Raw genomic sequence first — 288,358 nt, 5'->3', positions numbered from 1 at the left:
TTACCTCTGAACAATAAATAAAAACCCACCCCATTTGCTTGAGGAATGCTAGTGAATTATTAATGCTCTGATTGTATGCAGACACTGTAAACTACAATTTGTTTGGTTTCCTATGACATATTTGTTTTTTTTTTTAGGGCTCCCAGGTTTTCTAGCTGGTTTCCCGTTGTCTTCCGCGGTCTGTTATCTTCTGGCAGCAGGGACTGAGTGGTGAAAATGAGGTGTGACAGTCTGAGCCACGGCGTGACTAAAACAGGGGCATGGACGCTGGTGACGAATGAGTCACATTATCTTTGGGAAATAATTTGAGTGACCTGGGTGCAATGAGGGAGATTAGATGAGCTTCTACACTGAAGATACAATCAATAAGCCTTTTACACCCACCCAACCCCACCTCCGTCCCCTGCACCCTCTCTCTGTCTCTCTCTCTCCCTCGCAGTCACTCTCAATTTCTCACGCATCTTCTCACTCTGTTATTCTTTCTCTCCCTCTCCTCTTCACCCCGTCTATTGCACTCTCCCTCTCTCTTACTCCCTCCCTTCCTCTCCATCCTGCCTGCTTTCCTCCCTCTGTCTTTATTTGCATCTATCTTTCCTGCTGTTTCTCTGCCTCTCTTTCTTGCCCTTTCCTTCTGCCTTTGCTTCATCCTCCTCCTGTCTCTCTCCCTCTCTCCCTATCACTCATCCTCCTTCTCTCCCCTCTTACAAATTTTCACTCGAATCCAAATATGTTTTATTTCTTTGACAAGAGATTGCTCTTTCTGTGTCACTGTCTGTGTCTGTGTCCCTTCTTCCCCCCCTCTCACTCTTACTCCGTCTCTCTGTCTGTGTCCTAGAGCAGAGTCATTATCCCTCCATTCGTCATACTGGTTTTGACGTCGGTGTACAATAGAATTATTCAAACTTGCTCTCCCATCATACTGTCCTATACTCTTTTTAAATTAATGTCCAGTTTTAAATTAATGTCCAATTAATTCACTCATGGCCTCATTGTTCCTGTTTTTGGATAATACTTCTGTCAGGAGGGCTTTGCGGAGATTATCTGGAGTTCGGCTAATTCAAGAACGCCAACAATTTTGTTGTTGAAAAAATAATACATGAAAATAGCATTAAAGGAACCCACCTAGCAGTGCAGAGTATTGCTGCTGGCATTCACGTGCAAAATAGCAGTTCCATAAATTCCTCACTTATAAATAAATAAGTAATAAACAATATCTTAATTAACTGAAAACATGCAAATTAAAGGTGGAAGTTTACTGCATAAACAGATTTTTCATGTTCTCAGTAAGAGATGAAAAAAACCTTGAAAGGTGAAAAAACTGAGCATCATAGCAATGTCATTCAAGTATAGTATGCATTGAACGGCGACTCGAAAAATCAGTAGAAATTTCCCCAGGGAAGCAAGAGGTGGCACAAGAGCCCAGTCAAAGCAAACCCCGCGGCTGTTTCACAAGCGCACTCGCTCATTCTTCGGCACCTTGAGAAAACTGTGCGAGGCAAAGGAGGAGCTGCTTTCTGAAACAACAGTGGTGAGGGGGATAAGCCAATTTAATACAGGGCTTATCAAACACAGTGCGCAAGTGAGTCAAAGGTCAATAAGAGGTCGCCGGAGCGGGAAGATGAAGACGCTGCGGCTGTGCAAGAGCTCGGATTAACCTGCTCCAATATCAAAGGATTTCCTCTCCATCACGCCTCTTTCTCGGCTTCGTGCGAAAATCCCGGGCTCAACCGCCGAGGCTGGGAGACGATCGGGCCCTCCACCCTCTCTGGTAGGCTCACTGTGAGCACGCATGAGGAGAAAGCCTCCAAAGGGCTTTTTTTACTGCTGAGAACATCACACAGCGGTTGATCTCCAAGGAGTCCCTGAGGTTTCTCAAAAATGCCAGTTCAACAGGAATGAATTGGGAGGGCAAATCAGCATTTCATGAAGGAATGTTTTTTTATTTTTTTCCCAAAAACGGAGTGCGCAAATACTTGAGCTGGTTTCAATGCAGCTTCATTGTACTCTGTACTCTCCCACGATAAATTATATTAAAATAATAACGGAGCAATTCTGTAATGGCTGTGGTATCTTGATGAAGACCTTTGTTAGGGTGAAAGCACTGTTCCTCTAGTTGGACTGCCCCAGTGCAGTTTTTACTCTCTTATTGTGGAATGCATGAACTTAAGTGCAATGGTGTTACTTCTTCAGGTACAAATAGCATTAAAAAAAACAAGAAAAACAAATATTCACTTCTTTATGAATCGATGGCGTGTTCTCCCAATGTATTCCTGCAGAGAGAATTTGAGGTCACCTCATCATTGCAGTATTCTCCTATGGCCCCTGTGGCGAATTGGCCACTGATGTTGACTGCATGGAAAACACTGATAAGGGCAGGTTTTAGCTGTGCCATATTCTAATCTTTCACTATTTGAAAACACACAGCTGCACTAATGGGCATGGAAAAACCAATGAGAAAACAATGACACTGAGAACAGCAGTAGTGGCCATTAGAAACCTGGATGTGTTGTTGTAACTCAGACCTACATTTCTTAATTGGAGCCATTGCTTGAATGGGAACATGAAAAGCCTGTTCTTCCTGACCAGGAGTAGAGTCCACCAGTAAACTGGGATAGATTGAACCAGAAGAACCAAAGCACTCAGAAAAGGTTACTGTATCACTCCTTGACTGAACAGCTTGTAGCCATGGGCCTTCAAATTACTAACATTTTCAGCTGTGCACTCCCTTTTCAGTGAGTACCTTCAAACAAATAAATGTGAACCTATTTCAGACCACAATTTCAGAAAGGAACATGGAGTACACTTCTCAACAACGTACTGCATTTGCTCCCTGAGAAATGCAGGTTATACTTTCATAATGCAGCAAAACCAGACAAAACTAGGTTTTCATTTCACTGCTGAAAAATGGTTTTGCTAGACTGATCCATGTAGAAATTCAAAGGGAAGATGCCTTGATTATAAGCAAAAGATTGTTTCAAAAGAACTTTTGCAAATTATTAAAATACCCTTTTAAAGTAGATTATTGCAAAAATTGCATTATGGTACAAAACAATTGCAGGCAATCACAAAGCTTTCAAGCCAAATTGCTGGTGGCTTTCAGCTTTGGTCAAGAGCACATGCAGAGACGATGCTGGGCAATTCTGAAAATATTACTTGAATATGTGAATGTTGAAAAAAGGTAATGGAATAATTGTGTTTAGAAAATTGCTTATGGATCTCTAAAGCCAATACTAGAATTTATTAACACACTTAAATGTATTATTTGCATTGTGCAGGATACTTTGAGGGACCCATGCCTGAGCAAATGTCCGGTGGTGCTTTGAATAAGTGTGCTAAATCTGCGAGCAGGTGGTTGAGGCCATGGCTGAAAAACGTGTCAAATATAAGACTATTAAGTGAACACTGACAGGTATTGTTTGACAGCCATGTTTACCAAAGGCCATGCCATGTGGCCAGGGTCTCAGAGCTGAACAAAAAGAGTTTCCACACAGGCCCTTGAATCTGTGCCAAAAGTGAAAGGAATAAGCAAAATCAATGAGAAGTTATGCAAATGTTTACAAGATGCTCACATTCACCAGCCACATTGAATGGTGCTTATACCCAAGGGCGACAAGTCTTTCCCATACGCAGAGACATGAGGAGCAATTTGTGTACCAAATTAGGGCAGTGCTGTGAAGAGGTATATGTAAGTCATCTTGTTGTGACCATATGCATGGCTGGTCGTGGCCATAGATCAACACACAAGCATGTTGCATGCATCTTCAGTTCTGATGAATATGCCAAATGAGAGATGAATGAGGGACTCATAGGAAGCTACAGGCACATGAGAAAAATGAATTTGGTGGGCATATTGGATATTGCCTTGGACCCAGGGCAATGTGAATGGAAAGGAGGCACATATGCATTGGGCCACCATGTGCTTAAAGAGGTGCTGAGAAAAGAGGAGAAAAAGAAGAGGGGGAAAGAGACAGACAGAGAAAACAGAACCAACACAACAGACTCCAAGCAATCCTGGTCTGAAAGCATAATGACAGCTGAAATGTCAAGAGACCTCACTGTGCCAGGGCACTGGGACACTGGGCAACAATGGCTGAAATGACCAATTTTTTTTTGTTCAAATATTCATGCTGCGGTGGTGCACATGAACTGTGTCCAAGACAACAGCGGTTGGTTTTGCAGTGGCCCGGGCCAATGAGCCTTAACTTCACCCACCTTCAGCTCTCAGGCTATACCCAGCAGTGTGCTCACCACAATCATTAAGAAAACATGTGACATAAAGACCAGGGGCGCTATCGGTCTTTTGTAAAGCAAACTGCGGGCAAATTGGCCACTTTGCAGCAAATGTGTTATGTGGCCCATTTGCTCCTTATTGAAAATCACGGCAAGCTGCTCACAGCCTTCAATCCAAGTGCTCACAGCAGCCAGCGGGACCAGAAAGACAGAGCCCCCTTCTCTTTTATGGGTGAGGGTGGGGGTGGGATCTAATCCTCTTACTTGTTACAAACATAGGAGCTGAATGGTTAAAGCCATGCTAAACAAAACACAGCCTTTTGGATTCCTGTTGTAATTAACCATTCGTGGCACTTCCACAGAAACAGGTGGCTGATGGAGTCCTAATTTATGAAATAGTGGATCAGCAGGGCTGTTGAGGAGGTGGTGCCGGCATCTCTGGCATTTGAGTCAACTCCACAGTGTAGAGAGACATAGGTTCATGGGGGTAACTCCTTTCTCTACAGAACCCTACAATGCATTTTAATCCACTGCTGAAGTACCTCTTATAAACTACAGGAGGAGACTGTTGAGAGCCATACAGCATAGAAACTCTAGGGTATAATACAAGCCAAAGAATGTGGAGGAGAGGTCTGAAAACATATTTGTCCATGTTGATTGCACACCATGTTAATGCAGGCATTGATTGCATGTTATCAAGGGTGATTCAGTGGAGAACAATCAGTAGTTCAACATTCAACAAGTATCCAAATCCAGTTGGAAAATGAATAATCTGAAGATGAACCTCAGGCAGTAATATTAAAGTGTTTAGATGTATATCCAATCAAATTCTTTCCCCAAGTTTGCTTTGCCTAGAGAACCACTTTGAGTTCACTACAGTTAAAGCTAAGCTTGGTAAAAAAAAAAATATTGAAATATCAATGGCAATGCCACTCAGCCATAATGTTTGTTTTACACAGGTTCCACATAAAGCAAAATCAAAGGGACTTCCATAAATTTCAGTAGAAAGCAGAAGTATTGAGAGTGGTCAAGGGAACACTAACACCTGCATTCAGATCTAAAGTTTATTGTGTGAAGTCTAATAAAGAAAATTAATAGCCCTGCTCCAAATCTATTGATTAGTTAAATTACATTGTTGGAACTGGCATAAAAAGTTTTGTTCTAATCTGTTCTAATTTCAGATCCATAACAATTAACTAAAAATCAGAGACTGGAAAACTACTGCCCAGTGCACATCCTACACTCGCTTGATTGAGCTTGATTTAGGAAAAATGTCTGTGAATGTGATTGATCATGATTGGGGAAAAAATCATTTCCCAGTTTTTCAACAGTGCTGCCTTCAGAAAATTGAGGAAGTATGACAACTTTCAAAAGGATGCAAATAGATATCACAAATCTGTCGGCCCCAGTCATCTAATAGATGCCACTGTGGATATCTCTTTTCTTTAGATGACACAGTAAATCATTACAATGCTACATTAGGTTCAGTCCACAACATCCTAGCTCCTTTGAAAAGTAGAGTCAGTTTAAGGCACGCTGTACTGTGTTATAATGATTTCTTATGATCCATGACAACAGCAGGTTGGCAATTAGGGTGTCTGTGAAGAAGAACTTGCTTAGCTGTATACATGCATAGGTGCTGATTGACCATCAAAGTGTATATAAGACTGTACTGAATTCAGTAAAGAACCCCTACTACAGCAGTATTACTGAGAATGAAAGTGAAAGTGAACCCAGGGTCCCTTCTCATTGGTTAATGGACTATTCCAACCAACTGTTAGCTTTACCTCCACTTTAGAGATCCCTGCAATGTGAGCACTTTTTTCCTTTTTTCAGGATAACATCAAGACCATGTTCAAATTATACTTCCTGCACAGCTTCTTACGCTATGACCCTCCCCATCACCTCCAGTTTACACCTTTGTTCACTTCTCTCATAGCACCTTCACAGCCACCTCTTCAACCTCATCCTCACTTCTATGATTAGATCCTGCCTACTTGTTACTAGCCCCAGTTTTAGCAAACATCACAATTGTAATTGAATGTTGGTACTGTACACACTGTTTTTGTTTTCCTGCCTTGTCTGTTTTAGGACCAAAAGTTTGGTTAGGGTCCCAACAATCTCAACAGTCACAGACCGATTTCTACTTGAGCTCTCTGAGAGTGTTGTGTCATCCTAACACCGGAATGATCAATTTCTTAATGATATGAAGGCCTCTTTCTCAGTAGCCACTGGGCTACCTTCCCTAAGGTCTGAAATGCCTGAAATCTCTGTCTGAAATCTCTTTTAAGAGCTGTCATCTCAAAAAGGGTTTTAAGATTGCATGAACTCCTTTCGCTCATTACAGAATGTTGCTCTTGAGCCTCACAATATGCCATGTCTTATTTGTGACTGACCTCTTGAAAATGTGCACGTAGCAGGGTGGAACAAATGGCCAGTGTGCCAGGCAGTGACTGGATGTACACAACATCCAGGAGGTCACCTTGGCCAATGCCCATTTTTTTTTTCCCACCCCAGGAACAGGCCTGTCAATAATCGGACCAAAGAAAATGTGAAACATTAGAGCCCCAGAAAACATGGAGGGTTGCTGCTGTTGTCGTGGTACACCACAGAGTGCCATCTGAGAGTGGAAGGCATCCCCTCTAAAGGCAGCTCTGACTGGGCCTTTACAGCGGGCCTGACAAAGGCAACACGCTGCACCCCGGCTGATTAGCGATCAGCCCCAGCTGAGCTGCTGTCTGTCTGTTGGGCCACCACTGTCCCAGGTCATAATGCCTTCCAGTGGGTGGGAGACAGCAGAAATGATGGAAAAAATGTGGGTCATGCCCTTTGTAATCGTCCTCCCTCCCGGCATCTCAGTACAACAGGGTATGACAAAATTATTGCCCAAAAAGTTATGTTGATTTTATTGTAATTATTTGAAATTTCCAGTGATTGCACACAGTTCAGGATAACTACATTATTGATTATGTGAAATTTCTTTTTCCATAGGCTTTTGTGCAATACATACTTGCTATTTGGTATATTCTTTTTTCTTAACCTTTGTATTTATGAATCATGTCCTTATATTTTATCTTGTACTGTACAGTGGCTTCACTGTGATGTAAACTGTTTAGTAAATAAATTGGGTTCAATGTTATTACTAAATAAGGAAACATTTTAGTATTTTGATATTTGCATGCATCTTTCACCCCTTAATCATGATTTTTTTTTTATGAATAACTGAACATGGGAAACAGATTCTTATTCTGTGGATTTGTAGGCCTACTGTATTTTAATTAATGCATATATGCCACCAGGTTCCAGTTGTCCCTAAAGTGGTCATTAAATTCTTTGACCAGATACTGTACTGAGGTATTTTTCTTTGCTCTAAGATGACCTGGGGGTTTGTTGGTATATGTGTAAATTTGGTCACTGAAAGAGAGCTGGTAATGTAATTTATTATTTTCCTTGTTTTTTTTTGTTCATACCACATTATACTCCACAAAAGGATCCTCAAGATACCTTATTGTTTTTTCTTTCATTCCATAAGGCTTTATTAAGTTTACTTGTGAGAACAACAAAAACAAGCCAAAATTGTACTCGTGAAGATTGTGTGGCTATCATGTTACGGGGGTTGAAGTAATATTTCAGCATGTGGATCTCATAAATGAGCCCCTACACTCAGATTAAAATCTATTTTTTATGAGCTTTGTAGAAGCAATCAAAAGCTTGTTCTTGTAAATGGACCATCTCGGGCACCCGAATAAACACCGGATCACAGAGGGACAATGATAGAATCTTATGTGGGATTTTGTGAAAAATGAAAGTATTGCTCTTGTTCAATATGAGAGAAATGTGATGTACTATTTATTTCTGTTTTCATCTCTCTGAATAAATCATGACCAAATGAAAAAGGAATGCTGTAAACACTGACTAGTCTAGAAAACATCTGTGACATTTCTTCAGCTCCAAAGTACAAATATGAATTAAGAAGAGTTCCGTATGGTATCTTGCCACATGAAAGCATTCTCTCATAACCCTACTTTGAATTCTGAGGACGTGTTCACATATTAAAATCTGAAGCTCCTTCAGGTTCTGAAGTTAAAAAGTGTGAATTCTCACTAGGAGCATGTGTTCAACACAGCATTTGATTCCAGCAGAAATAATCCCTGAAGACAATACATGCTAAAACTAGAATCTAAAGTTTCTGGAGAAATATGGTTTTTATGTAAAGGCACTTTTCATACAGAATGGGAACATTTGCTTGAACAAATATTCGTTTTTGGATGATATGGTATTATATGTTACTGTACCTTAATGTATGTATATATGTTGAAACACACAGTGCACATACATTCAGACACACACACACATATGGACCTGGAGGAGTATACGTCATCCATCGTCAGCTACATCAGCAAGTGTGTGGATGATGTTACCGCCACCAGAACAATCACCATCCACCCCAACCAGAAACCCTGGCTGAATACAGAGGTCTGCTCTCTGCTGAAAACCTGTGACTCCGCGCTCAGGTCTGGTGACGCATCTGCACTCTGAGCAGCAAGGAAAAACCTCACTGCCAGTATAAAGAGGGCCAAAGCTACCTGTGCTCTCAAAATCCAGGGTCACTTCTCCACCAACGATCCCCGGAGCATGTGGAGGGGCATCAAGAGCATCACAGACTACACCAGAAGAGACGCAGAATGCCCCTGGACCTGGACTTCAGTTCCGCCTTTAACACCATCATCCCACACACCCTGATATATAAACTGGCACTACTTGGACTCAGCCCATCCTTGTGCAACTGGGTACTGGACTTTTTAACAAATATGCCCCAATCCGTTAGAATCCGCAACATCTCATCATCCCCCATCATCCTCAACACCAGTTGCCCTCAGGGATGCGCCCCCTACTGTACACACTGCTGACCTATGACTGCTCAGCCAACCATCCAAGGAGTCATATTGTGAAGTTTGCAGAGGACACGGCAGTGGTGGGACTCATCACTCATAACGATGAGTTCGAGTACAGGCAGGAAGTGGAAAAACTGGAGGCCTGGTGCAAAGTAAACAACCTCTCCATCAATGTAAAGAAAACAAAGGAGATGATTTTGGACTTTAGGAAGACCGGCACCACTTCCCCTGGGGGAATGCACATACCTGGGGATGCACATCTCTGATAATCTCACCTGAAGCACCAACATAACCAACACCTCTACTGAGGCTGAAGCGCACTGGCCTTGGCACCTCAGTCTTCATCCCTTCTACAGGTGTGTGGTGGAGAGCATCCTCACTTCCTGCATCACTGTGTGGTATGGCATCTGCTCTGCTGCAGACAGACAGGCACTGCAGCGGGTGGTAAAGACTGCACAGAGGATCATTGGCAGCAGCCTACCCACCATCAGTGGCATTTACAGCAGCAAGTGCAGGAAAAAGGCCTCCTGCATAATGAGAGACTCCACCCACCCTGCTAACGGACTGTTTGCCCCCCTCCCTTCAGACAGGAGGCTACGCAGCATCAAGGCCAGAACCACCAGGCTGAGGAATAGCTTCTTCCCAGACGCCGTGAGACTGACAAATCCTGTATCTCCCTGAACAATTGCTGCTATTATTATTATCACCATCACTCAACATCAGGGCATTATTACCCCATACCAGGGCATTAATGCAATTTGAGACTGATAAACTTTGCACTCTGCACTTTAAGACTGAAATTTCACAGAACAATTGCTGCTTCTCATTGAACATTTTTTCTGCTATGACTACTACTGTCTGTTTATCTTTTAGACTTTTTAAAGTCTTATTCCTTTCCTCACACTCTGCTCACTTTGTACTCATATTTATATATTTATCTATTTTATCTTTAATGGTGTGTTATTGTGTACTTCTTCTTTGATTTTATTATTGCATCTTCCTGATTTTATTATTATTATTGCTATTATCGAACCAGGACCTGAGTACCTCATTTTGTTCCCTGTCATGTACAACATGTCCTGGAATGACAATAAAACATCCTTATCCTTATCCTTATCCTTATAAATACTTTGAATTGCAACATCCTCTGAATACTGTAATATACTGTGCTTTTGCACCGGTAGCATGAACACTGTAGGACCAGATAGTGTTATTGTTCTCTTTCTTCATGCAATGTTGAGAATGAATTAATAAAATACAGATCCTAATGAAGTTAATAACATGACAGCTATTACTACTGTACTACTGTTTTATACAGCAGTTTTATACTACTGTTTTATACAGCAATTAGCAATTTGCAGGCTTGTAAAGTGTTACCATTCCATTTCCTACCAAGGCCTTTTAGCTGACAGTGTGGCATTTCTTCTCAGCCATGGATTAGGAGTGAGGAAGCCAGAACTGGTTAGGAGAGATATATGCATATCAAAATTCTGCATGTAGGTCCAAAATGAGGGAGCAGTGTGATCTAAGGTTAACCTGTGCTGCTGTGACCTCAAATGTCTCTGTCCATACTTCCACTCTTACCATGCTCCTCTCCGGTCCAAAACACTGTCATGTAATTTTTGCTGTTATGGCCAACTTAATTTTGGGCAAAGGACACAGGGGGTCATTGAGCCAGTCCACTAAAAGCAACTGCTGTCTGGACTGTGGTCGAAACTGTCCGTGGTGGCACCCGCGGGCAGCAAACCTGACGTATCAATAATGGCTGTGTGGGCGGCGGAGAGCGGATGCAAACGCTCAAGAGGCCGAGCAGAAAGCAAGGCAGAGAAAGGAACATTGTGCACTAATGAGAGACAGCAGAGAAGGGCCGTGTCTTTTTTAAGAGAACAGTGTGGCCATGCTGCGGGCTGATTCACAGAGGAGGAACCCAGTGAAGACCCTATCAAATGGAAAACGGAAAAGACCGGGGCTCAAACAGCAAGAGGCAATTTAGAAAAGTAAATCCACTGCACGCCATTTAACATTTGCGTGTTTAACAAATGTTAGCGATAATTCCAAATGCTTAGTTATGTATAACCGTCAGGTTTGCCTTTTTAAGGGGGCATCTGTCATGGAATGAATATACACTTTTTTGATCCAGAGTGGGAGATGTCATTTTTCAAATGTGTGGTTTTCTATGAATCTCTCATTACAGTATTTGAATCAAATAGATATAGATTTGATTATAATTTCTAACAGGTATCTTCTTGTTAAATGTACTTACAACTTTTTCATCATTCTTTGAAAAGTGAACACCAGGCTAAACAGTTTGAAAGAGTGAACCACATCAAAAATGTTAATGTGGACAGTAGTGCATGTGATCTCAGCTCTGAAACTGCTTGACAGTTCCTTCCTGGGCCTTTTTTCAGATCCTGCAGAGATCTTTCAGTTCAGAACCGAGGTGTCATATTTCACCACTGTATGGAACATCCCGTAAAATAATCTCCCGCTAGGCTTATTTTTCACCAGCCCCGCTCCTTGTCACATAAGTTGCACAGAGAGAGACAAAGAAAGAAACCTGCTGGATTTGTAGATGAAGTATATCAGCGGAGTGCGCTGACATTTCGGTGGAGAAAGACTGAAGCACGCTCTCATTCTCCCGAAGGCCAATCCAAGGGAAACGTCTGACGGAAAGGCGCGCCGTTCCGTGCTGACATGATTTTTTAAGGAGCTGAAGGGTGACAAACAATTCCCAGAGATCTGCTCCAGGGGATCCACGCCTTGGGAGGGTGACATTTTCTCTCCCGCTAATTGATAAACATTGGGTCAGGGCACACGCTCGGTCCCCCCGCAGTCTTAATCAAAGCCGACAGCTCTTTGTTTACAGGAGGCGGTGGGGGAGTATAAGAAGCAAAAATTCAGCATTCCAACATTATTGAACCTTGTGGCCTGTGAAACCCCCACCCTCCCCCTAGACACACACACACACACACACACACACACACACACACACGCACACACACACACACACACACACACACATACACACACACATACACACATGCACACACACACAGACATGCACACACACACACACACACACGCACACACACACACACACACACATACACATACACACATGCACACACACAGACATGCACACACACACACACACACACACACACACACACACACACACACAAGTTTAATCAGGTTCATTTAACACAATTCAAGTTTATTCAGGTGCCAACTACATGAAAATGCATAAAGCTAGCCTGTTTCCACTCTGAGAAGACATCAGAGATGATTTTGAAACAGGAATTTTAAAATCATGAAAAAAGAAAGATGAGTAAAGGGGGATCAATAACCATCTGGACTTTGAGGGAGCTATCAATACTTTTGTGAATCCACAAATTGAAAATTGTATTATCATCATAAATTTGCTTGCTTGCCCAGGGCTGTGACAAGGAAGTCATTCGGATTTGCCAGCTTGGGTTTTGATTTTCTCTGCATTTTGCTTTCATCCTGCTTGCAATGTCTTGGGTTTGTTGCAGGGTCTCCTTAATTGTCAATGTTTTCAAGCTCCATGATTGAGTGTGGAGGTAATTGGAATAACTAGCATGCAACTATAGCTAGCATTAAGTGCAGATGGATTGGGATCAGTAAGTCAAGGGTTGTAACCATGAGGTTGGCGTCTGTAAATTGTGAATGCTGGCAGTGAATATTTTGCCCACGTTTAAAAAATAAATCCAGGACTCAGTATTTTAAATCACCAGCGTGACAAGGGAATGGGCTGCTCTTTGGCAAAGGAAGCTTACGATTTTATACATTATTCATAAACAGTACACAGCTGTATATTTACTGGTAGAATGAATACAGTGCTCAGAAAAAAACCTAAAAAATAAACAAGTCCAGTTCCTTAAGTGCTATACCACGCTTCTGCCTGTGATTACATTAACCTTAATTTACCAGCTGTTCCACAGTTTTGGCCAAGCTGGCAAGTGACAGCACAGATTTCCTAGGTACAACTCAGTAATTCCTTGAGAGATTCCAAGTGGACAGACCTTTCAGAGAACTGAAACAGTTTTAGGCTTCAGGAGGATCTGAGAACATTTTCTGGGGGTATGAAAATAAAAAGGCCTCACAGTCAATTCACCTGTAAGGTAAAGATGGGGAAGCAAGACATCATGAACCCCACAGGTTCATGGGGGGTGCTACGGTCGGCTGTCAATCTCTGATCCCTCATAGCACAATCAAATAACTTTGCTCTCCATCACAAAGCACTGTGACTGGTTGATATCACCAGGTCATTAACACTAGGTGGTAGCTCCACCCATTTTTCCAGTTTTCATACCCCGTCCATCACTACGGTCCACCCTTTCTGTTTGTGCATCACTCGCTGGTCGCTTTGGATGCAGAGTTATGCAACAAATTGCATCTGTCCATCATCCAACAGAAAGGAATTTGAATAAAAAAGGATAAAAGTGAGCATGTTTGAAAAGGGAGATTTATTCCACTCCTCTCTTTCATAAAAATGTCCCCCCCGGCAGAGAGCACTGCTCCACACTCCTGCTTCACTGAGGCATGTGATGCGGCATCCCCAGGTAAGGGATCTGTGGGAGGCGACAGCCGAGAAGCTCTGCTGCGTTTCTTCTGATTCATCCCGTCTGGCCCATTTTCTTTTATGGGAATTAAATTTATCTCAGAGTTTCTCGGCAGAGCCTGGCTTTCGAGCTGGAACTGTTTTGGTCAGCTGAGACTCATCAGGTCCCTGCTGAATTATCCTCAGCACTAATGCTGCACAAGCATTTTAAAACACGGTGGCGATGTCTGTGTTCACAGTCCTTTAAATGTATATTGATGAAGTGTGCAGGGGTGGATGGGGATCTGGATTAGGAAACACAAGATTACAGGTTTGAATCCTGGTGGAGATGTATTACCTTTGAGCAAGGTACTTAACCTGCCTGGTTACAAGGTCTATCCAGCTGTTCAGACTCATAAAAAGTGAAATGCCAGCTGCGTCAGGGAGTCTTCTTACCAGATAAAATATGTAATATCCACCACAAAGCAACAAATGCAAGTCAGCAGCAAAAAAAATGAAAGAAAACACAGAAAGTAGCATTTGATTCAGAATTTATGACACTGGTGTAAGCTAGAGGACATCAAAGTCATAGCCATTTCCATAGTTATGCTACATGCTTCTTTTCTGTCATACTTAACTAAATTTCTTAAATTGGGTTTGCTTATTTTCAACCGATTCAGCCCATTTTGCTACATGTATGTATGTATGTATGTGTGTGTGTATATATGTATATATGTATGTATATATAATATATATAGACGTGTGTGTATATGTGTGTCTCTTTCCTATTATACCTATGCTAGTGAGGAACATGCAATTAAAGGTTCCTGTCAATGCTGGTATGAGTTTCACAATAATCTTTTCACACAGCATTGTTACATACATAGATGCTGAGGTGTAAATGTTATTCAGGATATCAATTATTCATGTCTTATCTTTTTAGCTATAGGGGTTCTGCTTTACATTGTGTATCAGGTCTGCCATATCTACATCACCTTATTTGTCTCATGTATATGTATGAGGCAAAGATTCCGCCGCTCTGTGCCGTTCCAATGGAATCCTGCAATGAATGGAGCAGCGTCGGCTCTCGGTCAAAGACCCCTTTCGTGAAGGACATTGTGAAAAAAAAGACAGGTTATGATATGTGACCAGCAAGCGGATTGAGATCAGGATTTGCATGGCTTTGAATGCACTACATCACTATAAACGTCAGGTCTACAGCATGCCAAGCACCACTGTACATATTTGGGCAACCTAACCTTGACAGCATTATAAATCTTTCTCTATGGCATTGCTCTCTCTGTCTCTTTGTCATGGGTAAGGTTCTGGAGGGTGTGTATGCCTCTGCTTCACACATGGCTGTACTCCTATCTGTTGAACATATGAAAGCTGTCAGGGAGGACAAGAAGTTTTTTTTACACATGAGTGGACCTACAGGTTGAGAAAAAAAAAAAAAAAACGACTGGCAGTATGGTTCCTCAACAGTATCCACAGACACAACAAAACGGGATGACCCACAAGGTCCCATCATTTCAACCGTGCCAGATGGGAGCACAGTCCACAAATTATATGGCCCAAAACTAGACCTTTGCAACACCAGTATAATGGGAGACACCTGTCCAGACTGCATACCAACAGCAGCACGATGTCTGTCCTTCATAGTGAATAAACAGTGAGGTGCTGGGAAACGATCTGAAAATGATCCATCAGGAATCTCCAATGCAGGCCCAAGGGTCACAGGTGACCTGGGTGGAGATTTGCCTGACATCATTCCCTCAGAGGACACCCTCATGAATGAAACATGGACTTTTTTACCACAACACTGTCTGTCCAGACGCAGCTAAACTAAGGCTTCAAAAAGCCTGGCATTCTGACCTTGCAACAGTTTCTTACTTCAAATCCACCCCAAGCTTTCCAGCGGACCTCCACATTTGTATTGAGCTTTGCGCGGGCTGATGCATTGCATCAGGGCATTCCTAAAACACCACATTTACATTTGTGCTTCATCTTTATAGGCAAGTAGGCAGCCTTAGAAGTCCTCTAAATCCTCATCTTGTTTCCCAGCAACACAGCATCCCTTAAACTGATTATGCCATCCACTGTTGTATCATTAACGTTGATAAATTCTCCTACAGTACCTCTATAGTGATAAAGTTTTGGGGCTGTTCGCCCTGTAATCGTTCTCACTGCAATCCACCAGCTGATTATTGGATTGGATTTACTCCCATATTCCTACCTCAGCTTTCATAGATGTATGATCTCATATGACACTGTTATTCTGGTCTTGGTCACAGAGGTTATGAGGGATTCTGACATAAAACACAGAGTTAACCTCATCAGTAAATCAGTAAAATGAGTATTCTCTGCAATTAGCCCTTAGCCTTCTCCACTTGTCAATAATTTTCATTGTTGGTTGGTAATCTTTCTAAAACCAGGTGTGCTTTTTCAATGTATCTTTGCAGATCAGGGTAAGTTGTTTAGCTGTTTTCCTGTTGTTTAGTTGTTCAGTAGAAATACCTTGGTTCAGACTTTCAGTAACTTCCTACAGAGGCAAAGTACTTTCAGTTCCACCAGTTATTTATTCCTTCCTCCTTTTAATGTTCCATCCTTTAAATGTATGATATGTACTGATATATATATATCATACTCTATACACATTACAAGACCCATACATGTGTAATTCTCATTCATAAGCTCTGGCACAAAGATGAGACTCGGACCTAAACCCAATTAATTGTGCAAATAGATACTGATTTGGAGCAGGCCAGAAATCTCCCATGCAAATGCATGTAATCTCACAGTACACAGTTCCGTCAGGAACACAGATTAAAACAAGCTAAAGGTTAAAGCAACTCTGTCATCATTGTTGCACATTGGCAGTGCTTTTTCAAAGGCTTTGGCTCTCAGGCACACATTCTGCTCAATTCTCTGTGCAGTGTGGCGCTGCATACATATTAAACCAGCTGCAGTTCTGCTGCTTGCACATGCCAGTTACAATGGTTTCACACGTTTCTTAACCGCGTGCAAGACGAGTTAGAAATAAATCCTAATGCAAATGCTTTTGAAGCTCTACATTACAACCCTCTACAACAGTAGTTGTCATATTCCAGAGTCCAAGCCAATGCATCATCTTGAGAAACGGCTTGTATCTGTTTTGTTTTTTTTTTTTGTTTGTTTTTTTGCCTTTAGAACAGATACCCTAAACCGGTTTATTCCTGTACAAGTTAGATAGCATACTCATGAAAGTGAGAGTAACAGTCATTTCATTTACAATAAGGAGTTTAGCAACAGCAATCCCCCCCCCCCCCCCCCCAAAAAAAAAAATAAATAAATAAGCAGTATTACATTTCATTGTGTATTGTAACTAAGGCTATTATTTAATCATGGAGATAATGTATTCCATGAAATGATGTCTGCCAAGTTGCAAAATTTCAGACTTCTAGCACACTGTGATCAAGAAAAATAAAACAAATGTCTTTCTTTTACAGAGAAATGTGATTCTGTACCCTATTGGCTCCCTCTTGACAGGTGAACTATTATGATTCCTTTTAGCTCTGGGGGAGTTTGCAGTTGGGATATGTATTGGGTTGGTGGCACAGAGTAGCAATATAGCTACAAAAGGCACACTTCATGAAAAAAAGACAAATTAACTTTTTATACTGTTTGCAATTTCCTCAGTAGATTACAAGCAAAAGCGTGCTGCAAAATTGTCCTGTAAATCAGTCAGTAATATCATTGAAAATCTGTTTCCAGAATGAGGGAAAAATCCTCACCTACATGAGTGTCTGCACAAGCTTCATCAATCTGCTGTCAGTTTCTTCTTTTGAGAATATGATCATTTTTTTAAATCCTAACCAGGCCCAAGATATTGATTTTGCATGACTAAATATACTTGATTTCATTCCTGTGTCTGGGTAGAATCTGGCAGTGAACATTCTTAAGCATCATAAATTGTATAAAAATTCGTGTTCATTTTTTCATCCTTTTATCCTCTTATGATAGTTTTATGTTGCCAAGTTACCAGACTTAACAGTATAATATTTCAGAAAAGAAGAAGTTTGTACTGTTGGAAAAGCAAAATTATATTAAACAAATAATGATCAGAGATCAGAGTCACATTATAATAATTTATAATGATAGGCAAGTTAAAAGCTTTTGTACTGCTGTTATAAGAATTGCATTGAGTGGATATTTTCTTGTGCTATACTGACCAGCAAATCACTTCCTTAAATTGTTTCCCTACTTTGGCATAAATCCAAAATTACATACTGCGGTGAATTCTGTGGATTTTAGAAATAATTTCAGTGTTTCAAATTAGTAAAAAAGTATATGTGTACATAGGAACCTCAAAAAGGTTTAGATATAAACTGGGAAGAAAAGGGGAGAAGCCATAACTTTCGGCAAGGTTGAAATTGTATTTTGTATTATACCACTGTATTGTGTTCTTGGACGAAGACGATCTGCAATTGTTGTAAAACCATGCAGAGACCCATTTTACCTTCTGTTACCTATGCCGGTGTATTGTTTGGGCTTGTTGTTATTGAACTATGATAAGTCAATAAAACAAATTCACCTCTGTTGAAAGAAACCACTGCTCCCTAATCAGTAAAGTTCAATCTTGTAGGCAGAAAACACCAAATTAATCCATGACCCAACAGAAAGTCTGAGCTGCTTCACCCTGACACTTTCAGCTAATGGCTTGTACACTGTAGCAGGTCTGGTACTAAATCAGACCGACAAGCATTCTGTTATCTGTATTTGCCAACAAAAAAAAAAGCAGACAGGATTTTTACAGTGCGGAGTCTCATGCAAGGTCAGAGCAGCCATGTACTATCAATTGCTGACACATTTAAACCAATCAGAGGAAATCACTCCAATTGGCTCAATTCAGCAGGTCATCGCAGTCAAAAGGTAGCTGCACCCATACTGAGGCTCCTCAAGCCTTACCCTCTACCAAAGGTACCCCTGGTCCACAGAGGTGTATGCTTGTTAGATTTTAGATGCAACCAAAGCCCCACCTGAAACCTGTAAAGCTGTTTAAAAAAGTGCCATTGCAATTAACAAGTTTTCAGTTGTTGGAACACAGTGAATGTTAATTCACGAATCTGCTAAATCAGGGGGACAATTTTACCACACCAGTATCACCCTTTATTCTCTCACTTTATAGAATTCAAAGATGTGTCAGAGTGCCATGGGAACCTTTAGAAAAAGCATTTGTAAAACCATTAAACATGTGCCTTCAACCTTGGGTCTATGTTGATCCAAATTAAATATCACCAGAGAAATAAAATGAAGCATAATGAAAAAAAAAAGAATACAATGTGTTGAGAGGTGCATATTCAATACCCAAATTTACTTTCTATACTTGTCCATTCTTTCCATAGAGTGAAGGTTGTTTTCTGTCAGCCTGTTATTTCTACATTAAGCTTAAGAAATACACACTTTTTGTCTTGCTTTGTTCTGTTTTAATGTGTTTAAGCAGCATGTTTGCTCTAAATCATCTGTCTGTGAGCAGGAGATTCAAAAACAAATCAATCACACAATCAACACGGCATCACTCTGAAGTTTTCTGAGAGGATTTATTGATGATATGACAAGCTGAGAAGCCCAAAGTCTCCCATTGAAACACTAATTCAATATTCATAATGTTGCCTTACAGCAAACACTGTGTTATGAGAAAAAGCCTCCTGCTTCTTTTTGTCGGAACTGAAATAAAGTTGGAGCCTTATTTATTTAAAAACAGAGCAACAAATAATATTGGGTATGCTATGAGATAATTTATCAAGACAGAATTTATGGGAATATTTTTTCATTTACACCATTGAAAAAAAATGAACCCTCAGATGGTGATGATACCATATGTTTACAACCTAAAATCTAAAGCCATGAGTTCTGTTTTGTCCTAATGTGTTCATAAACAAAGTCCAATGGCTTTTTGAAAGGAAAGCCTTTTCTGACACATAGCAGCAAGGCACCAAGTATGACACTTATCATGTCAATAATCAATATCATTCTGTATGCATTATGTATGCTCCCCACAAACATCCCACTGTCCTTTAAAAGATACATACATACATAAGTACATACATACATACATATATAGTTATTTTTGTATTATGTATTATGTAATATGTATTACTTTTCCTTTTTTGTTCTTTCACATTAACTGTGTGAAGTTGTTCATACAACTTATTGTAAATGCTGTTACCAAATCTATCACATTATCTAATCACATAAACTGGCCTCAATGGGTAGCTTCTTGCCCTATAATAATATCTTTGTCCTGACAGTTTGAAACCACTAAGCACTGCTAGCTAATCAAAAGGATATAGTATCTAGCTACCATTTATATGTAGCTGGTGGGTATAGTGAATAAAGCTCAGCTTGGCCACCAGAGGATGCTGTGGAGAGGTAAATTGTCTTTAGCTCAGCTGCTAATGATGTTGGTGATTAGAGTTGGTCGCACAATGCAAACAGGTGTTCAGAACTTACTCTCAAAGGTGTAGACATGTTTCAAATACAGAAATTTTTATGTGACTTGGACCAACAGATATACCTATTTTTGTGTCTAATATTCCTAATATGCCTACTTTGCAAAATGGTGGAAAACCTAATGTAGCAGAACCAGCAAACATAAAATGTTTTTTGCCATGGACTGGGGAAAACATGCACCCATTTGAGAGCTTTACACTTTATTACACTCAATGTGCCAGAATTATTTTTTTCATGACAACGTTTGGCTGCCATACTGGACTTAGAATGTGAATCACATGAGTGATTGGAGATCATCAAGAGTTTTCAACAAAGGATTTTACGGCCATTTTTCTGAAGTGGGCAAAAAATTCTGTGAAAAAGAATTTCTTAGGAACTCCACTCCCCCAGAAAACCTTAGAGGCTTGGTAAGATAAGGCACTGTGCCCAACTGAGATCATTTTGTTTCAGTGTTTACAAAGGCTGACAATATTCAATCACAGGGACAGCAGGAATGCCAATGGTCATATTTCTACAGTATGCAATTTTACCACAATCTCTAAGCATTTTGTCCATCTTAAAGTAATCTGATGTTGCCTCCCCCTAACAGTATTGAGGATCATAACAGCCTGCTCATATTTTTTTTCCACCAAAGGAGTGCTTTATATATGCGTGGTTATTTAGCAGTTATCCATGAAGATGACAACCTCAGAACCTCGTTAACACGTAGTGACATGTTCTTTAATTTTTCTCCAAATGTACGTATATATATAAAAAACCTGTCAATGTATATATAAAGGACTCATGTCAAACCTGCACAGTTTCATATTTTGACAGGAAATTACTGGCAACTGCTTAACAGCTGATGGGATTTCATATGCAAATTGCCCTGTCCCAATTTCACAGCACCATTGAACATGATCGTGAGAGGCAAGACTGTACATGAGACAATGCCACAATCAGCCGAGCAGCATTACTCTCAAATAAACCTAAAAAAGAACACAACTTTGTGGGGGAAAATATGTAAACTGTAATTTTGCCTAATTGACAATAAATTACCATATGAAGACATTTATTAACAGACAGTTTTTGCTTTTTGTGAGTAAACCAGTGACACGGGCCAAATTGTATATGTAACATATCAAGTGCTAAATGACAAACAAGGAATACTGGACATATAATTTCATAAAAAATAATTTATTATTTCATTCCTCAGAAGCATCTCAGGAACTAAATGGAAGTCTGTTCTTTTTTGTCATAATGTTATCCAAAACCCTCCTCCAATTTCTGGCTGTTTTTTTCAAGTGTTCTTAATGGTTGTCCCTAAGGTCCACTTGACTGTGAACCTTAGGGCAGTGCATTCAAATGCCAGATTTGAATGCTGCTGTTCTACCTTTTAGTAAGGTAATTCACCTCAGCTGAACCGTTATAAATCCAGCTGAAAATGTATTAGAAGCCCTACATAATGACAGCTGTGAGGCAAACAGGTAACGTGATGCTGTTTCACATAGTTTCATTAAACACGCAGAAGAAACCTCCATCCTACCAACTCCTGAAAACTTACTCTGCCTGCTCTCGGGTGTTGTGAAAACATGCCGCGCGCAGTGAAACATGGCTCAGATTTACTGCTGTCAGGCAGCGAGGCACCAGTCCAACTCTGAGCTGGTAAGAGAGGGCCAGCCGAGAAGTGACTCTGGCATAATATAAATGTATGGACGGGGAGTCCTGTCCTGTTCAGCTAACGGGGGCCAATTAGGAGGAGTCGTTTAAGTCTTTCTCATTTGCCGTCATTCATTTCCAACCAATTACCTTTTAAATTGCTCCATTTTCATTTCCCCCTTTTTGACTTTAGATCTAAATTTCATTTGGCAGAAATGACTGCACTGTTTACTGGACATCATTTTGACCCTTTCAGAGGGTGCCGAAATGCATTTTTTAAAATAATTATTCCCATTTTGCATGGCTGCAGAAATCGTTAAGCCATCCAAGTCTCTTAAATGAACATCCCCGCGGAACTCTGCGATTCTGACCCTTAGGGTACAAATGCATTGTCCTCTAGGTAATAGACTCACATTGTGAGAGTATGCAAATGAAAAGGCAAAGTGAGAGTGACAGGTTGATAGAGGATTTGCAAACAAGGTAAAGATATACATTTTCTTTTTTTTTTTTTTACACCTCCAGTCACACAACCCAGTATAATGTAAATGACTTTTTAATCGCTGTTTGCTTTGTCTATTTGTGTGTCTTTGTTACCGGGAGACAGGGTGTTCGCGCAACCATGCGAGCCGAGGCTGGGTACTGGCAGCACATAATGAGGGGCTTTTGATGTTCCCGGAGGACAGGAGCACAGTGGAAATCAGGGAATGAATCTGCATTATAAGAACAGGGTCCCTCAGGCTCTGGGAGTGGTGAGTCCTATCCTATCAGCCTGTAGGGTGTATTGTCTACATAGAAACATACTGTTTAACCAGCACATGATAAGCCTTCATAACCTCTCCTTTGCCAGCTCATTCCAGGGAGTTAGCTTCGGTTCTTTGTAGGACCCCTTTAAAAGTACATGGATGTAAAGTATCTGTCAGCATCATTTATCTGCAATTCTACACCTTACTTATACTCTAAGATTTAAGGGTTCTCTTTTATACAACCACAAATAATTTTAGAGATTACATATTTCATGATGAATATATACTGTATATTCATCATGAAATTTTCAATTTTCATTTAATGTTCAATTAATCTTATGGTTATGGGATATGATAATGGTTATGGGATGCATAATGCCTCAGCTATGTAGCTTAATGTCATTTATACAGAGGTTATCAAATATAAAAACAACAAACGATTACTGTAAACAAATGGGCTCTTCTGGAAGCCAGCCAATGATCTTAAATCATACAGCCCAGGGGTGGGTGACGGGGGGATCAAAGTCCAAATTAACATCTGATACGCGGTGTAACCCTAGACCAAGCTCCCTGTCAATCACTGTCCCACAGAATAAATATCTGTCACAACAACAGCCACACGCTCTGGTAGAGATGACAAACCGGGTTAGTTTGAATTTAGAGAGGAGCAAATGAAGATTTATCTACTTTCAGGTACTAGGACTGTGTTAATGAAAACACAGTCACATTATATTATGTAATTTTTTTTTTCTTTGCTGTATACATTCCCTGTATTAATTCAAGATGAAGCTAGCATGTAATATTTAAGCACAAGATCTCTGCATTCAAGTACTCACAATCTCGTACTGAAATACCTTGAAAGAGAAGAATAAGCCTGTTAGAGAGAGGAATGACAAGGGCGAGATTAACAAAAACTAAAATCGGAATTTCGTCACAATACCGCCTTCGCCTCTGATTTAATCAATGTAATAATAAAAGAAGCAATGATTTTCCTAGAACATTGCACACTGTAAATCTGTAAACACAACAGCCTTGCTTTAATACTGTATTGAAGATCACGTGTGATGCAAGGATGAGGGGCAAGCACGGCATATCCCCTGCAATGTTTGGAGGGCATCAAATTGTCTCCCTCCTCCTCCTCCACCAATATTCGCCCAACCACCCATGTAAAGTCAAATCAGACCCCAAACATGAGAGGTATAAGGAATCTGTCAGGTTTTCTATAGCCCATTTTACCATACAAATTTTGTTTTGTAACAGTTTATGTGTTACTTCAAATATGTTCATATGTTTTTGGGCAGGCTCTGCAGTGGTATGAATGTGGATGAGAATGGCTTCTTGAGAAAACAATTTTTACCTGAATCTGTTTGTCAACATGTTCCATTGCCATAATGTTGTGCTTGTGGCACTTGGTTGTAATTCTGTTGTTGTAATGCAATAATTGTTTTAATTTTGAGGTTTTATTGGGGGAACTTTCTCATAGCACTATATACAATTCACTTGTATTAGTCTATTATTATTAGTCTATTAAGTGGTAGGAACAGGAGTAATGTTACAGCATGTCTTTGGTATTATTTACTTATGTTTTGGCATTACTAAAAGATTTCTTGGGGTGTAATGTCTGGTAGAAAGCCTAACTGTCAAAGAGCAAAGTAACAAACAGAGGCCTGGTCTCAGAATGAAGCTAGTTTGGATGAAGGAGAGTGAGGTGTAGATAGATTCTGACACCAACACTAATCCTGGATCAGTTTCAGCTTTTCACACATGAAGTTAGGGTTAGGCTTGATTTGGCTGAGCCCTCTCATAAATACATGCAACCAAACGTATTCTCTTTCCTGTTTTACTTTCTGATGGAGTCACCGCAATTTAAATTGTGCAGTATTAACCAATCCTCTCTCCTCTCCCACTGCTCAGTCACCCAGGTCCACAAGATAATAACATACTGAATGAAGAACTCTGCTATATCAACACAGGACACAATGCTGCCCAGGAACCACTGAACTTTGGGCTTGTCACTCCCAACCAGTATTACGGTTTTGGTTGGAAGGCGAGGCTGGTTGAAAAATGGACAGGATTCCTATCCCTTCTGTCATCAAAGGAGTGTCAGTTTCCCTGTGGGTCAGATGGCGATAAGGATCTGAGAGTTGGCGCTGCGATAAAGATCACGGATCGACCGGGGAGCCCTCCCACGGGAGTTAATTGAAGTCAAACTAAGTCACCACAGCTTAGATCTGAAAGATGACCTGAGCGACCCTCAATTTTCCTCTCTGTCTCCCTCTCTCCTTTGATCAGTAAAAATATTCTTTCTTGTTCTTATAAACAGTGTCCTCACACTCACAAGCGATCCTGACCTTGCAATCAAATGATGTCGGGCTGCCTCCAGTGGTGCTTTCCCCTGACTCCTAGGGGACTCTCATCTCTCGCCAGGTGTCAATAGGGGAGAGAATGCTCAACCAGAGCAACACAGGAAGAGATCATTCAAGGTACGGTGTACAAGACAGATGTTTATTATTTCATCTTATTTCAACCTGTCACATTTCTCTTTTTTCATGTTTCCTACTTTCAAGGATATTACCTCAGCTAATTATTGTATCAAGAGTGGATGCAGTGGAGTTACGCATGGGAACTTCGAAGTAATATATCTAACATATCTAGTGTTTAATGACTGTCCAATATGCACCTGTAATTTGATTGAGATTGAGTAGGTGAAAATAAATTTGCTGTTTTGCTGGTTGCAAATTAAACGTGAGGAGTATTTTGAATTGACTCAGGAAAGCAACTGTATCTGAGAGTATTCTCACTGTGCAATTAAGCTTTTGAAAAGGAAATGGCAGAAAATAAACACATGGTGTGAACGCTACCTCTGAGACCCAGGACCACCATCTTGAAGCACAGCCTTCATCATCACCCACCTATCAGATGAGCCATTTTATAATCATTTATTCAGCTACTTCAGTGTATCTTCAATTACTTTCATAAAACCACTCACAAGGATTGCTCTATGTTGTGGGTAAACTATTATGCATGACCCATATGACATGTAACTCAGAAGTGTGAAATAAAATAATCACATTTATTAATCAGAGATAGAACTTAAGTTCTTAATAACTTAATTGAGAACTTAAGCTGGCAGATAGGGCTATAACCAAATTACTCTGCTTAATGATCATATGACAAATAATTTAATAGCAAATTGTGACACTTTTGCCTTTTTTGTTCCCAGTGAGTCAATGGTGATAACCCTAAAGAACAGTCCTGAGCTGTTCTCAGGAGGGAAGCAATTTTAGACACAAATAGGCATGCTGGCCAAAGCTATCATGCATTTATACATATGCAGTTTTCACTTTGTATGGTACATTCCAACAGGTCTGTCATTCCAATTGTTTGTACTTGCTGGACTCCACCCCTTTTCCAAAACCGGACAGGCTGTCCTGCAGCACGAGACGGTCAGGGTGGGATGGCCCTGCCAGTGACTGATGGATTTCTGGGATCAGGGACGGCTTCGCTGAGTGTCTTAACGCATCGATAATGATGGATGATGGAAGGCCCTGCTGGCACGTCACACGTCACGCCGGAAAATGAAGACGGATCACGTCCCGTACTGGAACCTTTTTTTTTTTTTTCTTAAGGGAAGTCAGAATGATTTGCGTGTAGTAATGGCTGCGTGCGATTACCCCAAGCCCTGAGAGCAGGCAGAGATTGGAGCTACTCACTCAGCGCTTCATAATATTATTATGTTCTAAATGGAAGAACATTTCCTCAGTTGTACACTTTACTGTGAGTGTGCCAGAAAGCCCTGATAGCACAGGAGACTGTTTTCTTTCCCTCTTGTCACTCAAAAAGCCAAGTTTTCCTGCACTAGTTATTCAAGAATCAGCTTTCAAAGGAAAGAACTGTTGTAACACAAGGTCTCTTATTGTGGCACTACATCATGTACATTTTCAGCCTTGACAGTGTTGCTTCCAGCCTCTCATATCTTTGCATTTACATGGACTGTTAAAGAGCGCTTTACTACATACATTACCTAATATATACAGTGCATACGGAATGTTTTCAGACCCTTTCAAGTTTTCCACATTTTGTTGTGTTTCTGTCAGGGCTCCGCCCCCTTAGCTGTGGTGTTTTTGTTTTTCCCTGTCCATGTGCTTTTTGTTTTCCTTGTGTTCCAGCCCCGCCCCACTCCCCGCCTGGTCTCCACCCACCTGATTGCCCCATTACCTTCACCTGCCTGCCTGCCCACCTGCATCCCATCTCCTCATCAGCCCAGTCCTATTTCTACCCTGCTTGTTCCTGTCTTGTTTGCCAGTTCGTCTCAGCGTTTCTGTACCTTTTTTTGTCCCCGCCGTTTTTCTCGCCTGCCCTCTCTCTCTTAGTCTGCGACTGAGTCCTTACCGTTACAGTACGAACTGGCCACTATGGACTCAGCAGACCTACCCCAGCTGAGGGCTGCGCTGGAGCTGCAAGGCGCATTGCTGGGGGGCCATCAAAGCCAGATGGAAGCAATCGGCTGGTCCTTGGAGAGTTTTGCCACCAACCTTGCCGGCATCACGTCTCAGCTGCAGCAGTTGCAGCAGCTGCACCGGGAGAGAGGAGCGAGTGGACCGCGGAGCCCCTCCCGTGAGCCCCTACCCACGCCAGCGACGCATAGCCCTGCTATACCGCCACCTATTTCCCCGGAGCCGATGCAAGTCAACCGCACTCGCCTGACTCGCCTGTCCCCGGCTGAGCGTCCGAGGAGGATCAGCGCTGGGGTGTGCCTGTACTGTGGTCAGCCTGGGCATTTCGTGGCAACCTGCCCAGCAAAAGCCAGCACTCACCCGTAGCAAGGGGATTACAGGTGAGCGTCACCCCCTTATGCCAGTCCCGTGAAGTCCATACTCTGTTTTCTGTCACCTTGCTCGTCGGGGATCAGCCTCACGCGGTCTCTGTCCTGATTGACTCGGGGGCCGATGGGAGCTTCATCAACGCCGACCTGGCGGCCCGCCTGCATCTTCCCCGCGTCCCACTGCACTTGCCTCTGGAGGCCCATGCCATCACCAGGGCCCCGCTGGTCCATATAACCCACGCCACTCCCCCCGTGGGCTTCCTCATCTCCGGCAACCATCGCGAGGAGATGGTGTTGCATGTCCTTGACACCCTGCAAGCCTCCGTAGTCCTGGGTCATCCCTGGCTGGCACGGCATAACCCCCACATCGACTGGCAGGGCAACAAGATCCTGGGCTGGAGTCTGTTCTGGCACTCCCACTGTCTGCATTAGGCCCTAGCTCCTGTATCACCTGTGACTCACGCACCAGAGGAGTTTCCGGACCTTTCGGCAGTGCCACCAGAGTACCTGGACCTGAAGCCCGTGTTCAGTAAATCCCAAGCCGCCTCGCTTCCTCCGCATCGTCCTTATGACTGTGCGATCAACCTCCTACCCGGTTCCTCGCCACCTAGGGGGCGTCTGTACTCCCTATCCCCACCGGAGACTGAGGCCATGAATCGCTACATTCGGGAGTCCCTAGCAGCTGGGATTATTCACCCGTCCCCCTCGCCTGCTGGGGCCGGCTTCTTCTTCGTTGGGAAGAAGGATGGCTCTCTTCATCCTTGTATCGATTACCGGGGTCTCAATGCCATTACTGTGAAGAACCGCTACCCCCTCCCGCTCCTGTCTTCTGCTTTTGAGTCACTGCAGGGAGCCACCATCTTCACCAAACTTGACCTCCACAACGCCTACCCCCTGGTCCATATCCGAGAGGGAGATGAGTGGAAGACAGCCTTCAACACCTCCACCGGTCACTACGAATATCTGGTTATGCCATTCGGGTTAACTAATGCCCATGCCGTGTTTCAGTCGCTGGTGAACGTTGTCCTACGGGATATGCTGAACCAGTTTGTTTTCGTCTACCTGGACGACATACTAATTTTTTCTCGCTCCCTGTCTGAACACGTCTAGCATGTCCGTCGCGTTCTCCAGCCCCACTCCGCTCCCCGCCTGGTCTCCGCCCACCTGACTGCCCCATTACCTTCACCTGCCTGCCTGCCCACCTGCATCCCATCTCCTCATCATCCCAGCCCTATTTCTACCCTGCTTGTTCCTGTCTTGTTTGCCAGTTTGTCTCAGCATTTCTGTACCTTTTTCGTCCCCGCCGTTTTTCTCGCTTTCCGATTTCACCGTGTTTGACTCTGCCTGCCCTTCGTCTTCGTTTTCTGCCTGCCGTCTTGTCCCGTTGCCTGATCACTTGCCTGCCCAGTTCCTGACCCTGCCTGCTCCTGTTCCCGACCCTGTTTTTGTCCACGGACTGCCTTCCGTTTTTCGACCCTGCCTGCTTTTGTTTTGCATCTTGCCTGACGTTATTAATAAACCCACCTGGAACCTGAAGCTCTCTTGGTCTGCGACTGAGTCCTTACCTGAGCCGTTAGTTTCACCTGTTTGTATAAGGTCTCACAGTTGATGGTGTGTGTTAGAGAGAAAACCAAGCCATGAGGTGGAGAGAATTAGACCTGCGAGACAGGATTGTGTCAAGACAGATCTGGGGAAGGATACAAGAAAATTTCTATAGCCAGGTTTCTCCATATTATTAGACCAGAGCTGTATTATGTGCACACCTCTGCAATGAATCTTTTGCCATAAATCTTGATTCACTCAAGAAAGCAATTGACCTTGGATTTGTTCTATTTACCTGGAATTTACTTCCAGCAGCAACCACCCAGCAAAGTGCTTTGAAGTTAAGCTTAAAATGAAACAGTTTGATATACAAAATAGTGACACCACTTACATTTATCTTTGCATCATAAAAAGTGAATTTCTCTCAGTTCCCCTTCACCTCTACCAGAATTCCTCTTAGAAAAAGATTCATTTCAGTTATAAGGAATTCACATCAGAACAGGCAAAAAAAAAAAACTTTTTTTTTTATTACTGTTAACAGCTGTACTCCCAAAGCAACAGTTCAGACTACATGCAGCTTTAACCAAATGATCAACAGAAGAATAAGTAGTCTTGGTTTCTGATTCTCCATTTTAAACATTCAGTCTTTTGGTGCAAATTATGATCAGTGGTCCAAGTACAATCTTGAATGTATAACATATATTGGTTACTTGGCTAATGGATAATGCTAAAAAGAAAAACATTATGTCCTTCATCCCCTAAGAGATGAAAATGAGTCATCCCCTGCCTTCACAAAATGTAAGAGTTTTAAAAATATGCCATTTCACACAGAGGACAGAGTGGACTGTATAAGTAGCTTCACACACATGAATTTAATCGTTATGCTTGATCCGTGCTGTTGATGGAGACTTCCTAGAGCCCAGATGATTCATCCTTAAATAAACTCCTAAGCTTCTCTGTACACATTAGGTCTTCAGGCACTGTCTCAATAAGTAAAGACTGGGAGTGGAATCCAGGCTGTTGGCATCTTGTTACTTGGCCCTGGGACAGTATAGCGAATAAAGCAAAGAAAGTGTGAGGTGAAGTCTCAGCAGCCCAAATCTGACCCCAGAACAGTGCTGGGGCCCTTCTTTTCTTTTCTTTTTTTTGATAGTTTTTGTTTTGTTTTTTTTATTAATGCGCATCGAACAAGCTCCTCCTGTCAGCTGGATGATTTTAATTTTTCAAACCTGTTTACCAGCAGCCCCTGAGGCTATTAGTGCCCTGGCATTGAAGCTGATAGGGAGTATTAAAAGCGTACAGATGCCAGATTATGAAAAAAAAAACAAAAAAAAAAACAGAGAGACAGTTCAGGCTGGGGTTGGGTGTGAAAGGGGCAGGTGCAGTTTATTATTCCATCTTTTCTTGAAAATCCATTACACTCAGATGCAAACAGGAAAGTATTACTAATTTGTCCATTAGGTATGAATAATTCAAATACTTATTGTGAGGGGGAAAACTGGTGGGGACCTTGTCAGCAAATGGAACAATGTGTAACTTCCATCTCTGCTGAATCAATACTTTCTCTCCACTCTGTTTCTCGCTCCATCAGTCTGTTCTTCACATATTCTCTTTCCCCCCCCTCTATTCTTTTTTATTTCCTTTCTTCTCCCTCTATACACTCTCTCACTCTCTTTTAGGATACATTTGGCTGGAGGCTCCAATTAGAATCCCAGCCTCAAAAGCTACTCAGGGTCCATCTGGGCTAAGAACAGAGAGGGAAATAATGGTGTTTTTGTATGTTTGTTTGTTTTTTAAACCTCATACAGCTCACCCGGATTGGCAACAGCTTGACCAATCAGAAGTCAGCACTGGCTATGGGAGGCCTTTCAGGTCCTTCTGTCTCATAGGCTTTCAAGCTGTTTGGAGGATAGCTACCACTTCTGGCAATTAGAATTGTTTCAAGTCAGACACCATATCCTTCCTCAACCAAGAGCTGAAAGCAGGCTTAAAATAAAAGCAGCAACCAATTCTGCTCATTAAAAGCATCAAAAGTCCTTGTCAACAGTGTTCTTCACAAAAAGGAGCTCTGCCATCAAGATAACACGAAGAAACACGCCCACAAACATCACGGCAAAAGGAATACCTGCTGCGATAATGCAGACAGGTAATCTCTTTCTAGCAGCTGCGCTACACTGAACATCAGTTTTGATATGGCCCCCGCTTTGACACACCTCTCAAGGTGTTTGAGATGACATTGACAAATTCAGTACTGGGTTGTGGGCTCAAAGCCACACACCAGACAGAAAAAGCTCTCGCAGATGCATACAAGACAAGCAAAGCGCTTACCAAGGCAGGAGCATCTATTGCTAAGCCAATTTATAATCTGTATCACTATGCTCTGAAATAGCATTTCAAATTTCCATTTGTTTCTCTTGCTCCAGGGTTAAATGTTTATGAATATGAAGTTGTTTACAGACTCACAGCAAGGATGACTTAATTTAACAAAGTTTGACGCTGGAGATGGTTGAGAGGGTTGGAGTGACATAAATGGGGGGGGGGGGTATGTTTGCTGCTAGCCATATAAATGTGGCATTCAACACTGACAGTACCAGGGCACCAGGGGTCTCGATGCAAAGTCTGCCCCACAGAGTGACACCCTGACAGATGTATGGAATGTATTGTCCTCATCCAGATCACTATAAACTTTGCACCATGAAGTGATACACTATTTGTCCATACCCTGACACACTTCAAAACAAAGAAAGATTTATTGCTGCATCTTGGAAGAGCAGCAGGCCTACAGTGTATGTCTTTTCTTATGCTTGGTTGTTTAAAAAACAAATGGAGGCCTGTTACTCAAAATACAACAATTGGGGGACATGAAGTATGTTCTTGCTTGAAACAGAAGGCAAGATTAACATGAAAAAGCCATTATTGAGAGTAAGGGAATTCACAGAACTGGCACCACAGAGCACTGTAAAACTGTGGGCACCCATTAAGTAGCCAGCTGGACACATGAAGTTCATTTTTTTTCCCATATTTACGCTGGAAATTATGTGTGATTAAGATTAGAACTGCTCACCAATGTTGCACCTCACACTACTTTTGCTCCATTACTCCATTTTTCACCTTTGCCCTTCTTTTCTCCCGGCACCAGAAGTGGCTGTACCACTACAAACAGGGCATAAACCAACCAACCAAACTTTGTATTATTTGTAACAGACATAATTGTACAGCTACCAAACTTTCTCAGGTTTCTAACTTTCTTCAAGATAATCCCTATTGGAAATAAATCTATGCCTCGGAAATGAGTGACCAATATTTCCACAGAGCCCTTTCCCACACATAAATTCACAGTCAGTGCTACTTTTTTATCTCAGTGCAATGAAAGAAGGAGAAAGCCTGAAGTTTTTTACAAGACAGTAGTTTCTTAGTCCCTTCTAATGTCTTAAATATATATTAAATATATAATATATATAATATACCACACACAAACAAATTTGTCTGGTTCAATGTATCTTTTTTGTGATATGAAACTCTTCATGTTTATGCAGTACTGTAGGGTGAAAGAAGAGAGCATGTTAAATAAAAGATGCTGTAGGAAAAGCTTTGTCTCAGACGGTTCCTGGAAGTGGTGATAAAGGCATCACTGAGCAGCCCGCTGACAGGATGCAGTATACTTTAGCCATGGGACAAATGTGGCCAGTGGTCTATTCATTTTTAAAGAATAGTTTCAGGTAAAGGTGGCAATATAAACGTTTGTCATGGTAACAAATGGCCCCTAAGTGTTGGAGGGAAAATCTGGAGCTATAATGCCAGGTGAAAATCATATGCATGATGGATAAAATTCCCACTATACAATAAATAAAATCCCTGACATCACTTTTCTCCACGCAAGCTGAGAAAGAAGGCCCCTGGCTTGTTTGTGTTTCCTTTATATAAACATTTGGTCCAGAGGTACAGAATGTTCCGTTCTTTTACTCTGTGGAGAAGTGCTCCAGCACTTCAGTCTTAGGTTATAATCATGCAGTACATTTAAATACCTGAAAGCAAGACATTTTACAAATCAAAATGTGACAGAATGTTGTGTTCCAATGGCACCAACAAGAGTAATGACACAGGATTTTTAACAAACAACTGAAGTATTTATTTATGCTGAATCCTAATTTACTGTATGTATCTGGTGATATTAAAATATCATCAAGCTGGTAATATGAATAACCATAGTTATGCAACTTTCAGTTTCTATTTTGTAATAACATCAATATATGAAGATAATTATCTCCAGATCTTGAAATAGCTAATCCTTAAATGTTCTTTTACAATGGCATCAATGAGCCATCGTAGCAAATTTTGGTATAGTTTATGGCAAAACAAAATGTGACCTGACACTATTGCCTGAACTAAAGGTAAGCACACATACTGTTATACTAGTATATCAATGTACATGACTTCTTTTTATGTTATTAGAACTCTGCATTATAGGTGTTCCTGTCCATACAAAGGTGAACATCTGTGTGGGAAATTAGAATGAAGTCCCATTGTGTTATTGCTCTGTGCATGAGCATCGTGGGTCTGTATTTCAATAATTGCTCTTGCACAACTCGATCTTTGTGCTTTACTTGGCAGTGCATGTACCATGTGGCCAGCTGTAAACCTCTCCTGGGTTTATTTTGCTGAAAACATACTGAGTTTTTGCAGAGGGCTATAATGAATTTTGAGCATCAACATATGTTCGGATAGCATGCTTGGCTTGCCTCTCCAGAAACTACCCAAGATGCACTTAAACAGCTGTGAAAAACATTATTTTGCTGTGGTCCCATTACGCCTTTATGGGAATGGAAATACACCAAGGCTAATCTTGTTCTGCATGTCGGATTTAGATTTCCCAGGATTTTCTAATTACTCTAGGTTTGATGTTTAGCGTAGACCAGGTGTTCAGCTTAACACTGCTACATCTAAACAACCCCAATGACATGGACTGAGAGGAAGCAATTCCTTAACACACATCATTTTGCTTCATTCTTTTCTTCTAAGACCTAGGGTGTATTTATTGCACAATAAAAAAAAAATTCTTGGGTTGACACCAGAATCATCTCATATTTCCATTAGAACATATGCTCCATCGTGGAAGTTGCCAGAAGTGTTCCTTCTACGTTTTATGAGCCTATACTGAGATTTTACAAAAAAAAAAAAAAATGAATCTCCAATGAAGATTTTGATGCAACATAAATTAGGAAGTGGACTTTTGTTTTTTTCATTGATACTGTAGATTTTTATAATTAGAAACAGAGTGTTTCATTAAAAGTAATATGCATTCCTAACTTTATTTGGTCTCCTACATAATTATGAATAGAACTTCCACAATATGTCAACAAATTATTTGAAACTACAACATAGCTTTATATGTATATAATTTTTTAATATATTTTAACCATGATGCAGTTTAGAAAGCATCAGCAGGTTTTTTTTCTGTATTGTTTTTAATTCATTTGTAAAAAAATAAATAAATAAATAAATAAAATAAATCCAAACACTTCATCTATAATCTGTCAACAAACTAAGAGTACCATGCATAGAAATTCTGTTCTAAATGTTCATTGACTTGAACAAATGTAGTCTGAGATGCAAACAATATTTAAGCCAAATAAATGTTAGTCCACCAGTTGCTTCAATGAATCATCAAAAAGACAGTCAGGCATAATCATAAATTGGCAGCAACTTAATAATAATTATTATTATAATTATAATAGTAATAATAATAATATTTATAAAGAACCTTTCATTTCAAAAATTGCAAAGTGCTGCACAGTGATGGCATAAAAACAAGGCACAAACAACAGACGAATGTTACTCGTTTAGCTACCTGTCATGGCTAACAAACAAACTTACAAAACATTTTGGAGCAACAAAGAGAAAATTACTCCTATTTTTCCTAAATTGCAAAACACACACACACCATAAGATAATGTTAAAAAAAGGCCATCTTCCAATTCATTCTCCCAAAAAAGTTAATTAGCTGCAAAATTCAAGCCTGTCCTTTGCCAAGGTCAAAACCATTATCTTGAATACAATGTGGATGGATGGATTGTGGATTGTGGTCACTTTTCAGTCATAATAGTCTGAAAAGTCATAAGCCAAAAGTCATAGCCTAACAGTCATAATTTGAAAAACCAGTTTACAAGCACCGCAAAACATGTCCGCTGCTAATATTCTTGTACACGTGGTGCTCAACGTTTCCCAATTAAGACATAATCCCATTCCACATTGAAAGTGATCAAAAAGGCCAGCACCTTTTGTTCCTTCAGGCTATACAGACCCTGATCCAGTTTCCACTGGTCATCTACTGACCGCTGTGGCTAAGGAGCCCTAAATATCGTCATTCTCTGTTTACAGTGTAACTGCCCACTTGAGGACCGAAAATGTCTCCAGTTTGAATTGTTTTCCCTGCCTATTTTTTCCTATCTGCAACATTACAGATACATTGTTATTGATTTAAGGAGCTCATTTTGCCTGTGCTTGAGGCAAATTCTGCTGCCAGAGCCACTTTGCTGGATTGCCAGCTCACTTGCAGTCAAAGCAGGTAACAGCAGTGGCTCTATAATAACACACCGAGTTCAACTGAAGGTCAAACCAACAACATTTATGGTCAACACTTCATTCAATTAGCATTCTGGATGGCTATTATTGGTATTGTTGCTGTCATCTCATAAATTTCACATTGGTGCTAAACTTTAAAACTGTCCAAAGTACCTTTAAATGTAGCTGTGCAAAAGGGTGCTTTGATCATTTGTGAATATGCAACTCTCAGCAATCTTTCCCTCTCCCAAAACTTTTTTTCAAAGACCTGTTTTTGGCAAGCCTCATATTCTTAATCTGCATGTTCATTTTTCTTCAAAACAGGCCACAGCAACAGATTAGATGCATTTGGGAAAGAAACACAAGTGTAGTTGTGTCGAAACATCTCAACCAAGAAACTTTCCTAGTATTGAGTTACTCGGGGTCAACCGGCGTGCTGGGGTTAATGAGATGGCAGAAATAAGAGCCAGAGGCTTCAGTGCAAGAAGAAAAAAGTTCCTTCAAACAGGAAAGCCAGTAATCAGACCACGTAGTGAGACAGATAATCTCTGGGGCATAACATGAAAGAAGAGGCTAACTCCACCATGGCATTGAGAGAGCTGTGGATGAGAGCGAGCGCTCCCCCCTCCGCCTTTTTTTTTTTTTTTTTTTTTTTGGTGAAGCCGGGATAATTTTCATGTCTTGATGCCCAGGCAGGAGTTTAGGAGAGCTGTGATTTGGGCTGACAGTCACACTGTTTGTCATCAAGACCTGGTACTCCCGACAGGAGGCTGCTGTGGCAGCTGACAGGGAGTGCAAGCTTGAGAGAATGGGGGAAAAAAGCCCCTCTTATCTTCATGTCAAGATGTCAGGCTCCTAGATCTGACGAGGAATACAACACGCTGTGAAAATCCTCCACAGGGCTGCAGGAAAATGAGTCACCGGTATTTCTATTATAAATAACATGAAATATTGATGATATCACTGTTGAGTGAAAGAATGGAGGTTTTGGCAGGTAGCATTCTACTTGAGATTATAGCAGCACTTTATCATGCCCCAGCACCTCAAAATAAAACACAAAAGCACCTGACAAAGAGAAGGACCACACTGGTAGGAAGTACAATTATGCACGTGCATGATCCATAAAGCACTCCAACCAAGCAATAACACATTGACGTCGTGGCAATAACTTGCTTAAATTTAGAAGGGGATAAACACTGGAATGCTGTTCAGAGTGGTGTGTAGAATTGTAGGACTCAATGGGCTTCTGTTTTTTCTGCTTCCCAATTTGCGTCTGCCATTCTTCTTTGTCTTTCTCTCTTTCTCTTTGTCTTTGCCTAATGCACTCCAGGACCACTGTAGATAGATCCATGCCTTGCCCTTTTACCGCACACTAAACAGGCAGTTATGATGAGATCATTTAGCTACCTTGTGTGACAATGGAATTGCAAGTAAAGGAAAAATACGCACTTTATGTTGCTTAGCCGATTTGTATCAACTAGTTTTGATATTATTGAATGATGAGGCAGGAGTCTCTGTATGGCCCAGCTGCTGCTTTACACTGAACCTACTCCATTGGGTACTAATATGAACAGTTCACAAGAATGGCACACAGCTCACCCACTACTGATGGTCATGAGTAGAATCATCGCCAGGCCTGTGTGACAAAGTGAGCTGACTCTTCTCACAGGTACAGCATTGCTGCTAAACTGCTCTCCCTGCGATTGGTAAACAGTCACAAGCACCAGAGAGGTTTTTTTTGCCTGGTTGACATTTTGGTCAGGATTAAAGTACATTATCACAGCCTGGGCCAAACAGAGAAGAATAAGCACCACTAAATACCTGTGCTCTTCGGCTTCTTGGGTAAACACATGTTCAGGTAGAGGATGAACTGAAATATTGATTTAGAATTACTCTGGTTGCATCACCTGGAGCAGCCCAAGCAACGTGGAAACACCCTTGCCCTCACGCATTCACTCATTGACCATGTGTTTCATAAGTAATTGAAGTAACAACAGCAACTTAGATTTACCACTAACTGCAGAAAATACAGATAGGGCCACAGGCCCCTGAATAGTGACTGTTATTGCACTTGTTTTTTTTTATTTGTTTACCCTCAGCAGAAAAGATGCCATTCAATGTCTATGTAAATCTAACTCATTATAAGTAGACAGTTGTTCAAACAGACAACTCTAATGCTCTCTACGCACATTGAAATAAAAAGGGAGAAATGAATAAAACATATGTTTAGTCTGTTCCTGATAACAAATGCCACAATGACTGACAGGACAGCAGGTGCATTTGCAAAATGGGGTGATTGCTCAAATTAGTTGACACATTAAAAATTTAAGCAACAGAGTGCTTAATTGTCAGCTTACATGAAATTACCATTCTTTAAATAAACTGTATGAATTATAGCCCTGCCTCCCTGACTACTCCACTGATTCACTCATCACCAAAAATTTACTTTTCACCAGGTACACATGAAAAATGCCTGTATCCACACAGCCTAGTCTCTGAATTCTCTTAAACATCACACCTGTAAAAAAAACAACCACATAATTCACAGAGATTTGTCTTTTTTTGTTTGTTTAACAAGTATATTAAATAGTGTTGTTTAACAGACTTGTTAAGAATAGCATGAAAACTAACGAACTACAGTATGCATTTATAGCACACTAAACAAATATTTTGCAATCTACCTCTCTTCACTTGCAGAGTAATACGAGTCAGAGTAATCCCTCATCATCTGTGTGGCTGTGAGGTGGATGTGGTTGGGAATGTGGTCACAGTGACCCCACCCTCACTGGCAGTCTGCTTCCTGTGAGGTGCACTTTGTACTCAGGGCACCTGTTTCCAGCATGTCCACTCCTCTGCACTGAATCTGGTACAGACTGCACTTTTGTTGTTCTTTTGCATATATTTTAATTTAAACCCTGTTGTAATAGGATCAAATTTGATGTGTTCATATCTGTTAAAGGTACTTTAACAGAAGGTTATGTAACCATTAACCTTCTATACCCAAACAGAAATAAATTACAAATCAGAGTAAAACACCTAAATCATGACACTATTTGCAATTATAATAATTTTTAACAACATGCTTAATAGTCACCTTGCAGTTCCTGCATCACATCCTAATATTTTGCAAGGAGTCTAAGCAAGTTGTTTAAGGGCCTGATGCCACCTCACACATTCAGTGAGATTCTTTATGGTTAGAAGTGCGGCACCAGTTAAAATAAAGATGGAAACTGATGACATCTAATGCGTTCCTCCATTGATGCAAGTAATTCCATGAAATCTTCTGAAAAGCACAATACTTACAATTCATTTTTGTTGAACAATTTATTCATTTGACATTTTTGACATTGCATATTAAATAAAAATCACAGAGTGTGTCTCAGAATGTGTTTACTTCATTTTGATTTGATTCAAGTTGATTTTGATAAACAGAACTCTGTTTCACTGAACGTGTACCTTCGAAAAAAAGTGGGAAAGAAATTGCCAAAGTACAAGTTTATCCCTTTAGTTAAATGTAGGTCAGTGAGATGTGATTTGGAATGTTATTATTCTTTGACCTTACGTGAACACTTCAACATATGTTAACTCACTACTGCAAGCCCATGTTCCCTCCCGACCACTACACCCTGCTATCGAACAGTGTCTGATGGTCCCATCGCATCGCAGCGCAAAAAGACTTCCTGGAACTTTCTCTGTCATTGTCCTCCATGGAGTGGTCATGCAGTGCTTCTAATATTGTTGACTCCTTATGGTTTTTTGCTTGTGTTGTACTCTACCTCACTTGTAAGCCACTTTGGATAAAAGCGTCTGCCAAATGAATAAATGTAAATGTAAATATAAAAGTCCATTAAACAATGTACCCTTATTAGGTTTATTATTATTGGTTCTAAGGGCGGGTCTTACACTTATGTGGCTGAAGGATGTAACCCACATGAGCCAAGTAACAGAAGGTATGGAGAGCTTCCGAGTCCTGTACACACAGGACAAATCGGAACACCAATCCTTGGTTGAGATCTTGATGTGCCTTTTCATTCTTGTCTCTGAGCTTAAATGGCATACAGACCCCAGAAATCTTCAGCTGTGTCCTCTTGACAAGTTCACTGCTCCTGGATGACTGGTGCCTGCATGTTTCTACTTGACAAGGAGACAAGAGGAGAATTTTGGAACACCGCTGCCTCTGTAAAGCATTTTAAAATCAGAATTGACCAGTTGAAGTAAAAACAGAAACAGAACATCAGAGATATTGCATATTTACCCAAAATGCTCTAGAATCCTTACTCCTCATTGGTGGGCTGTCTCATTGTCACATTATCAATATCTCTTTAAATCAGTGAGTCAGTTATAACATGTTTTGCCAGGAAATCAGCTTCCACTTTGCATGCAAGGCACAAATTCATCATGTTTGAATAGGAGTCCTTCATTGTTCAGTCTAACGGTAGCTGTGGAAAGTTTGTACGCATAACAAGGAAACATTTGCAGCACACACTCTTTTAATTGCAAGCGAACTGGGGAGTTTACAGAAATCTCCTGGAATTGAAAATGAATCTTCCTGCCATCCTCCATGAAGCTGAGGAGCCCAGGGATTTAAAAAATGAGACTTGGGAATTTCAGAGGGCCCAATTAATGCGCTCACAGATTAATTATCTGAACAAAACTTAAGCAACATTTTAATTATGTGAACATTGGAAATACATGGGAGGATAACTCCTCATTCACCTCTTTACTAAACCCTCGCCTCCACCCCCCCCCCAGATAGATTTTTGTATGTTGTGGACAGAGTTGGTGTTATATCACACCCCTCCTAACTACACAATCTGAACTTGAAAACATGTGGTCATGCCATGTACATTATTCAAGGGAATTTTAATTGATAGAGGTTCCTTATCAAAAGCTTCCCCACACAGACGTAGATGTTTTTCAAGGCAGACGGCACTGAAGCATTGCTGAAGACTGTCTGTAATGGGCGTGGGAGGGAGTGGCTCCATGGAGAGCGATACCTTCCTGTGGTCTCAGAGGACAGGTCTTTTGGTGACAGTGAGCTGTTGTGAGCTGAGATTAGAGCCTACTCTGGCCCGCAGGCTCCATCGAATCAAAGTGGTTTCCTCCTGGATCACGCATTGCTGGTGATGGGAGAGTGATGCTTCGCAAACGCCTTGATGGGTGGAGCTACAGCTTGCTGTCAATCACCAACTCGTTTATACAAAATCAAACGATGTTGTTCTTCACAGAAAAGCGCATTTATTGATTCAAATCAGTGGCTCACCATTACATATGCTGTGGTTTCCCACTATCCTCTAAGGGACAGAGGCAGGAAACCCTGTTTTAAAAAACAAATCATTCTGAAACTTCTTTCAAACTGTAGACCCTATAAAAAATCTGATTACATTTGCCGGGCAAATAAATACAATTCATTAAGCATAAGAACAAAATAAAATAAAATAAAATAAAATAAAATAAAAGTCACTGTCAAAGACAAGATGCAATGCTGCTGTACCTGAGCACCCTAATTAAGTCACCTGCTATGAAAGATGTCTGATTCTTTTTGCAGTATGTAAGATCAGTGCCCACCTCACAGAGGCATAGATCAGAGCTGCGGTGCTGAACCAGGCAGGACATGGTGGAGGGAATGCTATGGCAGCCAGCCGTACTCCCTCCCCACCCCACAACCAGTCCCACTTTACGCCCTCCCAGTGCCACTTCAACCACATCAGCCGCAGAGATCTGAGAGGATTATCACTCCCGATTTTCAAAACCAACCCCTCCTTCTCCCCATGTGTCATACTTGCAGCTGCTGTCAGAAAATCTGACTCCGCTCCGGTGATGGCTGTTCGAATGAGGGGCCGAGTCGGGATCAAAGCTTACAGGAGACGGAATTCCATTATGGCTTTGAGTCATATCTCACCTGTGGCATCATAGGGAAGATCAGCTGAAATAGAAAGAGACTGAGCCCTCCCACGCATGGGCCTTCCAAGCTTACTGAGGACTTGTACTGTATCTTCTGAGCTACTCCGGCCTTGGTTTACAATGTTAACAGGCCAGTCTGCAACACGAACAGGCATTGGCTCAGATAGGACGTCGCCTTGACAACTGTGTCTCTCACCCTGCCAAATCCTGCATCGTGCCCCTGCTTCCCAGTCCGCTGAAGATAAGCAGGATTTTATTTTGGCAGCACATTTGCTGTAAATACACGGCAGTTACCAAAGGAGAAAACGTGAGCACAGCAATCCATGTAATCATACAGTTAATTGTCAAAAGGTTGAAAAGTTAAAAAAAGAATTTGATGAATTGCAGAATTCATATATGAAAGATCGATTCATTCTACTCCTGAATGATAAAGCCAGAAAATATAAAATGCATCAGCTTTACATTGACTGCAACCTTGAAGCCAAAGAAATATATATTGTTTACTTATTTATTTAGTTTGATACGGTTTAATAAATGCTTGATGTGTGTTATTCATGCATGGTAATGATTTTCTTAGTTGTAGACAAGTGTAATTATGCGAAGACACGGATGAATTGAGCATTTAACCTTAAGATTTATTTTAAATTAGTTCCAAAACCTCTCTTCATTCTTCTTTAAATTTGGATAATACACAGAAACAAGGCCATTCAAGTAAAATGTTCACTGCTGACTTTTTACAAAAACACTGCATTCATTTTTTTTTAATTTCCAACAAATTTTACATCTAAAGACTGAATAATAACACTCCTTCTTGATTGACAAATGGCCAACAAAGTGGCAAAGCTATGCTTTTAAAAAGAGCAAAAAAACAATCAAAGTAATGCACATTAACATGTCACTTGGTGCAAAACTCAAATTACAAAAAATGGAAGAAAAACAATCAGAGGGTTTGAGGCAAATTAATTTGCCTTTTTGAACACAAACCCTTTGGTCTAAATAAATATGTCTGAAAACAAAAGACATTGAACTATAAGGCAAATTATGCATTGTTGCTGTGCAGCTGGGTACCAGGGGTAGAAAGGATTCTATTAACCTTCATTTGTCCCATTATTTCTTACTACAAAGCACCATTGTCAACCAAAATCATTGAATCTCCCTGAAAGCGACGTCATATCTCTCCTCTCTCTGCTTTCTCTCTTTCTCTCTCACATACACACGACACACACAACACGTGCCATCCTAATTTACTAAAAAAAGAGGTAGTCTTTATTTTGTTTCATTCAACAACTCTATTTCCATTACAATGGCCATTTGACAACAATGCAACTTTGAAGGATGATTTCTTTTTAAGATCTGATATTCTTTTGTACTTGTAAAGGACAAATGAATGCTGTCTGACAGGAGGTGGTAGTAATTAGCTTTAAATATGCAAAGCAACAACAAAAAAAAATCTCTTGGTAAACTCTGGGCTAAATGTGTTCACGGGAGGTGCATGCACAATGAAAAGCATTGGTGAGGCCTAACGCCATGTCCATGCCTTAGTTCTGGTGTTCTCCAGTCCCCCATCCATTCTCACACCTCGAACGCCATTTGTCAGTTCCATTAAACACCGGCTTGTCTCTGCTCATTACCGTAATGTGCATTGCCTCCTGAGATATACACATCCATTTGCAAACACAAATGCCCTCTGGCATCACTTGGAAGGGCTCCTGTGTTTGTTTGTTTGTCTGCCGTTACTGACGTGGATGTGTCACGTCAGTTGAGCTCAGAATTTGCACATCTCCGAATGGTTTGGTACTGGCAGCACATTGACTGTCTGCTGTTGTATTGTTATCACTTAGTTAGAACTGGGCTGTGGGGTGAACACAGGGAGAATAAGCTAGGGGCATGGATTTCCCAATGTAAAGTACATACAAGTTTCCAGTTATGTTACCCATATATTAGCCGTTTTGTCTCTCAACTCTTACTTTTGTATGAAGGTGTGTCAGGCTTCTTGCTTCTTTTTTTTTGGTTAACAACTTACAGCACTTGCATTTTAATCACAGCATGTTCCCAGCTTACCTGACATGGTAGAATCTCAAAATCTATTGAAAATCGTTAAGCCTTAAGAATACACACCTTCTGAAAATGCTATTCTGAGAGGAATATCATCTATGTTATAGACATTCACCGCACTTGAAAGGAGCTTGTGTCCTATCTGTCAGCATGTCACCTCATGTACATGGCTCATGTGTGTATGCCATAATCTCGTGGCAGAAACAGACATGCATGCTGTTCCAGATACTGTCTCCCCCTGAAGGGAACTGAACAGGCAGCATGCATTTCAGGTGAGACACAGGGACTGAATAAATACAAAGAGTACGCTTGAGTGCACTTAGTGAAGTTCATTCCAGAATATCTGACCTTATAATTTGAGAGCAGCATCAACCAATCATTTAACAGTCTACGTGTTAATGGAGGCGCAATACTTTAGAAATGAACAAAAGTTCAAAATTGTTTCAACTGACTAATTTCTTTCTCTGCTATAATGAAATACTCATTATGTGTGATGAAATTACTGCAAAGAAGGGGAGAATTAGGGTGTAGTTACTGTACAGGAAAGAAAAGAATGGGCCAAGTGAATAATTTCATTTGTTTCATTTTAGTGATGCCATGTTTCCCTTTTCTTAAGTGAATATTATTGCAATGCTGTGTGCCATTGTGTCTTATATCTGATTGTTGGGACCTGTTGTGTATAATGGACTCCAGCTCAACTCTCAATTAATTATGTTTGTTTGAGCTCTTCATTGAATACTAATCTTAATTACACATTTCAAAATTTAAGCTGCTGTGAACTGTGAAAGATATACTGTTGGAGGTGTGTTTGCACTAATGATAAAGTAAATGATCATGTAATCTGTGAAATCAATGTATGGTTCCTAATGATTATGTAAAGATACCACTGATGTCACTGTCTTAACTCTTAGTTCTGAATCTTAATTCGTTTTTCAGTTACTTGTTGTGGGGACAATTGATGAATCACATTTATTGTGCTTAATAAAGTTGCATACCTGTCTGCATTACTGATTGGAGGGGTAATACTTTTTAAATACTGAAATCTTTTCACTTTTCAAATGAAATGAAAACTAAAAAACACTTTTTTTACTGTGGATGTTTCTGTTAGAGCAGATACTTACAGTTTGCAACAACCAATACCTGTCGAGGAGAATCAAGTACCAATTCAATGCCAAAATCAGGTTGATTTAAGTTTAGCATCAGTGACATCAGATGTGTGTCTGGGGACAGCCACATGTATTGCAAGAACAAGACAATACAATTGACATTTTGTAACATTGTTTTTGTTTGTGTGTTTTGCACCGTATTGAAATGTATTCCTCATTTTTTGGAAGTGATGATCTGCCAATTATAGTTGCAAATTACTGTTTGTAGGGGCTGATGGCACAGAGAATGGTGTTGATGGCAGCAGAAAGAATGTTTTCTGTTTGGTCTCTGTACTTTGCATGAATGTGGTCCCAATGTAAAGTGTGATAAGCAGATATTGGAGGCAGTGAACATGTATCTGATAGTTAACCTATACATGTTTTACTTATTATTACTATTGCTGTACACAATTAACGGGGATGCATTTTTGCAAGCATTCACACCCATTAGTAGCTGATTGCCTCTTACTTGATAGCATTTAATGTGACCAAAAGAGGTCATGTTCAAACCAATCTCAGATCTTGTTGCTAGAATTAAACTTTTTTGAAGTGAAACCTCATTTTTTTGCTGTAATTAAAATTATTTTATGTGAAGGGCACAGAGGTCCTGTAATGCCCAACCATTAGATACAATTAACTAAAAAGGAATCAGCTCTTAACGGCTTGTCTTACACCAGGCTTGTAAATTGAGAAGGGTTTTAGGGTTCAGGACAATTAGCAGTTTCATAGAAAGTTGTCAGCCTGCCCCATTTCATGCTTACTGGTCATCGTTTTGAGCATGGTTTGTGGGACCTAATGGCTGTCAGGCCTGTCTGTCGGATGGCAGCACAGAGAGTGCTCGGTTGTGAAATGCAGGGGCCAGAAAACATTCAGCTGCTGATCCACCTCTCCTGGATCTATAATCACCCTGTCAATCACGCAGCTAACAAAAAATCGCTTCACCAACCTGTCGGTCATTGGCTTTGCTAGCAATCTTCCCAGTGACTTGGCCTTAATGAGACCATAGGGTGGGATTGTTTAATCTGTTATTGGGGTGGGTGGGTGGGGGGGGGATAGATTAAATTCAGGCCAATATCCATCTCTCTCTCTCAAAAATAAAAGGGGGCAGATGGTAAAATACACACAGCAGAAAACATGCAGACAAAAATTTACTTCAAATTCTCACTCTACCCTGATTTGCTTTATATTTCTTCAAGTCTCTCTTTGCCTCTTTCCCCACTCTTCTCAGCATTTTCCTCTCTGCCTTAGCCCACTCTCTCTGTCTCTTTTTTATCACTATTTCACCATCACATTCTCCTCAATCTATCCCCTCTCTCTCTCTCTCTCTCTCTTTCTCTCTCTCACACACACACACACACACACACACACACACACACCCATGCTCATGCACTCTCTAAATCCCTTGCATAAAGCTGATTAATTCCATACTGATTTGCTGAAATCAACTATGCAGCCCTGAGTTCTGGACAGCTCTAACTTGGGTGAATGAATTTGTTGCGACAAACTGATTGCTTTAAAGTCATCTGGCCCCTAATTACAGCGGTCATTGATCAAGGCAGGCTTCTGCCTACTGCGTATTTTGTTGTTGTTTTTTTAACTTCTACCTCTTTTTATATATAGCGCTTTTGACAGCAGGTTTGTTACAGATTCTGAGATCGAGTGCACCCAGCAATTTTCAGACTTAGCAGCGATTGCAGTCCTAACTTAGTTCATGACAGGCTGACATTAAATTCACAAGTGGCAATTTTCTGTGGCAAGAAATGAAATGGTTCGCAACACACACACACACACATTGATGTGTACACCCAGCAAGAGCCACCCATAAACGACGTGCATCTCCAGTTTCTCTGCATATAAGTTATTACATTTCTCTGTTGCTTTTACAGTTCTCTGTTGTTGGAAGTTAAATACTTGTTTATGCAGGAAAGAGGGACGTTTTTACATGCTGTTCTAGAGTATGGATGTGACATCACAGTATCATGGCCTATGTTTGCAGGCCAGTGTCAAAGAAAAAAAATCCTGAGGATGAAAGCAGAGGTTTTATGTCTGATTTAAAGAATGGAAAATGTCATGGTTTTAGAAAGACCATTCAACACTGTCTGCGCTGGAACCGTGGAGCTTTTGTAATAATTTTTACCAATTTATTTAGCCGCATGTGAAAGGCCACCTTAAGCATTTTCACTGAAAAAAATGTTCCTGGTCAAAAAACATCTTGTGTTTTCTTCATTACAGACATCCGTGACAAAGTGTCATCAGTGTCAAGACATCAGTGTAAAACATGAATTTGTATATCAGTTGTCTATTGCACTTCAACGGCAAGTGGAGCTCTGCTGCCAAACGCACTGACAGACACAGTGATTGTGTTTTGCACTGGCAGATGCTGAGGCATATGAAGATGGAGGCTCTCGCTGAGGCATTGGTAGAAGTGATCCAACCAGTTTCCTTGGGGAATAGGATCAATACAAAGACTGCTGCTGAGGCAGTCAAAAATTCTGTTGGTGTAGGATGCAATTTTCACTGCGCTCAGTAAGTTATTACAGCTTAGTATTTTCTGCTATTGATAACATTAAAATATTGATGTCATTAATGTGTCATTGTTTCCCAGCAGTAGACGGTCCTGATTCAAGTTCACATTTGGATAGATGCATATGAATTTAACAAAATCGCATCAAGCTTTATGCGACGATACACACAACACTCAGAGGACAAAAGGTTATGTTACTTCTGCTATGAGATGTCCTTATTGTTGCAGAGAATATTTCCTTGAGCTAAATCAACAATCAAAGTCATCAACAATTTTTGTATATCATTTTTGCAAAGTTATGCATTCAGCACAAATGATGCATCGCTAAATTTTAATGCTGGTTCAGCATTTATCCTGTATTGTCAGCATTTATCCATTTTCTCATTGTTACTTTCTCATGTGTATGGTCTACATACAGTAAGCTATGTAACATTTGGATCTGCCGTGTTGTTTTCACTAATATACTACTTCCGTAACTTTGCCATGTCATAGATCTTGTAAGAATAGGAGGACCTTTTGTGGAACTGTCTTTATTCTCTATTGTGAATAAGTTTCGTGGAGTATAACAGAGGTGACAAGAGATTCCCTGGCCCCACACAAAGGCATTGTTGATTTGCAAATTGTGTGATGGCTTTGCATTGTGATTTACATTATGTAACATTCATTTAACAGATGCTCTTATCCAGAGCGACTCTTAGCACAAAAGAACAGAAGTGTATCTGTTAAAGCTGAATGAGCAACAGTGTCAGACCAGGCAAACAACACTCCCGGGGTCCTACCACAAGTTAACTTGTGCAACCTGACGAGACAGCCTAGAAACTGAGGAAACCAACTACACGCACTACCATACATCACAGTCACTAAGTCAATGAATCCAAAACGCATTGCAATACTACACATAAAATAAAGTAATACAAGTAGCAGGTGTTAGGGGGTGGGGATTGAGGTAGAATGTCTGAAGAGGTAAGTTTTCAGAGATGTCTGAAGAGGTAGGTCTTCAGTGTCTGTCGGAGGATGGCCAGTGATTCTGCTGTCCTGACCCCTGTACATAGTGAGGGAGGGGTGGATCCTTCAGATGTTGTACAAAAAGAATCAACACGCCTTACATAGTGCAGAAGGAAGAAGGAGAGAAGCCAGTCAATAGTTCTGGATGGGTACAGAATCCTTTTCTTCAGCAGGGGTGTGGCTCGCACCTCCTTGAAGGCTACAGGCACACAGCCTGTAGAGAGTGAAAAATTCATTAGAGCAGGGTTGAATGATAGGAGGCTGGGAACAATGGTCTGCAGGAAAGGCAAGGAAATGGCATCCAGGGCATAGGTGGTAGGTCAGTGTGATGTGTAATGTGTTGAGCGACATCAACAACTGAAAATGGACAGAATTTAGATAAAGGATAGAAGGAGCGTGGGAGGGAGGAAAAAGAGGAAGAGGAGAGACATCAGGGCTATGGTGACTGGAGGGAGTTTTGAATGTCAGTAATCATCTGGCCGGAAAAAGTGAAACAAACAAGGAAGGAAGGAAGTGAAGGAAACAGCATCTGTGACAAACCTGAAGGGATGAAAGGCATGCATTAACACTGGAGAGCTAGTAAAATGTGTTACATATGTTCTTGAAGGAACTCTGCTCAGTGCTCACAGCTCCTTCCCGGTGCCTTGTTTTCCCACCACCCAGCTTCAAAGCCTAGTGTCTGCCCCTGCCGCTTTACTAAACTGACAAATTTGGCAGACGGTCCTTGTGCTCCCTCTTTGTTTTGCTCTCCACTCTTCCGTGCCGCAGTGCTCGAGGCTGAGCCTACCCAGCAAGCTCGCTTTGGTCGCCAGCCTCTTGGTTTCTGTGCGATGCCAGCTTTCCGGCGCTTTCATTTACATCCGGCATAATTAATCAGATTCGGCCTCACGACGCCGACGGCTATAGCTGAAACAGCCCCTCCAGAGAGTTTACACCAAAGCTGCTGGACTGCTCCAGCTTTGTCTTTAAAGATAGTGAAGAAAATTAAGCTCACAACGTACAAACAGTGAAAATTTTTTTCTTTCTTTTTTTTTGCAGATGCTTTGAGCTATGTTGTTGCTGCCGGATGACACACAGCGGTAATCTGGCTCTGAACATCTTTATCCCTGAGAAAGATTACAGACATTGATTGTTTTATTTGCTTTTTTCAGGGTAAATTCTAATAAAAAAGACGTCTAGACATTTCTGTTCAGCGCCTTTTCAAAGATGCTCAAGAGTAAATAAATTTAGAATATGGTAATTTGCTTTGCAGACATCCACACCCATAACAGCATTCACATAACATGTTAGCATATCATTATGTCTCCACTGCAAACAAACTTGACAAACTATGACTGTTTATAGCAGTAATTGTAATGCCCATCATTATAGATATTAACATTATCATTATCTCTGTCCTCATCAGCAGCGTTAATTTGATCTTGAGATGAAGTGTTTATTTAGAATACTTTATTTTCTGCACACAAAATGTTTTGAAACTGAAATGCATTACACACAAAGAATAAGTTTAATGCTCCTCAGCAGATGCAAAGTTACAGTGAAAGTACGCTAACGCAAATAGTTTTTTCAATCAGAACCCAAATACCTGTCAGAGAAGTCACAGGTTGTAGAGGACTGATTCATAAATCTTTCAGACATGGGAACTACAGAAGTAATTTGCAGTTGGTAAGTATTACACAGAGTTGAACAAATTCAGAACTGGAAACCCAAACTCCTGTTCAGTTTGGAAACACTCTCAGTGTCAGTTAACTATTCTTTTAAGGGTAACAGTTTTTTACACTTTCTAATGAATGAATTACTCGGGTTAGGTATTGTGGTAAGTGACTCCATTTAAAAGACATGATGCAGAATAACTCAGACCCGCATGTGTCTGGCCCTTAACTTTGGCATTCCAAGCCAATGGCAGACTAAATAACGATTTTCTGTTCCAAAATATGACACTTAAGGTCTAAACCAGCTCTACATTCTGAAGGCATTCAGCTTCCTTCATTGCAAAGGGGAACTTAGATATGCTGATTTTGACATGTCTGAAGCATCACATCAACATTCTGAGAATGGTGTGCATCATCAAGGTGGCCTCATTGTTTTGGATCACGCTATATGCTGCACTCCCAAGATGAGATGTAACTGATTACAGAATGAAACTAAGCTAGCTGTCAGTACAACCAATCTGGCCCGAAAACAGCATACTCGTTTCCAGTAACCTTGAATTAAATGTAAATGTCAGGTTGGTTTATGGATGCATAATAACATGGCTCCTGTATTTTTATTTTCCATTTATCTGAAGAAACACAGACAACATGTGGCTAGCAGCACAATCTGAGGCACAGAACTGGTCATGGACACAGCTCAGGGAGAGAGATAGGCACAGAAACCTTGTTTAAAGTTAAATCACTAAGCAACAATTTCATAATCATGCATATCCATACTCACACCACTGTCAGAAGTAAAGCAGATCTATCGCAGTCTTCATGTATCTTATACAGATTAATGTGTGTCACAAGGAGGCAAGAAAAAAATCACTCTCTATATTTTCCAGCAAGGCTCAGAGAGGAGTATTTCAAAACCAAGCCAGCTCAGGTTTTCTGCTTTGTTTAGGTATTTTTCCCAGCACAGACACAGGACTACATACATATATCAAAAGTGACATAATATTGTTATATTGTTCCCTTATGATGAATGGGAAACAACTCTCTGTAAAAACTACTCCTCGCATAGCTTCTTAGTGCCCCAGAGTTAGCCAGCCATCAGCGGGAGAGGGGATTTCCAGCAGGCCCACATAAAGCATGTCGAGGCCCGATTTGTTCCAGTGTCCTAAACTAATTTCAGAGAAGGATGTGTGGCACAATATGATTATCACACTGCCAGCTTTCTCCAGTCCTGCCGGACACCGGAAAATCCATTACAGTTCTTTTAATATTTATGCCCTGCACTGAAATATTGATACAGGTTTTGCAATACAAGAGGAATTAAAGGATGACTGTTGACAACATGACATGAACAGTTCTATAACCATATCAGGAGGAGGAAGTGAATCAGCGGGGCTTTGTTTGAACAGTCAACCGACAACACTGCTTTACATGGGCATTGATGCTCACCCATCTTGGAAAGGTATCAATTTCTTCCCTCACAGAAAGCTGCACATTTAAATAGGTTTTGTCATGTAGGAAAACCTGTCAGCCATGTTTGATCTTATGCGCTTAGTAACTGTAAATGCTCGATATGGCACATCATACACAGCACCGTGTATGACTGAGCAGTGAATGACAGCATAATACATTATGCTTGGGCTGACTGCATGAGAAATTAGAATTTGTCCGCCCTAGTGTATATTTCATGCGCCCATATCTTGCCATGTGTGCAAAGAAACCATCAAATAACAAGTAGATAAGTACATTTGAGAAATACTGTGTAATGAACACTTGTCTGATAATGTACAGGTCTTTAAATAGGATTTCATCACCATCTTTCCCTGATGTTGACAATACATCTTGATACAACTACACAGATTTTACACCAGTTCTTCTGGAAACACCATACATTAGCACATTATTTCAAATCCATTAAAATGCCATTTCAGTGAAGGTGAAGCATCTCTCCAATTACCAGCTCACCCCCTTCTCTTCCCACATTCTCTTTTTAAAGCAGCGTTGATATATATTTTTTGGTTATTTCATGGTCTTCTCTGTAGGAACCAAACCCTCTTTTCTTTGCATGCCTGCCTGGGGTGGCTGACATCAAAACATGAAGATACATGAATTCCATGTGCTGTGTCAAATTATTAAAAATTCTTTAAAAAGAGCTTTGGCAGCACCATAATAATCTGTTTTACCAAAAAATACAGGAATGGAAATGGATCAGTAACATGTAGAAATGTCAGAAGTATTTTCTTTCGCTAAACAGGCCTAAGACAGAATGAATTGCTGATCCTGATCCTGCCGATAAAGCAATTAGAGTGAATCAGTTGGTATGTGTGTGTGTGTGTGTGTGTGCGTGCGTGTGTTGGGTAATTGAACAGGCATTCATTAATTATGTCATATTAATGAAGCTCTGATATACCTACATTTCGTACGCATATAGGGCTCTCCCTCAGATTGCCGCACAAGAGTCAAATTGTTTCACACTGTTTAGACAATTAGTCATGTAAGAGCGTGCGCGTCACTCCCAAACGAGGTCTCATCTCCGCAGGTAAAGCACGCAGGCTGGCAGACGTTAAATTAACGAATGCACGCTCTCTTTGGTCACGTTAATCTGTGTGACAGAGCTGCGCGTTCCCTCACAGCGGGAGTAGACTTGTGCAGAGTCAGAGAAATGCGCACAGAGGTGTGGTGCAAGCACGGCGACAGCCCTTGATTCTATTACTGATAAAAAAACAGCTCTGTGAAAACCATCTGTCGCCAAAGGAAAACAACACAGTGTCATTTTTTCATGAAAAATGAGCTCACGCGCTATTGGTCCTCACTCAAACCCTGTCTTCCTACAATAGCTCTTAAGTTCATCAGCCCCAATGCTTGATTTTTTTTTCTCAAGTTAATGTGTTTTTCAGCTCATAGCACAGAAAAAGCTCAATGATCATGATACAGAACGCTGCCAGACCCAGTACCAAACCAAGTATCAGTCATGACCCAGTCCCCCTTTAAGGGGTCAGCACTGACAGCCTGCAAGTGCCACTTGTGCTCCCCTTTCCCAGGTCACAGACAGGAGAGCATTCTGTCCTGAATTCCAGACACAGACATCCACAGCAGTACAGAGACTGAATTAAAATTGTACATAATGGTTTTAGCCTTCACATTCTACCATCTTGAAAGATGTGTCAAAAAAGCAGTAATGATACAAAACATTTTAAATTATGTAAAAGCACAAGGAATGTATTTTTAATTTATGGCAAAGCGTACTATACTCTGTGTGTGTGCTGGATATATATATATCCCACTATATATATATAAATACCACTACATTCACAAAAACCCATACAACATTGAATAAGTGACCCTCATTCTCCACCCAGCTCAAATCCTTACATACACACACACACACAGACACACACACACACTTCTTCTGATCACATGATTGTCTAAGTGCGTAACAACTGACAGCCAGTTGTCAAGACTTTTATCAGCATGACAGGGAGGTGCTACCCCTCCAGCAGGCTGCCGATATCGGCATGCACCATCAGGAGCACCACTGTGAGCGGTGGGGTGGTCCCGCCTCTGTCTTCTCTGCTCATTTTGTACATGGTCACATATTGATTTGCTGACTTAATATAGACCAGAGAGGACAGGCTCTGGGGAAGGCCGCTACTCTGTGAACTGGCAGTCTCACCACTGAGGTTGTATGAGGAAGGGAAAGGGAAAGTGTCCAGTTAGACCAGCTAAGAGCTTGTAACTCAGTCTAGTAAAGGCCAATGACTCAGCGCTTGGTCCATCTGACCTAACTGTCTTCCTAGTGGGGGTTAGATTTTAGTGGGAGTCACCAGAAATGTTATTTCCTTTTTCCAGAGGGGAATGAAAATATTTTCAGATATAATTAGAATTTTTAAATGACAGCTGCAAGGTAAACTATCCAATTATGTTTTAGAAACCACTGTCCTTTAACAGAGGATGATTTCCTGCTTTCAATTTTGGGCACATATCCTATGCAGCACATTCTCCAGATCAGTAGTTGGATATCAGCAGCTGCCATACCATTGTATTAGCTAGCAGGTATCTAATGCAGCACCTAACGGCTAATGGAAAACTACAGCTACCAAAGCAGTCACACTCAGCTGCTCTGACTGAAATTTAAATATTTATTTTCATGATGCTATTATTTTACAGCCCTCAGTATATTGAATAATGGATTCGACTTTTTGCTACGTGTGATATTAACCTCAACATTAAGACAGGGACAAAAATGGATATTAGATGGCAGGCTTGAAAAATACCTCTGTAGACTGTAAACTCTATGGAATTTACCTCAGTGTGGTAACATGTGCTTGTTCCCCCCCCCATATCTTTCCTTTTATCTGCAAACTCATACACTTTCCAATTTCTGTAAGACAAAAGGGAAGTGTGACTTGGGAATTCCAGCCAGGCATTTATCTCAATGCCTCACTGACCACATAAAGAGTTAATGGAAATTGTAAAAAGCTTTGTTCTGTTATTAATTTTGCTCAAACAGTTATGGACAATTGAACAAATTGCACGGCCCGGCACCTCATTCTCTTCATATCTACCATATTACGCTCTTTGCCTCAGCAGATACTAATGTGATTGCCATGACGCTTCTGTGAATTAGCCCTCTACTTTGTACTGATTTATTGCTTTTCATATCAACTGTGCCAATGGTCCTTTTAATTTCCCCAGTGTTGATTTAATTTCCATATTCTAAATTGTATTTCCTTGAGGATCAGGCAATATAATCTCAAACAAGAGAACAGGACCAGGAGAAACAGATACTGGGCAAACTAGGGTGAACTGGAGAGCCTTTCTGTGTGGAGTCAATTTGTAAACGGAAATATTGCAATTATTGTCACATTAGATACACACAATATTTGTATTCATTAGCTAGACTGCTGAAACTACTGCACATTCTCTTTTAGCCTCTTTCATATTGTGCATATATACAGTATATATTGCTGTAGCGGTCAAGTGATTGGAAATTGCACAGCTGCACAGTTTTCACTCCATGTTTGAGTTGTGCTGTTTATCTTGAGCTGAATTTGAGTTTTATTAACCATGTGAATTTCAAAAGAAAGTTTCGACAGGAAGAGATAATGGATGCTGCAGAGGTGTCTGCCCTACATGGTACCCATGATGCCGCAGTTCTAAGCCATAATTTAGAGTGATGTTATAACAAAATACTAATAATGTAATGAAATACTAAACAGATCATATATTGACCATATATTGCTGCACCATTGATCCATGGCCTGACAATCTGTCATCCACTATTTTCAAGAAAAATGTGATTTCACAAGTTTATTTCTACATATAATTAACTTTTCTAAAAATGTAAAAAGTTTTTGATATTGTTTACAATTTCCCGCATGCAATTTTGTTCTTGCATTGTAGTATACAATATGTGGTTTTATAGCATATATTGTGTATTTTAAAATGTCTTTCACTGTAGGTGTAAATATGGATTATCCACATCTGTAAAATATAAATCCATTTTTGTGCTTCCATTGCATATCTGAGGCCTTGATGATATGCATCATCATTTAAAAAATCAAACACCTTTAGTGTTGCTTGAGTGTGCAACATAAACAATTTAAAATAGACATATCTACATACTCCACAGCATTTCTGGGCTCTGAAGCTTTCCTTGTAAGCAGGTTTGTGTAGTACAGTATGTGTATATTGAGCAGTAATTAGTATCGATGCAAAACAATGACCTGGTATACAGGTTTACATTATTGTTTTCATAGTAATAGTGTATTAAGACAAAAGCTGTGGGTTCATATGTGATTACATTTAGGTGTTGTCAGTTTAAAGGTTTTACTTGAGGGAGTGAGTTGAGCTTGTGGTTTACAGTCAGGCTACCCTGATAGTCTGTTTAATTAAGGAAAATGTTCCGCTTGAAATAGTATGTAACAAGACATGTGCTTAAACTGATGACTTGTCAGTTACATAGTAGTTATAATGTAATTATAAAGGTTACAAGGAACCGCAGTGGACATACTTGCTGCAGCAAAAAAATTAAACCATGAGATTTTATCATAACTGTGATCGTGTATCGTAACTGTGTATCGTAACTGAGATTTTAAATTTCATTAATCAATCTAATTGAAGATTTTTTGATATGATTCATAGTTTAATATTTTATTATTCCTTCAAGAAAAATTTGAGTATGTAATTTTTTGTTCATCATTATTAGGCAAAATGTTTCTGCTCTTTATGGCATGGCACAAAAGAGGAATTTTTTGTTTGGCACATGAGGTGAATTTAAAACACCAAAGCTCACAAAAAGTTTTGCAGCTTCCTTTACTTCGGAATAGCCACAAGCATGTCCATGGCAATGCAAATGAAACATATTATTGTTAATGTGCTGTTTCCTGGTCAGGTTCATATTCTCTGGAGTATGGAAATCTCATTTTCTTGAGCAGAAACAGTTAGTCTAGAAGTAGAAACAGAGTCTGTATGAGGAATTCATTCAATGGTTACACCGGCCTCTGCCAAATTTCCAGCCGTGTCCTCTTAGATTGGCGGTCTGTTGCCTTCATATAGTTTTTTGGAACGCTTAGAGGAGCTCCACGGGGTCTTCTTTGATCCGGCCTGAAGATGGGCTGCCTTGCACAGTCATGTCCAGAGAGGCTTATGGTGATTAATATCTTTACTTCCATGTTTCTCAGCCCTGGTCCTAGAGGACACATTGCATGTGCTGGTTTTTTGTTCCAGAAGAGTTCTCAGCAAACGCGGTTTGACTGACCCGTTAATTGAACACTGACTTTAACTGACATCTCCACAGTTAATCTGCTATAAATTATCTGCATAGAAAATGTGTTGCTGGAGGCATTTGTGCTAATAAAAATAAAGTTGTTTATTTGACATATTTTCCTAGTATTTGCCTCTTGAATAATTTTAGATCGGCTGTCTCAAGGTTAGCCATCAATTAATTAATTCCAGGCTATTCTGAACCACAGATTTTTTCTTAATTAATACAATTGAAATTGAATACCTGTATATATCACTAACTTGTTAATGGGCACAACAGATATAATCAAAAGATATATCTTCATATGTATGCTTCTGTTGACAGTAATTCATGTGCTGACATGATGGGTGAATTTGAGTTGTTCCTTTGTTGTGGTTTAGACAAATCCCTCCTAATCATGTACTTATTTTACAACACAGATGATACATGTCTGTTGCTTAACTAAATAAGGAATGTTTGCAATGAGTTGACCTTAATTTTTCCCTCATATGACTACAGTTAAGGTCAGAAAAGGTAAAGGTATAGTACATATCCACTTGAAAAGGAAGAAAAGGATGAATAATTAATTCAAAGCATAATCAGAAGGTAACATGGACATGTATTGATATAGACGTGATTGGTAGTTATTTCTAGCTGCTTTCATTATCCAATGCTTGGATGCTTTGCTTAAGATTTTGATTGAAAAACATTAAGCTGTTGTATGTAATAATAGGTTATTCAATGTTTGAGAATAACAATTAGCTTTATATTATGTTCTATTACATTCTTAACACTAGCCACACATACACTTTATTGAAACATGCACTTGGAATGTGTCTAAATCAATACTGAGCTTTATGGATTACTGTCACAATTTCAAACAGCCAGGCTACTAGGGTTGAGATGCTGTTAAATGCTGGGTATTGTAGTTGAACCCCCCCCCCCCCCGTCAGCACAGGAATCTTTCCTAAACCATGTAAGCAAAATGGATAAACAATATCTTTTTCACCGAGGTAATCCTTAAAGTTTTTTAGACTCCTCTATAGAGCAGAAAATGAAAGACCATTACAATTGGTTTTAAGAGATAATACACAACTGCAAATTAATTCAGGTTTTGCAGAGGATTTCATGTGACATTACATTATTGTCATTTGCCAGACATTCTTATCCAGAGCAGCTTAAAAAGTGCTTATAATTAAAAAGAATGAAAAGTGCAAGTCAAATGCTCACTGAATCCACAGCTTCCATAGAGACTAAACTGTCAATGATCTCGCACTAAACCTCAAGAAACAAAATGCCATTGTAGGTGCAGGCCTCCAGGAGCAGGGATTATAATCGCAGAATTTATAATTATTATTTATTATTATTTACTAGCTTTCATTTTGTATAATATACATTCACATCACCACATGTATTTACTGGAGCAATACATGCTAAATACCTTTCCCAACAGTACACCAGAAGTGCCATATCTAGGACAAGAACCTGAAACTATTCCTGAGCAGGAAGAGTCTTATTCTATGGTCACACAAACAGTGTATCAGAGGTAATGTACAGCCTGTTGCGAATAGACGTGCTGCATGCAGGAGCTGCAACATTAAAAATCCAACAGGTGCCGTAGAGCTCAGTGGCCACGTAATTTCTCATTTGGAGGATGCTCACATTTTTCCCCCCATGCATAATTCAGGATGCGCACCTGTTTGTTGTTTGTGTCCAGCTTGTATTTGGCGTGCTGTGATTATTCATTACAGAAGCCCTCCATCTAGAATGACAGAGTTTATTATGATGGAGTGTGCACCTGATATGCCCCCCCACCCCACACCCCCCACCCCCCGTGTTCTGCCCTCCCCGTCAAGTGGCTTGAATACCAAAGCGTCTCAGCCCCGCAGACATGATGTGGGTATGGCTTAGCGAGCACTGTCATTCTCACAGTGACACGCATCCAAGGGGTGAACATTAATATCTGACAGGACAGTACAAGAGAACCCGTGGCCTACCAGGGAGACCCACTGTCTCTGGAGTTTAGGGGCCTCACAGAATAGATCTCTGGTTTGTTCTCTTGATCATAAAATGAGTTGTTCCTTCACTAAAATCCTACATTATATTATAATATATATTATAATTGTATATTATAATTATATATATATATATATACTACAATATATATATAACTATAATATATATATATTGTAGTATCTAGTTAACAGTAGACATAAAAGGCCTTCCATCTTTACCCAGGGATAGCATAATGTACAACAAAAGACTTACAATTCTATTCCACAGTACCTATACTCATGATATTAAAGAGTTGTAAAATACTGGAATATAGAGCACTCCTGCTCTAATCAAGATGTAAAGTTCAAAATATTAATCAGTTAGAGAATCAATAAGCTTACCAGTAAAAGGGTTTTGTATAAACATCTTCATATTTTGTGCCCTCAAACGTGCGTTACATTCCACAGAAACTCTATATGCCATGAGAACCAGGCCGGTAAACATTAAACAGAAACAAATCACCCCTTTTACCTCCCTGTCAGCTTTTAAGTCTCTCACATCACAGCAGGCCAAAAGGGGGGATATTAATCACCTGACTTAATTGAGCTTAACTGAGGGATTTTAGAGAGATCTACACATTCGCCAATCTGCAGCAGGTGTTTGTTGATATTCATATGTTAATGAACATAATTGTGTTAGCTGTCATTTAAATTGCATCAAGTGACATTTGCCTGCTCCATCCTGACAGAAACATGGGGCAAATCCATCCAACTGGTCCACTTGTCTTCCAGCCCATAGTGGCAGGATAGACGGGATAGATATTATCACTGCACTAATAGCTTTTAATGTTATTGACACTACAGTGGAAAGTCATGGATAAAGCTTTTTGGGAATTCTTTTATAACCATCATCCAACTTGTGGAGGTCAATGAATTTTTATGGTGAGCTCTCTGACCTTAATCACTATAAATCCTGTTGATTAATCTCTTCAATGCGTTATCTCTTTTTACACCACAGAAAAACAGGAAGACTTTAGTATACATATAAAGCCTTTATACTGTGGTTCTCAAAGCTTCCACTGACCCTCCAATAAGCAGAATGCTACTGTAGAGTGTTATTGTCAGATTTTGCTTTAAAGATTACTTAAAGGTGTCAACATATTGTGACCCTCATGTTTTTGGGATTGAAAGTCATTATTTGTGGAAAATTTTGAATTTGTAAATTATTACGATTAAGAAATTTTAAGGCATTTTTTAAAATATTGACTATATGCATTTTTTCTTTACTAACATGTTTTTCGTTTTTATTTTGTCAGTGATCGGAATAAACATGAATGCAACTACTCCTTCTCGGAACTGAGGAGAAACCAGGGCTGTGCTAAATTGCATTGGTGTGACTTTAACAGTGAAAGGCATTCTTATTTCTTCTTCTGCTGAAATGATTTGTTGAAACCCTTTTCGATAGTCATTTTTTCTTTTATGCTTGAACCTTAGAAATAGAATTTGTGTTTTAGATTATTTAGATCTAGATTATCCTCAAACAGAGCAGACCAACAGGTCAAAGGAAATCTAAATACTTTGCTTTCAAATGCAGCACAATAGTAGCCTTAGACACCCCAAAATGGTGACAACATGCTTAACAATCTTCATTTAAGACTACTATGCAGTAACATAATCTACAATGGCAAAATACATTAAGCACTGTACTGTGCTGAACGATTTGTACTACTACACTATAACACTAGTTATCTGAAGTTGTACATATTGCACAATGATCATTCAGGGCTTAAATTGAAGTAGACACTTGGGCCCAGACATTCATTCACCTTCAGGCTTTTATTTCCTTCATTTAGGTTCCATTTGAGAACATCATATACAGACAAAAGATCATAAAAACAAAAACACCTTTTATTTATTTAGTTTTACAATGTGTGCATGGATGCTGGGGATCAAAAATCAGTCATGCTCTATATTTCCTGATTCACCAAGGTCTGTCATTGTGCATGGGTATGTGAGTGTGTGTAAGGAATCTGAGAGAAGAAAATAATCCAGCCATTGGTTAAAGAGTGACACCGGTCTAATAAGCTGTTCTGAAATGCAGGTGTGTGGCTGTTTAGGAGGGGAGCTGAATACAGTACTGGTAAGTACGATGTGGCTCTCGCAATACTTGTTCTCCTGACTTGTGTTTGAGGTTCTTTGGGAAACATTTCTTAAGGTGTTTCTTCCTCTGTGGTTATGTGTGGTGAACCAGTCAGCAGCACCACAGTGCATAGCATTAAAATCAAGAAGAGGGTATACAGATCTGTAACAGCTTTGTTTGTTCATCGAAGCTGGTGATTATCCACATAAAACACATTCATTAATTCTTCACTCACTTACATTGTAGATACAAATAAATGTATGGGATTGGTTACTTTTAGCATGTTTAAAGTCAGCGTTTTCAACTTCAATGAGGTAAAGGCCCATCCTTCACAGGTATCCTTAGCCTCCGTGTTCTGAAGCACCATTAATCTGTCAGTTACTGTTATTGTAAACAAAAAACCCAGAGCTGTGCCACATTTAAGCAGCTTGTTTTATGGTAAAGCTAACCGGATACCAACTGTCCAGACAGCTCATTCTGAAAGCCTCTGTTTGCCCAGCATCTATCCATTTGTTTAACAGACTTCCTAATCTGAGACACTTTTTCAGGCTGAGCAGCTTGCTTAAGAATACAACGCCAGTGACCCACCTGGGTGTCAAATCTACAAACTATGGACCCAGCTCCTTCACCAATATGCCACAACGCCACCTGACAGTGCCCTGCAGGGTGAATCACTCTCACAGTGACAGAACTCAGTAGAGTCGTCCTCAGCAGAGTCTCAGAGCAGAATGCCGGCAGACTGATTCACATTCCCCACTGCAAGCTTGCACTCGGTATTGGGGTCAGGTGGATCAGAAGTGGGATTCTGAAAACCGGATGCTGTAAACCAGAGGTCCCTGTGTCACAGCAGAAAATAATCATGAGCCCGCTCTGTGTGAGAGAGAGAGAGAGAGAGCCTGCATGGTTTCATCTCTGACTCTCAGCACTGATCTCACTTTAGGATCATTGGCTGCGTGGACAGAACTTGGCAATTCTCCCTGCAAACAGTCACTGCACCGTGGGCTTACTTTAGGGCAGGAAGCAAGGGACCGTACTTCAGCAAAATGTGGCCTGTCAGAATTGCATGTGAAGCTAGCAATTAACTGTTGCAAAACAGCAATAAGTGAGAGTTGATTCACGCTACTGGAGATGCGTTTCATCTAACAGCATGCAATGTCATACCAAAATGAGGTAATGGATGGGCGTGCCCTAAGAAATGGGTTGCGTTCATCAGTATGTCTGAGGGAGGTAAGTCTGCCTCACTGTGTGATATATGGCACTGCCAAACACCGATCTCTTGCTTGTCTTGCTTCTCCCCACCCATTCACCCACCCACCACAGTCGAACAAATAAACTTAAGCCTGGAAAAGCCAGATGAGAAAGAGAGAACAATGTCAAATATTCAAGGAGTTATCCTGTGATTGAGGGAAAAGCAGTGAGTGTAAAACAGTAAGAGAGAAGAGAAAGAAAGGAGAGAGAGACTGCACCTGAGTCAATTAAACGTTTCATTTCGTAACGTGAACCAGCAGGCGCCATACATTGCAACTTGTACATTTGGTACTCAGCAAACAAGCAGCCACTCCTGGAACCAAACCAATAAAAGGGGGATTTAAAAGTACTTCTTTGTAGATGCCAGGGTGTGATGTAGTGACATGGCATTTTGTATAGCAGGAGTACCCAATCAAGGTTCTCAAAAGTTACTCCACTGCAGCTTTTACAGATCTTCTAAAAATACACCTGATGTTATTTTCTTAGAACATCCAACACAAGTAAAATGCCAAAGCATTCAGAATTCCACACTACGGACGGCCCTTGGTGTGGCATGTGCTTCATATACAGTATCCAACTAAGCACTTTCCATGGTATTCGTTACAGAAAAATTAAAATGTAGTAAAAATTAAAGTTCAGATTAATTCATTTTTAAACCACTGAAGAATCTTACGAGAATGGCTTTGTGCCCTTCAAATTACAAAGCCTCTTCGAACTGGGAGGAGCAGTGTAATTAGCTTGAATGAGGCAGTAATTAGTTGAATTAAGCAGGTACTGTACATGCACAGGTTTAAAAGAGACCTCCTGAATTAAACCCTCCCCTCCCACCACTCCCCAGAGGAGTTGGATTTGGCAACCCTGCCATTAGGCCACAAGCTACCTGGCACACAGACAGGGTGTGAAAAATTGGGACCGATTCAACTCCAGTGGGGATTTTAAATTCATGAGCTCATATTGATTGCTGCCCTGCAAGCAATAGTTATGATAAATACATGAAATTGAATTAAATTAAATGGAATAAATAACATCCATTCTAGTGGGTGGAAGACCGCCAAGTCCAATGGGGAAATGCCTGCCTGCTGCTGTGCACTCTGCACCAAAGCTGGTCTTCACATTTACTGTCAGCAAGGACCTGCTAGTGACAAATAACCCTTGAAACAAAAAAGCACACACAAACTCCCCCACACAGATAGTGTTAGCTATCTCAAGTGTGGTCATTTAGCCTGGGATGAATACATCAACCTCTTTAATGGTCTGTTGCTGCAGAGAATTTGCTCCCTTTCCCCCTCACAACTATATGCAGACACGTACAGTGTGTGTTTTGTCAGCGTGTGTGTGTGTGTGTGTGTGTGTGTGTGTGTGTGTCAGAGAGAGTGTGTGTTGTCATCATTGTAATTATTATTTTACTTATTAATATAAGTATGTGACTAATTAATCGTAATGTGTAATAACTATAATAAATAATCATCATTATATTATTTTGTAGGAAAATAGCTACTCTGCCATTACGTTTAAGTGGCATGATCAAGATCACCACTACCACCACCACCCCCCAACCCAAGCCCCCCAACATTTCTCGACCCCTTGCCCCTCATCTTCTTACAAAGACGGAAGATAGCAGGTTTCGATTTTCTGCCATGTCCCCACATTAGGTATTCAATGCAATACTCCAAGCACAATAGTTTTTTTTTCCCTCTAATATCACTCAGTAATACTTCCCTTTCACACCGGGATATTAAAATATAATCTTCTTAGGTGCCGTGAATGTATAATCAATATTAACATATTTTTACTTCTCTGTTTCTATTGAATAATTGATGTCCCATGCACTCTTGCTAAGAATGAAATAAGATGTAGAAGCATTCAAATAACGTCTGTGAGATAAAAGAAAATTGATTAAAAAAGGATCGCTGAAATTAAAGAGGAGACGACGGGCCCTGCGGGACATACTTAGCATATAAATGAACAGGGAAAAGAGAAACTTCAGCACAACTTATTGGCCCAATTATTTAGCTCTGTACTTGGGGTTGAGTAAGAAGTATTTATTGAAATAATTAGACCTTTAATCACTGGCATTACACTATAGTCTGTGTGACACATTTTAAGCAACCCGGAGTCATTAAACCTTTGTAACTTATTTATGATTGTTCTTTAATGAAATAATGATCATGGCCATCCCAGAAATCACATTGTGGGAGGGTGGTTTGAATTAGGTTTGAATTTCCCACCCCAGCTATTTGGCTGTACAGTTTGCAAGGAAGCCTCTTTCAGTGTTACACAGGATAATACCGGATCTCCCCATGGCCACTCAAGTACAGATTAATTATATTCTTGTCTGCACTTGCTTAAATCTTGGTGGCTAGCATTAATGACTGACAATGACTGACACACCTAGGTAGCAGGTGTATTCAATGAAAGAGGGAACCTTTGAAAATGCCCTTCCCTTTTCAATATAATGTGTAACATCAACCCCACTGACATTTTAAGGGAGATTCAAGGGAGGCGTTGATGGGTGAACTCCATACTTTGATTATTGAGGACCAAACCTCGGTCCCACAGATACAAGAATGTGCAGCGGGTGACTGATTTCATTGGAGCTTCCTCCTTCTTCATCTCCTTCTCGTTAAGTGTTCAATTTGTTAGTATGAAGAAAGGCAGGCGTTGCCCTTTTCACCCATGTCAATTTATATCATTTTGGGCCCTTTAGATAATACCACAGTGTCAGTGCCACAGAGGAAAAAAGATATTCTATTGTAACATCGCAGCCTCACACCCCAGCTCACATCCCTCACTCTAATGCCCAAACCATCACTCTTTACCGCTGATCATGTCTGAAAGTCATTCCCAAGATACCAGACAAAATGTGTCAGTCTTCTGGGCACTGGATTGACAGAGACTATAAACAGTTTGATAGCACTGGAATTGTGGGTAGCTTGTGTCCACATATATCGAAAGAAATTGGGGAATGCTGTGAGTGATTTGGAGAAGCCTGCAATCAGAAAAGTTGAGTTCAGGACGAAAGCCAAACAGTGAATCATAGTTAAAGTGGGTCTAGTCAACTCAGATCCTGGAGGAGGGCAGTTCAGCAGGGTTTCCATCTCTGTACGAAAAGCTCTCAGAACTTGGTAGGGAGGCCAGAGCAGTTTATCTCAGTGCAGTGATTAGTTGAATAAGGTGGTTAAATGTCTGGCTGGAAAGAAGGTCTGGAGATGCTGCAGACCCCCCCCCAACCTCCAGCTGTGGGCTGAGCTGTGCTGATTTGCTGGGTCGATGCCTTGTCAGCAGTATCCAGCCTCTGACCTTCAGAAAAGCACCCTGGTCTTAATATATTTTATCAACCCAGCAAGGAGGAAAACTTTGCTTTAAATCAGGCCATGAATATATGCATGGTACTTCAAGGAGGCCAAGAAGAATTTTTTAAATATGAAACTTGTTTTTCTGTTAAAGATGCAATGTCTTTTTTCCACTGATTGCATACATTCCTTACATCAGCTCTGCTACACATTGTCACTTGAAATAAAGTGTACCCCATCTCAAATGTGTGTTCCCTCCTCCCACAACCCCTAAAATAGTTGTTCCCAGAATTTATATGTCTTCCCACCTCACGCTAGAGGACAAAGATGTCTGACATCCACTATTTGGTGTGACAGTTGGCTACATCACACCGTGATGTAGCCAAAAAAAAAAAAAAGACGCAAACCGTTAAAATATGTGAACTGGGATGGCAGTAAGAAGGACTTATAGAGACTGCCTCAGGAAGATGATATTTCTTTAGGGTCTTCCATAAACTGAAGTGCCTCATCAATATATATTAAAATATGACATTATAGTACTGTGCTGCCTGTTTGGGGTAGTGGTGGTTACTGTATGTACTGCTTGGGCTGTAATGCATTTGCATACTTTTAATTCTGATGCTAAATAGGGGTGTCTGCCAAATGTATAATACTTTTACCAATTTAGCAACTAAAGCTTTAGTTGACAGCCTTTTTTGGGAGGGGGTGCAAAATTGGTTGAGTTTATAACACAAGTTTAATAATGTAACGTTGTTGGCATACACGGCTGGTATAGCTATGGGCACTCTAGCAAAGTCCCTTGTGTCTGTCCGCTTTCCCCCTCCCCACATTGTTGTTGTGACCTATATGTTTATCGGTGCGGTTTTGGGGGTGGGGTGTATGATTATTGACCCGAGTCTTGGGCAGGGTTGTCAAAGCAAGACAAAGGCTGTTTCCCAAATCAGACACACAATTTTAGGTATTATGCTATCATGCTCTACATCATTTGATGTACTTTTGTATGAGTTAACTTAGCAGTTGGAGTATTTATTATGAGAGCAAAATATCAACATATGTCGCTAGATATCTGACCTGGCTAATGTGGCTAAGGTCAAAGCTCATTAAAGCAGAATTATGATGCAAAAGTGTGCTCACCATTGATAATACCAGATACCTGCAGACTAATGATTTAGTAGGGAGTGCAAACTATGCTGCATACTTGCCAAGGTCGTTTTTTCCATTTGGTTTCCAGCTGGAGTATTTTACTGAAAAATGCCTTTTGTTAGATTGCCTGCAAAAGGAAATCTGTGCTTGAGGCCAAATGTTTCTCCACGGATACTCAAAACATTCAAATGTAAGTGGTGTGGTTGTCATTAAACCTGCCTCTGCATGTGGTTTAATCTCAGGGACATGGTAGCATTAATGATCAAGACATCTTCAGGGCAGGTATAATAAGTGGGGTTTCTTTGAAAATAGTCATCTTGTTTCTTTTTTACTGCAAAATGCATGTAATGCAAATGACAGACAGACCAGATGAGGGGCTGCTGTGTTCACTCTTTACTTTGTGCCCTACTATTTTTCTTAGAAGTTTCTAGAAGCATCTGTTTCCCATGGTTACTCATTGTGTAGTCAGTCTTTTCACAGAAAAAATAAAGCATGGGTCACTGGCTAAATTGCTCCTCTGAGCATGTATTTGTGCTGTGCCGAACAGCTAAATAGCCAGCTTCAAAGTCCTAGCCAACCTGTTTGACTGCTTCTTTTATGTCGCCCCCCCAACTCGCATCTCACCAACACCTTCAGAGTTCAGTAGCAGGCAAAGGGAAAGCAGGGGCGACTCCGTCGTCTGGTTGTTTTGTGAGGTGGACTTGAAGCCTGCCAGGGTGAATCTTGGGTGAGACGCTGTGGCTGAATTGTTTCGTTAAATATTCAGAGGAACATGTGTGGAAGACATGTCAAATTTGAGTGTTATAATGCAGGGACTCTCTACAGTACTGAGCAAATACTGTAATATTAGTAACACCCAATTATTGCGTGCATCCCCCTCAGGAGGGCTTGCTGGGGAGACATGACGGGGGGCTCCTGAGGAACGGAAAAGTAAGTATGGGCACTGGCAGGGGAAGAGAATCACTCCATCGATTCAGACAGGTACTTTGCTGGCACTGCTGCTGGGGGAGGGATGGACTCTGTCTGGCTGAGGGGTGGATTACTGGAGAGAGGAGATATCACTGCCCATTCCCTAAGTCTTCCCCCTTAGCTCATCTTTCTGGGTATCGATGGCTGTGTCAGGGAAACGCCCTGCCATTGGATTTCCCCACAAATGATTTATGGGAGACAAACTACACTACAAGCAGACATGCAATGCTGGCAGTTGAAACCATTTTAGTCATTACAGACTGAGTGACTCTACGTGGTGCTTATTCCAGCTGTGGGTATAAAGCAATGGTGGTTATTGTCTTTCCCTTTCCCTTATTTCAAGTTTGACATTAAAGAGATTGAGAGAGCAGTTTCTTTTTTTCCCTATATCATAAACATCAGTGTATCAGTAATGGTTTGGAAATGATCTCTCTCCACCACATTCCTGACAAAACTAAATGCCAAAAGGTTTATGTTCCTGCTTTTCAATAAGCATCTTTTTTCTGTGATGAGTGATGTTCATCTCGCGAAAACACTGAGACAAAATTGCTCTTCTCCTGAATTTAATTTCGCTACCATATTTCTCTAGGTAATGAATCATTGTTCACAACATATTAGAGGCCAATTAAATGTGAGAATCACAATTACAAAGCTATTAATCCTGCAAAGGTCTTATTTTCCAAGCTCTGTAATGTATTTCGTGGGCACACAGTGCATAAATATGAAAATGAGATTGTTATATTGGAATTACCAGCATCCAAATGACGCCCATACTGCTGTTTAATCACTTTGTGTAATGTTTGCATTTTTAAATATGTGTGTGCATTTAAATATGATGACATGACATGTTTAAAAAACACCCACACAAGGCCTAAAGCGACATATATCCACTTTGATGGCTTTATATTCCAAACTTCCATTTGCTTCTCCAGAGCAATTTGCATCTTTCACACTCTTTACCCTATGATCCATTTAGGTAGATGGATATTTAACTAAAGTTATCCTAGTCAGGTGTCTTGGGCAATGGTGCAACAGCAGTGCCTTGTGTTGGACCAATGACCTGGTTACAAGCTAAATCCCTGTCTTTGATACAGCATACAATGCTTCACAGAGGACAACAGAAACACAACGTGATATGTTGGTATGTAAAGGATTGGACTCCCACCTCACCCTTTTCATTTAAGCACAGATAGGGCTGCTAGTTTACATAACCAGAGCCGCAGGCTTTTTGCACCCACAGATGGGCAAAGTCCAGGGTTCCGGAAAAATATGGGGAGATATTTAAGGAGGTGTCATCCTTCTCTTCCTACGGTATGTGGTTCTGTATGAACCTCTGGCCATTTTTCACATTTCACCAAACATTCCCAGGCTACCATTAATCAACTCTCCCGTCGGCCCCTGCTAGTCAACAGGGCATGCTTGTTCTGAGATTAATAAGGACCAGAATGTCATCAGGGGTGATGGAATTAATGATTCCTTCTTTTTTAAAAAATTCCCCTCCCACTTGCATCTGATCAGGAAGGGCACCACAGGGCGTGCGCCACACACCTCTCTCCATTTACAACACTTCCCTCGGTTTCGAGGACAATGAAATTTCTCGGCACGCTTTCAACTAAAAGGGGAAATGGGTCACTCATGTCTTTGATGACTGGGAAAGGGATGCCAAAGTAATCCCTCTGCTACATTTTATCAGCATTTCATTGTTCTTATTTTTCCTCAACCTTTAAAGCACATGAATTTCAAAAAGAAATTGGCCACTTTCATGGATTCCAAAGGAAGCAGTGATTTTTAGCTGAAGGGTCTTCCAATGCAGAGAGAGATTCATAAAGAGCAGTCAGAGGAGGTGATAATCTTCAGAAGGAAGTAGGTAGCAAAATCTGCCAAATTTTCCAAGTAAGGTCACAGTGGCCAGTGCACAGACATAAGAGGGGAAACTCTTCACAGCACAAAATGTGACAGCAGCAGGCTGCTCTCAGCTGCATTCTGGGACTGAGGCAAGGGAAGAAGCAATGGTTTGATGAGTATCATGTCACTACAGCAACCTCGTGTTCATTGATGTGTTAATGGGAGAGGACAGCCACCGTGGGTCATTGTCACCTACTGAACCTCTTCTGAAACTGATCTCAGCAGAGCAGCTGGATTATAATGAAATGTAAATGGAATGAAAAAAACAAACCTGGTTATCAAAGCAGTTCATTCTAAGCCACTGAGCTCTAAGGTCAGGCAATGCAACAGTCTTGGAACCTGAACCCAATGGCTGAAAATGTATTACAGTACAAATGATTAAGGCACAATTTTATTAACACGTGCAGTTGCAACAATGTAGTTAATACAAAACCACCAAAGTAAGTCAGTGAGGTAAGTAGCTCAGCATATTGACCAAGATAACCGCATCTGATAAAGGCACTCTCCAAAGCCCTCTCCTCCCTGCTCTCTGACAGATCTCTGTCCAACTCCCCTCCGGAACCTTCCATCACAAGAAATAAATTGCCTTCACACTGAACTGGTCAAAACAACAGAAAAATGTCATTATTGTTCCAGCAATTGATCATACCTTTTGAAGCAAAAGTCAATAGTTTCTATAATTGCACATCTCCAGCCCAGCAGAAATGGCTGTAAATGCTTTTATTTTTTTCTCAGAATTTTCATATTTACAACAAAAGATACTGCTGATGATCCCTTTATCTGACCTGTCTAAGGTTAAGGAGAGTAGTTCGCTTTAGAGCAATTCAGCCCAGGTCATAGCAGTACCAGCCTCTGAAGCCTGTTTTTCTCTAGTGGGAGGATTAGCGTCAATCCACAGAGGCAAGAAAACTTCACCAAGGCCCAGATCTGCAGGGATGTTCCTTAGAACAGGGGTCCGAGAAGGGATTGGAAAGGCTGGACCTAGAGAGGAGGGGGGTATTATGGGAGAAGTGTGGGTTACTTCCAGGTGACCAGTAGAGAATGAGAATTAACTGTGAGATAGAAATAGCAGTGCGAGGCTGGGGCCTGAATTCAGTCAAACCAGGTTCAAATAATGCATTATCTTTCACTACAAAAACAAAAAGAATGATAAGTCGTATGATCACAGAAGAAAACATTGAAATGTAAAAGCATGTGCAGAAAGTTGAATGGATCCCAAACCACTATCTAGACTGAATGTTAGTTGAAAGCTGAAATGTCATTTGTGAAATTCATGCGCTTTATTCCATCAGCTTTACTTTCGACTACAAGCAAGACAGTTTGTTAACAATGATAGGCTTGAGAGCCCATGAGATCCGAGAAGCGTTGGTTTATTTTTAGGATGAAAGAGTGGAGCCATGAGATGTTATCAGCAAACAAATGTATTGGAGCACCAAACAAACTACTGTCTACAGACTGCAGAAACAGGTGTAGAACAATGGGTATAGCCAGCTAGTTAAGCTGTGTTTCTTTTATGCCATCACTGTACTCTGCACACGGCATAATTGACCTCGGTCTAAAAACATGCTTTCTCACCAAATTAGCACACAGTATTTTTGTCTACATTGGGTCAGGGAAGTGCTTGAAAACCTCAGGCAGTGTATTTACACACACGTATGCAAATGAAATAGCTGCTTTCTTTTTAAATTACAGTCTATTTTTTATCATTACGCAGACTACAGACTACAAACCTATCAGCAAGACTGCTGTTCTTTTGTTGTACTCAGATCAATGTTAATTTGGCAGCAGAAATTGCCTTTTGCAGGTGACTGCAATATTATTATGATAGTGATGTCTAACAAGAAGACATAACAGATTTCTTGTGACCAGTGGCCCTGGTCGTCTTAAATGTAAACAGCCTGCCTTGCTTACTACGTGGCCACTTTACTGAAGCAAATAAGATACAGTAAACAGCACACGGGATCCTCTGGAATGTTGTGCTCATAGATAAAATGTGAAAAAAGTAAACATGCTGGCGAGAATGCAACATTGCCAATAAAGCCCCATGATATGAAGACATATGAAAATACAGGATATGAATGAAATTTTTTTTATGGTACCTATTGCATTATCTAAAAGCTGAAATAGCATCAACCCTATAAATGGTTGCTTTTACTTATCACCTATTGTTGTCTTCCATTTGATTAGTAAAGGGTACCTATGTATGTATTGTGGAAGGCAATAGATCTAAACAATCAAATAGCTGAAATTCTGTATTCTCCGAAAACTACATAAACCAGATATGACATGGCATTCCTCAATGAATTCCATTATTTCCTCCCTAAACTTTCAGATTTTTGAGAGCTTATAATACATTTTAAAGATGATTGTAAAAATGGAGGTACACAGATTCTTGAGACAACAGCTGTCAGTTGCCCTTTAAAAATGTTCCCGCCTCTTGCTTGGGCACTCCCGAAGTCAGGCTACACATTTTCTGTGCTTCACAAGCCCTTATGCGCGTTTATGCAGCTGACATGGTTATGTTTTTATCGACTGATCAAACGGCAGTATTCCTGTGCATGAGTTGGCAGTTTAGATTGAGACCGGGCTTGTGTTTGCAAGCTGGGCTGTTTACGGTGCGCTCTGTTGGCCGTGACTGCCGCACAGTCTCCACAGCTTGTTTCATGCAGTAAACAAAACAAAAAAGGACGAGAAAATAACTGTGATTCGTGAATGCCAGGCAACCGGCTCTGTCACATTTCAACTGCACATCACTCAGTAAGATTCAGCGGTAATTTGTCAAAGCCGTGATAAAAAATATGCATAAATATGAAATCACATATTGGCTGCATAATTAATCAGTAGAGTTTCTTTATTTGTCTTACAGTACATTGGTTGAAGGTAGTTTTTGGGTGCTAGATGAATGTTAAACGGGAAGAGGGCTGCATCACACGCACCATGTGCACGCAGACGCGGCATACCGCTCATTCCCAGAGACAGCCAGATGTCATCATTAGATATTTTTATCAGTTTCTTCCCTTTGCCAACTAATCTGGCCATGTACTTTTATCCTTCCCTGTCTCAGTAGCTTGTCTCTTATCTGTCACCACCTCCCACACACACACATACACACACACACACACACACACACACACATACACACACACACACACACACACACAGACCAGTTCAACCACCTGTCAACATTATTAGCTCCCTAATGTAACCATCTGTTCCCTCACTAATTTCTCTTATGCATAAAATGCTAAACAATGTGATGCTTGGCAAACAGCCTTTGCCCGCTGCTACATGCGCATAAGGGCTAATTAATGGGGTTACCTGGGTGCAGAAGAATGATTCGATCCTTAATGTGAGCCTGATGGGAAATTAAAAATGGTTAAAGGCAGTCGATGGAGGCGGCTGATGGGCACCTTTCTGTCCTCTCAGGTCTTTCCGGACTTTGTCTGGGGACTGTCACATACCCACTATTCATCTTTTCATGCTTCCTGGAGTCCAGGGTGGAGTCAGGAGACAGAGAGAGAGACACTTGGAAACATTTATCTTGCGTACATTATTTATTTGCTTATCAGACACCGTTATTGAGAACAACTTTCCCCACATAAACATCCATGTGTACAGCTGGATATTTACCAAAGCAATTCGGGTTAAGCACCTTGCTCAAGGGTACAATGGCAGTGCCCTAACTTGGAATTGAACCAGCAGCCTCTGGGTTACAAACCCCTTGTTCATGAACCCCACACTGCTGCTATCTGAAAAACAGTACAGCTTCAATGAATTTCAAAAACCATGAATGTGAAAATCTTCTGTATCTCCCTGACCCCCTGTGTACTCCTCTTTGACATTAAACAATCCTGACTGCTCTGCTTCCTTGATTAGTTTTTAGTATTTTCTCTTTGCAGTTGCCCATTTTGATGACTATGATGATTAATATCATAATGTCGGTGAGAAGCCCCTTCTACCTGTTTCAGGGACAAGGCAGAGTAGCCCTGTCCAGAAGTGCTGGAAATTTTGCATAAATGAATAGCGTGTCTTTAATGTGTTTGTTATTTTTTATGCCTTATGGTGGAATAGGGGTGTGTCACACCTCACCTTCAGCCTAAATTCATTAATTATGAATCACGATTCCAAAGGCGTTTTCATGCCCAACGCGCAACGCATGTCTCCCCCCATGTTTTACAAGTGTCCAGAGAGATTGCATGGACAGGGCAGTTGATGTAAATGGAACGGAAGAACATGTAGGAACATTGTGACACCCCCTACCCCCCCACCCACACTCCAACACGTCCTACCCAGCACAGCTTATGTCCCTGCTCAGCCTGGAGGGTACAGAATTGTCCCTCCATTCTGTCACAGCAACAGTGTCGCTGCCCTATCGCCCGAAGGCTGTCCTCTTACCCAGTCCTACACTGGCACTTAAACTGTTTGAACCAGATTATGTCTGAGCGCAGTGTCAAAGAGGCTCTTTAGGATGCGTCTGACTGCTGTGTGCCCATGAGAGATAGCCAGCAGTCCCCGACCTATCATACAATAACAAATAAGACACATTTATGTCTGCGGGAGATAGCCAGCAGTTGCTGAACCAACAGACAACAACAAAGAAGACTGAAGAAATGTAATGCTGGATAATCTAACCCAATTTTTTTTTTCAGAAGATTATTTTTGGATTCTTCTTTATACAATGGAAGAATCAAGTATACAATTACGCTTTAAGCAATGTGTGTACAAGTGAAAGAGGTTTACTTTTTGGGAGTGTTTGGATATGTTCAACTCCATGAGTATTTTCACAATAGTGTTACAGCAGTGTAGAAACTTCTGAATAAAATGTTGGGGGCTTTCTTAAATAATATGCAAAGAAACAGAAAACAACAAGAATGCAAACTGTTTCAGATGCTGATCAACCATGAGATACTGTTTGTACAAAATGCAGTATCAGATTTCCAATTCCCATTTTGTCTGTAGGTTGAAAATTATTTTCCCCATTTTTATCACAGAAATTGTTTCATTTACACATTCCTGAAGTGTCTGCGCAATGTTTTAATAAGAGGTTTTTTTTTTTGTTTTTTTGTTTTTTTGCAGTAATGAAAATAACCAGAAATAGGGTCTGTTGGTGGCTTGCTGTCTTTGATAAAATCTGTGGGTATGTATATTGCAGGAGAATTTTTTATTATTATTTTTACATATTCTAAAACTTTTCCCTAAAACTTCAAGTTTTGTGTACTTCTGGTTTCATTACTTTACTAAAATATGCTCATTTGTATGCTTCACTTGCTATGAGGTGGCCTGTATATTCTTGATTTGGAGCATATATGAGAGTTACTTTTTCCCTTTGAAAGGAAAATATATCTCCCTTTGTCTTGTTCTCATATTCCACACTGATTTCAATATTCCTATTAACCAGAATGGCTACTCTCCATCTCTTGGAAGAATTTCCTAATCTATTTATAGATTCTAGCCCTTCTTGAGTTGGTTGATTTAACTCTGAGGTGAGTGTTCATTTATTTAAGCACTTATTTCTTCTGAATAACTTCATGAAATTCAGATTAATAACCATTTATTTACAATACCTGTCATTTTTCTTAAACCTTTTTCTAACTCTTGATCTAGTATCCATATTCACAAGCACACATGCACATGTAAGAGCAGTACAATGATGTAAAACTAGATAATTTACAGAAACACCCAGTCAGATATTTGCAGAGACATATCTATAAAGGGCCTTAGTTATACTCCTCTACTTGTTTATTATTATCTTAATTGTTATATATTAAACTATTACAAACCTGAGTTTGCAGAACATGCAGACACGTTGCAGGTCGTTGATTTCTGCAGCATTGTCTCTTACCTTGAGTATCTGTGAGGCACTGCTGTGTAGCTTGGACAGTGGGGAGATTAGTGCTATACACTCAATTGCAGGGCATTCATCATTACACATTTTATTATAGTTAACTCTTGGAGATCTCACTATGCCTAAGCTAATATTTCTTAACCATGATTTTGGGGACATACACCATGCTGGTTTTCATTCCGTCATATCTCCGAATGAATTAGTTTGATGGAGCTGAGAATTGATGTGGATCTCACATCACTTAAGTGCCTGCTGTTAGTTCTGTTTTTTACAGATATGGGTTGTTGAAGGAGTTTTTCTTCAAAAGCTACAAGCAAGGGTGTGAGATATTTTTTTATTAATTTAAGCCCCATAAACACATTGGTAATAAAGTTAGGTGTTCACATTCATTCTGTAAGAGTAACTGGTCAACAGGGCTTAGAAAAATAACTCAACAACCTAATTAAGCTTAATTCAAACATCTGCCTCAGATTTGTTCAAGATGCAAATTTTGAAGAAAAATATGCTGAATATTCCAGTTATCCTTCTAGCACAAACATTTGCTGCAGCACATTTTGTTTCACAATGAAATTATAATAGAAGAAATGTAGAGATGTCAAATAAAGATCGACATTCAAATAATAGTTCAATCAAACCAAAACAAAGAGCCCAGCTGGAAGATATACCAACATAACATGGCCTATGGCTGTGAGTACATTTTGGGAGCAAGTAGACAAATGGTTGAGTCACCCTGGCATGCTGTATTGGAAATGTTAAAGGGCAATATCAAAACTTAGCTCCTGCTAACCACTGAATCACAGGCACATGGCTAGGACTGAAACGCAGCCAGCCATGTGCCGATTTATTCCAGGTCCCTGTAGATCACACACGTTAATAAGGGATACCTGTATTCTCATTCACATCTGCATGACATTTTGTAACATAAGCCTATGGCTCCGTTTGGCTCAGAGGAACACTCTTCGTATAAGCTTGTTTGTGGACCATCAACATACAGTTTCTGATATAATGCTGTCATCCTGTTTTATGAAGCAAAATGCTTCTGTTTCCTTTGCCCTTTGCCTTTTTAAACATTTATTTGACTTTTGCTAAAGGGATGCTCACTGTTTCAATTTCCTCTGCTCACAGCTGCCTTTTCATTGAATTATTCATAAACATAAATGTGCTAACGCCTTAATCGCTGGGTAGGCTGTTGAGTATATAAGTTTAGGAGAACCCAAAGATTAAAACACGTCTTTTTTTTTTTTTTTTTTTTTTTTTCAAAAAGCTGAAAATGAAGAGGAAAGAGAAAGCAGCCAGCAGAGTGCAAAAGGTGGCCATTTATTCAGATCCCTCATGACAGATTCCTGTTTGTTCTGCAATACTCAGAAATCATATACTGAAAGACTGACGCAAGGAATAGCTTTTGTCTATGCTCTATATGAGCACATAACATCAGCCATTGATGTCTTCCACAGACCTTCACTCAAACTCCACTGGGATTTAGTTCATCGAGTACAAAAGCAAAATAAATAAATAAATAAATAAAGGAAGACAACTGACTTGACGTGATATTATCAAGAATACCTGTATTGTTTGATCACAGATTACATGGCCAAGTATAATTAAGTAATGCATTTGTGATTTCAGACCGGAATAACTGATTTGTCATTGCAGCCCTTTATTCCGAAATTTTCATTATTGTTGTTGTTGTTGTTGTTATCAACAATGGTGGCAACTTACAATATATTTTAGATGTTATGTGCTTATTCATCCTAGGGTAAATACTTTTCTCAAGGCATCCAGTGTGGAATTCAAACATGCACCCTTCCTGTACCAAGTCAAGTTTCCTAACAACATTGTGGTCCCAGCACTCTGTTAATGCTGACAAACCTTGTGGTTTTTGATTTCTTATTATATATATATATATATATATATATATATATATATATATATATATATAAGTATAATATATATATATATATATATATATATATTATACTTATTGTACCTCACTGTGTAGCCAACTGTTTCATGTCGCTACACAATATTGCTCTTGTCAGCCTTTCTTTGCGTTTCACATTAAGAGAGTGACTGAACCATGCAACCCCCTGAGCTCCAAACAGCTCCCAATCCAGACTTAAAATCATTCTATTTAATCGGCCCAGGTGCAGTTACATTGAGCTGTCAGCCCTTTTATTGTCTTTGGCCTTTTTTGCTGACATACAAGGATTTAGCACGTTACTAAACTGGCCCATTGGTATGCAGAGTGCTTTTGGGTGCCTTTACTCCTGTCAATAAGCACATTGATGTCTGTCTTTTTAATCATCTGGCTGAGAAACCGCATCACTGTGCAGTCGATACTATATGTTTTTTTTGGTATCTACCATTCCTGCATTTACAGTGGGCATACACCATCTGGATCTATATAGTGTTGTATTTTCAGTGGCCAGATTTTAGACGTGATTAACCAAATTTTGCATCTGTTAATGCTGAATAATTAATTTGAATATATAGTTCAAAGAAAGAAAGAAGGGGTAGAGTTTCTACAATACCTCATTTTTAAAGATAAAATAACATTCCAGAACACTTAGCTCAGCAAAGCAGAGCATGTTTTATTTTTGTTATTGTTCTTTAAAAGCCATGATGGTTTCCAAGTCCATTAACCTGTGAGACAACAGCTTGACGTGAAGGTTTCATTACAGGCGGTAGGGTGAGACACAGCAAGTTCTCCCTCATGTCCCTCAAGCGTATGAGGCACGGTCCACAGCTGGGCCGCCCCTGAGGCTTCTGCTTGCGTTACTGATAAACCGGAAGTCATCCACACTGGAGAAATACCACAAAGATGGCAATACAAATATGCAAATACTAACACCATAACAACCAGAACATGCAGATGCCTTCAGGGCATTTTTGGATAGCCTACTCAGTTTAAAGCACACTAATTATTTTGTATTTAAAAGACGTTGTCACCCGGTGTGATACTGAACCTTTTCAGGTATTTTTGCCCAAGGGCAGAAAAGCACTATACGCTACTGGGTGGGGGGGGGGGGGGGGTTGCTCAGGTGGGAATGGATCCATCAGCTTTAATGTTGCAATCCTAAGTCCCCAGCCACTACTCTGTACTGCAGTAAACATTCTCTTGCTGAAAGAGGAAATGTAATGACCATCCATTTGGCTGCTGTTACAAGTTGATGAGAGTGCTCACCTACCAGCCATTAATACTAAAGTCTACTCTGCGCGCTCACACACACAAACAGGTAACGAAATTTAGCAACCAATCTGTAAAGCAAGGACACAGACTGCATTCTGGGAAGGGTACAGTGGGCTCAGGGTAGTCATGATTCAATAGATAATTAATTTGAACATCTGTTTGAGAAGGATTCTAGTGCCTCCATAGATTACAGACTTACAATAATTTCGTGGTTCTACGTAGATGTTTACTAGTTGTTATTTCTCTGGTGATAAATCCCAGCGTATACCACATACTATAGCTGTGGACAGCATGGGTCATGATGATGGATCAAGCACCCCATTCAAGCATTCCTTTACACAAAGACCACTTAAATCCCTCTTACCTGACTCTCTGGTCACTCCTTTTTATCTGCAGTCATTTGGTAAAGGCATCATATCTTTTTGTAATATGTCTTCATGTACATCTGTTACAGCTATACAGGACATATGCACACACACACAGGAACAATATCTATTCATTAGATTCATTATCCAGTATTTACATACAGTAAGAAAGAATGCATTCATTATTTACAAATGTATATTATATATATATATATATATATATATATATATATATATATATATATATATATGTATATGACAGTATATTGAACAGATGGTGTGATGAAATTTGTTGTTTGTGCAGATTTATTTCTTGTTTATCATACAGATGGCACCAATGAAAGTGCATTGTACTACTTCTCCACTTCTGTTTCGCAAACTAATATTAACCTACAGAAACATTCATAACACATCATAATAGTGTTGACTGGCTGAGCACAGAGAAGGGAGAATTATACATGTATGCCTTGATCAAATAAATTCAGGCCTTATCTTTCCTTTAAAGTTGAGAGAAGCAATATTCTCATTAAACAGCCTTCTGAATTTGCCCCATGTGATATGTTACAGTAAGTTCTATGAAATTTGGATGGTTGCTATCTTTGCAAAAGGTATCAAAAGTTTGTGCTGATGTCCGATCCTACCTATATCACTTATGTAACAAGATGCTCTCCTCATTGTCTGAGTGGGTGAAGACACCCACACATTTCAAATAAATGTGTGCAATCTCTGTGATATGGCAACTTCATTAAATATATGTAACACATTTACGAGTACATTATTACCAAGTTATATAGTGGTTATAGTGGTCAAAGGTCGTACATTGTGATAGCAATATGGAAAAATAATATCCTATGATATGACTTGTAATTTTTACAAAACATTTTATTTCCATCATTAAAAAATACATTCCCTATCTCACTGTGTACTTTTGCTGTAGCTGGCAGGCTTTGACTAACAAATAAAAATCTTCCTCCCAGGCTTTTAGCCTGTTAGATCACTGTACAGGCCCTCTGTAACAAGTGCTTGTATGTATCCAAGATGTTATAATGTATATTCCTGTCAGGTGTCATTAAAAGTGTGAAAATGTCATGTTGTTACTTTCTCTGCAGCTTTGGCAAGTAAATTCATCTTGTCATAGTGTTGCCTTGACAAGCTCGACAGATGGTGAGTCTGAATGCAAGCTTCATTTTTCTGTTTGTGAGATACACCACCACTGTCATGCGAGTCCTGCCCTCCCACCAGTTCCGTGAAGCATGGTAGTCATTGCTTTGAGTCTTCTCTCGCCCCCCTTTCTCCCTGTCCAATAATAACATAAGGAAATCAAAGCAACAAGAGCAAAGGCATTCACTGACGACTATTGGGGTGAACCTGTTATTCATGCTTCAAGCATGGTCACTGCATGCTGTCCATGAGGCACATGAACACATTGTGAAGTCCCTCAGTTCAAGACTGGCACATCTCAAAGATATACAAAACAGTTTGTAAGATATATTTGTCATCAGAGTGAACATTAGACTTGTTAATCTCTCAAACATGTCTCACATGTGGCTGAAAGGGTTGTGGTTTAAAGATTACCTGGCATTTCTATATTAAATGTTATCAACTTTTGACCATACCATGGAATATATTTAACTTGGGCTTCAAATTCATTGTAAATTGTAAGGGAAAGACATGTTGATGTTTCACTATATCACCCAGGAAAAATGTTTGGTTTTTTGTTATTGAAATACTGTACAGTATATGGCTGTTAAGTAGCTAATTTACAAATGCTGGATATGTCCAATGAGACACTTGTCTTGTGTTTAATATTTCAGTGAACAACTCTGTTCTTTCATGTTCTTTCTTTCAATGGTGTTCATATTTATTTTAAGGGGAAGATCACCACCCTGATTCACATCAGGTTTAAACATCCTCCTCTGCATACAGGAAGTAGTGATTGAAAGTGCCTTTCATTGAGGCACAGCAGAGTATATTACCTTATGATTAATCCTTTGTAATTGTGCATACTGTCTTTATCTCAAGACCATTTCTGTATCTATTCATTACTGTGCTTTTGAATTACTTCTTACAAATCGCAAATCACTTTCTGCTTCACTGCAGGTGGTATTCATCCCTTTTTTAAAAATCAAAATTAAAAAGGCTGTCGCCAGCAAATTGCGCACCAAGCAATTTTCCGACCATCAAAATTCAGAATTAATCATAACTGTAACTTAATGACTTCTTAGTAAACAGGGCTGCAGGCTGGCTCTCTCCCCCATGGAAGCCTCGGCTTGTTCCCTCACGAGTGTGTCATTTTAATTGATCCATGTGAACATTCTTTATTCCTCCTCTGCCTCTGAAAATTAACCTCGTTATTAAAGGTGTCCTGCGGTAAAGAGGACCCCTTCAGTTAAAGTGGGAAATTGCCATTGAAAAAAAAGGGAGAAAAAAATGCACATAAATTGCTTATGACAGCTTGTGTGTTTAAAGAGCGCCTGTCACAGCACATCTCCATTCTCATGGTGACTGAGGGCAGTTGCATAACATATTCTGTAACTGAACAATTCTTTTTTTTTTTGCATGAAGCAACACGCAAGCACTGATGTAATTATGTCTGTATGTGACTTGAACAGTTTTACAAAGACAGCCCTCTTTGAAAAGCATTGACATTCTTCTACAATGCAATTCCCTCCTTGCTCTTTGTGGGTTAATTGTGCATTAAACAATAATTCAATGCAGTCGTATTGATGTGCTCTGGTTGCAATGGCTGGCGTCCTTATCCCCTCGCAATACATTACCAACCTGTTTTCATGCAATTGAAATTGATTGAAGGGAGGTTTTAATCACAAATTCCCTCATAAAGAGTTTGGCTTTCCAACCTGCCTTTACATTGTTGAGATATCTGGAGACACCTCTCCCTCTATTCAATCTAACAATGATGCTCATTGCCCTTCACTTAACAGTGACACATTACAGTGAGGAGAGCCATTTTTCATTTCCTATTAGGGACAGAAATATTTAAAAATGAGAATTTTCTGGTTTCTTTCTCATCTCCTTCTTGTTGGTCGTTGCTTGATGCATATGTTCATTTTTATTCAGTGTTCCGCTGTCACTTTGTTCTCAGTCTTCTCTCATTACGGTGACATCTCTTGAATATTAGAGGCTAATTGGCGCTAGCTTCTGCTCAGGACCAAGACGGGTGTGACGAAAGCCTTGATGAGACCACGAGTGCCATGTTCCTTCACACTAGTAATTGGGTCTACTCGCTCTGGCTAAATGGGAGATATTCGCATACAAGATCTGTTTAAGGCACTTAACCAGTTCTTTGGTGGAAATCTACATGTGTAAATTAATTCCTTAACATGCTATGTTGATTCATTGTGAGGGATGAATCTTTTAAGATGTTTAAAGTCATTTCTGACCCATTTTCCTTTGGTATCTCTAGAGTTGAGATAAAGAGACTATGGCATATACATTACATGACATTTCGTAATTTAGCAGATATAGCCAGTCATATGCATTCATAGGTAGTTCACTTGTCTCTTTTAAAGAGGGTTATTCTTTCTGTTTGTTCTGCTGGTAAGGTGAGCTGTCTGGGTTTAGGATCTTAGTAAGGCGGCCTTGGATGTGGTACCTATTCACTGGTTATTTTCCTGTTCATTTATTGTTTGTAGAATTACTTTTCAAGCAGTATTGCCCCTATCTTTTTGAGCAAGGTGAACGTGGTACTGGCATTTTGATTGATTTTAACCTGCCTTTGTCCAACATTTATCTTTTTCTCTACAATGGATGAATCGTAGAGATTACACCGTAATGTCTTTCTTGTATCTTTTTTCACACCTGTCACATTCTTCTTAAAACCTCCCTTGGTCATAAGTCCACATGGCTACATGATAACCACTAGGTCAGCCAGGGTACATGGCAGTAGGATGGCAATACATTTTTCCCAATCAGCATAATGAAAACATAATACATGTTTAATGACCAAGTAGTGACATGAGAATGATTACCCATAATTATTCAGTAAATGTGACTGCAGTGGCCTTCATGGGTGCTAAGGTTGGTGAGATAACAATCTATCCACACATACACACTATATACAGATATAAGAGTGTGTGTGTGTGTGTGTGTGTGTGTGTGCATATCCATGTTTGTTTGGATACATTGTCTAAACATTATCTAAACCGCTCTTATACATACATGTGAAAACCTCTTTCTAGTTGAACTGAGTCTTGGCTGTATGACATAAGACATTTACACAAGTTCTGTCTGTTTGTCATATGTGGCCCAACACCCAACCCATGCACACAAATGTGCATATACATACATCCACACTGCCGTAAGCACCCACACACTAGGTGGGCACAGCTTTATTCTACTAAAAAAGCCATAAGGAAAGGGTATGCTCAGACAGAATGATTCAGTGCAGGGCAGGGAGAGTTATCAGGTGGCCAGGCCACCAGTGTGACAGACATTGGCAGGCCCATCAAGCACTGCTGAGACACTGCTATAAGGGCTAATCTGTCATCTGTGTCACATGTGGTTTCAGAGCCTATTAACGATGACCCTGCTTGATCTACAGTATATCATGTGTTTGTCTTACATACGCTCTCATTTTGTGTTGTGTGGAGCATTCAATGAATTTTTCTGTCGTGTCCACTCTCTCTCTCTCTCTCTCTCTCTCTCTCTCTCTCTCTCTCTCTGTCTCTCTCTCTCTCTCACACACACACACATACACACATACACACACAGAAACCCACAATTCCCTATGTTCTGTATTTATGTAGTTAAAATATAATAATTAAGATCCCTAATGTGATGCCTGCATGTACATGTAACATGGTGTCCAACACATTAATACATGCACAAAAAACACCTCATAAGCAAGATCCACATCAGGGGTATTGCTGAAATCATTGTAGATTTTAGAGGGAAAGAAATACACACGCATTTTGATAAGGATATATGCAAGGGGACGGCTATTCCCGGCAATCATGTGAAGTCGGGGATATGGTATGCACTCTCAGTCCCTGAAGATTACAGCTGACACACGAAAAGTGACGAGAGAACAACTAATCTGCCTCTATCCGGGCCGGCTGGGTCTGCGTTCAGTTCAGCCCTTGGCCTCGAGGCCGCGAATATGAATTTTGCGCCTGGTTTATTTTCCGTAATCTTTTAATGGCATGCGCAAGCTCCACTTTCGGGATTTCTTAAAAGCCAAAAAACACTGAGAGGATTCTGTCTGGAGATTAGCCAAATAAGGAAAACATCTCTTGGAGTGTGAGTTTTAATGCATACGATGTGAGCTGTTGTCATTTGGCAAAATGCTCAGAGGAAACACTTAATAGACAAGGCCTTACCTATCTTGATGTTTTGGGGTTTTTTCTTAGCCTTTTCTTTCATGTGGCTGTATTTATCTTGCTTCCATCTTGTCTACTTGGAGATTAAATACTAGCTGTTGCAATGTGAGATGAGGCTCACCTGGTTGCAAACCTTGTACAAATAGTAGTTTATTACAGGCCGAAACAGCTGTGATGTCCTCCCCACCCCAAAACAGGGATTTGAAAGTGGGTCAAAAAATGTAGCCATATTGTAAGTGTTAATTGTAAGAATGAGTTGACAATGGCATTGGAGGCCATTATCTTCAGTTCTGTTTGCACCCATTTTAGGAGATACTACATTTTTTGGATGAATGTCTTGAAAATAAATCAAAAACAAACCTAACAAGCAAAAACAGCTTTTTTTTTTACCAAAACCTAACCAAGAACAATGTTTGCTGGCTGGAAAAGTAATGTTTGCAAAAGAGTGAAAAGTTTTAGTGTTATTTTTATTCAGCCTACTTATATTGCTTCAGCAAACAGAATTCACTCTAATGACTAATGAGTCCTTCTCAAAATGACATGAACTAAGTATTAATCCTTATTGGCTTGGTTTTTGGAATGGTTCATTCTTTTTAAGGTCATTATCATACAACCTTGTGTTTCAAAGACTGTTAACCACAATGGCATTTTATGAATACATAACAGCACATGTAGGCAGCAATAATTACTTACCACATTTCTAATTTAAGTGTAGCTTGAAATGTAATGAAGTGCACATTATGAAAAGATAATAGTACTGTGAATTTAACATTGAATACAAAGTATTCAACGTTACTAATACAAATTGCTTTGACTTTGACCCTATTATCATCATCATCATCATCATTATCGTGTGACTGAAATAAGTTTTGACGAAAATAATAAAAAGCCACAAATTTTGCAGATTGAGGTATCTGAATCATTAATCATGTACTTGATGAGTATTTCTTAATTTTTACTGAAAAGCACACTGCATTAGGACAGGATAGTGGTTTTCATAAGGCAACAGCTGGGTTTTTGAGCTTCAAGCTTTTGGTACTATCACATAAACCCCACAGTAGCATATTCACTGAAACTAGGCTTTTTATACCCCAAAGCAATGTACTAAACATGAACTGTCTCAGTAAATATGCAGCTGTGTAAATGGATAACGTGTAAAATGCAGGCTATGGTTGCAGTTTCCAAATGGCACAAAGAGCAGGTCTGAGCACTATTCCATTCCAGCTCTTCAGCTGTCTCCACAATAGCCTAATTGTAAATTAGCACTAGAAAATAGCATGACATTAACAAATGATATTAAACTAATGGAATTTCCCTTGCTGTATAAAAGTCACATTGTAGCTGTGTTTTTTTTCCTTGACAGCTACATAAGCAAGACTTTTCTAATTTGCAGTGTGAATGCAAATCACTCAGAAATAATAAACAGATGCCCTGTCTGAATATGGTATTCTTCAAGCAGACATTAAATGTAACACAGGCTTCTAGAAAAAAGACGTGTCCTTACACAGACACAATAAGACAGGGAAAAGCAAGCAAGCATGTCAAAAAGCTTTCCCTTTGTTTAAAATAGCAAGGCTTTAAAACCAACCGGATGACTTTCATATTAAGGCTAAAGGTAAAAGTATCTCTGGTCTATATAGTAATGGATCTCTTTTGAAACATGAACACATAAAGTGTGATTTCAAACCATTCAACAGTTTGAGTATACATTTAAGTTGTATGAAAACCTATTTTTCTATGCAAGTGAATAGGGATACAAGTTATAATATGAATTTTCTTTTCAAATAACTTTATTTGCGACAATACTCACACATTTACTGAAAAGTGGTCACCGAGCTTTTAAAAACAGATATTAAAACTTTAGGAGCTCAACTTTTTTGTCTCCATTGAGTCAATGAACCATTTCTTTACACCACATTTCAACATGTACCATATATTTTACACCATTTCTAGAGTTTCGCCTGAAAACATTAGTCCTTTTCATAAAAATCAAGGCCAACGTCATCCCAAAAGTGAAAACATTTGTTTAAACAAAAATTATTTAAAAAGAAAGAAAGAAAGAAAGAAATGTCTGCTTCAGACCATAGAAAAATTAATGTAAGCATTTATGAGGCAAATAGATCAGGGAGACAAACACACGTGGAGCCATCGTGCTGGGTGTCTGTAAAAACAAACTGTGTCTCCTCATCAGACTTTGTATATTCTTGCAGCTTTGTCATTGACTAAATGATTACCTTAAAGGCTGGGTGTCCCAGCATGCTGTATGAGATCACGAACAAAGGTGTAGTAGCCAGTGTAACAAAGACAGGATACTGGAGTTGACTTCTAGTCCCCATGATCACGTGTATGTTTACAGATCCAAGTTCTTGCGCCCATTGATTTGGGTCTCAGTCTTTTTTTGCAAGGCTTGGTCCAGGAGGCCCCTCCCCACAATCCCCACCCTCCACCCCCCCCCCCCCCCCCCCCCCCCACCCCACTGTCCCAATGTCATCAAAACAAGTGTAGATTCATTCTTCTAATGACCGCAGTATATAAAAGTATGTCTGCTGCCAGCCGTCCGATCCAAGCAGGGCTGGACTATCGAGTGACCTGAAAGGCAAAGGAGACACTTGTTAGAACTCTTACATAAAACGTTGTGGGCAAAGACCAATGGGGGACTCATTTGTTTACTCGACCTTGGGACTGGGACTTTGGGATACAGGAGAATATGAGTATTTTTTAATTCTCCTGTATGATCTTGTTGTATTACAAATCTTTGGGCAAGTGGTTATTAATATGATTATGCTCAAACTTCATGCTGACACACCACATCTTGAAACAGGCAGGGATAAACTGTTCCACAGAAGTTTTATTCACTTTTATTATTGGAGAAGGACAGCAGATACCGTTTTTATACTTTTCCACTTAAATTGCCCAGCTATCCATGGAGTTATTATATGCAGAGGCTGTGTTGACAGTGGGATCAAGACCTGAGAAACCTTGAGAACACCAGACAATCAAGTAAGAGTTCAATTTAAAAAATACCAAGAGGTCAACGATTTTATACAAAAAAAACCCAACAGAACAGAACAAAATGCACTTGGATGTACTGATCCGTATAGCATGTTAACAATGAGCATGGGTCCATATAAGCTCAAGTAATCTGTTCTTTCAGTAAATGCTTCCAACACACAATACCTGCAGCAACCTGTGGTTTCCCCATTTGCTGTACTAACAGTGAATAGTGGAGCAGTTTAACCATCAAGATCTAATGCCTACTCAACAGGACTGCATGCTCCATGGCAAACATGTTTGCACCTGTTAGCGGCACTCACTTACAGTAGCTGCTGGCAAGGGCTCATTTGCCCAGAGGTAGAGGGGGAACACATGTGTTGTTGTTGGAAGCCAATGCTGTGCCTCCCAGTGATTTGCTGTGGGCCTTTCTCCAGACCACAACTGCTTTTGTATCTAGAAATATGGCCAAACCTGCACCTGATTTTGTTGACAGAAATCTTCTCATCACTGAAAACAACGATGTTCAACCTTGCAGTCAGATGGCATCTTAACTACACGCACACTGACAGCCAGCTGGTCCGTGTAACAAAACTTTGATTTCAGTACTTTAACACTCCGCTGGGCAGTGCTTATCTGTACTCCACCCCAATTTGATTTATAAAGGAAATGGTGTTCACCATTCTTCTTCTGTCACCCATCTCAGAATATCAAGGCTCAACCCTCTTATGGAGCAGATTCAAAGACCCTTCAAATGCGATTTAAACACAACAACGTTAGACACACACATGTTCCCTCTTTTTTTCATACTGTGACAGTGGGTGACTTGCAAGACCAGGTCTGATGGAGCGCAGGCACATGAAGGCAACCCTTTGTGCCAAAAAAGAGTGGTTTCATCACTCGGCTCCCTGCAGAGAGGACCGGCCGTTACTGGCCTAGTCCACACTACCCCAACACAGCTCTGAAGTCAAATCAAAGCTCCAAGCGCACTCTCAGGCATGAAGAAGAATATAGATCAGATACATTTTTTCATTGATGGCCAGTGAGAACTCCTGGGATCGGTCTGTAGGGGGGATGGTGGAAGGCAAATAAAATAAGAACCACCTGGTGTGGGATGAGCCACGTGACGTGATTTAGCATTGATCAGGCCATTACTCCATGACAAAATGAAATATTGAGGACGCTGCCTCTCCCCACATGCTTGCCCTGTTTTTTCTTCTTTCTTTCTATGATACCTGATCGGATTATTAGATCTTTTTTTGTTGTTATCTCCTGGAATCATCCCTCCCCCACAGCTGCCATATGGAGTGTCAATTTCAGTTTGTGCTCCCCTGCTAATGGGGCAATAACCCAATCGATACATAGAAAAAAAATGCCTGTGCAAAAGGTTGATTATGTATTATAGGAAAAAAATAATAATTACATACACACAGACACATACAAATTCGTTCAGATGCATCATTACTCAAGTCAATAGGTCAGTGGCATCTAAAAGGCTTACGAAAATACTGCAAGGGTGTGTCTAATGCAAAAGGGCTCCCACCCTCTTGTTTTTCACATGATACTATACATTTTAAAAACAAAAGTTGCAGGATTCATTTTTAGCCTGTAGACGCCTCTGTAAAGTTCAGAGATCAGCTTTGAAAACCTGCCAAGGCTTGCTTGGTTAGCATGATGCACAAGAACCTCAAATATATGGTGTTGATACAATATATAAAATACAAAATATACAAACATGGTATAGACAATATATAAACAATATAAAAAAAACTACAGAAAATAGTGTAATATGTCAAATAGCCAAACAGCACAGCACTATGTCTAGGCCCTTAATGAGTCTCCTATACTGAAACACTACAAACAGTGGTGTGAAAGCATATGAAAAGGTACGCCCCTGACCCGTCTCCACCACGCCCCGCCCACACCAGCCTCAAACTCTCATTGCCCTTGCCTACCAACACTGTCTCCCATCCCACACCCATTTCCTAGGTACCCGGGGGACTTCATATGAGACATCAGTTACAATGTATCCTATATGAAGATCTTGCTATTAGGGCTCTGACCATATCTGCAGTTAAACCTCACCACAGCTGTATGTGTCCAAGGAGAAAACTGTTCCAAAAACAATGTCAAGAGAAGAAAGTGGAATACAAGGCTTAAAGCAACAAATTTTTCTGAAATGGGACACACATACATTTACCATTACCACAACAGCTTTAATTAAAAATTGTAAAAAAAAAAATACATTAATACAATTTTGTATTACCATGCTCAAATTAAAAGTACTTTCTTTTTTTCTTAAATGCTATAATGGAAAGTGCAACTTCAATAAAAGTTGGTTGAGTAGCAAGATGCTGTGTTACAACTTTGTCCAAGACATCATCATAGAATTGGACCAAGACATTGAAAATTCTGTCCATGTTGCGGTTTGTGGACTCGTCAACATTCAGTGAAAACATCTGTTTTGACTTATGCGCTAAACATTGCCAAATGTGACAGGCAATGTTGTGAGTGGATAGGTAGCTGGCCTGTGTATTTGACACGCTAAGTTTGGGAGAGTGCAGTTCTGTCCTGTGATGTTTTGCACAGGTCAGCTAGCAGTATCTGGTCAATTGGCGCTATCCTGAAAGACAGGTCATGTTATGCTATAAATGCATTGATTTTATGAGTGCACACGCGGTCTTGGATGTATGAAGCAGCAGCAGCTACAGTGACCACAGCTCACGGCAACGCTGACAGACAGGTCATGTTATAGCCCGAACAGCTTCTTTGTGTGAGGGATCTGTATCATGCCAAGACAATACCTTTTGCTGCTTGTCCCATACTGTATTTTTTTTTGAACATACAGTGCAAAGCAGCTCCCGGGCTCATTTAATTTGTGACAAGACACGCCGAACGTTTGTCCGTCATTACCGTTTTCATCTAACCAAGCCTATCGCCATTTATTTTTCACCCCTGTATTGTGCTTGTGTCTGCGCCAACCTTCACAAGTTTCGCTTCCATGTTCCATCTATTTGAATGCATGCTAGACTATTGTGCAGTAATCAACTGATACAATCCCCGCAAATACTTCCTGGCACAGCCTCACATAAAGTTGAAACTAGTTGCAGATTGGATAAGAACAGTGCTCTCGTGCCAGTATGTTGCCTAAACAGGCTACCATTGGGCTGCATCCGAATACTCATACTGCCTTACTACATAGCCGCAAAAAGCAGTATGTCACAATCCGTAGGGTGTCCGAATACTCAGTAGGCATTTAATAGTAGTCGAACGTTACCCCGATGACCTACTACATCCGTTGAAACTTTGAAGTGTGCAAACATACTACACTACACTATCCCATAAGTCAGCTGGAGCCCAAATAACCGAAGAAGAAGAATTCCCCGGGAAAAAGAGAAAGAAGTTGGAGGTGTAGTCAACTTGGTGAAGCTAACAAATCAATTGGCTTGTTACGTAACGTTACCTTTTCATTTTACCTCAGGTTGACAGTCAGCTAAGTAAAGCAAAAACATGTTGTTAAAACATGTAAACATACGGGTCAAAGGTGGCAGCGGAGTACAACCGAATTGTGTCCTTACTACTTGCTCGCATACTCATAGAAAGTACTACAGTAATGGTCGGGTAGTAGGTTCTTAACCGACGTTAGTGCATACTGAGTATTCGGATGCAGCCTTGGTTAAAACTCATCAAAAAAAATCACGTCAGTGATTGTTTTTAATAAAATTGCATTCCGGTCTGGTGATATCAGAGCCTGTATACACTAGTAATATGCTTGATCTAAAATCTCTGCACACCGGATTTCCGGCGTTGGCTGGAGATCTTTAACCCATGGGAATATACAGCATGGCCCTAGCTTCTCACATCTGTGAAACCTGCTACTAGCCTCACCAGTAGACAGACACATGGTAGAGGATACTTACCTTTCATTCTGAACAGAATCTCTGTATTTCAGTTTGGAAAATTTTGTCATAACAGTTCAGCGTTATGGCATTCTTCACTTGCAAAAGAGTCGCCTTTTTGAACCAAGACCTCACCCAGAGTGCAGCATGCAACTTAAAGGACAATAAATCATCAAATACCTAACACCTCTCTTTGAAAATCACAAGTCAACTTCCTGCATGTACTTTTAGAAGTTCTTTTGAAGGTGAAATGGGGGGTGGGGTTGTTTGTTTTAGGCTGTCAATGTTAGAGGAGAGTGTGTGTGACTTAAATGACATTATCTTCAGAGTTATGAAATAATGCATAACTTCAGCACTTCCAGACCAGCCCCCACCCCAAACTTCATCTCAATACTCTATCGTTGGCTCATTCTCATAGAAAGGGAGCATGAATCATATACTTGTTTTTGATCCCATGAAGCATGCAACAAAAGATGAATTATCGTCAGATAATCATCTTCACACAAACAATGCCAGTATTGTTCTATTCAAACAGAATGATCAGGATTGAAACTGTTCAAGGTAAGGAGAGTACAGACCCTTACAAAAAGTAATACAAGTTCAAATACAACATCTAAGACATCCAAAAAATATTTTAGGGCAGCAAATATTACATATCAGACACACTGTATATCGTGGCATGTATAGTCTAATTACACACATAGAAAAATCAGTTCTCTGTAACGTACACAAGATTAAGCTCCATCCTTTAAAAAAATCCTTCTCCAACCACAACAAATTCTCAAGAGCATAATGTGTTTTTATTTTTGCAAATACTGTCTCTGTCTTTTACCCAAGCTTTCCACTATGGCCCCAAGCAGGATGCTTGCAGGATGATGAAGCTCATTAGCAGTGATACACCTCCTGCATTGCTAACCTGCACGCCTGTATCCTGACTGACGGACTGTTCCACTGCAGGGGCCACAGGTTCATGGTGTTCCTGAGCCATGCGCATGGGCAAGGAGCACTGCATTGAGAATTTCAAATCAAACTACGGCTACCTATCCACCTGAACCCCTGCCCCACCCTTCCTAGCCTAGCTTCTTGTTCTGTCCGCTGGTGAAGAAGTGCTATGTATTATTAACCTTGGTGAAACAAAAGGTCTGACATGGGCAGCCTCTTGCACCATGATTGATACAGGAAGAGCTCATGCACAGGTGTGTGTGTGTGGTGTGTATGTGTGTGTGTAGCCATTTTCACATATGAACACCGGACCAGATCCAGAGAATCAGGTCTGGAACTTGGCTGGAATTGCCCTTTCACACATGTAGCACACAACAGGAGATTGTCCATCTGTTGGCGAGTTCACGAAAAGCATTCGCGAGTTGAAGTGTTTTCTTTTCAATATCTTACCTTTCGGTGGTATAGGCACTTAATGTGGCACAGAGGAGGAGAAGGTGAACATAGCTATTGTACTTTTGGGTAGCCTATAAAAAAATCACGCATAGCCATCCAAATGGTGCTACCGGTACACATAATTTATTATTAATTATACATTTATTATAACAGGAAGGTAAGTTTTTGTTGTTCGCTATGTAATATTAGGTCAAAATTTCATCTCCTATCTCACTGTACCCATCACTATTACTTAGCTACAGCTTAGCTAGCTACTAACCAGATAATAAACTACTAACCAACGTTATTGATCATCGTAAGAGACAAGTTTTGGCAATATAACTATAGCTAACTATCTCTTTAACGATCATTGGACTCAAAATAGCATGTATTTGGACGTATCCGCAATGTCAATGAAACAGTGGAAAGCAATATACAGGCACACAGAAAAGACTACGAGGCAGATGTTTGTATTCTTCCAGTTTCGTGCCAGTCGCATGACAGAAACGTCATCAACACGCCGACTCGCTCATGGTGGATTCTCCGGAACGTTACCTGCTCTATTCACACATGGGCTCACTCTGACATGAGACGGACTTTGTACTAGGGAGCTGACGTTCTCGTGTGTGTGTGTGTGTGTGTGTGTGTGTGGTGTGTGTGTTTGTGTGTGTGTGTGTGTGTTTGTGTGTGTGTGTGTGTATGTGTGTGTGTGTGTGTGTGTGTGTGTGTGTGTATGGGATGGGGGTGGTGGGGGGGGGGGGGGGGGTTGAACAGCCAGGGTGACCCAAGGCTTGGGGCCCAGTGTGTCATAGTGGGTCCATGAGGTGGCAGGGTAGTAGAAAGAGGGATTTAAAATTTATTTTCCTTACCGGTATTATTTAATCGCTGCAAGTACAGGCTGTTCAAATATTTACCATCATAGCTCTGTTAGCTGCTTGTTGTTCTTTTTTTCCCAATGAGTGTTTTGATGTGGGATCCAAGACTTTTCAGACTTGTCAAAGGCGAGACTCAGCCAAAGCCTGTTTTCTCAGCTCCACGCCAAATGAAAGTGGGACACAGCAGTAGGTCTTGGGCTCTCACCACACTATGAAGCAAGGAGAGTGACTGCTCTCACTTTGGCCGTTCGGAAAAATGCATTTTGTTTCTCTTATATAAGAGGCTGGAGAGCTCAAGCTTGACCTGCAGTGTTATCAGAGGGAAACACCGCCGGTCCTATGGTTACACGGCATGCAGGTTTGTTAAGTGGCAATTTCAAACGAGAGCTGTGGATTTGCAACTCCAGAGCCGCGGAACATATGAGCAGGGGTCAATTTTACACACAAGCAGGATTCTGCAATCTCCGCAAAACCTTTTTTTTGGGAAAACCCTGAGGCATTTAATGAAAGAGACTGGAGCACATTTCATACCAAACGGAACAACTATTTGCCTCTCCCACCTGACGCCCCCTCTGGCATTTCGGAGCGTGATAGACACAGCCTCTTTTGCGTGTTGCCTTTCCCGCTGAGGACAGCTTGCACCCACCTTGGTTGTCTTGACTTTGTTGCCCGTGCTGCAGCTCCATCCTTTGAGATCTGGCAGCACTTTGCACTCCTCTCCATCCATACAGGGCTGCATCTGACACCACCATTTCTGGGCCACTATCGAGGCTGCAGAGGAGAGTGGGACAGGATATGTTACCATAGTCCTGATAATGCACACATTACAAACGTATACATTTCAGTCTTTGAATTGAAGACTTCAACGTGAGTAAGTGGTGAACATATGAGCCACCTTGTGCTGTATGTTTTCATTCTCGTTCACTCTCAGATGGGCGTAAATGTTTGGGTTAGGCCAAGTATGACTAAAGTGGAGAAAGTGATCTTTGAAATTTGACAGGTTTTATACACTGCACATACAGTGCACCACCTGTTAAGAAAGATCTGTTTTGATATAAAAGCATCGGAGTGCATCGAGGGCATACTTGTAAGTCAGATGTGGCCCATGTCGGCATGCTTTCATTCTTGTTCTTGGCTATTTGTCAAATGTCAGTGTGTGAGCTGATGAGCTTACTTGCAGGAATGAAGAAAAAACTGTATTGGGAACGTCAGGGCCGAGGTCAGGGGTCACATGATGCAAGTCGTGGTGACGGTGGCAGTGAGCGAGGGGGGGTAGGAGGGGGGCATGCTTGACAAATCAGCTCTCTGAGAGCACTGAGGAGACTGAAGGATGTGAGCTGAATGAAATCAGATAAGAATCCATGTGCCTGTCCACTAGATGGATGTGGCAGGACATGCTACATGCTCACCTTGCTCCTCCAAAACTCCCACTAATGGATTCATAGTTAAACACTCAGTTAAATTATTTCCAATTATATTTCCTCCACTTGTGGAAAAAAAACATTCATGGTAAGGAGTGTGTCAAATATAGTGAACAAATGTCAAGTTTAAGACGTTTGCTCATAATATTCAACCAGCATTCAAAATTCAATTTTGACCTCAAGGGAAGGTAATTACAGTATGAATACTTTGCATCTTGAAAAAAGATTATTAGATAAACAAGATTTTATTACTATTATGTAACATCAAATTTTAAATAAAATATGAGAATTTTAATGATAATGTGTCATGGAAATATTATTTTCAGACTTACTGTATTAATCACTTAACTAGGGATCTATCATAGAACTAGATTAGAAGATTTCTTAAATTTTTATTACACAAATATAAAAGTATCTTTAAGGTCTGTACCTTAATTTTATGTACACTTTCAAAATTCCTGTGCAAATGTTCACAACATTTAGTATTAATATAATGACAGCATTGCTCTCCTTTTCAAGAGTTTGTTTAGAAGAGCTGCATAATATAAATAAATCATAATATAAATCAATGATTAAATAAACCTTTTTATGAACCACTTGGAATTACATCATTCTCAGCCTTGGGTTGGGAGCAGCTTCAGTTCAGTTTTGACCAGTATGTCCATGGGCAGAGGCAAGTCTTACCATCCACACAGGAAGGGGCAGCTCTTGTTGTCCCAGCAACCTGCCCAGGGAAACAAGAGCATTTGACGGTCTGAGACCTCTCCTCGATCTTGTTCTTGTTGCAGCACCGATGGGCAGCAATGACTTCGCAGGTCCCCGCTTTGACATGTACTGGGAAGAGAAAGAGTAATGTGTGTCAAATTAAAACCTCTTTTTTTCGTGGCTGTCAGGGACAAAGTTTTAAAGCGATGCAACCACTTATCTGCACTGACTGATACAATTACGCTGGTGGTTTATATGCATTTGATGCTCTTGGGCTTTTTTCATGACTCACTATTTAAGTGAGGACGAATGATGTGACTGATGGTGCTTTTAAGATCTTGGTCCAGTACTTCAGAACCTTTAAAACGATTGATTGCTCCCTTGGGTTGAGTGGCCACAAGTATGTAAATAGTCAACTGGGTTCATTTAAAAACTTGTCCAAAGAATGGACTGCCCTCTGAAAGGCACACATGACAGCATGTCGAAAAGGAAAAACCCAGGGAAAAATTTCGGATGTGCCATGGCTTTATAAATATACCTTGGTGTGCGATTGGTTCATCCACCTAAACATTTTCCCCCTGGGCTTTATTCTCAACAGCCGTATGTGTCCTCAGGGCTTCACTTGTTGAACAAGCATGACAGCAGACTTCCTCCAGGACCAGGAACAGATGCAGCGCAGTTCTATCTCTGTGCATTGCTTCCCATGCCATTAAGATACAGGGCAGACAAATCTACTGAACTGCTGTGTCTTTATTACAACCACCCAAAACAACATGGAGAAAACAAGATCCATTCCAAAATAAGATAGGCTTTAAAAATCCTCTGTTGTGTCAGGAAATAGAAATATTGTGTATAAAAGAACAATTCATTAAAAATACAGATGTGCTCTTCTGCAAGGTATACATAATTTCCCCACATAAAAACTGTACATGTTAATATAAATGTGAACTAAAGGGATGTAAAACAAATTTAAAAAAAAAACCTCAATAGCCAAAAAAATCCTTTTATCAAATATGATCGAGCATGATCTCTGTTGTTGGGTGGATTACTATATAAAGAAAAAAGCAAAATGCACTTTTTTAACTTTTAACTTGAATCCTCTTAAATCCAAGATGAAATATGAATGTATATTCATTACTGATATTTTCCTTATACAGTTACTAAGAATCATAAAATATAGTCAGATGTTTCCGCAAATACAGCAATCGATAACTAATGTGAGCCTGCATTTATACATAATACCAATGGATGGGATGAAAAACGGCAAACACAGTTTTGGTATTCTCCCTAGATAAGCTTTGATTACATCCTTATGGATTTTCAATTTGGGAACTTAAGTTTCAAATAGATTGAAAAATGTACCCCCTCTCTCCTTTAGGTAGCAATCCAAAAAGCTAATCTAAAGTGAATCTACAACATTAAAAGCCTTTTACCTCAAATTACAAAATGCCCTATTCAGGCTCCATCAAAAGCTCGGTCAACGATGAAGTTAGACTCAGACAGCATGCACTTGATAATGCAGAATAATGTGGAAAATATAATCACAGACATTGCATATGTTTTAGTGAGAAAGTTAGTTTCAGAAGTTTGTATGTTTCAACTGGAAATTTCCTATTTTTTTTGTTTTAAATAAAGATGCATTTGCCAGCATGTGGGTGATGGAAAACCTCTACTTTAACATAAATTAATTGAGTATAGGCCTCAAAACTACACTCAGCTGGTAGCATCTCAATTTAAGAAGATCATCTTCAAATAGCTCTAGGTGTTGCTGATGGAGCTGGCTTGAGCATGTGATAATTATATGCTGTCAAGTAACATATGCCACTCCTTCCTGTCATAATTTCCTTTTTTCTCACTATAGTGTCCCACTTGGCGAGGATCAGGTATATTCGTAACATGAACTGATGCCGTTAATTAAATATTTGCGGAAAACACTTTTTTTCAGGAAAACAAGCTGTTTGTTCTGTGCTGGAGATATTGCATGCCAGATGTCAGGGAAAACGAATAGCCTTCTTTTACAGAACGGCAGAATGAACTCGTCATTAATAAATGTTTCTGAAGCACATGGGAAAAGAGAGAAAAAAATGTTAAGCTGTGAGGTTTGTCATACGAGCACCTTCTGTTTTTCTTGTGCTTAGTCTCAAGCCTTGGTCCTGCAGATACTTTACCCTCATTTCTGCAGTTAAACCTAATGATAATGTAATTCTGAAGAAGCCAGGCCTTGTCGCCTTGACTGCAGTGCATTTAGAAACCACGCATACACAGACATTCTGAATAGTAACATTGCGGTGGATATTGAAATGGATTTGAATACTGATTCAGCAATTAGCTTGTGGTATCCCACGAATCATTGCATTAACATTCCCCAGTCACAGAGGGCCTCTTAACTCCGACTTACAGTTTACACCCCATGGCAGTATTTATGCACATTTTGAATGCATATATCATTTCTGAAGAACATGACAGGTATTTGAAAGGCAGTTGGTAGGCATGCAAAATGCCTTCGTTTGTGGCAGGCAAAGGCCTATGATGGTAATGGAGCTCCAGGAGGATATGAGAGAGGAAGAAGAAAGAAGAATGAGAAGAAAGAGTCTGTGACTGGAAATAACAGTGCTGCCTGAAGACAGGACCTGGGAACTGACAACACAAATGCTGTTTACTGCATCATGCACCCAGCACCTCAAACCCCAGATAAATTGGGCATGGTAGCAGTTCCACCACCCTCTGCGTCACAGCCGTGCTGTTCTCGGTCTCTGAGGGGTTTGAGGTGCTGCCTCTAGCTGTTCGGAAGCAGACCTGTGATGCCAGTAGAGTTCCACCCACTGCTGTGTTATTGGAATGAATTTGTCTCCCCTGAGTGCCCAGGCACACCAGCCCAACACAATCAAGTGTGCTAGGCTTTACAGAGAGAGCAGAGAATGGGAACAAGATGTACAGATGCATGGCGAGCAATGAGAGGAGGCATGTCTTGCCCACTGACTATGGCCAGGCCTTGAATCAGTGTCTCATCATATTTGGCAATGCAAAACCTATGAACTGGGTGGAAATACAAATGGGGACCATGTGCTTGAAGCAGTGGACGCTGGGATCGTCCAGTGGCAGTGTAACATAGTGGTAAGCAGCTGGGCTCATAACTGAAAGGTTGCTGGCTCAATTCCCCACTGGGACACTGCGAAGGCAAGGCCTGGGACACTGTGGTTCCCTTGGGCAAGGTACCTAACCCACAATTGACCAGTAAATAAGCTGTATAAATGGATAACATGTATCAATTGTAACCTATGTATGTCGCTCTGGATAAGAGCATCTGCTAAATGATAATAATGTAATGTAATATCGGTTTGGCTATGTCGCTTGACCTTGATCCCTTCAGCTTTATTAATAGGTTCTGAGGTGTGCAAGATGCGAAACAGTGTGTCACCACTGGGCAAGTAAACAACACGATTGCCATGCTGATGTGATGGAGGAAGTTGGCTTTTAAGTCCATGTCCTGTACTCAATGCGTGAGCACGGCAGACGGCTGACAAAATTCGGATCAATACTTTTCAATTAAAAGCACTTAGATTGTCATCAGTTAGACGCATCTCCCTCGTGACTGGACTGGAGGCGCAGAGACTGCCGGCACTAATGAGAGAAACCGGCTCGGTTCTGGACAGCCGCAGGGATCGATGCCCCTAGAGCGGAGCACTCCTTTGCACAATCACATCCTTCGATCAGTGATTGATAAGCATCTCTTGCATAATCTGCGCTGTAAAGAACTCCTGGGCCTGCTGAGCTTGAGAGAACAGGAAAAGCCTACACATACCCGGGGAGGGAGTCAAAGAAGCACAGCAATATAACCCTAGCAGCAGGTAGATGGTTCTTTTGAGACTGTGGCAGGAAAGCACACTTGGTTCAACATGTGAGCGTGTTTCAGATAATTACTGCTCCACCAACACTCTCCAACAAGAGTATTATCTTAAACTACAGAAGTGTATGCAGCGCTAAAGCCCTTAATCTCTATGATTTGGGGGGGGGGGGGGGGGGGGGGGGGGGGGGGGGGGGGGGGGGTCTCATTAAAGCTTATGCTTGTTCATGTAAATGCAGTAAAACATTGAAACTATGTATGTTATACCTTCAAACAAAACAGAGGTGTCTGTAATGCTACCTGTATACTCTTTCATGACAAGCAATGGCACAATGTCCCTTCACTGAGGTCCTGAATTTTGTTTCAAGAGCAAAATCATTCTGGAACACTCAGACACTGTACTTGCTCCAGCAGTGAAGAAGAAAGATCCAGTAGGTTTGTGGTAAAATTCTGTTTTCTCTGCTTGCCAGTATTGAACAACTGGAGGCTTACAGGGACCTGTATAGCGAAATGCCCTCTCGCTGTGTGCAATGACACAAGCATGGCAGCCCAGTCAGCGTTTCCAAGCACAAGAGATTACTGAATTACGCTAGCTTCCTTGCTGATTCAGCATTAAAAAAAAAAAAAAAAAGCTTTTTGAGAACACCTCCAAAAACTCTTTGTGGATGAAGGGTGCACAGCTGTAGGCTGAGGAGTTGTTGGCACCAAGCTTTGTTACTTCAAGTAATACACATCATCTTGGCCTATCAGAGATATGTCAAAATGCAAACGTTTGTGGGTAATTGTCTCACCATACACAACACTGTCTTTTGTCATTCTACAGTTATATACATGAAATGACCAAGGAAAAAATATTTTTTTTTTTACTGAGATATCCAGACTTTGATACATGTAATTTGTATTCTTTATATTTAGAATTTGATACTTTATTATAAATAGTGTAGTAAGGGTAATTGTATGCTTTGGCATACCATATCCTTCCACTGAATCTAACACGGATAGATTTTAATTTTATTGGTTCATTTTATTGGACTTAAAGAAACAAACTTTTCACATCCTCCTTTTTATGTTTTTGGTTGAATCATAATGACTGCTGAAAAATCACATCCTTTTCCCCCTAGAATGTACTGTATATGCTGTTCTTTAGCTTGTCTCTAACCTTTAGTTACAGTTTTTCTGATTCATATTCTTTCTTTGAATAAGATGCTGTTTGATGCACTCCAAGCGGCCAGACAAGCTGACTGTAACTGATGCTGAAAATCCTTACCTCAGTTGCTATATTTCACATCATATTCAGCTCAGGATGGGCCTTGTTATTGCTGTATATTGCAACCATCCCCCCTGATATTTGCATTTAAATTAGGACAATCTGATTGTACTATTTACCCATTGTGAAAATAAACTAATATGAAATTTCCCTTTGTTTTCTATGCCTTGCAGTTTTGAAGAAATCATTTTTATGATTTAAGTTTTGATTTCATTATTTATATTGTATTTCTGAATGATATGGTGCATGTATATATACTGTAATGTTGAACACACTGTGAAACAGTTATAATCTGTTAAGTGACTCAGTAATGCAGTATTTTCATGATCAAAATGTATGTATGTGTTAAAAATGCAGCTACTAATTAGTATTGGATTTGATTAGATTGCATTATCGTCTCCGAATGAGGATTCCTTAAAGTTGTGCACGTCACCCAACAATAAATTAAATAGCATAAAATAATTCATTTGAACAACCATAAACAAAGCCTGTTCACACTTCAGTGGTACAATACTTATGGCCTGAAAGCAAATTTTCTAAACAAATGCAAATATAATTGCTTCATACAACTTTAACATACTATATGGGTTCCTTAAAAATGACCACTAAGACTGAACTAAGTCCTTATAATAACCCACAATTTTTCAGTAGCTACCATAATAATAGTAATACTACTACTATTTTTATCCTTGTTGTGTTGTTGTTGTGGATGTAAATGCTTAACCAAAGCAAACCAATTTAAGGTTGAAATGTTACTAAATGCTGGTGGAACTCTCAATCAGTTTTTTTCCCAACTGACTCTACACATGTCAAATGCTGTTAGTTTCTAGAAGCCTTTAATCCATGTCTATTTAATGTATGCTGATGGATAGAGACATCTAACATATTCAAATGCATGCCATTTCCTGTAAGAGCAAAGGCTACTCTGAAATGACATAGCACAGAATGCACTATATGATACAAAAAGGGAATATTTGATGCCTGAACTTTCCTTTAATTTAGTTTAGACTTTGTCGCATAGCCACAAATGTGCATTCTTTGAGTTTCTCTCATATTTTTGTTTAAATTGTTAGGCACCATATTGACGAAAACAACAGCTTCCAAAACAATTCCTTTGAGCTCGCTCCAAATATCAGCTACTGTGAAAATTATGGTGTATGAAGTGTGGTCTCTTTGATGAAACACAGCGCACGCCATATTACAAAGCACTGACAGAGTTTGATTTCTCACAACATTTTTTCTTTCTGAATCTTTTTCACAATGCTACCTGTGACAGAGTTGATGGAAAACGCTGTATGGCAATTAAACCTCAGCTGGGACCCGGAAAGCGCAGAAATACAAGTGATGTGGAAACGAACTCTAAATAGTGTCAGCCTAAAAATGGTCTGGGGTAAAAGCCAAGAAGAGGGACCATCTGATGTGCATCTTGTGCCAGAGCTTCATAACCAGTGCACAGCAGGATAAACACTCTCGGAACACACTCACTGCATTCCGTCCTGATTTGCCGCATCTCTGCTGATAGATCTTTGAGTTCAACAGTGGCAGGGAGAGTACTTTCTGTGAAGGATGCTGAACGTCCACCAACTTGGTTCCTACTGATGCAGCACCTTTGATGCAGCTCGACTTCAGTGTGCAGTGCATGATGACAACACGTCTGAAAGGGTTTCTGAGCAGGTGTGGAGGAAGCATCAAAGCTTCTCATTAACCACGACATTACACAGGCGGATTCATACGTAAGGCAGCTGGTAATTTGATGTGATTTGAAGGCAGAACTCTGCCATCTGGATTCTGGAAGCTGAACTGAAATACACTGAAACAGATTGATGAGGCGTGGCAATGTATCATGAAACAGGAGTCTGAAATGTTACTGTGAACAGAACAACTTCAGATGAGCATTAGGTCCTGCTCTGAACGTGTTTATTGGAAAAGATTATAATACAAATAACACAAATGGTCCAAAGAGCTTCCTCTGACATTAATAATCGCTTAAAGAAAAGTTCTGACAAGGGATACCTTGCTTAAGAATAGCCTTCTTGTATGAAGCCTTTTGTAAAGCTGTTCTCTGACAGATATCAGTACTTTTCCTATACAGTTGTCATTTCTAGAACTTAAAACAGCCTGTGTGTTTCCTTGATTGAAAATGTACAATGGAAATACACATGAAAAATAAACCCCAGGAAAACTAGGCTGGTGTATTACCTTAATGCATCTACAGCTAACCAGCCAGCCAGCTTTCCCTGGTTAATGTGTTTCCAGGGAATCACCTGAACTCCCAAGACATGTCAATGGGAACACATTTGCTCTGCTTGGGAAGAATCAGCTTGCAAATGTCACAGTGTGCGGTCATTTCGACAGCAGCTGCACTGTAACGCACCGTAACAGTGGAATGTAACAGCAAACCGGCAGAGCTGTGAGTTTCATTCAAGCACAGATCTCAGGTATGGATTTGCACATCAAAGATTTATGAACAGAAAGGAAAACAAAGCCCTGAGCTCTCATCTCTTTCAATGCACGGTGTTGGCTACTGTAGTCAAGTCATGTAGGTGCAGGACCAGCGCAGAGAAAACAGAAACGTGTGGGCAAAGGTCCAGACCACAGCAGCGATAAAAACCACAAAAAAGGGCACATAATGGAAACATGCATGAATAAATAATGAGATGATGCTATTGAAGGTTAGGCACTCCTGAATCGCATAAAGGGAGATACCAACACAACTAATTCACATCATAACTGTGTCTAAATGTCAAGCCAAATTCAATCACAGCACAGTGTTATTTTGCTCTTAACCTTGAGGGAAGAATTTAAGCATATTTTTCACTGTTTGCTTGCAAAACAGTACTCATTAATTTCAGCAACTGCTGACAGTTATGATGTACTAAAAGAGGAAATGGTAGGAGGTAATGCCAGCTAAAATTCATCACTCAAAGTTCAGGACAAAGTGCATTGTGGGTACATTGAATCTGGATCAGTGTTGTGTCTGCTGGCAGTTTTTTAGTTTTTTTTTTTGTTCATGCATGAAGACACTGCTAACACTCCAGGAAGTGAAGCGAAAAATAAGACATGAAAAATAAGACAACAAAACCAATTAACACAAATGTACGGAACAGAAGCAACCCAGATTCCATGTTTCTTCATATAGGAAGTTTTTTGCTGCAGATGTGAATAAATGAGGACGTGTTTCCATGTTGCTAGTCTCTCAGCAGCTGTTTGGGTGGGGGAGGGGAGGGGAGGCAGCCTGCCTTCAGGTGTGAAGGAATGTGAATTTTTAATCGGATGAAGAGGGAGGGCCGCTACCAGGTTATTGGCTGAGATACAAGGATGGCGGCAATGAGGCAGAGGAGTGGAACAATTAGAACAAAGTAAGATTCATTGGTCTGAGCAGCTCTAGTGCAATGCAGCCACCTGCCTGCTGAGGGCACTGCCAGGCTCTCCCACTCTAACACCAGTATCACATGCAAAGATCAAAGCCAACAACAGCACAATGAGTAAGAATTCCAGGTTATTGCAGCCAAACTTATGCAAACAAAGGATCCATTTTTTTAGGCTGTAGCATCCAAAGGAGCTTGCAACAAATCTCAGCAGATCTGCGTTTAATTAAATTATTGTACGCAGCAAGACTGACTCATCGGTCTGGAGGTGTCCACCTCCATGACTGAAATTAAAATTAAACTCACGAGCGTGCCAAGGATTCAAGCATGCGGAGAAGAAAAAGCTGAGATAGACCACTTGTGAACTGTTCTCTGAACAACACGTTTTCGGGAAAAAAATGACAAGAAAATGAAAACGCCTGTATTCAGAAAATAAGAGTTCCCTTCCACAGTAGATTACCATCTCATAATAACATAATCACTGCCATTCGTCTCGCTCTGCTCCCAAGCTTCCCCGCTGTAAATAGATAAAAATAAGGAACAAAAGTGTCTCTATAATGACTTTAAATTACGCTCCCAGTTATTCCAACAGAGTTATCAACTGCAGTGCAGGACGAATTTCTCAGACTATATGAGTAATATCAATAAACCTTACAAATGCACACACCTGCTTATGCAGCCCTGCCATTGTATACGCTCTGGTTTGTCACATAAACCGCATTTCCCTTGAAATTCTGTAGACTTATGATGGCTGCTTTTATTAATTTACATTTAGTTGAACTGTGCAATATATTTTCATGCATATTCCTACCTCTACAGTCTCTGTCTATCATCCCCCCACCCACATCTCTCTCTGAAGGCCTTAGTGGAGATGCCATTTGGGACAAATGGGGGAAGCAGATGGTCGGGCCCCACTGGTCCTGGACGTATGGGCCTGCTGGGTAAATGAAGGGCTTGTCGGTGTGATACATCTCCCTGCCTCCTCTACGTGTGTGTGTATGTGTGTGTGTGTGTGTGTGTGTGTGTGTGTTGTTCAGGCGCTATTGATGGATCGATTATCATCCCTGAAGGAGTCTAGCACCCCTTATAAGTTAATGGCCTCCAAAGTTATTATGTCCCGGGGGCGGAGGCGAGCAGAAAAATCTCACGCTGCCTTGGAAACTCTGTCATCATTTACCTCCCATCCCGAAGACACACACACATCAATTGGAAATGAAAGTGGGGGCAAATGTTATTGGGGGGCCCAGCTGGAAGGGCTCTGGAATAAATTAGCGGGATGCGTTGGCTCTGTCGCAGGGAGCCATCAATAACCCCCCTCTAAGTTAAAGTGTGGGCCGCCTCGTGTGGAGTGGACCTGACAGAACGCATGGGGAAATTCACCACAAAAGCGGCCTCATAGCAGTTTTCCTTTTAAAGCCCTGAGCAAACCAACACAAGAGAAAATAAAACCCAGGGAAAAGCTTGGATGTAGTAGGCATTGTAAGGGTTACTCACTTTGGTGGAGAAGCTGGGTTATTCCAAATATACACTTGGAAATGATCATCAGATGCTTACAGACTTTTTTGCAGAACTTTACCTGTCTTCCAAAGCCATTAAGCATGCGCTTTATCTTCTTAAAGACCCACCCCTTGAACATTTAATTGCAATTGAATAAATATCCTTTTCCCTTGAACATGAATATGAGCTCACATTACCTGGTTTTATGACATAAATATAATGCCATGTGCTCCACTTAACCAAGCACAGAGAAATGCTTCTGGGACCACAGAACAGACCAGTGGTGGATAATTACAGATATAAATTGTTAATAGCCTGAAATATATTAACAGTGCATTACCCAAGAGTAATTTACCTGCTAGTGAATAACCTCTGTGTATGATATATTTATACTTCTCGGTAATGATACACTAGATTGCTCTCCTGTGTGAATAATTTGCTAATGCATAATTCTACAACGTGTGTCTGTTGTTTTGAAGGTGACATCAGCTGACTTGAGGTGACTTTCAAGGAGCATGTGGACAGTATTTTTCTTACAATGGCTCACACCAAATGTGTGATTTCCTTTATCTTTCCCTATTACTTTCATTTTTCCACATTTTTATTGCATTATATATTATGAATTATTATATATTATATTGAATATTATAAACCCTTTGTTTGCATTTTCTCCTCCCACCCTGTCAGGTCCTGTAAGCGGTACACTGAACAATCCTACATGGACTCAGTGCTTTGCCGTTCCTTTTGCTTCAATTATGGTTTTACTTTATGTAGCAAAATTTCTTGCTACTTGCTGATTAATTTTAAACAAGATCACACACAACAATGCCTGTTCAGAGTCAAATGTCTCACTCTCTTCACTCTCACTCTTCATTTATTGTTCTGGTATTCATGAATTATCTGCGCACTATAATGATTTCTAGTGCTCTGTTTTCTTGCCATCAGTATTTCTTTGTTTTGTCTCATACTTCATTTCAAAGTTTTCCTGTCGCTGATATTACAATTCAGGCATAAATCAGCTCAGAACATGCATATTTCCACCCAGCGTACCGGAGTGTGAATAAGACAATGACTAAATGTCTTAGGGCTTCCAACTCTGCTGCCCACTGAAATTGCAACATAATAAACATCCTTGAAACAAAAATTTTCATCCAGCACTCCACTAATAGCCCAGTCACTCCTCCATAACACAGCAGACTTCCCCACTGTTCATACACAAATTCTACATGCGAAGGAGGAGCCTTCACCAGTATTAAACTAAACTGTATCCCCCCCAAACTGTTCTGACATTGCAAATTGTATATATTTTGATCATGTGTATGTGTGAGGTGAATGTTTGTTCATAAGCTTGTTTCATTTGCAGCTTTGTCAGTGGCCAAGCTGATTTTGCCAACCTCATCTTCAATTTTGTTCACTGCTTTGTCCACCTGAGAAAGATATGTCAAACCAGGCGTTGGTTAGCGAGTATCACCTGTACAATCAACAGGGTTTAAAACTGGGGTGCGGTTGTTTCAGTGAGGAAAAACAATTGTGATGACTCTGACCAGTCTGATTTTTAGTTTATGGGTTGTTTTTGGTACATTTTATCCCCCTTTGCTGTTTTTATGTGTGGTACACTGGCTAGCACTGTTACACCAGGGGCGATTCTAGGATCAGACTTTTAGGGGGGTTCAGCCCCTAATGACAATGTGACATGCATACATGCAAAAGCATGAGCTTTTTAGGGGTGCTGAGATGAAATTTAGGTGTGCTTGCACACCCCTAAAAAGAGTCTAAAATCGCCAATGTGTTACACTATGCAAAAATATAAAACATTCCTCACAGTTTTTCAAGGTCATGCCACTCTGCACAGCACACAGGTGGTAGCTCATCCACTTGTGATGAATTCAATTCTATGCTACATACTCCTGCCTCAATCAAGTCAACAAGACCTCATCTCGCTGCACTCCCTAAAAAGCTCTGGAGCCACGTCCGTTTTTCATTTGTTCATGAGTTTCTTCTAACTTTGAATAAGTTTTTCAATGACAGACACTGATGAATCCTCCCCCCAACATTCCTGTTTTCTTGAATAAGTTTATTTGCAGCCTGGTGCTTCTACACAGAATCCTTGTCAATTCTTTTGTACAGGAATCAGGCCAGTTCATCTAAAGAGCAATTTCATCTTCACAAAATTGTTCCTGTCATAACCCATAATTGCAAAAGATCAACATAATATTGTTATATTGTTCTAGTATACTACTATTGTTATATTGTTCCAGGTTACTACTTTTAACAAGCATAAAATGATGGTGCTCTTAGATGTCCTGTCCTAAACTTCAGCATCACCCCATCCATGACCTGTGTAGAGAAGCATGTGATCACTTAATTTTACTGAAACAAAATAGCATCCAATTAATCATATTTTCTAACACAGCATTTCTTTTTTTGTAAGAGTATATAGAAATGCTGTGCTGTAGGGACGGGAGAGAAATGCAATGCAGGACATCCTTTATTGATCCTTGTAAGGAAACTGGCTTTTATTATATGACTAAGAAATCTCAATCAGCAACAGTTACAACAGCAATGAAATGCATTAACTTTCATAGAGGACATTTTTAAATTCCCCGCAATACTTTCATACATTATTAGCACTCAATTACTGGGAATGTAAAGCTCTTTAAACCCTATGATTTAACTTATGAAGATATAAAGAGATATAAAAATAATACACACATTGCCATGCATTACAATAACCTCCAGACTGACCCTGGAAATGTTGAGCGTGGTGAGAATGTGTGATATTGAGAACAGAATGATGGTGTCGGCGTCAAAAGGCATGTTTGTCTTTGAGCTGCACAGCCAAATCAGATCTGGAGAGGAATGCTAGACAGGGCATGCCCAGGCCAGCTGGTGTCATCTAGCGAGAAGTGGCCTGAATTCCCTTGGACCACCATTATACTGACATCATCCATAAACAGGAGGCCTCCCGGGAATCCAAGGACACTAAATGAGGGAGTGCATAAAAAATGGTCAAAAACAGATGACTGCAGCTGCGTAGGCACATGACACACACAACAGGAAAGCACAGAAATGCCAAAACAATGGCCATATTCACGCCCCGTACCAGAGGCAGCATATTTCTAATTACTTGGAACATTTGAGTTTGCGCTGTGTGATATGGATGCATTCAACCATTAGTTGCTTAATTGAGGTACTGAATTTCTTAATGAAGGTGGCAGCCAATATACCAGTAGAGAAAAGATCAGAAAAGTACATTTCTGGAGTAATATCTGCTCTATGGCCGATTACACTGTGAAGTGCTTAACTTTGATTTATCCTCTGATTAGACAGCTCACACCCATGCTCATAACTGCAAAGAATCATAAAACAGTCATTGGCTGGAGAGCTAGCCACCAGTCAGCTTACTGCTTATAACAGCTCAAGAAAACCCCAATCTGTTGCCAGGACCACAAGAGGCAACACTGCCTGCACTCTCCCAATCAGTGTGGTTCACTTCCTGCTGCCAGCAATGAGAAAGATGGGTCCTGTCTAGAGTGGCAGATGATCAGAGGAGTAACGTACTGTTGCATGGCATCAGTGAAGGCTGCCCCATTAACAAGGGGATCCTTCCATAAATTTAAATGGGTTGTAGTTGCCTGACTGAAGGCCGGCTGTATGTGTTTGCAGCCCTAATTACCGCTACACTGTCAGCACTTCCCTGCTAATTGCTTCCATCATTATGAATCATTACGGGGGCCAGATCTTAATGAAAATAAAAACCAATCACTTCTTTAAATTCTGGATACCTGGGTGGTGGTGGTGGTGGTGGTGGTAGTGGGGGGGGGGGTTAGACTGCTTGGAAGAAAAGAATGATGTGCTTCTCTTTAACCCTTATTATCCTCCATCTGCTCACAGAAAGACAGATGTGCCTAATGTGATGGATCATGGCAGGTTTTTCCTCAACAAGAGCCAGTTTAGATAACATCAACACTCAGTGTCATCCTTGAGAGTGCCTTTCCGTGCATTTCACTTCCCTGCCTCACATCGTCTGCTGCAAACCAGCACACTCACATGACTCATCCTTCCCCCAATGCACTTTTTCCAACTTCCAAGCCTGCAGGCGGATGGCTATACCATTGGATCCCTCAGGGTACGCCCACCTGGCTGAAGACATATGTTAACTGCACTCTATGCGGCCTACCACCTGGGCCCTTGTGGTTGCTAAAAAGGGCAAGCCGTGAATGCACCATTGCGTGTGCTCTTGAGCATGCTGCGTAAAACAAGACATGCTAGTGAAAAAAGGGCACCTTACCGTGGACAGTATCTTTCACAGAATTTACCAATCTTGTTTTAAATGCTATCGATATTGTCCCAAAATGAGCAGAATTCTGTGAGTGTGGAATCAGAGATACATGCTCAAATATAATATAAAACAGGAGAAAAATGTATGCTATTTTAAGCACTGCATTACAGCTTTGAAAATAATGTCAGAAATGAACATGAAATTTCCTGTTTATTACAACCCTGGATGAGAATTTACCATTAAAGTCGGATTAATTTGAAAGAGAAGATTAGTATTTTATAGTATTTAATGTTTTGTTTAACTTGCATTATGTAAAGACCAATATAACTTGTAACCGGATTTTCACAATTCATCATGACAGATTTCCAAGCCATGCTGACAGTTATTCTGTTTTCACTTTTTCTCTTGATCTCTGATCCTCCCTGCATGTTCTACCTTCCCAAGTGAGTCCGCATGGCTTGCTGTAATATTATGATTAGTAGAAAGATCACAGCTTACTGTACAACTGCCCACCAATTCAGTATTCCTCTAGTCTAAGAAAGTCCTAAACCAAAACACATACTGTATGAGGAGATCAGACTTGTGTGGCATTATTTAAAGTGCATCTAAGTCACTTTGTGACCGTGAAAGAGCCTCTAGTCATCTTTGCTCAACCAGGGAGTTGTTAATTTCACAGCGGGGCAGTGGATTATATGGGCTTTATCTGGGGAAGGTGATACCTACTGCAGACCCCCCCCCCCCCCCCCACTCCATGCTGACCTTCCTGTTACTTCATGTCTGTCCGAGTACGTAAAAAGCAGACATTATAAAGCATTTGTATTAACTGTATTTTTATAGCTATCCAATCAGACATTATGATGTACACAGCATAGAGCTAAAATGTTTATTGATTTGTTGTTTTTTCTTGAATGGGTACAGGTCCCGAACACTTCAGTGGACTTTTTTGCTCACTAGGTGTAAAACATTCTTACAGTGAGTGGGCGCTTCCATTTCAGATGCTGCTTCCTCAAGATGTCACCAAAGTGTATGCTGAAATCTGTGAGATCACTGAACTAAATGCAAAAAGAAAGCAATAATTCAGAAAGAGAGCAACTGGAACATCTGAGAAAACAGCAGATTACATGTTGGTTTGCCCTGCTCTAGTGTGGCACATTGAACACTGAGCATCAAATACACTATATGCTACACAGTGAAGTGATGAAGTGAACTGAAACTCTACCAGCAGCTATTACATGGCCATCTTCTTATTCATCATTATCAATGATTGCCCACATCCCAAATTATCAATCATATTCAGTCATGTAAATGGGAATTATTCATTTAATTCACTTCAGGAACATTAGTACAGTGCTGGGGTAGCTTTCTGGAAGAGGACCTCCTCAGGTTTCTACTACAGGAAAAGACCCCATCATTTTCTCACCACCAGAACCGAATTCTCTTATTTTTACTTTACAAGAACAAAGTGCCTCTGTGCCACTACTACAAGAGAAATATGTTCATTTATCTACAACAGGAACAGAACTCTTTGATTCTGGTGCTGAAAGATAAGAACATCCTCATCACTCTACTTAAGGACCAGGACTTCCACAATCTGCAAGAGGAAAACCCCAATTCCTTTCATACCGTTTAAAACTTCCATAGCAGCGGGACTGGATGTGGAGATTGGGGATTTGAGAGTTTAGTCCCTGGCTCAAAAATAAATGACGCTAAATGACTAATTCGGTGTTGTTTGAGCATATATAAAACAAACATAACCCCAAAAGTGGCACAAGGCAGACCTTCCAATGCAAGACATCCAAGATGGATTTCCTGACTAACCGACACTGTGGATCTCCTCATGGGCCAGCTTTGTCCTCTGGTTTGTTCAGTTTTTTGTATTAAAACAATGGCAAAGTCCAGCTCATGACCTCATGGACCTGAAGGCAAACAGGTGTCTCTAAAATGCTGCCTTGCAAGTCCCAGCAACACTACAACTTAACAAAGCAACCTAGCACTACGGTCACCATAAGCCCCAAATAAGTGCTGTCTATCAGTGTCTCAGTAAAACAACTAGTGTCAAAACAATAAAAATCTTTGTCAGCCCCAACCAGTGCAAACTACTGGTCTCCCAGTCTTGACTGCACAAAAGCAATAGACATCAGCTTCCCCGTTAAGTTTAAAGCTCTCCCTTTCTTCCAGTCAGCAGTTCACCTTTATGAGTTTACCTGGAAGGGAGGTTGCCTCTAGCTGCACGATGGCATGAGCAGTAAATGTCTAATCAAAGAAAAAAAAACTAAAAAAAGTGTGTGCTTATGATGTGTTGTTACCCAATCCTGACAACAGACATTGCTTAATAAGCTGTAAGAAATTTTTTATTTTTTCAACAATTCATCACACAATAGTGATTATAATCAGACCTGGGCAGCAGATCTTACCACAAATATCTATTCACAAGTACCTGTTTCCCCATAGTTCCTTAGTCTCAACAGTGCAGGGATACAGCTGTCAATGTAAAGTACAGAGAGACAGATAACTCACAAAGGAGTAAAAAGGTCTCTGCAACTCATAGAAAATGTATGACATTTCCACGGTCCTCCATTTCCGATGGCTCTTATTTTTACTTGACCCCAAGGACAGAACCTTAGGACTCCCACTGTCTACCAGCTGTGGGAAACACTTTGTATTCCCACCTGTATCTCCATCCCTCATCGTGTCACCAACCTGCTCGCCAAATGTCACACCATCGCTCCGCCATCAGCTGACAACTCTCTATCTACATCTCCAAATATCTCTAGGGGAAATATGAGAATAATGTGAGGCTGGGTTTGTGGCTGCAAGGATGACTGCTCAGAGTTCCAATTGTGAAACAGTCTTTTAAAATGATGACTTCTGTTCCAAACTGACAGATTTTTCTTACAAACCAACACAGACACTCAGGTTCATCCCAGCAGCTTAATCCTTGAAGCCTCACTCCCAAGGTTTCAGTCATTATTTTAGTTCACTTTAAACTTAAAAACTTGACATGTAATCATTGTAGTCCCTGTGAATCTTATATCATATTCTGAACCCACTGCGGTTATTTTGTTTTAAAAATCGGGAATAGTAATGTATTTCAGAAAATAATTTGCTCATTTTACTTCAAGGCAGTTTGCTAACTAGGCAGCAAGCAAGCCACAGAAAAATACTGAAAACTGACTGAACTCTGACCTTGCAAACTAGCTAATAAGTGTGAAAACTGACCAAGATTGCTAGCCAGGTTCCCATCTAGAATTAATGTTAACAATGATTTACTCTTGCTTGCTATCCACAGTAGCTAGCTTACTGTCTATTTCATTTTAAGCCAAAGAGCTAAATTGTTAATTGTCCAGCTAAATTGATAATAACATGTAAAACTGTACTACATTATTGTCCTGATATGCATAATATCATTTTAACCAAAAACATTCTGTATAGTACCAATAAAATTACATAACCACAAAAAAATGTTTTTAGTGGAAAAAAACACAACACATACAAAGCTCTTATTCTGTGTAAGTCAGAAAAAAACGCTTTCAGAAGTAGGCCTGGCTCCATAATTACTGACATCAAAGTAAAGCCAAGTTTCACTGAACAATTTCATCCGTATTACCTTACACAAACTGAACAAGCACTATTCTACCCAATTTTTCCTAAATTATTTTGTGTCACTTGGTCTTGTTTTTAAATCTTAGGTTGCCTTAGGATGCCTACTGTAGCTATATATATTCAACTCTGTGCTTTGGGTTACTGAAATCTCAGGTGGACATGGTGAGTTAAATACATGCAGAAAATCGTGCGTTGGTGTTTTAAAGAAAATAGTAGCCAACACAGGTAAATGACAGTCTTGAGTGAAACTCATTTTGTACTTTCTGTCCAAAAGCTTTTTATACTCACTGCCTTGCTCCATTTAAAGATGTCACATGCTGGTTCTGCTGAGCAAGGCTGTCTCTGCTAGATTAGGTGAAAATTGCTAATGATAAGTGATAACAAATTCACTGAGAAGACACATAGAGGGATGGTGCACAGAAGAAACAGTAAAGTATAAGGGCTCCATTTTTTTCAGTTATCCAGTAATCCGTCTTTTCATGAAGTGTGGCCCTTTTCTGAGACATTTAGCAACATAAAGAATTTCTAAAACTAAAATCTTCCATGAAACAACATCTCAGAGGGAGCCAGCAAGACTGCATTAAAAAGTCTATCACTATGTGAAAATTAGGCCTTTCCTTCATGATTTTTCATTCCACTTTAAAAACAGGCTTGGCTCACAATTCCATTCACACATATGTTGCAGTGTACATCACAACTCCTTACCATACATGAGTAAGGAAATCATTCATTTTACCCTGAGGCATGTCTTCAGGGCCTCCCAACATTCATACATATTTAATGGTACGCAAGGGATGCTGGCACATGTATAGTCCACGCCATCTGCTGAAGTATGTGCGATGAAAAGTTCTAGGAAATGGGGCAAATCCATTTGAGAGGCATGTGTAAAGCCAGCACTGGCCAGAGGTGGCACTAAATCTAAATCGTGGCATATTAATTATGTGACAAGATCTGGCAACATGTTTAACTCTCTACGCTTGCCTGTGAAAGGAAAAGCTCTGGAGACAAAACTTCAAATATATTAGTAAGTACTGATGAAATTAAAAATATATGCTTATGTGATTCAAATCAATGATTTGCTGTTAAGCTTTTGAATTTGTTTTAGAATGTAAAAGCAGAAGCAATAACAGTACCCCCAACATAATGGTGTGTAATTACTGATAATGACCATTTATTTACATATATATTTCACCTTCAGAGGTCTTCAGATGTACAGGAGTATTTGCATATCATGTTTATTTGGAAACAAAGAAGATAGAGACCATCCATTTTGAAAATAAACATTCAGTGCAAGGACTGCAATAAATGGAATATTCTTAGAGACACTGAAAACCACATCCTCCAAATATGTTTTTTGTGGCAAAGCTCTTTTGTTGTTGTTTAATTAGAGTAGCCTGTTTGATATACTGTTCGAATCTGGACAGATTTTCTCCCACACAAAAAGGATGTAAGTATGCATATATGTATAAAATGTATATCAGAAATGAATATAGATACTTCCATTAAAAGATAAATACAATCGGTTGTAACTGAGAGCAGTAATGAGAGCAGTAGTAATGAATAAACAATTAGTTAATTAAAGTTATACAAAATCAAAACTCTACTGTTTATTATTCATAATTAATGAACCATCATGCTGCCACTGACAAAGAATATCAAGAATAATAGTTTGGGGAATTATTCTGTAAAAACACAATTTGATAACATTTTTGCCATACACATGAATCTGGATTCAGCAGCACACTAATTCTTCGATTCTTAGCCCTTGTTGCCACCCAGTTCATAACCGATTGACTAATACCCACTGCTGAGTATATGAACAGTAGTATTGTTTTCTCCTTCTTTATAGGGCAGCCTCCAAGAAGGCCATTTCACAAACTTCGACAGAGAACTACCTTTAGGAGATAAAGAACAGACTGTTGGAAAAAACAATACTGCTCACATTATGGCAACAACAACCACTGTGGGCTGACATTTTCGCTGCGATGCAGGCCCACACAATCTCCAGATGTAAGGCCAAGATGTCACTTCCATGCCAGCTGACATTTTCATCTGAGCAGTGATACTGCTCCAGTTCATGGGTATGCCGGGTGGCAGGGGGGTCAGCTCTGTGGAATGGATTCAGGAGCTGTTTCTCTGTCAGCTGTCATTAATATTTACATGTGGGTGCATTTTTACTGCACTGAATGCAGTTTGTTCTGGTGTGCAATGTGTGTAGTCGTGTGGAAAGGATGCCCAAACCAGCAGTGAGGGGGAACAGGACCCCGTGCAATCACTGGTTGGAGTCTCAGGCTCAGAAAGAAAAAAAATTCAGTCATCCATGAATTCTATTGGATAGCACATCAATACAACACGATTCACCATAACCTTGAAATTATCCTATGATTTAAAAAACTGTAGAGTATCTAAGCATTAGCCCATTATATGCCATTGAAAAAAACACTCAATGCTAAAAAATATATAGGAATCACACAAGCATTCTACTTCCATCAAAATTGCTGCATCAAAATGAATAAAAATAAATAACCAAAAAAGTTAGTGGTATGGATCGATTTTCATCCACAATATCAACACAGCTGTGTCAATGTATTGTTACAACCCTAATCTGAATGCAGTCTGTGCGACGTGTGATGCATCATCCTCATGTGGAATAAAACAGAAGGAACCACCTCAGAACCAGTCCTACAGTTATTTCTTTATTCTTCTCTTAAGCCTTGCAAATATTTCCTGATATTGTATACAGTAGCCATGTAACATAAAAGGCTTGCGGACCTGTGCAGCAACCATCCACTTGTAGGTCTGTGAGACTGCCATTAAGGCTAGGGTAAGGCTAAGGTAGGCTTTTCCTCAAGAGAGAGAACACTTGCTGAAGGTGCCACATGTACAGTTTTAAGAGGGTTAATGTCCTCCCCAACCCCCCTCTTGCTCCACACTGTCTCTCACGCTCCCCCCCCCCCCCCCCATTCCCTTCCTCAGTGGTATCATGAGACATTTTCTCAGGGTAACAGTGATCATCATGCTTTAACCTCTGCTCAGGTGGGGTCACTAGCTGCACTGGGGTCCCCCAAACTCAATGTTGCATTTAAATGGATATAGAGGTGCATTTACTGGGCTGGTATGTTCCAAGGCTGTGGGCACTAACTGTATGTGAAGTGAAGGTGATTGACCTGTCTGTTTTGGCAATTGATTCAGTCTCAGTGCCAACTGATTGCAGTTCAGTTCACTGTTATCAATCAACCCTTGCCCTGTGGGAAGAATCTTATTACAGCAGCTGAAGGTACACCTCTACTGTGGGAATAGTGTAACTGAAACTTCTGCAGAAGCACCACTGCAGTGGGTACTGTCTGCTTCACAGTGTTGCTCTGTGAAATCAATTTTAACTGAATCACCCTTGTGGCTTCACCTGGAATATTAATTGGTACAAACTTTGCCATTGTGACTGATCGGAAGTCCTCCCCTTTCTTGCAAATTAAACGCTTCCCCCGCCATCACTGCTCACTGCTCCAGCGTTTGCAAAGAGCTTTTCAAAGCAGGCCGAGCACTACAAAGGGAGAGATTTCTCCTGTGGTTAAAAAGAGAAAGGGGGGGAGCCGACTTCTCGTCAAAGGCTGCGGTGCTGACTTTGTGGCAGGTGTGCTCTAGGGGAAGAGGCCCCCAAATTCAATTTACTGACCCCCCACCCCACACTCCCGTTTTCACATTTCTCCTGAATTCCAAGTGGCACAAGATGATTCTGAACATGTTTAACTTTACTGTCAAAGGCAGTGTCCTAACCAGCGAGCATTCAGCAGACAAACACAATTCCCACCTCCAACCAGCAACTTCCACCTTGCAACATGAACAGCATGATACAGGCAAGAAATTATATAATCATATATTATATAGATGTTAAATACAAAAACAGCAATCAAATGCTACATTAACACTGAGCTGCTTTGGAATACTACATCCTCCGATAAACCTTTTCAGAAAAGCTTTTGTTTTATGTTTAAACTATGGTTTAATCTAATCAGAGTGTCTGTTTTTGTAATAAGGTGAGATTTATAGTGAGCACCAACAGCCTTACATACTGATGGTGAGTTACTTGCATTGTGAAGTGTAAAAATACAGCATAGCACAAAGCATTTCAGTGCCTAAGGACATGGTTTTAAAGCAACAAATCTCCCATTTCCAGATTATTCAGCACTGAGTGGTAGTGTGAGTGACAAGTAGTTTACTTTGCCATTGTAGGAGTCTGAATTACATTTTTCAAAAAAGAGTGACTTGCCAACTTAGCTAGATGACCACCTACCAACCTAGCAAACAAGAGTAATAGCACGTTAGAGCAAGCAAACTGGCTAACGTTATAGGAAAAGTTGCAGCTACCTGGCTAGTGAGATGGTAGCGCACCCACTGGCAATTAGATTTAGCTAATTTGGTTAATTAGCTGGCTGTTGGCTTACAACCTCTTTTTTTAACCCAGTAGGTGATAGTAGGTTGCAGCTGTGAATACCAAATTGAAGATTTTCAGATGATTGAAGATGTTCAGCTTTTTAACCTTGATACCTGATGGTACCTTAGCTGACATTCAAGGCAATATACAAGGGATGTATATTAGAAATTCACTATGTGAAAGTTATATTGCTAAATTAACATGATAATTGTAATTGTAATCTTTAGATGGAGCTTTTGTAGCACAACCTTGATGTCTGTCACCTATTTTAAATGTTAGTCCAGGGTACTTGAGCATTTAGCCATTCATTGTGTGGCTTTATGAGATGGCTTTCAAATTATATATGCTTAAATGAGGATAAACACATGGCACAGAAGTCAATATCTGTCATGAGTAAGACATCAGGGTCATTGCGGTTATTTCTGCAGGAAATGCTAAAAAGACGCCAACCCAGTGCCACAAAGATATGAGGTATGCCCTACCAGCCAGTAACCTGGCAGCCTGTAACCTGCCATCTAAATATTTAGCAACAATGCTCTCCATGAACCAAATTTTCTGTGCACTTTCAAATATATTAAACACATTATATCTACACAGCTCTATGAATCATACAATAAATGCAGTTATACCCAAGCTGAACAATTTCAATCACCTCATTATGCTGGAGACCTTCGACCTTTTACTTACCTATGTGGCTCCTATGCGATGACGCCAGCGTCAGCCGTCCCCAGAGAGACGCCAGGCAGAGGGTAAGGAGCAGCACCCATTTGCACACGTTCTGTAGGTCTCCGTCCCGCATTCTGCAAGGCAAAGCCACAGTCAGACGAAGAGCATCTCCTCATGTCTCCGAAATCACATAAGAACATGACAGCACCCCTCTTGGACCTGAGGGGAGGCTCTCCAGCACCTGCTTTGTGACAGCGCCCAGCTGAGAACTGAAGGGGGCCCACTCTGTTTTCTGCCAAAATAACAGCACGCGAGCCCCCAGAGTGAGCATGCGTCAGTGTAAGTTTCTGCTTTTCTGTTCTTCCCCACTGTTTTCTGGGAATCTCAACGCTATTAGTCTATTAAGTATTGCAGCCAATGATTTGTTATGAATGAAAAACTTCATGAACTCCTCGATAAGTGGAGCCATAACACGCTTTCAAGGAAGTGGTGGTTCGAACCAATCACAGTGATCTGCTAGAGAAGAGAAAAGTGTCTTGACTGGTTCACATTAGTCAACAATTGTGAGTACATTCTAATACCACCCATTTTGTTTGTGAGGAAAGACGCAGAACAGGTGTGGCTGTGAGGGAAAAAATCCAGTACAAATGTCTTTGAGTCTGCTGGTGGTGTGGGGGGGGGGGGGGGGGGGGGGGGGGGGGGGGGGGGGGGGATAAAGGGAACATCTCTGGGGAAGAGTGTAAGCTGCAGCTTCCTCCAATAATAGAATTAGTCGGGAGGCTGCCAACTCTTGATACAGGGAACGCTGATCTGGGTCTGTGGCTCGTCAGTCAAGGCAATTAGCCCCTCACAGTGAGGATCACTCAGGAGCCCTGGGACTGCAGTTATCTGCGGCGGGAGAATCCGACACGAGGAGGGGAGGAAAATCGGCAAGGGCGCAGCTCTTGACGGGGCCACCGCGCTGCGGACTCTGTGGCCACGGTGGGCTTTGATGTTCCACAACCCTGAAAGCCCGCACGTATTGATTAACATAAGACACGACTTAAGGCCTTGGGCAGCGGGGAATGTTGCAGACAATCCAAGCATGCAGTTGGGCAGGCAAAGCTGAGGGGGGGGGGGGGGTTCGGTTTGAGGGCAAAAGAAACAGAAAAGCAAGCGGCTGTAAATAACTTGTCAGGCCCCTAAGCAGCAACACACACTTGCTCTGCCTATTAGCTTTTATTGTCATGATAAATAATGTTAGCTCCGATGAAGCGATGCCATGGTTAATAAGTGCTGATTAGCTCTCCTGACGCATGGACAAGTATTAATAACTGAGCCTTCACTTCAGAAATGACTTTTCCACCACTTCTATACATGAAAACACATACTAATGCATGAAGAAATGTTACTATGATCAGTGAGGGTACAGAGCCGCTTGTAATTGTCCTCTTGTCTATTACATCTACAAAGAACCCTGAGGGAAACTGATATGCAATCTTTTTCACATTTTCTGACTTAAAAAGATATTTACTCACCCCTTTAAGAAAGACTCGGTGTGGGTGTTTTGTTTTATGGTACTGATTTTATCCTGATCCTCCTCAGACTTAGGTGCATTCTAAATTTAGTATTAACTGTTGCTGTTAAGTCATCTCCAATCAGTTATCTCCAGATGGCTGTTCATCGGCGCCTTTTGAAACATGCCGTGAACAAACACATTTAAAATGTAAAAGTTAATATATTGTCTCCATTATTAACATTTCGTTAATTATAACGGGGAGGCACCCGTTCAGCCCAAAAGGCCACCGAGCTGAGATGCTCAAGCCAATTTAAGTGACTCAGCAACGCAGAAACGCACCCGCACTCGTTTGCTGGCACGGAGGCCAGGTTTCAGAGGAGCACGCCGGCCTGCTACATTCATCTAATTAGTCCCTTTGGAATCCATTTTCTTACAGATGGAGACATGCCTGAGACCTATTTATTTTTGCTCCATGCGTCAAACTTTTCTTTCTTTCACATTAGAGGACACCCGAGGTGGCAGAGTCATCTGGATATCCAGTCACAGGAAGTACCTAAACTCCAAGGAGGGGGCAAGAGGTGTCCATCTGGCCCTCCTGAGTGGCTTCTGTGAAGCCAAGGTGGCGACAGGGAAGATATTACTGCACATGTTCCTCTGGGCTTTTTCATCTGACATGTGAGGCTCCAGTACAGGCCCACCTAGGTACGTGTGTGTGTGTGAGACTTCAGACATCTGTTACACTTGGGGGGCTAGGGGGTGGGGTCTGCAGTAGGCTTTTAATGGCCACAGCGTGTGGCAAAGGATTCAGCGCTGTCAGCATGAGGGGACAGGAGGGTGCGCTAATGAGGTCCTTGGGTGTTTGCGTGACTCACGGCGAGAGCGTGGAAAGGCACTGACATCGGCCAGACGTTGGGGGAGAGTGCAGGATCATCTCAGAGGCTCCAACAGAGCACGGGCATGTGCAGGTGAGTGGGGTTGCACTGTGGTGCAGTCAGGCTCCAACTGATGCAACTGAAGGACTAACACAACATTCACATGGTTGATATCTGTAGAGCATACATTTAGCCTAACAGTCTTTTGTGTTTTAAAATGAACAGAAACCCTAGCTCAGTGTTGGTAACCACGAAGGAACCTTTTTAACATCTGGAAGATGAGAAAATGGTTTATTGTGATTGGCTATTGTCCAGATTTTTTAGCATGGAGAAATGTCTAAAACTATCCACATAATTCCACTGGATGTATAAGTAAACAAAACACAAAAAACACATCAGCAAATCTGAAATGGCAGTTCTTGAATTTACAAATGTTCTTAAGAGTATACTTTTTCCATATGGTAGCCAAAAAAAAAAAAAAAAAGGATTTGGTGTTCTAAAGTCCTGTTGAGCGACAGCATGAAGCCAAATAAACTAAATTAAATTAAATTAATAAATAAATAAGACTAAAGCCTGGAAACACTGCAAAAAAGATGTATGCAAAAAATAGGAAAAAAACAGCTTTGTTTTCCAATGCAAAAAGAATTGACTGAACAGCAAGCAAGCGCATTTTGAAAAAGCCATGACTGTCTTTGAGAAACCCGACAGAGCATCATTGGAGATGAACTACCACATCACTCATGCCACAGCTGGCAAACGTTTGCTTCTGCCTGCTGCGGTTGACATGGCGGAAATAATGTGTGCCGTGCCACCAGGAGCAAGCTCCACTTCTCATGCTCTCCACATAGATTTGACCGTCGGTAGTCCGTACACTTTTGTCCTTGACGTTTGTTTTCTTCTTTGGGGATTACAAAATGGTTTAAGACATTTTGTCCCATCCAACAGGGGACACCTCAGGTAACACTTACATTGCAGTATGGCTATATGGAAGGAAAACAGATTCATTTGGCTCTTGTGGCTGGTCTCAGCACAGGTGGGGATTCAAGGCAGGACACAGAGCATCCTTATAAACCTCAGTGAGGAGTGTTGCATTATCAGCTGAGTAACAAACTGCCTGCTGCGGCAGGAACGACTGGCACCTAAAGACCCAAGCACTGAGTCTGGTGACAGACTGCGGCAGGTCATCGCAGTCCACTGTCCAGACTTCCACTGTCATTCTCTCAGCTTTCCCAGTTTCTGACTTACTTCAGCAACGCCCAACATCCCACACAGGTGGTGTCTCAATAGCCAACTCCATTACCTCCATCCCTGAAGCAGACAAAGTACAACCAGACACACAACCCACTCAGGGACATCCTGAAGCACTGGATGCACCAGCAAGAGACTGCTGTCACAGATAATACACTATCAGATCACTCTGAATTTCAATTCACTATTGAGGCAACCACCAGAAATCTGAATGCATTTTTTCACACCAGCACTACTTCAGTAGTAAGATGTGCAACAGCAAAAACTAAGTGGCAAGGTTTGTAGTAACCATGTCACAATGTGCAAGCCCTGGTCTTATTAGATTTGATGACTGATTTTGGACTCTCATATCACTCAGTAAACATGTAATATAACACCTTAAAGTCTTGTGTCATTCATGGTTTCACATAGCGAATGTTGTGGAAAGGTGTACTTCCATAGACACAGATGACTTTTGAAACTGAGCTTTGCAAACTAAGTTGAAGAATAAACAATTTTTCTCTGGCCTAGATGTAGGAACGGGGATTATGTGGCATCGCTCCGGAGCACAGCTGGTGAGGGGAGAGGCGCCGCGGTTCTGGGAGTGGGACCAGTGCCTTTTAGCTGAGGCAGATTAATTGCAGCCTTGGGTGAATTCTGTATGATTAAGCCAATCTAAACCTACCACGGCCACAGAAAGTGTGGTGGCAGCAGTAAAGAAGGGTACCACAATATTTCACGTTCATTGTTTGCTGCTTAAAAAAAAGTGTGGTGTCAAGACACAAGCAGAAGAGTCTGCTGGCCTCCAACCAAAGCGTGCAGGGAAGACTCACACAGCAGCCAAAAAGCGTGCCGTTTGGCATCCGATCAGTTATACCAGGCTGTACTCTGCTGACAGTACGATAGAGACAGCACCTTAACAGAGGATTTCCAGAAGTGCCAGTTAGCAATATGTAGCTGCTCACAGAGATATGAGCAAAATCCCCCCCATACAACAACTCTACACAGGTAATGAGGATATGTTTTTGGTTTATTTGAAAAAAAGACAAAAGAATGACCCTCCACCTTTAGCCCCGGACATCTCACAGGGGAAGCCGTCTGAAGTCGAGAGGCAAACAAGAAGCGCGTGAACCTGATGACCAGGGCAGAGAGTGACTCCGCTGGCTCTTCCTTGCCAGGCACCAAGCAGCTGGAAGGAGACGCTGTGACAGCTTGCTTTGTGGAAGCCGATATCAGCCGGCCCGCGCTGAAAACCTCTGCTCCCGCTGGAGATGGAGGCCAGCGCGGGTCAGCTCGATCTCACCCAGGCCTTCCGCGTCCACGCGCTTCAGCTTGCGCCTCGCGCGTTCGTGGCTCCTCCCTTTCTCATCGGGCGTGTTTTGCATTGAAACGATTTCCTCTGAAAGGCTCTCGAGAGGGATGTCCAAATTCTTTCTGTTACTGTGTTTGTTTATTGGATCGCTTTTGGCTCGCAGCTCTGCGAGAGTCTGGAAAATTAAAAGGTTCACTTCCTCAGTGCCCCTTTTGCCAGCCTTGGGTCAGCTCGGTGTTGGCAGCCTTTATATCACTTGTTCTCTTGTTGTATTGGTTGATTCAAGTGATCAAGTGATTCTTAATGTCACTCAAATCATAATCTTGGCTTCTAATGTATGTCTGTGTAATGAGCTACACACTTTGGTAAGACATACAGGTAACTGCAATCTAACATTGCAATATTACCACATTTTTAAATACCCTTTCCCATTTATCCTGGGCTGTGAAGTGTAACCAAGCATGCAATTCACTTAAAGAGTATGATTGCATTGTAACCATATTTACATTTACATTTACATTTACATTTATTTATTTAGCAGACGCTTTTATCCAAAGCGACTTACAAAAGTGCATACAGTAAGTATAGCGACAGTACGGGGACAGGATGTATACAGTTCCACAATGAGACAGTTCTCAGCTGAGAGCAAGGTCTGTTTGAGGACACAGTACTCAGATTTTTACAATTACAGCCTATAGGGCAACTAATACGATACACCTTCAAAATGACATATGACATATTACATAAATTACATTACATTATATTACATAAATTGCTGTTTTAATATGCAATTACCATTGCTGTACAATGCGGTCATCATGGAGGGCCACAGATTTATGTTTTTTTACAGCTTATCTGAGTATATCTCTTCCTGCCCTTAACAATAACAAAAACCCAAGGCACAACTTCCCTCCTATTCAAACAGCAATAGCTCCACTTAACTCCAAACCAAAGCTGTGTACTCCCACTACCTTGACACAGAACTCCCTTGCAGTTGCATAGAATTTACTCATTTAAATAGTACTCATGTGCTCATCTTGTACTGACCAATTTAACTGAGCCATGAGTTCTTTGTGTCCAGCTATTGCCATGGATGTTACGTAAAGTCCTACTAGCACTCAGATAAAAAATGCTGTCTGTTCAGATCTGGCGCTGTGATTTTATTTTTTTTTTTTAGAAAAATGCATATAGTGGACAAAGATGTATTTGTGAAAACATGGCTAATGTACAGTATTAAATGCAATTTTGCCCTGGGGACTGTTTTCACTGAATAAATACTGAAAATTGGTCAGGGAATTTGAAAGTGTGAGCTGGACATAAGCTGCAATAAGATCAAAGTGATTCAAAGTGGATCCTCTGGGTTTATTTCCACACGTCAGGCGAATGTGTTTGGCGAAGCAGAGAACTCAGGCTGTTGCTATAAAGCAAAATCAATCCAGTATCAAAAAAGCACAAAGTCTGGACCCTGTCTTTAAGTGATTGAGGGCTTTAATAGCTTTAAAAAAATGCTGTGTAGCCACTGCAGAATCTGCACAAAAAATAAAGAGACAGGCATTATTGTAGCACACAGATGAAACTGTCACCTTAGGTCTAAATTCTATGGTTCACTCTCAGTGTACCAGAATTGAAGGGGAATGGCTAAGTGTGCCCTGGCACCTTGGCACATGATTTAGCAAAGTGTCTCCCTGTGCCCGTCTTGAGCTGGCAATTTACAAAAGCGACTGGCAAAACTTTCCCTATCCAAGCTGTTTCCGAATTAAATATTACATGAGAAAGCACCTCCCTGTTCACAAAGGAGAGATCCATTCTTGATTTTCCACCTCTTTTAGCAAGTATTTTTAGAGACTGCCACACTAATAAATTTGGCAGCAGATGAGAACAGCCGATGAATTAGGGCTTGTTTGGACATTAAACCCCCCTGTGAACCAATTAGCTTCTTAAATGACAAACAGTAAATAGTTCTCAGTCTACAAGCCAACCATAATACCAAATCACACATGACCTCTTTTTACTTTACAGCTTGATATTTACTGAAGCGATTGTGGAGATGTACCTTGCTCACGGCTGGGATCTGAACCCACATCCTTCAGGGCAGCTCCTGAACCACTGCTCTGCTTCCTTACCAATCTGTGGCAGGCTTTGAACTTCTCAGCCCCCTGAATTATTTACACAGAGAGCAGAGAGGGGTCTTCCTCCATTTGCTTCTTTCTGTGGCAAAGTTATTTTGCATACAGCCATGCATTATTGACAAGTGCTACTCTCTGTTATGGGAATGGGGAGGTGCAACCATTGGGGGGGGGGGGCAAGGGAGGACAGCACATCAGGAGGGGGGGGGAACGGTTCTGCTCATTCACAGCCTGCATTATCCAGTGGCGCATTAAGAGCTGCTGACCGATTCAGAGACCACCAGAGAGTCTGAAGGGGGACACGCAGCAAACCTAAATCTAAGAGCAGATTAATTCGGGCATGTTCTCACCCTATCACAACATGGTGCCCCTGCCAGTTAAAGTGAGGGGCCTGTCTTCCACAGTGAAGCTTCCCATGGGGTTGCAGTTTTGGGGCCGTTTTCATGACTCTTCACTGACTTACACTCACACTGAGCACCGTGACTGTTACTGTGCAGCACACCCTGACAGCATGCTTCTCTTCTAATGTGTGACCAGATTAGGAGGTACCGGGTTTAGAGGAATTTTCATAAAAACTTTATTGTCAAAACGAGCAGCCTACCGACTTGGCAAACAATTCTCAACTACACAGAAACAACTAGTGCCTGGACGACGCAGAGAGAAAACCCTGAGCCACGGCCCACAAGTTTCACCGGCTGGCATGCACAATTCCACTCCGACACAGAAGATCCTCTCGGGTTGCGTGCTCAGCTTCCACAGCACGATGCCTCTCGTGGAAGAGGCCGGGGAGCCCGCACGCGCTCAGAGAGGGGGCGACTGAGGCCAGAGCCGGAAAAGGAATCTCTTTGCGTCAAACCGTGGCCTGCCTCATTCCCTCTGACAGGCTTGCTGAATTCCCCCCTAAGAGCCGCTTTGGGAGATTTAGTTCCATACCGCTCCTCTGCATCTTCCCTGCTGTGAGCCTTATTTCTGTTTGTATTCTCAGGGCACGCGCCGGCAAGCTTATTTGAGCTAATTTAAAGTATAAATGAGCGACAATCCCCCCGCCCTCCCCCTACCGCCCTTTTTTTGGTCTGTATGTGTGTGTGTGTGTGTGTGTGTGTGTGTGTGTGTGTGAGAGTGCACACAAAATTGCATGTGGGAATTTTACTTAGTATTTATTTATTGGCCCATAGCTGGGTAAGTGGGAGGGCGAGGTATGCCATGAAAGTAATCATTTGAATTTAACTGTGCATTAGAAACTTAGAATGGCTTTTATGAATGCCGAGTGCTGAAAATAGGGAGACACTGAGGGGATGATGGCAAGCTTACTGCTGTTCTGGGATCAGCCTGCTCTCTGCGATTCCAAAACGAAGCCTTTCCCGTGCTTTCAAAGAGGACTTCCATCAAAATCTATCATTTGATGTGTTATGCAATATGCATCTCACATCCTGGGTTGAGGGAGTGGTTCTAAAGCTCAATAACCGTATGAGGTTCAGAACAGACGCCTTACACATATCCGCTGATCAACTCTGTGACAGCTCTCTCATCGTTGTGTTTTTAAGCTGAAATGTTCCCATCCACAAGCCATGCAGACATGCTGTAGAAGAAATGCTACAAGTCTGCTGTCACTTAATGAAAAAAGAATGAGCTATTTCCATTGGCAAAGATGTATGTTTTTCTTTTAAACTCTGCACTAGTCAGCTAGCTGCAGTATCTGTATGCGTGGATCTGTCCTGCCCTGTGGGGCAGACAAAACAGGAAGGACATTTAAAATCCCATCAATATTTAAGAAACATGCAATGCTCCTGACATTCCATGAATACCTCGTAATTTTCAGTTAACCCCTTGCAGGATGCCTGGGGAGGGTATATGTCTGCCAGCTGCCTCCCGGTGGCAATGAGCATTGAGCATAACCTTGCATCGTCAGTTATGTGTCAAAGAATACAGAGCACAGCCTCAGGGGCTGCCTCTGCGTGTCTCTCACTGTTTTCCTGTTTCTATGTCTGTCGGTCTCTCTGTCTCTATCCCCCCCCCCCCCCCCCCCCCCCCCTCTATGTCCTTCTCCCTGTCTTGTTCTCTCTCTCATTCCACTCCCACCCCAACCAGCTCCAACTCTCTCAGCATCACTAATTAATCACTGTGCTGCACGCCTTGTCTATACACCCCAGCCTTTCGTCTGAAAACTACACTCTCCTTACAGCATTCTGAAAACCGACAGCCACAGCCACATTTATACAGCACGCGGAACAGGGGAATGCAACTGGAGAATACAAATGGCTCCAGACCCACTGATGAAGCCACTGGGCTCCAGATGTGCAGTAAAGCCACTATCACCAGTTGCAGCAGGAGAGAGGGAGGAGCCCATTCCCCTCGAATTTCGGCTACGGCGGTGAGCAGTATGCTCTGCAGTCTGGCCTGCTGTCAGACAGAACCACCCCCCAATCCAAGTCCCCTCAAGGTCACCTTCTCTCTCCCGGAGGAAGGTGATTGATTAATTCTTCTCCAGCTGATACTCTTAATTACAGTGTCAAATGAACTGTTAACGGCGCAGTAAAATTCCAGAGCATGCAGATTCCTTTCTGGTGTGCTCGTCAGATTCCCACGGACGCAGTAAAGATGGCAGGTTTCTGACGGCCGGGGTTCGGGTTACACCAACCCCAGGCGCGGCGTTGCGGTCGATAAATGAGCCACTGCTCTGTACATATCCTGTCCTTGTGACACTGAGCTGTGCCTCTCATATGATATGACTATTCTGAGTGGTAATTAGCTCTGATAAACAATACTTTCTTTATCTAAGCCTGCTGAGTGTTACTGAGTCACCGCTCTGCTGTGCTAAACAGCAGTCAATGGCACAAGGGTATGTGACATTTAAAAATGTGTTCATTAAGAGTGTGCAAGACATAGTTAAGGTCAGCCTACAGTTTCTTGAGCTTCAGATGATATATTACAGATCATGCACAGGGGTATGATTCAGGTATCTCTGAAGATACCCACCGGAGTGCCACTGTGTCTGTGTGTCTCCTTTCCTTTAGTTTGTTTCTGTGCAACTGCAAAGCTAATGGTAGCCGTCTTCTCCCTTTCTTCAAGACCTGAAAGTGCTTCAATGCTAATAGGCTAACTATGCAAAATCCACTCTCCAGTTCATCATTTGAAGTTGTATTTATGATTTGATTTGGATATTTCCTGCCGTTGTTCAGGACAGGGATATCGTCTGGTTCCAGGCTGGATTTACACACAGCACACACAGGCAATTTCACATCACAATGTGTGTCGGAACAAAAGTTGTCAGCTAAGACCAAGACAACATTAGCCAGATGGAAACCCTACTGGTTCCTTGCTTGCTATGAGTAGCCCCTGATGTATGTACATTAAACAGCATGGATGACCGCTTCACAGGTGTAACACCTGTCTTCTCTGTAGTGTAACACCTTCTTAATAGTAATATCACAGCTATGCCTCAATGCCCTCCTGGTCTCCACCTCAATCTCAGTCAAGACCAGGTTGGGCCTTTCCAATGAGCAAGACTATAAACAAAACCGTGAACTCTCCATTTGACATTTTCCACTAAATTCCTTAATTCTGAATTCCTTGAAGAGGAGCAGCAACCACAGCATATACTGAAAAAAGCACTCCTTATCATCACCCTCATCATTATCATCATAAGCAGCACTATCATCATCATCATCATCATCATCATCATCATCACCATAATCATCATCATAATCATCACCATCATCATTATTGTCATCAGTATCATATTCGGGTTCTTTTTCCTCCTCTCATCTGTCATGGCAGCATACAAACCAGTGTGATGCAGATGGAGGAGGAACAGAACCTGTATCTCTGACTGCAGAGGGTGTTCGTTTCCTGGTTGCCACCCCTGTGAAACACACGTAGGAGATAGTCGCAGCGGACACGCTCTCCGCCTCTGTCTTATGTCCGCCTGTGATCCTCTCAAAACAAACGCTTTGATAAATAACAGCGTCTACAGATGGCTCCAACTCCCCCGTATGCCACTGTGATAATGAGCAAGGAAGCAGGAATCAATACAGCAGCCTGCTGAAATGCCAAAATTAAAACAGAACTGAGCAGCTGCCATAGTAGAAAAAAATGTGTTTTTTTGTATTTATTTAAAGATGAATGCTCCTGGTTGTCCGTCTTTATTTGTACTCAGGTCCTCTACCTGAGCTTCCTGCATGTTGCTAACTCTGCTCGAGCAGAGGGTTTTGTGCATGGGTGATCTGCACTTTGTAGTGTTACTCACTGGAAGCCTGTGACAGCTGACCCTGAAGGAAAGGTATTCTGTATTTCCTGTTTTCCGTGTTCCATTTTAGAACGTTGGCTCATGGACCTCCACGTGACAGTGTTCCCAGAGGATCCTGCCTCACCAGGACCCATACTACAAAATCTTGAGTGGACTGTTACAGAAATGACCAAAGATGCATGGGGGGGTAAGACTTATATTAATGTCAACAACTTTACACTACTGGGTAAACTACTTCCTCATTCACAGGAAACGTGCATTTACAGCAAATCATAGCTTAATCATTAGGTTGGGGAGTGCCCACTATTGCAACAGCCCCACTACATGGGGCCACCATGGCTCCAGCCAGCCAAGACAGAATCACAGAGAGGATCCCACCAAGCGGCAGGCAGAAATCCACATCACAGCAGGACGAGCCCAAAAGGAAACTGTTCACGAAATCAATCCCTGGAGCACGGCCAAATCCTAGAGCAAACCAAAGCAATCCAGTCAACTCCGGCGCATTTGCGACATTTTATTAGGTTAAAGACTATCTAATTCCACATTACAGTCGCTAAATCTGCTGGGCCTTACAACGGGACTAACCCAGTCAGTATCAATCACACGCTTCAGTAGCCGCTGGGCCCGGCTCGGCCAGCCACCCCTCATTACAGAATTACATCAGCTGCTGGTCCCTCGGGGGGGGGGCTGTCCACGATGCTGAAGATTCCCCCCCCCCACCAACAACGGTGAACTTGAAGTGCAGTTTGGCTGCGCACGCCTGTGCACGAGCCGCACGAGAGAATGCCGAGAGCTGCGAGCCCCTAATAAAGCATCCAATCTGAGAGGGCTCCAGCAGGCGGGCGCATTATCCCTAATTCCTGTAATCACGGCTCTGGGAGTGGATGGGAGCAAGGGCTCACCCGGCTCGCGGGTCAGATGGAGCCCCGCTCAGCGCTCGCCCTTTTAACGTAAACCCCTGTAAGCGGGCGAGATTAAACACAGCTCTGGAACACAGACGGGGATGACATGTCGGAGGGGGGGGGGCTTGATTAGCCTGACAGACCAGAATCGGGGGATGGTGGCGGCATCTGGGCGGAGCTGCCATTAATCCATTTTGGGACACCAGTGACAGAAGCAGGTTCCACCTCCGCCGTGACAAGAGAAGAGTAGGAAAAAGGATGAGGGTAAATGAAGTAAATGAAGCATGCAGGAGCAAAAGAACTGCTTTAATGGAGTTATTATCACACATTTTTTAACAAATGCCATCACTTTATCACAATTTTTATGATTACTATTATTATTATTAGTATTAGTAATAATTACATATATATATATATATATATGTGTGTATAAGCATGTATATGTATATATATTAGGGCTGTCAAGCGATTAAAAAAAATAAATCACGATACTTTGTGTAGTTAACTGCGATTAATCACAAATTTATTTCATTTTTTAATCTGTTGAAATTTTACCCCATTGAAAGATTTTTAAGTGCAACGAGGTTATATTAAGAAGAGTGGACACAATATGCTTCATACAAATGTACTTAACAAGTTCAGATAACTGGACCAAGAGAAAATTAAAAAAAACTTCAATTGTGAGGCAGTTTTATTCACTCACACTAGGGCTGTGCAATATTGAACATAGAAAACACAAAGTTGGGCTTAGATTGTAAAATAGATAACATAAATTTAAGACATGTACGGCCACATATATCAATGGTGCGTATGCACTAAAATCAGGCTGAGCACTTTTCTACACATAAAACGGTGTTTATGAAAAGATACTTCCCGGGAAAACATGCGTACCTCTGCGCATGGTCTATAGGTGGTGTACGCATAAAATTTGTAATTTGCAGATTGGCGACACCAAGAGGAACTAACAGTGATGCAAGTAAACGGGTCTTGTGTCAATCATTGATGAGTGTTATTGCGCCAGTATGAAGTGACTGAGGGGGCAGTTAAAAATTGTGAGGGGGGAAATCTTTTATATAGTAAAAGAGTAGATTATCATCCTGCTATGCCTATTTCTGCATTTTTTTCATCCTGCGGGAGGCAATATAGTGAAGTTTTGACTAGATGCGAACAATTCCCTACCTTTTCCATGTGTTTGTGCGTCATGGCTGTAGTATGAAATAGGAATATTTGGGGCAGATTGCCAGGTCACCACCTAAAATTGGTCTGGTGGTAGGTTTAATGAAATTCATTGATTTAACCATGCAATAGCCTCTGAAAGGCTTAATAACAACAACACAAAATTACCATTTCAAAATCAAATAATACATTTATTTCACAGCAGTGACGCCAGTATTAAACCTGAGTGTCCTCGCACAATTTAGGGAATCGGAGCACTCAGAACATAGGTCTACAAGACGCAAAATAATAGAATTTATGAACGATTCTAATCACTGAGAGATGGCCGCTAAAATCAACAAAATAATAGCCAACAATGTCAGGGTCATTAAGTTAAAAAAAAATCAGATCAGATCGTTCTGTTTGTCTTTCTGCTCATGCCATGCAGCTCTCTCTCTCTCTCTATCCCTCTCTCGTTGACCAAAACTTCACTTCCCTGTGTCGTTCCAACAAGTATTCCAACGTTTCCAATATTTTTGTTGTGTTTACTATTTTTCTATAGGGTACATGAAACTTAAACTGGGGGTGGCAGAAATTACAGCTGAGTGGGCAAAGCCCCCTGTTGCACCTTCGTGGCACCGGGTGCAGACACACTGGTCCTGTGTGCGCTTATTCTCTTTTAAAATCTGAAAACTTCTTCTTCACCGTACGCACCTCTGGTGAAACTGCATTCATAGCAGTCACCACTTTGAGCCACTCCGCATTTTTCTATCGATTTGAAATGCCGCTACTCTGGCCTCCAAAAAGGACATTTTTTTTCTCCACTCCACCTCATCAACCATCACCTCTATCTCCGTGTTCAAATAATTATTTTTCTTACGTCCTGCCATTGATCCTCAACATCAATCTCTGCATTTCACTCAGATTTACCTGGGATCTTTAATATGCTAATTTGACTAATTAAAGGCGTGTCTCAGTCCATATTAAAACAATTGTAGGAGTAGACGTGAAGTGTGTTCATGTGCACATAATTTCACGCTAATTTGATTTACGCTCAGATTTATGAAGACAATTAGACGTACATGGTGTTTGATATCTCTGACGAAAAACCTTGTGATCGTGAGATTGTGCGTACACATGGTCCTACGGCAAGTTGTACACAAAGATTGATACATATGGGGCGTAGTCTCATACTACAGTGTCCATGTATTGCTAAATCATGCTCAATAAATCTCACTCAAAACTTTTCAGAAGTCCATGCAAAAACCTACTCCATGACTTTGTGAATAGAACACAATTCAAAATCAAGCTGTCAGTCCAGTTAGACCAGTTAATCTCTCAACAGCAACAGGAGGTTGGCCTTTTGGATTATTTTGAATAATACACCATTTTGCACTATTTCTATTTTGTTGAACCAAGCCAGTTGCTTAGACACACAAGTCTGGTCACATTTCCAGATGACAAGGCAGCCCGCTTCTTCTGCACAATATGCCCAGAGAGGGAAAACAACCTTTCGCAAGGCACTGATGTGGCAGGTGTTGCCAAATACTTGCCAGCAAGGCAGGCTAGCTTGTTGTGTGCCCCAGCATGTTTGGACCACCACTGACAATCCCCCATGCTGATGACAGGCTTTGCTTTGTAGCGCCCCAGACATTTCTCAATACAGTCCTCCTCCTCATCAGATTCAGACTCTGAAGCAACTAAGACAGCTGCTCTCATCTGTGGAGGTTCAGACGTTGCTGTTCGCACTGGTTGCTGTGCAAGCATCTCTTCCTTAAGAATGCCAGAGATCAATTCCCACACCTCAGCTTTCCCAGCTCTGTGCAGGCACTTGAGGTCCTTAAACCTTGGGTCAAATGCTGTGGACATCTTCAGCCATGTACTGTTTGTTTTGTCCTTGCGTTTCTTCATGTCTGTGGTGAAGGTCTGCTTGAACTTGAGTATGTAGGCTGGGTCATCCTCTGAACTCTCCATCACCAGAGACAGATGGCATAAAGCGGGCAGCACCACTGAACATGAAACAAACTTCTCTCCTCCAAGGAGTTCAGTGAAGTATCTGCAAAAGACAATTCAAAATCAACTAAATTGTGAGGGGCTTATACATTTATATTCACTCACACACAAAAAGCAATACCGAACATCAGTTAGATGGACATGAGGATTAAATAGAGGCAGTCATACTCAACTATAACTGGCCTTTATCTCAGCTGAATGCATTGGCACAAGTTAATCTACATTAGCATACATTAGCACTGTGTAGCCTATCAGCATTGACAATGCCTCTGAAAGTAATGAGCTTCACCTGTGTTAGCAGCCAGAGAGAGAGGGAGAGGGAGAGGGTTACCTGCAGGGCTCCAGCTCAGCCTTTGTTGGCATGGCGACGTTGGTTTTCTGTAGGGCTCGTGCATCTCTTTGTGGTTGTTGGTTTCTTTGCACACGCTTCACCATCTCCAGAGCAGAGTTCCATCTAGTCGGTACGTCTTGAACAAGTGACTCAGTCTTCAGCCCATGTGCGACTTGCTGTTTCTCGAGTTCTGCGCTATTTGGTGGACTGTGCTTGAAGTGCCCCACCACCTTTCGGCATTTGGAAAGTGCACCGTCAAATGCACTATTCTGCAGAGACACTGTGACAGACCGTCGAATGTTGTGCCTGTGCACAGTGCCCCTAATAAAAATTGTTCAAATGGCAGCTGTCTCACCGCTGCAATTATGTTTCATGCACTATCTGTGCTGAGTGTACTTACTTTATTTTCAATGTTCCACTGCTTTGTACATCCATAAAATGTTTGCCGCACGCCTCAGCATGATGTCTCTCCTCTGTTTTCATGATGATCAAAGCATGAATGCAGTTTCCACTGTTTCCACTGTTCATCGATATAATGGGCTGTAACCCTGAGGTAGCTCTGATTCCCTAGTGATGTCCAGTAGTCACCAGTAAGCGTGACCATCGCTGTGAGCTCCAACTCCTTAGCTAGTTTTGCCCTCTCCTAGTGACGACTGTGGCTGTCAAGGGCAACTCATAAGTTGAGTCATTGGACGTGATCCAAATTATGTCACGCAGACCTTCGTCCCCCACTATGTAAATCGGCCTGCATGCTGAGGCTATTCATTTAGCAATGGCTATCGTTAATTTACTAGAGGTTGACGCGTCCATTGTTTTCTGCCGAACACTGTCGAACGTGGTCTATCGTGGCATATTACCAGGGCTAACACTGCTTGCATGTGATATCGTAGGCTGGATGTACTCCGGTGATAACTAAACTCAGCCTGACAGCAACTATACACAGCCTTAGTTTTGTCAAGTGTGCCGTCTGGCAAAGTTTTGAGATGGAGGCCTTTCTCCATCGTTCACCGATTCAAAGAGTATAGAGCGACTTCTAATACAATCTGATTCACTTGAAGGCTAGAGTGGCGCACATTCAATTTGCAGCTTGAATTACGGGCGATTCATAGGGTCAAATAGAACCTGCGTTAACAGCACTAATTTTTTTTAACTGCGTTAAAGTGAGATTGCGTTAATGTGTTATCGCGTTAACTTTGACAGCCCATAGCCCATATATATACATATACATATACATATATGTATATATATATATATATATACATATAAATATTCTGTAGTAATAGTGTAATAAATATCTAATAAATATCTAGATGCCCTAATGCAGAACATGAGAAGACACAAGAGCACAGTACCACATATTCTGAGGCAGCACAGGGCAGTACATACAGTTTTAAACACAAATCCCTAAGTGTAGTAAATCTAATAAGAGACTTGCCACAGGTAGTCTGCAGGAGGGTGGCAGTGTTAATTAGCAGCTAGGGAACGGTGCCAACCCAGAAGGTTGCAGATTCACGTCCCCGTGGGGCACTGCTGTTGTACCCTTGAGCAGGGCGTTTAACCTGAATCTTTTCAGCAGTTACATAGCTGTGTAAATGAAAAATATTGCAGCTGTAAGCTGTGTAAGTTGCCATCTCTTCCTCACGTGGATACAGCAACTCCTGTAGAGATATAATAATGTACTGTTTGCAACTTTAAGTTTAATATTCTATATATATATGTATATATATATATATATACTTTTTTTTTCTTTAGTATATTTCTGAAGGCAAGTCTTTCTTATTTACGTGACTGTAATGCCATATTTTATTTTAGATCTTCCTTCTTAATGAGCTTTTCATTTAGATATGGTTTTAAGTTTGAATTTTCCTGAATTTTCAGCTAGATTCAATTGGTTGTTTGTTTTTGATTCATCTACTAAATAATTTGATCATTTATATTAAATGTTACTTGTATTTTGCAATGATAATCATTTATAGTTTAAATATGTAAGTTTTTTCTATGCAGTTATTTCTTCATCTAACCTTCAGAGTTCAGAGACCTTGTCCATCGCAGGCAATTAGTTGTGACTTAGCTGGGCTCAGAGCATGCTTGCATGCATAATTCTGTGCCCATCAGAAGTATGACTCATGAAAAATTCTCTAATAATTGCTATAGGCCCATCGTGTCCCAATATATCCTGATATAACTTTCATAATTCTGACTTTCATGTCAGAATGGGCACACACTACAGTTTGGTGCAGGGGATAAGGGAGAATATTGTGTGCATTTGTGATCTCTGTCAGATTTCTAATCACCAGACTTGTAATCCAAGCCTGGATTAATGAGCAGAAAACAAAAGTAGATTTGATCTACAGGGATGTGTTAGCACCGTAAAATGATTCCTAATCTGATTCTTAATGTGATTCACAATGTGGCTTCGCAAAGGAAATTTGAATACTGACATTTACAGCTTTTTTTTTTTTTTTACAATGGCTGTGACTTACTTTTCAAAACACTTGTCTTGTGAGGAAAACCCTTCACAAGAGGTAAGCCATGTGACAAAATATCATAACATCGTATTTACATACAAAATGAAAAACTATTTATCACGGTTTTCAAAACACTACCATCATCACTGCTATCATGTAGGACAGTGTTCAAAAGCAAACTAATACTCACACAGTATTAATGTATTAACAATCATCAATTAAAGTAGCATGTTTACAATTATGTCACATTTTTGCTAATGCCCATGTCTATAGGAGGGTGCATAGTACCAAAACTGATAACCGAAAACGCTGACAGGAAAAGCAGTTTGTGAAAACATGGAGCATGTAGATGAGGCGGTCGCTGGATATGGACAGGGTTATCATCAAGGTTGTGGCTATGGTGATGGTCAAGGATGTGGTTAAGGACAGCAAAGATGTACAACCACCTCAAATGACATTACAGCAACAGAAACTGACCATGTCATAGGGAGAGATCTGACATTGCATGCAGATAATATATGGTCGCAATCTAATCAGAGGCTTGCTGCATTATGCACATCTGAGGATGTCAACTGTAGCCTCCATAATAAGACTGTGTCACACTAAGAACTGGGAAGTGAAGAAAACAATAAAGGAACTGCACATGTAGTATTGCTGTGTTGTTGAAAGTGTATTACATTATTGCAGTATTGATGTGTAATCATTTTACTGTATTACCCTTCTGTACGGCATTGAACACCAGTTCGAGGAGACTTTTCCCAATACCACGCCAGTGAGGATACAAAATAAGATGTTGGAGAGAATGTGTGCGTATAAAACACAGACACAATCCGTAATCCATAATGATTGACACACTGTAATGCATTATGCAAGCAATTATGCTACTTTACAAATGTATAATTACTTGTATTACTATCATTCTTTTGTTCATAATAATGTTGAATAATTTTGATTCATTTGCGTTTTTACATAATGATTGATAAATCCTGAGTTTATACAGCAATTATTTAGTGTATGTCATTATTAACTTACCTTTTTATTACACTATTATAATAGCGGCATGTTTCAAACTGTATTTGTTATTTGGTTTTTCATTATTCATTTAGCACATTTTAACCCAGTACTTGCATTTTGCAGTGGTTACTGGTATTTGATGCTGGAGTGAGTGGTTTGGCTCACTGTGTTAAGGTTTTTTGCACTTTAGCAGAGTTTTGAAAAACGTGCCAATACAGTGTTTTGAATAATGAGTCAAAGCCATTGTAAAAAAAAAAGAAAATTGAATCCATTCAGCAGTCTCTGTCGCGCCAGTCTTAATCTCCAGGTAGGGAACACTAGCACACTTTTAACCACCAACAGGGTCCCCTCCAATATAAATGGAATGCTGGAGAGGGGAGCTGAGGGGAAGAAGACATGGGGAGGGGTGCTGTGGTTCAGCAGAATTCAGTACATTCATCTCTGAGGGGATAAATCATTAGCATTCAGTGGGACAGTTTCATTTGGATGTTTGCAATTTCCGCGCTCTCTCTGTGAATGTCTACGCATACAGCTGCCACTGATAAGCACAGAGGCGTAATATGCTGGGTGACACTGTCACATTTTCTTACCAAAACCTGGATCATAACAAGCACAGGATAGAATAAGAATGATGCTGTTTGCGAACAGACACAAAACTAAAATACATGCTTAACAGTATCACCATACTTTCTAAATGGTTTAAAACAAATTCTGTCCGTCTTTTCTGATATGGATAGTAAGGACGTTATGTGTGCGGACCACACAGAGCACTGTACCGACCTGTAATGGAGAGCGGCAACCATGGTAACAGACAGTTGTTACAAGGTGTAACAGAAAATAAGAATTTTCCAAGCACACCAAAACAAACACAACTTCAGTCCTATTAATGTTACCTAAGATTGTATACAGTTAACTGTGCTCTTGGTGATCACCAAATTTAATTAGCTGCAGACTTGTATCTATCAAAAGTCCTGCCTTCATTCAGATGGATCATCTTTCTGCCAAGTCAATGCTTGCATTGACGTTACTGTGTCTTAAAACATAATATCCAGTCCCTCAAAGCAGGTCATTCTGAATAAGACCTAGAGGGTTGTGGACATGAAAGAAGAAACTTTCTCCTTATATACCAAATCAGAATGCATCTGTGTTGGGTTATGCGCAAGGCTTATTTTCTGTTCTAAACCGATACTGAAAGCGTGCCGCACAGATGAATGAGGCGGATAGGCAGCACGCTCGAGGTGCACGACTCCGCTCTGAAATTCATGTCTGACACGGCACGCCACTGCACAGATGCAGCTCGCCCATTCACGACGGTTTGCCGCTCTTTTATCAATTTCCAAGAGACACCTTGCTGAAAGAAATCAGCTTCATTTCTCTTTAGTTTTTCTTCAGGCGGAACTGACAGATAAACTGCGGGAAAATAAGGATGATTGTGTGACTGACCTTTCATTTTCCATCTTGTTTTAGTCTCCTCCATTTACAAAAAAAGGATGAAAACAAGGCATTCAAATGAATTCAAATGTGGAGATGTGTAACGTGGAGTTTGAAATGTGTTTTTGTTCTGTTGACAGAAAACATTCACCATTTCTTGTCCTGCCTTGGAGAAAATGTGAGGGTTTAAAGCTGTCAGAAGGAGGAGATCAAATTAACTGGGACCCAGACAGCTCCAAATTCCTGCCAACTGAGCTGTTCAGACGTGATCAGCAAGGCCATGATCAGAGGACTCCTCTCTCCTCAAGAAAGAACAGATCTTCCTGTTCTTTTTAGATTTGCCTATTGTTCTTTTTAGAAAGACTAATTCTTCAAAAATCTTTTCAAATGCTAAGCCTGGCCAACAGCGCTGCAATTCAGTGCAACTTTAGCATGGATGCGAATATGTACTAAACATAGTAAACATAAATATACCATGAGATATGAATTAGTACAAAACCGCATATTAAGTCGCTTGTGATCAATGAATTTCATTTCAAATCCACATCAAAATTGTGAGTGAAATAACACTTTTCAATGAACAAATTCAGTATCTTATCAATATTCCTACATTCACTGCTGGGAATGTTCACACCCAATGTGGCGTCACAAAAGTGTTTATTTCTCTCTGGGGGCTCGTAGTTCGCTCTGTAGGAATTACTGCATGCAGCTGAGAGAGCGCACGCTTTCATGGTAACGACGTGGTCCCTGCAATGCACACGGCACTCCAGATCATCCCAGCGGTGTGTGCTTGGGCTCGTGTAGGGTGACTCGTGCTGCTGGTCCATCAGTCGTGCATTGGTCTGCACCAGAAATGGCTAAGTCAAATCCAGTGCATTGCCATGCATAAATGGGAGAGCATGACTTAATGCACGGTAGGGAGCAATGTGCATGGAGGGCAATATTGTGAATACGCACCAAATATACTGCCATCTACTAGAAAATCCATATGAACATATTGTGGAATTTATTGACAAATTACATGTAGTTAACTATGTATTTAGGGTATTTAAGAATTTTATATATGAAACTCATTCTGTATATCTTGCCACAAACTGAAATATGAATTACTAATATTTTTTATTTAAAATTTTATTAAAAAATTGGCACACGTCTCCTTGAATGAATACAAATAAATATGATTTTTTCTATTACTGTATAAAAGAGATTTAGTAGGCACAAGGCTCACAGCTATAATCACAAGTTCAAATAGAGGCACGCAAAGAATAAACAAAGAAACATAATAGTCAGAGCCTTGCACTTCGGTTTGCTACTGGGTATAACAATTTACCATACGCTGCTGGAGAGACTCAGGCCGAAACAGCTCAGACGAGCGATTGAGCCTCTCCTCTCTGCGGCGGCAGCCTGGCAACCAATCAGTTAAACTCCGCACGCACGACGAGGTGCAATGATGTTCCCGATATAGCGGGGAAGTGGCGAAATAGTTTGACGCTGCCTCAACACTCGGTTTGAGCCGGCGCGCGCGGTGCTCGGCCTCCTCGCGGAGCTGCTTAATGAATTGGCACGCTGCTACCCCCCCTTCTGTCTGCGGAAAGTGGCTCGGCAAATCCGCCCCAACAGCTGTCCCTCCCCTCAGGAGCCACCTCCCCCCCCCCCCCCCCCCCACGCTCCTTTTCCCTCTTCCACCACTTTATCCCCCTTTATTGTTTCCACGGTCTCCATTTCCCCTGCATCTAATTAACTGGAGGAGATTCATCGCCTAGGCAGTGCTCGTGAGTTTCCTGCGTGAAAAAAAGGAGAAAATGGATTTTGCGATCACGCTGTGATCTGAACCAGCTGGAGAAAAAGGACAACAAAATGCCATAATTATCAGAAAAAGGAATGTTGTGTTTTTGTTACGGAGTGCTACCTGGCAGACACGCGTCCCTGTTGTTCCTGTCTGTTTTCCCAAATTTCCTGTGTAAGGCAGACACTTTCAAGGGTATCCCAAAGACTGGCGACAACACGCACACAGCTGGGATTGCAAACCGTGGATTTCTTGTGTCACCTCTCCTGGGCCTCTGTTCAAAGCGAGACAGCTTGAAATAGCAGGCTTGGTGTCAGGAGTGGGAGTGTTATTTAAGCAAAGCCATAACCTGCAACCTTCATATCATAAACTGCACACTGAACAGTTTATAGCAGCACTTATATTTTCAAACTCTTGCTGATAGCACAACTACTAAAATATCAATTTCAACCTTGTGTCTTGCTTTTGGAAAAACAGGACAGGTTTAAAATTTGCTGCAGACAAACATAAAGGTTTTTTTCCAATGAAATGCAACACCCTATAATATTATTGGATTACAGGAATAATTTTTGCAATCAAATCAATACAGCTGCACCTCCTTGAATCTAAAGACAGCTTGATCTATGAAATCACAGCTCTGTTAATGAATTTGATCTGTTTCAATCGATGCTAGGTTAGATTTGAGGGCACTGCTCTAGAGGATCGCTGTCAACATGATTCTGGACAAAACTGCCAGCTCAGAGAGACCCGTTTCCCAGTGGTCCCTGCTACACTACAGCGCTTGGGTTATCGTGTTCTGAAAGCTATCAGGAGTTTCCAAGCACAACCACGGCCAGTCCCCAAGTCAAGGTCTGCTAAGCCACAAATTGACTTTTCATTACTGAGCTGTCTGTCAGATTTTTTTCTGATCTTGTACATGGCGGTGTGGTTTTTGTGAGTGTATGTATGTGTGTGTACCGAATGTGCACGTGTATACATGAGTGTTAGTGTGCATTTGTGTGTATCTGTGTGTGTGTGTGTTTGTGTGAGTGTGTTTGTGTATATGAGTATATGTTTTCATGTCTGCCGGTGTTTGCATATGTGTATTTATGTATGTGTAAGTGTTTGTTTGCATGTGTGCATGTGTTTTTGTGAGTACATTATGTGTTGTGTGTGTGTGTGGGTGAGTGTGTGTGTGTTATGTCTGCAAGGTGTGAGGGAGGAGGCAATTATCCCAAACTCCTGCTGATTTGCTCACTGTCGTTGATTGAAAACTCAGAAATCTCACCCCCTTGGACATGGTGATTAGAGCACAGGGCTAATTTTAAACAGCCATAGAGTGACGAGGCGGGAGCTCGCAAGCAGTTTGGGAATAATAAACATTTGATTAAGCCTAATTACATAGGGAATGTCAACCCGCACACTGTATTGAGAGACACCAACTGTGGATGTCTCAGAATGTCATACAAGTCCTACCCCCAGAAGGAATGTTTCCATTATAAACAGATAACCCTCTGACAGTCTCGCTTGGGGCCATTTTTCGAAGCTGCATCTCTTCCCATTGTTTCAGACTGTCAGACACATTATACTTGTAATTAAGGACAGACCAATGAGGCATTTGTGATAAAGGTGATGTTTTGTATTCAAAGCATGGGCAGAGCGCAGGAAAATGAGGCATAATTTTCAATAGGCTTTTGGATATTTCAGATAAGGATTTAAAAACAGCTCCATTTTTTCTAGTACCCATTTAGAAATATATTCCGGGGGGAACAAGAGGCAGCATATCAGCTAAAAATTATGCTTTCATGACATTTCTTTCAACATGTTTTTTTTTACCTATTGTGGTTCCCAAATATCTGACTTAGCCTCAAGCTGGATGTTTTGGCCACGTCAAAATATAACCCATAAACCAGTCCAATATGAAATCATTTACCTCATGATTAAACATTTGTGTAATCACATAACATAAATATTTACACATTATTTGACAAAATAACTTGGAGGGAAAAATGAGGACAGATCTTGCCCACACAGCTAAAGTCAGCCAATCAAATCATCAAATGCAATGTAAATGTAATCATAATGTAAATATTTCTGAAGGGTTTGAAAAAGTAAACATACAACCTTGCAATTAAATATCAGCTGTAGGCCCTTACATATAAATTTCCCTTTACTTTTGACATATGCACATCTTTGCAAGGTCATTTTTAATTTTTGAATGTTTATGAATGTCTCTATGAGGATGAAAACATCAGAAAATATGACTGATTCTCACTCGGACTGGTCCCATGACACTCAACAGTGCACTGATAATACACAAGTAGTACATAATACATACTAATACATCATTTCTCATTCCAGTGCTGGTGATGGTCCTCTTCTTCAAAAAGGGGGACACAGTAGAAAAAGGCTCTGTACAGCTGTACAGCTTGAGTGAAAAGCACTGCCTTTGTAAGTTCATCCATTTCTTTTCACAAATTTATCCCTGAATGGGAAGCATTCAGACAGCAAGTGAACAGAGTGCAAAGGAACGTACGATAAAATAGATTACCACCACCTGTGCGTGTCTCTGTGCTTTAGCCACGGCTCACGTCTAGGCACACACAAACAGTGCATGAATGTGTATTAGCAGATTTGCAAGTGTTGATGTTCATGCCACTGGCTGAGCCGGAAGAACCAGAAGCCAGTTCTTTAACCTGTGGTGACTCATCAGACTTTCAAGGAGTCATCTGCATCCACCGCATCGTCACTTCGCTTCAAAGTGGCCCCCGGAACTGGGACATCGACCCGCCGGCAGGCCTGCCAATGAGGGCGGGGCTAATCTCTGCACCAGCACTCCAGCTGAGTGTGGCACTACACCAGCTGCCGCTGTTTCTGCCAATCTGGGAGCCAAATGTCAGGGTCTGATAATACATTCTGGGGTCTCTCTCTCCCCGATCCCCTCCACCTTCTCTGCTCAATCCAGCAAAACACTAAGATTTAGGCCTGACCAATATGAAGGCTGACACTTCCGTGAGACAAACATTGAAGCAAAAAACTTCGCCATAGATGCTCACTTAGAACACACATTCCATTCCTCCCGATGCCAACTCCTCTCCCAAATTCCTGTAATCCTGCCGCTTTAGACGAAATAGCTGTCAGCCTGTTGCATCTCTCAAGGCTCAGCATGGGGTAAACAGTTCTGGAAGGCTCATTCAGTCAGCCTCACTTAAGCTGTCTGACTACAGGAAACCAAGGGCCCTGATCTGAGCTTTTCCAGAAATCCCAATACTGACACCATCTTGCCAGCCCTGCCATCCATAAAGAGAGCACTTCATCCCGACCTGTTTATTTTTGCAGGCAGAGTGATGAATGGGCGTGTCTGCAGCCTGGCTCAGAGTCTCCTTTTCCTCGGCTTCTCTGACTTCCCCATTCACCCAAGAACCCCAAAACACCTCCATCTCCACTCTGCTTTTCACAAAGGTGGCATACACATGCAGGTAGTTCCCCAGATAGATAGATAGATACATAGATACATAGATGCATTTATTTTATTTTTGGGGGAGTAAATTGAATATTTCAATTGATTTTAATAAAATCTACAGCCCAGTATGAAAACAGTGCCAGAAGGATCATCCACAAAGATGCAAAATGGCCTCATACACAACAACTGAGAATGAAATTTAATAGTTGAAATATGATGAGAACTGTATTTAGAGAAGGATATGACCCATCAAGAACAGGTTCACAAGATCAAAGCCTTTTTATCTTAGTGCACACAGGGATTTAAGCACATGTTGACCAGACACTGACACCATTTAATGGAAGAGCTGCACACCTTTCCGAGGGAAACGCTGAACTTTCATTTGGTCTTGCTTTCATGAATTAACACTGAGCCACAAGATTCTAATTTCTAATTATATTTAATGGGAAAACAACTGCTTGAAATTCTGCTGGCTGTGCAGTGTGGGTTATCTGAGCAGTGTACACTCATTCGCCATTTAATGAGACCTTCCTCCACATACTGCGCTGAAGGTTGTTGAAATAATGTGAACAGTTCAAGGGGGCTGATATAAATACTTATTCTGAGATAACACTTGCTCTCACTCAGAGAGGCCTTGGAATAAGAATGGACTGCATTCCTTAACTTTGTCTTGTCGCTTCAGCAGTTAGCATAACTGCTACTGCAGTTAGTACCCACCTAGAGCAAGGATGCTGCACAAGGATTTCAACCTGTGACCACACTGTGCCCTTTCTCTAGTCGAAGTTGCAAATTTCATCACATAGTTCCTCACATAGAGGAATCCTCAAGTGCAAAACCTTAAGGACACCCTTTTTGTGCAAATCCTCTACTGAAGAGTAAACTTTCACAATTGGAGTTGTAGGGGATAAGGACACATATTTGTAACCAAAACCAAGTTATTACAATGCTTACTCCCGGCATCTTCAAAATGTATATGGCCCCAGGCATCTGGTAAGGAGACAACTGGGCTCTGCATGACCCCTCACCCTTATCTTGCCATAAAACCCCATGCCATTTACAAATGGACTTTGTGTGCTCTTGATTTCAGACAAACACCTGGCGCCTCAAAAGTGAGCTCTGATGGGGTCACCCAGAGTTTACTGGAGTTTCTCAGGTCTTTGTCACGCAAAGAGTGTCTACATGGTCTACATGGTCTACATAGTCTCCGAACAGTTCAATCAGATTGTGAGGCAATTAGAGGCATATGTTTTCTACCAGTGACCAAACTGTATGCCCACGTGGACTAAAGCATTTGAAGTAGCTCTGTATAAGTGCAGCAGCAACAATGTCCAAAGTCCCCCTTATGTCCTCTACATAATTGATGGCCCATGTGAGGAAGTCTAACACCCCTACAGAGTGCGGTACTGTCATTTATTTCAATATGTTTTTGCTCAGTCATGTCAGTGTAAACACCCAACACAAAGGTGCAATGTAGCACTGTATCACTCCAAATTGAAACTCTCAACCCTCTGTTCACAAGCCAAGCAGGATGCCACCTCTTTAAATATCATGTACCACAAGCAGCCCGCAAAGCCTTGCCCTGAGCCCTCGGAATGTGATTTTTTAACAGCTGTGGTGCGATTCCACCAAAAATAGCGGTGGGAAGATGCAGAGGCGCGATGCCGCTGAATCAGGGCCACCTTTAATGAGAGAAATAAGTCCACACGCCTCATTAATCAGGAGGCTTCGGCAAGAGTGTCCGGGCGTCTCACACACCCCCACACGGAAGTAGTCACCACTCCTGCCTCTATTTATTACATTTATTTATTTGTTTTTTTTTTTGTACTTGACTTACTTGCAGTTACTTTGTCAGCTTGTGCGTGGGAGACACAGTAATTGCCTCTGTATTTTTTCTGAATTGAGTCCCCACATGGTGTTCTGGTTCAGCCATTTTGTGGCTGGAATGCCTCCTCTAAACCCATAAGGTTGAGGGTTCAGGACCCCGCTGAGTCACGCCAAGACTATAGTTTCTGTCTACTGCCTCTCTCAACTTGGCATTCACAGATGGATTATGGGTAACGACCCACTGACAGACTGGCATCCTGTCCAGCAGTGTGTATTTGTGCATCGGTTACTTCAAGCCACAGAGTTTGGGTAGGCTTCATGTGGCTTACAGCAGGCAAAGTTTCAGAATGGGGTTCATTCAAATACACAAGGAAACACATCTGTGCAAAAAAGCTCATCACTTTGCACCCTGTTTGACAGTTTCATCATCAGTTTTCACACAGAAGCTTTGGCTTGTAACCAGATATTAGCAGGTTTGAATACCAGTTCTGACATTAATGATGTATATAAAGCACCTGAAATGCTTCAGGGTATCTGTAGTCAAAATAAAACTGTCATATAGAGAAATGCGTTCATATGGTGAATTCCTAAACTACTGGATCTCTATGATCAACCTATTCATATGTTAAAGGACAGTAGCTAATGTGACAGTCACCACCAAAATAATAGTTACATTCATTATATTCATTCAGCTATTTCCTCTTATCAGTTCCTTACATTATCCTATCTCGTCATTTGTCTTCTCTCTTTGATCCAAATGCACCTGGTATAAGGCACCAAAAGTAACCTAATAAGCCCAAGGTAAGTGGATTGCCCTTTCTGTGATGTTCATCAAGTGCTTACCACATCTAATCAGACACTTCCCCTGGGTTTACGGTCCTCCGGGGACCATTCTAGGAACCATTAACTTCAGAAGAGTGCAATTTTTACAGAGGCTGAATGCTGGACCAGGCTCAGGAGAGACGGAATGAAGAGTGGTAATGGAACAGCGTATCAAAAATTACCCCCTCTTTTTCACTTGTTCTTTTTCACTCGCACCTCAACCCACACCTTGATGAGCTCTCTACCACCTTCACCGGCCCAATTACACACACATACAGGCACACACACATGCACGTGCACACACACACACACACACACACACACCCTCCTCACCCCAGCCTGCTTCACACAGCTCCTCCCCCCTTCAGGGCCAACTGAAAATAGACTTTACAACACAGGCGAACTGCAGCAGTCTGATGTAATGCCTCTTCCAAGCCACCATTTGACTATTTGAAGAAAAAAAAAACTGAAGAACGGTACAGGTCTATGTAACAAGCAAGAGAGAGAGAGACAGTGCATTAAGCCTCCGGCAGGACCGTGGCCTGCATTAATGAGACCTGGAAGACTGCAGGGACGCTGGGGCACACTCTCTGCAGGGCGCAAGGGGCCTCGGAGGGGCAGGAAAGGGCCAGGACGTTAATAACAACCCGACGTGTTCAAAGTTTAAATGAATCAGGAACGGAGGGGTTTAGCAGTCACACGCTGGGACTTAGAGTGCCCTTAAAAATATCCTCATAACACAACTAATTATAGTCTGCTGGTAAGAAGTGGCTTGTGTGTCGAGACTCTGAAATGAAGCACCTCAAAAAAAAAATCCAGGGCATGTGGAAGGACAGACAGTGTTCCGCTTGCTAGAGGAGATTAGAAAAGTATGTTTCCTCCACCTGACTCAAGGCACCACCTAGAGGAGCTGTCTTTCCAGACTCCTCATTGACACCGCTTCCAGTCACTCCCAAACCATCGCTTCATGACTCCCCTATCTACCCTCTGTGTTAAAAGGTCAACCTCGCAACCAATACACTGATAGTAGTAATTGAAAAGCAATACAAAGCCAGATGAACTCAATGGCCTCTGAGTTCAAGGACTATTAAATGTGACATTCAGGTCTGCTGTAGACAACGGACAATCACATGTGTGTCTCTCTCTCTGTTACACAACCTTCAGCTGTATGTTATTGTGGCTAATGATCTCAACTAACGCTGACATTTCAAAACTTTGAAATCAGGTCATATACTGCTCACAAAAGCATGTATTTTTGGACAGCAGCATGGTATAGCATGCTGCATACATTTTTGACATAGGTAATGTAGAGCCATACTAATCTAAAGCCATACTGGTTGGTTCATGACAAAGGGAGGTGTGGGAGAGAGAATAAGATGACAGTCTGGCTCGCATGACAAGGGAAGACTCATCTCTCTCTCTCTCTCTCTCTCTCTCTCTCTCTCTCTCTCTCTCTCTCTCTCTCTCTCTCTCTTCCTCAGTCTCTCTCCTCTTCTCTTTCTCCTCTCCCTCACAGCATTTCTTCCCCTCCCCTCTCTCTCCCTCACCCCTCTCTAAACTTCTGTCTACCTCTTCACTGTGGTTGTGTATACCCAAAACCCCAAAAGGAATCAGTCACCTCTGCGAGGTGGGAGAGATAGTGAAAAGAACAAAATGTCACTTCAGTCATCTTATCTATGACTCTGGGCCACAGAGTTGCTGAGTTGTTGTCTCAAAGCCAGACCCATGAGATATATAAAACAGACAAAAAAAAACTGTGGCGGGCGTCTCAGACATTAGCCAGTGGCCCAACATAAGAGTCTATTAGATGTGGCTAATAATAACATAGTAATAACCCAACAAACAGAATACCCCCTCACTGAAATCACAAAGGCAAGGTCCTGATCACAGCTTGATCCCCTGGCTCCTACAAAAGGGATGTCACCTCTCATGTAATGCGCCACACAGTCATTACCCAGAGCAACAAGGAACTTAGCTGACAGACTTAACGGAGGCTGAGTAGCAGAGCAAAACCCATGTGCTAACGCACTGTTGCCATGCCACCTCAAATATCAAGTCTAAATATAATTGAGGAGCAGCACTGATACACATGTTACATGGAGTCTGGACCTGATCACTGCACATTTTACAAAGCCTCCAGCACATTCAATCTGTGATTCAAACTGACATGATGTGTATCTCTGTAAGGCCTCAATAAAGCATACAGGTCTTCATTAGCATGGCATTGTTGTCTTAGTTTATTAATCAGTCAACAAAGAGCATTTCAACAGATGCTGATGTATGATACAGTTTATGATTTTTTTTTGCTTGTTTCTGTGCATTGCATGACTCAGACTTCTAACCACTCTTTCTTAATGTGTGTAGCAGCAAGAAAGCTGTCATGGCGACAGCGGGAGCAACACAGAACATGTAACTGACGACAATGGAACACGTCTTTATCTTTATTGCACAGTATGGAAGCCTGGTCAGTCTTAAACCACACCCTACAAAGGTAGTTTATGCCATCTTATACCTAAACCATAATTTGACCCCTGTCTTTTTAATAGCATTTGTGGCACTCTCTCCAAAATTAAGTATTTTTCCATAAAAGTAAATGTAATGAAAAAACTATGAAGCAGCGGTGTGTGGACTAGCGGCTGTAGAACTGTGCTTAAAACCAGAGGTTTGCAGATCTGATTCCCACACGACACAGCACAGGCACATCATCAGTCAGTATCCAGCTTCATGAATGGATGAAATGTAAGTCGCAGTGGACCAGGGTTTTTGCTTGGCTAATGAAATCTGCAGTGTTAGATAAGTGCTGACTACTTAGAGCTGCCTTTCATTTCAGTTTGATGAAGATATGGCACAACAGCAGTATCCTTATATCTGTGTCTTACTTCTACCAAGAACGCAACGTGCTACGAACTGAGGACATTGCACGATACAATACAATGAGCGACAGGTTTCTTTTGATGATGCACTTTGAACGAAGAACTTTGATGTCCACAGTTTTTTAAAGAGGATTGATAAGTGACTTCAAATATCTCTGCGTCACCTCTCCACTTATTTGAGGTGTCTTAAAAACCAAAGGCAACCACACAGCCACGAGGGATTTGAGTTAAAGATTTGACAGGAAAAAATAAAACCCCTCCCTCTTCATTAAAACAAATCAAAACACTGACAACTCTAGCATCAGCTGTCTTCCTTTCATCATGATGGGGGGGGGGGGTTTGAACCTTCTTCTGTTGACAAAGAAGTAACAAGCCTTTAAAATTTGCCACTCATTACAGTAATTACATGTATAACAACTGTTAACAATAAAACCAAGAAATACAAACTAGCAGTAAATAACACACATAGACAAGGTAAGAATGTTTCCTGCTTCTACTGGTTGTCAATCTTTATTTTACATTCTACATACTTTTAATTCAACCAATGGACAGCAGCACTTGTACATTACATTACATTACGTCATTTAGCAGACACTCTTACCCAGAGCGACATCCAAATAAGTTAATCACTATGCTAAGAGTAGTTACCACAAAGTATTACAAGAGAACAGTAAGATATTGAGTTAAGCTAAACTAGTGTAGAGCGCTTTTTTTAATGGATAGATAGAAATAGAGAGAGGAAGATTAGACTAGAAATACAGCTTGAATATATATATATATATATACATATATATATATATATATATATATATATATATATATATATATATATATATATATAACAATAAACATACTGATTCTCTTTAAAACAACAGTAAAAGGCAGAAGTAATACTGAGAGTGGCAATGAAAGAGTCACATGCAAGTACCAGCACCATTGGTCACTCATCTCATCACAGATCACTTAAAAATATCTCAGGCTAATGCAAAGTTTAATCTGGCCTGTCCATTCCCCCTGTTTATTTGGATATAAGCCTCCTCTTGTTCCATTTATATGGAAATTCTTCTGTGTGATCGGCACAGCAGCAGAGACGAAAAGCACTTTGAACAGTAAAATAAAAGGTCAATAGACCACATGAATCTACATGCACACCACCAGCTTCCATCAGAGTCATGAGAAGTGCTCTCTTTCCATCACCTTGGAGAGCGAGATGCTGAAGGTATTCAGATGGATACTGAAGGACGAGAACGAAGACAGGCAAAATCAGATGTGCTCAAAAAAGCAAAGCTGGGTGTGTGTCAGAGGGAGGGAGGGGAGAGAAGACATGCACAGAGGGAGAGGGAGATGCAGACAGAGAGAGAGAGAGCGAGAGAGAGCCAGAGGGGAGTCAGAGGCACAGAGGAAGACAGGGAGGGATGGAGGGAGAGAAAGAAAAACAGAGAGAGGATGGGAGAGGGGACAGCAAGATGCAGGAAACCAGCTGGAGGGCAGTCCCATTGTGCATTTATGAGCTGTTCTGAAGCCTGGATCTCATTGTGCTCTAGTGACAGCACAGGGCTCCATATTCTTCCAGGCAAACCTAAGGGTTTCACTTTACGCCCATTCCGTGTTTTCATTATTCCAGCTTTGGAAAAGCACCCAGGTGGCCACAGTCATGCTGGACGTCTGCAGTATGGGCTAGCAGTGTGTGTGTGTGTGTGTGTGTGTGTGTACGTGTGTGTGCATGCGTGTCTGTGTAGCAGGGGGGTGACAGAGGGCACATGAGTCTCCACATTCTAGTTTCTCACTGAATGCCTGTAATTATTGCTGCTGCCCCTGGTGACCTCCTTCAAGAGAGCTGCTCGTCTCTGGGAATAAATATTCCCCACATTTCTGCGGCAGCTTGTTAGCCCGGGCGCAGTGCTGATTAGTAACCTGAGCACTAGCTGCCCTCTCCGCTGCACTGTGGTCACCTGGTGGTCTCTTACCCAGTCCTGCTCTGGAACATGTCCATTAACAACAGGGCTACAATCAGAGCAGAGCCATAGAGCCATCTACTGTTACACATTGATGCACATGCACACATACTAATATGCACAAAACCGCACACACACGCACACGCACATCCGCGTGTACTTACAGGCACACACCAGTGTGTACGCATACACATCAGCATGTACGCACACACACAACCACACACCAGCATGTACACACACACACACACACACAAAAGTGTGTACATAGGCATATGGGCTTGCATACATGTGTGGGCAATAAGGGAGCAACGGTGTCACCCTCAACTTCCCACCTCTGAATTCTACCCCGAACCTCCCCCTCCACCTTGCCTCTTCTCTCAGCTACAGGGCCTAATCTTCCGTGTGAAAGGAAAAGCCGATGAAACACCGTGTCTATTTCAGCAGCAGCCAACAGAAGTGTCTGGGGACAGGGTGGGATTTTAAAAAGTCTGTACCCTATAAAAGAAGCGGCTTGACTAGCGTACGGCTGTAAATTTGGTTTCATCTGTTGAAGCCATTTTGATCCCTTCCTGAAATGTTTATTCCCTCCTTGGGAATACCCTGGGTTACTCCGGGTCCCAAGAACACAATGCAGGTGTGAGATACGTAGCTGAGGAAGGGCTCTAAAGTATTTCACAGTTATACTTGTACACAAACATCCCTTACATCTACTAGACAAAACTGCCTCAAAAGCTGTCAAGACGAAATCCGTATCTAAGCTCAAACTGAAATTGAAACCTCATGGCCAACAGATGGCACTGTTTCAAAAGTAACTAACCATTTATTTGGCAGTGTGTTATTCTTTAAAGTTAGGCTTTAACACCAGCCTGTGAACAGTTTAACCCTATTGCTGGTTGTTAACGTATTGCCACAGGAAATGCCTGGACATCCTTTAACATGACAGACATACTGACGGGGGGGGGGAGTTGGGGGGTAAAATGTTGAATCAATAAAACGATCATGGCGCGTTTCATTTCGGTTTCAGGCGAGGCGCTAATCAACACAATGGCCCCGATGTGCTGACAGCGTCCAGTCAAATGTCATCTCGGCCCCCTTATCTCCTCTCCTGGGCTGCTTTACCGCTATAACAATGGGTCTATTTACGAGGATGTAAAAGTCACTTGTCACCACATTGCTGCTGATGAATTGCCAATTGGGCGGTCATTACGGAGCTGCAGAGGAGCCTCTTCTGTTCCGCAGTCATATCTCAGGGTCCTAAAGGGCATGACAAAGGGCTAATTGAAAGGAGGACGTGGGGGAGGGGGTGGGTGACACGTGTAATTAATGGGTTTGTCATGAGCGCGCAGTTCTTCGGAGGGTCCGACAACGTGGTTAATAATGCCTGTGAGACACAGTCCCAGCACACCTAAAAGCCAACACCTGAACACAGGGCTACACTGCACCATTAAGGTTCATCATAATCAATGAGATGCACCTCTAATAATCGTTTTAGCATGTTCCCTGCTCAACAGAGTCTCGGACACGTCATGTGAGACACCTCCGGGTTTGCCTCTGAATTATGCATACAGGGAATTAGCGGGTGTATGTGATCCCTGCCGTAATGTTTTCCACTGTGTTTACATGTGGGGTCACTGCCGCATTTCCGGACTAGTTTGGTGATTGTGCCTCTAAACAGCGTGTTTGCGCTGACTGTGGCATTTGTATGTACACTGTGTACTCGCTGTGTTACATCCTGTAGCTCACCAGTACCTCAAGTACTGAGAAGGTACCTCAAGCAAGAGGGCTGGTCCTTGTGTCTCTGCCACAGTCTGCGCTCCTGAAGTTCATGGCTAATTCAGGACCCTGGACAGCGGCTGCCTCACTCACAGACAGCGGGCAGCTGTGCTCACTTCCTAGGAGACAAGGGCCCTGCCGGTTGCCTGATTTAGACTAGATAAACAGACACGGCCTTCTGCGCCTTCTGAATGGATGGAGGTGTTGTGTGGGTTCCCCTCACTACCATTTTGTGGCTATTCTGGTTGGGACTATTTGTGCTTGTTTCCATGTTACCCTTTTTTGTCTCCACCCCAGACATGGGGAATAAAACAGCCACTGGTCATCTGGACAGTTTGTCATGTGGACTCTGATCACCCCTGTGCATGCTGGCTACACCTGACACTGTGCAACAAACTGAATCAATAAACAATTCTCAACTAATCGTGGAGACACAGAAGATCAGGGTCTCCCTGAATGGCAAATGAGCTCATTTCTGTAGAGCCCAGATATAACCTCCAACACCATGTAATTGGTTCCAGCGTTGATAGGGCTGAGTTTCTGTTTTGGTTCGATGCAATGCAAGATTGCATGTAGTCTGAAATGTGCATAACCCATTTTTTTTCTTGCTAACCCCAGTTGTTCCACAGCGTCTTGGCCACCCGGAGAATTTTCCCAAAGGAGAGGCAGTGGCAGAGATTCACCCATCAAACACCCAAACAATCCCAGCCTGACCTTCTCACCGCACTGTCAGCCCCCCCACAAATAACCCAACGTAATAAAATCCACGCAGCACCCTTGGATACAGGCGCCATCAGCCATCAATATAACAACATAATAGGTCACTTGTCACTGATGTGAGAGAGGAGATCTACAGCTATGCTCCGATGCTCGCCAGGACCCAATTAATCATGGCGGAGCATAGAGAGGGAGCCGTGAGGCAGGCACAGGCACAATCCCGCCGGCTACAAATGCAATGATGCCGTTAATCGCAAAAAAACAGTATAGCGCATCATGCAGAACACGGAGGCAAAGGGCGAAGGACGGGAGGTCGATTCGGTGGTGGTGGTTGGGGGGGTGGGGTGGATGGGGCTAGGCTTGGGTGGAGCTTGAGCCACCTCTAGCCGCGGGCTATTGTGTGTGCAGCACTTGCAGTTGTCAACCCTGCTATCCATGCCCTTTTCAAACAGGAAAACAAGTCCATATTGTGTTAGGGTTGGGGCTCTCTGCTGCCTCCAGACCTGGAATGATCCCCGCGGTGGCGTCAGTCATTAAGCTAGGCTTCAAGCACAACATCCTGTGGCCTGAAGCCTACAGCGGGAGGCTTCAAGTCTGCCCTGCAGCCAGACCCCTCACGAGAAAACAGCGGGGGACAGAAGGGATGTAACATGGGACAGGAGGAGGAGTGATGACTGACTAGGTGAGGGGCTTGGACTGGTTTCTACCTAAAGGAACCTCATTATTCAAGTTCCCAAACAGAATTACCACTCCCCACGCTACGTCCCCGCCAGGCCTCTCTTTCTGTCGGAGAATTACTGTGGTGGAGCTCTTGAAGTGATTTGGCAAAGAGAAATCGCATTACAGCCTTTGAGAGGGAAGAACTACCCAGTCCATCATAGTCCAGCCTGCTGCACATCATGCACAGCACGGAAGCCCCCACAGTCCACCCCACCCACACCTCCAGAAGGTCTGGAAGGAAAGTTGGCCAATCATTTTCTTTCAATGCTGTTTTTTTTATTATTATTGATTTTGACTGGTTCTCTTACCATGACTCATTTCTAGCATACATCAATAATGGACCACGCATCAGCACAGCTCACGTCAAGTGTCAGATCCTCAAAATAACGAAGCCATCTTCTGCGCATCTTCCACATCGTATATAATGTACTAGAACTAAGAGCACGCTAACGGGCCTGAGAGATTTGATTTGGTTCTTTTATTACAGTACATGATAGTGTTGCTTGCTATGGGCCACAAAAAAGACGCCTCACCAAACAGAAGGGAGCTCAATGGCATGACTCATTCACCGCAAACAGCTGTGATTTCAGACTGAAGTGCCAACAACAGCCCACATTACTTTTATTCCTTCTAATTATGTGCACAGACCTAAATCAAACCCACCTCACACACACACAGCTTTGTTTCTGTGTATACATGTGGACTTCACTTTACTGAGCCAGGAGCTGGGCTTGCAGCTGCTAGATTGCAGGTTTCAGCCCTTGGTGGGGAGACTGGCATTGCATTTTCAGCAAAGCATTTAGCCTGAATGGTTTCAGAAGATATATCCAAGTGTAGAAATGCTCAGCGAGTAAAATGTAAGATAGGGAAGTCAGCCTGAGATAACGGCATGTGCTGAGGAAATAAGAAGCGTAATGTAACTCTATTGCACATCTGCACATGCAGTTTTGGGTGTCCAAAGAGCTACCACCCCTTCTCCCCACCCTGAGGACAGTTTGGAATCTACCTATTCACAGGGACTGGACTGTGGAATGAACCAAGAGGATGCAAAATCAAACACCAAGTTGGTTAGTGCTGTTTAACCCTCAGGTAAAGCACCCAATTTAAAGTGGTCCAGATGAGACAAAACCCCAGAAAAGATTAATGTGTAAACTAGAATCTTTAGCATGTCACTCCATCTCGTTAAAAAATAAATAGCCATGATTTCTCACATTCTTCTATAGGTGCCTTCCTTTGTCACACACTCAATGAGAGCATGACAGTTGTGTGAACTGTCTTGTCTGTCTGGGATTCATAATGATCATAATGCAATGTGATGATCCTAACAGCACCACCCATCAGTTAAATATAGACCCTCTGTAAACATATGAACAATAATACATCCAGCAAGGTCAGAATTTGAATTAATTCATTATATACTCTGTGGATTTATAAAATCATGAGGTTTTGTAAATTTGTATGAAAATAATTAGAATATGATTATATAACTATGAGATCAGTCATCATCGTGTTATCCTCCACTAACCAAACAAATTAACTAACTAACTTTTAACATCGTGACTAAAAATCAGAGGAAACTTGATGCCAATATCTGAGAACGCTGAGAGTGCTGTGCGATTAAAAAAAATCCTATATTTCTTTAAATATCGGAGGCATTTTGTTTGCTTTCATTGGCAAAAAAAATGTGCTTCAGCTGTAAATGTGTTCAATAAAAAGTTCGATGGCAACAAATAACAGATAAATGAGGGGGAAAAACACAGCTTCAACCATTCCCGTTCCCCGATGAAGTTCCACAGTCTTATCTGGTTCACGGAAACTGAATTGACGCCCTTTTTGTCGAGGTCGGTATATATGTCATTGTTATAATTATTCTTAAATACAGAAAAACATAATTATAGGCCTACTACATGTAAACCTAATCATACCAGTGTACTACACTGACCGAACAGAAACGTCAAAAAACACTGAGCTAAATTGTTCGAGTAGCATAAGCCACAGTCTCGCCCTATCATATTCACTTTTGTCAGTGTAAACTTGCACCTCTGCATTTAAACATACTGTAATTCTGAACGCCATTTGAGACCCAATCAGCCCGAGTTACTGTACAACTGCATATTTTCTCACTGGGAAATGTCATTTTGCTATCTCCTTTCTTCGCATAGAGGTGATTGTGTTTGGGGTAATCATAATTATTCTGATGGGTGATCAATGCTATATTACTGCGCGTTCATTTTTCGATTTTCTTTTATTATTTGCAAAAATGACTCAATAATTTACAAGCAATAGTTTCGCGTTTCAAAGTTTTGAAATACCAGTATAATGTATTCCCCAATGTCATCAAGTGGAACTGTCACATACAGAATGTATAGGCTACGGCACGATCAATACATGATTCGTAGCATTGTATTCTCGCCACGAAGTTCCCCCGCCCTCACACATGCACGCAAACTGACACGCGCGCGCGCACGCACAGAGCTCTCCTCACACTTCTGCGCCCGGATTCATTCCCCAAACTAAAATGGATTATCGACAGCACATTGTAAGTGGACACATACACGTTTCCATACTGGTAAATACAAAAATGCAACACATTACATGTGCAATACATAAGACCGGTTAGCACCTGTATTAAAACACTGTAGCATACTTAACTATGTGGATACTTTGTGCTATATACAGCACCTTGCCAAGAATGCCATATTAAAGTGACAAGTTTATAGCCTACCCACATTGCTAAACGCGCGGTGTATATGTAAAGCTTTTCTAATTATGCTGATACGGCATACCACGTAATGCAAACACAGTTCTCACCTCTATGCGTATCTTTGTGCAGAACAACTTGTATATCTGGAGCACGGATTGACTGAACATATTTGGTATGAAGAACGAGCGCCGTCTTTTGTCTTACATTTATACAAGATTGGAATAATTTCTGATGTAGTCATTATTATGTACCCATTTCTGTTGTAGTCATCATTATGTATGTGTCCATATTCTGTTGTATTAGCCCACTTAATTTGATTCAGCGGAAAGAACACCCCAAAGACCAGGGGAATTCAATTAAGTGACAATACTATGTACGATTTCATCTGTCAAGGAAAGAGTTGGATTTATGAAAGACTATCAGAATAGGTCATTAAGCGTACCTGTTAGGTGAGCAGCTCAATCCAGCGAAAATGGCCCTTTCATTTGCTCTCCATTGTCAAAAAGAAAGCGACAGGAATATTAGTGAAGTATCATTTCCTTTGCACGAAAATGCTCTCGCGGCACACATTCCCTGGGGATATCTTGAAGATGTTCACTTTACCCTCGCTGCCCAAAAGCGAAAGACTTGTGTGGTGTGCAGTCTGAATTTGACTGTGCAGTGTTTCTTTCCGCTCGGCCGAAGTGGTGATTGGCCTGGCAAAGTTCCTTGCCGATATGCCGCTAGTACTTCCCCGCAGCCAAAAGGCTGAAAACTTCAAATGTGAGATCCATTAGCACGTTGTTTTCAAAATCAGCGCCTATGGTGAAATCATAACTATATCCTCTCAATATTCCTTTTTTGGTTTTGAAGCCGCCGACCTTCCTCTCAGACTTGCCTTGAAGACGCCGCGCTGGCGATGTCTCGTCCGTTGCACTGTGCTTGGGACGGGAGAGAAGGTCTGAACCACAAAGATGTTAAATTTCGAGCGTCGCTTCACTTCTCCGGAGACGGGTGAACGCAAAGTCAACTATACAGTGACTTAGTGCCACCTAGTGGTGCAGTCTTTGCACAATTTGATTTTATCAAGGCATTTGCAACTGGGTACTCGTCTGATGAAATAAAGAGCTAATTAAGTGAACAAAAGAAAATATGCGCTTAATATATAAATATTTATGGTAACTCGCAACGTGACAATGCGGGAACAAAGATGGGTAATTTGCTGTTTATTTGTGTACGGTGGGGGGTTATGATTATATTCAGTAATGAGGACGATTACAGAAGGCGTCGCTTTGATGTTACGGACAACACACTGAAACGTTAAACCCAGTGGATTATTAAATCATAGTTTCAACCTCCATTACATCTGAAGTAATTAAGCACTTCAAAGTAAAAAGCGGTCACTTCCTTGACCGAGATTGAAACGAACGCATCTGTGTGTCGTGTATGAATAGATTTAAACCTCATTAACAAATGTTACTGTCTAGCACATAGCTTAGTTTTAATATTGTGACGTTTGCTCAACAGTAAATATAAAAGTAAAGACACCGGCCCATTCTTTTTTATTCTTGTACACAATTATAATAACGATCGGGCAACACAGAAGTGAGGAGGAGGGCTAGCTTTCGTTAAAATGGCTTACTGGCTCTGGGTTTGTAAAGTTTGATACAATAGAAAAAGCTTTACACTGGATGTTGTGCTCTCCGCGGTGATATGATGAAGCAAAGCCAACGAGAGTGTCGAAGTTACCTTCATGAAATGGGTCAGAAACTCTGTCTCTCTCTTTCTCTCCACCCCCCCCCCCCCCCCCCCCCCTTTCCTGGAAACATTGACTGTTTTTTTCTGTAATTAGATAAAGGCACTTGAATCTGTATTCAAAAGCCATAAATCAAGGAGGCAAGCCTGCTGCAATATTTTCCCAAGTGCTTTTCAGAGGTATATGTTACCTATATGGAAAAAGAAAATACCAGATAGATTCAATAAGTGTTCTTGGGGGTGCTCCAAAGCTGTTTGCTATGGTGTAATTAATTTTGAATGTCTAGCACTGTGTGTGTGTGTGTGTGTGTGTGTGTGTGTGTGTGTGTGTGTGTGTGTGTGTGTGTGTGTGCGGGGGGGGGGGGGGGGGGGGGGGGGGGTACCTGTGAAATACACCTGTGGAGATTGATTTGGCACAGACTGTTGAGAGCTTTCTGAATTTGACAGTATTGAAACATTTTCTTATGGCTTCTAATATCTCATGATAAGATGTGTCCCTCTTCACACCTCTGCCAGCCACAATGCAGCCCCATTTTTCTCTCTCTTCTCTCTTTTTCCTCTTTAAGCACTGTTTTAATAAGGCGGATTCTCTTCATTATAGGTGTCGACTATTTATGCTCCATTTCACTAGCTCTCTTTCAAAAGGCAGTGAGAGGAGTGGTCTGACCGATGTGGTGTTTAAAATAGCCTTACAAGACAGAGGAAAAAAGTCTGTGTTACAACAGCACATGACAGCTGTCTGTATCTGACAGCTGGGGCATTTTGTACAAAACAAATCATGCAATCACATGACGCCAATGTCAGAACAATTAGTTGGGGAGCAACAGGCAAATGCCATGACATACAAAACCTGTGGCTGTCTCTTTGATGCTGTGAGTGTGTGAGAGATGCTGTGAGAGATGGACTAACACACACAGGAACAGAGAAACCCAATAGTGATAGAATGTGTACCCTCTCTTTATGTCCAGCGCAACATTGATCTGCAGTGGAGGATGTTGCAATTTGAATGTTTTATTTTCGCCACTCTCCAGGCTGATACAGAGATCTTAGCGAAGTCCTGCAGAGCCAAGGCTCCCCTCTGCTAAGGGAAGAGTTTCCACACACCGCTGCTGTGCATAGGTCCAGCAGCCACGCATGGCAGCACAGCACAAAAAGCCTCTTATCCACCTAAAGGACAATAATGCTATACCCGGTTTAATGCTGATAAGCTGAGACGCAGAAGTTATCTTACTTAACAGCACTACTGTGGCACTGCTGAGGGGGGCAGAAAGGAAAAGAAATTTTTCAAATTCCATTCAAGGCAGTGTGGAAAAATGCGACAGGCAAAGGCCAGAACCATAAAAGGGATCAAAGCGTGTCATACTTGTGAGAAGCAATGCCATGTGAGTGATTGGAGAGCATGCCTGGTAACCAAAAGGGTGTATGTTTGAATAGCAGATGTGTCAAGCTTTTAAATGACACCTCATCCTAAAAATATCAGTAGTTGACCTTAACCATGTAATGTGTGTATGTAATTGTGATTTGAAAGATGAGAGAGAGAAACAAGAAAAAATGTTCTTGAAAATTAACCTCAGGGAGGTGTTTAGTTTGACTCACTGAGCACACACCCCAAGTTACTGGCGATCATAAGGCTGATTGGTACATTTTTAGGATGCCCAGCCAAGCACATTCTCTGGCTTTCATTTTCCCACAGAATCACCAAGGTATGTGAAAGTGTTCATGAGGCATGAGAAGATCAACTTACTCAGCAAGCACTGTTTGCTCCTGTTTATCACCATGGGAGAGGTAGAGCGGAAAAGAAGTAGACGTTTGATGTCCATCTATGTGTGGCTAAAGGTTACATAAAACAGTATAGGTCTACTGGGGCTGTCGATCCACAGTTCTGCGTGGCTAATGGAATCAGTCTTTAGCATGCACGCTGCACTCTTACTTTCTCTCTCACTTGGACACACATGCGTGTGCCCATATGCACACACGCATGCTCACACAGTGTTTATTCCACCACAGCTCAGTCAGCACAAATGAATCTGCACGGACTGCATTCATACACTGCAAGCCTAAGCCACCTTCACCACAGTTGTTACAAACTCATCCACTTGCGATTTGTGTCCAGTTCCTATTGGCAACTATTTACATTTACATTTATTCATTTGTGTCCGATTTGTGTCCAGTTCCTATTGGCAACTATTTACATTTACATTTATTCATTTAGCAGACGCTTTTATCAGCAGCAGAGTCCCAGTGGGGGATCGAACCGGCAACCTTTCGGTTACGAGTCCTGCTCCTTAACCACTATGCTACACTGCCGCCCATGTAGCATAGTGGTTCCTATGGTGTGATCACTTCATTCACACCTCACAATTAGGAAGTGTCAGGGGCAGAAATCATACGGAGCACACCCAGAACATTCTGGGATGTGCCAGGCTGGTCAGTACTTACAGTATAATTAGGACCTACTCTACCCTCTTCCACTGAGCAACTCAGTTCGGGGTGATCCTGAGCTGTAACATCCTGGTGTCACTGCCATCTCAAAAACGTCAAAGATCATACAACAAGGCATGGGGAATCTTGAGACTTCCTGTGCCAATACCTGGTACAGTGACACTCTACACTTATTGTAAGGACCCATATGAATAGGTGAAAGCTGTCCTTCAAACAGGAAACCTATTATGGTTGTCCAGGCCCTGCTGCAGGCTCTCCTTGGGAGGGCACAGCAGTTTATTGTCCATCACTCTGTTATTCTGTTTGGACCCAGGCTCCACCTGCATGGGGGAAGATCAAAACAGGAAAGTACTGGTAAACAAAAGAGCCATAATGGTCTCCAGGCTACAGCCAAGCATCAATAATTCAGAGCCGGCTGGAATTAGTGCTCTTTAATTCAACAGGACAACTGACTTTGATCCAGTCTTCCACTTGCTTTTTTGTTGGATCACAGAAGTGCTATAAGAAAGTCATTAGGCCTGCAGCAACAGGCTTTATTTGGCAATAACCTCAGCAATCACTGTCAGGTCTCCAGTAAGAGATTATGGCAAACTAATGGCCCACACTTCAGCCTGGGTGCTTTCTGACTAATGGCACTTCCATTTACTTTACTTCACAAAGACACCACTTGAGAACTTTTCAAGTGAGTGACACGGAGAACATTGGAGTCGACAACAAGTCTCTAATGGGAAGTGATGCAATATTGGCACAATGAGGACTCGTATTGGGTTAGCTGGTCTTTAGATCTCCAAACGCAGTGACACCAGTGACATGATGCAAAAATTTTCTTTCTTCTGTCTTGGCACCTTTCAGCAGCACAGAGCTGTAGTGACAGGACTTTACAGTATTTCCAGGTATTACATTTAGGGTATTTGCTTAAAGCTGACATACATTGAAATGGGAAGACAGACTGAAGGCAATGAAGCTTCCTCAGGCTTTGTAGCTGTCTGCCTACGACATTAACCTGAAAAACATAGTGCTTGGCCAATTCACATCTGCCTAATCTTTGTGGAAGTTTATTGCACTAGCAGTTGAACTGTTGCTCAAAAGCATTTCTGAGGTTTGTAGCAAATCTGTTTGTTCAAGTTACTCTTGTTAAACTTTTGTCTCGCCGGCGTATGCATGTGTACATACATACAAGTTATATTTGCTTTGTTGATTGGCAAAATACAAAGGGGAAAGAGAAGGGGTTAATATATAGGCCTTTGAAAGAGGTGTTGAAACTCTCATTACATTCAGCTAGTACAACAGCCATGCAAACTATTTAAATGGAATAATTAAAATAGTTAAAAGGAATAATTTGTGCCTGATCTTAGCCCTTGTCTCAGCTGACGAGGGAAATTCTTTGTAAAGGCTGAAGAAACAGCTTTGACTTACCGAACTGACTGTACCCGAGGAGACAGGAGTGAAACTGGCCTGAAATGACCTCATGGCTTGTGGGCAGTTCCTATCAGCAGTGCCTCTCTATGTTTTGTTTATTTTTTTCTTTTTATGAAAATAATAAATAAACACCTCACTCATTTCCTGATAATAACGTTCTCTCAGACAGTCTGGCTCTCAACCCAGACACGGGTATATTACCGCTACCCTGAAAGTTCTGAATATCATTAAATTATATCTGTTCTCAGCAATAAGCCCATTTGTGTGGGTATTTTCATAGATGCACCCAAGGCATTTAATACCATCGATCATTCTTTTCTGTTAAACAATATGTGCAAAATTGGTTTTATGAGTAAATACTCAAGTAATGGTTTCACAATGACTTCTCTAATCATGTAAAGTGTGTTTCATCCGAAACTTTTTTTGCCGAAATTATAATCAGTTTCAATAATGCAGCTCAACAAACAGGTAGCTCTTTTATTAAACTCTATGCAGATACAATTTCATATTCATTTGGTTCCTCCCTCATCTCAGTAAGGCACAACCTACAGCTTAACTTTGACAGAGTTCAGCAGGCCTTTTTATCTTAAATCCTGCCATTTCATTAGATCCCAACAAACCTAAATTTGTGCTATTTACCCATCATGGGTTTGAGATTGTCATTTAAAAGTATCATGGAATCTGTATTCAATGTGCACTGTCATTTAATAACAACAACAACAACAACAACAACAACAATAATAATAATAATAATGCCCATCATCATCTTTACATCAAAAGTCACAGCACAGTCACTCAGTATGGTCATTTTGCAGACAGAATGACTAACAGGGCCAATGCTAGGACACTGGACATCCCCCAGCATTTTGCAGTAAGAGGCATGACTGGGGCCACTTTTAAAAGGTACTATCACCATCTTTGTTCATTAACGAATCTGGTCTTGTTGCACCCAACACATCTTGTTCCTTGACTTTTGGTAACTTGTAGATCCTATGGAGTAAAAACCCTTCTGATCAGTAAGATCTGTTGAATGTTTCCTTTAGCACTCAAAATTTGAAGTCAAGTGAGCTCATCACACAGGGGATACAAAATGTCCACACAGTCTTGCAGTTTTCAGCAGCTAACAATGAGGGAATGAGGCACAACACAAACTGAAATGCAAAAACTCTGTTTATCTCAGCTTTTGTTTTTATGTATGAGGTCAAACGTCAGCTGATTAACATTTGTACATATTTATCTGTTTTGTGCCCTTGTATCTCTATGACATTGCATTCCTTTGTATATGCCATTGTACCAGATCCCTTGCAGCGTCATTACTGAAATTGAAGACCAGTTCTCAATTAACATATTTATGCAACATGGTTAAATAAAGGTTAAATAAATAAATTTAAAAATATGTGAAGACAGACCTGGCTCAGCTAATTTGACATGGCGGCTTGGTGACTGTACAAAAAGCAAGCTGCTGATTGGATGAGAGTTTAGGTCTAGGCACCCTTACATTAAGCATGCAAGTAAGAAGCTCCATGACTGACTGAGAAAAATGAAAATATCTACCACGTAGAAAGATGTCATCCTCATTCTGATTATATTAATAGCAGAGTTACCAGAATGTAGCCCTTTGTCTTAAATGTTCCCAGTTTCACCCATGAAGGAGATGCTAATGCCAAGGGTAATGCAGTATTTTGAGACATGAAGATTAAAACATGAACATGTGCAGCTACTCTATATCTCAATGATTTTGCACATTTTTTTTCTTTTACAAAGGTCTTTTATTATTATTATTTATTAAATTTATTTATATCAGGGACCATGTACAAAAATTAATTAATTAATACATTAATCTCAAAAAAGAGGAAAGATGCTTTGTACCAGATTTACTAGCTAATTTCCATCTGCAGTCTCTGGGCAGGTGAAGGAAACAATAAAACACAAAACATTACCACTACAAATAGGCCAACATCCTATTCATACCCACGCAGACACACGCAGACACACACACATACACAAACACACAATAACACACTTCATAGGAATAAACACATAACAGAATGTAGATATCAAAATATTACATACATATATCCAAAGTTATAACATTAACATAACTATTTCCAGCTACAGATGTTTCATTTTTTCCAATCCACAGCAAGTTACTTACTTGATTTACTTACAGTTAAATCAAGGCTCATGTGGTTTTAGTCCAAGCAAATGACATGATCAGCCTGATCACTGTGCTCCCTCAACAAGTCTGGACCTTTGCAAGAGGAGCTAGGAAAGTCTTTTTTACACGGGGATTCCGAGGGAAAGTGTGAAACATTTGTAGTAGATCATTTCTCTGTTGCTTCCGGTGAGCTGACAGTCAGAGTATCATGTCACAGATGTATTCTAATAAAATTAAAGAAATTATAATTACAGAGACTGTTCACAACTGATCTTGGGGAAAAAATTGAAAACATGTATAGGTTTATAAAATAAGAAAGGAAGGTGTGCAATTAAGGGATTGATTTCATCTGTGTGGATGGAGAGAGACAGAGACAGAGTGAGAGAGAAGGGGGGGGTAGATTTAGTATGCTTATTTACACAACTAGTAACTGATGAAGTGCTTTCTAGTTTCAAGCATGAAACAGCTCATGGTTGCAGTAAACAGCTTTCACTTTAGCAAAGGACACTGGACATAGAGAGACAGGAATGGCTGCCAGTGCACCCTCTGCTCTGCCCACCCTGCCCACATATCCAGTCAATCAAGAGAACCTGTAAAAATTACATGGTACAAAAATCTACTTGAAGTAGTAGCTCACAAGACGCTTGATAAATTACGATTCCCTTCCTAGCGTACAACTCCTCTCTAACACAGCGTAGTATCTAATGAGTAAAATTAAAACAGGTGTGTATCTTGTTATTTGCTTGGCAGGTGGGTTCAGGTCTCTGTTCCTCTTGGATATGCCCCTCATGTGTCCTACAGCAACACTCTACTGCACATGAGAGAAGCATGGACTCAGACTGGTTGTTTATCAGTATGACAGCAATCAGTAGGACCTGATGTCCTCAGACGGCCCAGTCTGAAATGCACAAGCTCAGGCCATCAGTGCATGTTGCGTGCATTTCGTGGACCTCCATTCATGAGAGGAAATCATTTCAGACGAATCAGTGGCCATGAGATTGGACCAGGGTTCATTAATTGAAAAATAGAGAGATTTTGCCCAATTGAAAAGAAAGATGTGTCCACGGCATGTATTCTTCCCCCCATAAGACGAACTGCTCTCCGGCTAACCGCAGCTTCTGTGAAAGTTGAAGATTTAATCTCTGGTTTGATACATGGTTCCTTATTCGGGTGTCAACATGATCGATCCACTGGGTACAAATGTGTAATCCAGGAGCTGTCGTACATTAAACTGGAAACACAGTGAACGACAGGTGAATTTGTTTCCTTGACAAAGAGCGGAGATATCAGATTGCTTGCCTCCCCCCCCCCCCCCCCCCCCCGTCTCACTCTCTCTCTCTCTCTCTCTCTCTCTCTCTGTCTCTGCACCTGCCACCATCAAATTCATTTCATTTCCCAAAATTAAATTTCTGTTTATAGTGCTGACATTTAAATATTAACAACATTACCTTTTCCATAACCATGCATTGCTTTATTTTGGCACTGCAGTTTGCATTGTCATTGACAAATCACTCGAGGCAGCCAGTACATTTATTTAATTTACAATGTTCTCAATACCTGCATCTTTCCTTGTGCTGAGATTACAAGAGGCCCATAAACGCTTTAAATCTGTCGTATATGGCCTGAGCTATTACTTTGTCAGAGTATTTAGTTTTTCTGTTTTTAATGTGACTTTAACTACACTGTTTTTAAAATACAGTAATCCTCAGCAAATGAAAAATCATTATACAGAGAAACAAACTTTCAGTATGTTCCTCAGTCTTAGAACTTTAGAACTCTTCAGAAATTAGTGCCAGGGGAGTGAGGGCACACTGGAGTTATGCATGAATTTAAAATGACCTCAAACCTGCATTAGTCTGCTTCATTACTTAGCTCTGTTGCCTAGCTGAATACATACTACAGTATTTGGTTATGTCCTCATGTTTTGAAAAGGGGCTAAAGCATTAATTTTAGATTATTAGAAATATATTTTTTTAATTAAGACTATACTTAAAACCTTACATGTAAAAAGAGCATGATCCTCAAATGATTTCCAGAAATGTGTGGTTTGCAGTATCAGATATTATTAACATATTGTGTTGTGTACTTGTAAAAATGGATGGTTAAATAAGACAGTATAGAACTGAGAGGTAATTATTTAAAAGCTTACAAGTTTTAACACAGAATCATTGTGTTGTACATTATTGCGTCGATTCACATTTCTTCCTATCATAATACTCATGTATGCAAGACTAAATTGTCAGTGCAAGACAAAAATACATATAGAAACACAGAACCATCTCATTATTTTCATTAAGGTTGTTAGAACATGCATATTAAACATGTTCCAGCAGGAAATTTTTATTTTTATTTTATTTCACTGATTGATACACAGATGAACAATACTTTGCTTCATATTCAACAAAGAGTAAGGCTGGTGACTAATTGGATTAGCCAGACTTACTGGCTACAGCATCAGCCACAGATTCCCGCAAACAAGGTTTCCTAAACAATTTATCTCATTGATTCAAATCAAAGCTTATTTGGTCTCTGAAAACACATCTATGTGCCAGCTGTATCCTCTAATTAGAATAAGCTTTTGGCTTCAGTGCATCCTTTGAATTCTTCTAAGCAAAAAGCTGATGAAGTTCTGTGAAGGATCACTTGAGTAAACCCAGGGAATGTATACAAAGTAAAAACCAACTGCAATAGGGCAGTTGCCCTTGGACTCAACAATCACTTCACCAGGGGACTGATGTTGTTTGTGTGAGGTGACATGGCTGAAATCATTTAGCGTAACTGCTTTATTCTAATTTCAACAATTTTCATGGCAGACCGTTTATACAGGAGGTATAAAAACTGTATAAACACAGGAACGTACTGTTTACAATATTTTATATAACAGGCCAGCAAATGAAACCACCCCCACAATGGCAAAAGCATATCATTTAATGTTAAGATGAATATCTCGTCAACATATTGACATATGTGCTGATACTCCCTGTTGGAGAATCAATTTAAACAGGTCCCCTGAGGAGCTGTCCACTATTTGTGGTACTGAAAATATTTCCAAAATGAAACACATCTTGTGACAACCAAGCTTTCATCTCAGACACTCTGTGTGTGTGTGTGTGTGTGTGTGTGTGTGTGTGTATGTGTGTGTTTACGTTCGCGTGTGCCCTTTACCTTGACAGACACAATATTTCTTAACTACCAAAACATATTTTTTTAATTTAATATTTTACCACATGAGCCTTTCACTATGCTTTCCACCAAGCTTTTAAGGAAGAGGAATACCTGTGTGAAAATGTCATCCAGGAATATCTGATTACCTGCATTTCCCTTCTTGTTTTCTCCCTCTCAGTAGAATTCCACATGCCACTTTCATTGGATTCGTCTGCTGCCATGATCAGATGTACTGTAATATAAATATGGACAGTGGTCAGGGGGAGTCTCCATTTTATTGTTTTCACCTGGGACTTGAATTAAACTCAGAAGAGTGAAGGAGCACGAGTGAAGAATGCTCTCTGTTGGCGATGGCGTAGTACAGGAATCTGGGACATGGCTGTCCGCCAAACTAGCGGTAAGGTTCACGGTGCGGAAACTAGTTGTGACAAGAACTTGTAATACAAAGAAAAAAACCTGCAGTTTTATTTCTGACTAACGCAGCTACACCTCTGAATGGTCAACTATAACACATGTCCAATCCAGAGGTTTTCGGATAATCTTTTTATTTTACCTTGAATTCCACATATTCCTATCATTTATTTGTCACCTCCAGAATTGTCAGACATCACCTAATCAGAGATTGTTATATACTCATACTATTCCGCAAGCACATATTTAATTTTACTAAACTATTTTTTTTTACCTTAACCATCATCTGGTCTATTAATCAATGTCTGGTCTATTTTTGGTCACATAATTACCTAGCTGGCTGATTAGTGAGTTAACAAAAGAGCTAGCTGGTGAAGTTCAGAATGTTTATTTGTAGTAAGGACTCAGACCACATGAATTGTTAAGTCATTGTAGTTATTTCTGTGCTGTGTAAGCAATGGTATGCCCTACCAACCTGTAACTTGGCAGTCTGCATACCTACCATCTTAATTCCACAAGAAATATCAAACTAATGAATGAACACTTGGTGTGGTATGGTAAAAAGGCATTATCTGAAAAAGAAACAGCAATCACACATAGCCTGCAATGATCAAACTAAGAATCTGTGTCCCCTCCAGTAATTAATATTAATGACAACATTTCCAAAGCCACGTGCTCAATCGTTTAACATCAATTCCACCACTATTTAACATCTACGTGAAATTAAACAGAATTATAAAATCACAGAAATAGGTTCAAACCACTTACCAGCTGAAATATTTATGATGTTTTAGGGCCTGATGTTATAATAATGAAAAGTGAAGCACTGTATCCTCGACTCAGTTAAAGAATAACAAATTATTTTTGTGTAACTTTTTTCCTTTTTTCCCAAAATGTAAGTTTGGCGGCTGCTTTAAATGGAGAAGTAGCACTTGCTTAACTTTGTTATTCAAAGTTAAGGGCAGACTATATTGTGATTATATTGAATTAGACCTACACAACAGAATAGAAGAGAAATTATTTTTATAGTTTCCCTTTGGAGGAATCTCAGCTGCCACTAGGCATAATAATATTTAACAACATTTAAAACAAGAAAACGTTTAAACATAAAACATAATGGTAAAAAAAAAATTCCTCTGGTACTTTCTCCGGATTCTCAGGTATAACTGCATTCCTGGAACAACGTAACTTAATAAACAAAAGAGTGATGGATATGGGAGTGTTGAGAGCTGCATGTTGTCCAGAGACCAACAGTTATTCTGCTCTTTCATTTCGGCCCCCTCTAGCGGTGATGGGTATTAATGGAAATTGCGGAATGCAATGTTGAAGTAAGAGTAGCTACATTAATAACATTGTAATCTGCTTGACATTGCATCAACACTGACTCAGAGACAGCCTACACATGATTTGACTGTGCTGTTTAATGTTAAAACTATGAAATCGGTGAAAACGCAGCAGCTACGTCGTGACTTATTGTGCTGGCTTTGTTCGCACCAGTGGATCCGTTTCACCGCACATTGTACTCTATCTCCCAGATACACTGAATGCAGGCATATTAATATTGACTTTGTGCACTTTACGTTTGTCGGAATCGACGTTCACAGTGTATTGTGCATAGTATATATATACATATACTGTAAAGGGTAATGTTTTTGATTTTCCAGAACCGTTTTACAGTGATCAATTGTGTACTATGTGACAATAACGATTAACACTCACATACGATCAGACTGATCATTTAAAATTTTCTATGCATAGAGGGAGCAGGAAACCATATGATCTTGTGGGTTAAATTATTAACGTGCAGATTATTTATTTTCATTTCTAACTCACTAGAGAGAACCAAAGGTACACCAAAGGCACATTGTGGTTTCGGAAAAGAAGCTGTCTTGAAGCTCACCTCCAACAGTATCAGTGCGAGACAGTATTGACTTTGTCCCCTTGCATACCCTCTGTTATTAAATCTATATATCAGAGGAGAAAGGGTCGCCCTTTCTGTACGTCACGAATTGTTGTCTCGAAACAGTACAGGCAGCGTTTCATTCGCCCGCGCGTATTTTTCCAACATGAATAATTCATAGAAAGCTGCGAGATAAGAGACAAGTGTAATCTCGAAAGTAATAAACGTTCATGAATATTAATAATGCGTGTGCGAAGCAACAGTGTTTAGAGGATGCAGGTGTTTAATGCAACAAATAGATTCGCTGAGAATAATCTCGATGGGCTAATAGCCGCAGGAAATTTTAACAATGAATTTTGAAATTGTGCCGTCAGTTTTTGAAGTTAGAAAAGCACGTTCACTGAGCCCCGTTCCACAGCAAGTTTTGTTCCCAGGTGAGTTTTATCGGGGACACAAGGACACTTGTTATAAGATATAGCATTCGGTTTTGACCCGTCATGTTTCTTTTCCTCTTCTAGGAGTTCGAATTTGCCTACTTTTGAAACCCGTAGACGAGAAAAGTATTTTTAATGATAATACTTACGGGTGTTGTTGATGCCTGTGATTGATAAAGTCAGAATCGGTTGACCATAGGTACGATAACGATAAAATACGATGAAATCAAGACAGTGGGACGGACAAAGGCACTGAGTACGTAAAGCTTCAACAAAATAAGGATTTGTTCCCCCTGGTAATAATTATCAATCCTTACGCCTTCCGTCACTGGTTCTTTTCTCTTTTCTTTTCAGATTCAATCTGCACACCCATGTGTTGGGAGACCAACCCTGTACATACATATGGACTGAAAGAGATATGCGTGTTTTCTGATACCTGATATCTGAAAAGGTAGAAATAACGCTCTCAAAATTAACTATTATAGAAGGACGATCAAGGAAGATCATTCCTGCAAATAAGTGGCGCAATATACTGTAATATATTCCTATTCAGATCCAAAGGAGGGCATAAGTGCTCATAATTTGTACGGTTCATGGGACAGTGGTAACTTTCTGAAACATGGCACTAGATGGCAGGCTTTAACCTTAAATCAAAGCGCCATTCAAGCACAATCATTGCGCCTTAGAGACATAGGTACTCATTCATTGTTTTCTCTTCAAGTAACTGCAATGGTTTGATTTAAAAAAAAAAAAAAAAAAACTCAACACAATAAACAAATGAAACTCTAATTGAATCACTAGACTGATCACGGACCAATGTCCATTATGTTGTTCTCATGTTGAGTTTACGAGTTACGAATGATGAATTGCATGGCAATTTACGCAGGAGGCCTGCTTCAGAATATGAGTGAAATGCGGATGTAGCAATATCTGATATGATGCCATTGCCGAAGTAAAACACAAATAGACTACAATGGCTAGTGTTTCACCCTTCAATGAATGCTGAAGCAATAAATAACTGACATTGTTGTGCAGCCTGTCTTGATCCATCTGTAGCCAATAAGACTCTGGTCAATCACTGCTCAAACATCATGCTCTGTCAAACCTCTATCCTATTTTAGGCCTATATACGGTATTGTTTTAGTTGAAGTAAGATATGTCTTTTCAGATTATTCATGAAGTAACTATTTCCTCATTTCAGGTACCTACGTCACTCAAAGCAGTAAGATTTTAATTGCGTCGTATACTGAATTCATATTTTAATTGTTCTTTCCAATCTGGAGGTTATATTTTTATACGTAACACAGGCATAGCTTTAAGAGTATAACAAAGGAAACTAGGAAATAAAATTAAGATACAGTTACATTCAAACTTTGCGGTTAGTTCATTGAACTAATACGGCTATACTGTACAGCTATTAATTAGGCTAATCAAAATAAAAATATATAATATAGTAATAATGGTAGAACTGTGTGTACCCACAATAGTTTGTTTGTAAAGGTCAAATATGTTTAAGAGGATTTCAAATGAGTTATTCTGCACAACAGAAATACAGTAAGACATACCGAGTTAGCACTGCAACAGAAAACGATATATATCCATGTACAGTAATAAATTCACAAATGCATGGTATTCTGCGTATGACGTTTACTATTACACCCATACCAGGTATTTAGTTGTACATATATCAGATGCACAATATCACTAAATCCAGCTTTAATGAATAGCTAAAAGCAAATAATAAGCTATTGATAAAACACACTGACGCACATTTTCTGTTCTCACAAATACAACGTTTGGAGCGACTCTGACGACATACTGTGCTAGGAGAGCGTTTTTTTTTTTTTTCTAGAAGAGGAAAACGTTGTCTGTCAAACGTCACATGGGGTCAGGAGCGATCGCTTCCTGCATTGCTCTTCGTCTCGGGTAGTTTATTTAGTTCTCGCCGAAGTATTAATGTATGAATCGCGCAGGAAGCCTCAGATTCGTTTCATTGTAGCAGAATGATCAGTAAAGTGAAAAATGCAATGTCCACGCTGGTCGGCGGCATGATACCGCACGGCCACCACCAGCATGGGTCAGGCAACGCACAGAACAGCGGTTCGGACGGTCTACCTCCTCGGTTCGCGTACTCTCGCCCGGAGTTCTTGGACCTTACCCCGGAGCTACTGCAGTATTCGACAGAGCATGCATCGAGACCGGTGCTCACATTGAAACGGGACAGTCGGCTACCCTGGCGGACAGGATACGCAGAGTGAGTTGCGGTATAAAAATATTCATTTCTACGTGGATACGAATTCATAAAACGTATCTGGTCTTTGCTGCATTCGCTGCTATGACGGCATGCGCTTATGGCAGCGTGTTGCATTTTGTTTACCTCGAATAGCGCAGTGTATCTTATTTTGCTTTGAAATTATAATTCCGAAAATACGGATGCTGTGCAACGCAGTTGGCAGGGGTCTAATGTCTGGAGCGCAGAGCCTGTGATTGCTCATTCGGTGGACGTAAACGTCTGTGTTCTTCTGTATAATTTCAGCATATTTCACGTTTGGAAACAGGGGGCCATTGTTTTCACCAGACCGGTGTAAACATACGTCTGAAAGTTTAACGCATGACCAGATGTGCAGGTTGCTGTCGTGGGGTTACATTCATTGCGAATGCTTGAATGTCGTACCCTTGTAGTGGTGCGACGATGACGTCCGTAGTCAGTAATCAAACGCTGCGACTCCGACCCGTGCAGCTTGCTGCTTGGGTGTATATACGCAGTAAAGCTAAACAATAAAAATAACAGCAATCCAACGAAAGGCGGAAAGAATCAAGGATATTAACTTGTACTGGTATTACAAATGGTCACTATCACAATGGGTACACCCTAAAAGGACCATGTCATAACTTTTGTCGTATATCGCTAGTCATACTAGTTGATGTGTGTACAACACATTTTCCTTATTATGCTTGATGATTCAGCTATGTATTTAAAGCAAAAGGCTCACTAAGGAACAGATAGTACAAGTCAGTTTAAATACGCTTTGAACTTCCTGCTTATCAACACACTCAATCCATTATAACCTTTAATAATAATGATGAATGAATATCTTGTACCTGCATTGACTTCATTTTGTTCAACTTGAATTTGTAACATTGTGGAGTAAATGTAAATAACATACTTAACCATTTTCCTTTTTTTCATTGCTATCTATTATTGATATCCATATGAAATCGTCCGAGTCATATGTGCAAAGCTCCTTTCCACGCAGTACTACTGCTTCGTGGCCCAACTGCCACGCCACTGCATGTGAAAAAAGGCTAACAACACTTTCATGCGGTTTGAGTTACTTTAAGCAGTTTATTATTCATATTATAGGCTTTGAATAATTTAGAAGATGGACATTTCTGATTGGAGAGCACTATAGGAAAATCCCAGAGGTAGAAGGGAGAGACGGAAGGAGACAGGAGCTCAGTATTCTGTCTCCATTAACACAGAGATAGTTTTTTTCATTATTCGAAATGCATATTCTTAGGCAAAGCCATGGTAAAGAGATCAGCATCAATGTACTGTATGTAAATGTTCAGACGCCTAACTTTGTCTGCAAGTGTTAGCTTCACCGTGAAGGTAATCACTGAACACAAGTCAGCTTTTTGGATGAAATGGTGGCCATATCTCTGTGTTTGAAACCATGTTCTGTTCCCTGGCTGAGCTCCTGGAGGCATGCATGTGGTGTAGTTCCAAACCCAAGGGTGGAGCACAAATTCATCCTCCGCGGCGAGTTTCAGATTTCATATTTTAGATCCAACGCATGCGGTAATGGTAAAGGACCAGACATGGGATTTGATGTCTGTATGTAAAGTTCCTATTTCACCCTTGTGTTTAAAGTGTATGGTACATCTTTATGCTGGCGTAAGACATGAGCAGCATTGTCTTTGCATGTCAGGTTTCTTTCTCAGAGCTCTGTATTCAATAGGCCTCTCCCTCACAGCGAGGAACAGCATCCCAGCAAGAGCAAAAGAAGTTCTCTTCTGTGCTGTTAGGAGTGTAGCAATCCTTTAACTCCACATACATGGTCACAGAGTTAGCAAACTGACGGAGGTGTGGGGAATGGCGGAGTTCTGACAGCCAGTCACTGCTACAGAGTCAATTCTAATCATAGGAACATTAAAATAAGCACTTCCTCCAGAGTGTAGCTCCAGGGCAGTGTTTTTACAGCCGTGTTGGCAGAAAAGCTGACAGGCAACAGGTCTCGTAAACCAGGGCTGGGAATCAGGAACCGGGTCAGGAAAAATACATGGCAGTGTTTACGGGTGGAGGGGAACAGCTGTCATTTAAAGAGCAGAGGGCCACAGTGAATCAGCTAAACATCATTCATCTTTAATGAGAAAGCAAGTGATCCATGAAAAATGTTGCACTTGCCACCGGAAGGCCTTTATGCTGCAGTGTATTTTCATTGCGGACGAGTTCTGGGTTGGTCTCATTTTTTGATCAATAAAACTGTATGAGCAGCCTCTTATGGACCGCACACCCACTGGTCCTGATGGACCTTAGGATCTCAGAATGTTTCATTTCCCTCTGAGGTACAAAGGGTCTGCCGCTTTCTGAGAGGCAGAGATCTAGCAGATTGGCTGAAGACACAGAGTCAGTGCTGGGTCGTGGGGACAAGGCACGTGGTTGGATGGTTTGGTCAATCGACTGTCCAGGACAATCGAGAGAATCTACATTGGCCTGAAGGCTGTTCTCAAATCGAGCAGTCAGGTTGTCTGTGCTGTGCATTCCAGAATAAAGCTACTTTCTTTATGAAGGCTCTGTAGTCAGAATTCAAAACATTTCCATCCAAGCGATGTCACCGATCAGCAGGGGCATAAATAGAGGAAGAGACATTTTTCTTGCCATGCACAAATGGCTTCATTTGAAGCTGCCTGCGTGAATATTAGAGCTGAAAATATTGCATTCTGCACAAATTATGCTCACCTTGGATGCCAAAGCTCCATGCTTTATGTGAGCATAGACCAAGGCCAACTGATTAATGGCTGCACTGTATTCTGTAAAATACTACCAGATGTAGTATTCATGCAGCCCTAGATGCTGAAGCAAGGGAAATGTGACCTGGTCTTATAGAACCATAGGCTTAGAGGATTTCAGACAGATTTCAGACAGATCAATTGCTAATGATATTTCAGCTTTTGTTAAAAAGATGCCCTCTGAGATAACTTTATGGTATGTGCAAGAAAATATCAAAAATTCATTGTCAACTTCTGATTTCACATAAGCACAAATGCTTGTTGGCTCATAAATGTACATCAGAGAGTTTATTTGTTATATTTGCTACAAAACATAAGATCTAAGTAATGGTATGTCCTGGTAATTCTAGGTCTATGTAATGGTGTATAGTTTGTCATTTGCAAGGTTTTTCACATTTGTACTGTATTTGTATTTTATATGTTATATTCCTGTATTTGTATTGTCATATTCCACAGATTGTCAATGGTCTGGAGAACTCAGTATGTTTTCATCTCTTGACATGTATTTACAACCTTAACACTTTGTACAATGAATTGAATAATTAATGAATTATTCTAATATTGATTATGGTTATGGTTTCATACCATATATGTGTCATATGTATTGGTTTGATTCTCCACCACAGCACTGCTGTTGTACCACTTATACAAGGTACTTAACCTAGAATTTCCTAAGTAAATATCCAGCTATATAACTGGATAACATGTTATAATTGTAACCTATGTAAGGTGCTCTGCTAAGCAACTACATGTGAACAATAAATCAGGCATTCATGTTCCTCTCCTGACAGCAAGGTCAGAATACAGGATTATGAAGTTGTTGAAGCCTTAATACAGCAAAACAGTAATCACAGTTACGTAACGTTAACATTTTGCAGGAACATCCGCATGGCGTAATCTTTCCTTGTACATTCTGCATTGGCCTTTAGGACATCGCAGTTCTGGAATGACACTCAGCATAGGCTACCTGCAGCCTGAGGCATAATTAAATTTGTGCGATGAGGACAGATTCTGCTGCCTGGCTGATTCTGTAAAAAAAAAGGGAGCTTTGTGAGCGGCAAGCGTGGTGAGCACACTCTGCTACACCGGTGAGAAAATCAATAGCTGAAGTCATCTGCGGGTCGTACCATTATTCCAACCCCCCCAAGCCCAGAGGAAAGATTGGAAAAGTGCTGAGTCATGCAGGGAGGTGCAGACTGAGTCAGAGGAGATGTGGAGTTTCAGGGACAGTGCAGTGAGGAGACATGGGAGTCTGTCACATCTCATTCTCAAGCACATGCCTTCATCTAGGAGCTGTTAAGGGGCTCTCCATTGGTATGCTGTCACTCTGCCCTGTATCATGTTATTTAAATACTCTACAGAGTACATTAATCAGGGCTATATTGCAGAGCTGTAAACACAAGTAAGTTTGCAATGGAATCTGTGACTAAGTCCTTCCTCACAACGCAGTGGATAAATCTGGAAACTGGAGGAAAACTGTATTACTGGACTGAAGGAATTTACTGCAGAACGGTAGAGGACAGTATGTGCACAGCAAGTTCAAAGGATATGTGTATGTGCAAAAAAGTCTTCTCTGATAAATCTATTAGCAGTGCTGAACACTGGAAGAAAAGTAATTTTGGACTGCTGCACTGCTGTAAAACTGTATATATATATATATATATATATATATATATATATATATATATATATATATATATATATATATAGATAGTCTCGCTTGTTGTTTGTTTGCTTGGTGTGTGACTAAGATTGTGCATGATAAGGAAATCAGAATGAAAACCACCCACTGCACACCCCAGATTAGGTCTCTCTTATTTTTCATTTTTTCCAAAGCTTTATGATCTTTTTTTTTGTTTGTTTTGGTTTCTTTTTGCAAGAAACTATGTAAACTTTTTTGAATAACCTTTCACCATGATTTACTCTATCTGATCTTCCTCACTGTGTGAGTTTGTGTTTGATGTGAAAATCATTATGAGTGACTGTTGTCAGTGGTTCATATGGCATATGGAATGCTCAATTGTTTTGAAACACTACTGCTTCTCCACCTGGGGAGCAATGAAGCAGGTTGTGTTCCGCTGGGTCGGAATGTGCTTCCTCGCTCATCGACCCTCTGTCGTGCGTGAGGCTGTGTGCCCGTCTGCTGCAGTCAGCAGATTCACCGCGGGACCCGGTGTGACGTGTGCGTGCCGGAGAGCAGGGTGACCCAGAGCCATCTGGAGCCACCTGGTCCCAGTCCAGGCAGTGTCGCTAGGATTTGCCTGTGATGTCACTGGGCATTCAGCTCCCCAAGCTTTTCTGAATGAGCTTTCTCTGTTTACCACTTTTCATTGTTGCGAATCAGGTGAAAGCATTCTACCTGAACTGATGAGTCATCTATAGGAAACTGGCTGAAAATAGCACAGGTGTGCATACCGGGCGATCCGTCTTTAGAGGACAATTTGTACTTGTGTGTTTTTTTAAATATATACTTTGACAAAGCAGCTCACCATATCAAAACATCAATAACATGATTTTCCAATCATGCTGGTTTCCTGCTCAATAGAAGGCCACAATAATAACTGAATCTCAACCCTTCCCTGCTCCTGGCACATAGTCCCTGAAGCCCCAGTCACAGCCATTCTACCTAAATGTGTGACAATAATAAGGAAGTCACAGTCACGAATATGTAGCGTCATCACACAGTCTCTGTGAGATTGAAGTGACAGGCCTGAACGAGCTCTCTCCAAACTCCACTGTTAACTTTGATCAAGGCACATTCATGTGTAGACCTGCGGCTTGCGAAAGGCTAGACTTTTTCACGTTTTTACAGTGTATCAGGTCTAATTGCATAAATCAGTGGTATGAACAAGCTGTCTCTTGCCTTGTGTTGGCATGTCCGTAGTTCCTCTTTCATGTACCATTTGTTTCCTTAAAAAATGGTGCTCCAGCAACACAGCTCACCTGACAACCTGTAATTTATATCAGAGCATCCATATCAAAACCATTCACGTCTTCCCTCTCCCAATCACGGCAGTTACACTGGAGTTGCCGTGGAGGAGTGTATGCTAGGCCCAAAGGTTTGACCTCAAAGACCTTGGCTCTCCACATTCAGCCCATTCTTGAGCGCTGCAATCAGTTACTGTATGCCTCTGCTGGCTCAATTAGCCGTAACGTGATATGGGTTTCTGGTACAGCCTACTGCTCAGTAGTTAAACCCTGACTGTAGGTCAGAAACCCTCAGTGCACATGAAGTGTGATGAGCTGTGGATTCTGGATTGGATTGGATTCGATGATTGCTGGTTTCAAACCCAGGTGGGGCTGCTCTTGCACGCTTGGCCAAAACACTTTACTTCAATTCTTGTAGCAAAAATCCCACTGCGTAAGTTTATAATGTGCCTGGTGTTACACTGAAAAAAGCAAGTTAACAATGCAGACATAAGCAGTGGCATTCTAGTTCTTTTGTGGTGAATAAATCCAGGCCATTTGAGCTGTATCTCAATTATACAGTGAACGTGTGCAATGTGAGCCTGAAATTGAAGCATAGTTACAGTAAGCCACCATATAAGGCTGTCCAGGCGCAGATTCATGAGCTTCCCTCCTGTAATAATATCGTGCAGTTCACAAGGCAGGGCCTAACAGGAAACCTCGAGGGCATCAGACACAGGAAGTGATGTCGCCAAGAGGGAGGAGACTGTTGCAATGTGGGGTGAATGCTCGCTACCAAGTAACTGCTCTGTGGTCAAATTGCACTCACAGACGGCTACCACATGCACGCTTTCACTCACAAACACAGACACATACACATACATACACACACTCATGCTCACACACAAACACACACATACACATAAACACAAACTAGATTTTCAGATAATGGTTTCCTGCTGTGCAGTCAAACAGACATCAGTTTTCAATCAGACCTAAATTTGGGAAAAGGGCAAATAGTACTAAGCAAACAGAATTTTGATATTTACTTTTTTGAATTATTTTTGAGTGGTTTTGAGAGCATCCTTTAACATATGAAAAATTAGCAGGGGCCCTTTATGAAAAAGAAATGTGTCTCTGATAGTAAATTAAAAATAGAAATCATTAAAATGATGAATCTAAGGAATAAATGTTAAATGTGGAAAACATAAACTGCATTTCTCAGAAAATACATTGATTATTTCCATGTACCCCCACATATTGCATAATAGAATATGTAATATAAATATCGATTCCACCATGTTTGCATAGGATTTTCAACATGGAAGTGCCCACGTGATGTATTTTGATGTAATATGTTGCTTATATTCTGGATACCTCGTTTAGCTGACGTATTTTTTGCATGAGAAGTTATGGTGTTAGAACTATGCGGCAGTGGCCGTCCTGTTCTTTGTAGAGCCGTTTGAGGTTGCAGAAGAGGAAATGGGTAACTTGAGGGTTCCTCTTCTGAAACCCCCTCTGAAGAGGTTGCAGGTCTCTCAAACTAGCAGATTCCCGTTTCATGAAAGACTTCTTTCAGTCACATGCCTGCTTGCTTCTCCAACTGTTGCCCTGAGAATCAGGCGCGTCACAGCTGAGAACCAGACATTGCCGTTGTTTCATTTTTATTTTGTTTTTTTCAGCTTCCTGTCAGGTGGAAAAGTTGTTGAATTTGAACAGGGCTTACTTCTTGAGGTCACACTGTAGTCAGTGTCAGCCATTTTTAATGGAACTCTCCCCACCGAACAGGACGAATGTAGTTTTCAAAGTTTTATTCAGGTATTATCTGATGTTATCTGGAACACATAGGACAAAGTAAATTTTATTTTGCTGCAGTGATACTAACCATTAGGTTAATTTGAACCTTTTAATTCAGCTGGGTGTGTTACCAAGATATATTCTATATTCATCTCAGAGTCTCGGCTACAACATTTTACCCTGTCATGTTGCAATGTTACAGTGACATTGTGAGAATAGTATTGTATGTGCTGGGAAGGTTCACCACAGACACAGCTTCCTTGTCAGTCCCAAGCAGGAAATATAGCCCAGTAAACTGAGAGATCAATGGCCCACATACCAGATGTGGTTTGTGAATAGAATCTACATACCTTTCTCTCACAAATATCTCAGAAATGATGTAGCCCTAGTCCTTCACCACAGCTTAATAAGAGACACATAACTCATGCAAGTGTTTGGTTGCAAGCTGCTATGCTTCTAGCAGTTAATCTGCCATGACAGTTCAAGCTAAGTGTCTTTTTCTTCCCATAGGAATGTTCTCTAGGAGGATGGGTGCAGTACTAGGATGATGCAATTCTGCCTTACACTTTGGCATACATTCTAATGAATTGTAATGCTCTACAAGCACATTTGACTTTGAGCATTACTCCCCATGGTGCATCAAGGGTTCACATGTCATAGCTTACTCACCAAACAGTGTACTATTACTCTATCCACTACAAAAGAGTCATCAGTAACAAGCTGTTCGCTGGCCTAATGCTTGCAGGCTGTATAGTCTGGTCTTAACGACCAGCTACTTTTCATTTTTTCCATGTCATTAGCACTAATGCACCCCCCTCCCCCAGGGCCAGCTTACTGCTCTCAGATGATTAGAATGTAGATGGCTTTTTTATAATCCAGATTTGGATGCTGTTGCTTTTTCTACTTCATGGTAGAGTGGGTCAAATTTCAGAGCTGCTGTCAGACTGTTCATTAAAACAAGGAGAATTTTAACCCAATAATGATTCCAATCTTAACAGGTGCTAAGCAGGCATTTTCTAGCGGCTTCAGCTATTTTTCTTTTTTTTTGCCATCTAGTGGTGAACAAAGGTACTGTAGGCTTTTCAGGGAGCCACTGAGAGGGTCAATCAGACTTACTACCTTACTAATTTTAGTGTTGTTTAGTCACAGCAAAATCTGTGTTGTGGCTGTTGTTATGTTGGTATTATCCCACAACATAGTGACATCACAGAAATGTAGTGCCAGATGTGGTTTAATGGGTGTCTGTTGTTCCTTGGTTTCTCTGCAAAACTGCTCCAACACTCTAGTCTAGCCCTTTGTGGTTCTCCATCATTTGGGTAAAAACCCTGTCACACCATAACTCTAACAGTAATGATATTTCATGATAGTGTAATAAAAAAAGTAACAGCACTGTAACTGTAACACAGTCATGCCACAGAATGTTATCACACACCTGTCTGATTGGTTATGTTTACGCAAATTTTAATGGACTGAACACTATATTGTAAAAATTCTCAGAAAGCAATCTCAGGGACAGCTAGTATTACATTTGATAGTTAGTAGTATTCATGTTGTATTTTATAGCAATATATACTAATACTGTATATAATATTGTCATATTTTGCATTATCTTTATCATGTGTGTATCATTACTGGTGTTTGTTTTCTTCCATTCTAAATTACTTGCTACAGTTTGAACTTACGTAGCTCATATGTGGATCAACTATTCTGTGAATTTTCAGTCAGATCTCAAAAGGATATTGCAACAAACCTGAATCTCTTTGGCTGCTGCAGCTGTGATGGTGATGTCATATGTCTGGGAGCTGGGTGCTGACTGCAGCGGTTGCGCAGTGAAGGTCCATTTCTGTGAAAATCACAGACCAGGGCAGCACTGTTCCCACGTTAGTCAGAGAAGGCACAACCACAAACACCATGAGGAAAGACGGCAGCAGGAACCGATGGGAAAAGCAGAAAAGCACTCTGAAAAAAATACATTCATCTTACTGTAATGTAACTGGGGACTGAAATTCATTTTCAATTTTCTGGAAAAAAATGGCCCGTTATCTGTCTGGACATGCACCTTAGGAGGGGTATTTGGTTGGAGGTGCTGGTCACACAGGCAAAGACAGGACCCCTTACAAGGCAGGGCTGTAAATGCTGGTCTGTCCAACCACTTTCACTGGGTTTTATTTTCTCATTTAACAACTGTAAGTGCCTTTCAAGGGCCATTGTGCTTGAAATGACTACCAATTTCAGAAAATGTCACACCAGAGAAAGGAACATGCATTCAAGCACCAGCAAGTAACTGCAGGGAGTGAGGGTCCCTACCAAAGCAGTATTTCCCACAGAAAAGTGTCTTATTAAGCTGGTAGGCTGTGTAGATGTTATGTGTCAGGTGGGGGTGTGGGGGGGGTTGGGGTGTTTGAGGAGGGTGTTGTCAGTCTCTTGTCTGTTTGGCTCAAATTTGTGCCTTTGTAAGGCATTTATTTCATTGCAGAAATGTAACTACATACAGCACTTTCTCATTTTACCTCTCTAAAATATCCTTGTAGGGAAAGGGAAATTCCTGTATGTTATGTGGTTCATTAGCAAACAGAGTCCCAAGGACTTTATGACTATGTCCCCTGGTCCTCCACCCCAACAGAGTCATCAATGCGGGAAAGAGCATGCTGAACGAAGACCAGGCCAGCTGTGAGCTGCTGTATGTGAAGAAGATCAGCGGCAAGCAGCGCAACTCCACCCTGCTGGAGGACAATGGGGTAAGAGAGCAGGTCTGGCCTAAAGACTGCCACTGTCCTGTCCAGACTCCAGAGGAGATAGGTCCTTCATGTAGCTAAAGTGAGGCAAAGTTCCCCATCCCCTTCTCAGAACATTCAAGCCCTACCACCTCATGATTGAGCCTAGGGTTAAGTTGGAGACTGCAGTTTGCTGTGTTTCACATTAGGTTGGAGCCCCATTTAGTCATTTAATGAACTTGCCAGCAAGCATCCGCCTGCAAAGTGACAAAACCAAATGTCAGGTCACGTGTAGTGGCTTAATATTTTTTTTCTCTTATCCTAGCATGCCATTTTAATGGACGAGTAAGCAATCAGAAATGACCCCTGTTTCATAACATGGATTTTTGCCAAAATGCTTGCTGTTAATTAGTTTGTGGCCTGTTTTCACAGATCTTTTCATCACATTGGTCAGTTCAGATGTTCAGCTGTGCAGTACATGGCTATTGTGTAATTCAGTGATATTTATAGTAAGAACCTCTAATCTCTGAGTCCTGCTCACAGTTCTATGTGTGTTCTGCATATCTCTTGTTTAATGTATATGATATAAATATATATGCCAATGCACTATTTGTATTGCATATTTAAATATGTCAGTTGTGTAAGCCTTCATAATCAAAAGTGGTTTTCTGCAAAACCCTAGTAAAACACATAATATTGAATAAAGCAAAATTAAAGGGTAATTTCACAGGAAACCTAAAATTAGATATTGTAATGTAAGCAGTCTCCATGTCCTTCCAGAAGATTTTCATGGTCTGACATCAGCACAGCATGTCCCCTCTCTAATGCAAGAGTGACGAATGGGCACTTGATTTTTGAACCGCCTGCAGCATGACAGGTTTTTTTATAGTCTCCATATATGCCTGGTAAGGATACACACATGACTGCCCTGAAACATTTGCTGTTGTTAAATGTTGTTATCACTTCAGATCTCAGTTAAAATGGAGTGCACTGCTAAAACTGATAAGGAATGGAACTATGGAAATAAAATGAACATGTGGAAAATACAAATTATACATAATAAGACACAAACCAGCTCAGAATATAGACTACACCAACTATATGACTATGCATCTTAACATTTAGAGTCTGTATTTACATGCTTAAATGGTAAAGAACTGTTTGTTAACATGATTTGGTAACCATGATTTGCACCTGCAGTTTGCACAATCCACAGAGAAAGGGAGAACTGCAGGAATGCATTCTGGGCTTTAGCTAGGGTTTCCTTAAACATCAAAGCAAATGAAGAGCTTTTGAATGTACTGGCTACAGTAAAGGTACAGAACAACACTGAATTTAAAATTTAGGGTGACTTCACTCTTTAAAGTGTCATACATGAGTGAATAGTGGACTCCTGTGAAGAGAAGATTCGTGTACCCTCTTCTGAGAGTCATCACCACGCTCTCTGTGACACCACAGAGGGATTAACTGATAAAGATGTAAGAATGGGGCGTGATCAAGCTTTTCCAGGGCGCCAGCCGTATTATGTGGCATCGCACTTGACCAGATTATCACTTCAGATTATCATCTTTGTGTTGCTAAACATCTGTTAGATGTGCTGGAACCGGCGTGAGGAGGGCTGCGGAGTCTGGTGGGGGGGTGTAATCCCAGGGTGGTTCTTTACCCTGAAAAACAATGCTATAGTAATGGTCACAGTTACGAGTCAAGATCACAGTCAATATGCAGATTGTGCTGAAAGTTGATTAAGATTGGGGGGCTTGTCATTCTTCTGTAAAGATCCTCGTTGAAAAACAGCTTTGGGGCTTTTCCTTCAACAGCACGCGCTCCCAGCTGGACAATGCCAGCGCCTCACTCCTGAGCCAAATCTGTAATCCTGCTCTGTATTTACACTGTACAGTCGATACCACAGTGACCCCTCTCCGCCCCTCCTCTCCTCCCCCCTCCCGTGCCCGCTCCATCCTTAAATCAATTACATCATCCATTAATACGCCGCTCTGGTTTTAGCCCAGTGACAGGCGGACAGATGTTCCTCTGCCGTAAGAGCCTGCTGCTCTGTGTCACCAGGACCCAGGAACGCCTTGACCGAGCCCAGCCGGCTGGCCCCTCCCATTCCCTGGTTCGGGTGCCGTTCTGCGCATCTGTGTGGAAGGAGGCCTCGGGGCCACATTGAAATCTCTAGTGGAAATCTTGTTAGCGGCCTCACTTGCACAACGTAATGGTGCCTTAAAAAACCCACTCAGCGTGTGCTTTGTATCAGGGGGTTGCATCCTTATCTAAATCAGTTCCTCTGCAGCTGACAGGCGCAGCTGGGGATTGAAAAGGCCGCTTCAAAGCGCCCTCTTGTGACTCACAAAGGCCGTGCATGAAAGGAGATACTTATCTCACTCACTCTTTAGTATGTGTATGACAATGGATCAATCCCGAAGCAACAACACAGGAGATCTCTCTCATTCTGTTATACCCACCCGCCTCCCAGTCCAAAAAAGAATATACATCTGGGTTTGGATGACCTTGAACCACCTTCAATTTTATCAAGATTCAGGAACACATGCAAGCACACACATGCACACACACACACACACACACACACACACACATTGTATAAATGTGTGTATGATCAAGTCTTGGAAAAGAGCTGCCATTTTAAAAGAAAGATCATTGCCGTTGACAGGTTACAGTCCCTTCCCATCATGAAGTGACACAGTACAGAGAAACAGAATTTCGCAGTACAAAACTGCCACACAACATCTAGCACATAACATCTCTGTTTTATAGATGCTCACATGCACACAGTCTAAAGTTTCAGTGACTCTATTCATCCCTCCTGTCTGTGAAAATGGGTGTTCATCATCCCCAGTCCCAGATAGACATATTCTGATTGACTGTCCTCTGAGCCTCAATTAGCCTCAACCATTCTACCCTTAAGGGGGTGTCTAATGCCAGTGAGAAAGTCCATATGCTGTCTAAGACCAGCAGTGCTGTGCCCTACCGGCGTGTGTCTCTTCTCACAGGGACTCGCCTCCCCTTCCAGCCACTGCGGTGTATGCCTGACGGTTTGCTTTATCTGTGTGCTATTAAACTTTGAAGAATAAAATTAAGCAGGTCACATTTTCTTGGTACTTGCATAACGCATTCATTAGCTCATTTATTTCAATGACAGCCAGAGTCATAACTCTGAAGAAGTAAGGAATGAAATCATGCTTTTGTCCATGCAGTGGAAGTTCAGGGCAGGCAAGCAGTGCTGGAAAACCCTGACTCCTCAGACCGCAGGCCTAAGGAAATCATTACATTACATTACATTGCATGCATTTAGCAGATGCTTTTACCCAGTCCAACTTCCACTACAATAGAACATAAGTGTATCCATTCAAGTTAAATGAGCAACAGTGTCAAACAAGGCTAACGACACTCCCAGACCAGTGAGTGTGAGCATAACACATGCAGTACATGATCAAGGCCTACAAGCCAGCCAGGGTGCTGCGTTCTGCTACCTCGGGTCGCCTCTGTGTCCCAAAATACAAGGGCAGCATCTCTCGAACCCGCCCCTTCTCAGTACTGGCTCCATACTGGTGGAATGAACTTCCTGCCGAGATTCGGACAACAGACTCCCTGGCCACGTTCAAGAGAAAAATGAAAACTCATGTTTTCAAGCTGTATCTCTAGTCTACCTTCCCCTCTATCTCTATCCATCCTATCTATCCCTAATTTTTTTAAAAAGCACTAGTTTAGCACTTAACTCAGTATCTTACTGACCTCTTGTAATACTTCATGATAACTACACTTAGTGATGCACTTATTTGGAAGTCACTCTGGGTAATAGTGTCTGCTAAATGATGTAATGTAATGTAATAACACCATTCAACCCCTACCACAAGTTAACTCGTGCAATCTGACTAGGCAACAGAAGCCAAGTATACTACGATCAGTGGCGGGCGGGTGAGCTGGAAACAGGGGAAGCCCGAACATTACCTGTAAATCTATCATTACTTTCAACCTGTTCCCCTTTATCCTCCTTGATTAACAATAAAACAAATAATTCACAGTATAATTGACACCAATCGCGTGAATAGAGTAAATGATTATGCTCGCGAAACAGCGCAGATTGTCTGTAGTTTGTGTGCTTGCGAAAGCTGCAGCGTGAGATTGTTTAATTAACAAGGATGGCATTTATCGATTTAAATTACGTTAAATGCTCATGACACATCACAACTTTTGTGAGGTCTGTGTTCTAAACGTTATTGTTCATTGCGCTCAACCTAATAAAAGTTTATTCTCAGTAAGTTAAATCGCTTTAACTAAATTTAGCTCCGTTTTGTCATTTGAATTTTGTAACACAAGAAAGCTATAATGTGAAACATTTAAGAGAAAGCTTTGGGATTACTTGACACTTAATTATTCAAATTGCCATCCTTATTAATTACACAATCTCATGCTGTAGCTTTCGCAATAGCACACAGATTTCAGACATTCTGCGGAGTTTCGCGAGCATAACCATTTATTCTAATTACGGGATTGGTGTCAATTACTCTGTGAATTATTTGTTTTATTGTTAATCAAGGAGGATAAAGGGGAACAGGTTGAAAGCAATGACAGATTTAAAGGTAATGTTCGGTCTTCCCCTGTTTCCAGCTCACGCGCCGTCACTGACTACGATACATCAGTCACTAGAACACAGAATCCAAAATACATCACAATACTACACATCAATACTACTGCACAATCAAAGCGTATTGTGTTTCGGCATAGTTCCTGACAGCTGAGATGGCGCTGAGAGAATCACTGGCTCCAGTTCCAAGGTTTCCAGGTGTCAGGACACAGGGGCGCGCGTTAGCCGCTTGAGTGAGAGGGCATGTGTTCCCCTTCCAGGACGGCACCGGGATCCCGCTGCACTTCTGGGGCGTGTTCGACGGGCACGCGGGCTCCGGCGCCGCCATCATGGCCTCCAAGCTCCTGCACCGGCTGATCCGCGACCGGCTGAGCGACATCGCCCACCTGCTGGAGAACCCCGACGCCGCACCGCCCATCTGCCTCACCAAGAACGGCAGCCCGTACCAGCTGGAGGTGAAGAAGGGGGCGGCCGTCGAGGAAGACCCCGACTCGCCTGTGGACCCGGCGGCGCGCTTCCACATGGAGAAGGTGATCAGCCTGGAGAGCCTGGTGATGGGAACCATCGAAAATGCCTTCAAGCAAATGGTAACCGCTCGTCACGACACATGAGCTCTGTGTTTCTGCATTACACTACATACATGTAATGTAATGTAATGTAATGTACATAATTATATAATGTTTCTAGGGATTGTTGCATTTGTTGCACAATTGTTCTGGCATTGGAATGTTTTTGTGGGGTCCCAGGATCAAGCGTTTGAATAACCAAACTCCACGTTTTCTACACCAAGACTCTATACAAAACTCCCTGTCTTTGAATGATGCTACGAAGACATCTGGATTCACTCACAAGGAAAATGAATGATATCAAATGATTATCTGTTTTGTTGTATCTCGTCTTCTTAGTCATTTCCTCATGAATGCTGACTAGAAGTCATACAATTTTCTTCACTTTTTGTTAATTAGCAAGCATTTGAATATTAAGTCATCAATCTGTGCTTTCATGGTCCAATAGTCAAATAATCGAATGTCCAGTCTCCTAAATCGTTTCCAAATCAGTACCTGTGTTTTTATGCCTAGAAGTTGTTCCCACACCTTTCCAGTATTTTGCAGATCACTTGGGAGACCATGATGGAGCACATAATAACAGACTTTACTATTTAAAGTAACTTGAGAGCTTTATAATCAGCAAATGTGCCTCATAAGCATGTTGTTCCACTTACTCTCTTGTCTTCATCAGTTTCTGAGCAGTTAAGGACTCTGTAGTAGTGATAAGAGACCTGCACTTAAAATCAAAACATGACTGGTTTGAATCCCAGGTTGAACACTGCTGTGGTGCCCACAAGCAAGTAATTTTAATTGCTTCAGTAAAAGATCCAACTATATAAATAATGATACACCAAATATAAGCTAGTGAAACCATATCTATGGTCTCATCATCTTCAAAGAAATCTACAGATCTGTTTCTTATTTGGCCTTCCTAAATGTGGTTTACAGAGCATCAGATGATTAAAGTGCAGAATACCAGTACTCAGCAAGCAAGCAGAGATCATAGCCAATCGTGTGACAACCACAAGGGGCAAAGCCAGATGGGAAGTTCTTATTAACCAATCATCACAGAACTGTGTTTCCTGCTCTGTCTGCTTTTGGTAGGATGATCTCATAGAGAAGGAGAAGGCCTCCTACAGCATTTCTGGGGGGTGCTGTGCCCTGGCTGCAGTTAATCTAATGGGGAAACTCTATGTGGCTAATGCAGGAGACAGCAGGTAAGAGACCCGCCCACCTTCACCTGGGTGCACCATTACAACAGCTTTCAAGACACACTGAAAAATGAATCTCAAGGAAAGTGCTTAATTAGATGTTACCAAGCCCAATGCATATTGAGTCGACAGCAAAGTGCTATTGTCCAACCAGAAACTTTCTCTAGGGTTTTATTTTGTCATTCAAGCAATATTTAGGCCTTTAAAAACAGAAAACGATGACAATAAAATCTCTTGGCCTTAACCAAACAGGCTTGTCCATGATGTAAATGTAAATTGTTAAAAGACTGTACTGTACTGTCTGTCTATGATCATCATATCGCCCTCTACTGCCCAATGTTTTTACTGCAGCACCACTCATATATGGTGCTAAGGGCACTTTCACACCAAATATTGTTTTAAGTGTATTTTGGGTCATTTGGAGTCATTTGTGAAACCCATGCAGACCTTGACCTTTATTAATGGTTTTGGATCATTTGAACTAAGCTTTGTTCACTTGTGATTCTGGTCCTCCAAAATCACAGAGACGATTGTGAAAATGGACACATTCTGGAACAACCAAAAACAAATCACTTGAAAAGGGCACCAGACCTTGGTCAGATGAAGTGACATTTATGCTTTTACTTCAGCTGCCTGCCTGGTGTGTTTTGCTTGATTCTAAAGGGACAGTGTCTACCACTAGTAGACATAGCAAATTTTTCACAGTGCTCTGTTTCTGTTGCAGTTAAGTGGTGAAAACCCCAGATAACACAGGGAAAGCAAGAGCACACCATGTACAGTACACAGCGTCTGTGTTCTGCTTAATGCCCACATATTCTCCGGAATACTTCTGCTGCAGGTAAAAGGCAAGAGAAACAAAAGTGCAGCAAAGAAGTAGCATAGAGAAGTGAAACCATCTGAAACTCAGTTCTGACCCAAGCCTTGTGTTTGTTTGAAAATACGTGGCGAATCAGCTTCAAGTGAACTTTTTGGGGAATTTCCCTCAGTGCCCTGAAGTGTCCCAGCAACATCAGCCTGAGCTGTCTGTCCTCATTGGCCCCTTGTCTGTCCCCACAGAGCCATCATCATCCGTAATGACGAGGTCATCCCCATGTCCAGCGAGTTCACGCCCGAGTCAGAAAGACAGCGCCTGCAGTATCTTGTAAGGGCAGAAGGGAAGAATGTGGTTTTTAACATGCACAGTCCTGCTGTCGAACGCAGACGCTTCTGCTAGCACTGGGGCAACAGTGTAGCATAGTGGTAAGAAGCAGGACTCATAAAGGTTGACAGGTTGAAAGGTTGACTCATAAAGGTTGCCAGTTTGAGTCCCTGCTGGGACGCTGCTGCTGCTGTTGTACCCTTGGGCAGGGTTCTTATCCCAAAACTGCCTCCATAAATATCTAGCTGTATAAATGGGTAACGTAAAAAACTGTAACCCATGTAAGTCGCTCTAGATAAGAGCGTCTGCTAAATGCCAGTAACGTTATGTAATGGTTTGGCCTGCTGTTCAGTGAAGATTTAAAAGACTCACCAGAGGGAAATGACTGTAATGTTGCCCCAGTTTATAAAACACACGTAACACTGCTTACCCAGCAGTGACTCCTCTTTAGTTTGTATGGAAAAGTAATGATTCATGATTTTTCATCCAATCTTACCAGAATCTTAAGTGAAGCTCTGAATCATCTGTTTGGAAGAAGCAGTTTGTAAAGTTCCTGGTGTGCGTGTTGACATTAACCGAAATTCGCACCCCTGCTGTGTGTGAATGTCCCTCCAGGGCTTCCTTAGACCAGAGCTCCTGGGGAATGAATTCACACACATTGAGTTCCCACGCAGGATCCAGCACAAGGAGCTGGGAAAGAAGATGCTCTTCAGGGATCACACCATGGCCGGCTGGTAAGCACGCCCCAGTTTGTGCACTCTGATTGTAGAGGGTGCATTCATGTTTGTATGTGCACTGTGTGTGTATGTGCATGTGTGGTGTGCGTGCATGTTCTGTGGGTGTATGTATGCGTGCACGCGTGCTTGTTTGCCCATGCGCATCTTTGCATGTTTGTGCAAAGACACATTTGCGAGCACTTTTATGCATGTGTGTGTGTGTTTGTGTGTGCATGCATGCTTCCTTTTTTGGGATGCTATGTACATTTTGATGTTATTAAAGATTATTATTGTAAAACAGCATGTATCCATCCTTTGCATGGTAAGGTGTCATGTAATTACTAATAGTTTTTTTGAAATTTGTCTGTCTGTCAGAAGGGCGTAGTCCACTTCCCCTCACCCTTCCCCATAAACTGATGTGGGCCACAGTGTTTTATTCTGAAAAAAGAGCTAAAGCTGATTCCACCTTCCGTGATGTCTCTAGGTTTCTTTCATCATTAAATGTCTTCTATTCCAGGGCTTACAAGACGATTGTAGAAGAGGACCTCAAGTTCCCTTTGATATATGGAGAAGGCAAAAAAGTACCTTTATTTAATGCATTTCATCCCTATCAATTACCTCACTGTATAATTGTAAAGAGGTCATAGACGTAATTTACTTATCAATGCTTTTAAAAGAGGATTAAATGTGAAGTGCCATGTCATTAGTTCCATGCCACCACTGGTGGCAGTGCTAAAGCCCAGAGAGCAAAACAAAATTGGTGAATATCACAGCTTCCATGATATCTTCATATTTGGCTGTACAGCAATGGAAATATTAAGCGGGTTACACTATTTTGAGTTTCGCTCATAATTGTCTTCCTTGGAAATGTGAATAATGTCATATTTAGTTAATGAGTAGGTTGAGCAAGTAATTAAGACAAGAAGTTGGAGCAGATCTGAGCTACACTGCTGGCTAGGTCAGAAAGGAAAGCTAAGAAAGAAAGCCCTGTCAAACTGATACTTTGGCAAAGATGGACATGTGCAGCCATGAAGAGCCACAGGATATAATGAGTCTCATTCTGCTAACAGCTCATAATTGTTTCATTGGAGTTCTTATATGGAAAGGAAGCCAGCTCACCCAGGGTTTTTTCAATGTGAGCCAGATGCTAACTGAAAGAAGATTTTAGAATCATACAATCTTTTTTCTTGTGAAGGGATTGGGGCTAATCCTTTATGAGTGGATTTTGTAGGAGGAGTCAGATCATAAGGACAGCAAGCACTAACCTGCAAGTGACTAATCACTGTGTGTGTCTGTGCGTGTGTGTGTGTCCGTGTCCAGGCTCGGGTGATGGCCACAATTGGAGTGACACGAGGCCTAGGGGACCATGACCTGAAGGTGTACAACTCCAACATCCACATCAAGCCCTTCCTCTCCTGCTGCCCAGAGGTGAGCCCGCAGCACAGGAAGTGCCGATGACCACCTTATGGGACCACCACCTCTGACATCATTAACTCTTCTAGAGCCCTGTGTGGAACCAGGAATTAACACATGACAGTACTCTCTAGCATTTACGCAGCTTTGCTGAAAGAAATAGATCCTTCTGGCTTGCGAGGCTCCGCTATACTACTCACTTTGGGTTGTCACGTCACCAGAACTGATGTCTGATGAGAGAGGTATATTGCACAGATGTTTCTCTGAGTGACCTCAAAGGTTTGCCATTCAACATGTTTTATCACAACAGTGTGACCATCGCTGCAGTTCCTCTCATTCATTGACCAGGCAGATGCAGTTAATGTTCAATAATCTCTTCAGCCGTCATCTTTGCTGCATCTCATGTGAATAGAAAATCACTGACAAAGATCATGATGTTCTGATGAATATTTGCCATGTATTTTTTAGGGCACTTGATTACTGCTCATATTTGTTTTACTAACCTACTACCTCACCCCCATCTTGCCCCCATCTCATTCCCATCCCTCTTCCCCGACAGGTGAAAGTATACAACTTGGAGGATTACAAGCACGGCCCTGATGATGTCATGGTCATGGGCACAGATGGACTGTGGGATGTCACCACTGACAGGGAGGTGGCTGATGCGGTAACAGGCTTCCTGTCATGCTGTGAGCCAAACGACCCCATGAGGTAAGTCTCCAGCTGGCCAGCTTCTAATGTAGGCGAGTCAACCTTGGTTTCTGTGGGTCAAAGGTTCTCAAAATGTTGTACAGTTTGTTTTGATAACTAATCAATATTATGCTTTTAATCCTTGTTATTACAATATGCAGTGAGGCATTTGAATTGGTCATTCATATTGCACACATAAATTTGTATGTGTTGCCGGCAAAGTAATTACCAGAGTGAAATGGCAGAAAATTATGTTGCATGGCATGTTTTGTAAGTGGGTCTAATTTTTGTCTGGCAGAAAGTTCGCAGTGAAACATCTGAAACTATGAAAGCTGACACAGTCATTTAATGTAATTATATACTGCTCTGATACTCTGTCAGTATTATAGATAATACTCTAAAAATATCCTTAATTCTGTCAAAGACAGGCAACTGCCAATTTGTGATTTAATCACATCATGAAAATTAGAATGATGGTTTGAATTATGAAGTAACTGACTGTGGTAATTTCCATGTCAGTTTTTTGTGAAATGAGTCAGCATAAATTAATCTGTTACAATTTAGCAGTTCTGAGGATAAAGCCATTAGTTACTGTTATATTAGTGTCCATCAGGGATCAGAAGATGGTGCAAATTAATAAGTGTTCATATTTGTATGATTAGATCAGTTAGTGATACACATGATATTATTGTTGGAAAGTAGGTTATTTACAGACCATAAAGTTGCATGATTTATATACTGTATATAGGGAACAGCTAGAAAGCCTGAAGAATAGAGACCCACTCATCAATATGACCACTAGATGTCGCAATTTATGTAGTTACCACTCATCCAGCACAAGACACACTGCTATGCAGCTAGCATAGTATGGGGAGTCAGATAGTACAGGAAACAACCACTTCAGAAAGAAATGCGCATACTGTGATGCTCTGTTTAATTAAGCATTCAGGAGCTAGGCATATCTTCATTTACTAAACACAGTGGTCTGACCTGACAAAAAAATCAAGTTATAACAAGGGTTCTGGACACAAATTTTAATGTGGAAAGTTAATGGGTGGTTCTTCTGCACCTGTCTTGCCTCTCTCTTGTCTCCATCAATACAGGTACACACTGGCTGCCCAGGACCTGCTAATGAGGTCACGGGGAGTCCTGAAGGAGCGTGGGTGGCGCCTGCCAAACGACCGGCTAGGCTCTGGGGATGACATCACGGTATTCGTGATCCCCCTGGCGGGACAGAAGCTGGAGACATGACAAGCCCTGTCGGCTGGATCAGAGTCTGAGGACCCCTCTGCAACACAACCCAGGCCCCTCCCCTGTCCCTCCCTCTCCTCCCCCCCACCTTCTCCCCCAGCCTGTGGGGTGAGGGGGGATAATATCATTCTCCAAGGGATGCCTCAAATGAGAGCGTCCCACTTACCATCCACCAGATCCCCAGCCTCATCGTGTTGTTACTCCTGTTGCAGGCGCTAGATGATATCATTTCTCCATCCATGCACGTCATTTTCGCTATTCCTGCTTGGTGCATTCATTTGCCATGAGAAATCTCTGAACTTTCCAGCCCTCAGTCTTTCTGATTCAGCTGTCAGTCACTGGATTGTGCCAGTAGTCCAGTATAATACAGGGGAATTCCACACAAAGTGGTGCCTGCCAGGACTTCCCAGCATGCAGTGCAGGTTCCCTTTTATGACATCATGACCAGAGTTGTATTCATGGGTTTTTGTGCCTCACCTCTTGCATTTCTGAAAATGGTAACCAGAACCAGATTGATGGTTTGAGGGCCAAGGGAGTCCAATTCCCAGGTGAGACATATGTGTAAAACCAGAATGGTGTTAAGTATTTGGACAAGATACTTAAACTGAATTGGTTCTGTAACAACTACCCAGTGTGTCAATGGATCTGATAGTAAGAAAGATCAAGAAAGAGAGAAAGCTGTATAATCTAAGCACTTTAAGACACCTTGGAGAAGTCCATCTCTCAAAGAAAATGATGAAGAGTGTTTCCTTTCTTTTCTGCCTTGAGATGTTGTCACAGAATGTTAATCTTGTTTGGGGGATTTCAGTATTCATTTCTGAAGTATGCATTAGCAGTGAGTACACCGTCCAAATACAAACTGATCAGATAAATGGACATCACCTCTCGCAGAGAGTAAGAATCCTCTTGCCCAAATGATTACATGCAACAGCAAATTATTGTATTGCCTGTTCATATTGAAAAAAATGAAAGCCCAATGACAGGTGGTGATTGCAGGGAATGTCCCTTTAGGAATATAAACATGTAATGCAAACAGCAAAACCATTCATTTAGATTAGATTTTCACAGTCTATTTAAATAAATACCAAGAATCACCTGTGTTAAAGATATACAGGTAAATATAGTAGGGATAGGCATTGTAACCCTCCAAACATATTTTTGTAGCCTGGTAGACAAACTTAACTTTTTTGGCAATAAAGAATGCCACAGCCAAAATTCACTCAGCATTATCAGCTAATTAGCAACCTGCCCACACAAATAAACTGAAGCCTCTGTGTATCTAGGGCCTGCATTAGCCAATGTTTTCTCATCAAAGGGTGATGATTAATGAGGATAAACACTGTTCATCCTTCCCAGTTTTAAGGCAGATTCATGTTTTTTTTCCCACTCTAATGGCAATGGTGACTAAAGCACATTCTAAGAAGTTAAGTCACCTAATACAGTAGAAGCACTCACAAGTACAATTTGTTGCCACGAAAACCATGGTCACGTGATTACACACGCAGCGTCTGGAGCATTACAATGGCAACATGCTTCTCTGAATAGCAATCGCAGTTGTAGCGATTGGCGTGGCACTGTAGCATCCGCAAGCAGAACTGCCCAGCCAGACACTTTCATTGTGTAACGTGGCACATTTTGCCTGTGGCCACTTTGAACATTTTATCAATATGCTCATCAGTCTGGACCAAGGTCTGCTTCAGTGTGGACATGCTGCGGCCCTCTATCGTTTGCTTTTCAGTAAGGTAAAGGTTAACTTTCGGATGGAACAGCATTGTAACATGCCACAAACGGCTGCCTTACCGTGCTTGAGGTATGAAGATGTTGTTTGTGGCAAGGCCTGTATCTGTCATGATTTTATTCTTGCAGAGAGGAGACTAGGCATCCCTTTAAAATGTGATTGTGTGTTTCCTCTTGCTGTTTTATTTTTCTGTGCTCTTCATTTTCAGGGAGACTAACCATTGCATTTGAAAACAAATTTGTTTCATGGCTGCATCATTCGTTTGACAGGTGTCACGAGCATTGTGTATCTGTACAGTGTAAATTTTTAGCAAATTATAATTTGATATTTAACTATCAGACCTGTAGCATATACAGTGTGTAGCGGAAAAGAAAATTAAAAATCTTTTTGACAAAAAATGTTTTTGTTACTGTGAAGCTGTGAACAGTCAGGCCTCTGTGTAATTCATGTCTATCTATTTACAGTTTTAAAAGAGGATTACAATTACAATTTTCTTCTGACTATTTTGATTTTGGTGGGTACAGGATTGAAAATTTTATTAGTGATAAATTAAGGCTGTTTCCATTTCGGCTAATGTACATATACTACAGCATGCAAACCACATAACATTTCCCAACATGAGATATATTCATGAACAATCTTTTTTTTTAATTGCTCGATTCATCATTGCTGGCTTTATGATGTAGCCAATGACCAAGATCTAAGATATCACTCATCTGCTGCACATGGTGATGAACTTTGATTGGCTCTTTCATAATGAGATGAAAATTAAGTTTCAAGATGAGAACAAGATGTTCAGCCCATCTAGACTTCTCATCTTGCCTGTAGTTACACAGCGCATTGAGCACTGTGTCACTGACCAACCGAAGGGTCTCTGATTCAACTGCGAGTTCTGGTAAGAGGAGTAGTACATTAATAACTGTCTGAGGAAAATAGAGGAAACATCTATGACCTCTTGTTCAGCTTACAGAACTGAGCATGTGTAATTAATGTCATTGATCTATTTTACATTTTTAGAACCCTTGATTAAATCCCTGCAAGTCTCTGTTTGGCTTCAACCATAGACATGTCTTAGCCTTCTCTCGTAAGTTTGATGTCTGGGTTTGATCTTGTTGCCCTTCTTGTGCTCTTTTTTTAGAACATCTATGTCTGTACCAAATGTGGTACAGCGTGATACCAAGACATGGACAGTTATGCACTAGACATTAAAAAGTAGACAAAGGTCATAACGTTAATCTCACCCCTTTGAGTTTTACTAAATATGTGTTGCTTTCTACAAGCATTCTGTTATCTTGTGGGTTGCCTATACCTCAGTGAACATATCTAAATCAACCTGCCCAAAAACTATACAAGGTTCTGGTTGTTTAGGACCCAAATATAAAACCCTTTTTATTGTTTATTAGATAATTGTGTTTTACATGTACATTTCAGGTCATGGTACTACTGCAGTAATCACATTCCAAGAGTTGGAAGATCTCTCTATAACAATAAATTTATAAACCACTTATTTATTAAGTGCAAAGCAACTGTAGCCCAAGCTCAGTGGATCCTGGAAGTTGTTTGACTTCCAGCCACTGCCACTGAGAGATTATTATGAATATTGTTGTGCAGTATCTCAACAGATTAAGGGGATAGCTTGTTTTTAATCATTGTACAGAGGAGTATTTTCTTATAAACAGTGTAATCGATCACTCAAAATGGTGCATGCAAGCAAGTATTCTACTGAAGGAGCAGCTACACTCACACAGAGGGAAGTCACTGCATGGGGATTCGTTTTTAAATACGTATTCAATTTAATGGGAGAATTTAAAATTAAAATTTTGATTGTACATACAGTATAAGTCAAATTATAATTGTAACACCAACTACATTACATTGTAAGTGAGCCTGTCAAATGCATGTCTTAGTGACAGAACTGTGATAGACTACATCCACAACTACTGGAGCGTTATTTTACGCGTACTCTGAACTTGAAAGAAGAAAACCAATGGCTGTTTTTGCGAACAAATAATTTCTATGAGAAGGAAAGGGCATTTACCTGTCCAAATGCCAACAAAGTGTAACTTTACTACTGTTTGTGTAGGCTCCAACCTTTCCTCAGATTCGACTCCTCCATGAAATAATAACACTTTCCTGACATTTAGCCTATTGTCAACGTTATGAAAGCAAACTTACATAACAAAAAAAAAAAAAAAAAAAAAATTAATTCAGTCCCTTTCATGGAGTTAATCTGCTTCCCCCAAGTTCAAGAATGTGTAACATGAATTTCAACCGCGCAGGACATTTTTGCATATATTAGCTAAAAAATGAGGTCAGAGGGAAATTACTATTATTTAAATAGATTACAGTTGACAGAACTCTAGAGGAACATTAGATCACCTTACTTTTATGCTATTTTTGTTAGTTCAGTTTGTTTTTCATGGTTCTTCAAATAAAAGTATCTAAGAAATAATATGTAGGCCTATATTAGATAATCAAACGAATAAACTGTGTCATACTCTGTTGGTGGTTACATTAAAGGACCATTAAACGGCTCATTTGTAAGAAAGACAAATGAACCTTTTCCCAAGTGATTGTTCCCGATGCTATTATGCGCACCAATGAATATCGGGAGGAAAAAATGATATTTTTTTCAAGAACATTCACTAACAACAGCTTCTTAAAATTATACTCTTATCATAAAGAGAAAAAAAAAATCAATGCGGCTCAGAATTTTTCGACCTCAAACGCCCCTTCCCCAGCATCCCGCTGCTACCCAACGGATCTCTTCACTCCACGATTCCTTTCCCAATGATGTCATTATTTTTTAACCGCGGATGGGAGGAGATTCGAATTACTCCAACGGCTGCACCTCCCCCTCCAGCCAATGGATTGATCGGAAAATATCCTTCTCCTCTGTGGGGAGGGGCTTAGGCTGTCAGCCCCGTTCCTTAGCAATACATTCACTTAAACACACTGCAGCAAGGGGTGACACCAGCCAAGGCAGGGAGAGTCGGGTTAAAAGCACAACAGCGGTCAGAGGTAAGGTATGTTCCTCTCGCTAAAGTTGACATGTTTTGCTGTCTCGTTGTGAATACGGGATACCCGATCTTTGTGCGTATTCGCACAGGTATGGGGTCTTTGCTTGGAGGAAAGTAGGTGGTGGCTCATGAACGAGCAATTAGCCAGCCAGCCAGCTAGTTTGGCAGTCAACAACTTGAGACGCCACGGTCTTTCGATTTACTAACTAACGATATATGTTTTCTTACACAGAGCTAATCGAAGATTGTGAATTGCTAACTTGCAACCCTAAAATGTACGTTTCATAAAGTTGTAGCTATTTTGTGTGGCTGGGTGGCTAGCGAGCTAGTTCCCTCCCTGTATTCCAAACACCTGTTTTCTTGGTGGTCAGCTGCAACAACCCTTCGGGGATGGCAAAGTTAGCTAGTTTAGCTAACGCTACACTGTAAAACATAATGGAAAACGTATCTGATGTTGGGTTTACGAACACAGAAATACTCTTGCGTTTTGAAAAATACTTTTTTCTTCGATGATAGAATTCCCTCGCTAGTCTAGTTGTGTTACATGCATGAAAGTTAGCGGGTAAGATAGCTATGTAGGGTTTGAAAGTTCGGGCGTTTACCTAGCTAAGCGTTTACGTTAAGTATGATAACTAGGTAGATTAAATTCAGCAAGGTTACGTAGGTTGTTGTGCTCGTCGTTAGGTGTAGTATAAGAGCTGGCATAGTATAGATTCTCAACGCCCGTAGCTGCTCAGATGGCTAAATGAATAGAGTTGCTTACCATTGAGTCTACCGGCTTAAATACCTTGGCTAGCTGACCTTAAACGTTGAGTGAACTGCATCTTGTCTCATATTAGCTCGCTTGCCAACGTTATAAACGGGCTAGCTAGACTACAGATAACCGCAGACTTTGGAACTGGAATGTGTCGCTTGAGCTTGGGCGTGATGTCATTAACGTTGGCTAGAAAAAAAATCCTTAATTTCTGTTCTTAAAATAGCTAACATTAGCTGTTGTTACCTTGTCTTATTTGTTGTTGCTAATGTAACCCCACCAGCTTGCCAGCTGCCTACCAAGCCTGCTAATCATTAGTAATTAACGACAGCGGTAAAAATGTGCAACATACGCTCCTGATTAATGTTCGCAGTGTAGAGTAAGTTATGTGTTACTTGGAGAAAACCTGTCTGACTGGAAGAGAAATGAGTTTCTGTCCTTTCATTTGTCACTCTCAAACAGTGAATCGCTCGACGAAACTCACGGCTTACTTAACAGACCTTTCCGCATCTTCGGCGGGCGTGGGAAGTTTTGCTGTGTGGCGCATCTAGGGGTGCTGTCCTAAAAAAGCAAATGCACAAGGGGCCTTTGGGAATTGTGGCGCTGGATAACCACACCCTCATACCGCGTTAGCTTGCGACTGCTACCACACGTTTTGCCGTATAATTAGGTTTTATGAAGTTGACTAATGTGACGGTACTCCATGTTCTCAGTAACATATCTTAATTGCGGCTTAATGTAATAGCTGGTTGTGAAACGTGTATAAATGAACTCATGGTGTGTACTGTTTCCATACAAACACTGCCGTGAAGTGTAAAGCTAGTTCCAGTAACTTTCAGTTTTCGTAAGAATTTCTGTTCCACCGAAAAAAAAGTTGCAGAAATTGTAAGCTCTTTATTGTCTAGATTCTGGTTATTTCACAAGAGATTGAACTTTGTACACGGTGTTTTACCCAAGCCTAAAATACGCGGTTGATAGGCTGAGTCACATGACTAACCAGACACCTCTGGCAGAAGGTAGAGTTCAGGGAAGTGCTCACAAAGGAGACACATGCCAAACAGGCCTTCATGTAAAATGAGGAATGGATAAAATGTATAACGACAAAGCAGAAATATGTGCAGTAGTAGTTTAACAGAAAACAATGCTAATTTAAGAATAGCAGCAATCTGTTACACATATGATTTACCTTATGGTTCACATAAACATTACTAAACCAAAATACTAATAACTCAACATAACCTATAAACATCTCACATGCAGATGTTGGGATACTAGAAAATAAATAGAGGAGTCAAACCATAGCATTAAATAGTTAGCAAATTAAGCATCACTTGCTGTTGCACTACTGGATAAAGTCCTATTATGCTACAGCCTTCCTTTGGACCAATTTAACAGGGTAATTTAAGATGGAGTAGGATCTTGACACTGATATAAGGAAACTAATCAGTGAGCTGGCCAGTTTAGCAGTTAAAAAATGCTGTTTGGTTTAGTTCACTAGTTGGGGATCATGATATTCAATGTTGCAAACTTTGCTGTGGCCATCCATGTGCCATGTGCCATACAGTGCAAGCGCCTATATCTAAAGCAAGTAATATCAGAATGAATAGTGTAGCTAGGAAGATTGTACACCTCATGCAGAGAATTAGAGGCAGATATATTTTATAGGGGTCCATGTAAGCTGTCACTTATGATTTTTAGTTTTTTGTCTTTTGGAATACAAAAAAAGGATATCCTCTTTCTTCACTCCCCTCCAGTCGGTTAAGATGACAGCACAGTCTTTGGCTGGCATTTTCTCAAAACACAGTGATGTTAGTGGAGAATGCACTTTAGAAAACGGTCTCTGGGGCATAGTGGGGAACTTGGGCAAAAAGTTTAAAAAATGGTGACACCTTATGGGGTGCAGCCACATGAATGCTGTTCATGTCTACTTTTGGAAAGCAAAATGTTTGTAGAAAACTGGAGGAATTGATAGAATCGTCCATGGGTACTGTAGTCCTCTCCTGACTAAAATTTGGAAGATCGTTATTAATCTATGGATGTTACGGTACATGAATGAAGTGATATGTTAATTCAGGTGGAGTTTTATTTCTACGAGTTGGTTGTTAAGCTAATGATGTCAGTAGACATTTTAATTCCTTAGGTAATCTGACCATGCATATTTAGAATACTTTAAAAACAACAGTTTTTATGGGGGAGGAAGACATTTGTGCAGGGAAGGTACTCTACTGTCACTGAAACTCAGAAGTGACTATATCTACAGTTTCCTATCTGAACCAGTACAGGGTTTAGATTGGACTATTTTTCAACCCACTTTGCACAACAAGATGAGGGAGCTGTAAGCAACCCACACTGCAGGAAACCACACCAGGAAGAAGCAAAATTACAGGAAAGTGCAATTACTCACATTTCAACCCCGTGAACCGAGCCTATGTCCTCCCTAGCTTCTGAGCTAAAGGTGATAGGTCTGTGGATTAGAGATTTAGGAACTGGAGTTCTGTGTCTTGCATTTGGGTAACTGGGCTTCAGTTGTCACAGAGAGATCTGCCATTTATTAATACTATCTTATATCTGATGAATTAGCTGGCTGATTATACTTTTGTTTCCTTTCTTTCCTTTGTTAGATTAACACATCTTTGCACTCTCTTCTCTTTCTCACTAGCCGAGCTGCTCTCCTTCTTTGGTCTGTTTGTTGTCCCTACACTGTCGGTAGAAAAATCAAAAATGATGGGACTGTTCCCAGCTTCAATTGATTAGTTTTCTTATGGACCAGCTCGAAACGCATTTACTAGTTGGCTAGAGAGAAGTGGTTGTTTTAGTGTGAGAAAATAACTTAGCCAAAACATTGTTTGTGATTGTGCAGTACGGTTACTAGTTAGCTCGCAAGCTAGATCTCACATTATGTAGTCGCAAGTTATATAACATCATTTCGGCTTTCTGCCTGCCTAGCTACACAGTTTTACCTTACATGAAAGAGCTCTATGCTATCTCTACATTAGCTTCCAGACCCATCCACATAACTTTCAAACATACTCTTTGCTGTAAACCATAACAGATAGCTAAACACACAACATTATCAGGAATCATAAGCAAGCTAGCAAGTAAGCTAAGTTGACTTTAGCTAGGTGTGCTGGCTAATACTGATGCAAATGTTCGCCACTGCATATCATTTTGCTGTGCTACATTTACGTTTGTTTTGTCCAGCGTTGACAAAATTGTCACAGAAAAGCACCCTTAATTCCTAAAAGATTTAATTTTACTTAAAGTCTCAGTCAAGTCAGTAGCTGTTCTTTTGTATTGATCAGATTTTCCAGGTGCATGCATGTGTATGATTGTGCAGTCTGATGGAGAGGCACTCATCAGGCACTGACTACTGTCAACACATGGTCAAATTGACCACCAGGGCACTGGGCCTGATCAGATGAAGTGGAAATTAAAGAAGATATTGAGATATTGCTGAGATATTGCTGTCCATCCCAGGACAACCCCCTGCTTCCGACAATAATCTGAGGAAACATCCTTAGTTTGTGTGTCTGTATGTGAGCCAGTGATGGTGAATGAGAGTGTTTTTATGGCGATGGGACTGATATTTCCCAGGTCCTCAGAAATATAAATCCTCGCAATCCTTATATTTCCAAATTCCTCACTTATTTTCCCAGTTCTTCCGAGAAAGTCCTCACAGTAGCTGTGGCTGACCTCTGAAGAAAGCACGTTTTCCTCCAGGCCTGAGTCATCAGTTCATTTGGCAGGGGAAAATGAATGTGATCAAATGTCTTCAAAGGTGATTGTTGTCCAAACTCATTAATACAGATCAAGCAGTTGGGTTTTACCAGGTTTATGCTGTGAAAACATTGTTGAAAGTTATCATTTTGCACAAAATTTTACAGTATTTTTCTGTAAATGCCATGATATGTCACTTTAACAGCCAGGTATCACAGAAGAACATACATTTCCCTTCTGTTATTTTTTGGTCTGTGAAGTGCCTTTTTGGTTGCATAAAGACGTTTCTATAATTAACCAAAACACATTGCCAGGCCACAGCTGTGTTTATTTCCCATTTTAGCAGCTCTGTCAAAAGTGACTAAATCGATAATTCTTTCGAAGTGTCACCATCTGCAGAAGCGCCGCTACGGCTTGCACGACGACCATCGGTAGACTCCGTCTTTTTTTTCGCAAGTGAATTCAGGAGGAGTCTGACTCAACTCTCAAGGTCACGGTGTTTCCAAAACAGGAATTAACACCCACTGTATGTTATATCGGTTGTCTATAATTTGCGGCTTTGGATTGGCAGGAGATCTGGAGCGTTGACTCATTCCCCCTGACTTCGCTGTGAAATGGGATTGCGATCAAGATGTGCTTGCGGAATACTGGAGCAAACATGGACGGGCGCTGAGCTCTTAATTAGGCCATGTCCCTCACCCGTCTGCTTGATGGAAGTAGGTCGGGTGCCAGCGGAGTTGGGAAGCGCACCTCCGCCGCCCTGCGAGGCCGAGGCGCGAGCTCCGAGAGCTCCTAATGAGCACCGGTGGCAGAGCTGGTGTGCTGTAACATTTAGGGGTCTGCTGGTATTTATATCATCACACAGCGCTGCATTTGCAAATGCAGGCTATTCGCGAACCGCATGACTACTCATTTAATTAAGTCGGTTTAAAGTGTTTACTTGGATTGTGATGGCAACCTGCTGTTTGTGTGAAACGGAAACCGCGCATCGAGGAACAGAACGGAGGTCAAGCATGTAGGCCAGTGGTCCTCTGATGGACTTGTAAGGCCAAAGGAGGAAGGCAGGAGCTGTGTGCACCGTCAGAGTCAGTGCTGGAACATCTGTGGTCCTGTTCTCGTTTTGACTCACTGCCCCCCTCACTGGCAACTCAGTGGATATAGCTATATTGGTAGCTCAAAGCGTTTCATGTGACCTGGAAGTTGCCCGTTGTGCTTCTGTTTGTTGTAATATAAATTTAAGCATTATAGAGAGAAATGCTTTAACTATAGTCTCTCAGTATGATTTTTGAAAACACTGTAATAAATCAGTCAGAAGTTCGTTAGTTTACTATTGTGAATGTGGGTTTTCGGTTTCCTCCAGAGAAACATTGATGTGATTCACTTCCACACGGTGCACCATCATTGATGGACATGAAGATTAAAAAAAACATCCAGACCCTTTTGATTGGGCCTGTCGAGCAGCCACAGTGGAGCGAAGGTCACCGTGAGTCATCAGGTGCCGGTTTACAGACAGGGAGATCTCAATCTGCAGCGCGCTGTGAACGGTCGCCATGGCCTTCCTGTTGGGATCAGCACAGCCCAGGCAACTGCCACAACACTCTGCTCTTCACCTCTTTCACCCTGCTGCCCGTGTTAAAGGGCACACGGGGTAGTTCTCTGGAGATCAGAAGTCAACCTCACCATTATCATTTGACATGGATTTCTCATCAAGGATGAGGTTAATTCTTTTTTTTTGGTCCAGAAACTTTTTTTTACTTTAGTTACTGCTTGTCATTGAAGGGTGGCTGCCGCAACAGTACTACAGTCATGATATTCAACAAAACCCACAGCATGCTTTGATTGGGTAAGTTCAGTGAAAGTTGGAGTACTCTGCCCACCCCCATTCCTATCTCGTTCTTCCTGAAGTGTATTGATGAAGCTGCCCCCAGAGCAGTTTAGCCTGTGGAACTGAAGGCTGCTTTCCTTTGGAGTCATAGCCATGTCTTAACTGTTAGGGCACTCTGAGAACCCACACTGCCTCAGCCCCTGCACAAGGCTGCTCATTTGATTCATTACTTCCGTGTAAAGTACCATGGTTATGCAGAGATTAGGAGCTACATGGAACTTAATGGTCTCATGCTGTACAGCTGCCTGGGGAACCCCCAAGATATGCTAATGAGGGTGGATCTAAAATGGTGTGCACACAGCAAAGCTCTCCCAGCCGAGTAACCACTCTGGGCTTGTCTTGTTCTGTTCGGCAGCTTTCTCTGCGCTTGTTCTGTGGAAAACCTCAGTCTGTTACTATACAATCAGTGCACTTTGACCTTGTGTCTCCAGCTGAGGTTTCTTGCCACTCTTACGAATAATTAGATTAAGTCTCGTGACTTTTAATTATTAGCATTCAAAGGGCCTCAAGAAGAGATTATAAATACTACACTATAAAGCTCTAGCTACCATCTGTCACAGTAATGTAATCTTATGATTTTTTTATTTATTTATTTTTTTTTTAGACAAGCATGTCCTCAAACTGTCTTTGTTGTAAACCCATTTTAGTGGTAACTCAGACATTTAGAAAAGTACTGAACTGCTGTAACTGGGGAAAAAGAGATTTACCAGTGCTAATGCTAATGCTTGTCATGAAGTTCTGTGTAAATTTTGAGCTTTAAATGGAATCTGCTTAAGGATTTCAAGCCCTTTATCTTCTTCCTCATCTGTGAGACTGGGGTAATGTATTGCCACAGAAATGGTTTGTTTGCACTAAAAGACCATAAACTTGTATGTAAAATCACTTGTATTTTCCAGGTCATTAGGCCATTGTAATTAACATTCTGTAAGACGATTTTACAACAGTTACATAAACCCCATTAAGTAAATGAGGGTGCAAGCCGGCTCAAATTTGCCAGGACAGCTTTGGTTTACTGACAGGGTTCTGTTTTAATGGCACTTGCCAAGGACTTGTAAGTATCTAAGGGCATAGCAGTATATTAATACTTTACAGGACAGTATGGTAGGAGTACAGTGCGAAAGGGTGGTATGTTAGTCCAGACAAGAACAGTTGTTGCTGACATATAGAGTCTATGTGTATGCTTTGCTTATGAATATTGCAAATTTGAAAAACAATGAAATTGTTTCTAGTCACAGTGTTAAAGACCACGTGTGTTTTTGTAGCCATATATGTCAAAATCATGTTTCTAAAATCTGTATCCACCCAAAACTTCCAGCCAGATTCTAATGTTACAGGTATCTTGCAAAACAAGTCCAAGCTCTTTCTTGGATGCAAATGTGTACACACATGTCTGTGTCATTAATCATCATAATATTTTTGAACTAATATTTGTTTGCAGGAAATCCTGTAAGTCCTCTTTGAAGGATATTCCCTAACAGAACAAGAGGGACAAACTTTAGTGAGAGTCACGCACGCACCCTCGAGCACAATCATGACACTGTTTCATGTTGTACGGTGAATCACCCCCGGCCCCACCCTTACCGGCACATAAATGCTGCTGCCAGGGCCTGGGTGAACTTTGTCCCATTTCACAGATATGCCCCGACAGCTACAATATATTCCCCTGCGCTTTTTCCCTTCCGTGTCCTGGCTTTCACAGGGAGCCCTGAAAATCATGTGCCGGGCTGAGAAGGGTCTCGTGCTTTTCGTAGAGCAGACTTAAGTGGCCATGTGTTGGAAGGGTCAGGTCACTGTGGACTGAGAGGGACCAGTCTCACTCACACACCAATTCCCACACGGCTCTGCTCAAAGTGAGGGTGAGCCACCTTCGTTCCTTTGTGTTAGTGTTCCAGTCACGCAGTGAGGTATGAATTAGAATAGCCGTCACAGCTGGATGTGTAGATGCTCGCAGGTCAGGGTGCTTGTTTTTTTCCTTCCCCTTCCAGAGCGACCAGAAACACAATCAGGAAGCACACTGTCCATTTTTGTCTTAAATCAGGATGACAACAAGGGTGAAATGCTCACGTGCCCACTTGCACGGACACATATCCAGCTTCAGTTTTTCTGTGTTTGGGAGAGGTTGAGTCCCATTATGTATTGTTTTTTTTTAACCAAGCAAATTCTCTTAGTCACTGAGTTGTGACTCCGAATGACTCCTGTTCATCCTGCCTTTATTCTGCTGGAAAAGTCTTTCAATGACTCATGTACAGTATTTTTTTTTTTCAGTGGGGAAAGGGAACAGGGGATCCAAAAAGGAAACCCCCCTGCCTTCCAGCACAAATTGCGTAATTCCCCCTGGCCCAGCTCACAGGAAACTTAGAGTAGGAGAGGATGGTCACGGTACCAGTGCATTTGGTCACAAACAGAGCACCCTCCATTCTCCCCTTCCCCAGGAAAGGGGTGGGGGCCATTCCTTTTAGCTAAGCCCCCATTCCCCCACCGAACTGTCCTGTCCTGTCCTGGAGGTAAGGCGCTCTGAAGTGACAGACACAGAACGTGTCAAAACAATGGCTTCTGTACCTATGCTCTGAAAGCTATGTCACGGTTCATTTTGACCCTGCTATTATCATGTTATAAATGTATCCGTTTTCACAATTCCACTCTCTTGATTGATTCTGGGAAGCACTTTGTGCCTTAATGACCCCTCCTCATATACGCTCATAATCACAAAATCGCATCAAAATCCATTAATTTTGCAGAGTAATTGATGACCTTTTAGGATGATTGCAGTCAATAAGTGGGGATTGGAGGCTGTTGTTTTTAGGAATCCAGGAATCCATGCAGCAATCCATATACAACACTGACATACAAGATGTTTGTGAAAGCATTGCTCGTTTCAATGGCTGAGAAGTATAACGGGCAACAAAGAGACTTGTCCAGTTGTTGATGAATTTCTCCCTCATGATTTAATGAACAAAACCATGTCTTCTTGGCCCTTGTTTGCTTCATGCATAGATTGAAAACGGATGAGCTTTCGAAATGTGTTCACCAGCCACAACAGGCATAAATGAGGCTCAAAGCTGAGCAATCTGTATCCACATCCACCGTCTGACAGCTCTTATACGAATACTGTGATGAATCGAAGTTCATCTCTCATTTATTGCAAAGGTTTAGTTAATTAGTTTATTTATGATATTGTATCTCCTTGTACTTGTTTTTATATTTAAGATGAATTTAGGAGTGCACAAACGCCTGTAATTCTTATCTCTCGGAACCAGCTTTATTTCCATCATTTTTCCGTGCATGTGATTATATCTCCACTGGATGCTTTTATTTTTATCTGAGTTTGTTCAGCTCAGCCCGGATCCTCGTGGTGAATTCGCATGCACGTTACCTTAGTTTCTCCGATTCAAAGGTCAGGGTCATCATATCTAAAGAGCGGCAAAAGATTAAATTGTTTCATAATCCACAGATTGCATGGAAGTGAAGCGAATGCTTTGAGAAGGAAAGAAGGAAGAACTCTTTTTCTGAACAACATGGTAAACGAACACATAGTAGTAGATTTCGCTGAAGTTGGCACAGGAAGGCGGTGAGGACAGCCAGGTCTCAGTCATGTGACTCCAGCTGACAGCATCTCAGCCTCTGGCGTGATTCCTGTCACTATGGCACAGTGGTGCGCAGTGCTTTCAGGAAGACGTTCTGCTGCTGTTCAGACAGAGGGCACAAGCTTATCATTCATTGAGCTCCGCCTCACGGTATTTTCCTGTTTCTTTTGCCTCTGTGGGGTGAAACATCTTGCTTCTGGTGCTGTCTGCTGAGTAGACTCATTGCAAAGCTGTGATGAATAGAAATAGGTTCTGTATGCCATGTACTACTACAATGGAATGCCTTTTTTTTTATCTATAAAAATTGTCCATTGGTATGGAAGTGAGCTTCACCATACTGCAGTGCTGCCTTGGGACCTCTGGTTTTCACCCCTCAGTGGATATACAAAGGCTGTTATGTACAGTAGCCCCGTTAAGGGCATTGAACAAAACATACTCACAGCATGCACAGTGGCCATGTCAACTGTTGGCATCCGTCTATAGAATTTGTCTGATGGAGATGCAGCAGCTACCATATTTGGCAAATCAGCGTTATTTATTGTTCTTTATTGTCCTCAGAGATGCCCTTAATCCATGACAGCATAGACTTTCATGCTACATATGGTTCTTTATGTAACTGGATGGTCCACTGAAGCCATTCGGGTTAAGTGCAGTACATTGCTAAAGGGTACTAAGGCAGTGGCCTGCTTTGAATCAGCAACCTTTGGGTTACAAGTCTGGCTCCACGATGAGTAAGCCACATTGCTCTGCAGTACACTAATAAAGATGTGAATTCTAAGCCCTCTCATTGGGACTGATGATCTCTGTGGGTTATAGCCCCAAATACAGCAGGACAAGCAGCTCTGGGCCAGATGGATTCTATTTTTGATTTCATGTCACATGTTTTTATCAGAAGATGAAAAGCATATCTCAAAAACTTGTATGAGGAAAGGGACCTCTGTTTTTCATTAGGGTGCAGTTTGAACTATTGTATTTTCTCGCACGCAGCGCTGGCCAAATCCAGCTCAGGACGGCTGCCAGTAGCCCAGGGGAATTGTGGGAAGTCCGCAGCGTTCCCTGGGATTGCGGAGCGTTCATTAAGTGTGCATACTTGAGCCAGTAGACCACACAGAGGAGTCATCCTCTCTGGGGACACGTTTAGGAAGAGCTCACGGGCGTGACGTTTCTGTTCCCCAGTAACGGAAAAACAGAATGAGCCGCCCAGCAGTCATCAGATATTAACAGACCAGTGTTTCATTATGAGTCCAAGCCCATCTTTTTGAAGTGGGGCACCCATTTACAGTTCTCTGGCCAGAGAATACAGTGGCGCCGAAAGCAATCACCTCCCCCACCAGGGGACGAATTCAGTCATTTTCAGGTCAGCTTTATTGCATCGTATGCCAAACCACTCCGTCAAGTGCCTGTGGGGAGAGTCCTCCAGACAGGGACAGGACTCAGGAGCGGGAGGGTGGGCATCGCAGACAGCCTTGTGTCTGACTGTGCTTTGCTGAACAACAGGTGACGCTACAGAGCTGCCGTCTCCACCACAATACTGTGCGGGGACATCACTAGTAATGATAGGTGGTTAATAGAGTAGAATTATATAGCGGATGACACGTTACTCTTCACTCTTGCTTCAAGAATGCTCAGTAACTGCAAGTTACTATTGTGGGTTCACTCTGCAGTACATTTACATTTACATTTTTGACATGCAGGAGTCACTTCATGTGAGTACATTTAACATTAGATTTACGTTTTTTCATATCCAGCAGATGATCTTATCCAGAGCGACTCACAAAGTCGAGCGTTAAGTGCATCCAACAACAACATGAACAGACAAGGACACCACCATCCACACATGAACCAGCTTCAGTGCCAAGCACACAAGTGTGCAATCGTACCGCCCTTGTTCATGGTTTTTACAATGCCAGATGAGAATGGGAAGCTGAAACTACCAACTAATTAGGAGTTAAGTGAACTTGCAAAACAATACTGAGCCAGCCTGCATTGCTGGGCTTGGCAAACGTTAGCCTGTTGGAAAATGCACCATCCCACACATCAGTGTTGACGTGATGCTTGCCAAGCTAAATCATGTTTAGCAATCATTGGAAAATCTGAGATTTATGTGAATTCTGAAAGTAGTCATTGTGAATTCTTTTTGAAGTGGTGGTGAAATTTACATCTCTCGTGAATTCATCTGAAGGTCATACCTCTTCACACCCCATGCAAAATTGGTTTCTCCGAGCCAGTCAGTTCCATGCTGTGAGTGCCCTCTGTGTAATCCTGTGAAGGTATCTGCACTGGTAGGTTTGGGTGGATTAGCACTCTGCTGCTGCTCCATTGAGGACTGAGCAAGCGGACAGGCAGCTCTCCCCAGCACAGGAAGGTCATTGTTTGGGTTCAGAGAGTGACGCTCAGAGGCACAGTGTTCTCCCAGTCCCTCCGTGACAGCCTTCTTACATTCTTCTGTCAACACTCACAGATACATTTACTTGCACCCTGTTTTCCTCGCTTAACAGGCACCAAGAGTTTCATTTCAAAATGATTCAGTATGTATGTTTCAGTGGGTTTTGCGCTTAATTTCAAGTTTCCTTGAGTCAATAAGTGTTTGAAAAAGAAGAGTTTATTTAGCTAAACCAAGTGTATACCAAGAAGGGCTGCAGTTAACAACTGTTTTGATAGTCGAACAATCTGTCTGTTAATTAAAATAAATAATTGACAATTCGGATTATGAATCACACAATTACTCAATGGCTCTTATTTATCTATCGGCTTTTAAATTTAGCTTGAAGTTGTTTTAGGCATATGCTAACTAACAATAAAGACAATGAAAATGAGAACTTCATTCAAAAATACGTCTTTTAATGAATGGTTACTAGGACTGATTCAGGAAGGGCAGTTGCTTGCTGGGGAATACAAGGCTTCCTTTGAAGAAAGTATAACTAATGCTAACTGAAAACTATGAGAAGCTTAATAACGCTAATGAAAACATAATGAACCATGTAACGTAACATGCGCGCTACATAGCATAAAAAATAAGTTGCGTGCAAAAAGGTTAAGCGTGAAATGCTGCCACACTTTTGAGGTCTTTGGTCGTGACAGTGTTGCCATCTCTATTGCTCCCTCCAGTAAAGCAAAGTAGCTTAGGGTACATGTCTGAACATTCCGAGTCAGCACGAAAAACACACACGATGACGTCACCAACTAATCAACAATTAAATTCGTTGACAACTAATTTGGTCATCGATTTTAGTCGACTGTGTCGATTATTCGTTGTAACCCTAATACCAAGTCGTTGACCCTTACCAGACTGGTTTATAATAATAGTCAAACCAGTCCTTTCCCTTGGTTTTATCTTGTAGGGGCCCTTAACTAAGGAATAGAGCGAGCCCCCCTTTCTTTGCAGAGGCACCAGATATACCCAAGCTGTGAAGTCAGCCACCGTGAACTCTTATGAAGAGAACAATTCTTTATCTTGACAGCATCATTTCTGTCAGTCTGTTGTTGGGCACCCCAATACCTTCAGCCTCTCAATCTTCAAATCCCTGCCAAGCAACCTTCTCTTGCAGTGGGAATTGTGCCTGACATTTTGAATTCCCCTATCCTCTGTGAAATAAATCGTTGTTTAAGCCAATTGATGGCTTTGTGGTGGTGTCTGTCCCCATTTTTATGTGGAAAGACACAACTGATTTAATGTGCAACTTTCACCTGAATTGAATTTGTCTTTTCCCCACCCATGTGCTATGTTTTACCATTGAACTGTTGCATCTGTAATTACATTGGTTGTCTATTCAATACCAGGTATAAAACTTGGCATGTGGAATGAAGTTGAATTTTCTTGAGTAGGTTGAAAAATTTGACTTGGAGGATATGAATTTTGATATCAGTAGTCTGCTACAAAGAAACATTACCATAGGTTTATATGTAATCAGGAAACAAACCCTTTGCTGAACAGGAAGGACAGTCACTACAAAATTTGAGCATTCCCCAGCTTGTGAAAACTAGAAAACATTTCCCCCTCTTAGAAGAACAAACAAAAATAAATAAAATAAAATTGCCCTGTGTTGACTTATTCTCAGTGGTCCTACAGAAGCTGTGTCACATGCTGAGATATGGCTATGTGTCACTGAGCCCTGTCATTCCAGGGCTCAGTGACACATAGCCATATCTCCTTTGTGGTGGCATCTGGGTCAATGTAGCTTTAAAAGTCACCAAAGGGTGTTCTCTGGAGAAATGAGTTTCCCTCTCACTAATCTTTGAACATGTATCTGACTGGAGCTTGAAACTGACTTGACATATTCTGGAAACAGTATCTGAAAAATAACCGTGGAGAAGGTATTTAGTTGGAGGCACCAAGTGCACAGAGTCATGGCCATCATATTGCTGCTTTGAAAATACTTATGTCCAACAAGATACTTTCCCTGGGTTTTATTCTCTCCCTTCTATCAGCAGATGGACTTCTGATTCTGAGGGTTACAGCAGGGGTGGGAAAATCCAATCTCAGTCCTAAAAGTCCTAAAAGGTACTGATTTCCACTGGATAAACCTGGTGAAGTCACTTCCTGTCCACTGTCTCTGCTTGATTACTTTAATCAGATGAGATGGTTTTTGTTCCACTTCATCCCTCACAGACCCCACCACCCTCAAGAAGAGAAGTTATGTACCACTGAGTCGTATCTTCTGAACATCAAAATACGCTGGTGAGAATGGGCTCAAGCTCACCCTCAGCCCCGGGCCCTTCTGACAGTGTTTCTGTCAGCTCAGTTTCTTGTTTGTTTGCTTTTTTATGAAAATCTATGGAAGCCATTTCAGGCGGTGAAGTGGGAAATGCTGAGTTAATCAAGTTGAAGAAACCGCAGGACCACCTTTTGGCTTGTAAGCACAAAGTGCCAGGTGGTCATGAACTTTTTTTGGTCACCCACCAGACTCCAGCAAAATGGAAATGCCGCACACACAGCCCTGTGCATGCAGTTACTAGATTTTTACCAATAGTTTCTTAGCATGTACCTTTAGCTTTGATATAGAGATTACTCTGTACGTTAATGGCATGTATTCATACAGTTGGATATTCTGCTGAAACAATGTTACCTTGTCAAACAGCGCAACAGCAGTGGCAACTCCAGTTGGGATTTGAACCTGTAACTCTCTGGTTATTAACACCCCCCCCCATCGCTACACACCGCCATCCTATTTCAAGAATAAGGTGTTTGTATGAAGTGTCAAGTGTTGTTTTAAGTAAACTTTTTCCTGCACTGAACGTGCCCATTGATCCCTTCCCCACGTCCCATTGATCTGTCTAGCCCAGCACAGAGAAGTGTGCCCTTGAGTGTGGGCCCGCCTGGAAATGTCTCTGAACAAAATAATCAACATCTTTATACTGTCTATGCGTCAGTCACGGTGAGTGGGCATGGCGCGAGCCGCGATCTCACGAGACTTCCCGTTTTAAACTGTCATTTCATCAACCTGATCAGAGAGAAGGAGCTCCGCAAAGAAGGGCTTCAGAGGAGAAGACAGATGGTGCAGTAAGAACAGCAGTTTCATCGCTCCACAGCCTGACATATTTTCATCTCATTCTGTCAATAATTGGAATTGCGAGCGCTCATTTCCATTTTGGTCAAGTCATTAAGGGTGAGATTCGGATCTGATTAGGTTCTAAAAGGAAGGCGGTCTGAGCATTTACTGAAGAAACACTCGCTTTGAGTGGAATGAAGGCCTTCACACGTGACAGCATGATGAATAGAAATGGGATCCTGCCTCTTATTCCGGGGAACATGTCCCTGCTCTCGAGAAAGAGGGGTGTAACTGCCCAATTTTGTCCTTAAGGCAGTCCAATAAGTGTGATTATTTTTCCATCAGGTGTGATTACAGCACCCCGGCCCCCCCCCCCAAAGAAAAGGTACTTGCCTTGAAATTCAGAAGGCTGTCTGAATCCTTTGCTTTAGCTTACACTGCAGCAGATTGTGGTATGTGTGGAATGGAGGTTGCTCTGAGGGCAATGTATAGGTGACCCAAATGTAAATGGGTTTTCATCATGGTTGTGCAGAAAGAGGTGAGGAAGAGATATGGCACCAGGGTGAAAATATGTCCTAAAAGAAAGTGATCCTGAGAGTAAGAAATGGTCTTTGGTTTTTTTTTTTTAAGCTATAGGGCACTTTTTAGCAGTGCGGGATCTAGCATCTGCTTTAAATCTGAAAGGTACACCGTGTCCCTCTCAGAGATGACCTTCCTCAGTGTAACTACCACCAGTCTATTGCTTCAAACTATTCCTTGAGCTGCTGAAGTGTGAGCAGTTTATATATAGACCCTAGCTGGCACATCACCACTCAGTCTAAAGAAGCAGTACTTTTTTTCTGTACATGCTTCTAAAGGTCCTTGTACCAGAGGGATGTGAACTTGACCCAGTTTGTGGAGTATTTTTATCAGTGTGGTGGCCTTGCTCCACTTCCCCTGGTCCTCTATGTCCCCACGACAGTAGCTGTGAAACTGTTAGCCAGTTGACACACAGCAGTGGAGTCAACACGCCCTTACAGTCAGCACCAGTCATCACTATCGCAGTGTTCTTTCAGCGTCTGCTGGGCAAATAGCCTTATCCATGGTGACTGAAAATGAACATTTTACATTATATTATTGCCATTTAGAAGACGCTCTTATCCAGAGCAACTTACATAGGTTACAGTTCTTACATTTTATCCATTTATACAGCTGAATATATACTGAGGCAACTGTGGGTTAAGCACTTTGCCCAAGGGTACAACAGCAGTGCCCTAGGAAGGAATCGAACCAGCAACCTTTCGGTCCTGCTCCTTACCACTATGCTGCACTGTACATCAGCTGGATTTGAAGTGTCGTGGACAAGGGTAAAAGAACAGTGTATTCACCCTGAATTTGAGCCCATACCCCTCTCAGAGGTCTGTACAGTACTGTAACCAGCAGAGCCCCTGTATGCACACATACAGTAACTATAGTGAATCCTTAAAGAGCCTGGCACTTGTATTACTGTGTTTGAGCTTGTCTGCAGAGTGCGGCTTGGGTGTTCAGATCCGTAGCAAGCGATGGCAGGGGAGAGTCCAGAATAGACGCATTGTTGCTGCCCGTCTCCCCCTCGGCAGGGGAGGCAGGGTATCGGAGGAACGCTGGGAGGGCCGCGCCGCTGTGAGGGGGGGCAGGCGGGTCCGTGCAGAGGCAGCAGGGCGGCCAAGACGCATTGCAACCAGATCCTTATTTACTCTGCGCCCCGCTCTCAGCACCACTCCTCCTGGCAGCGGCTCGGCGTTCCGCGTGTGTCCGGCCTCACTGCGAGTCTTAAGCCTTTCAAACAATGAGAGACTCGGAGCCAAGTCTGGCAAGGAGCGAGTTCGCTGAACTCACAGAAAGGGCCATTGTCAGCATCTGTCCCGGGGTGGCCTGGCTGAGACAGCACAGCAGTGGGAGTGAGTGGCCTGCGTGGAGACACTGTTACAGGCACATGGGAGGCTGGAGAAACTGCAGCCCTCAAGTATTTTTTGTAAATGCATTGCCGGGCCATTTATGTCGTGAGCGTGTAGAGCTACCGCCATTATCGTCTCCAACTCTGGCTTTTCCGTGTTTCCAGAAGCGAAAGTAGGAGAGGAAGAGGGTGGGGTATGAAAAAGAGCCTAAGATTACCCCCCTTTACAAACCCCCCAACCTACTGTGCTTGTTAGATTTTTCATGGCCTTTAAAACTTAGAAATGTATTTTTATGAAATATGTATATATTTGTATATATTTTAATGAAGTAGTATTTCATGGTTAAAGCCAATGCCATATCGTCTATACTTGTGCCTCAGCCTTTGGATTGTGGTCTTTCTCTGTCTTCTGGCACCAGAAAGATTTTCTCCAAGACTTCCAAGTGCCCAGATAGCGTGTGTGTCCGTCACTTACGTGGGTCCTGGTCCCTCTGTGTGTCCCACCCAGTGATGGCAGCCATCCGGAAGAAGCTGGTGATCGTGGGGGATGGAGCGTGCGGGAAGACCTGCCTGCTCATCGTCTTCAGCAAAGACCAGTTCCCCGAGGTCTACGTGCCCACGGTGTTCGAGAACTACATCGCCGACATCGAGGTGGACGGTAAACAGGTGGGGGCGCAGTAGACGACACTCGTCCACCCGACATCCCCAAAGAAACTTTATCTTAAATCCCAACTGAGGTACCATGTCACACCTGGATGAACATTTTACACGGTTTCCCAGTGATTTGCTAGCATGTACTATGAGTAGCAATTAATTAAATTGAAAATATTTACACAGGTATAGATTCTGTTATTTGTGCATTGCTGAAGCTGTCTAAATAAGCAGCCTCAAAATGGACATTATCCAGCCAAGTGCCACTAATTGAGGGAAACTCAACCAAATTCTCGAGGATTCCCTAAAAATAGTCAGTGAAGTGATCTTGGGTAATGTCTGGAAGCATGACTCAGGAACTCTGACATGACTAAGCAACTCTCATGTCACTACACAAAGTGAGGTATGTAAAAAATGAATACATTGAGGGCATCAGGTCAGCAGTCCTTTGATCATTGTTTTGGTGTCACAATGCAGGTGTTTGACTTCTAGGTGCCCACTTTGGGGTGAGAATTCTTCCCAAATAATTGCTTTTTGTTAGTCGTGGAAATTTTTTCGAGAACTGTCAGCATTTCTGTAACTTAAGCTATTTATTTTATGAAATGCCCTTTATGTAATGGTCTGAAAGCTCTGTACAATGGCAGCACAGTGTTGGAGCTAATCCCAGTTTCAGTGATGTAACCTGGCCGGTCAGGGTGCCAGTTTGCTAAAGGGCCGTTTCCCTGGGGGCGTTTTCAGTCAGAGAGGTGACTATTCGTGTCTCTCTGCCGGAGCTTGAACCCCACAGCCTCACTGAGTCAGCCTCAGGAGCTGCACGCTAACCACAAAGCCACAGAGTCCATGTAATGCTTCATGCAGAGCACTGTACAAACACCACGTTAATCAGTGAAACCACGGCGGGGCAAAACCTCACCGATGTTGTTTCAGTTAAACGGCAGCATTCCTGGCATGCTTAAAAGCCCCAGTCCTGTTCTGTGAGTCCGAGCACAGGATGAAAAGATACGAAGAATATGTGGAAAAACCAGACCGTGGCAGCCCACGCTCCGAGCGTAAGCAAACAAGTGCAGGCATCCAATCTCAGCACAGCAAACAAAGGCCCACCTATTACAAAGGCAAGCAGCCCGCTTCTAAGTGTAAACAGCCCTGCCTTCGTTAATCGAAGGAAGCGGTGACTAAAATGACGAGATGGGGAAACTGTTAACTGTATATTTTTAGCAGGCACTGCACATTGCTATCCTGGGGTCCTCTCCCCGAGTGTTTTGTATGTGTGCGGGACATGTTGTACTTCTGGTGGTCATCGTTGATGTATGGCTGCTGTTGTTCTACTTGATTGTAAGGTTTTATGCTTTAGTAAAGTTGCTGCACACTAGTGGAAGTTGTCTTTACTTTGGGCTAACAGAGACAAAATGGGAGTCTTGCTCTGTCGTCAGCATCAGTTTTTGTTTGTATTTTAGTGTATCTGACAGAAATGTATTTATAGCCCAACAGCTACTATATAGATGTGTTTGTTTACTAACTATAGTGTAAGCCCTGTATTATATCACCAGTATTATCCTTGGATTCTGTGGAAATCCATTGAAAGACTGGTCACATGTCTGTTGTAAGAAGGCCTCTGAATTTTAGTGTTGAGAGACTTAACACAAAGTCTCCTCCCACCCAGCATGATGGAGAGATTGTGTGAGGGGGGTTTCATTGAAGTGTGTTTACTCGCAGCCTGTAGGATTAGTGCCTCTTGAAACAGGAAATGGCCGTGTTCAGTGGCTTCCTGCAAGGACCAGGACCATGGGAATCCCCCACCCCCCATGCTCCCTTGTGGACTTGGTCTCATAAAGAAGGGCTTATTTCCTGTCCTGGGAGGAGAGTGCATTGGCTGCCCAAAAGAAAATCCAGTGCAGCACCCTGGGGATGGTCAGGATGGGTGCTGGGTCTCTGTGCTAGCATCCAGTCTCCATATCCCAGGCTACGGGCTCCCAGAGTTTCCCTGGCTGAGGAGCAACAGATAAGATCGGGAGGCAAAGCAAAATGGTGCAAAACAGTGCCCAAACTGAAATCCTCCGCCCCTCAGGGCCACTCTCTCCTCTCCCTGTGTCTCCCTCTGTGGGCAAAGCTGCTTCTAAATTTAGCCGCTGTTTTTTTTTTTTTCTCCTGGCTTTTTCCTCCCAAACGCCGAGGCAGTCCACCCAGAGGGACAGGCTTGTGTGCTTTGCTCGTGTAAGGAATTTGTCGCCTCCCTTTGTGCCGCAAAGCCGTTCTGCAGGCTTCTATTTTGGGATTGGTGAACGATGGCTACTTCCGTTAGAGGTGCGGCCAGTGTGTATGGCTTCAGCTGCGTGGCCACTGAGCTAGCAGTGGGCGCAGCGCACCTTTGGCAAACCTTGCTGTTTAGAAGCGGATGCTACATCTGTGGAACTTGGCTCCGCAAGGCCAGAAGGCCTGTGCTTTTACTCTGTCTAATCTCCTGATCAGTCAATTGACTTAGATGTTTTATTGGATGAGTCTTAAGTCCTGTCCTTGTTCCCGAGTCTCTTGAGAGATGCCTACCAGTAAAAGCAGAAAGCGGTGTGGTCCCTTAGGACGAGAGCCGCATGCTAGATCTGCCTCGTCTTATGTTTCTTTTCTTGTCCCGTTTCACTTCGAATGCTTGAGCACCCAAACCCACTGTTTATTTGCCTTGGGACTGGGACTTCACGCTTTTATTCCCAGAGCAATCTTACAGGTATCTGCTTATTCAGCTCGATTACCGTACGACCTCGGCTGACCAGTGGCCAGTGGCGTCTGCGGCCGGGATGAACACCCGTCAGCACAGAGCACGCTCACGTGTTGCCAATTAGCCCTGCGTTAAAGACATGACTACTTCCTCTCGGAATGTGTGCAGGTGCTCTATGGGCCCTTATTGCAGTGCCCTGCTCACACTGCTGAGGGGAGCCACCTGCTGCTGACTGCCGCTGTGTACAGTAGACTACAGTGGTTGTCACTGCCTGGGTCCAGCCTGTGTGTCTGAGTTCTGTGCTTTGTGCTGGAACAGTCCACACAGAATTACTAATAAAACTAAAAAAGAATTTAGGCTGGATCAACTCCATCAGTATCAGCCCCCCCCCAAGATTGTTTTTCTTCATTTCCAGTGTCTCTCCCCCAGCCGCAGTCTCGACGGCTGGATAACATTGACACTGGCGCTGGACTGATAGTGGAGATGAAGATGACAGTCGCACGCTCTCTTGCCCTCCAATTTCCCTTTATTGAACATGATGAGAGGCAGCGTTCCGGCGCAGTGCCGGTTTGGTGTGAGGGTGTAGCATTCGCTTGTCTGGAGCACCACTCGTATACCTGGCTTGTGTGGGTGTGCGGTGTGCTACTGTTTGCTCGTGCTGAACTGGAAATACAGGCTTTCTAAAGGAAGGGAGTGTGCTGTTTGATTGGTGGACTGTGCACATATCAGTTTCTCTTTCATGTCAGAGGCAGACTAACCCCTCCCCCCCGTTCCATGGCGTCACAGGTGGAGCTGGCGCTTTGGGACACAGCGGGCCAGGAGGACTACGACCGGCTGCGACCGCTGTCCTACCCCGACACAGATGTCATCCTCATGTGCTTTTCCATCGACAGCCCTGACAGTTTAGGTAGGACCGGCACCACGGCGCACAAAAACATCTTACCAGCGCCTTGCTGATGTACCACACCATGATTAAAGCATGTTTACAATTGTTTAATAAGCATGTCTGTCTGTCACGTAGAATTCATGTTCAGTACTAAGTGGGTTAACAATGGCTGATGCAAACATCTGACAGCAGCAGTAATGTAGCAGGCTTTTAAAGTTCCTTGTGCCAAATAGATTTACTGTTGAAGGGTCTGCCTACCTCATGTGCCACGGTTTAGACTGTGATCATCTAAACTAGCACACTCCTCCAAAACATACATTTGGGGAGAGAAATTGTTAGGCTTCAAGACTCAATATAATTTCTTAATCCCCGGCTACTGTGTATATCACCTGCAGTTTACTCCTTGTACAAACACATTCCAGGTGAGTTCTTTGTGGAGATTTAAGTCTCGAGAGTTTACTCCGCTTCCCTTGGATAAACCAATAGGAATCCCTCCTGTGCTTCGGTGACAGTCACCATTTTAAAATGGGGGACTTAAATTCAGGTTCTGCAATAATCATAGAATAAGTTGTATGTTCCTGAAGAAAAGCTATGATATCATGAGCTCTCATGATATCAGACAGCTGCTAGCTCATTTGAGGGTGTGTAGGTGGCAGACTGTGACACATCACCATTATTCTCATAACGGGGCAACTCTCTTAGTGAAGTGTTTAAATTTTCTCTACATTTTCTGTAATGAGTGTCACGTCAAGTCCCTGGAATTTGCCGATAAGTAGGTGAATCACATTATAATTGTGAAACTGCATGGTAATCAAGTTAATGAGAAAAAGCATCCATTCACAGCTCTCATAATATTTTTTTACTGAAGTCTATTTCAGAGCAATGTTTGCACTCATTTTGGCAGCACAGAAAATGTGTCTAATGGTAGCGGTGGAGTTTTAGTGAGGGATGTTAATGTAAAAAACTGGGGGAAGTTGTGGTGAAGGATCTTAACTTGTAACCAGGAAACGGCAGGATCTACCTCCCTGGTAGACATGCTTTGAGCAAGGTTCCTGTCTTCAGTAAGTACCTGTGGGTCAAATGTAATCTCTTTAATTGACCATTGCTAAGACAACAAACCACAAGTCACAGCTTCTGACAAGCTCAGTGCAGAAAAGACCCAGAACCCTTGAGCAGAGATTAATCCGGCTCTTGTGTTTACTTCATGGAGTGGCGTCACAGAGCAGCACTACACTAAAGCCAAAACCATGCATAATACCACACTGCATACCATTCTAAAAACATATTGCATGTATAAGCCTTCCTACAGTTGCTTATTGTCATCACAGTTAATGTGGAACATGTTATTAATGTGTAGAGAACATTCCGGAGAAGTGGACCCCTGAGGTGAAGCACTTCTGCCCCAACGTCCCAATCATTCTAGTGGGAAACAAGAAGGACCTGCGGAATGATGAACACACACGCAGGGAGCTTGCCAAGATGAAGCAGGTACAACACTGTACTCCACTGTCTCTCACATCTACCTGTCCTCAGTAGCTGTTCCTGGATCAGCTGCCCCACATGTAGTCCTAAGGCCTAATTTTATTGTGTTAAAGGTGAATACTGATCTTGGATTAGTGCCTGAGTGTAGGATCTTAAGACTATCCATAGCACTCGATCATGTTAATATTATAATTATTGTAGTTTATGGGAGTTCTACTCTAGTTCATATTGTTTCCAGCAAAGCTGCATTATGAAAATACACCTCCTGGAATAGGCCTTTTGTGGCATCCTTTTTTTCTTGTTTTTTAAATGTCTTTCCCCTTTATGCAACCCTGCTTGGAATCCCCATCATACATTAGGCTCACATCACCAAGACAACCTCTGCAGTCATGCAGAAACGCTGATGCAGGGCGAATGCAGTCCTCCAATACGCTCTACTAGTCCCACAGTGCACTGCAGTGAAGTGTGAGTGGCAACTGGAAGATGGGCTTCTCCACAGATGGGATCCAGGAAACTTGCAGGCACTTGATGACTTGAAGGGTGCCTGGGAATGATGAGATGAGGAGACCCCAGCCAACCTACCCACCCTGTCCTTAGCGGAACAAAGCTAGTTTGTTCCGCCCCTCTGAGCTAGTGGTCGTTATTGGCTGGTTTTAAACCTGGGTGGTAGGGCTCAGCCAGCACTCCTGATAAGTGCCAGCTAAGCCACTCAGAAACCCCTCTGTGACATACTGTTGAGTAAAGAGGAAATGAGAAATGCAAACAAACAGGAGAATGAGAGGCGCATACCAATGCACCCACTACTTGTCCTTGGTAGTAAATGGAATGTCTGGCTAGTGACATGTATCAGTTGAATGTGAAAAAACATCAGTTTTATGCGCTCAAAATGCAGAGTGAAGTGTTTACCAGAGCGCCCAAACTCACAAGCTGACGTGCTCCTGGGCATCATGTTGAATTGACACCTCCACCTGAGTTAGCTACACAGTGATAGATGTCTCCCAGTACTGTGCTTTATGGCCTCTTTCTCATTACTGTGAGTAATGACACAGTCAGCTGTATCCAGCTTTGGGGGGAGGGGGCTGTATTCAACATGGCAGGTTTAAAAGAAAAGGGTTTAAGGCCCACTGTAGTCAGTGGCTCTGTACACCCATTATTTTGATTTGAATGGCATGAAGATCACCCGACAGTAGTGTTCACATTTCAGTCTTGACTGCACTGTTCAGTACAGTTAGTATGGCAGTGGGTGTGACCTCACCCCTCAGCTCTGGAGGTGTGGCCACAAGGAAAGAGAATAATTTTCCACCACAGGTTAACATCCAAGTGAGCAGGATCTAAAGTGTACAGAAATGCAGTTCCACACCTAGTAAGGCTCCACTAAGCAGGCCTGCAGACTGAAAAATGAATGAGACAGATAGCCAGCTAACTAGTCAATGAACTTGCCACCATCTAAGAAGAAATGGCGACCTTGGTTCCCAATTCAGTTCAAAAGTGCAGAAAACATGTTATTGCATTGTCCAATAATACTGCCTTTTGCCCTGTTGTCCTGTCTTGGCTCAGGGGCATTGGAAAGTCACAAGTGAGGCTTAATAGTGAGGCAACAAAAGAGTCAGACTTTCTATTAGCCTCACTACACACTAAAAAAGACCATGGGAAACATATGTTAGCCACTAGCCCTTCCTCCTGCTTAGCAATAAGTTGTAGTTTGGACAGTGGAGTAATGGGACTCGGCCTGTATGTGTGTCCTCTCCCAGGACCCAGTGAAGCCAGAGGAGGGCCGGGACATGGCCAACCGCATCAGCGCGTTCGGCTACCTGGAGTGCTCCGCGAAGACCAAGGATGGTGTGCGGGAGGTGTTTGAGATGGCCACCAGGGCGGCACTGCAGGTCCGCAAGCGCAAGAAGAGAAGTGGGTGCCTGCTGTTGTGAGAGGGGTGTGGGTCGACGTCGGGTGACAACCGAAAGCAAAAGGAGGAGTTGCACTCACCAAACGCCATCTTTGTACTGTATCTTACATTTCACGCATATAAGCGGGGAATCGGAAAAAATCACCAACACACATTGATCAAGGAAAGACTGGGCTGCAACACAGGTTCAAAACTGACATTTTAACCGGCCTTTTTTTCTCTTCCCTTTTTTGGCACTATGGGTCTTTTTTATGTTGTTTTTCACCAGCATATCTTCCTATTTGTACAATTATGAAAAGATAATAAATGTATGTATGTGTATGAGTACACTTATCTTGGTCTCCCCTTCCACTACCGTGGTATCATAGATTGGCTGCTTTATCTGGTATCATGTCTACACATGGACAGAGGGCAGGATGACCCTCCTAAAACTCATCTATGACAAAACTAGGGTGCGAGGGTGAAAATTAATTGCTAAGAGTTGCCTCTGTCACCGTTATGGTTTTGTGCGACGATCCTGGTCCCACTGTTCCCCTTAAAAGGCTCCTTTGGGTCAGCATGAAGAGGGGCGGTCAGCTGTGAGGCCACGCTGATTCAGCCCATTTCCTGTGGTGATGACTGACTCCCCCTGCCAGCAGCCTGGGCTGGTAATGAGGAGAGAAAATGGGCTGTTGCCCGGGGGGGGCCCAGAGCAGCCACGTCCCCCCGACCCCCACAGCCGAGCTGAGCAATCGCAGGGCCTCTGTTTGTCTGGGGAGGAGTACCTGCTGTGAGGAAAGCGGTCCTTAAACCCCACCCAGCCTGCTCTGCCACTCTGATGGCAGTACCCATCCACAATGTCATTTATGTCTTTCCCAGCGTATTCATAGATGAGCAAATGGAGAATCCTGACCTGAAATACCTGAGCGCATCAGAAGGTAGACTGAGAAAGAAGGGGCTGCTCCACACATTTAAACGGCTTTATCCAGGGGTGCCCAATGCTCGTCTTTTTTTTTGGGTGGGGGGTGGGGGGTGGGGCACAGGAGTAATTTAATTAATTACTGCCTTAATTGAAAAGATTCAACCAGTGCTCAAACTTCTAATAGTGTGGTTCATTTACAACACGCTGGAGGTCCTGGACAATGCCCTGCAGGATCAGGCTTGGACAACCTCAGATAAAGCGACTCCCCAGCACATTAAAGGAGGTAAAGGTGTCCACAGATCTGGGGAAGGTAGAACAGGTTCTCCCGGTCTAAGGCTCCAGTCGGGCTGCTCTCCCAGGTCTGCAGAGAGGCCCCGTGGGTGGCTTTCAGTTAGCAAAGTTTCATAACCTCAAGAAGGGTGGAGCTACCGCATGCTGTCAATCGGCAACTCGAACAAAACCCATCAAAAGACTGCTCTCTATAGCATAAAGTCACCGATAGCACATGGTAGCAGCCTCCCCTCCGCCCTGTGGGGTTGATGAAGCCTCACTTGCCCATCTCTGCTTTCAGTGCCTTCCCAGAGTGAGTGATGGGTGACCCACATGCCTTTAGTGTCCCTGTAGGGCAGAGAGCCCAGCCTCTGCAGTGCAGCACTGCGCACCCACAGCTGCGTGCTCAGACGCCAGCCAGACCGAGCAGCCATCATCAACACGAGATAATTGCACTGCCCTTTCTTTTAAGAATGACAGGATTGCTGTTCAGAGTTAGAAGGTCGTTTTCAGGGAGGAGCAGAGAAACCGATTCGGACAGTGCCTGCGGTGAGATCTGAGAAAGTTTTTGCGCAGTCAAGTGAAAGGTTTTCTCCAGCAGAAGTGAAGAAAGACTCTTTAAACTCGATGACATTACGGCTGCGTGTAAATGCTCGGGCTGCTCGGTGTGACGAAACTGCTCATTTCAAAGGCTGCCAGTGCACAGGCCTTGGCTCAGGCTAAGGCCTGACAATCGCTAGTGTTTGTTCACCTACTGCCCACCACAGACCCCCAGTAGGGCAGGAGACTCAGAGCTACCCTGGTCGTCCTTGCCTTCAAAACATATCATCGCCGCCCACATCCTTGGCTGTGTCAACTGTTATGAACTTAAAAAGGCAGGGCTTACTGGTGATACTAAAGTATGTTGGGAGTACTTTATGGACATGTATTCAAACATCCCTTCCAGTAGTTTGTGTAGTCTTATGATTGTTTTGTTGATTTTACATTTTACAGGTAAGCACATGAACTGTGCACATCTTTTTTTTTTATTATTATTATTCTGGCCATTCCCAACAGGAGGTGGTAAATAAGGCCTCTATTCCATCTATGTCCAATGCACTTTGTCCTTATCTTGGAGTAAAACATTAACTCTTTTCATCGTCTCTCATTGCCTCTCTTCCTCTGTGGTGTTTACTGAAATTAACCATTTAAGAATGGAAAAAGGTTACATTTTCCGGAAATGCATTCAGATTTAGGAATAAAGCCCATTGTGGTTAGATTGAATAGAGGCCCAACTGGTTTTTTTTTCCTTGTGATGACATCACACTAATGGAGATGTGCAGGCCTATCATCCATCAGAATGTATGGAATTATGGGTGTGTCTTGCAGTCTGGAGGTATTCTAAGCAGCCAGTGCTCAGGCTGTGAGTCTCTTTAAACATTGCTTGCATTGTGTTTTTCCTGAATGTCTTCCTGTCTTTCTGCTGTGATACCCAGTGTCACTTTGTAAAAGTGTGCATGCTCTGTGCAATGTGTGCTGCTAGACAGAAACCAGGACAGCTAGAGGGCGCGCTCAGGAAGCGCTCTGAGAGCTGTGTGTGTAAGAGACGCATGCGAGCACAGTCAGCATTTACTCTGAGGATATCCTTCTATGTTTGGAATCTTTCTAAACAAGCCCATTGAAACCACTCTGCGGACACTTCAAAGCATTCCAGTTATTTTGTGCACCTCTGTTCAGACCACCATTATCTGCTCTTGCAGTGTCCATCTGATAGTGTCTGAATTGGTAGCACAGAGTTAACGAGTCAAAGTGAGCTTGCTGCATTGTATTGTGAAACAGAAGTGTGTGTATGCAGGCATGGAGGAGGACCTACTTTAGGCAGGTGCTGCATATGTACAGCTCAGCCTTTGAAATGGTCTTGGTAGCATTATTTCAAAGGGCACTAACTGCCCGCACACTTTATCTGGATATTTGCTTTCTGCAATTTCATCTGCTTTCTACAATTGCACACATATGATGGATAGATCTATTAGGACTGCTTTAACCAAAATGCTCCATACACAACCATTCTTCATATGATGTATAGAAAAAACAAGTTATGGAGCCCGTGCCCTGTACCAGAAGCACTCCACATGGCCACTAGGGGGAGTCAAAAATTTAGGATGGCATTTTAAATTGGATATTAAGTAATTAGTTTTGTCTACAATTTGTCTACCGCCATCAGCATTCATTAAGATTGAGGCTAAAGTGAGAGTGCTGCCCTCTTCAGGCCATAAAGGCCAGGACAGGAAAGGAACAGCAACCCTTCACAAAACAGTATTTTATCCAGAAAAGTTCTACTTGTTGCTGTGATTGCTACAAAAGCAGGTATTGTTTTCAGCAGGCAGTGGATCAGAGACAGTATGCGCAGTCTCTTCTTTTTACCTGTCTTAAGTTTTCCTTTTTTAAATAAAGAATCATTGTACAGAATGAAAGATTTGTTAGATTCTTCTTAGGTCATCCTACCTTACTAACAGATATTTGACTTGATTGCCAAGACACTATGTGCATTCATCAACCTGACATTCACACTCTTAAAGCACACAACGACTGCTGTGGTAACCGGTGGGAACCTGGATGCGTTGAGGTCTAGTGGAATGACACTCATAAGGACTACAACTGGACACTTCATTTCTGGGAAACAGGTGAATTACTGGATGGATTGCTGTTGAGTGGTGCCTTTGTGATGGAAGCACACAGTATGCGCACAAGACCTACACAATATAAAGCTCACCCAAAAAGACTGCCATCTGAACATGTAAAGTCATCCCATCCAAGAGGTTGATGGAACAAGGCATCCTGGATCACATGAAGGTGAACAGCCCAGACATCAGTGGAGCATGTGTACTGTTGACTGTGTTGTGTGTGAGAGTCCCTTTAATGTCTGATGCACCACAAACCCAGCCTGTGTGTGGTGTTTTATTTCTGTCAATCTGTCATTGTCTGCATGGATGAAATAGTCTCTGCAGTTCCAGGCACCCCACTGCCACTCTACTTCTGAGGGAACAACTGCTCAATGTTGTGGTATTTTCTGTAACTTCCTCCCCCCCCCCCCCCCCTCTAAAATGAATTAAAAAGAGCTCACGTAATCCAGATTTATATGGAAGCAGACTGTAATAATGCTTTGTTAAACAGGAACAGTGTCGTGAATGCTTGACTTCAGTGAACATGACTGATGTTAATAAACTATTTTTGAAATGGGATTGCATAATTCGTTTCTTTTTGGCTGTGACGAAGGGCCCTTCAACATGGTAGTGTCGCTCATTCTCTCAGACTTGGCCAGGTGAGTGGCTCCCCTGAAATAACAGCAGTGCATCCCTTTCACCACTAGATGGCAAAAGTCAAGTTCAGCCACAATAATGTTGTTCTTACCAATGCTGTTATCCATTCAAAATACAATTTTCAACTGTCTGATTTACCATTGTATCAACAGGCCATTAAGATGTGCTTTCTTAAATTATAATAAAAGGACAAAAACAAGGGTATGCAAAAAAGCACAAATTTCACACAGGCTTTCGGGCAGCAGCTTATAAACAACACATTAAACCACACTTCATTTACAGCTTTATTGAAAATGTTAGACATCTTTGAATATTTGATGGCTTCTGTCACAAGTTCAATGGAACACACAATACATATTCCATTCAAACCTGTTACTCGCTTTAAGCAGCTAATGCTGAATATCGTAAGTACTGTCATTTCAGGAATCGGGTAAAATACCTGACAGATAAGGTACCATGACATTTGAATTGTGCTCAATGGCAAAATTGTTTTTGAGAACTTTCCAGAAAGAATTTATCCAGTTTCTATTCCAATGCAGAGCTCTAAATACAAATCTCCAAAAATACATGCATTAGCCCTATCAGAGGAAAATTAGCGTACGATGCTATTTAGTTTGAGGTGACATTTGATTACCACAGTATGCCTCTGTCTACCCAAATATAGCCTTCACCTAGCACTGAGGTAAGAGAGCTTTAAATCATTGACAGAAGCGCTCTGAATGTATTTTTTAATGAACTGTCAGGCAATGACTGCTTTCCCATTAAAGCAGGTTTAAAACGTCTCCCATTCAGTGGTTTTCTGACTACCTTTTGTGTTTTTAAGGAATGATTAATTACACTTTTTTTCTATTTGCAATTATAGGATGAATATGAGCATGTAATTACGAAGGTAGACCTTGCTCTTTAGTAAGTGATTCATACATCAATGAAATACTTTATAAAATAATCTTGCCGTCAAATAAAATCAAAAAGTATAGGGAAAACCTAGCAGCAAAGTTTATAATAATTTTAACATTACTTCAAATGTCATAAATGTGATGGGAACCCACCAAAATGCATTGAGATCCTTTTAAGGCAGATAAGAAAAGGGCTTTAAAATTTCTCCTTTGCAGTATAACCTATATTTTCATTTCTTTTTCATGCTTTTCATGGGGTAAGGTGCATTTACTACTCTGCAAACCAGGAAGTGAATAAGGGAGCCTTAAAAATATGATTGTCATTAAACTGATTGAAATACATAGTTAAATAAGTAAGGCACTGCTTGTGGAGAAATTCTGACACTTACAAAGATGTAGCACAACTCACCTGTTTAAAAATAAACTTTGAGACTCAAAGTGAGATGCAGAATTGCTCTGCTGCAGGTCATTTTGCATCACTATACTGTATTGCAGGTAAAGGCACTTTGACTAGTGTTTGCTGCTATGTAGTGTCTAGCTGTGCAGTGGGGTTAAAAATGAAGTTATCTGTTATTTTTAATATTTGGGACTACTAGTAAAAGGTCTGTATTGCTGTATTTGCCATTAATAGAATTATTTTAATAGCAACTTGTTTCATGTACATGTTTGTCCATAATGCAGCTGAGGGGGGATGACCGACCTACTATTCAAATGTTGTGTAAGGACAACTGAGTAGTGGATGGATCGATTAACTGATCAGCTGTTGGACTGTCCCTGTGGTTCCGTCTTGCTCTGATCAGTGAGCATGGGGTCGTGCTGGGTCACTGTTCGTTCCTCCACTGTGGATGCAGGTACTGCTGGAGACTGCTCTCCTCAGACTCCGCTGGAGGACAGGAGACAAGGGCCCACGTCACAACCGAAACCGGTCCAATTCGCCATGCTCTGGTCTACTGTCCATTCGTGAACGCATGAAAAACATACTGGCCAATGTGTTGGACCACACTGACCTGGCTCTACTTTGGGAGTGTGGGATGCCAGCAATCCACTTGGGTATAGCTCACATCCTAACACACTAAGCACGGCTCTTGCCACCTCTGCTTTTGTCTGGTGGAGCCCACTCTCTACTATGACAAGCCATCACAAGATCCAGACCTACAGATATGAGTCTCTACTGAAACACAGCAGACCAGTAACAAGCCACAGTGACCTCATTCACACCAAATGCCATAATGGAAAATTCAGGTATTTTGCCACAATTAGATGCGGTGTGAAAGGGGTTTTGTAGTTGCAGTGAAAAGAGCAAAATCCCTTGCATACTTCCAACAGGCCTCCAGCAAAATACCTGTCTTGCTCTACTACTATATTTGATGTGAATGTGGTCAGTAGGAAAGCACTTTTTACAGACATGAAGTTCTACTAAGAGAGCTGTCTGTACATACTGTATCTCTGAGCGGCAGATTTTTCTTCATACCAGTCTGAGACAGTATGAAATACTGAGACATTATGAAAGCTTAGGTTAATTACATGTATTGCTACACAAGTGGAGTTTACATCTGCACAGTAGTTTTTCTTCTTTGCCATTAGTCTTACTGTTCTAAAATGTACCTAGAATAAACACAATACCACAGAAACAGACACTGAGGCTCCACAGCAGAGACACACACCTTGTAGAGCTCTAAGTGGTGATAGACAGATGCCCGAGCCCCAAACTGAACACCTACCTTCAGGCTCTACTTGGATGCTGAGGGCAGCCAGGCGCATCACCACGTCTTCCTCTCCCTCTGCGTCGGCGTAGTCGAATCCAGTGTACCCTTTCTCCTCTGTGCAGTAGCGGATGAATCTAAAGCCGGGAAGCGAAGCGCGAAAGGTCAGAGCGCCCGGAGGAGCGGATCGGGGCCTTTTTCATTAAGACCCTCCCGCTTCGTTAGGGGATCAGAGAGAAACGGGGCCACAGCACCATCTGGTGGCGGGCAGCTCTCACTGCCTCAGCCTTGGGGAGGATGACTGCGCAGTGGCTGGGCTCGTACCGTTCCCAGGTGGGGTCCTTGTTGAGAATGACAGGGTTTCCCACCACAATCAGGAGGGCCTTGGCTCTGGTTACCGCCACATTGAACCGCTGTGGGGGAAAAGTAACAGGGAACTCAGCCCACTGCTGCTGGCAGAGGCGCTGGGATTTCTGCATCCGCCAGCCCCGGCTCTAAAAGATTCCCTCTGACTTACAGTACCAGCCAAAGGTTTGGACACACCTTATTAAGATAATGAGAAACATGCATTCACAGACATTTTGATCAAAAGACTTATACTTAAATGCTTGAAATTATTTTTAAAAAATATTTTTTTATATATATATTTTGGCTACTTTGAAGAATATAAAATCTAAGGTAATTTTGGTTTGTTTAACAAATTTGGACACAGCATAATTCCATTTGCATTATTTCATAGTTTTGATGCCTTTACTATTATTCTAAAATGTGGGAAAAAAAAAATAGAGAAAAAAACATTTCACTGGTACTGTATAAGCTGTGGTGCTGTAAGGGGGAGACGGCTGCCATACACAGACCCCTCTCCGTCCGGTGAGTCGGCTGTACCTTCTCGTTGGTGAGGAAGCCGATGCTGAAGTCCCGGTCCATCCGGACGTAGTTGATGCTGCTGCGCACTGCCGACACCATGACCACCATGCGCTCCTGCCCCTGGAACTCCTCCACTGAGCCCACCTGCAACACAGCGCCTGCTTAACCCGGGATCTCCGGCGACAGTGCTTACGGTGACGTCACTCTGAAGAGGGGGGCTCGTAGGGACACACCTTCAGCTCCGCAATGTCCTTCAGCTGGTTCAGCTCTTTAACGCTTTTGATAGCTTTCTGGATTTTCTCCACCTGTGCAGGAAGTGCAACGCAAGAGACGTGAGTCTTGCAGCCTGTCGAGCCATTTGTCATGATCCGTGACATGGGGAAAAGGGATCCTGTTTGTTGAACTCATCGCATTAAAACACTGAATTTGGTTATGGCATGTTCTGTTAGAAGCATCTGCACCTTGCTGCTCAGTCAGTTTTATTCACGGAATGTAAACTCTTCTTCCTCCAGCACTGTTGGGAGGAAAAGGTTTTGTGTGTTGGGCTGTAACCCAGACAGGAGTTTCAGACTTCTGCACTAATGACAAAACTCACAGAGGCTTCAAAATGTGAAATAACAAGCCAAGCTCCTTAATTAGGGGAAAAAAACTCTGAGGAAAGTTTCCCCTTGTGGAAGTCATTCTTTTGTGCCTTGTATACCATTATGTTGTAGAAAAAGAAGTCCAGGTTTTTGCAAGGAAAAACACAATCTCTCATGCATTTAGGTTTTGTATTAAATAATTTCTGGCTAACATCTCTTCTGTTCAAGAAATTATGTTTACAGTTTACCAAAGCACGCAGAAGAATATGTATTGAAAACCTGAAAAGTCTTTCATAAATAGTTTAAATAACACAGCTTCAGTAACAGCAGCCTTTGAATCCCAGAAAGACCTACTGGATAAGAATTCTAACGTGGCACCCAATATTTCTGTGTCTGAATCACAAACATTGACAATTATTAAACAAGTAGAATCATCATGAAAACTCCAGGACCTCTTGGAGGGCGCCACCTCACCTGCTTCCTGTAGGGGGCGATAATGCCGATGTCCTTCGGGGACAAGACGGCCAGGCCCTTCTTGCCCTGAGTCTGCAGCAGCTTCTTGAGGTAGTCGATGAGGATCTGGATCTCCGTCACGTTAAAGAAGGAGGGGCTGTTCGCCTCGCGCTCGTCCTTTCCCATCACTCCATGGAAAATCACCGGGAAGCCCTGCAAACAGCCAGGCACACTCAGCGCAGTCCACTGCTGGGGCCCCTCTGTACCACAGGGGGGGTCAAAAACACACGGCTGCATTCCATTCAGTTCATAGTGTTTTCTACCACGTGACTTTCCGCACAATCGCCCAGCTCTGGCGCGTTGCTTGGTGATGTCGACACTAGCGTGGTAGGAACCCATCGCTGACCCAACGCACCACCCCAAAGACCTAAAATATGCACGCTATGCAATTCTGGTACAGATATGACACTTGTGGATATAATAAATGAGCTGTCAAAGGTGAACTTTTGGAGATATGGAGGTAAAAAAAAAATCTGTCTTCACCTCAACTGTTAATTTAAGCTCTTCATTCAGGCATACCGGCGACTGCTCTCTGAAACACTCTCAGTAGTTTATCTTGCAGCTATCATTTGGTACACATATAATGGAAGCTTAAAGTTCATCTGAAGTGGGAAGTAGAATTTATGACATGGTAGGTCAATGGCCCTTCCAAGACTGATATACAAAAGCACAGAACATTCAACCAGCTGTCTTCCCTGGATTTTATTTGATTGTAGAACCACAAAGGTTCATATTTATCTTAACTGTTCAACGTCAATTTAACGTTTAATAATTTAATAATTTATTGTCATCAGACATAGAAAATGACTTCAACACCTACAATTACTGAGACAGTTGACCCATCTTTGGTCTTGAAAAATAATGGTGATTATTTAGTGATCATTTATCATAGCTAGTAAGCAGTATAATGATTAATCTGGTATAATTAGTATAAACAGTATAATGTTGACTGTGTTTACGTAGCTTTTAGGGTGATCCCATAATCAGGTTATGTGACACACATTCCAATGTGATGCTGCTGTTGAACTAATCATGCACACATGCACACTGTGATCGTGTGTATGTGGTGCAGGCCGACCAACTGAGAGGCCCATGGTTTCATACACTCACGTAGTTGTTCTCAGCTCAGTCACTTTATGTTTAACCACTTAAGGGTGCTGCTTTGATATATTAGTTCTACACCTCATACCTCGGGCTCGGGTCCACTCTTTGCGTGTGACCTTTGGTCCTCTACCTCGTAGTCTAGGCTTTTAGCCCACTCTTTATGCATAACCTATGGGCTGCCTTTGGTGATATAGATGCATACCACTTGGTGGTACCACTCCGTTGTACCCCTTAACCTACTCTTCCACTCTGCCTCCCCTGTCAAGGTTTGTGACAGAAAGGAGTCGGGTCAGCGTGAGCTCACTATCAATCCAAGGACACCTTTTGAAGCAATGTTCTTCCAATTAGGTGTCAGTGCCCAGACCACGGCAAGGTCAAGCAAACCTAAACACCCTGCCAGGCTTGTGTAAGCGCCTTTAATTATTTAGGTTGCTGTAGAGTTGCTCCCAAAAGGAGACGGCACAGAGACGGGACCATGAGAGGGTTGAGGAGTGTGTAAGGTGTGAGACTGTAAGCGCAAGACTTTGTGAGTGTAACATCTGAAACTCTGCTGAGCCAACGCATGAGAAGCCTTGCTGTATCGAAGACCATCAATAAAGTCTCTTTCAACCAGGGTCCAGACTAAAGTTCTTCATGTTAACAGTTTTATTAGTTACCTTGCAAGTACATTAATACTGAAGCAATTTCACCAAATTCCAACAGTCTTATTTTTTAACCAGCAGAAATAGCAGGAGTAGCATTTCTTTCGCAAATGACCTTTTAGCAAACAACTGTCAAGAGATATCAAACCCAGCCCTGTATTAAATTAATAGCAAAAACTATCCAAATCAATTCAATAAAAGTTATTTCAACAAAAAATGACACCACAAGTCCCCAGAAACAGGGCTGAGAACCAAGTTAGGCAAAAAGGCCAAATATTACATCCAACACTGTGCCTCCAGCCATTGCCATTTCCACTCACAAACACTGTGAACCTGACCTTTGAGTGCAGAGAATACTGCAGCGGAGAATACTGGGGCATTTGCCTTTAATGTTCACGCTCTCAACCAAAGGCAGGTATTAAAAAACATCTGCCCGCCCCTACAAGCACATTCTGCAACATGTGAGAGTTTTGCAACGCTTTGTTCACTGCCATAGCGACAGGATTATGACAGATTATACGCCCAGACTGTAAGGAAAATGCAGCCTTGAATTTGAATACAGAGAACTGCCTTGCAGGACAGACTTGGATGAGCGTTAATCAGATATCGCCTGTGTTGGAAAGCTAGCAAGAAAGGCCGCTGCCCCTGACCCAGCTAGCGGTAAACACAGAGCACAGCCATGGCTGACTATGGCTGTGAGCAGAGGTACAGACAGGTTAATCCATGGGGTGAAGGAGGTGTATCTGCCACAGGAAAAGAGGGAGGGATGGATGCATGCCACCTTCAAATCCCCATGAGAAAGGAGCCGTGACCGAGACTGGAGGATGATACAGCTAGAGATTACACAATACAAGTACAACAAAGCAATCAATCAAAGCGCTCCCCTGTCCCAAGTCGCTCGGTAACATGTTTGTTCTTGTCAAACGTTCACTGTTCTGCTGTCTAGTAATACGGGTGTGTGATATCTGTAGCTATCAATATAACAGAGCATGAGTAGCTTTGTTCTTGCAAACTGCAAATTAATGGGTACTACAAAATATAATTAACTACACCTCATTTTTCACGTTTGTTGTTAGTGATGTGAAAGCCACAAAATTATTTGTTTTCTCCTGTTTAGGAATCCATGACTATCTCTGCTTCTTCTCAAACTGAATGATTCATAATAGTCTGGTCACTACAGTGGGAAACCAGCTGAGTTTGCCAGGCCTAACTCAGATCCAGCATGACTGGGCTCAGTGTGGCTCCATCAAGTCAAAAAGGGTATAAGAGTGTGACAACCCCCCCTCACCTTCTTGGGCAGGTGTTCCCAGTTGCAGTAGGAGTTTCGCAAGTTCTTGTCAGCAAACACCTGCAGCTCTCCATCATAGAAGAGCTCATTGGGGATCTTAAGGATGGCTGGGTGGGACCTGGGAAGAAGAGATAAAAAGTGACTCATTTTATCCTACACCGCCCTGACAACTGGTAATGGGTGAGGCTTCACCATCTTCAGTGCAAGACTGACAAAACTATCAGACAGCGATACTACAGGAAGATATGTCACTATGTTTAAAAAAATTCAGTATGAGTGTAGACATACTTAACACAATGGCAGTATAGCATATGGAGGAAAAACTCACTTTGGGTCTCAACCATGGGGGCGGCCATTTTACCTATCATCCATTTTATCTATCATCAAACAAAAAGAAGTGCAACAACGCCCTTCTGTGCACAAACCTATTCTGAGAATCTAGAACAGGCGAAATAAACGAAACACCCTGTCTGACTCACACCATGGAGTCACTGATGTAAGCTCATATCCACACACACACATGCAGATGCACAAAAATATATGCATAAACACACACAAAAACGCACACACATGCTGGCAATGATGAAAGGGGGAGGGCGGATCACAGGACCCCGAGTCACCTGTAGTTGCGAAGCAGCTTGGTGACGAAGCGGTCGTTGAAGCAGCCGCCTTTCCCATCCTTTTGGTAGATAGGATTGTCCCGCATCAGCCTCTCCAGCAGAGAAAGTCCTACGGTTCAGAAAGGAATACAGTCAAACAACTGAAACTCGTCAGCAGTGTACTAAAACAGGTGGTCTTTGGACATCTGATGTGTGTTCATTTCAGTATTACACCCCGAATGTTTTTCAATGGCCCTACCACAGTTCAGTACAAATGAGCTATCTGGTCATGCCTTTTGCTTCCTCGGCATTTAACAGCACTGCAACTTGCACTGAAATCCTACATGGAGTCAGTAAAACCCCTTTTCCTCTGCAGGGCAGGATCCAGGCTGGACCACTTACTTCAGCCTCCAGCTAGTCTTCCAGTAGCTTTTTTCTTGTGCTGACTTGTGTTGGAAAAAAGCTATTATATGTAGTAATCCCTACCTTGCAAGGCTTTTATTGGATGTAATAATACTGGGATAATAAAATATTTGACCTCCCTTCACTTTAAACAGGTGATGTCAACATGCTGAAAAGCATTGATTGTATACTGTAATCCTGATGTTGTGACAAGGTTTTGATATCAGGGAGTAGACCAGAACTGCAAATAAATTTCTCATACGCACAGCACGGTCGAATGAGTGCAACTATACAGTGCCATGGCTGTACGTGTGGAAAAGTTCCTCTCACTCTGTAAAACAGGTAGAAGTGGGACAAATCCTCCAAGCTCATATTTACTCGTCCATTAACAACCACGACTGTGCATAACCGCCCCCATGCTCCCATGACAACTACCACCTGCAAAACATCTTTCACCAATCAAATGCCTCCGGATGTCAAACAGGGTGGCGCCCTGCAACGATGGGGAGGGGTGCCCCGGTACTGTGATACAGATGCAGTAAGATAGGGCTCGCTTCACTGGCATTCACTGCTCATCCCCGCAAATAATTTGTAGATTTAGGACGCAGGATGTAGGATGTAGGACATAGATTTCATCCACTGTCTATCTACGCAGCACATGCTGTGTTATACTAGTGTTATCAAAATCAGATTCCCTTACATGCAGCTCCCCACACAGCCCATCCAGAGTAGCATGCTGCAATTATTCATTTGGATGCTTACACAAACTACTGCAATTTTGTCCTCCAAAGCTGTGTATTGTGTATCAAATTATTATGCAAATGGCCCAGCTGAAAGTTAACGTGAATAAAGTAGAAGTTGACCCTACCTACTGGGTTACCGTGCTCTGATACCTTTCATTTTGCACTGACGAATTGCCTTGTAATGGATACGGGCCATAATGAAATCTAAGCTGTTAATTCCAAGCTTTTGTTGGTTCACTTCCGGCAGCTCTTGAGTCTTTATCAATGTTTAAACTGTAAATTTCCGATTCTCTGAGTGTCCATTACGCCGATGACCATCAACTGCCCACTTAGGCAGGTTTCCTGTCCCATAAACATCAGCTTTCTTGGCTGGAGCCATAGGAGGACCAACTCCCTTAAAATCCAAACGCTCCCACAGTGCCAAGTCAGACCGGGACACAAACCCGCTGTTGCATTAAATCAATATGTCACTGCCACACAGTCACAGAGCCTCTGATCATGAGCCCCTGCGTCAAGTTTGGGCAGAGTGTCAGTACTGTGAATGCTAACAGCCTTCCCTCCTCACCCGAGCCTGGCAGACAACACACGGCTTGACACTGAGAGCACAAGCCAACACTCTGCCTAGCTCTTCTCGCTCTCCTGCCCTGACTGGTGCACAGCCAATCAGTGACTTCAAAAGCCGAAAAGCCACCTGTTGGCTGAAGCCCCGTGGTTGTGGTACACAGGAAGTGCTTTTTTGGTACGACACCTCTCTGTGACATGGTGCCAGTGTGTGGTGTCATGGGCAATGGCAACCGGGGCACCAGGTCTGAGGTTGCCATCCTCACCCAGTCCGAACTGCATGGCCAGCGGCGAGCGCAGTATGGGTCCCAGCTGTTTGGGGTCTCCTGCCAGCACCAGCTGCCCCGTCTCCGCCTTGAGCAGTCCTGAGAGAAACAGGCAGCAGATTACCACACTACAGCCCAGCTTTGGCTGGCAGCAATTACTGACGCTTCACTGATACTTTTAATTGAGAATTCAGGGCCGCACGGTGCTTACTTAGGGAAGCCTGAATCTCCCTCTGCAATATCATTAGTGCCTCCTGAATGGATTGATAATGACCATATAAACAGTATTCCCAATTATAAAAGGGTTAGTTAACCATAGAATAGTGAGGGAAAAGTCAACATTCAATCAAAAAAATGACCTGTTGATTAATATCCAAGACTGCCTCTTGCTGTGCACAACATGCACAACTTCCCTTAGGCACATTAGTACTTGCTAGTCCTGTTTTTCTACCTCTTTACTGTTCTGAATTTCACTTTCAGTTTCATTTGCTTTTTGATTTTAAAGTGACACAGATCCCTGTTTGATATGCTTCGCCATGCATCAGCAACAAAGTGACAAAAGGGGCAGCGCCTGTAATTCTATGATGGTGGCCCCTCCTCAGCCAGACTGAGGGACACTTCTCTCTGCTGTGTCCAGGGTTGCTCCCTGCTTGGTGCACACCTGAGATAACCCTGACAGATTCCTCTCGAATGCTCACCCGCCATCCCGATGATGCATTCCGGCTCCACAGCATGCCCCGCCTCGTCCACGAAGATGTGGGTGAAGTGGCCGGTAGGGAGGCCTCCAGACACTAGCCTGCAAGCAGATGACATGAGCGGCTTGTAGCAACGGGAGAATGAGCTTACATGAACCCCAGCAGCCGCTCACCGATGCGAACCAATCATGGCGTTTTGCGCTGTAGAGCAATGCCTTTTGATTGGTTCAGACAAGACAACTGATGGCATGTGACGACTCCACTGAGGTCAGTAGCATTTGCACAGTACTGGATAGTATCAGCTCCAGCCCTACCTTCCAGCTGTGACTACAGTGGCAACAATGATCTTGTAGTCCATTAGAGTCTTCTTGGAGGGGAACACAAAGCTGTCCTGGCTCTCATCCCAGTTGCAGCACTTCTGTAGAATAACAAATTGAAGAGGTTCATTTAAAAATAAGTGTCCTCTGGTATGGAGTTCTACATCTATAACCCCTCCCTTACAGTGATTATATCTCCAGTAAAACAAGCCTCTAAACATTATTTCGAACGTGTAGATATTGAGAGGCAACTACAGTGTGGTTTTTACTAGAAAAAACAAATACCCAGGGAAAATGTTTGGACATACCAGGCAGTTATAAATCGACTTTGTAAGGGGCACTGACTATGTGCGAGTCTATCCAGCTGAAGACTTTTAGCAGAAGGTCATTTTCAAATGGCTCTCTCCCTCATAACCAAGAAGTATTTCAATTTTTACTAACATACACATAAATTGTTAAATGTGAACTGTAAACAGCAGTTGGATTTTCAGAGTATCGCCCGACGTGCCTTTCACAGGAACTCCATCCCTCTGCAGTCATATTGTCCCATAAGCACAGGCTTAAGGGGCAGAGGCTCTGTATGACAGACACTCACCTGCAGGCTGCTGGGCACCGTCCCAGGATCCCGGCTGCTGGCATAGAGGCGGTACAGTTGATGGGTGCCTACGTGTTCCTGCACGCGCTCACACAGCAGGTCGGAGGCGCTGTTGGAGGGGGCACAGGCCAGGATGTGGGCAGAGGGCTGGGTTTTGTGGACCTGAGACACAGACACCGTGAGAAGGAGGCTCAGTGCTGCTACACAATGTCTACGAGAACTGTCAGCAAAGCAACACAGAGAGGCTGGGATATATAAACACGGCAAAGGGCTTTCTGAAACATGCATTCATTACTCAGAAAAAAATAACTTAATGGTGCTAGAAACATGAAGTCACTCTAATTTCACAACAGAGGAAGAGACACAGGGACACACACAGACATACAAAGAGAAAGGCAGAGACATTGTGAGGCACACAGTCGTAGCGAAATACAAAAATACATCATGAGCAAGGCAAAGACAATGAAACACAGTGGGAGAAGAGAGACACAGGGAGATACAGAAACAGAGACCAATGCAAAACAGGCTTCCTGTCATAAAATCAATACATTCTGACGCGCTTGGCGAGACAACAGAAATTGCACACCTGTTTGATGGCTTCAACCAAGGTGACAGTTTTTCCGGTGCCGGGAGGCCCAAACACTAGGTACGGAGCGGGCTTGGACACTCCAGACACAATGCGCTGGACTGCAGTGCGCTGCTCCGGGTTCTTCTCCAGCTTCCTGTCGAACAGGCTGCAGAACAAGGAGCACGTCTTCATCTACCTATTTAGCTTAACCATTAATTAACCAGGAATGAACGAGAACTCCCTTTTCTTCTACGGTCATGGTCTGCACAAACAAGGATTGCAGAGAATATAAGGGATTGGAAGTCAGTTCACTGTATGGCGATGATTACATTACATTTCTATCTAGTGTACCCGGACCTTATGTGATCTAACAGAGTGTCTCCTACAGCACAGTGCCCTTCCGTCACCACTTGGCCCAGAAGGAAGACTGAGAAATCCTGTGATTTTCAGGGCAACAGCCCAGAATCTGTCGCTTAAAGGAAACATTCTTCACTTTCGATGATTCTAAGACGTAAGAAATGCATCCCTTGTTTTCAAATCTCAAACAAATCTCGTTCTTTTCCTTTCTGAACTTCGACACTTCCAAATCTCTCCAGTCACTGCGTCAGTTAGGCCTAATATACAATCCGAACAATATAATGCTTTCGATAGGATCTATAATTGCAAGGCCCTCAGTTACAGAGATACAGTGGTAGACAATGGCATATACAGTACCGTTTGCTAGCTAGCTTGCAACTTAACTTAGTTAGCCAACTAGCTATTTTCCCTGGCACAAAAAGGGGAATAAATAACAACACAAACAAAATTTAAAAAAAAAAAATAATCAGCCAAACTATCAGCCAAATTGTTATTTTACACATCGGTATCACTATCAGCCCAGAATTTCACAATCGGTGCATCCCTAGTTGTTGCTGATGGGAATTCACTGCACACCCTGTTGTATAATACAGCGCACAATGCTGAAATCAGCAAGACACCTCCCCCAAACGGGGATGACAGTTAACTGGCTGTGCAAGTATTCTTTGGGTCACCACGGCTTACCACAAAAGACACCGGTGAACCAGATGGATTAGACAGTCAAAACAAGAAGATAATGGAGGAACTGGTGGTGGAGCATATGTGCCGCTAGTCACGTAGAAAGGATTCCCTATATATGGAACTGTTTCTCGCCTTACAGGCAGTTAACTGCATCTCCTGTCCTGCTCTTCTGAACCAGTGCGAGGGCTCTGCATGAGTTAATCTTCGACAGTGCTGGTCTGCGTTAGCAGGCTGACCTCAGCTGGAGCTTGGGGGCAGGGAGGGGCATGTCCCTGGAGGCAGCGCCTGTGGGGAACAGCACCTCCTCCAGGTGGTGTTTGACAGCCAGCTCCACTGCCCGGTGCTGCAGCTTCAGGGGAAAGCGGTTGATGGTGAACTCCACGTCAAACTTCATGTTGCTGATGAAGTTCTGCAGCAGCCTGCAGGAGGGTCAGAGACCTTACTTGTCTTATTTGACATTTTACTCAACATTAACAGAATAACTGAACCTACAGTATTAGCTGTGAAAGCACTGAACCTCCTTTAGGTGAGGAGCAGCTTATTTAGGGGAAAACCAGGCAGATATAGCTGTGCCAGGAGCAGTATTGAAATGAACTACAATAGCACACTCATTATTTGCTGCAAAAGAAAGCATATCAGTAAGTGGTTTCTTACTTCTTGGAGAATCCCAGTTTAACTCTCTCCAGCTCCACTCTGTGAACATAGCCCTTGTAGACCATGATGGGCTGGCTCTTGTCCTCAGCCTTGCACACCTTTAAGTAGTCCCCTCTCAGGACCGAGGGTCTGTTCTCTGCCACGCCCGGGACCTGGAAAGCAGGGGCAGACCATGACACTCCGTTTGGACAGATGAAGTCTTCACAGACACCCACTGACCCAGAAGAGGATGGCTTAGCTTACCTGCAGAACGAGGAGCTTCTTGTTGTTCCGGTCCTTGGACATTGTTTGGTTGTGCATGTCATACTTCCTGATGTCCACTTCCATCTGGATCTCCTCTAGGTGCAGCAGCAGCTGGAAGCGTCTGGCGTAGTTCTGGAAGGTCAGGGGAGACTCCAGCAGAGACCTGGAGAAACACTATTTAGGCCGGTCCACAGACACAACCAACCTACTTAAGAAAGGTCTTTTAAAAGGCCATAATAGCATAGGATGTGGACAATTCTGTGTAGGACCAAATTCAAATTCTAATTTTTCAAATTCTGTGTAGGACCCTACAGAACACTGCTGTAAGAATCCCCCTTTTTAAAACTTTGTATCATTTAACACATAACATTAGGTTTTCAAGCATATTCTGTACAACAGGTGGTTTGCATTAAATGGTGACAAAAGCATATCTTCTTAGACAATGACCCAATTTAATCTCTTAGTGAAAGGATCATTCTAACATGGTTCATTTGTAAATGATTACCATGAAGGTCTCCTATAATAGCTAAAGCCACACATAAATCAGTAATGGGAAAAGGAGGTATGTAACAGCCATACTTCATCAGTACTGGGAAATGAAGGTAGCTGTATGAGGTACTTACTTCACTGAAGGGAGCTGTTCTCGTGCTGCAGGTGATAAATACTCAGAATTCTCCAGCCTTTCCTTTGCAAGCTCCTTCAGGTAAAAGGGGTATTTGTAGTCCTTTAAGTTCACCACCATTTTCAAAAGCTGCACAACAAAACTACAACAGATGAACAAAGATCAGTCTGTGACATTACTCCGTTGTCCTTTTTAACTATTCAAAACAAAAAAGTAGTCTTTAGGAATTTCTCAAACACAAGAAATAAATCTGAAGATGAAACCCTGGAGTGTAAAAGAGCAAAGATGTGAAATACAAGGTCTAAAATGACTAGACTACTACAGGAATGTCATTAGTGTCATCTCCAGTTCAGTTTATTTAAAGTGGGTTTGGATTTAAGCAAAACTAGATGACAATGATGCTTTGATTTGCCGTGGGTGCATCACTCTGCCTAAGGTATTCCACTCAGCCCACCCTAGAGTAATTGACAGCTAACTCAGTGCCGCGCTGGAGACAGGGCAATGTGCCTGCCACGCTCTGCAAGCTGCAAGAATCACCTGTTTCCTTTACCTCTCAGGAGGCTCCCCCTCCTCTACCATGGTATCCACTGGCTTGCGTGTTGAGGCCTGGTAGGGCTTGTACGGTGCGATTGGTCCCAGGTCCACAGCCAGCTTTGTCCTTGCCACCGCCTCCAGGAAGCGCACAATGTAGAAAGGCTTTGCTTTGGCTAGCGGGTCCGGCTTGAACTCAAAAGCCATGGTGGCTGGGAAACACCCGATGTGATGAGACCTGAACTGAACCTCAATTTCATAGCGGTCACCTACGGAAGACAGAACAGCTACAACTAGATTTTGAAAGGTCTTGCTGCACTAAGAGTAGAAACTTTAAAGATGTTTCCATTAAGATGGTAGTGTCACGATGAAGAAATTTCAGGTAAATGCCTGTTTTGTAAACCTAAACTCCAACCAATTCTTCATCCCTCCAAAGACAAAAACCCTCTCATCAAACCAGGGAAGAACTCCTGGCTATTTCAAATATCTGATCTCCTACCAAGAAAACCTTTTAAATCAAGGGCTTCACTGAATTTCACATACTGAAATGTTGCTGTTGACTGAAACCTAGTTAAAGGTAAATAACACAGAACTCTCACTAAGGCCTTTGAGCAATTAGCTTTAATTATAAATACACATTAAGTCTAAATATGTTAAGTAATATAAGTTTAAGTATTATAAGATGTGCAATTCCTCTGCTTTTTCTTTCCATTCTATCCATCACATCTTCTTTTGAGAAGTGCCTTTAGCAAGAACACATTACAGGCATTATTATACAAACCACTTTACAGCTTTACTCTTTACAGTCAGAATGGCCACTTGAACATCAAGTTCACAGCACTAGACCCCTGAACTCCACTAAAAATGAAACAACATTACAACAAGATGCACAGCGGCTGAGGGGTGATCTAAGGAACCGTCCGACTGAGACCGTACATGTAGAAAAGGGCCACATTCCTTAGTCGTTGTTTGTGCACACCACCCCCACCTCTCACTGACGAAATGAAATGAAAGGGAAATGAGTGAGCGCGTAGCAGCACGCAAGCTGTTGTTTCGTCAAGTTGTATTTGTCCATCGTAAATGTGTAAATGTTCTTATTGCCCTAACTATCAGTTCTGATTTATTGTTCTTCCTGAATCCTTGCAGGAAACCACACACGCGCGCATGCGCGCACACACACACACACACACGCATTCCACACAAAATCCACGAAATCCTCAATAAAATTCTGAACCCGGAACCTGACTCCTGTGTCCTGACCGACACCCCACTGTGAAAGCAGCATTAGCCTGAACCGAGTTTACGGTGAAATTGCCCCCTCAGTTTCAGTTCATTTTGGAGGCTTAGGCGCCGTTTTCCTTACCCGGGCTGAGAAGGAGAGGACAGGCGCGCGTCACCCTCTTCTCGTCCACCAGCGTGAAGCAGCGGATGCGGTGCAGGGCGGTGTAGTAGGTGAAGTGCAGGGCGTTGGGCCCCGTGTTCTGAATGTGCAGCTTCACCACATAGGCCTCCTCCAGGCGCTCCACGGTGAAGCGGATCTTGCCGTCCAACATCTCATGGTCCGAGGTGATCACGATGCCCTCCTTGTCCGAGATAAAGTCTGCCCTGTGGCCGAAACAACAGGCACCCTTTCAAAATGACAAAATGGCCACAGTGGAACCCTCTGTGTTCACCATGAGCTGCTAATTAACACTTTGAAGAATAATAGTGATTATTTAGTGATCATTTTATCATAGTTAATAAGCAGTATAATGACTAGTCTAGTATAATTAGTATAAACTGGATAGTGATGATTGTGTTCATGTTGTTTTTCCAATGTTGTTCATCCAATGGATGATGCTATGTTGAACTAATCATGCACACATGCACACTGTGATCATGTATATGTGGTGCAGGCCGACCAACTGAGAGGCCCATGGTTTCATACACTCCTGCAGTTGTTATCAGGTCAATCACTTCATACTTAACCACTTAGGGGTGATCAGTTTGATCACCACATATTTCACAACCGCAATACCTCATTTTGAAGCTTCTCATACAAAGGCCTGTCCTGGATGATATAGGTGCACACTACTCGGTTGAACCCCACAAACTACTCTCCCACTCTGCCTCCCTTGTCATTGTTTGTGATAAAGAGGAGTCGGGTCAGTGTGTGCTCACTATCAACCCAAGGATACCTTTTGAAGCAATGTTTTTCCAATTAGGGGCCAGACTCCAGGCCATGCAAGGACGAGCAAATTCAAATGTCCTACAAGGCTCACATAAACAGTTCTAACTATTTAGGGTGCTGTACAGTTGCCCTCGAGACAGAGACAGGGTAGGAACTGGACCACAAGAGGGTTGAGGAGTGTGTAAGGTGTGAGACTGTAAGCGCAAGACTTTGTGAGTGTAACATCTGAAACTCTGTTGAGACGACCATCGCCTGTGAAGCCTTGCTGTATTGAAGATCATCAATAAACAGTCTTTTCTCTCCCTTCAACTGGGTCCAGAGTAAAGTTCTTTCAATTTCATTTTTTCAAGGATGACACCACTAATGTTGCAGGCACACCATATTGTTTATCTTATTTAAGTGATATTATTTAGTTCATTTTTGTTATATTATGTATGTATATTATGTATATTATATTTCTGTACTCTGCCAGGATGTGCCTACCAGATGTACCCTGTTTTGGTTATTCTATCCCCAGTATTCCTTTTCATATGGGATATATATAATACAATTCTGCCTAAGCTCTGAGTTAAAGAACTGCAATACTTTGTACTTCTCTCCATGATATCACTGAAATAAAGCTTGATCCTGGCTGAAAGTTCCAGTTATCTGAGAATTACTCAACAGCCACATAGGTTTCTGTGTCTTATAAAGGTCTAGAAGTACCTACAATGGCTTAGCCTGCCCCGCTGACATCACCTCCACCCAGGAAATGGTCCTGCTGTTATTGTCTGGCCTTTCACACTCCATGCTTACATCTTATACATGGTGTCTGAATGGTTAACTATACTATCGGTCATGCACGCCTCTGGGTAAAGCCAGGGGAAGGCAGAAAGAGGTGAAATGGATCCGTTACGACTTGACTGTGACTCACAAAGATAATCCCATCATGGGTGGGCAACGCCCTGAGACTGAACCATGAATGTCTCATTTAAGATGCATTTGGCTCAACCAAAATAGAGCAACACTTACCAGACTGAGAAATAAGGATAATTGCAGCAAGAGCCTGACTCCTGGGCAAGCTAACAATGGATACCGCTGGCATAGTTGGGGTAGTTGTGGTGTCCTTTACTTGCCAATACAAACTTGGAGAAATCAAACCATGAGCTGGCAAAGGGAACAAGGCCATAAAATGCCAACACCCATGATAGTGCAAACCTAAAAAGCTGGCAATGTTACATTCATTTCAACAGCAGGGCAGAACACATTTCATTACATTACTTTCATTTAGCCACACCGCGATATGCACTCCACTCCAATGGCCTCCCAAAACAAACTCACCTGTTCACCTTCAAGCTCTGAAGGATCTTGTTGGCCAGCCTCTTCTTGGCCTGTGATCCTGGCTGGACTCCAGGTGCTGGGGCAGGGGCAGAGGAAGGGGCTGGGATTGCACTGGCAGGGGACACTGTAGCTCCTCCATTTGCCACAGGTGGGGCAGTGGCGTTCTGTTGTCGACGGGGCCTCCTCCACTGGTCTCCATAGAACACTCGAACCTACAACCGTGAGAGAGGGGTGAAACTAAGCCACCACTCTGCATACTGGGGGTGGGACAAAATATCGATACGGGAATATATCGTAGTACTTCCTCTTGTGATACGTTATCGATACACTGGTGCCAAATATCGATATTTCTATTAAAACATGCAGGTGCTCTAAACAGACTCCCCCACCAATTTGACTTACCAGAGTCACTACTTCATGACTCCTCGTGGTGGTGCTTACCAAATGAATGAGGGTAAATTTGTGGTGAAGAAATGCACACAACTTCTCTTTCTCAGTCCTCCCTGGAAATGAGATCCGTCCAACTCAATTTCAGTAAGTAACTGACTAGCTGACTAAACGGTTTGGATGGCAGAGACTGTTGTTTTATATAAGTAGCTAGCTTCAGTTGAGTTAGTTAGTTGTAGTTAGCCAACCTAGCTAGATTTCAAAAAAATCGCAGAAACGCTATATCGTGATACCATCATTATCGTGGGCAACGTATCGTATTGTGAGTTACTCTGTGATTCCCACCCCTACTGCATACTGTAGCATCTCAAAAACACTAGTGTGAAGTGTGAGACCTGAGTGCCTTCTGTGTGATCATTTTGTACTCTTTGTTTCCACCTGCATGTATAAAACTTACACACAACAATGTTATTCTTCCCAAAACCCTCTGTGTACTCTCCTGAAATGTTAAGGATGTTGTATCTTTCCTGAGCGGAGCAGATTATCTGCTTCACGGCCTTGACTGGTTTCTGTCCTGTGTGGGTCTAAGGAAGCACACAGGCCATGCCCGGTCAGCAATAGATATGGTTTTGCCTGGCTCAAGTTTAAAAGAATGTATTTTTTTCTTTTTTAATTAACTGCTAACCACAGAATATTTCAAAACACAATTATAACTTTTCTGCCTGGAAATGACGTATTCGCCTATTTGAGAGTTGCACACCTTATCACCGCATAAAAATTGTGATGTACACTACTGAAAGTTGGAATTGCTCTGACTTCTCTATGCAAGTTGTTGGATGACTTTTCCCCTGAGAACTTTCAGAATAAATACAGAATTGTCTCACTGTCCTCTGACTCTGTTTCATCACTGAAGTTTCTTTCTAGAAGGCGAGATTCCACGACAAGAGGAACCAATTAAATAGTGTTGCTTAGGGCTTCAAAGTTTGTAATGATGGGAGAGTGAGGCTTCACTCATGTGTGGGCTAAAATGTGCTGTCATTAAATGACTTGTGTTAAGTGGTCAAAACACTGTGCTCTCCAAAGCAAAATGCTAGGATTGGATATAACAATCAATGATGGGACAACCCATTTTAGGCTTATGAAGCCTACTCGACCATCACATTAAATTGAGAAGCCTTGGTTTAGCAGATCAAAAGATTTTAAAAGAAATGAACCCAAAATGAACATCACATGTCTAAAACAAAGAGCACAGCTGTGCCCAGGACCGATACTGAAATCGATATAACTGTGTATGAAATCTGTTGGTCAGACAAAATTGCTTTCTAGAAGATGGACAAAGATACCCCTGTGAAGAATAATATTTAATTTATTGTGATTATTTACCATAATTGGTATAAACAGTATAATGGTACGTAGTTTACATTAAAGTTCTTTGTGTTAACAGTTTTATTAGTTACCTTGCAAGTACATTAATATTGAAGCAATTCCACCGAATTCCAACACCTGTCAACCAGAATGTGTCTGACAGTCAAACCATTTCTGCGAAGATATTAGCTGTACTTGACTAAAGGACAGCACCACCACACAGTGACCACCACCAACACACCAGATCCTGTCGAACACCAAGGGTGAGTCTTTATGCATTCTTAACACCAAACCCACAGGATACCTCAGACTGACCGTTGTCTCTGGGGCCTCTCTCTAAGAAGAGAAAACTTTCTGTAATCAAAGACTACAGGGAGAAAATCAAAACATGATTTCTGGTCCACGTGGGTATGAACAGGAACGGATCAGGAACGCCCAGTTCAATCTGCTGAGCCCAAGCCACTGCCAAACCATCTCAAAATTATCGATTTTTTTCGACAGACACGTCACTTTGAGAATCAATGGTCCAATAAACTTCTCCAGTTGTTTAAAGTTGCTTGCACCTGAGGGTATTATCAGCTCACAGCTCACAGTTTAAAATGTAGTGAGAAATGAAAACCCATGAGTAATACTTGAACTATTGGACCCGGCAACCTTTTGATGAATGGGCAAACTGTAGAGAAACGCTGATTATTGGCTAATAAGCACACTTCCACTACATTTATGACTATGTGCTGGACAGCGTCAGATGATGGGCATTAGGTTATATTAGCTTTTATGCAGCTATTTCACTAATAGATGCTTTTCTTTGAGGAATCTACTGAGCACTACTCACAAAAAACAATGCAATGATTTCAAAGTTACTCATCAGAGACATTATGTAGAAAATAAAAGGCTAAAAAAAAGTCAGAAATGCAAAGCAGCCACAAAACACGTGAATGTGACACATGCACATCATTGGTACATTCAGCTGGCATTAAGTCTCACTCTAATATGGTGATTCATCTGTATCCAAACCACAGTGAACCACGCCCACGACTAATTAACGTCTGCTTCCACCAAATCATCCCATAAGAATGAACTTTAAAGTTTCAGAGTTATCTGAATTATACACCAGTTATCAACACAATGAAGACATTTAAGGTGAATTTAAAGTCACAACGGCATTTCGCACGTATGCAAAACAAAAGCTACAATTTACAGTGGATTTACAGTAAGGTAGATCTCTGAGCATCTCGCTTATTGTTCTGGCTGCTGTTGCAATAAAATGCCTGTGATAAACACGCGCAATATCAAATATAACGACTTCTTTATATCATCTATCCTAGGTTTCCCCGTTTCCCTTTTTCTTAAACATACACAAACTGGTAATAATCTAAATCCATATCATCATGCACTACACAGATTCAGAAGGCTGGAGGAAATGATTCCGCTGCCAGGCAACCAGCGAACAAACTACTCACCAGCTACTAACCAGCTAATTAACTTCTGCGGTAGCTAACGTTAGGAGTGTTCGGTGTCTAGTTGTCTAATCAACTAGGGAGCTAGCTAGCTGTCCACTCCGTTCAAGTCGCTAAGTGTCAAAAACAGCTTTGCAGCGTTTTCGCTTACCTTTGCATTTAAGTATACCTTCCCCCGCTGCGTGTTAGCCTTATTGAATCTCACCAATGCATACAGCACGTTAGAAAAATTCGGATCTTTGGTTCCGTCCCTGTTGGGGAAAAAAAGACCCTGAGTACTTTCCAAGGATTTCGCACATGCAGAGCGGCTGGCTACAGTGCATAGGTTTCGTTTCCCAGAAAGTCGAATGCAGACAGCTAGCTTGCTAACATCGTCAGCTTGCTTGCTAGCTAGTTAGATCTGTACCTAATCGTTTGATCGTCTTACTTAACATCACTTAGCAAGACTCTAGTTAGTGGTGAGGGTTACTGACATTAGATACAATAAAAAGAATAACAGTAAAATATAAAATAAATGCATAGTCAAACTAAACAGACAGCTGACGTTAGACCAACACGTCAACAGCTAACGTTAATCAAGAAAGGTCACTAGATAACTAACAAGCCAACGAGCGTGGCCAACTAGCTAACGTCAGCTAGCTACCTGTTCCTTCTAAATTCGGAGTTATAGATGTCACGAAGTTCGTTTTTGTCGGTTTTCGATTTTCTCTCTCCAAGGTAGTCTATGAAGGCGAGTCCAGCTTTAAGAGACGCTTTCAGGGAGGGCATGGTGTTGCAACCAGATTTTGATGGCCAAGAAGACAACTATATTTGGAAACAATAAGAAAATGAATGAAATTCTGATCTATCTAGCTATCTACAGGGACCAGTGCAACGCGAACTACTCTACCTGACCAGCCTGCTCGTGTTTCCACAAATTGCGTATACAAGCGAACACCCAATGAACATGAATGACGTCGCAGCAAAGATGTTCACAGAGCGAGATACGACAGTATAAATATGCTAGCGTTACCGCAGAAATAACGTGAACTTACACACGGTGTTAAATTTACGCAGCTTTCCCGGCTTGCCACAGCTTCTACTGCGGCTGTTGTGAATGGTAAGTACATGCCCCACATTTAGAGATAAGCCGCCACCACCTTAAAAGCTAGAAAATGTTTGAAACTGCTTGTTGCGTTAAACTTTGATATCGAAATTGTTTGACTGTATTTGCTGAGCAAAAGCAAACGCTTTCTTGTTCCAGAGCGGGGATGCATCATGCAGTGTGACTACCAGTTAAGTATTGTGGCAGAGGTCAATTGGAGTGATCTATAGTGAAGTATCTCTGTGCGAAATCTCTGATCACGCTCATCCACGGGTCATTGCACGGAAAATGATGTTTGTTGGAGTTGAAAGCAAAGGGACATTCATTTTAAAGGTTAACGTTCAAGCTCAACTGAATTGGCGTATTCACAAAATAGGCCTTTGTTAGATTTTGCTTCTATTTGCTAGGACCAGCTGGCAGTGACAAGGCGATGAATTTAGTTGATCGCTAAGAAGCTGGGGTTTTGATTCAAAAGTTGTGGGCTCGAATCCCAGGTTGAGTCATTTAACCCTTGACCATGTATTAGAGTTTAATATCTCTCCTTGTTTCAGACTTCCAGTAATGTTTCAAATCGGCAGTGTAGCATAGTGGTTCGATCCCTGCTGGGACACTGCTGCTGTACCCTTGGGCAAGGTACTTAACCCACAATTGCCTCAGTAAACTGATGTGACCATGGTTTCTTCCTACCTTCAGTTCAGTCTGGCAAACTTGTATGAACTTCCCGCTTAGCGACCTGGTCGACTGGTCATCTGGCTGTTGCTTCATCCCTCTGTGGCCACACATCCCAAACTTGTTGTTGCTATATGTATTTCATGTATCACACCATATTAGCACAGTAGTCACTACAGATAAATTCATATAATTTACAGTGTCATGAGCATACTTATATTAAGTATGTATTTCTAATTTAAACAACTTGCAGTACAATTAGTCAGCAGTCCTTCACTTTGAATGAGGCAATATTAGTGGGTTGGGCTCCATCTGTAATTTGATGAGACTGTTTCTGTATGAGACTATGCTGTTGCACGAAGCTGTGTCGGTGGGTCAGTATTTACATACTGAATTGGCAGACACTCCTATCCAGGCTGGGTAACATGACTCACGTTTTTTTTTTTTTTTTTTCTTTTCCCCATATTAGTTGCTTATACAGCTTGATATTTTCTAAAGTGATTCAGCGTTGTGGATCATGTAACACCTCTTTTTTTGAATGGTCACACAGCCACAGTAATGGCCGCTTGTAAGTGCACTTTTTCAAATGAGACAAGAGTGAGATGAGATGAGAGGTCCTAACTCACTGCACAGTTGCCACTATAGCAGTATTTTATTGGCAGTTGTAGTACATCCATGGACTTTGACCCATTTTCGGCAACTGCATTTCACAATGTCACTTTTGGCAATGGCTAAGAGATTGTTAATATCTATTTCATTTCTATATCTTTCAGTCTGGCATGTCTGGAAAAAAAAAAAAACATTTCCTTTCTCCACCACAAATATGGTGTCTGGAAAACAACTTCGGATCAACCAGGTGGGTGTTAAACACATGTTGCTGTTGTGGATGAGCTCTCCACTCACTGTAAGTGATTTAATAACCTTGCCTGAGAGCTACTGAAAAATGCTGAAGAATAACGGTGATTATTTAGTGATTATTTACCATACTTGGTATAAACTGTGTAATTGTGTTTATGTAGCTTTTAGGGTGATCACATAATCAGGTTATGTGACACAATCCAGGTTACCAATGTGATGCTGCTGTATTGAACTAATCGCGTGCACATGCACGCTGTGATCGTGTGTATGTGGTGCAGGCCTACTAACTGAGAGGCCCATGGTTTCATACACTCAAGTAGTTGTTCTCAGTTCAGTCACTTTATGTTTAACCGCTTAAGGGTGCTGAGATAGTTGTATATCAAACACAACTGTGATACCTCATACCTTGGGCTCTGCATGTGATCTTTGGCTTTTACCTCATACTTTAGGTCTGTCCTGGGTGATATAGGTGCATACCACTTGGTTGTATGGGTGATATAGGTGCATACCATTCGGTTGTACCCCACAAACTACTCTCCCACTCTGCCTCCCCTGTCATTGTTTGTGGCAGAGAGGAGTCAGGTCAGCATGTGCTTACTATCAATCCAAGGATACCTTTCAGGGAATGTTTTTCCAATTAGCTGCCAGTACCCAGGCCATGGCAAGGTTGAGCAAACCCAAACACCCTACAAGGCTTATGTAAACACTTCTAACTACTCAGGTTGCTGTTGGGTTGCCCTCAAGAGGAGATGGGGCAAGAACGGGACCACAAGAGGGTTGAGGAGTGTGTAAGGTGTGAGACTGTGAGCACAAGACTTTGAGTGTAACATCTGAAACTCTGCTTAGTCGACCATCGCCTGAGAAGCCTTGCTGTATTGAAGACCATCCATAAAGTCTTTTCTCTCTCCTTCAACCGAGGTCCAGACTAAAATTCTTTGTGTTAACAGTTTTATTAGTTAGCTTGCAAGTACATTAATACTGAAGCAATTTCACCGAATTCCAACAATGCCATTACAAAATACCTTATCCACTAACAATTTTGAGAGGCCATAAATTTATGCATGTCACAGGTATGCTAATGACTTAGTGCTCTAAAAGTTATCATTAACCGAGGTGGCGCTGCTAGGTGTCAAAGGGATCTATGTTTTTGCTACAGGTCACATGCCACCCTAAGCCCTCTGTTGCAATAGATGGTACATCTGGCTAGGCTGTGACTCAGCTCACAAACTCTTCCACTGCATCTGCCTCATGGATGTCATGTGTTTATTGCTCACAACAGCAGGTTCTGCTTTTTAAAATGGCATGTTTCTCTATCGCAGCAAGGTTGCATTGCTTTCCTCTTGGCACATAATGTGCACGCAACTGGCCCTCTTTGAAACCAATCAGAGGAAGTGGCCTGGAGTGGGCTAAGGAGCTGAGGTTGGTCATCAGCAGTGATCAGGAGGGAAAATCATTCCATCAGTCATCAAAAATCTTCCCTCGGTGCTACTAATGTGTTTTGTGTATTTCTCATGTCTGACTTCCTCCTATTATTACTGCACATGGGCAGACAGGAAGTAAGAGTTGTGAATAGTTAAAATCGCAGGATTCTATGGAAGGGATGAGGGAGGAGCAGCCCCGAATTTGTCCACTTGCTGGAGCCTGCATATACAGTACCCTAGGCATGATTCAGCCCTTCACACCTCCACATCTTACAATATGAATGGGGAAAAGGGACAAGAACTACAAACGAGACAGACAGACAATTAGCAGGACTCCCTGTGCATTGTATGATTCAGCAAAACTAAAGTGTACTAGCACACAGAACAAATCTGAGATAGTGGAGCAACTATTTAACTGGGGTCCAAAATTCACACACTGACACTCTTGAAATTGACAACTTCAACATTATGATCTGTGTTATTCTATAACTGCATCTAAAATGAAAGGTATTGAGGTAATATCAGTGATTTTAATATCAGTTATTAAAACATAACATTTTGGTTTTGGTGCAAATCCTTTATTCCTTTTGAATTATACATGTTTGCTCTTACATTTTGTAAAAAAGGAAAAAAAAGAGCAACAACAGCCAGGGAAGGAGACTGGACATTTACAGAAACTGGATGACTTGATTGACCCTCTTTATTATTTGCACTTATACTTTACACCAGAAGGGGGCAGCAGGCAGGGAGCACAGTAACACTGCAACACAGCTGGCGAGCATAGACAGAGGGGACCAGCTCTTGGTAATGTGCAGATGCCTGGAAGAAGAACTTGTTTTTGTGGATTGCGATACAATAGCATATTTGGACAAGGAGTGTCAAAAGAAGCACAAGACACTATGCTAGGGGATGCCACTTTAAGACTTGAATAAACCAAAACAATGCATAATCATATATAAAAATCTGTATACATATACATATATACGTTTAGCATGTCACGCAACTCGATTATGGAGATCTTTACCATGGGAAAGAGCTTGATGAGGACAAAATTTGCTTAACAGATTTTTTTTTTAACTTTTGAGGGGGAACTCACTTTACAAGTACGAGGTGACGTGTGTGTCGTGTGCAAGTGTTATGCAGGTGCGGACAGGCTGGGGCATAGCATGCCTTAAACTGTGAGGAGAAAAGCGCTGCCTTGTGGAAGAGCTAAGGGCCTGCTGAACATGCAGATGCCGACTGACTGCTACCTGTGGCACCTACGTCTCACCAGCCTATGGAACGTGGGCTGAGAGCAGGTTGCAAGGAAAGTTGGAAAAGAAGAAAACATTTTCTTAAAAGCTGTGGAAACAAGAACCAAATGATGAACACTGAAGGAGAGACCGGTTAAACTGCCATGGCATCAACTGCAGAGATTTGTTCGAATCGTGACAAGAGCCGCAGCTTAGCTGAAGCGCTTGACCCATTAAAGCGGCGGGCTACCTTTCTGGTAGGCCGAGGAAGGCGAAGTCATCCTTTCTCGAAGAAAAAAAAAAAAAAAAATTCAAACCTTGGCTTCTTAGAAATATCAACAGAAAAATAAACACACGGGACCATACTCCTGCAAACCGCACCTTCTACTCTGCTCAGTCTCCTGTAGTTTCTCCTTTGCTCTTCTCTCTCGTTTTGCCTGTGCGCATGTCTGGAATGCCAGCGGGCACGTGCACGCCCATCTAGGCGTTCTGCATTTCCTTGCCAATCTTGTAGCTGAGGATCTTGTTCCAGTCGATCTTGGTGCGGGTGACGGGTAGCTGCCGGCGTAAGGCTTTGAAGGTGGTGTCCGACATGGTCTGGTAGTTCTCACTGATTGCCGTCTGGAAGGAAGGAAAAACGGTATTGAACCTGTTTGTCATTCCTAGCTATTGCTTCCGAAGCTCATTCGTACAGTATCTGTTACCCAGCAACAAACAATAAAAAAGCACTGACTGTTTTAAGAGTACCCTGTGCTGTTCAGGGAATTATTATGGTTAGTTTAGTATAGTATAGTATGGTATAGTATAGTGGTTTCCTTTTAGTTGATTTAACATTTTCATACTGCACTTTGAAACGAACATGAGCTAAATGAATGAATAATAAATCAAGATTTAAAAAAGAATTTCAGCGCTAGTACTCAGCTGGGCACAGTGAGTCACTGGCCTTTGCACGGTTGAGTTATACATCTTTGGGACATCCACCCAAACACTGGGATTTACCTCACAGAAAACCCTAGGTACAATAACAAAGACAACTAGCACTAACACTTTATGCTCTGTTTTTTGACCTGTCTGTGGACTGTGGGTTTATATACACCTGGTAGTCTGGCATTTCCCACCTCTACTAATGAGTCATATAACATGTGAACTTCAATGCCTGTGATTTGAATTAGGAATCAACTCCTGTTATGAATCAAAATGACAATGTCAAAACAGAGAGACTGATTGTATTATAATTGTTCATCATTATGAAACTACTGAGTAGGAAAACCGAAGGGGAAAAGGTGGGGCATTTTAAACCACGGTTACCTGGTACTCATTTTCTGCATTTTCAATGATTTTCACAAACTCCTTAGCAGTCTGAGTCTCATTCTGGAGAAACAAGAGGAGAAATACTAGGTTAAACCAGCAAAGCCTATAAGGTGATAAAAGCACACATCAGCAGAACGGCTGTGGCTGTAAAAGAACCATTTCTCTGCTCAGTGGATGGTTAGCTGCTGGTGTCCGCTGGGCAGACGGCTCTTTAGAGGGAGCTGTGTGAAGGCAAGGCCTGATCCCCTTCTCTGACCCACTTCCTTTTAAGGTACTGAGCGTGCTCGGGGAAGCAGGAAGTGAGTCAGCTAACCACAGCACAGCAGCAGCACGGGTGTGTAGAGGCGGACAGACGAGCAGGCAGGCAGACAGACGGATAGACAGCCTCCAGGGGACAACTCACAGACACTGTCATTGACTCCTGCACATCCTTATGGCTGACCAGCTGGACGTTGCCGTCTTCATAGTAATGCACCTAATGCAGGGAGGAGAGACAGAGTCAGATGAGCAAACACATAAGCTGATGATTCAATTCATTGATGTCATTCATGTGTTGCCTTTCACCCTTCTACTGGAAAACCAAACCAAAACACACAGTGTTTCAAACAAATGTATCAATTTATATGAAAACACTCACTAGCCATAAATTTTACCATCAATGCCAAACAGTGTTTTTCAAAACAGCAACGTTTAATTCATTCATTCCTGCAGTCCAGACTTGACTTATGCAAGAATGACTAATCACACAGACATGACTGAGCTTGGCACAGAACAGGCAGGGATCTGTCTGCATCGGTCCATCTGGGGGACACATGTGACGGGGACAATCTGAGGCCCACCTGAATCTTGAGGACTCCCACCACCTCAGTGGAGGACTGGCCGATGGTGAACTTCCACTCAGACCTGCAGCGGCCGTTCCTACAGGGGGATGGTCACTAATCAAACACAGCCTTTTCACACGGTCACCACATGCAAGTCACTGCGGTCGCATGTAAAGGCCTGGCCACAAAACACGCCCCCCCTGTCACACGGTTATATCATTTAAAATAATTGTGGTTACACACAGGACCTGGGCACAGATAATAGCACCTTTCACACAGTTACAGAACGCAAGCCACCACAGGAACACACAGTGCGCAGAACAGACAACAAATGAAATCGTTGCATTGTAGTAACAGTACAGGACTACTTGGGCACAATGAAGGCTGAAGACATACTGTGCACTCAGAAGATTAGTTTGCAAAACTGAGGACAGACACTTGTCTATTTCGAGAGCATGCCTTTTAGAAAATGCCATTAGGGCACTTTGAAGACTTGACACCGACACTGCTACAGCAACCCTACCAGAAATTTTTGGGTTGAAACTGATGACCCTCAATGCAGGCAATGATGGTTTGCTGCCCATCAATGGTCTTCCCGTAGACCTGCAGGGAATGAGACACTCTCTGTCAAGAGTCAAGCAACAGATACAAACAGCAGTTGCAAGTGTGAGCAACGCTCTTCTTGCGTTACGCGCCCTGGCAATCCCATTACATGTGACCACAACCACTTCTCTGGTCTGGCCCCGATTAAGAAAAATGGCTACAGACAGACAGGAGCCAGAATGACTGGCAGTGTAGGAGTGTTTGCTGTTTACAGCTCAGTCAAGATTTATTAAGTTACAAGATGCACAATGAATAATAAGTCCTGTGAGCAATTCTTTCAGAAACACTTTTTTGGCAGTAACCTATATTCTGTGCGGAGTCAGTTTATCCAGAGAAATAGCTTCTGGTACAAAAATACAATCTTTTGTGTGCTCAGAGATAAACTTAACAGCTTCAGCGTAAAACACAATTCAAACAGTGTTTGAACATCTTCGCAACCTTCTTCGCAACCTTCACGACATACCGTGCACATGCCACTGGGGTAGTGCTCTTTGACGTATGCCTTCAGAGCCTGGTCACAGGCCTCCCTCCAGGGCCGTAGGGCTGCCTCACCCTCATGAGGCTGCGGGTCGCTGGCTTCTTTCCTCAGGTGGTCGAACTTGAAGGACACCTTGTTCCGGGGGTCAAAGAAGCGCCCATGGCCCAAGTCCCCGTGCTCTGTGATCAAGACCTGGGGCAGAGGTGCAGGTATGGATGGAAATGGGTCCAAGTGCTCATTTATCTTTGCTGTCCTGTTGTCATCGTTACATGGGCTATCTGTATTGCTAGTCTGTTCCTCATCTGCCCAACCACTACGTAGTGCTATAATGTTACAGACTTATGTCATGGGTTGAAATTGGGGAGGGTTGGGTAACAATGACACAAGTCAATATGCAATAGAATAAAATATACTGTAAATATAATGTTATTAAAGTGGTAGCACCATTTAATAATCAAATAATTTGTCAGTCACGTTCTACAACATTGTAGACTGTATAGAGGTGACCCTCACCGGATCCTCATATCCTTCAAGTTTGGCAGCGGTGAATTGATCCATGTTGTACTGGGCAAAGGCACTGTTTCAGAGGAAGAAAAGACACACCAGCAATTAAGTATGCAAATAGCAGGGTGTGGACACAATGCACTCCCAGAGAAGTACAATACCACTGAAATTCGTCACGCTCTGAGGCCTGTTTTCCAAACACAGTCTGTGTGACTAAAAGGGATATAGCTGGGTGTGCTGAAACACAAGCGAGATGTAGGCCTGTGGCTTTCCCTTGAACTTGTGCAGTTTAAACTCCCAGGGCTTGCAGGAGGCCAGGGCACAGAGGTTTCACTGCACGCAGAAGCGTGGTAATGGCCTTGTTAACAGATGCCAGTGCCTTTCCTTTCTGAGGAAAAGACACAAATCAAATCCCCAGGGGGAGGAAAACGCATCAGCAGTCATGTAATGGAGCAGGACTGTTTATCATCACAAGCAAACAATGCGAGAAACATTTGTGTCACCTAAACAGGAAAGAATGAGTAAGGAATAACGGGTAAACAGCCGCGGGGTGGGAGGGGGTGACCTTTGGGAAATTCATGACACAATCAGTCCGCTGCATTGTCCACCATCTCTCTTGCGCTCCTTCACACTTTGCTGCAGATCTTGGATTTACGAATGTAACTGTGGCCAGAGCCGCTGTGCGACCGTGATAAAGCAGTGATTCTGAGAGAGGGCTGACTGCCCTGGTAGAACACCCCTCTGACAGCGGGCTGTCAACACCATGGAGAAGCACGGCTTCACAGGCTCCAGACAAACCCTTTGGGTGGAACAAAAAAAAAAAGCTGTACTCACTGCGCCGCCCCCTCCCTGAGAAGATTGTCATTGTTGAGCAGTAGCCGCACGTCTGCAAGCACAAAACAGCATTCGATCAGCCAGCATTTCAACAGCTAAGGGACAGTCTGCTCCGGCCAGGGGCTGCAGTGCTGTCAGTTCGGGATGTGGGGATGGAAACTGACTGCCACCTCTGTGTAAGCTTTGATGACATCAACCTGAAAAAGTGACCATGTTGTGCATCTCTTAAAGAGCAATGTACATTTGCTAGCGATTGGTCCAGGTGTCACGTGTGGAGTCTAGACCAATGAGAGTAGAGTGGTGTGCGCTATAGGTGACTTGAAGAGAAAACTGTAACTGAGGGCATCGCTCTGTGCTAAATTGTAAAGACTTACTGATCTTTATGCTGAGCAGGTTAGCTGGGATGACATGGTGGCCACAGTGAATGGGATGATCTATCTGTTATTAGTTTTAGTAACACTGAAATCTGCAGTTCTGACCAAGCCCTGTAGTATGTGTGAAGAGGGGCACAACAGCTGGCAACACATGCTTCTTTAAGCCACAGTGGCTTTTCACGAGGTGAGGCGCATCACCACACCTCTCTTACCTTTACGATGTGATGCACTTTCTTATTCAGCTGAGTGTTACTTGTTTATCAGACACTGTTACTTTGTGTGTGGAGGAATACCGAAAATAAAAGCACCACATGATTTAGGCCCCTTCAAACATTCACCTTGTGGACTAAAGACAGCTCAAAGGATTTCTCACCATTGAAGACTTCGTTAAACTCTCCTGGAGGAGCGTGGAGGACGAAATTGGCAGCTACACGCACCTGGGGAAAGAGGAAGAAACAAGCTGAGGTTACTGTGGCACACCTTTCCATCCTACTCCACCTACCCCCTAACACCCCCACTGGCTGTGGGGTGACATTCCAAAAGGGACACTGCAGCTGTGCCACACAGCAAGGTTACTCTGCCGGGGACTCTTTCACAAGGCTTTCAAAACAGCCTTCTTAAATTACAATTTTCAGCTGCTTTTGTTTGATGAAACGATTTCCATGAGCTCCACTCGATATAAGTGGAATATATTCAGCTGCAACCTGCACCTAGTGCATCCATTCTGAGGCGTCTGCAACTCGGCATATTTAAGAAGAACACAAGAATTCTGCAGCTCTCTCTCGAGGAGCATATGGAGTTCTTCTGTGGCCACAAGTGTAAACAGCACACTCTATGGCCAAGCTAGAGGGGCACGATCTCACATCAAGGCTTTTCATAGCCAGCAATACAGGAACATGTGTGAACATGTAGCGTGACAAGCATGGAGAGGGGCCTTGTGTATATGGTATATGGTCACCGTATTTGATTTAATTTGTATAAAGTGTTTGGATAGGAAAAAACTTAAACTAGCCTCTCTGGCTCAACAGGATTGCCTACAGCTATGCTGCTGTATGATGGGGGCAGGAAATGCTCCAAGTCAAGGTGTGTGCAGGATGGCTAACTGAAACTTGGTCTTCCTGCCTCATTAAATGTGCTACCAGTAGGACGCAGTGCAACCAGCTCTTCTCAGATAACTTTCCAATGAAAAACACCTATCTAACTGAAATCTGTTTACGCCCACATCTGGCTAACCATGAAACGTATCAAAAGCATATTTACAAAGACCATTCTCTCGCTCTCTCTCTCTCTCTCTCTTCAGGTTTAGGTCACCCGTGCTCTAGTTATGACCAACTGTCACAAATAGCTGGGCCACAAGCTCAATAATGGCTTCAGAGGCCATGTTGCCAGTGGCTACACAGGGATACATATCAGGTTTTTCTGAACTTTGCCCTTTCCTATAATGATCTGCTGGCATTCCCTGCCTTCAGGTTTCAGATACTTCGACCTGTCAATATTCCAGATACCACTTTAGGCAATGAACATGGGGGGATAAGGGCAATCCTGCTGGCAGCCAGCCAAGACTCTTGGAGAATGCGTCTCAGATGGAAGTCAGTGGGTCATTCCGTGTTTTACAAAAACCTGATCGATTAAACATATCACCCTGATCAAGCTACTGTTGTGAGAAATTTAAGATAAAACTTAATACTGCAAAAGAAGAACTTAGCACTGAAGAGCTAACTCATTATCTCTGAAGAGCAATATGAATGGGGTTTATCTTCACGATGATTTCACTGAAAACCAGCCGCACTGGAGACTTCTTGCTGTGTCAGAATGAATCCTTCTCAGCTACTCATTCTTGGGGCCAGGAGTGTGGAGCTGTCTGCAGGCTTCTGTTCCAGGCAGGCACTTAAGCATCTGATTCAGCTCCTCATTGTCTCTATTAGTCCAGCTGAGCACCATTCTCTGGTTCCGAGAGCCTTTAACTTTCAGGGAGAACCTGAAAACATGGCTGAACTGCAAGGTCAGCAGGACCAGTGAGTAGACCGGCCCAGTTCAATCGCACACTGTTTAAATGCCCTTCCTGCTGAGGGTATGTGAAAAGGTGTCATTCCGATCTCTGCAACAGACATTCTGCTACGAGGAGGGACAGATACGAATGTTCAAGAAGCAATTCTACTCTACGAGCAATATTCACAGACGCTGCTAACTGAGGTGCTTTATGAGCGACACCTTTCTCAATGTCTGTTATCTGCTTTGCAGCGTTGCCAATGGGCTACATCTCGTATCATGTTCCACACTTCTGTATCACATAGATTTTAGGTGCTACGGTAAGGGTGGGGCTACTCAGATGGAGCCAGACTGGATTCTGTCATTATATTGAACTGTTCCTGGAACGATACTTTCCATTCCAACAGGACAATTATCTGTAGGTGCAAACAATCACACGCAATGATATACACAACAAAAACAGCAGCAGTGTCATGTCACTTGTGTTGAGTAAACCGCACTTCTGTCTACATACATCTTTGAGCATACTTCTTTGACGTGCACTGGTCTTTGTCAGGGCAAATCTAACTGTTGAGGACCACTGCAGGTCAAAACATTGCTCTTTTATAACAAACTGGGAGTATCAAACAGTGTGCACTATCACACAGTCAACATATGCAAACATATTTCCAGATGATGAACATTAATATGTGAGCAATGGACAGGGAAACACCTGGAAATCTCTTTGACTGAGCATATGTATTTGAATTTTCACTGTACTAGCCCTGAATATTCTTGCCAAGACAGCCTTGTATGTCCACTTAAATAATCCTGTCTGCCAATCAAATTAATGATACCTAGCAATAAGTAATACTAAAAGGACTCAACGTTGCTAGGTGTGTCTCAAGAAGTAAGTAGTAATTCCCTCTTGTCTCGACACATCAAAGCACACCTGTGCCAAATAGTGATTAAGACATCAAAGTTAAACTGAACGTTAAGCCACGTCTGCTGCCGCACAGTGAGGGAGGTGGTGTTCTCTCTCATGACTTCCTGGTAGCTGTGGGCGTAGCAGGGCACCGATGCTTCACAGCTCTCTTGGCCTGGTTTAGCTCACTGAACACTGATGCAGGCAGAGTGTCAACTCAGCTGGAACTACAGCTATTCCCACCCATAACAACACAAGAGCTCTTTTGACACATAGGGTGTGCTGCTATTCTTTTCATGCACACCTCTGATTGGTGCCAATGCGCCAAGCAGGGCACCAATCAGAGCATGGTGTGTACTGTGTGCAAAGAGGAGGGTTTGTAGCATGCTGCTGCCACATCACAGCATTTCACAAATATCTCTCCATCATGTGGCCTGTTCCTACACGCACCTGATCTGCACGATTACGTCAGGCCAGCCGCCGGGGGAGAGGAATGCTCAAACTCCCCAACAAGCACTGACATGCCAGCTGCAATCAAAGCTGACAACAATCTGGAGATCACAAACGCAGGCAGGTTTCCATTGGACTTGTTTTTTTTTTCTAGATCAATGCTGCACAGATCCACTGATCTTTAAATCATCTGGATGGGCCTTTCACTATGCTCACTTTGTCAGCCAATCTGTGCACTATAAAGTTCAGTGAATCTGTGCCACATCTGTGTAACATTGATCCAAAAAAAATCAAGCCCTGGGTGTCTGTGGCAGAATTCCCCACCCTTGTCTATTGTTTAGCAGCTTTAGAGAGACCTGTCCTCGGAATAAGACCTTCCGATCTGCCTCAAAAAAACAAAAACAAAAAGAAAACATCACATCTATTGCTAAGGATGACAGAACCAATGTGCACTTGCTGCAAACAGGGACGAACAAGCCCTATCACAGTGCACCCTCCTTAAATGACTTGCATATCTGTGGTATGAATTGATTTTAATAAGCTAAGAATTCTTTTTAGGAGAGAACTGTGTAAGAATGTCTCCTGTCATATACTTAAGGCCTTGATTAGCATAAGCAAATCATTTCATCTGCTTTGCCATAGGCTCAATACACAGTAAATGTAAAGCCATTCGATTTACTGAAATTTTACAAGTGTGGTCTTACTGAAATGGACATACACATACAATGCATGATTACTCCCTGTAAAATCAACAAAAATTAGTGCATACCAAAATAAAGGGTAAATAAGTATGTATAAAGGAAAAAAGTATCTATTTGTGGCAAACAATGCACATTAATATGGAATCCTGACTCATAATCATTGATAAAATTTGTCTTGCAGCTAGCCTGCGCAGGCACAATCACACCAAAAATAAGTATTCCAATTTTAGAAATCATTTATGGCATAGATTGGTATTGTGGTTTGGGCGGTGCCCTTGACCAGAGGCATACACTCCACACTCCCATCACAATCAACCGTGGTCACACAGGAGGCTGTGTTGGTTTAGCACAGGGTGACCCTGTGAGAGCATTCCCTCGTGGCTTTGGGGAAAGCGTTCAGATTCCCATTTAAAAGAGGGCTGCAGGATAAGGGAAAGTCATTGAATTAGCTCCACAGTGTCTGCGGGCAAGAATATCAAATGTATTATTCCTATTACAAATATGATGTCAAAGAAACAACACAAAATATTCAATCACCATACACTTATTCACAGTCCATTTTAGTACACCTATTTGTGATGAATTGTTTGACATTCATGCTAGATACGGGGGAAAACATATTAGAATGACCTTCTGCTTGCACGTAGGTAGCTAATACTATCATTCTTGTCAGAAATATAGTATACTGTTACCACATTGGTGACCGGAAAATGAAACGCACAGTCCTACATTTGGAATATGATTTAATATACACTCAAATTATTCCAAATATGAATAATAAATTAATCACCTGCAAAATGCCGCACAATGATTCACTGCATGGGCAGCAAATTGCATTGTTGCATATTATTGAACACTATTGTATTTCCCGTCTGAACACGCCCCACCGCTTGTGCTAATGAAAACATTCTAATGCACAGCAGGTCGAAATACACCAAGCTCATCAATTCTACAAGGTAACTGTCACCCAACCGCTGCAAAAGGTGCAAAAAATGTCTCTATAATGAGGTGCAAAAGCATCTTGTTCCCTGCCTGACTGTGGGCCGCGCAGTGACCTGCAATTTGCAAAATGCAAGTTGCAGAGCACCCCAGTTAGCAAGCTAACCATGAAACCGCGTCTGAGTTGTCCCTGCCTTAACCAATGAAAACCGATGAATCGCTCGAAGCAAAACAAATCTGTCAGTGGATTTTAGAACCGCTAGGCGCATGTTAGTTCGTGATAAGTATTCAAACTGATGATGCAAACATGCACGAACAAAGGTAACCAAACACATTCAGTTAGCTAATGAGTCAATCTGTGAACTGCGCGGATAGGTCAAACAACTTTAAAAAAACATACGTCAAAGGCGAATAAAAAATGCAGTTTTCACTCTATGAGCACGCTAAATCAAACCGACTTACAGTCAAGACAGCTAGTTAACTTAGCTCACCAACATTAGATTGCCAGCATCAGCCTGTACACACTGGGAGGGGTATTTTCCGAACAGGAAGTATCGTTACTTTCGTTGATACAGTCAGCTAGCAACGTATCTTCTTATTGCTGTCAGTCTAGTTACGAATAAGTTGATCACAAGATAATTTAATTTCCCCTCGTTTGTGCTTATATATGTAAGCAAATGTGAAAATGCCGTTTGTATAACAAGCTGTCTTGACAACACGGTTATGATTGCTAGCCAATCCCAACTGGAAGACGGAACTAAACTTGGCTTCATTATGTTAAGTATTGTAAACCGCAAATTGATGTAGTTATCACCCAGTAACAGAAATGTGAATGCCATAAAGTATAACTGGTTTGCACCCAGTGTAAAACCGGGAGTGCAGTGAGATTGTTTGCGAGGAAATCTGAATCTTGGCTAGCCAGATAATTGAATAGGTTTGCAAGCTATAGTGAGCTAACGTTAGCAGCCTCACAGTTATGATGAACACATGATTCAATACGCTGTGAAGGAAGACACTGAATCTTACAGCATACTGTGCACTCACGTAATGGGTGAAACTTGCTGTTAGATTTTCCTAATTTTAAAACGGATTCCCTACCTTTTCCTCATCAGTGAGTTGTTCCTCAAAGTCGGCCATCTTGGCTCTTCTGGACCAGCCCCAGTTCTCAGTGCATCATGGGAACACAGGATTAGTTTTTTTCTCCTTTCCAAATATGGCCACTTCATACCTTTCTCATTCTTCTCCCTATTGGCAGTCATGAAAAATATCAATAAGCAAACGATACCGACCTTCTTGTTTTCTTAGCTTTTTTTCTTGCATTTTTTTCGTACACATCAAAAATTAATTAATGTTCGGCGATATTTTTGTGTAATTACTTTGTTCTTACTCCCGGGCTCCTATTTTTGTGTTTTCATCTTTTAAAAAAACAGTGTGCTCTGTTTTGGTGATCTTTATTATAATATGTATTTATACGCAGTACTACTAACATGCAATATTCTGGTTTTCATGTTACTTGTACGTGTCTACTACTAATGCTCCATTATGACATATTATACTTGTGTTGCTTATTTAAGCAACAGTATAAAGAGGTTACTAGATAGTGACATGATATTCAGAAATGATTGCTAAGTAGCGAGGAGGACTGGTTAAACGTCTTTATTGGATTAAATTCTTTGCCACTGCTACCTCCCACGACTGGAAGGTTGTCCTCCAGTATCCCACAATTCTTGTGTTTATACTGTCATCCAGTCAAAGATGGCGGACGGTGGTGACAGTAACTCGCAATCACCTGGATTTGCACACAAATTGAAATCTTGGCTTTCCTGGTCATGGACATATATATGTGTCATTTGGTTTGCTATGGTCTTAACTATGATATATGTGCTGCGGAGTCCGTTGAAGTTACAGGAAAGTCTTGCCGCGGGTAAGTCAAGTCATATCAATACATGGAAAGTTTTTGACAGCTAGCAATAACATTGTGCAACTAGGTTTTCCTTAATAAGAAACACTGACGCTCAGTGTTAAAGAACCTTAACCATCACTATGCTATTGGGTCCTGGATTGTTTCATTTGTGACTATTCCGGTACTGGATAACCAAGTATTTTAAAGAGATATTAGGGTTGTATGTTACTGTGAGACTGGGTCGTTTCTGTCCAACTCTCTTGCTTACCCAAGCCCTCTCTGTGGTGATACTATTATTGATCTGATTGTAACACTAATATGACTGTCGGACCACGATGAAGGACCTAATGCTACCTAATTAAGCTATTTAAGGTAATTATCCTATATATAGGTAATTAGCTATAGCTACGAACACAACTGTGTCAGCGCCGTATTGCGTGCTTGTAGCTAGCTAGACCAGCTAACAACAGCTTAGATAATGAAAACTTACCTCCCTACTGTGTGAAAAAATATCACCGAGTTAGATCTATAGACCTAAATATACGCCTGAATCCAGCGTCTGCTGGATTGTCAAAGAATAAATGTAGCGATGCACTCACGTCTTGTACACCTCTATGGATAAGAGCGTCTGCTAACTGACAAAATCTTTTGATGTGAATGAATGACTTGCAAGCTAGCGTCCTTTTGCAAACAAATAAATAAGAAGTAAACGGCAACAAAAATAACTTCGCAAGATAGCTACCCACGGTCGATTTACTTGGAAGTTTGTCTGCGCTTATGCGCTCAGACAACAGTTTGCGTGGTAAAAGTGTTTATGTTCAAACTCTTGATACCAAGGGAGACTCTTCATATATACCTATACACAGTGTGCAGTAATATGGTTCAGAAGCACAGCCCGTTTTACATTTTCTGTTGCAATTAACATACATGCCACATAGAGCAGTCTTCGTGAAAACCACGTAAAAGCGGTAAACCTTGCATATTGCTGAGGCTTCAAGAGGGATCATTTGTGCTGATACCAATGCAGAACGCACTTTGGTGACTGTAAAAGTTGTTTCCTTCCTTTCAGCATCTGTTTTCCTGAATACTTTGACACCTAAATTTTACGTGGCGCTTACTGGAACCTCCTCACTAATTTCGGGCCTCATTTTGGTGAGTTCAGCGAACAAACGTTATTCTAGGGTCTTCTCGGAGTTAGTTAATTGTTGGTTTAAACAAGGGGTCAACTAATGTGACGCAGTTAAGACGTAGTATCAGAAGTCCCACGTTGTAAAGTGATGCATGCGTATTTTTTGGTTGGGTAGGATATAAACTCAGTAACATGAAAAGTAAAAATCACTATTTCCTTAACCAGTGTATGTCGTTCATGTTACAGATCTTATTACTTGCAAAGCCGGTGACTTTTTACTTGGAGGCATTGTTTATTTCAGACATTTTGACAAATGGTAAAAGCATGTACTACATTCTATGTGTAAAATAGTTGAGATATGTATAGGTAGCCAAACCATGGAATGAATAACTGTTTCGCTATTACTCGCTGTCAGATTTTTGAGTGGTGGTACTTCCGAAAGTATGGCACCTCGTTCATTGAGCAAGTCTCTGTGAGTCATTTGCGCCCTCTGCTGGGTGGTGTGGACAACAGCAGCGCAGCGGGCTTGTTTTCCTCTGTGAACGGAGATACAGAGCCCAGACCAAGCGTCTCAGGTACTCTACTCCATCTCCAGACACTACTCTCTGCCACTCACAGACACATAATTGTTTGTTCATGCTAACCTGTAAATACCCCCTTTAAAGAAATTGAAAATCAATTTCTATTACTGAACGGATGACATGTACTGAATCATTTTACTTATTTGTTGTGATATAATAATGTGCATATATTTTAACCCTGTAAAAAGCTACTACTCTCTCTCTGTGAAAAGTAATAGTTCATAGTACTGTCACAGACTGGTTGTATTAGTTTAGTCTTTTACCACAGATTGTGTTTGGGATTGCTTTCGTTGGTATGACAGCTTAAGTCCAATTATATTCTTACAACTCTCATCCAGTTTAAATGTCTTTTTTTATTATTATTTGGAAAGTCGTTGTTTAGGTACTCTGATGTAATGATCACAACTGTCTCTTACAGAGTGCAAAGTTTGGAGAAACCCTTTGAACTTGTTTAGAGGAGCAGAATACAGCAGGTATGATAGGACATAAGGTTTGGTTGTTAGTTAATGTGAATGTTTTAAAGACTGTTCCCAATGTACTATTTGTAACTGATGTGTAGATATGAGGCATATACATTGCATCGGAACACCTTCCAGTCATTTTCAAGACAGGCACCAAATCGAAGAGTATGTTCTTTCACCAGAATACTGCCTTTGTTGTGCACTCTGCACAGATACACCTGGGTCACTGGAAAGGAGCCCTTGACCTACTATGACATGAACCTCTCAGCGCAAGACCACCAGACCTTCTTCACTGGTGACACCCAGCAGCTCAGGCCAGAGGATGCTGGTTCGTGTTCCTCCTCCTCTTCCTGATAAGATCTCCCTCATGGTCGGGGAAATGTGGGGCAAATTCACCTCAAAATCACACACACTTCTAACACTGGTTATATGCACATGTCATTGGACCTTTGCATACACAGATGAAAATCTCACAGTCTCTGCTCACCCTGGTTGTTCATGAAATTCTTTTTTATTAATGGGTGGGAGTGCAAAGTTTTAATAAAACTGAAATTCCAGACTTGAGATCTCAGGACAAGAGAGGTGATTCACCACAAATGTTTAGTACTCATTTGGGGGATGCACTGAGGTTGCTTTGAGCCAGAACACTCACTATACACCATTGGATGTGGAGAGGTAAAGATTCATTGGGTGTAAGCGCTAAGCACTAATTTAAGTGAGTTGCAAAACGTTTTTGGCCACAGCTGCAACTGACAGCATTTTTGGGTGGTCACCCACCTGTGAATGCATTGCGACATGTTAGTGATGTGAGTTGCTATGGGTACACCTGTTTGCTGTTGCAGTGATGCAGAAGGCTTGGAGGGAGAGGAATCCGCAGGCCCGGATCAAAGCGGCCTATCAGGCCATCGAGCTGAACAACGAGTGAGTGACCCAGCAGACCTGCCAATCCCAATGCCCACACAGCAAAAGCAGAAGCCTCTTACCCTCCTCCGTATTTCTGTACACGTCATTGCATATATACAATATCACTGCAGTGCTTTGAGATAGTCTCCCTCTCCCCTCCTTCTCTCTCTCTTTCTCCCTTTTATTTCTCTCTCTCTGTCTTTCCCTCTCTCTCTCTTTCTGTTTCTCGCAGGTGTGCCACAGCATACGTTCTGCTGGCAGAAGAGGAAGCCACCACCATCACTGAAGCTGAGCAGCTCTTCAAGCAGGCCCTGAAGAGTGGTACGGCTCAGTCAAACACTTTCACCAGCTTCCCCAGAGCACTATGGAGCCACTGGAGTGCCTCATAACTGACACCAGTGACCCAGGCCTCCTTTGTGCACTCAGTACAGGAGAGGGTTGATGATTTTTGCACCCTATATACGCTATCTAAGTGATCAATCAGAGCATTTGAAATCTGTTGATCTGAGTTTAAGCTTAGAATAACGGGCCCCTAGGCCAGTTCTGGGAGAAGTCAGAACTATCTTACCTTACAGGGAACGTTCAGCATGCATTTCAAGTTGCCACTTGCTATTATTTCAAAGGTTTCAAGAAAAAAGTCTGGTAAAATGAAAATCTAAAACCAGGCCACAGTATTACCCTGAAAGGCAGATTCATAAATGTGAAGTATGTCCAACCAGACACTTCAGCTGGATTTTACTATCTCATAAAGATGTCCTAAAGGCCCTTTAAAATGCTGCTGCAAACTACACTGAATCTTTCTAGTCAGAACAGAAGAACTGGTGGAGCCTAAGATTTTCTAAGAATTATTTGACAGGTCAATTACAGTGTTTACTAGATATATTTTAGAGCCCTGTGTGCCTTTAAAATGTGTCTCAGATGTTCTTTCTCCACACTGAATGCTGACACAAGCTCTCCTCCTCATAGCTGGCAAAGACACCAACCTCCTGGTCTACATCAAGCGCAGGCTGGCCATGTGCGCACGCAAGCTGGGGAGAATCAAAGAGGCAGTGAAAATGATGAGAGATGTGGGTGTTTCCGTCTAAAGCCACATGCTATTATGTCATGTTGTCCTTCATTTGGCAGATGCCATTATCCAGGGTGACTCACAGAGAAAGGTTCATAATGTGCTGTAGAATCAAGAGACATGACTTAAAGCAATGAATCTCCAATGGCTCCTCTATGTCCTGCAGTTAATGAAGGAGTTCCCTCTGCTGGGAATGTTAAACATCCATGAGAACCTTCTGGAAGCCCTCCTGGAACTGCAGGCCTATGCGGATGTACAAGCTGTCCTTGCAAAATATGATGGTAAGACAGCCAGTGTGTTATGATGAACCAATCAATCGGTCAATGAATCAATCACTCAGCTCAACCAACAAATTCATCAATCATTTAATTAATCAGTCACTCAACTAATGATTCCATGAATCAGTTAATCAGTCAATCAATCAGTCAAATTATGAGTGCTGAACCGTTCAAAATGGCAAGTGCTGTATTGGCTACCGGCAGTGTTTTCTTTTGTAAAAGAGAATGAACACTTATTTAAGTCTTCCTTCCCCTGTTACAGATATCAGCTTGCCAAAATCAGCTACAATATGCTACACATCAGCACTGCTAAAAGCCCGAGCAGTGTCAGATAAGTGAGTAACCAGAACCATTCTTCTGTTGCTACTGATTAGAATGCACCAGGCTGAAAGGGGCAGTAAATAAAAGTGTAGTCAAAAGATTTTTTAACCCCTACAGAGGAAAACAACTTCAGCTTTTTATCATTCCAATTAAAACTCGGCAGTAAATGTGAAAATGATATTTCCTTTTGTGTTTTTAAGAATTGTGCCAGTTTTAAGAAGGATCAACAACCAGCAGATGACTTCAGTTTACTTTGTTTCAGCTAAATGTAATGGCATTTGTGTCAAGGAAATGCCAGTAAATGTGCAGGGTTTGAACCCATGCCCCTGTGGTCTGTGGTGCTCCTGTTCTGACCCGCCCTGTCGCTCTCCCCCAGGTTCTCCCCCGAGGCGGCTTCGAGGCGGGGCCTCAGCACGGCCGAGATGAACGCCGTGGAGGCCATCCACCGAGCCGTGGAGTTCAACCCCCACGTGCCAAAGGTCAGTGCAGGAGCCCTACCCTTCACTGGGTACACACCTTTAGATGGCAGCAGCCAGCCTCCACCTGTCTTTGATGGCTGGTTTAATTAGTGCTCCCCAGTCGGCCGCTGTTTCCTCTTTACCTCTCTATCTGTCAGCGGTGGCCATATCCTTGATAACCTCTTTACACTTTGCATAAAAGATTCTGTAATAAAATATCAGTAGAAAGTAATGGGATCTTCTTTCTCTGCCTCATGATCAGCTCAGTTGAGTATGACCCTGTCTTTTTGTTATAATTAATATCACACATCTCGGTAGCAGTCAGATGAAAAATGAATCAGCTGTAGATGGATGATTCTTTTTTTAACAGACTTGTCAGTCACACAGTTCCATTAAAACCAGGTTCAGGTTAATTATCAGCATAAAGTATTTAGTCTCCCATATTTCGTGACAGAATTACCAGAGCCCATGTCATTGCTCTTCCAAATATGGCTGTTCACAGTACATAAGCTGTCAGCTGTAGCTATGAATGGGTGAACCCAATCTATGCATGCTTGCATTGTTCGTGTTAAACAGCACTGCTGTTTGGGTTATCCATTATTCAGCAACCGTCAGGCAGGCAGTGTGTATACTTGGACCTCTGGGGTTGATTAGTTTTGATAGACCAACAGGTGGCGCTCTTGCTTTATGATGAAATTGCAGGTCTCCATGCACAGAACTGGGAAGCGTGTCAGCATAGTAATTATATTATTACACACTGGATTGCATATTGTAGAGATACAGCACATCCATGTTTGAGTTTTTTCCAGCTTTGTTTACTTTTTCAAGGTTATTGAACTCTTACTGGTTTACTGATCAATGTGGTTTTTACCAGTTGAGTAGCTAATGGCCTTTTCCAATATACAGTTAAATTTACATTTATTCATTTGGCAGATGCTTTTATGCAAAGCGGCTTACAAGTGAGGTAAAGTGCATCACAGGAAAAAAGCCACATAAGAAGTCAACAATATTAGCAGTGTAGCATGACCAGGCTTCAACAGTTGGGCAGACAAGGTACAAGCTAGCTGGTAGAAATATATAATATAGTACTGATAGTGGTGTTGACGTTCCCCATAAAGCTAATGTGAATGGATGTCATTATTAAGGTGACATCAAGTTGCCAGTAGAAGATCACATGAGTCTTTGGGTGTTGGATTGGTCTGTATGTGTACAGGCAATTTTGCTTTGTGTCTCTGATGGGAAGGGAGACAGGCCCCGTCTGTGACATGGGAAAAAGAGGATGTCTTTATCTGGATGTGGAGGCAAAGAGGGGGCCATTTTCATCATAATATTCCGGAATTAACACACCTTGAGACGAGGACGATCTGTAGCTGGAACATGGAGTGCTGCCATACTCTCTTCCTGGGCTCATCTGATTTTCACAGCACCTGCACCCCAGATTATGTGATGGAGCTACCAGGGGGTCAGGCAGGAATGAGGTCTTTTGTTGTTGAGAAAGTCTAATCAGAAGTCTTTTTCAGATTTTCAGGTTTTTGAGTAGGTGCGTATGTTTTGCAGTAGCGGGACCTGCTCCAGCTTGACAGCCCAAGTGCACTGCCAGGCGATTTTAGCAGGGCCACAGCCGAGGTCCATAACTTCTCTTGGTCCGCAGAGCAGGTTAAGCCTGTCGAATCCTACAGGGGGGTGGTGCACCCCGGAGGGTGTTGTGCTCTGAGACATCAAAGGCCCTGGTGTCTGGCCCGTGGGGGACTGTCGTCCCGAATGCCAAGCGGATGCCCGAATCCCAGCGGAGCTCTTCCCACGGGGATTAGCATGGTACCTCCGTGCGCTGGAGCATGAACCCAGGATGAAACAAAATTTTGTTTGACTCCCCCCACCCGCCCCATCAGTGGCGTACAGTGCCCCTGAGAGAGCCCCCACCCCCCCACCCCCGGCCAGCGCGTGTGAGCCAGTGCGGGACGCGGTCCCACGCGTCACACAGGAAGGAGGAGCGCTTTGATCTGCCCGCCGCTCCCGCCAGTACCCTCGCCTGCTTTCGCTGTCTGTCCCCCTCTTTCACCAGGGCCTTTTACGAGGGTCTTATATCCATCATATCCCAGTAGTTATGCTCCCCCACCACACTGCTGCCACTATGAGACGTCAGCCCCTGGGGCAGGAGAGAGGTCACTCCTTTGACCCCAGGCTCTGTAGGCCCTAGAAGTGAGTATAAACTCTGTCCCGGCGATGGCCCTTTCTCTGCTGTCAGATGGATCCCATGCCCCCAGCTGCTTTGCAGCGCCTCGCCTCACACACCAGCAAAACTGCAGCACTTTGTTCTTTTAAGTGCTTGGAGGATCATTGCTGTGAGGAAAAATGACTGTTGACAGCGCTGGTGATCGGACGATTTATCAAAAGCGGTACCCGGGGGTTCTCACAAGCTCATTTGGCGACATTACCGCCGGCGCTAGCTTCAGCATTTACAGTTTGTTTTTGGCTAGGTTGGTGTTTCCTTTTATCAGTGTAAACCTTTTGACTCCTGATGGCTGCGAATCTGTGAAATCTCTGATGATCCCTCTTTAACATGCATTTTCGGAGAAACCCACCCAGCAGCTGACCGGCGTTAGGACCAGTGTGAGTAAATGGCACATAAGCAAACAGAACAAGTCCTTGGGAACGGGAAGGCAATGATGCTAAACTTCTGGCCACTTAAAAAGGACAATCTTCTCTCTGTGATTGGCCAAGGAAGTTTACTAAACAGCTGCAAAGGGTGATTTAGCAAGTCGCCTGGTGCTGTTCAGCTGTATGTATTCTGAAAATGGCATACTGGACATTTACCATACGCATTGCAAGGTTTACAGTGGAACATGCTATTTAACCAATGAAATTAAGCCACGACTTTGGTTATCTGTGTATGCATTTCATTCCAAATTTTCCTCATGCTTGCTATCTTCCTACCCAGTTGTACACTTATAGTCAGACTTCTGATAATGTTATGTCCTTTAACTTGCAATGTCAGATAGTTGACATCAAGCCTAAGTGTTGCTCTTCTAGCCAACTCGGTTGCACTTTACTCTACATGATGGTACAACCAGTGCTCTGTTGCATTGATAGAGTGTAAAGTGGTTTCATGAAAGATGGAGATCCTGCCAGAAACCGGTGGCCCTTATAGGAGAGGAGTTGAGTGGCCTCGGCCCTTTCCAATGAAAAGGAAAAACAGGAGCCACCTCCAGTGATGCTACCAGCTCCGTGTAGCGGTGCATAATGTGAGATACGTGGCAGATAAAAGTTCTCAGGGCCCCGTGTCGTCCTCCATATTATGTGCACATTGTCGACAGGGTTGGATCAGCTCTTTGGGCCAGAGCCAGAGGCCCTCTGCCATTCCCATGTCCTCACCTCCCCCCGGTCAGACCCGTGATGGAACAACTGGATTTTCAGGTCACGGTCACTCAGTTTAGAAAATCGTCATTGTAACGGCCTGAAGCCTGCAGAAAGAGGGAGGGTCGCAAGGTTGCATGTGTGTTAAGATGCATGTGGAGGAGCAGCTAGAGCACCAGACTCTGCTCTTACACCTTATAACACATTTGTCTTAGTTGTTTACACTAAAAAATCTACTAGCTATATAAATAGGATGTTGAATATAGGGTATGTAAAATTTCAGTCATTGCTATTTGTCTAAGGATGTCCTCTAAGCCAGTTGCTTGTAGGTGCAACTGATTGTGTCTCACCCTGACATGGCAACAGGAGATGTGTCTTCTGTCAGAGGAAAAGTAAAGGACAGGTGTTAAACATCTAGATCTGGTGTTAAAACGCTTCCTTGACTGTCCGTGACGTACATTACTGGCATTCTGATTGCTCAGTCCTGCACACAGAGCTCCTGGGTTTCACCACACTGGCTTGCCAGGCAGCTCCCTGCTCCTGGTTTCCCCACAGGCCCCAGTCCAGCACCCTCCAGCAACTGAAAGATACTGCAAAGCGCCCCCCCCCCCCTTAAGATAGCCTTTGCAAAGCATCCTGGGAGGTCGGAGGCACGACAAGTGCAGCTCCACCCTCGCATCAGGTTTGAGAGGACCGTATGTGGACCGTACGTGGCTGCGCCACATGGACTAGCAGTGCCAAACGCTCCAAGCCCCCATCTGTTTTACTGCGGAGTGTCCAGCACTCCCTACACCTCACCCAGTCCGCTCTGTAACAGCTCTCGTAGGGGAGTGAAACTGCTGGAAGTGTGCAGTCGCGCTTGCATGACCAATCAGGCACCAGGTGTCTGTTGTGGAGAGAGGTAGATCTGTAATGAAAAGGCTTTGATCCCTCTGGGCTTTGCGGTCCACTTTTGTTTGCTGTCCCTCAGGTGACCTTAAACGTGAAGGGAAATGTCCTGTGTCACCTCTGCCCCCCAGTCCGGGGGGGGCTGTATAAAGAGCAAATTTAGGTCACTCCGTGTCCCCCTTTCTGTTTCTTAGTTTGCCTTAACCCGGGGACAGAGCTGCAGTCTCAAAGACAGAGGATAACGCTCCATTTCCTCTTTTGTCCTTCTTACATAGATGGCGTCGCTGCCTGTATAGAACAAGCAGCGAGACTGACACTAGCAGCGCTAAAAGCTATTCCCAGAGGCCCGGCTCAACCTACGGAACCCTATCTGGGGGTTTTCAGTGTCTGCCATTGACCGCTCGAGTTGATGACACCTGCGGCCCTTTGTGCGGCGGTGCACAGGCCGCAGACTGCGGTCATGGCTGTGGATGCCTTCCATTGTGTCATACACGGGGAGATTAAAGTGAGACCTAGGCTTATGCATTATGCTTTGGCTTACCAATGTCCCCAAGATAAAAGGGGAACATCGTTGAAACTCTATCCAATGATCAAAGGGCGGCAGGCGGAGAGGGGGCGAGGGAGGGGGAAGGGAGAGGCGCGACCCTCTGCCATTGTCTGCGCTGTCCCGCCGCCTCTCATAGCAGGGACGCCAGTCTCTGAGAATGCCCCCCCCCCACCTCAAAAAATGTATTATGTTGTATCCCTTAGTGTCCCACCAATGACTGTTCTCTCAACCTACACTGAAGTTAAATGCCTAACCATAAGCCTATAGATGCTATTTACTGTATTTCAGTAAATAGCATCTATGTATATATCGAGACTGAAAAAAGGGACCTCGATAGCAGATTCAGAGAATACCCAAGCTGTATTTATTAGCCTGACATGATGTCAGTGCTGGTCTGCCTAAATCACACACATGATTGAAGATACAAATGCATCCTGGACTGGCCCGTTACCTGCCCCCCCCCCCGTGTTGCATATTACGTGGCCCTTTCACTACGCCCCAGGTCACCTATTCTGGTCCTGAGAGAGGAGCTCTCTCCCCTGGGATGGAGCTCCCCCCCCCTCCCCCAGCGAGGGCCCCTCTGGAAGGCCTAGCCGCCCCGCTCACAGAGCAGGGACCATGGGGGATTAGACAGGATTAGCCAGCGTGGAACCTTCCAAATGTGTCAGTCTGAAACGCACTGGGAATCGATTATCGGGGCCCCTGAGCAGAGGGGGAGAAAGGGGGGAGGGCAGCGGGCGCATACTGGATCGGATCACCGCGCTAAAATCCACAAGGACAAGTGAGGTGGGGAATCTACCTGTGCATTTTTACACCTTTACATTACCTGGTTCTTCTGTTGGCAATATCAAAGCAGTCTTCCGTTCACATATCACCTGCAAAACACTTCCCCCAGGTTATTTTTTTTATTACAGGTGTTTATGATGTTGTCGAATAGCTGTAGAAGCAGTATAGAGTAAAAAAAAGGAGCGCAAAATTTTATGGTTGAAGTTGCTTAAAAAATGGAAAAAGGCCTAACCAAATGAGAGAACATTGTGACTTCCTAATGTTTTGTAAGACTCCCTGTGCACCTTAATGATCCGAAGTGCTAAGCACTGCTTGTAGGCACAGTGCATGGGAGTGAGGGCCCGTATGGACGTCTGTTTGGCTGTCTCCCCTTGCAGTACTTATTAGAGATGAAGAGTCTGATCCTGCCCCCGGAGCACATCCTGAAGAGGGGCGACAGTGAGGCGGTGGCCTACGCCTTCTTCCACCTGCAGCACTGGAAGAGGGCAGAAGGAGCCCTGAACCTGCTGCACTGCACCTGGGAGGGCAGTAAGTACAACTGCTTCCTCTCAAACAGGGAACCAGGGGCGCAGGCTGAGTTCGGGCTGGGAGAGGCCCAAGTAAAATTTTAAAGCATTTATGTACATACCTTTGTATGCCAGCTGACTTTAACCACCATAGAGAGAAGCCTGAATTAAGTCATGTTATGCTAAAGAAGGAAAACATATGGGACATGGGATCCTTGATGCTTGTCCGAAAGTGTATTCACTTGTACACGGATTCCTGACTTTGCTCCTTTTGTACCTCAGTTCATTGAGTTCACTTCAGTTCAGCTGCACTTGGAACACACGTGGCAGGTCACTGTGCTGCATGCAAAATCGGCCCAGTCTCTCACCTCTTTTGCGTTCTTCTCAGCTTTCCGGATGATACCCTACCCCCTGGAGAAAGGGCACCTCTTTTACCCCTACCCAGGCTGCACAGAGACTGCAGATCGAGAGCTGCTGCCGTGTACGTACAGCCCAGAAATTACCCACAACCCACTAGCGTCATCCTTGTTGTTTCACCATGCAGAAGAATCATATGTGGATATATAATATCCATTTATTGGATCCTTATTGGTTTCTTGGCTTTAGCACAGACTGTACCGTATTTTATTGAAGCCAAAAATATTGATGTCCTGAGGATGTGGTTATTTTTCATCCGTAGTTTTTAGAAGGTAGTGGTTTCTGAAAGCAATGATTCATTTCTTCCCCCCCTTCTGTGCTTCAGCCTTCCACGAGGTGTCGGTGTACCCCAAGAAGGACCTGCCCTTCTTCATCCTCTTCACTGCTGGGCTGTGCTCCTTCACTGCCACCCTGGCCATGCTCACACACCAGTTCCCCGAGCTCATGGGCGTCTTTGCCAAGGCTGTGAGTATGCATCTCTCACCCTACACTCACATTAAAGGCATGGCCTGTGCAGACAAACATGCACGCTGTCTCATATTATCAGTCTGGTTTGGGTCTTTTTGTGTACCTTCATACAGACTTGGTATTGTTTAAGAATCTAATGGGGTATTGTCTCCCTTAGGGTTATGCTACTGTTCAGTAAGACCTAGAGTCTGAAGAGGTGTGTCTTCAGTCTACATCTGAAGGGTTGGAGTAGTGTAATTGCGACTCTGGTTAGTTCACCTGCACTACATTAGGCGTTCATGAGTTTTCCCCACAGGACAAGGAGCAGAAATGGCGATGCGGTTCACCCGTGAGGCACATGCTGGTCTGCGGAAGGTTCCTGCTCTGCCCGCGCCACGTGTGCGCCTGTGTTTGTGTTTGGCGTGATAATCTGCGTTAGGCCCTGGAGGAGTCACAGGTTTCTTTGCTTAGCAGGTGCTGTTATCCAGAGCTTACCGGTTCCCCTCCTACGTATTCTGTTGTGCGTGTAGAGCACTTTCACATGCTCTCACAGCATTGAGTCCTTATCAGTTTGCGCTCACAATTCAGATACTAACACTAAACCTGCGATGATCTGATGCATTCATTTAGCAGCCTTCTCCCAGGGAGGTGAATCTGCAAAGAATTCCGTCACAAAGAAATTCTAGGCAGGAAGTAACATGGTGCACATTCTCCTGACAGTAGGCAGTGAGTTACATGTGCGATCGTAGAGATAGAGATTTAAAAAGAGCCTGCGGCTGCTTGAGTGCCGGTGTGGTTCAGATTCCCACATCCATTTCCTCAATACTGATGTGCTACTGTTAACAAAATATGTCATTGCTACAGTTTTTTAAAATATGGTGAATAACTGTTGTTAAGTATGCTGTTCAACTGTTAAAAGGTACAAGGATATTTGTCATTGCCCAGGTTACATTCAGTATTGGCACCACTGGTTATATTTTGTCGTAGTTGTATTGTGCTAGCTCAGACATAGAACAGAGCATGCACATAACAGGATTTTGGCGGCCATTGCTCTATTTTTCAACAATATCATAGATCAGACTTAGCCAAGGGCTCATAGGAATTGGCTATAGCACATAATTCTGAGTGCTTTATTTGCATGTTGGGAACTATAGTTCAGTACGGAGTCTATGTCACATATCTCACAGGAGATAACATTAACTGAAATGGAACTAAAAACATGTCCTTCCACGTGACATGTGACATGTGACATGTGACATGACTATGTTTGAAATGGATCTTGTACTGCCTGATTTTGATTGGGACATTTAAGCTACCTTGATTTAGGATGCCCCAGCGCTGTCCTGGGCGTAACTAACACCCCGCACCGCTGTTCATTTTCACCCTCATTTAGAGAAGCTGAAGTATGTAGGAGAACATGCACAGTATGGGGGCCCCTGCTATAGAGCCTGAACCTGCTGCCCCCTGAGCAAGTTGGCAGCTCCTCTGCCTTTAAGTTCGGTTCTCAGGCTTGTCTTTTGGCGCGGAGGATCTGTGAAAAATCGCAAGCAGGAAAAACAGAAATAGCCTGGACTGTGACACCGTGCTCTCCCCCCGCGCTGCGTCTCAGCTGATACGTCCCTAAAGCCTCAGTAAACACTTAGCAATTAGCAGAAGCCTAACCTTTCATTCCTGCTGTGGCACCCAAGCCGGGAAAGCACATAAAACGCATGAGTTCAGAAGGCTCACTTTTTGACTTTTTCTGCCTGAAGGAGTGTACAGTAATTTACAAAGTCCTGTAGCTCTTATAGGTATTGAGGACAAATGGAAAAAGAGTAGATGCTGATTTCATTCTATTCTCTGAATGTGCTCCCCAGGTCTGTGTATCTGTATGATGACTCTCCAGTCCTGTGACAGAAAGACAGTGAATGTGACTCTGTCTCTACTTCTTTCCTCAATCTAACTGCCTCTCTTTTTCTGTTTCTCTTTCTCTCCTTCTTTTAATCTCCCGTTCATCTGTCTCCTTTCCTTTCCTTTTTTCCCCTCCCTCTGTCTCCCTCTTTTTCTCCCCTTTCTCCACTCTCCCTCTCTCTGGAAGCTCTGGAAGGATGTTCAGTGAAACTCATGGAATGATTGATGCTTGTTCCAGCACTTCTTTAGTGTCCCTTCCAAAGTGAAGGGCCCTTCTTAGCTGGGTGAAGCGCCCTTATCCTGTATCCCTTTATCTGCCAGCCTTCCTAAAGTGGCCTGCTTGACCCCCTCATTAATGCTTTATCTCTGCAGGCTACATTTGTGGGGCTGGAGAGCCCTGCGGCCTGTTCATTTACGAAGACATCTTTTTTAACCCTTCTAAGGCATGACAAAAAATCAACATTTTTAATGACTTTGCATTGTGCATATTAATCACGTTAACGGCTTTGTATGCCCCTTTGTGAGGGTATTGATTCAGACATGATCAGTTGCTATAAAACATCTACCCATGTTCTTCGCCGCTCATAACATGTTCTTTCCTTACATATTTCACAGAGGCCTCTCCTCTTGGGCCTTTTAATTGTGTAATTTTTCATCTGCTGAGGCATCATTTCTAATAAATTCGAAGGCTTGTGTTATGAAGTCCACCCTTTGGTCCATTTTTTTTAAATGAGTCTAACCAAGAAAGCCAGTAAAACTCAGATTGGTTTACAACCTGCTGTTTGTTTGTCTTCTCTGTATGAATTCCTGGGCGTGAGCAATGGGCAGAGGAGGAAGGCGGGCAGGCCGTGTGCGTGAGTTTTGTTTTGGGAAGGGCTCCCTGAGATGTCGTTTTTACGGCGCAACTAAGAGCCTGGCATTTGTAACCGTGGGATTAAGCCTGGGCGATCTTTAAACCGGGGGAGCGATCTCAGCGAGGGCCCGGGAGGCGTGAGGGAAAACAGAGATCCCCACTAAAGCCATTACAATCTCGTAAATCTGCCTTAAATTGTGGCGCCCCGTGTTCGAAAGGGCTCTCGGTGCTTCCAGCCGGACACGTTCCCCGGGTTCAATTCTCTAACGCCCACTGTGTCCTTACAGAAAAGAAGGGTCATATCCAATGACATATGTGCGTCTTCGAGTGTCTGTTTTAAATGGTCGAAGTAGGTGTGGATATTTTGATATAGTGCTCTGAGATCCCTTTTAAATCGACATCAGATATAAAACAGTCAAACGGGGCTGTTCATCCAAATGAGCCCCGCGGAGCTGGCATCCAATGAAAGAGAGACCGCACTCGAAAAAGCAGAGGATGGGAGCTGGCATCTGCTCCTCTTCCGCTCCTCCTCTGCCTGTCTGCGCTGATACGGCTCAGCAGGGCTCTTGTGCAGGCCCCTGACAGCCTGGCGTGCCGCGGTGGGCCGCTGAGGCCCGCGGCACGAACCGCCCGCGCCCCTGTGCTCCCGTCTGAGGTGGCCCAGCCGTGTGCTCAGAGGCTCTCTCTGGGTGAAAGGCCGGGCCGTCTCTAATGCCACCACCACACTGCTTTATCTGCGGCAAAATGGAGGATTTCCCCAGTTTGTCAAGGCACATTTAACCAATAAAGGAATGTATTACAAATCAGTGCACTAGTTTTGTGGTTAAGGAGCAGGGCTTGTAGCCTGACAGTAGCAGGTTCAGAGGTGGAAAACCCCTGCTTCAGAAAGTAAAAGTCCTGCCACATATTTGTTACACCCATGCACTACACCAGCTGAATTTAATTAGCACAAGTCTTCAGCTGGGTAGAGGAGCTAATTAGTGAAATCACCTTGTTTAGTGAATGGCTAGAACAAATACAGGGTAGAACTTTTACTTTCTGAAGCTGGGGTTTTCCACCTCTGAGCAGGTTGGACTCCCAGGTGGACCACTGCTGTTTTACCCTTGAGTAAACGTACTTACTTAACAGCTTCAGTAAATATTCAGTTGATTGGAGAGGTAGTATGTGAAATTTTGGCTGTGTGAGTCACCAGGGGTAAGCAGGCCTGCTAAGCAAACCATTAATGTTGTAAATGGTTACTTGTACTGACACACGTATATTGTGCCGGAGACATTTAGTGGCTTTATTACAGTTCAGGTGAATGTGATAAAGCTAATTCTCTGTTCATTTCCCTGTCATTGTATGATTCTGAGGCCTCTGGATTTGTACCCTATGCTGGTTTTGAGCACCAGTGTTGTGTAGCGGTTAAGGCTGGTAACCTCTTGCTGCAGGTCTGACCCTCAGGTGGGGCGTTGCTTTGTCCCATCAAAAAAGGCGCTCAGCACAACTTGCCTCAGTAAATATCCAGCTGTGTAAGTGGGTAAGAAGTAAAAATGCGAGCTATGAGAGTCACTCTGGATAAGGGCGTCTGCCGAGAAAATAAATACTGTAATAGTGCTGGCCTGGAAGTTAACAGTCTCCCACTTTCTCTTAAACTCTCTAACCTCAGACAGCCAATGTTACTGGCCTTTTGCTTGGCTGGGGTCGTAAGGACCTCACCTAGGCGAAGTGCGGCCCTCCTGACCTGGCCTTGTGCCGGTCTGCTCTGGCCCCCACTACTCTCAGCGAATGCCCTCACACTGCAGCGATCTGTGCTCCTTCCCACTTTCTGTCACAAGCAGCTGCTGAGCTTTGAAATGTATTGCTTGATAAACACATTAAAGTCTTGTTTACAGTGGAGTGAACCATGGGAGTTTAAACATTTATTGGCTGTGTGATTGCACGCCAATTTGAAGTAGCCCGAGCAGCTACATACCACAGGCTGCTTAGAGAGGCCCCGCTGAGGTAAGCGACAGGGCCCTTCAATTCTCTTATTTGTTTTTGGAGCAGAATTTTTCAGTATCGTTCTCCTCGGGGTGAAGTGATGTAAGCTTTGGTTTACGTCAAAGATAAGGGAATCGGCTCTGGAGTGTTCCCATGTAACGGGGGTCACTCATCTTGAGATCAAACCTCTTTCATAACGATTGATGGGGAGAATGCTGGCACTATTTGTTTTTTGTTTTTTTTTCTTAAAAGCAGAATGGCGTTCCGTAAGCTAAAAGCAATTGTGGGACTGGTGTGGCCAACTAGTAGCTTTTGCTAGACCCTGCTGTTTCACCTACAAGGCTTGCATCTCTCCCCGGTCAGCCTCTCTCGGTCTGGGTGCTGCTAACCTCATCCTGGAAAAGATACTGCAGACGGAGAGAAAATTGCACAGGCAAAATTAATGATGTGTGCGGCACGCTGCCTCCAGAGTCAGCGAGAGTTGTTGATATTCATATCAGGCAGTCAGCTACATTAAAGAGGTCATTTCGAGTTGAAGACAAGTCAAAGCTGTACGAGAGCGTGAAATAAAGCAGTGCAGTTTCATAAACAGCGGGCGAGGATCATTCCTGGCTCGGGCTCCTCTACCCTGGACCTGGAGGGCCACAGTCTGCAGGCCTTTGCCCCAGGCAGGAGCTTTGCCATCTTGGTAGGATGTTGGTCGGAGCCCGTTTGGTTTCCTGCTAGTTTTGTGAACGTTAGACCTCATAGACATGTGCGTGTTGAAGTTAGAATCCATTTTTACTGGTGTGTATTTTCTCTAGTTCTGTGTTTGCACACTCTCTCATAAACGCACACATAAACACACACACACACCAGCAAGATGCTACACGTTTTAAGACTTATTGTCACTACGGGACTCTGGAAGGATGACGATGAAGTAAATATGAGAGCCATGCTTGCTGGTGTTTGTTAGCTTTATCTGAGGATAATGGGTGCAGTGCTCAGGTGCTCAGCTCAAACCGCCACATACAGACATGGCTGGCTTGAGGAGAGGTGCTGAAGCACTAAGGTGAAGCCACTGAACTATTGTGTCTGTGTGTGTTCTCTCTACAGTTCCTCAGCACTCTCTTCGCACCCCTGGGCTTCTTTGTGGATAAAATGGAGAGCTTCCAGCTTTGGCACCAGCTGAGCAGAATATGAGCCCTGGCCGTTACCCTGACACAGAGGTGACCTGTACGCTCACCCACCCGCCCACCACTCAGCCACAGCAAAGGTTTCAACCTGTCTTCCATCATGCTCCCACAGTGGTTTAAACCCAACACTGCTTCACTTTACCCTCTCTGGGGAGGGTTTCAAGTTTAGCTGCTATTTTGAGGTACTCAAGGTATTTGGGTACTTTCACACCCAAACACAGAACTGGAAAATACTGACCACCATGGTGACCAAATAGGTCCTGTCTGTCTCTTACATTTGACTGTAACTGGTGTCTTTACCTCCAAACAGAAAGCACTTGAATCCCAGCTTGTTGTCAAGCATAAGTCTATTTATCTATTTATTTGCGACCATCACATGGCAATTAAGACATTTTACCATTAGAGCATTAATTGTTATCTACTTAAAATGTTGCCCATCTAGAAATTTGGCCGTTAATGCATAAAAAATTCTCTCCCAGTATTCGCTCCAGCTAATGTCTACAAAGAATTAGTTTAATGAGTGCTCTGCGAAAGTAGTATAGTGAACATGTTTGAAAACCTTATGATAGAGATATGCACAGACAGGGTATACATATCATTTGTGATCTACCTGTTTGTAGTTCTGTTCTGTGTCAGTTTGGACATGTGTGTCTTCTTGGACGTGTTTTGACTGAGCACTGTGCGATAGTGTAGATTTAGCAGCTGGGGTTGTCTCTGATCCTGTGGTGTGAACTGATCCAAGCCAAGCAGTCTCCCGCTGTCCCACACTAATGATGTCATCTCTCCCATATCAAACTAAGCATGATACACTTCATTCCTCTGGTCTCCCCCCTTACTGTTCCTATGGTTGTGTTCAGGTGTTCGTAGCTGATGGTATTTATTTGAATTTAAAGGCCATGTTAAATTATCTAAAGCACTCCATGCAGTCACACACTGCACACCTTCTGTATCAGTCCAGGGTGTATTATACCAGCACGCTGTTCTAGTGTGAATGGACTCAATGACCTGTGAGGATCTGATTTGACCTCTGACCCCACAAAACTACCAAGCTGTCTGAACAGAAGGCCAGATTTTGTGCATGAATGAGAACATTAGTGTGGAACCCTTTCAAAATTAGAAGCAGGCGTTTTGGAGCGTAGATAGGGTGCAAAGCTCATGTGAGACAGCGGAGAAAAGCGGTGTAATAACATGAAGCAGAAAGGGAGGAAGACAAGGTTAAACCCTGGAGAGTCTGACCTCCTAAGGCGGGAGGAAACCAAGGGATGGAGGACTGAGATTGATAGTGACACTTGTGTCTGAGTGCGTGCCTGTGCGCGTGCGAATGTGTGAATATGTCTCTGTGCATCTGCGTATGTATGACTGAGTGTCTATGTGTGAATGTATGTGTGTGTGTGTGGTCATTTGTCCTCCCTATGAACAATATGCCCCTTTAATCTTTGTGATTTAAATTCACATAAGCCCACTCGGCCTTAACTCTCACATCCATTTCGCAAAGGTGTATATCAAGGAGACCTCTCACACAGAACAGATATTACAACTCCCATACACCTCCCCCTGGTGCGGCAGTGACAGACCACCTTTGAAACAGGTGTTTGCTGCATGTGGGAATGGGATTTTCCCAGAGTTGCCCATGCCCTGTGTAGCGATGTTCCAGAGCATCTTTGGCATGCAGTCAGATGGTACAAAGGCAAGTACAGTACAGCTCTCCTCCAGACAAATTAGTCTGCGGCAAAACGTTGTGCGTGAGGCCTGCTGAAACCAGACCCGTGATTTACAGTCTTTACTGTATCTTCAGTGTACACAGACGCCTCCTTTCGCAATTGTTGCGATGGCACGATGCCTCGGTTTTACGTCACCCCTGCAACCTGTTGATTAGCACTGGTC

The 288,358-nt window shown here is 42.2% G+C and overlaps 6 protein-coding genes across 7 annotated transcripts; 3 read left to right on the top strand and 3 right to left on the bottom strand.

Moving 5' to 3' along the window:
* Positions 1-86,467: 86,467 nt before the first annotated feature.
* si:dkey-238f9.1 (chemokine-like protein TAFA-2) lies at positions 86,468-158,298 on the bottom strand. The gene is made up of 5 exons (XM_036531983.1): positions 157,823-158,298; positions 118,191-118,303; positions 95,190-95,339; positions 93,731-93,855; positions 86,468-86,534 (listed from the first exon to the last, which is right to left on the bottom strand). Exons 2-5 carry the CDS (start codon positions 118,300-118,302, stop codon positions 86,523-86,525), a joined length of 399 nt encoding a protein of 132 aa, XP_036387876.1. The 5' UTR covers position 118,303; positions 157,823-158,298; the 3' UTR covers positions 86,468-86,522.
* A 14,635-nt stretch (positions 158,299-172,933) lies between these two features.
* On the top strand, positions 172,934-197,145 carry ppm1j (protein phosphatase, Mg2+/Mn2+ dependent, 1J). Its single transcript, XM_036532229.1, has 10 exons — positions 172,934-173,297; positions 183,384-183,498; positions 188,341-188,667; positions 189,733-189,845; positions 190,896-190,980; positions 191,593-191,711; positions 192,211-192,274; positions 193,014-193,121; positions 193,666-193,817; positions 194,900-197,145. The coding sequence occupies exons 1-10, from the start codon at positions 173,047-173,049 to the stop codon at positions 195,045-195,047; spliced, it is 1,482 nt and encodes a 493-aa protein (XP_036388122.1). The 5' UTR covers positions 172,934-173,046; the 3' UTR covers positions 195,048-197,145.
* A 2,591-nt stretch (positions 197,146-199,736) lies between these two features.
* LOC118779845 (rho-related GTP-binding protein RhoA-D-like) lies at positions 199,737-225,784 on the top strand. Of its 2 annotated transcripts, none has more exons than XM_036532136.1 (5): positions 199,737-199,806; positions 217,658-217,815; positions 221,294-221,414; positions 222,751-222,881; positions 224,627-225,784. In XM_036532136.1, exons 2-5 carry the CDS (start codon positions 217,660-217,662, stop codon positions 224,798-224,800), a joined length of 582 nt encoding a protein of 193 aa, XP_036388029.1. In that variant the 5' UTR covers positions 199,737-199,806; positions 217,658-217,659; the 3' UTR covers positions 224,801-225,784. The 2 variants fall into 2 exon arrangements, with proteins under 2 accessions (XP_036388029.1, XP_036388030.1); XM_036532137.1 differs by having other exon boundaries at positions 199,742-199,811.
* A 4,379-nt stretch (positions 225,785-230,163) lies between these two features.
* On the bottom strand, positions 230,164-252,270 carry mov10a (Mov10 RISC complex RNA helicase a). The gene is made up of 22 exons (XM_036531751.1): positions 252,021-252,270; positions 251,529-251,628; positions 248,166-248,377; positions 246,039-246,280; positions 244,695-244,944; positions 244,146-244,286; positions 243,523-243,685; positions 243,280-243,431; positions 242,862-243,044; positions 241,606-241,753; positions 241,020-241,181; positions 240,422-240,525; positions 240,111-240,208; positions 239,413-239,511; positions 237,462-237,570; positions 236,842-236,959; positions 233,770-233,961; positions 232,948-233,019; positions 232,733-232,858; positions 232,172-232,260; positions 231,866-231,984; positions 230,164-231,027 (listed from the first exon to the last, which is right to left on the bottom strand). Exons 1-22 carry the CDS (start codon positions 252,143-252,145, stop codon positions 230,966-230,968), a joined length of 3,066 nt encoding a protein of 1,021 aa, XP_036387644.1. The 5' UTR covers positions 252,146-252,270; the 3' UTR covers positions 230,164-230,965.
* Positions 252,271-255,983: 3,713 nt separating this feature from the next.
* capza1a (capping actin protein of muscle Z-line subunit alpha 1a) lies at positions 255,984-267,705 on the bottom strand. Its single transcript, XM_036532158.1, has 10 exons — positions 267,648-267,705; positions 261,940-262,003; positions 261,193-261,244; positions 260,368-260,431; positions 259,840-260,046; positions 259,297-259,376; positions 258,792-258,870; positions 258,356-258,427; positions 257,950-258,012; positions 255,984-257,262 (listed from the first exon to the last, which is right to left on the bottom strand). Exons 1-10 carry the CDS (start codon positions 267,684-267,686, stop codon positions 257,122-257,124), a joined length of 861 nt encoding a protein of 286 aa, XP_036388051.1. The 5' UTR covers positions 267,687-267,705; the 3' UTR covers positions 255,984-257,121.
* A 599-nt stretch (positions 267,706-268,304) lies between these two features.
* Positions 268,305-286,785, top strand: st7l (suppression of tumorigenicity 7 like). Its single transcript, XM_036530652.1, has 15 exons — positions 268,305-268,473; positions 269,522-269,604; positions 269,997-270,156; positions 270,581-270,635; positions 270,836-270,951; positions 271,466-271,544; positions 271,759-271,847; positions 272,493-272,593; positions 272,759-272,873; positions 273,133-273,205; positions 273,568-273,670; positions 279,602-279,752; positions 280,119-280,211; positions 280,473-280,612; positions 286,395-286,785. The coding sequence occupies exons 1-15, from the start codon at positions 268,305-268,307 to the stop codon at positions 286,479-286,481; spliced, it is 1,614 nt and encodes a 537-aa protein (XP_036386545.1). The 3' UTR covers positions 286,482-286,785.
* Positions 286,786-288,358: the final 1,573 nt, after the last annotated feature.

The sequence above is a fragment of the Megalops cyprinoides genome, chromosome 6, assembly GCF_013368585.1.
Source record: "Megalops cyprinoides isolate fMegCyp1 chromosome 6, fMegCyp1.pri, whole genome shotgun sequence".
Taxonomy (NCBI): Eukaryota; Metazoa; Chordata; class Actinopteri; order Elopiformes; family Megalopidae; genus Megalops; species Megalops cyprinoides.
This window is presented reverse-complemented; position numbering and strand designations above follow the sequence as displayed.

What these genes read in the sequence shown, in the direction of transcription:
- ppm1j (XM_036532229.1), top strand. Translation starts at nt 173,047, where the DNA reads ATGATCAGTAAAGTGAAAAATGCAATGTCCACGCTGGTCGGCGGCATG. An exon ending in TGGCGGACAGGATACGCAGA is followed by an intron (nt 173,298 to 183,383) that starts GTGAGTTGCGGT and finishes CCACCCCAACAG; the next exon opens with AGTCATCAATGCGGGAAAGA. An exon ending in GACAGCGCCTGCAGTATCTT is followed by an intron (nt 190,981 to 191,592) that starts GTAAGGGCAGAA and finishes ATGTCCCTCCAG; the next exon opens with GGCTTCCTTAGACCAGAGCT.
- si:dkey-238f9.1 (XM_036531983.1), bottom strand. Translation starts at nt 118,302, where the DNA reads ATGCGGGACGGAGACCTACAGAACGTGTGCAAATGGGTGCTGCTCCTT. An exon ending in ATCGCATAGGAGCCACATAG is followed by an intron (nt 95,340 to 118,190) that starts GTAAGTAAAAGG and finishes TTCTCTTCCCAG; the next exon opens with TACATGTCAAAGCGGGGACC. An exon ending in TGCCCCTTCCTGTGTGGATG is followed by an intron (nt 93,856 to 95,189) that starts GTAAGACTTGCC and finishes TCTCCTCTGCAG; the next exon opens with CCTCGATAGTGGCCCAGAAA.
- st7l (XM_036530652.1), top strand. Translation starts at nt 268,305, where the DNA reads ATGGCGGACGGTGGTGACAGTAACTCGCAATCACCTGGATTTGCACAC. An exon ending in TAATTTCGGGCCTCATTTTG is followed by an intron (nt 269,605 to 269,996) that starts GTGAGTTCAGCG and finishes ACTCGCTGTCAG; the next exon opens with ATTTTTGAGTGGTGGTACTT. An exon ending in CAGTGAAAATGATGAGAGAT is followed by an intron (nt 272,594 to 272,758) that starts GTGGGTGTTTCC and finishes TATGTCCTGCAG; the next exon opens with TTAATGAAGGAGTTCCCTCT.
- mov10a (XM_036531751.1), bottom strand. Translation starts at nt 252,145, where the DNA reads ATGCCCTCCCTGAAAGCGTCTCTTAAAGCTGGACTCGCCTTCATAGAC. An exon ending in GAACAGCTCCCTTCAGTGAA is followed by an intron (nt 243,686 to 244,145) that starts GTAAGTACCTCA and finishes GTGTTTCTCCAG; the next exon opens with GTCTCTGCTGGAGTCTCCCC. An exon ending in CATCCAAGTAGAGCCTGAAG is followed by an intron (nt 231,028 to 231,865) that starts GTAGGTGTTCAG and finishes CCTGTCCTCCAG; the next exon opens with CGGAGTCTGAGGAGAGCAGT.
- LOC118779845 (XM_036532136.1), top strand. Translation starts at nt 217,660, where the DNA reads ATGGCAGCCATCCGGAAGAAGCTGGTGATCGTGGGGGATGGAGCGTGC. An exon ending in CGACAGCCCTGACAGTTTAG is followed by an intron (nt 221,415 to 222,750) that starts GTAGGACCGGCA and finishes ATTAATGTGTAG; the next exon opens with AGAACATTCCGGAGAAGTGG. An exon ending in AGCTTGCCAAGATGAAGCAG is followed by an intron (nt 222,882 to 224,626) that starts GTACAACACTGT and finishes GTCCTCTCCCAG; the next exon opens with GACCCAGTGAAGCCAGAGGA.
- capza1a (XM_036532158.1), bottom strand. Translation starts at nt 267,686, where the DNA reads ATGGCCGACTTTGAGGAACAACTCACTGATGAGGAAAAG. An exon ending in TTGAAGGATATGAGGATCCG is followed by an intron (nt 260,047 to 260,367) that starts GTGAGGGTCACC and finishes CCTCTGCCCCAG; the next exon opens with GTCTTGATCACAGAGCACGG. An exon ending in TGGGAGTCCTCAAGATTCAG is followed by an intron (nt 258,428 to 258,791) that starts GTGGGCCTCAGA and finishes TCCCTGCATTAG; the next exon opens with GTGCATTACTATGAAGACGG.